This window comes from Sylvia atricapilla, chromosome 4, assembly GCF_009819655.1.
Source record: "Sylvia atricapilla isolate bSylAtr1 chromosome 4, bSylAtr1.pri, whole genome shotgun sequence".
NCBI classification, from domain to species: domain Eukaryota; kingdom Metazoa; phylum Chordata; class Aves; order Passeriformes; family Sylviidae; genus Sylvia; species Sylvia atricapilla.
In genome coordinates this window covers 17,480,691-17,766,431 of record NC_089143.1, presented here as the reverse complement: position 1 = coordinate 17,766,431, position 285,741 = coordinate 17,480,691, and the positions used below count along the sequence as shown (strand labels likewise).

General features: G+C 38.8%; 1 protein-coding gene and 1 long non-coding RNA gene across 10 annotated transcripts; both read right to left on the bottom strand.

Annotated features, from left to right (window-relative positions):
* Window positions 1-52,151: 52,151 nt before the first annotated feature.
* LOC136359888 (uncharacterized) lies at window positions 52,152-53,186 on the bottom strand. Its single transcript, XR_010743364.1, has 2 exons — window positions 52,948-53,186; window positions 52,152-52,878 (listed from the first exon to the last, which is right to left on the bottom strand). It is a non-coding gene; the product is annotated as an uncharacterized lncRNA (long non-coding RNA).
* Window positions 53,187-64,275: 11,089 nt separating this feature from the next.
* On the bottom strand, window positions 64,276-274,585 carry LDB2 (LIM domain binding 2). 9 transcript variants are annotated; one of them, XM_066317198.1, is made up of 9 exons: window positions 274,344-274,577; window positions 274,160-274,235; window positions 202,018-202,120; window positions 116,744-116,916; window positions 111,510-111,632; window positions 109,808-109,891; window positions 75,794-75,917; window positions 74,522-74,673; window positions 64,276-65,568 (listed from the first exon to the last, which is right to left on the bottom strand). In XM_066317198.1, the coding sequence occupies exons 2-9, from the start codon at window positions 274,217-274,219 to the stop codon at window positions 65,338-65,340; spliced, it is 1,050 nt and encodes a 349-aa protein (XP_066173295.1). In that variant the 5' UTR covers window positions 274,220-274,235; window positions 274,344-274,577; the 3' UTR covers window positions 64,276-65,337. The 9 variants fall into 9 exon arrangements, with proteins under 9 accessions (XP_066173295.1, XP_066173294.1, XP_066173291.1 ...); XM_066317200.1 differs by adding an exon at window positions 68,250-68,392 and having other exon boundaries at window positions 65,483-65,568; window positions 74,522-74,670; window positions 274,160-274,585; XM_066317199.1 differs by adding an exon at window positions 68,250-68,392 and having other exon boundaries at window positions 65,483-65,568; window positions 274,160-274,584.
* Between the last annotated feature and the right edge of the window lie 11,156 nt (window positions 274,586-285,741).

Below are 285,741 nucleotides of genomic sequence, written 5' to 3'. Positions count from 1 at the left end.
TATTAACTTTAAAGCCAACAGGGTTTAGTGAACTAGAGAGCGGGAGTCGGCCGGGGCCGGGCGCTTGAGGTCACGGCCCCGCGGTGCCCGGGCCGGGGCGGGCCTGAGGGGAGCCGCGGGTGCCGGGCCTGCCCCGCCCGGCCCGAGCCGAGCCGAACGCGCCCCGCGGGGCTCGGGGAGCCCGAGCAGACCGAAAACCCGCCTGAAATCGCGGAGTGAAGTGCTGCAAATACCATCCGCTCCTGGCAGCCTGGTACTGGCGGTGATGAGGATTGCTAGAGACTATACTAATGAAAAGTAATTGTTCCTGCCACAGGCCGCTTGTAATTTGTACGCAAACGTGAGCATAAGAAGCAGGCAGCTCAAGGTGGCGCTTGTTTGCATGGGAATTCACATGGGCATGAGAACAAAATACCTGGCCTGAATTTCAAGTACAAGATCATGACATTCAGTTCTCGTGTTCTTATCATGCATTCACAGAGCAGATTCAGTCAGCTTAATATTTAGCCACTCACCCTGGGAAAACAAAGAATGCTTTATTCTTTCTTTGGAAGGCCATAGCAGGTCTTCATCTATAACTATAAGTCAATAGTACAGTTGTCTCAAAGAGCATTTCGGGTTTTGGATGGACTAGATGTGCCCATTGCCATTGCCCTTGGTAGTTCTAAATGCCCCAAATCTGGCATTTCAAGCCAAATCTTGTATTTTCAATCCAAATTTTGTATCCAATCCAATTTTGTATTCAATCCAATTTTTGTATCCAAATCTTGTGTTTTAGGGCAGTGGAGTGCTTTTTGCAGTGATTCTGTGTAATAAGAGTATCATAGAGGGAGCTAACAGAGATAGCTACTGTACTATACATTATCAGTCTGGAGTTTCATCTTTTCTCTTTAGATATAAAAAGCAGTTGGAAAAATAGGGTGCAGAACAAAAGCTCCGAAAAGAACTGAAAAGTTCTCTCAGCTGAAGGGCTGATGCAGTCTATACAAAGTTACATGATGCCCTGAGAGATGTTCTGCTTCTGTCCTTCCAACGGTATGAAACTTTTATCTGACCGTAAGGTGCATTGCATGATATTTAAGGACAACAAATTGTCACAACCTTGTTATCAGTCTTACTGAAAAGAAGGTGCTTGCAGCATCAAGCATCATCTAACACCTTATTCAGGCCCGCTGAGAAGCTATCTCATGAGTTGCTGGCAACAGTTGTGACAGCACATACATTTTTGTCTTCAGGGGCTGACCCAAGACAACCTTGCTTAATTTACAGGATCTTCAGTTTTCTGCTTGAAGTAATTCAGCTGAAGGCATGATAATGTTATGATTGCAATATGGTTCAGCTTAGAATTCACTCTACTTTTGGCACTTCAAAAGCACTTTGAGCAGATACCCTTGAGTTTCTACCCATGGAGTCTTTCTGCATTTTTTTTTCTGTATTTACATACAGTTTACAGACATATTTTGCTGGATTACTGGTATGTTCTTTTTCACATGTAAATACATGTATTCCAAATATTACACATGATATTTTGGCACAGTGGCCACTTCTGGAAGGTCAACCCAACTGCAGCAAAATCTAGTGTTTTGGAATTTGGGGCCTTGAATAAGCCAAGACAGAAGAAAAGTAGCGTGTTGAGAAACATTAGCAGTGTTCATATAGGAAGTAGTGGTTCATTATGATATCTACTCTTGGGAGTTACTGTAACCATCTGCTATTTGGGCAGGAAAAACTGTTGTTTGTTTTGGTTTTTTCTTCTGTAGCTTATCTGCTTTGAGACATGCTATGGAGTGACTCTGCAGCAGGTCAGAATCTGCTTTACAGTTTCATAACTGTTCACGGATCTTGGTCCTGAAATGATTTTCTTAGAACAAGACACAGTTCTGTCAATGTTCCTACAGCTGCAGTTCCACCTTTTCTCCCAGGAGATAATTAGCAGGTGGGGCGGGAGAAGGAGGATTATTTCAAAACAATGACTGTCTCCCAGGAAAAAACCCAGTTTCATTCACAGAACAGCAAAAACTACTAGGATAGTGAATATAGACTGAGAAAGGCTACTTTTATTAGGAATGTCAGCTCTTTTGATCTTTGGAGCTTTCTTTGTACAAACTACCTACTTTTCTGCCTTGAAATTTCCATACATACAGTAGACTAATGTTTAAGCTTCTACCCAAAAAGTATCTTATATATAATCATCACAGAGGGATTTTTCCTAATTTGATATCAGAAAAGTTTTTCTGGTATTGTTAAGTGTTAAAACTTTTATAGTGTGTCCAGCTCAGCTGTGCTTTAGTCCCTGATTACTCATTGCTGCAACTACTCTCTCTCCTAGTGAGGAGAATTCTTTTACTCTGAAGAACATTTTACATGGTTATAAACTCTTTTTTTTTTTTTTTTTTTTTTTTTTTTTTTTTTTTTTAGTGGATTTTTTCCTTCACAAGACTCAACAAAAGGTCACTAAGAAGAAGATTCATAAAATGCTTTTTTTTTTTTTTTTTTTTTTTTTTTTGTTAGTGTTTTTTCCTGGCAGAACTTTGTTGTGTTTTCAGACCTTGCCCTCTATGTCAGTCTCCCCCACCAACTCAGACAGCCCTCTTAAGAGAGACGATATATCAGTGGTGTTTGTTAAAAAGAGGTAAACTAAGATCTTCTTTTTAAGTAATAATAGTAACATGGAAAAAAGATCTATCATCAAAATTATATTTCATATGAGAAGTAAATTGTTGACATGTGGTTAGGAAATGTGAAAGAAGTCTAGATAAACTCAGTGTACTGCCCCAAGCATAGTTAAGTGACACAAGAAGTAACAATAAAGTAACAATAAAGTTAAGTAACAATAAAGAAGAGGCAGGTATTAAAATTATGACAATAACAATGCAATATGAAACAGTTACAAGTAACTGCAATACTCATAACTATGTGAAAACATCTGGTTTCTTTCCATTGTAAGCTTTTTGCTAGTGGGGCTCAAACTTTGCGGTATCATTCAAAACAGATTAGATGCTAAAAATGTATGGATTAATTATTTAATTTCTTCAGTCTCCTACAAGAATTATCTTCAATTATGATCTTGAATGTGATTTTCAATAACTTTTCATTTTTAAAAGTGTCATTGGTATGTACACCAATGTGTGAGGAAGCAAGTTAACAAAATTCATGGTGAATTCAAAGTGCAATAATGCTGATTTATTTCCACAATAAAATACTTTTTGGCCCCTTTTGTAATATAAACAATTTATTTTGTGTTGGGTTTGTGGCTTTTAGTTCATCGATCCACTTATTATGTGAGTGTGTATTCATTCTTCTGCTGTTGGCAATGCATCTCTTAGCAACAACTGATATTAACAAACTTAGTTCTAAATCTTTCAGAGGTGCAGCTGTCATATATTTGCAAGGTAAAAAAGTATTGGTTGGAAATATAATCTAATTCTGTCTCAGTCAGTTGTGTTTGGTAGCTGAAGTTAAAAATATCTGTTTACGCCCACAGGGGAAAAATCCCGTAAAGACTTTTTTCTCCATTTTATGTTCAACATCTAAGCAGCACATTAATTTTGCATGGGATAATCCTCACATAAGAAAAAAAAATCAGTATAAGAAATTTTCATATGCTGTCTCACTTTTTAGCAACATCTCAATAGAAAATAACAATGCTAAATTTTACTGTATTTCTTCCTGTGTTGTAAGCCAAAGATTAGGTTGACTCCTAGGTAAGCTAAGGGCATTACTCAACATCAGCCTGTCCTTGAATAATGAAAGTACAAATCATGTTATGCAATACTACAGTACCTGAAAGTCGAGTTTGACTTCTCACTGGTACATTTCCATTGTTTATTTGCTTTGGATACCACATGATATAGCGCAGGAGCTACTGCAGAGTTAAAAATCAATGGTGCTTTCCAGCGAAATCATGATTGTCCACACCTGCCATCTCTGAAAGTTTTGGAGAAATAGTTCTTTTGAGATACTTTTATATGGCATTTTATCCTGGGACCATTGTTCAAGCAGGACTGAAGGGAAGAGGTACAGAAAGTTAGTTCAGTATTACAGGTTTTGAAATGCATGCTCACATTAGCTGAAAAAGAAAATTGATAATATTATTTGATTTATAAGACTTCTAAGAGTTTCACAATGTAATATTTTTATATTTCTTTCTCTTCCAAATTTCATGATTTTTTTTAATCAAGGCAATACTTTTTCTACGACCATCAGTGACAATGTTTTCCTGCCCATGACCTGATTTCCATTTCTCAGTGCCAAGATTTCTTCAGGTTTTATATCTTGTTTAAAATTCCACAGCTAATACTTAAACTGCTGCCTCTGTTGGAGTGCAAATATCTGAACTTCTGACAGTTTTTATGTATGAAATGTGACAAAGTCTTTTCAACATCAGCATCACTGAGTTCTGTGATGGGGCATTTACCCGTGAAGTTCAAAGTAAAGTTTGAAAGTGGAGTAGTACCAAGATTCCTAAGTCTCTTCCATTCCAAGATACTTTCATCACAACCTTCACCTTGAGATGCTGGAAAAAAAAGGTTTTGTAATCTCTTCTTTTCTCTACATAACATTCAAAGATGGGTCTATACACGACAAGATAGTTTTCAGTGTTATAAAATAGAAGTGCAGCTGTCTTTGACTCCATCCTCAGCTGCTTCCTCAGGAAGGCTAAGCCAGACATGAAGTGTGAGAGAACTAGGTGAGAGGAAATGGGTGGAGAAAATACATATGGAAAAATGGTTATAAAGAGCTCCAAAAGTCAAGAATTGAGGAAAGAGCACCTGGCAAATAGGGTCTTAGCACCTAAACATGAGTTTCCAGTACCTAAGAATGAAAATTCCAGTATCCTACAGAAATTGGTTGGTGTTTTGTTTAGGTGTCAGAAAATAAGTTACTTCTAAAAATGAGTTTCCTAATGCATAAGTTTCAGTCTACCATTTCTTCATATTTTTCAGGTCCAGGGAGCAGAGGTGAAATCCCACATTTAGAGTGTCCAAGGTTTTATGACTGAGTCATGCCAAGCCCAAGTGGAGATGGAAATCTCTGTTAAAAGAATCGGTAGCAATCAGGTTTGCTGTAAATGGTCCTATTGATTTTAATAAGTTGAAGATCTCAATTCAGCAAGAGCATTTCTATTATGGTAATGTAAGAAGATATATAGGTATAGAAATGTAGATATGTATAGATATACACATATAGAAGCTTTGCACTTAAAATTAAGTTGTAAGATCTCTAGATCTTAAGTTTCTTGCTTCTAGGAAACAGCTCAACTCTGAAGAGAATTAATTTATGTTAAATTTGAACATAAGGGTGTCTTCTGACTTTAGGCAGTAACGAATCACAGAATGGGTGAGATTGGGAGTGACCAATGTGAGTCATCTGGTCCAACCTCCCTGCTTAAGCAGAGCCATCCCAGAGCACATGACACAGACACTTCTTGAATATCTCTAGTGAGGGAGACTCCACAACCTCTCTGGGCAACCTGTTCCAGTGTTTGGTCACCTGCACAGTACAGAAATTCTTCTTCATGTTCAGGTGGAACTTCTGTGCATCCGTCTCTGCCCATTGCCTCTTTTCCTATTACTTGGCAGCACTGAGCAAAGCCTGGTTCCATCCTCCTGTCACCCTCCCTTCAGATACTGACAGACATTGATGAGCTCCCCTCTCAGTTTTCTGTTCTTGAGGCTGAACAGGCCCAGCTCCCTCGGCCTTTTCTCTTAAGAGAGATGCTCATGTCCCTTCATCATCTTCATTGCCCACTGCTGGGCCTGCTCCAGGAGGTCCATGTCTCTCTTGTACTGAGGAGCCAGACCTGGACACAGCACTTCAGGTGTGGCCTCAGTTGGGCTGAGTAGAGGGTCAGGATCCCATCCCTCAACCTGCTGGCAATGTTCTCCATCATTTACCCCAGGATACCATTGGCCCTCTTGGCCCCAAGGACACACTGATGGCTCATGGGCAGCTGGTTGTCCACCAGGATCCCCAGGTAGTTTTCAACAGAGCTGGGCTTTCCAGCAGGTCAGCCCCCAGCCTGTGCTGGTGCACAAGTTTATTCTAGTTTATTCTTTCCCAGATTAAGGACCCTGAACTTGCCTTTTCTGAATTTCAGATGTTTCCTTTCTGCCCATCTCTCCAACCTGCCCAGGTCCTTCTGAAGGGTTGCACAGCACTCAGGGGGTTCAGCCCAAAGCTCCTCCCAGCTCTGTGCTGTCAGTGTACTTGCTGAGGAAGTATATGGACATTCATCACAGTCACTATGAAGAAGTTAAACAATCCTAAGACCAGTATTGAGCCCTGGGGGACACCCCTAATGACAGACCTCCTTATGCCACTTAATTTTTTACAAGCCTCTAGGATTACAAGCCCCTGGGATCTGCTGGTCAGCCAGTTCTCAATTCACCTCACTGTCCACTCATCAGTCTGCAATTCCTGACCCTGTGAGGAAGCAGGTTGTGGGAGACAGTGTTGGGAGTCTTGCTGAATTCAGAGTAGACAATATCCGCAGCTCTCTCCTTATTCCTCCACGTAGCATTTCCCCATAAAAGGCAATCTGGTTGACCAAGCATGATTGACCTTCAATGGGTCCATGCTGACTACTGCTGATTACCTTCTTGTCATCCATGTAAACAGAGATGGCCAACGAGACACTCCATTACCTTTCCAGGGATTGAGGTGGGGCTGACTGAACACAAGTTCCTCAGATCCTCCTTCTTTTCCTCTTTGAAGACAGGACATTTGCTGGGTGGCAGTTTGCTTTCTTGCAGTCCTCAGCTACCTCTCCTGGTCTCCATGACCTTTCAAAGATCATCATGAGTGGCCTCACTATAATGTCTGTCCATGTGTTCTTCAAAAATCTTGTGCCTCCTGTAGGAGTAACTGAATCAATTAAGAGGTTCTGGGACACTAGGCTTAGATTTCTATTTGTGAAAATCATGGTTCATTTTGTAATTATACTTGCATGGTGAAAACCATGAACTCTAGCATGCATAGTAAAGGAAATGTATTGCTTATAAATGTAGGACTAATGGCTTTGAGACCAAATCCTCAGTCATTGTAACTCAAAATAAAATCATGACCTTCACTGGACTCAAGCAGTGTTCATGAGGTTGGGACTGGTTTTGCAATATTTGAAGTGTTAAAGAATAAATGTTTTATTGTTTAATTGTTATTTGTTATTTAAACAATGCTAGAATAGGTACACTTAATCCACTGTGCACAATATAATCAGGGTGAGAAGCTTTATACAGAACTGCTCTTCTTGAAAACACATATTGTTTTTTATATGTATGGACACACGTTTATTTACATATATATGATGACAAAATACTGAAATCAAGGTTGACTTTAGGAGCTGAAATTAAGGTCAACTTTAAGTATTTTTTAAACATAAAAGATCTTCTAAAATCAGCCATTCTCATTCAGGAAGGGGTTCGGTGCTGTGTTTTTTAATAATAATCATCCCTTTAGATGGATTTTTGCTTTATTTGTTGGTTTTCTTATTAACTCTTACAATTCAGTTGTCAAATGTGAGAACAGAATTTGCATCAAATTCAACTCTGAATTCATTTCAGTAATACCAGTATAGTCTGTATGATGTTCTATATGTTAGTGTGCAGGTGTAGAGTTTTGATACTTTTACAAACTATGTCTATCAATATATCAAATTGTGTCTATCAACAGCATAGTTAGAACATCAAGGGAGTGATTTCTTATGTGCCAAGACCCTCTGTAGTGTCTTGATGAGATAAGAACACATAATCAGCTGGACTCAAAATGTCTTGTCCTTTTTTTGCTCAAGTTTTATATTTTAAGCAGACAATTTTAATTTGGCAGGCTCTGTACAAGTCCAATTATCATTTGGAACTGCAGGAATATTGCTCTAGCTTGATGAGTAACAAGATCCACTGGAATGTGTTGGGATTGCTCTTTCAGCCCTGACAGATCATAAAGAAAGGCACTTGACACTGAAAATGCTTGATATTCCTGCAGAATAACCTTAACTGCCCTATATTTGAACCAACTAGCAGAACAATAACTAAACATGTTTTTTTTTTCATTTTCAAATTATTATTGTTGTGAGATTCTGTAATTCTTAACAATTTATATTTCCCAGAGTCACATTTTGAGTGGACAGAACTCATGGAGAGACATCAAGAGTAAAACTTGAGATTCTGTTTGTCAATTGCTGAGTTCACATTTGGAATACCAGAACATATGTATTGGGGAAACCATCAAAGGTTGAAAATCTAGCAATTTAATTGAAATAAAATGAAATATATTCATTTTTGGAAATTGAGATCACATTTTCAAACACAGGCAGATGACTAAGAAAAAGTCATGCAAATGATGTATCTGAACACTATTACATTTAAAGTACTGACAGCATTTGAGTTAGCAGGATTTACTGGGAAGTGCTAGATTAATTTCTATCTCAGCTTTATGAATATATGCTGATTTACATTCTAATGGCTTGTTCTGGCCTAAAAAACTTGCACCAATATGCACTGAAATTCACGTTTAGAACACCTGCACACAGAAATGCATGTTCACCTGACCAAGTACCCAGTATCCCATGGAGGTGTTGATGAAAACAAGCCTAGACAGGCAATTATCCAACCAGCCTGCACAGAGATGACTCTCATGTATAAGGATATTTTTGTGGGCGTTAGTCAGTGGCTTGGTTATGATAACTTGATCCAAAGTCTGACTCTGGAGTTATTTTAGTGACTAGGGTGCACTATTTTAGTTCTGTATTATAAATCCCTATAATATAATTGCTGACAGAATCTCTATCGCAGCATTGCTAACAGGTCATTTATGATTATTATGGTCTGCCAGAAGACTCTTCATTCAACCCAGGAATAAAATGCTTGATACATAAATTTTAATAATTGTAGCCCTGCCCAGTCAGGATGACCCTTTCCGAATGACTGGAAATTACATGACTCATTCCCTCATTTTTATATTCCCAACTGGTACATTCAGTTCCCTCCCAGTACTCCTATATTTCACAATCCATAACAATCATTCTCCCATTTCCTTAAGTGAGATTGTTTGAAATGAAATCAGGAGATTTATAGATTGAAATAAGAACAGTTGAATGCCTGAATGTTGCCCCTTGGATGAATGCAAAGCCATCATCTTAATTGAAAGCAGCATACTTTATGGTAATATACAAACTGTACCTTCTGATTATCCACAGAGTACAAGTGTACATTTAAATTGGACTCCCTGATAGGGACTAAGAAAGAGATACCTGAGAATTAGCAGAAAAAAGTTGATGATGTTCACAGAACTACTCTGCCTTCTTTTTTACTCTTTCCTACCCACAGCATACTCTTGATTTCTGAGTCTGTGATTTCAGTGATGTCAAATCACCCTTTTTTTTTCTAAAATGCCTCCCGGGCACATCTTGTTTCTGCCCCCTTTAACATGTTTTACTCCGGTTTTCTGCAGCCAAAGTTTACAACTTTGCTTGAACAATACTGTGGGCTTTTCAGACCTCCAGCCCAACTTGGGTGAGCACATTTAATGCCTGGCTGAATCAGCCACATGATGAGCACCACAGTGTCCAGCAGGCACAGCCAGGAGCTGCGTGTTTCACTCTGGAAAATAACTGGTGTCCTGGGAGAGAGGAAAACCCTCCCATTTGTTTGCAATGACTGCTCTAACACTGTTATACTAGATGCTGTCTGTTCTAGGACGTTAAGGAATAGACTGATCCTGGGCCAGCTCTTTCTCTGCAGCAAAGCCCAGTTTCTATGGGCTTTCAGGGATCGTTGAGCAGATAATTCAGTGCTGAGAAAGTGAGAGCACTGTGTCCTACTGGATTAGAGGCAGTTGGAGGTAACAAGCAGTTTTGTGAGGAGGCCACTTGTATTTAAAATTTTAGATCTGTGATGTAAAATGTCATTTTAGATACCCAGGTTTAAAAGTTGGAATTTAAATTTAGGTGTGGGTTAATAACAGGACTTGGTCTCTTGTGGAAAATAGATTTCCAAGTTGGGAACTACTCTAACAAGGCAGTTTTCCCATTTACTAAATATAGCTATTCATTTTAATTTGAATAAGAAGAATAAAGAATATGGATATGCCAATTACTTTAAAGGCAATGATATGATGAAGTAATTAGTTCAATGAGGAAATGATATTACATAGTAGAAAACTTGGTTTGCCAAGGATCAATTTGTTGACATTTGAATCCAGCTGGAAATGAACTGTGTGGAGCAAAAAGTAGAGTATTTTAGCAAAAAGCCATCTCATCAATTTGGATACAAATTAAAAGCATCTCTGCTTCCCAGCCAGAGGGGCTTTGTAAGGGATTTCTCTGCAGTAGAAGACTCACAAATGACCATTTAAAATAGAAGAAAAATAGAAGAGTATATCATTAAGCCATAAGGAATGAGGATGTTTTTTTACTCCAGATGTAGAATTATTATAGCACTTTTTTCCTATGTACACAATGAGGATACTACTATATATGCCACCTTTTATCAGAACTGTGGTGCTTAATCCTGGAACATAGAATCATAGAACAATTTGTGTTGGAAGGAATCTTAAAGATCATCTAATTCCAATCCTGCTGCCATGGGGTGGGGTGTGTGCTTGTGTGTGATGTGTGTAATGAGTGTTATAGCTGTAAAAATCTCTGAAATCCTCAAATGGGAAATAAAGCAGGAAGGCAAATATGATAACTTTGGTTTATATCTAGATTTCTTTTGCATGATGGCTACAGTTGTAAAAGTAGTCATATCAATTCATTGATTCATCCCTACAAATAAAGCACAACAAAAGCACAGCAAGATTTTGTTCCGAGAATTTTCCTGTCTGAATAGGAAATTATAATAAATACAAATCAGATGATAACAATGAAAAATGACTGAACTATGAGGAAATGAAGAGTACAGCTGTGAGAGGTAAAAAAGCAGTTACTCATTTTGTTAGTTTGCTTGAGAAACAAAAGGCAAGGACAAGGTACTTTTTACAAGCTGGGAGGTTTTCTTTCTGAGTGCAAGACAGATGTGAAGGTTGCAGATATAACAGGTGAATGAAGGGTTACATGCATTGTCATAAGCACAATGACTTTTAGTTATTCTTGAAATTAATAACAGTTTTTTAATCTTTTAATTAACTTAAGCTTGGATTTAAAATACATAGCCCCACAAAATTTTACTTTTGTGTTATTATTTTGTGTTATATATAATTTATATAATTTATATAATATAAATTATATGTAATTTATATAATAAATTAACAAAAGGTAATATCTAAGATCATTCATGTCAGTGTTGGATAAACACTCAGCAAAAGGCTAGCAAGGGTTCACTTTGTCAGAGATTTTGTAACAGATGCCTGTCAGAAATAAATGCACACACACACATATATATATACATACACACATATGAAAACCTCCACCCTGCTAAAACCATCCAGACTATCTCCCCAGCTGAAATTGAATCAAACTGGGGATAATATAAAGCTCTTTTAACAGTATATAGGTAAGCTGCGCAGCAGCTTCAAATAGGAAATGAAGCTATAATATCCAGAATTGAGTTGGCAAAGATTCAGTTCTGTTGTAAGAACTAATTTTCCTTTTTTTGGACATGAATCAAATTTTAGCTGATGAGAGTTAGAAAAATCTCACTATATGACTACTTTTTATTCCAGCTTGGTATGCTTCAGGATTGCTTGCTCTTTCCTCAGAAGAAAACAATTGGGATTGAAGATAGGCTGCTGGAGACAGGATACTGCCTCATAGTAAGGAGAAATCTCACGAGCTGTGCCTGTGCTTATCTGTTTACACAAAACATGCATAGATTTTGTGCATTCCAGTATGATCGGTCTTTTTAGGACAACACTATGAGCAATTTCTAGTACCAGAAAAAGAATTCACCACTTAAAACCAAAAGAGGCCCCCAAGTGACTGAGTGCTGCCTTTCTGTGGTTGCACTCCTGTGGATGAGCTGGGTCAAGTAGCAGACTAGCTCTGGCACACCTCATGGTTCTGCTATATTCTGCTTTCACCCCTTTTGCAGCTTCGACAAAATTGGCTCAGAGGTGTTTCAGGCTGACTGAGATCATTCATGTCTCACTGGTTGGTGTGTACTGGTCTCTACCTCACACTGCTGCTGCGACCTGGACCACACTGGAGGCAGGACCAGGGCATTGGACTCTGCCTGGGCTTCTGCTTCCATGTGATCCTGGTGGCTTTGTGTCAGAAAGGGAAGATTGCTTCTGGGTGGCTCATGTGCTCCTAATTTGTCAGCTGTGAGCTTATGCCATTTTGAAGGTGAAAAGCGTGCAGGGACTGACCGTGTATGTGGTAAAGGATAATACAAAGCATTGTGAACCGTGGAAACAATCAGCAGTTAATTATATTTTGTATTCTAAAGACTTGCCACAGGTAGGTTAACAAAGAAAGACTGCATGACCAAACCAAAAGGCTCCACAACATACCTGTGTGCAGCTGCTGGTGCTGACACAGCACTTGTAGAGCCACTGCGAGGTGTGTCAAAGCCACCTCACAGGAATATTTGAAGTAGGAGAAAAATACACCCTGAGTAGACTATTTTCCACCGGTGGCTTGGGTCTTGCAGATTCTGGGGGTAAAAATAAGCAGACAGCACAAATTATGGGGGACATTTAGATTAGGCAAGTGTACTCCAGGGGCTGCACAAACATGTGGTAGCATATATCCTTTTTAATTATGGCTTTTCTTGCCTCTCTGTTGATCTAAGAGACCTTCAACTCTGTTCATTACTCTGTCTTACTGATGTGTCCATTTATTTATGAGTAACTCCTTGAATTTTAAAAAGGCACCTTTCCCTGCACTGTATTTTTTTATTTTCAGTGTGGACGTAGATCTACATAGATGGTAGTGAAGAGTTCTTACCAGGAGTTAAATTATCACTAATTTTCTAATTCTGACATGGATATGAATGTTGTGTGCTTATCTGCTTATACAAACAATTTCTCTTTGAAAGACTCACTATGGAAGAAATCAAAAGGTAAGCAGATTTTTAAAGTAAAGCCTGAAATTCTTTAGGAAAATGTAAACTAAATAGTTGAATATGCTTCTTTAAAACGTATAATAAATTTGACACCAAAGATAAAATGTTTCGGGCACTGCTAAAAAATCTCACTCTTTTTAGTGTAACTCAGCGTTAACTACATCACATTAGCTCAAACACAAGATATCAGAAATCTTTCATTCTCTGCTGCCATCTTGTGACTGCTCCTGTGACCTGCTAGTGTACAATAAAATCCGAGATACTTTTTCCCGGCGGAGAGCACCTATAGTTAGGTGGAGAAACTTCTGCTGGAAGAATTTGTGGCGGGTAACTCCAGTTTGGAAGATTGCTTAGGGAAGAGTGAGAAGTTCAAGTTAAGCTAACACCATTGTATTGAATTGCTTTAAGTATTTTCTACTTTCTTTGCTCACCTTCAGTGTTGATCAAGTGGTACATGATCACGGTGAATTAAGAAATAATGTTTTGTAGAAAGTAGGTGGAACTGATTTTTTAGCACATGCAGCAGGTCTGGTAGGTTGGACTTTATCTTTTGTGCAGGATAAAGTACATGTTTTATGTGCACAGATGATGCCTATATTACCCACATTTCATGACTCACACATTTGCTTAACTTCAGTGAATGGAATGGTGCATTTCATGATGTATCTGAGCTGACATACTGAGCATGTTGTGCACATCGGCAGAGTAGCAGTTCTTTTTCTGTTAGAAGGTATTTTCAGACAGCTTGAAGAAGGCAGTGGCAGCTAGCTAAGTGAGGGGCAGAGATGGAGGCTGCATTGAAGATTGACTACTGAGAAAAGTTGTAGAGGAAGCCAGATGTTGTTGTAACAGATATTTTGAAATTATTACAGGAATATGTAAGACTAGTGTAGGAGAGGAGTGGTATTTAGCAGATCTTTTGAATATTCCACTGGATGTAGCAAAGTAAAAATACATACACTTCCATTTACAGGTGCTCAGAAAGCACAGCAGGCTGGAGATTGCTGAGGGGTGTAAGACAGAGAAAATTAAGCTCTTGAACCTGTACGTGCCATCATGCTCCTGCTTTTTCACAAAGTTCCTGCTTTGACAAATTCTAACAGAACAACCTGCTTTCTCTGAATTGCAGTAAGCTAGTGGTGAGATACATAGCTCATATACCAACTCTAGCTACATCCTTTTCTGAACCTACTTTGTGGTTGGAAGGCAAATCCATGTGATAATAAAACTGAGTTGGAGGCTATTTATTAAGTCCTTTTGGCCGTAAACCTTTCCTTCACCCTATACCATTCCCCAGGGAGGTCTGCGCAGCTCCTGCATTCTGTACCTTAGAGATACCTCAATAACCCAGCTGAAAGGTGACATGCAAGTTGCAGCCATCTCCAGAATCCTAACTTCTCTGCATGTACCCCTGCAGTTCCCTGCATCTTTGTCTGGGCAAGGCTGTGCTGTGTCTGGATGTACTGTACTTTGGAAGAAGTGGGGAGCTTCCACTTTTGCTGCTCCCCTAATAGCTTGAACTTGCAGTAGGAAAGCTGGCCTGTGTTTGGCTTACCCAGTGGGACTGCTGGCTTTAGAAAAATAAATAAAATCGTATAGGGATGATTTTTGGCTGTGGGCCCACCTGACTTATTCAGTTACCAAAACAGGGCAACCTTGGTTAAAATAATTACTTGTTTAAGTAGTATATCTTTTATTAGCCATAAGGCTTCAAAAAAATTGAGGGTTTTCTAATGTATTTTGATCTCTTGTTTTGCATGGAATGGTAAAGTTTGTTTCAGTTTTTAAGGATCACAGACATTAGTGATACTGCTTAAGAGCTGGCTAGATACTCATGGTTAAGTGTGACAACATTCAGGTAAAATATCTGATTTGTCTGAGGTCATGCAATTATTTCAGTATCAGTGTTTCCATTTTTTTGGCTTTGCAAAATATATTTTTTTTATATAACCTTTTGTCTCAAGTTTTCATAAAGTTTTCAATACTTGCAATGCTGACCTATGACTCACTTAACAAAGGAGTTTGATCTGCTTTTACTGCTCTCTCAAGTTAAAAATTTGTCAAGACTTATCCCCCATTTCTGCTTGTGTTTGCCTTTCCATAAAACGTACTTTCATAACCTAAAATTTTCATAAAGTCTTATACTGCTGCTTACTCCAGCTGTCTCCTTCATAGTTCAGCGTATAGGCAGTCTATGTACTTTTCTCCTTTCTAAAGTCATCTTCTAAAGTCAGTTATCACTTTCCTTTCTCTTTTGCTGCCTTACTCCTGCTTCATTTATGTTCTCTTAGCTATATCAGTTTGCAAGAGGCAAACACTGTTATTTTTTCCTACTGCATTCAATCCATCAAACACTATCTCCTCTGCCCAGATTCAGAGGGGTCAGCAGGTAAATACTTTTTGGTGAGATTTCCATCTTCTGCTCAATGCTAATTAAAATGAAAGAGGTGATGACCTCAACATTAGGTTTAGGAAGAAGAATATGTGGATATGCATGAAATGGAACAACTTTTCTCTCATCAGAAAATTACCAAATAAATACTCATATATTAAACATGTAGATACAGCAATGCTTTATGAGTATGTTCTTCCCTGGTTTAGGTTATGTAGCCTCAATACAGCATAGGTGGTTCACAGGTAATGCAACAATGTTTCCATAAATCACTTCCAAGCAGTATTCCCTATCCTGCAATGTGTGTAAGAAAAAAGACAAGATGAGCTTTCAGGCACACGATGATTCTTGAGGTGTCCTGCACAGGGCCAGGAGTTGGGTTCAATGATCCTTCCTGATGCCCCCTTCCAACTCAGCATATCCTCGGATTCTATAAGAGCAGAAACAAGGCAGCAGGTATGAAAATTATTAAACTTTTTTTGTAGGTCCTTGAACATACCAAACCTGAAGACTATGCCCCACATTCCACATCCCTTTGAGGGACCCAGTTTTTTTAACCTGCTTTCAATATGCTCAGTTGCTGTTCACCACAGCCAGCCAAGATCAGGGTGGACATTCACTCAGCTGTGCCTGTTGGAAATACTCTCTCTCCTCCAGATGTATGGTGACTTGATTATGCTAGAGGGTACTGACCTCTGGAGGAATCTTGTCAGCATTTGCTTCTCTGCTTCAGACAGCCACAACTGGATTAACCTAAACAGCTGATGAAACTGGTTTGAACTAGCAGGGTTAGGGTTGCGAGAAGCATTTTAGCAAAGCTACCCAAGATCTCTTCCAGGAGCAGAGCCTCCAGGACAGTGCTGGCTGTGCAAACAGCTGGGGTAGGATGGTTGAACAGGCATGTGGGATCTTGTAGACAACGTCTGTCCTAACCTGAGACCTTGGGAAAACAAAAGCTAGTCAAGAGCAATGCCAAAAATAAGGATAGAGGCCAAATCAAGACTTTGGCTCTCATTTGATTACCATGGATGGATTTTTCAACTAGAATTCACTGCTGATGTCCAAATGTCCTCCAACATCACAAGGAGACTTGTCTCTTGTGAAAAATTCTGTAATGCCTCTAAGATTACCTAGAGTACCTGAGTGTCTGGTGTTGTAACCCAAGTAACGATTCTGCTTCATTGTTTCAGAAGAAACAAAATGAGAAAAAGCAAATAAAATTTATATATATTTAGTAAAAAATCTGTTGAAGCTCACAAGTACAACTGTTAGGTTTCAGGCATTATTTCAAGTAGCAATGTCTGTCTCTTACCCTTTCCTCTCAGCTGGGAAATGAAAAACTAAACCCCACCCATTCCTTTTGCCTCTCTCCACCCTCATCTCCTTAGTCAAGTATGTAACTCAATTCTTGCATCCATATTTTCAGAACTGTGGTAATCCAGCTTTCTCTGGGCTGCCTTTTGCCTTTTTCCCCCCAGATGTATTACCCCCTGTATATTGTGCTGTCTTCCTTCCCACCATATTCTTGGAATGTTGTATACCTCATGTGCTGGATGAGGACATGATCTGATTCTATGATTATAAATAACTGTTGAGAGATTTAATATAATTCTACTTCTACAGATATGTTTCAAGTGTGCAAACACAGAATGGGCTCATCTGGGCTGGTTTTGACTGCCATGGTGCTTTATCCTCCACCGTGTAAGGATCCTGTGGCCTGCATCTGAAGACAGGATCAAAGGCAAAGCATCAAAGTCAGGAAAATATAATCTATGAAGCAATAAAAATCAGTAAGCTTCACTGTGAATCCCTCCACCCCCTTGTTTACACACCTGCAGATAACCAGGAACATCCTGCTGGATAAGATGTTTTTATGTTATCTCCAATTTGTATTGCATTAGACAGCGAAGTAGCATGGTCTGATGTGTTTTTACATGGTCTGATGTGTTTTGCTAAGAATACATTGACTGCTTATTAGCTGGATAAAACCTGATATTAGCTTGGCTTTGTTTAATTTCTAATGTTATTTACTCTGTGATAACTGACTAACTTCAGTTAACATTGCGAATTGTTTGCCCTGTAATGACCAGATATTCCATTACATTATGTAAATTATTTGCATAGTGATCAGGATTTAATGTTATTGGTAATTAGAATTATTTGCCTGCTGGTAATGCTGTATAAATGATCTGTCATTAATCACAGGGCACACCTTACCAAGAGCTCTAATGAGGAAAGCTGCAGTTTAGTGTCACTAAACTATTGGTCGCCTCTGGGCCATTGTTTTACATCACAGGGAAGTGTTTTTTGTATTTATTGATCTGTCATTGACCATTACCATAAAGACCTGGGGCTTTGTAAATGTCTTTATTCCTTGATGTAAGATATTATCAGACTTTGAGTTGCAGTAATTAAAGCATGTAGGTGATAAAACTTGACAGGTTTTCCCACTTGCAGTTTTAAACCACATGAGAAGTTCCTCCTCTTGAGAAGAAAGAAGTTCCATAATCCACACCACTCCCATTGGTACTGATAGAGCCAAGGACCTGTCTTTGTCAAAGGAAAATTAAAAAACACAAAGGTTGATGAGGTCCCAGCCAGCAGAGCATCATCTTATTCAGGAAAAGACACTGCCAAGGGTAAGCTCTTCTTCCCCTGCAAAAAGTCAACTGAGAAATGTTATTGCTCACTTTCATTAGGAATCACTTTGATTTACTCTATATTCTTCTTGTGACAAACTGCTAGTAAACTAGTTAGTGCAAAAAACCAATAACAATAGATTCAACCTCCTTCCTACTCCTATTTAGACTTTGCTATGCCTAGCAGAGAATCCCATACTCTCGGAAAGCTGTGTCCATTTAAAGCTGGGTGCCAGAAAGATAGAGGTCTCAGTCCTGCAGGGATGAGCCAGTGTGTAAAAGCAGTATCCACACTGCAGATGTGTAATAGAAAACCAAACAGAACCATTAACCACCAGGATCGCCAGGGTAGGAATTAGAGCATAGGGCCCCAAAATCAGGATTTAAGGTACATTTCTATATCATGGAGCTCCAGGTATGTCAAGATCATATGAGAACTCTGGGAAGACTTCTGTGTACCCACAGTAAGTGTAAGGCCTGAGTGTTTGTCTTCTCAGGCTCTGAAGTCGCTTAAGATCAGACCTATCTCATGAACTAATGTTAGATGACAGAGTTATTCCCAATGAAAAACTTTCTGAAATGAGATGCATACCTAAGAAAGAGCCTTTTCTATGACTTAACTGCAAAGCATTTAGTGTAAATACTTTTCCTGAGTGTCTGAAAGAGCTATAACTGTATATGAAAATGCAAATACTTGTCACAACACTTTCTGTAATTTTTGTGGAATAAAGAACTGTTTACCTATTTAGTGATTCATTCAAATTTCAATGCCTGTTTATCATGTTAAAAGATTTGAATAGACTGAAAGAAATATTTGTACTGAAAAGCTTTATTTAAAATCAAAAGAAAAACGCTGAAACCTACTGAAGCAGCAAATGTATGCTAAGGAAGATTAATGTGAATAAAATATGTCTTCTAATATTTTACCAAGGGAAAAAACAGCATCAATAATGTTATTTTTAATTTTGACCCCGTGTAAGGGTCTTGATTTTGCCTGGTAAAGTCAAACTAAAACATAATCAATTGTACAAGGAAGAAATGGATAATAGAGGAATATGAAGAAGACATTATTATATATATATAAAAGGCTAATTGAGGATTGATTGATACAAATGAATATGGAATATGAATTACTTTGATGAGCTTTTCTCATGAAACCTCTTCATAAAAGCTGAACTATTTTAGTCAGTAAAAGATCTGCAAGACAAGTGTTCTTGCCTTTTTAATAAATAAAGACAAAAAGAAAGGGGTGAATATATTTCAAAGTATTTGGAATCATTTGCAGCAGTCTGTACCCTCCATAAGATACCTACTGACAGAATTCAGGAGGAAAACAGTGAGATGTGCACACAGCAATATACTGGAAACATGGTGAGTATTCAAAACACAGCAGCTACCTTTTTTTGTGAAGCAAAAAAAAAATAAGTGAACAGTTTGTCCATCAACATTGTGCTTTTATCACATCAGAACATTGTTTCTCCAAGTTTTTTTTGATATACATGGTCCAATTGCCCTATAATAACAAGAAACCGAGGAAATATGTTCTATGAGTTCTGTGAGCATTTTGCTAAAATAGCAGCAAATGACTTTTACTATGACTGTAGGGATGGATGTGTTTTGCATGTTAGTTCATTTCATTTTGCTTATTCTTTCATCAACAAATGAAATCATAGAAGAGTACATTTTTAAATTTAGAATTAGATGGTTTTTTTCCTCTTACCGTGATTCACACAAATGTATTTCAATTTAGGTTAGAACAGAGCCATCTATCAGACAGTGCCTTCAGCTAAAAACACTGGAATCTCACAGTCATGGGCACTAGACAGATGCGATGGGTAGCAACAAACCTGCTGCAGATCAGCTGTGCAAGAAAACCAAAGGCACAGGTACATTTTAAAATCTGGAAATCCAGACTCGGCACAGGTACATTTTAAAATCTGGAAATCCAGACTCAGCTTTATCAGTGTCTATGATTTATTTTACCCCCAACTTGGTCAGTTATTGAGATCAGGAAATGCCTTTGTGGAATCCTCTGAGTCTTTGGACAGGGGCAGAGAAAAATAGCAGGGAGCATAAAAAGGCATTGAAGAGAAGGGGTTCTTACAGACCTTATAGTTTCTTGAGGTTTTTCAGAATGTATTTAATGAGGGAAAACAGTCCAGCTACACACCTGTATTTATTCCTTTCCATAAGCTGGACTAACCAGAGCTTACTAGCAGGAGTTCGTATACAAAAAATCATATGAGAGGAGAGAGCCTTATGGTCTGGAGGGGAGGGATGATGCAGGACAGCCATGTGTGCTGTATCCATCACATCCCATCCCTCTCCTGATCCTCTTGGCAGTGGAGGAGTGTCTGTGCAAACTGGGGCATGATGATTCTTCCTACTGAAAATCTTCAGACTCTCTTTTGCTCATTCTCCCTGAAGAATCTGGAGGTTTTCTTAGCCATTCCTTTCTTCTCCAGGCTGTAAAGACTAGATGATTTGTAGCTACTGGATTGATGCCATACTGCAGAGACTGAAAAACTGCCTCAGCAAAGGGAATGGAATTATTAATACATATATGCTAAACCACAGCCTGAACAGAAAGTTAAATGACACAAATAGGGAAATAAGTGCAAGAAAATACTGACAAATTTACTGCGTAATAATTATTGAATTCACAAAAAGAAATTATAAAACTATTTGCAAGTACAGGCAAGTGTGTGTGTTGTAAAACATATGGCACTCCCTTAACAGTTTGATTCTGAGCAGTATTTACTGAATTTTACTTGGCCTTCAACTGAGCAGCAAAAAAAATGGTGACATCTTAGTATTGTTTGTAATACTACCTCGGAACCTCCCTAATCCATAACAGAAATCCATAACAGAAGCATTAATCACCATGTCTTTGTCATGGCAGCAGGGCAGTTTGCAGTCTGTCTGAGCACTTGATTTATGAACAGCTGATGGCCATTGAACTGCAGCAATCCACCTAACAGTACTTCCTCCTGTTTTGAGTATAAATGTTACAGAGCACTAACATTATATTCTATCTAATATGTACAACGCTACACTTATAGGCTCCTTAATTTTTGCCTCTCTTTTCTCTGGTTTTCATGTCTTGCTTTTTCCTCATCCATCACAAAAAGCATTGTTGATCTCAGATCTCCAGACTGCATGACAGTCTGTGCTTTGCTGTGGATCAGCACTCTTCTACCTTCCAGTACTGTCAAGGTGAGCTCCTGCCTCAGCTGAGAAAGAAATGACATGGTTCTCCAGCCTATCATCCTTCATCTCTTTGTAGGTTTCCACTTGTCCCATGAATTTCATACTAAATTTGGACTTTTGAGGTGTAGTGCAGATCGTTTTGAGCCTAAATGCCCAGTATGGCCTATGGCCAAACTACATACTGCTTTGGAAGGATAAAGGAAGGGGACTAGATTTGCATTTTGTTCTTTTCCAGATCCCTAAAAGCTGGGACACTCAGCTAGAGCTACAATTTAAAAATACTTGGGCATTCAGAGAAAGCCCCCTGCTCAGCCCCCATCTCCCATTCCTTGCATGCAATGCATGTGTGCTGAGTCCAAAAACATCCAGCTCCAGTCTCAGCAGTGGGTGGAGGGAAGTGGCTCCTTACCTGTGTGTATCTCTGGTGGCACAACAGCTGTGGAAACCTACACACTTCATATATATGCTTACTGTGTGTGTCATTTCTGTTATGGTCTGCCCTCCAGGGACACTTTGCCCATTTTTGATGAAATATGTGTCCTCCTTTTTTTTATGAAATATCTATGTCCTCCTTTTTTTGATATTGTCTCATTCCTTAGTCCTCCTCTGAGCTCTGGGCTCTGGCAATTTTTAAAAGCCAAGGCTATGTCCACATTTCTATTAATTACAAGAGAAACAGAACAGAGGTTGCTGCTTTTGGTAGTGCTTAGGAGGGTATTGCTTTGTAAACTCTGCATTTCTATTCACCATTGCCTGTAACAAAGCACTTTTTTTTGGTTAATAATACCCAGAAAAATATTATTTAATTTAAAGCCTCTTGAATTCTGTAGAGTGTGTTAACAAAAAGAAAAGAAAAAGACAATCACTAGAAAAGCTTAGGTTTTTAATTCTTTGTCTCCCGTTTCTTGGTACAAGTATGAGGGGTGTATTCACAAATATTTGAAGAGTGGCTTGAAGAGATACTGCTTCCCTACAGGATCTCCTGGCATCAAAGAGTATATATCAAGGTATAATGGGATGAAATGAGGCAATAAAGCTAAACCAGATAAGCAGTCTTTCATCCTGGAAGTGCATTCCAAATGTTGCATAAATGAAATAGCAATTGCAAACCTCTTTGGGGGAGGATTCCGGCCGGCGAGGTCTGCCAGGTCGGGCGGGGACAGAAGGCGGCGGGGGAGGCTGGGCAGCACCCTTGTCCTGGCCGGCACAGCGAGGGCTCCCACGCTGCCCTCTGCCACCCCAGAGCACGTCGAGCTGTGCTCCACGGGGTTCAGTCCCCAGGGAGCGCTTCTGGAAGCCCTGACCCCCGCAAAGCTGAACCAAAGCGCTGTTGCAAGGCTCACGCTGGTGGAAAAATCCCTAGGGTAGGACCAGAAGCAGAGCTTGGCCCAGCGGCCTCCATGAAGCCCTTGGCCCAAAAAGCCCGTGTGATCCGTGGAAGCCCATCCCTGCCTCCATGGGCATCATGCCAGCGGCACGGAGAGCAGGGAGAGCCGGGCAGGGGAGGCACGGCCCCGGGCACTGCCGTGGGCACCGTGGGCAGCGCTCGGCGCACGAGTGGAGACACGGCGGATCACATCCTCATTCGTTCGGGCTATAACCACGAGTGATGAGAACAAATTACTGGCCCATTTCTAACAAGAGAGTTTGGGAGAAAAGGTGGGACGCAGCAGAGGCATGTCAGATCGTGAGGCTGCAAGAGGAGGGGTTGTGCCAGTTTGCTTTACCTCTTTTGATTTGCTGCTATTTTTCAATAAAGAGTTTGCATTATCATAATGATTTATTTTAAATGCCTGAAAATTTAAAGAATAGTAAGTACTGCGGTAAGCAGAAAGCCACTGCACTTCCACCAGCCCCCACAGGATGGAGCTCACAGCTCAGGAGCGGGGATGACGTTCTTTGTGTCGCCGAAAAATGAAACGGTTTTATTCTCACCCTTTTCTAATTTTTATCTTTTGCTAATATAATGCAGATTGGTTTTATACATTATTTATGGAGTACAGAACTAGTATAGGGAATGCTGTCACTCATTTTAATGATTTAGATATGTTTTTTATTATTATTATACTGTATAGGCTTTGGAAAACCTTCATTTGGATCCCATTTAGAACACAGGAAGTTGCCCAAAAGCTTGGATGTGAACCTTAATTTACTGAAATCCTTGTAAGGCTGAGAATATTTACTGCTGGCATTTATTGCTCCTGTGAGAGTTAGAGCGAGAGAGAGTTGGGGGAGAGAAAGAGGAAAGGAAAGACAACAGTAACTTCAGCCAAAAAGCAAAGAACATATGTTGGAGTTGTGCTTAGCTGCGCGCATGCAGAGCAGGGTAATCTGCCTCTGAGCTGCTCTGCTGGGACAGGAGGTGCTTTACTGCCTCCCAGATTCAGGAGAACCCCACCAGGGCTCGTCCTTTAAGGAGCTGAATCTGCTTTATCTAAAGCTTCTCTTTGTAAAGAGAGGTTCACAAGCAATTTGGACACTCTCTTTGATGTACCCCATAAAGGATTGGGTCCTTTTTGCACTACAGCAGAAGTCCCTTTGGACTTCCCACTGTGCTCTGCAGATAAAAACCACAGGGATTTTAGCTGTGCAGACTTGCAGAGGTTCCAGGGGTGCCCAAGGGAAGTATGATGCATGGCCACAGGCAACCTTGGCTGGAGACAAGGGAGAGTTGTAAACCCACCACTGTCTTGCAGAGAGTAGAGAGGGTGAGCTGGCAACTAGCAGTAATTGAGGCAGGAAGACATCTCTTAATTTTCTTCTTCTTCCCGATTACTTTGTGCCTGCACAATAATAAATAAGCCTATTCAGTCTTGGTTGTTATAACTTACAGAGAAAAATATTCCTAGGATGGGTCAGTCTTTGTTCAGGTTATGAGTGCAGGCAATTTCAGCAGTCTCCAGCCTTTCAGAAAATCAGAGTTCTGCACTTCAGGGGAAAGAACAGATGCCTCAGTAAATCCCATGGCATTTTTTACTCTAAAGAAAAGCAGAACAAAATATTTAATTTTTTTAAGGTATTTGCTTTATGCTCTCCTGTTCCTCCAGCCTTCTTTCATTCAGCTGCTTAACCTGCCTTTTAACTGGTCTCTCTGGTGGCTTGTTTGTCCTGTGCTGCGACAGCTAAAACAGCTAATAAAGCGGCTGGCAGGAGGGTGAATGAAGGGACCATGCCAGCTACTGCCCCATTGTGGAAAAAAAAAACCAACCCAAAACAAAACAGTAAAAATTTTATATGTCTACCTTGAAATTTCCTCAAAAACCTGTATATTATGGAGAGTTCTTAAATGAAAACATTGTTTTGTGAATCTCTAAAGAAATGCAATATATTTCCTGTAGAGCAGCTTAATTTAAAAGATTGGCCATTTACTTGAAATACCCACAACTGTTTGCTACTAATATTACTGAACCAGCTTTTGATGATATACTGTCATTATTTTGAATTTAGTTATGCTTTGTTAGTATTTATTACCGGCACTGTGAAAGGATCAAAGTGTTTCTCAACAAGGCATGCCAGTGTGTGGTGAGGAGACAGCTTTTCTCCAGGAGCTCACAGCCAGAGTTTAGTCCTGCAAGGAGGCAGGTTGGGGTGAGCATTTGGGAGATGGCAAAAGCAGAAAAAGTCAGTCAGTGGAAACCTGTCCCCCTTGTAAAGTCTCTATATTGCATGCAGTAGCTGGGTGGGGCCCAAAGACACAAGATTATTGCCAAGGTCTCAATTAATAGTTCAGCTAGAGAACATGATTCAAGGAGCAAGTACATAAAATTGGAAGATCTGTGTTCATGATACACTATCTAGATGCTTACAGTATAATTTTAATCATAGCACCAGATTGCTCCTGCATAAGCATCCGACATCTCCTCAGTAAAGGCCTCCTGAAGAACCTTGAAAGACATGCAGGTAGTTCAGATATGGAATGCCTGCTCATAGAATTAGGAAAAGGGAAATGGAGAGAAGGAATTTGCAATTGCTTGTAGAGCTGGAAGGTTAGGGATCATTCTTTATCTCTTGTGTGAGTGGGAGGGCACCCATCATGAACAAACTGCTAGGCACAGTTGTTCATTTTTACATTAAGATGTCATTTCACGTTAATTTAAAGGACTTCAGTGCGAGATGTGGTGGCATGGTTTAATTCTTAATAATCTCATAAGAATTGCAATTTTGAGCATTGGAATAGATAAGGAAATTGTGAAAATTTAGTCATTAGAACTGTCTAAAACAATTGGACAAATATCTGCTAGGAGTGACCTAGGTATGGTTGATTCTTCCTTGAGGCAGAGAAATAGACAGAATGACCTATTTTCTCTGTTTTCAAGGACCTATGTGCAACTAGCTGCAGGTGCTTAAAAGCAGAAAATGTTATGTGTCAAGGAAAAGGACCAATTGCATTGAAATAAAGTTAAATTTCAGCTCAAGCTAAACAAGAAGTTTGTAGAAATCATGTAATTATCCAAAATCCAACATATGTAATATCTAAAATTTCAAAGGAAATTGACCTTTTAAGGAAGTACATAGAAGATGGCATGAGAAATGCTCAGAAACAGCATCCAAGACTGTTTTGCTGTCTAACATTATCAAATAAAATAAATCATTCCAGTGAGAGGAATTCTGTGGTTTTATTTGCAGATTCAAATGTTTGTCTAAAAATAGAAATTATATTCTTTTTTTTTCTTTCCCTCTTTATGTCATCATAGTGTTGCCATTAAGAATATGGCCAGCAGCTACTTTCATTAAGAGAAGCTTGTGATCTCAGCTGCAGGAAGAACAATGGAAACATGCCGTTCTCCTCAAAATACCTCTGTGGATTTAAGCTTCTTCTGCTCTGCTTTTTCATCATAAGCTCTTTGCACACCAGCACCGCAAGCCTCAAAGCAGCCAGGGAAGAGCAGGGTCAGACTGGATTCCTGGGTACCTCTGTCCCTTGCCATGGGCTGGGACTGTGCTGGTGTGTCTGCAGGCTGAGCTGCAGGATGTCCAGGCTGCTGTTCTGCATGGCTTTTGCCATGCTGGTGCCATGGTCTGGCTGACAGCCTGCAGACTGGATTTCTTGGCATCTTGAGGAGGGCACTCAGCCTGTGCTTCATACCACATACTACAAAGGTAGCTGGAACTGATGGGCAGCCTGAGTGTTTCATGCTGTGGACACTGAGAGCTCAGCTCTAACCAACCCCATAGCCATAAATATGCCCTCAGAGAGCCAGGATGCGGAGCCTGGTGGGCCATAATCTGACTCCAATTATTTAAGCAGAGTATAGGCGCAACTTTGTACTGGGGAGTCCCTTCCGTTAAGGAAAAAGCAGACATTTTGAATGAGAAGCTTTTCACACTGTCCATGAAATTTTCTGCAGAAGAAATTCTAAATACAATGTTTGGTGGGGGGAGACAGTTGTTAATCCTACAACACTGTGTTAGAGGATAGATAGAGCACAGTCTTTCATAGCTTTATACTTTGAGAGTATAAAGAATCCCCTATTTTACTAAGATCAGAGGAACAGAGCATTGCTTTTATTCAAGATAACCTTTTAAATGAAAATTAACTCCCAGACTGACTGCCCTGGTTTATTTATAAAACCTTAAAAATGCATAGCTATTTTCTGCTTTCCTTGTTAACAAGGTGGGTTTATTTGCCAAGGCTGTGACCTTCTACTATCGTTTTTTTGAGGTCTTCATCGACTGCTTGATGGACCTTTGAGTTGGCACTGTTTTACTTCAGGATATCAACTGCTAGAATGACATTGTCTTGTTGGCTTCATTTGATGAATTCTTGCAGGTGAGATTCAGTTGAATGTGTAGCAAGCAGTGTACAGTGACCTGATTATTTATCTTGTCAAAGGGAGTCCCTGGACATAACTATCAAGCTGCTGTTGACATGGGATATAACCAGCTCTGTATTAAACTGTCCAGCTGTGATGTGAAGAGAGGACCAATTATTTACTTAAGAAGCATAACACAGAGGACATTTGAGAGACTTGAGAGCCTGTTTAGGAATAACTGCTGCCTCAGTAGCCTTTTTGAGGATGGCCCATTATTAAATTTTCACAACACTGCTCCAGAAGGTCATGATTATATCATGTTTAGCACAAATTCATGAAACATGCCCACAATTGGTAGGGTTTTATTTTTAATGATTTCATTAGTTACTTCATTCGGTGTATCAGGGTGTGATCAGCTAATGAAATTTCTAGATCTTGCCCAGCAATAGAATTCATCAGGCTTCTTTGGCACAGTTGTGATACTTGAAGTTAAACAGTCGTGTAACTGGAAGGGATCTGCTACTGGTGCAGCATGTTGCAGTTTAACCCATCAGGCAGCTAAACACCACACAGCTGTTTTCTCACCCTCCTCCAGTGAGATCTGGGAGAGAGCTGGAAAAAGAGTAAAACTCATGGGCTGAGATGATGACAGTTTAATAGGACAAAAAGGCAAGGGGAAAATAACAATAAAAATAAAGGGATATGCAAAACAAGCTCTGCACAATGCAATTGCTCGCCATCCACTGACCAATGCCAAGCCAGTCCCCAAGCAATGGCCACTGCCCCACAGCCAACTCCCCCCAGTTTTTGTTCACTATGATGCCATATGATACGGTACATCCCTTGAGTCCATTGGGGTCAGCTGTCCTGTCTGTGTCCCCTCCCAGCTCCAGGCAGTATGAATAGTTGAGAAGTCATACCAGCTACTAGGGAGGAAATTAGGTCTATCCCAGCTGAAGCCAGGACACCTGGCTTCAATTTGTTTTTGAGGCAACAATGGCATGAAGAGACCTTTCAGTCATTAATACCAGCTTTAACCAGTGCAAAAAAAGATACTAATACTGGAGACATGACATGACCTCCTAGAGCTGAATCCCTCTCATATCTAACAGACTTGTTTGGTGAAGATGAGCTGAAGAGGAGGATGGGGACCAGCTGCATCACTGAAGTAGCTCCACTTGAGAGTTACCTGTTGACCTGACCCTCTTTGCATCTTGCATATTCACAACAATTGGATAAAACAATAATTAGCAGCTTATCTTAAGTACAATCTATTTTTATATAGTACAGCTTGTGCACAAGTTTTTGATTAATTTTAAATGCATGGAGAGTTGAGAGAGCCTGTAGTTTTAAGATTATTCAGGTCAAAGAACAGATGTTAAATTTCTTTAAATAACCAGTTTAATTTTAGCCCAAATTAACAGATTTGTTTATTAATGCTCAGAACACTCAACCTGTTTTTAAAGGATGAGAATTGGAGAGGTACATTCATTTTTTGTCCATAATAAAATGGGTAAAACTGTGCTCTAGAAGCAAGAGAGGTCTCCCTAAACCCATAGGGTTGTGACCAAGGTCTTAAGAGCCGAGCAGAGAACCTGTTAACTTTGTGAGCAGTGGGGGAAAGTGGGCCTTTTCAAGGAGGTTCTTGAAGTTGAGACATTTTACAAAGGATTTGCCATGAATTGGACTCAATGAAGGGAGTCCTTCAGCTGCTCATTGTCTCTTCTCCATCCTCCTTCCTCTGACAGGCAGCCCAAGAGCAGGGGGGTTGCACGACCCTCCAGTGCCACACTTCATCCCTGTGGTACCTCCACAGATTGTTTTCTGCTTATCCTTTAAGTACTCTGGTCATCATAAACTGGTGTGTGATCCCAAGTTATGAAACCACATTTCGTTTTAGACACAAGAACCAGCTTTGAGAGGTCCCCTATGTTTGCAGAAAATCTAACCATCAAAAAATGCTGTATATTAAAACCTATCAAAGACTGTGATTCCTGGCATTCATGGGAATTAATTGGCTTTGTGAAATTTGAGAATTATACAGGTTCACTGCTAGAAGTAAGTCACAATTAGTGCCAAGTGCTTTTACCACTAAAAAAGCCCCACGGATTAGGCCTTTCAGAAGAAAGAAAACCTGCTTCTGAACTTTTTGCCGCAGTTGGATACTCAGTCATAGAATACTCTCCATACTGCCAGTACATTTACAATGTAAACGCTTTCTTTTCAAGGTCAGGGTTTTAAAGCACTAGACTGCTATTGAAACTGCAGGGGCAGAGCCTGAACAATTCTACTGGTTTTCTAAAAATAAGGAGCTTTATAGCTAAACTGCAGGATGTATTTTAAAAGTCTCAACATTTTTCTTTTTACTGCTACTTGTATCCCATCTCTACCAATTTTTACTGCTTTACACAAAGGCACATTTATCGCAAGGCATGGCATAAAATCAACACTCTTCCATTCTAGCAGTTAAGCCCCATCTTACAATGTTTGTGATGTGCCACAATATTCAAATGCATTAAAACAAAACCTGACCCACTAGGGAGAATATGGATTTACAAATAAAATGACAGAAGGGAGAATGGCTACTTCACTAGTTCGGACTTCTTAGCTGCAACTACTGTGTTGAATTTTGCATTAAAAATGTTGTATTTTCATTTAAAACCTGCATCCCTCAAATACCTCATGAAATACTGAAAGACTCTGAGGTGTGAATGAGGCAATCAGTTCTTTCATTATAAATGCTTAATTTTAATCAGTCAGGGCTTAGTATTTCCAAACCTTTGGAACTCTCTTGTTTAGCTTTTGCAGTGCTTGAAAATGTTTATTGATCAAAGGATAAAATGCTTTTTCTAGTTATTGGAGAAGATTTGCTGTTAAAATACTTAGGACTAATGCCCTTAAAATACTGAGGGCTAATTTCTGGTCAGTTTGCACCTAGGTGTACTGACAGAAAAAAAAGTGAGGTCTTGGCACCCACATAAGGTTACAAAAAGATTGTCCAGGGTTGCAAGTAAAAGATCATATACCTGCTCATACTTTCCCGGAGACTGTGACAAACGGTTATGTGCTTTCAAGTGTAGAGGACAGCTCAATGTGCACTTGGATGTCCTTGCTTCAGATTTCAGGGTGAGCTATTCTGCCTGTGGCCCAGCTGACTGATTTGCCTGGCCCAGCTGCTAAGCACTGTCCCAATGTAAAGGCCAGCTAGCGAATTTAAGTGCCACCAGTCTTGCTTTCCTGGTCCTCACTGAACACCAGGACTGAGGAAAAGCAGATATTGGTGAAAACCCACTCATATGGACAACAAAGACTCATCTCTCATTTTCTTTTGCAAGGTTTTCTTCTTGGCTTTTAATACTACATTTAAAGCTGAAATACTTAACCTCTCTTTTACAGACATCTGAAGATTGTATTCTTCAATTCCATGCAACTCCAATACTGATGCTGTGTTATTTGTCATTAGCAAATTAGTAAAAGGGTGAGTTTTACACACAAGTTCTTTTTTTTCTTCTCTATTCTTGTCATTTAATCAAAAAATAGAGATATGTATGGAGATCATGTACAAAAATTTTTTGAAGTCAGACAAAGTGTGGCAATTTAATTGTCCCAGTCCAAGAATGTCTTAGCTCAATTTGAGTACTGGAGTGTAAAACTTAATTTTCATTTTCTAAACATTTTCAGTTGCACCTGTATCTTTCAAACTTTTTTTTTTTCCTTCTCTTTAATTGCTTCTATTAAAACATGCAAAAAAATATAACGGGAAAACTCTATCAATTCTTTTAAAAATAGCAGAATGGTAGTTGACAAAATTGGTACAACTATTAGGACAAGCCTCAACTAGGAAATATTTCCATTCTTTAGCGTATAGAAACTTACATATGGTTTGCTATCACTGCTGCCCAGCGCCAAAGCCAACATCTCAGTCTGTGCAAAGAAACAGGAGGACAGTCAGTGGGTGGGCTTGAAGCATGAAACAGAAGGAGGAAGAGGGAGTGAGTGAGGGAGAGACTGTGTGCATATGTCCAGAGGAGCTGGGTAGTTAGAGAATCCATTAGGGAGATGAAGAACCAAGATTCATACCCTTCTTCTCTATGAGCCACAAACTGTGCTTAAATTCAGCTCTACCAGATCCCCCATGGGCAAGTTGTTTGGTTATTCTGTACTTTCTAAATGTCGCTTCTTAGAGATATTCTGTTATGAATAAATAAAAGATATTCCTTGGGGCAGGAGTATTCTGGTTTTGCTAATTAACAGTATTCTGTATGTTCTACCTCTCTTTGTTTTTTATGCTAACTATATCAAGTGAACAGCAGCAGTGGGACAGCTGGAAAGTTTCATCTTAAAATGACCCAGGGAATGGAAAATGTTGATTCAAGTTTGGTTGCAGGATGTGTCTCATTCCTTGGGATCCTAATGAAGGAGCATACCTGATCTGAGTTAGGTGCTGTATCTGTATCTCCTGGGGCTTGTCTTCTCTGAACTGCAATTGTACCTGGCAAAGCAGTTCTCTCTTCTCCCACAAGTTCTCTCTGATCCTACAGGTTCCTAAATCAGGAAAGGAGATGGTATTAGATGGCAATCATCTCTGAGTAAGATATTTCAGTGGCTAAGTTACTTTGAGGATTTATTCATCGCTTTTACTGAAATCAGGGGGAAATGCTCATCTAGATTTCTCTGCAAGTCAGCCCTTAGGATTTTCAGTGGGAAAGGAATGTCTGGGCATCATCTGTGTTATAAATTTTTTTTTTGATGCCTCCATAGATTTTATAGTTTTGCAAAAATGTGTAGCAAACATGGAATTTATTCCTCATAGTTCATCCAGGAAATGTGTCATAGTACAAGATGGGATGAACATAAAAGATGGTTAACAAGTATACAGCAATAGTCTGTAAAACTGTTAAATAGATCAATAAATAATTCTAGTGATAACATATTGAATTTCAATAGTCAGTGAAAACCAGCAGTTTCAAAATGCTGAATTTTGCTTTTCTAATGACTAAGTCTGTATCACTTTACCATAAATACTCAACTTTAGCAATTATCATCAAGGCCCTATTTAACAAGTTTCTAATTTTAACAAATGTGATTTACTGCAGTAGTGAATTATTGATATGATACCTATTCTTTATTCCTTGATGAGTTTAACCCATAAGTTCACAGAATCAGAGAATCACACAGAATGTGTAGGCTGGAAGAGACCTTCAAGATCATCAAGTCCAACCTAGCCCTAACACCTCAACTAGATAATGGCCACATCCATTTTTTTTTAAACACATCCAGGGATGGTGACTCCACCACCTCCTCGGGCAGACTATTCCAGTACTTAATCACTCTTTCTGTGAAAAACTTCTTCCTAATATCCAACCTGTATTTCCCTTGATGCAGCCTGAGACTGTCCTCTCATTCTGTCAATTGCTGCCTGGAGAAAGAGACTAACCCCCAGCTGTCCACAGCCACCCTTCAGGAAGTTGTAGAGAGTGATAAAGTCACCTCTGAGTCTCCTTTTCTCCAGGCTAAACAACCCCAGCTCCCTCAGTCGTTGTCCATATGGCTTGTTTTCCAAGCCCTTAACCAGCTTTGTTGCCTCCTCTGGACACGCTCAAGCGTCTCGATGTCCTTCCTAAACTGAGGTGGACACAGCACTCCAGGTGTGGCCTCACCAGTGCTGCTCCTGCTGGCCACACCATTCCTGATCCAGGCCAGGATGCCATTGGCCTTCTTGGCCACCTGGGCACACAGCTGGCTCATGTTCAGCTGCTGTCACCAGAACCCCCAGGTCCCTTTCCTCCTGGGCACTGTCCAGCCACACCATCTGCAGGGGCGCCTGTGTCGCCTGTCCGGCCAGCCCTGGTACCCAACAACACAGTGGTCCTTGGCTTGTCGGGAGTGCAGCGTGGCTATGACAAAGGAAAAGAAAGGAGGGACTCTCCAGTGCTGTATCCAGCCGAGTTTATTGGAGGCTCCGGACGTGGAGTCCTCACCTCGGGACACCAGCCTCAGAGAGACCAAGAACCCCTCTGTGCTGTGACTTTTAACAGGGGGTGTGACACAGGGGAGGGTTCAGTCAGGGACCAATGGGGTACAGTAAGGGTGTGGCTCTTAACATAATAGACAGGTGCAACAACCATACAAAACACAATAGGAGGGGAAAGTCTGGATCCTGCCCAATCACTCGATGCCTTCCCTGGAAATTTCTGGACACAGGGAGAGGTCCCAGAGTGACAGACAGGACCAGAAGGTTATATAACCAATGATTGACATAAAACCGAACATGGGGTAAACCATACAGGGGGAAACATAGGGCGTTACAGAACAAACCATTATGTAAAATCTTATCAAACAAATCATACAGACACCTGAGCAAAATACAGCACCACAACCATCCACAGCCTGTAATGCTGCAGGGGGTTATTGTGGCCAAAGTGCAGGACTCAGCACTTGGACTTATTAATAAACTTCATCTTGATGATGATTATATAAGTAAAAAATGTCTGCAGGGACTTTTTTCAGTAAGTCTAAAGAATAGGTTGGAGAAATAAAGCTGTGGTTTTTATACTCTGGGGATACAGAACTGAAGGTTTCTCCATATTTGAGTTAACTGACATCCAGAAAGCTGGCAGCATGCAGTCTTGAGTGGAAAGCTCAGCTCTCTTAGCTTGCCTGGGTATAAGAATTTGTTCTAGGACCTTTGCTGTGGTTAGTTGGTGTTTACATGGGGAGACCTTCAATACTGTAATGCCGAAAGTTGTAGCAGCACTCTTGCCATGCTTCCATCTCAGAAGTCTGAGACACCAGGTGATGAATGGGAGGAGTCAGACACTGAAGATATGTTGCTCTCAAAGGGATAGAAGACTCCTGTTGGAGTCCAGGGCATTCCTTTGGGCACCCTGGAAGGCCACAGACCTCAGCAGAGAGGTTTGGGATCTGTACAGGCAGATCTTGGGGCTGTACCGGGGGGTAATAGACCCTGGCACAGAGCCCAGGAGGACACTGCCTTTGACTTCAGTCCATGGGAATGGCTTCCAACATTGAGAGAAGAATTACAAACCACAAAGATGTAAAAACAGTAGTTTAGTTCAGTGTAGGATAAAAAATTATGTAGTTTTGAGTTTTTAGAATGTATGTACATGGGGGACAAGATGGAGGATTTAGAGTGGTGCCCTTGGTTCTTCCTTCTTCTCCCCTGGCCTCCATCTTCTGGTGATGGTAGCACAAAGTAGTTTAAGGGGATTGGGTCAGAGTAGAGTTGACCCTTTCAGTACAGGATAGGTATTGGAACATAACTGTAAACAGGTGATATGTAATTTCCTGTATAAAGAGGCTGCAACTTCCCACTGCAGGAGGAGTTGTCTCGTGTCCCAGCTGCTGTTCAGATCTCGGCTGGGCATGGAGAACATTTTAGGATATGAAATAATAAACAACATGAGAAATTAAGAAAACAAGGCCTTGAAGACTCCACTTCTTTCTTGTGACCTGGCTCAAGGTTTTCAGAGGCAAAAAACTCCTAGCCACCTTAATCTAGGCCACAGAAAGCCAAGCCCGAGAGACTTCCATACCTGACTGGAAAACATAAGCAACTTATTTTAGAAGAATTTAACTGAAAATATTAAAACCAGACCACTGTAAATCAATTTGTGTAAAAAAACCTGAATAAAATATGTAAAAGGCAGCATAATTTTATAAATGCCTAACACCAACATTCTTTGTAAAGAACATAAAATCCAGTAATAGCCAGCAAGTCAATTTGGTTTAAGTCTTGTCCAAAACTGTTGAGATATGAGAAATTGAGGATCAATTTTCCCTGAAGGTGAGGTCCTTCAACTGCAGAAGACTGCTACTGTAAGGCATGTAGATCTTTATTATCTAGTCATGAGCACTTTATTATACAAACATTAATACAGGCTGCATTGTTACTAATAAGGCAAATGGATGTATTTCCTTTTGACTAGACTAGATCTACATGCACTGGTGTGTATTCTGGGATTAGCTAATCCAGCCTGATTTCAAACTGTGGTCAGTGCTATCTCCACTGGTTCATTCCCTTCTTTCACCTTGATTTTCTTTCTTTTTGTCAGCTCTTCTGACTTTGTTAAATAGACTTACTTTTTCAAACACTCTATAAGTCTTATAAAATGTGCAAACATCTATTAGCATTGCGACATCTCCTCAGGCATACTCTTTCAGCCTAATTCCTTATGCCAGGATTGATCTCTTTTTGTTTTTTAAGCTGATGTTTGTATAACACCCAGTCTAATAGGGTTTTGGTTTCTCAGGTGCAGCTGCATGGAGCAGTAACCCAACAGGATATATGAAGTAGGCAGGCATAATTTAAGGCCCTGGCCAATGAAAAATGGGAAGAGAAGCTAAGCAAAAGCAGAAAAAACACCATTACCCTCTGAGGTAGTCAGAATTAGCAATTAGACCAAGCACCAGACAGGTGGCCAACAGGGACTGTACCCATTAGATATGTTCATATTTAGTGTGAAATAGATCCTGACAGTGCCAAAAAGCTTAGAGCTCTGGGTGATACCTAAACAGGCACCAGATTAAGCTTCTGTTTGAAGAGGAGTGTTCACTGTGAGCTAAATGGACTTCCCACAGTGGGAAAATATTCCTAGATACAAGTTTATAGTGAAAAAAATATTCATTATAACTTGTTAATTTGGATGCAGTCCTCAGCAAAGTTCCTCTGTTCCATGAGTCTGTTCTTAGCCTGGAAATTAAAGGGTACAATTATACCCACCAAAAAACCACTCAGAACCCACATATGTCATGCTTTCTTATCTTCAACCCACTCAATATCTTCCACAGGTAACCAGGCTGGCACATAGCCTAAAATCTACACTCTGCTATTAGGATTAATTAACTAATGACAGCATTTTGGAGTTTCCTTTTATTAAAAAAAATAAATTAAAAAATGGATTTGTCATGCAATTCCTCTTCATATAATGGTATGTTATTCCTCATTCCTGTATAACATTGTCTTCTCTGGATAAATAACACACACTAAGTCTCTATGGTTTATGGAATTTGAGCATTTTTCTAGGTTTTCCTGGTGGTTCTCACTCTGGTTCATCCCATCCCCTACCACCCTTCCCAACCCCCCAGACCTTCTTGAGTTTTACAATAACACTTCAATGGTTTTCTGACCTACTCAACATGAACATTGTGGAATGTGTCTGGAAGCTGTAGTTCACTACCTATATTTAATCCAAATGGAGTAATTTAATACAAATATCAGGTTCAACTTCTAGATACATAAAGTGTTTTGATGTTGTCAATGAGTTACCAAATCACTTCAATCCATAGGGAATTAATTATGTATGTGGAAAGTAGAAAATTCTAGAGGAACCATTTAATGTTGAGAAAAAATATACCAACCCAATGGCTATTGCAACAACATTTTCATTATAAGAGCAATAAATTTTCTACATGCATGAGATACGCTGATTTGGCAGAAAGTTTAGTAACTTATACTGCTGGAAGTTGCATGATCACCTGTAATCTCATTGCTTCCAGTAAGTGTACTAAGTACCAAGTACTTCTGAATTAAAGGTCTATGCGGAAAATTATGTTGTTATTTTTGTTTGCCTTGCACATTATTTAAACAAGAATTTTCACATTCATGGTAGCAATTTCTCTTTCTGAAAGCAGTATATAATTAGGTCTCTCTAACAATAATAGAAGAAAAAGAATTTTTTTTGTATTTTTAAATAAATGTTTCCACATTATGGAGTATTAATGCCTAATTACGTGTTTCAGCAAATAATTGAATTTTGTTTCACAGTACAAATATTTATGCTATTTGATTTGTCCACTTAGTTCATCCTCATTTTTGTATGGATGTATTTTTATATATCCTATGGTAGTCAGCACCAAGCAACTCAAATTGGCATGAAAATATTACCTTACATATACATTAAAATGATTTATCGAATGGAATCAGTAAAAACCCAAGTGGACAATTTATCACTGAAAAAGATCATATTTTCTGACACTTTATTTAGTTCATTTATATATCCTGAGCTGGAGCTTTAACTGAAATTAACTTTTCTTGCCTTCAGCAGAGCTGATCTAGCAGGGACAAATCATGAACAAAGCCTTTGGTCTAGGTTCTAATTTTGGTGCTAACTGAAACTGTGAGCTGCTTTTTCAGTTGTTCAGCTCCATGTTGAAGCTAGAGCAGACCTTTAGGAAAGTGGACATTTCCCTGGAGAGTAGAGATTTCAATTCTACTCTGGGCCAGTTGTAGAAACCTTAAAAAAGGTATCACACTTTAACAATGTCATGATTCATGTAAATATACTTTATTACTGTAGATCTTAAAGAGGTCAAGGGCTTCTGTTGGGTTTTTTGGTTTGGGGTTTTTTTGTGTTTTTTTTTTTTTTTTTTTTTTTTTTTTTTTTTTTTTTTTTTTTACTTTGTTTTACTCTGTAGGGGCTTCAGCTACTGAAAGATCTCATCTTTTTAGGGAGTCTGGATTAGAAGATACTAATTCAGAACATGTTGAACTTTTCTGCTCTACTCAAAAGTACCCGTATCTGTATAAGACCATGCCATGTTCTGCCAACCAACACCCCAGAAAAATTTCTGAGCTTGTGGGGAGACATTACTGTGTTTGTGGCATGTTATTCTCGCTTCTGGTCCTGGAGAAGGCTTGGACTGGCACTGTTTTGTGCATTACTTCCACTGGAACTTGCTGAACTGCACAGAAATACTTACAGCTTGGGATGATCCAAGCGTGGATATAAGCCAAATCTGATCCTTCCAAGAGGGAAAGTTTTTCCCATCAACCAAATCCTTAGTTTGGATGGCCTTCCTCATGTTGCAGCTTGGGTGCTGATCCTTTGATGACCATCAAAGAGGTCTCCACGAGACCTCAAGAGGTCTCCATGGGTCCATCAAGAGGACTCCATGCCCCAAAAGTGATCTTCCCCCAAATGCAATCATCTCAGCCACTCTTCCTGGCCTAGGTCCTTTACCAAAGCATCCTCAGAGGCTCTTCTGCATTTTCTGTGCTTATGCCTTCAGGCATAAGGCTTGTCAAGGAGAGTCTTTTGGGTTTGTCTTTGTGAGAAAGATTGATACAGAGGAACACAAAGTCATGAACTGAGATTTGAGGGGTTTTGCTGCCTGAACTTCCTGTGTCCCCACTCTGCAAACTTGGCTCTGACAAATGACTCAAGGGGCAAATCCCTAAAGGAAGACTGTGAATCTGTCACGCTTGTCCAGTTTGATGTAAGAGAAAAGGAGTTGCAGTTTTTCAGGCTCAGGCAGTGCCAGATGAAGTGTAGAACTCAGTGAGGTTGCTTCCAGTACCTGAATTACACTTGCACCCCATCTGCAGTGGAATTACACTTCACTGGAGTGTGTGTTTTGTTTAAGCCTTCTTTTGCTGTTTTGTTTGCTTGTTTTCATATGAGTATGTAAGGAGGGTTTAGGTGAGGAAAGGAACAAGTGCCTAGTCCAATCCTGCATGCTGTTTGGATGTGTCTCTTGAAGTGACACTGCTCGTTCCCATAGGATTCCCCAGATAAGTCAGCAGTGCTCTGCTGTCAGTGGCACTAAAAAGCTACACCTCACTGCTGCAGCAGGGGCTCTTGCCATCCCTAACAGATGAGACAGGCAGTGCAAAAGGCTCAATTCACCATTAATGGGTTTCAAACTTTGTCTTCTTTTTATGTTCTTTTAGAGTTTATAAGGCATTGCTTACCTGCACAAATGCTCTCTTCTGCTTTGGGAGCTTCAAGCAGCTTTAAGTTCCACCGGTAAATAAGTTTTAACTGGATCCCTTCTGCTCTGCCAAAACTCTACTGCCCCACTTTGGCCAAGCTGCTGGTTTTATTTGCTTTTAGGCACATTTGCACAGGTTTTTAATACATTATAAAAAAGCCTAAATATCAAATTACACAATCTTCATGTTTCACTTATGCAATCTTTAACTTCTTACAAATAAAATGCTCTGCATCTTATAGACCAAACTACCTTTGTGCTTGGCCTCTGTATTTGATGTTTATTTAGGAACAAGCTTGGGGAATATCAGATCATTTCAAATGCTGGTTGTGAAATATGCCCTAGGTATAATTTTTGGATTATTCCTTTTTATCACATCTTAACTCTGAATATCAGAAATTCTTTTCCTGTGGATAAGGGTAGTTATTGCCAACCTAATTTCAAATGGACTTTAAAAATTCAATCTTTTTAGCTCTTTAGATTTGATTGTGCATGGCTTGTAGGATTATAGCTTCTTGGTTTTAATGTCTATTTTTGAATGCTGGTTTGGGGTCAATGGTTAGAAACTCTTGGTATCATTTTTAGTTCTGAAATATCCTTTTGATTTACATGTCTGAAGCGACAAAACCTCTTATTGTTATCATTTTTGAAAAATTGCCAAGATACAGCCAAATCTTTCACTGCTTGCTGCACAGAACGGGTTCTTGCCTTCGTGTACTGTAGAATTCATTATTGTAATGCCTTGTTTACTTACATTTCTTTCTGGTGATAATAGGCTTTTCAGCCTTCAGCATTCAAGGCCTTTGTCCACAGAGGAAAAGAAAAATCAGGCAAAACATCAGGCTCTTTCATCAAGCTTTTCAAATTTAATTTCAAAAGTTTGCTGTTAACCATTTCAGCATCACAATAGAGGAGCAAAACCCTTCACAATAAAATATCCAGAATCAGAAATACCTCTGCAGGGAAACAGTTTTTGTTCCTAGAGCTGTTTTGATGCAAAGCATATCTTCCAGGATGCATATTCCCCTTTCAGTAGTAAGGGTTTCCTGCCTTCACATGCCTTCTCCAGTGTATTGCTTTGGATAAAGTCAGAAAATAATGTGGTAGCATCCTTCCTATTGGCATTCTGTTCATGGTAATAAATCCAGCAAAGTGCCAGATTTAACTACTGGTCTGTACTTCCCTAAATGCACAAGTTTTCTTGTTCCTTTAGGAATGGCAGCCAAGGCTAATGGGTTTCAAGAAGCTGCTAAGTAATTTTTCAACCAATTATATTTATTTATGAACCCAAAATATTATCTGAAAAAAATACTGACATTATCAATGTCAGTTTTATTATTAATGTTTTATGAAAAATGGGTGTTTTCTACTTTTTAAAATAGCAAATATTCACATAATGTTATTTTTTAGCTGTAAATGTATTTTGTGTGATGATTAAAGAAGTAAACTGGGCTTTTGTTGCCATCAACAAACCTGTAATCTTGACAGTGCATGTAAACTTTATAAGTTAGCTTTTGTTTTTCAGGTAATTTTAAAAAGTTTTGTTTGATTTGTTGTTTGTTTTTTTAATACTAACTTCCCTGCTGTTATAGTTCCACAGGCTTATTATCTATTTTAATATCTTCTTCATGATGCCTTAAATATGTGGTACCTTACTGGTTTGATATCATTGATGGCTGGCTCAGAAGAATGTTTTATAAATTTCATTTTCATTTCAGTGAACACAAATAAATGATTTCAAAAGAGTATGCAAAATGCCAACTTGTCTTTTCACATTGGACCTCCATTACATTTCTCCAGAAAAGGTCTGCTCATCAGTTCTGGACACTGGACATGGGGTGGTTCAATGGGAGGGAACAAGAGAAATATGTCATCAAGTGTTTGAAGATTACATTGGGCAAATTAAAGTCCATCAGTTTTCTGACTGCTCGGTGCTTGGCTAGCCCCTGAGAGCTCTTCAGGCCTGTCTCCACCATGATCAGTGATTTGTTTGGCCACCCCTGTTGTGAGTGCTTATGATTTTGTCAAATATAAAGCAACTGGTCTGAAATATTCTGTGCTTCATTTCTGTCCCATGTGATGCTTTCTGGAGATATTTGGAATCAGTATTCAAATGGCTTTTCCAGAATTAGGAGAGATTTCCAGCTTTTCCAGAGGTAGAACTCCTTTTCTAGGGTTGAAACACTACTTTTTAAGAAAGTCTCTAAAATTTTCATAATTATTGCAGAACTTGAAATCTGGCCAAAAAGGTAGGTTTTGTGTCAGTGACACTCCCGTTTTTCAAGCTCATGAAAATTCATCTGTGTTTTCTTCTTGCCCTGTTGCGACACATCAGAGTTTTGGTACCAGTTGCCAGTAGATTTCACCTACACTGTGCAGACTCCATCTTCTTACAGCTCCTGTCTGCCAGTTAGACTGTTCTGTGCCTGAGCCATCCCCAAATATATTAGCTGTGAGCTTCTCAGACTTCCCAGCAAGGCTGCAGCTCTGTTGAAAGTACTTGCCAAGTGATAATTCTGGCACAGTCCATACCAGCAAGGTGCTGCTTCTCAAAGACTTTTCTACAGCGATTGGGCATCTTCTCGTAGATTGACGAGGAGTGTCAACTCTGCACCTCTTGAATTTATGGTTAGTTTGGGTTTGTTTACCTGGTGCTCCAGCTCTGGCTAGACACTTAAAATATCCAAGCTCTTCATATTAATACCCTACCCTTCCCCATACAACACAGCTTCATCAGCAGAGTGAGAGAGTTTTTTTCCTTTTTCCATCACTTAGGTAGTATTTACTGATGGCTAAACACCATTAGTTGAATGTCAAGCTTAAAAAAGCAGAAGCATATTTAAATATGGAATCCCAGTATTTTAATAATTTGCACACATCTGAAAATAGGACATGTTCCTATTTTACTGCAAAAATAAACATGCCTGTGTGAGTTAAGGTAAGAATTCATGAAGAAAAACATTACCCCGTGCTTTATAAGCATCTTATCAATGAATAATAAGCTCTTTTATTTCAGGAGTCTTGTAATAATATAGAGTTGAATCGGTTTGGAAATGTATTCTTTAATGAGTGCATGCTGTAAGCACACCCATCAGTAAAGCTGAACTTTAGCTTTCAGGTAATAACTGTGCTGTCAGCTTGGCATCTATCTTATGGTCAGCACTATGGCAGTAAAATAATTAAGAAATATTAAGTGTCTTAAGATCCTCCATTTGAAATACTACATTAGAAACAGTTTTCCTAAGTTATTTTTCTTTTCAGTGTTGTCAGATAACTTTCTTTCCCTTTAAGGCTCCTGGAGCTCGATAAAGTCCCTAAATTCTGTGCATTCCTGTGGGTTTTGAACTGCATTTAATGGGTGAACATATGAATACGTAAAAATGCTTTAGCCCCTGCCATAAATTATTCATACCAATAGGCCACTCCTGCTGCTTCTGCACAGCCTGTGGAAGTTGGACACATGGACAGACGGATATTTCTAAGAGCTTTAGCATGAATCATGTTGGAGAGGTGTTAAGACAGCCAGCAATCCCCTAAAGATGGAGTGTATGTGATTTCTTTTTGGAGCATGTGCTCATGAGAAACTGTCGACTTATTCCCCGAGTAGAATGTATTAAAAAAAATCCTTCTGTGTACATTAAGTAAAACACTTCAGCCTTCATTAGCAGGTCCAAACGATAGCAAGAGCATTAAATATAATGCTTGCAAACAAGTTAGATGTGATCCTGAGCCTGCAACAAACAGCTTTCAGAAGGCATTAAAGCAGGATGGGGACTACAGACTGTAAAACACCAAATTCATCTGGCAAAGAGAAAGGGAGAGAGGGAGAATGAGTATGTGAAGCAAAGGCAGGAAAGTTCATTGGTGAGAGGACACTGCATCCCCATAGTCCAGAGCAGCTTAAGCAGGCTGGTTGGGACAGTATCTTGGAAAATGCAAGCATGTGCAGCTGGCAGGTTTCTGGTTATATATGAAGGTCTTGACTATAGAGTTTTTCCCCCATTTAAATTTGTGATGTCAGCAGATCCCCATTCAGCAGAGAGAACCCTCCATGGATGGGATTTGTACACATACACAAATGCTTTGCTGAATTCAGGCCAATGGCACTGATGATATCAGTTTGTGAAACCAGAGAGTAGGGGAGTAATTGACTCGTGAACCAAAACTCAGAAAGCTGGTATTAAAACCTGCAAAATTACTTAACATTTTATCTTGGCACCCTCAAGCAGTGGAAGGCAGATATATGAGATTTTAAGCAAGGACTCTAAAGAGGGTTTTAATTGCTTTATTTTTTTAAACTTTTATATTTTATGTCCTTGATTCCTTTCTACTCATGTTTTTAAAACTAGTAACAGTGTTATTTAAAATAATTTTCTCTTACACCAGAATACATAAAACTCTGTGACATAAAACCAAAATAATTATTTCTCCCATTAGGAATTATTTCTTGATAAAAAAGCACGATATGTTGAAAGAAAAAGATAGAGTTCTTCAAATCTCCAGTCAGAATCAAAGGAAAAAGCCTCAGAAGTGAATATCCATTGCACAGGCAGATCAATCTAAAGTATAAATCAATGTATTTGTGCAGAATTTAAGGATTACTGTAGGATTCTGGGTGTTTCCTTTTCTTAGTTTCATGATTGCTCATCTTAAAATAAAACAGATTATAATTGATTGAATTTCCTTACATTTATGTAATTAATATATCCTCATTAGAAATCAATTAGCTCTGATAATCCCCATTGGTGCCATGGCTGATAAACTAAATGCCAATCAGTGTAATAAAAAGAGTGAAATATAATTTCTTGTTGTTCCAAGTGATGATCAACTAATCAGCAGTAAATTTAATCAGAACATATTAACATCAATCAGTCATTAGTGCTTGCAAACTGTAATAACCAGCTACATCTGACAAGTAATGGAAGTTTTTCTATGAACAGTTGTAGGCCATATGCACATTTAAGTATATAGGGTTTATATGTGTGTGTGCAAGCAGTTTAAACATATAAGAATATAATGAATATAACTTCCATGAACGAAGTACTTAGCCCTGTAGTAAATGTCTGTTACTTGAACAGCCTACAGTTTTAAAATCTATACTGAGCTTTACTGTTAATGGATCCAAGAGACTCTTATAATCAATGCCAGCTTTTCTGCATGTCCTGTAAATGTGTCCATACTGCTCGTTCAGACAGAGCAGCTTTAGTCTCTTACCTCTTGTTGGTGGGCAGTAAGCTAGGAGAAAAATGGACCTAACTGATGCATTTCCCTGGACTTCCTTTCCTTAATTAAACAGTAAGGAGGAGATAAAATCTGGATCCCCAGCTTTATAGGACCCGTCCATCAGTGGGGACTCAGGCTACAACTCAAATGGCTTTTAGGGCATTCCTAAATTTTATTGGGTTGTTTTCATCCCAGCCACCAAAATTCAATATATTTAATGAAGAACTTGATGTCAGGCATATAGGATATGTGGGAATTTATTAATTTCTACAGTGTAAATACAGGCATCATCATTCAGGCCCTGACCTTTAAGATGCACGTATTTGCAGTGTTTAATTCTGTACCACATATGTTCATGGTAATGACTGAAGATCTAAAAAAGCATTTTGAAGGGTATTTATTTGATATCAAGAGAAGCATTTTAATTTGTCTTCAAATAGACCACAAGTGTATATCAGAGCAGTGTACATCTGTTTGGGGTTAGTTTCTATGGTTGAATGAGTTTTTTGTAGTAAATAACCTACTTAATTGTTTTAACCTTTCTCTGTTTGCATATGTTCTGAAGATGCTTTATAATTTTCTTGAATTAGTGGAAATTCCTTTTTCAATAGGTTCTCTGAATATTACCTGTAGATTGTTTATGTTTGAAAGATTCACTGTTCAAAATTAAAAATGTAAGATAATTTCGAACTTCACTTGCTACATATAATTATTTCTATTCACAAATTAGGAGAGATTTTTAATGAAACTACGAGTTTAAATTCACTTGGTCAATAGTGTCATTATTCTCAAATATTCTTCAACACTCCTGCCTGTGAACTCATCTGCAGGAATAGTCACAGGAAGTAAATGGAAAGAAGACAAACAGCCAAGATACATTCACTGTTTTACTTGAGTGAATATTCTTAGAAAATATTTAGAAATATTGGCTCTGTTATTAGTTATATAAATATTCATACAAATCTGTCTATCAGATTGCCTCCCTGAAATTACTCAGGCCTTTTTAGGAACTTGGAGAGAAAAGTCTCTTAAAAATATATTTCTGCACATTTTCCAGACATATAATAGACTGGATATGGCCTTATAAATTACAGGCTTTCCCATACTCATCCAGTCATGGGGCCAAATCTCAAAGTTAACTTTAATGGGATTTTGGCTCAGCAAGGTTGGAGGAAGGGCAGCAGAATTTAGCCTATGATTTATACTGCTTTCAGAAATTGCTCAGTGAAAAAAATATACAGCAATGGTACTTAGGTAGTACAGTTGCATGTAATTTATTTTCTGCATAACCCACATGAAATTTAATAAGATATAAAAAAGTCTCATTTTGACTGAAGTCTTACAAATTCTAGCTTTAGTGAAAATAACTGGCTTCTCAAATGAGTTGATCAAGTAAGGCAAAAAGTGGAAAACATCTATTCATTCAAATGCATTTTATTTGATTATTTAAAAAAAAAGGAATTGCATTTCACAAAATACACTAACATATGATAGAAATTAGGAAATGTGCTGTAGCTGTGTTCTCAGCAGGGATGAAAAATGAGAATGCTCTGGCAGTCTAGAGAGATAGGGTTCAAATTCCAGGGCCAGGAGCTATATTAGTCTCTAGGATAAAAAGACTGATTTTCATTAAAGACAGTGGTACTCATTGCTTAAAAAGTAAAATAATAATAAAAAAAGTTTTGTATATGTAGGAACTTCCCTTGTAGAATATCATTGGTTGGAACAATTACCATAAAGAAAACTTTACTGAGCTATCTTCTTTGGTAACTTTTCCATGGAGTTTTAGATACACCTGGGTGTGTTTGATGACCAGATGCCAAGATAAGATGGCAGTGATCCTTGATCTAGTCAATTCAAACAGATTTTTGGCAAATAAATAGAATTCAGTGAATAATATTGTTTATTGACTTCCTGAGGTAGACCCCAAAGCAAAGCAAATCCAAAAGCAAAGCAGAGAGCTGCCTGCAGCCACTGGGGATTACACCCAGCCTAGCACCCAAAGAGTAGCTGCAGCCACAGAGGCTTTGCTGTGCATCTAAGCAATTAAGCCTCCTCTGCAGAAGAAAATTATACAGAATGTGCAATTATTTATATAATTAGGGACAGTATTAATTCTTATTATGGAACACATATATTGATTACAGACCCAGGCACTATAAAAAAGCTAAATCACACCAAACACAAAAATGCCCCAAATTTTAATTGCCAGCCGTTCAGTAAAACTCATGCCCTGTATTCACAGGGTTAATATGTGCCTGTTGTTCTCTACATCTGAGAGACACTGGGCTTACATTTGGAGCAAGGATGACTCAGATTAGACATTGAAACAGGTTGTCCAGGGCATCTTCAGTGCTGGAGGTGTAGAAGAAGTAATTAGATAAATACATGTCAGAAAGGCAATAGATATGACTACTCCTGCCTTGGTGCAGGGGCCTGGCCCCATTGGTTTCTCAGACTTAGGATTTAAAAGACAATGTTATGTATATAAAGCTGCACCTTAGGTTAAAGCTACATATTCAACAAACAAAAATTAGAATATACTCACTATTATATTGTTCTGACACCTAAAAGTAGTTTTAAATTTGACCTAAAAATTTATTTCTATAGAAGCAAATACAAGAATTATCACAGATCCTTTTTTCTTGGAACAGGAATGCTGTTGCTTTATGCTCAGAGGTCTACAATAAACATTTAGAATTCTACTAAGGGCAAAATCTCTCCCTCTCATGCAGTGTTCACAGAAATTAGGTCAGGCATTTCTCAATCCCTGGCAAGAAAACTTTCTGACTCATTACTCCACCACAATGCATCCAGAATTTCCCCTTGGGTCCGAGTCAAATTGTTCAAATGTTTTGGAAAATTATATCTTTGACATACCAAGAAAGGGAATATAGAAAAATGTCCTCCTAGCATGAAAGGATTAGAGTCTTCTTAGATTTGAAGTGGAATTTCTTGCAGTTTCCAAGATATTATTATTTATTAATTCATGCAATGGGCTTCACAAGCACTGAGGTACATTTTAGAATTACAAATTCTGTTGCAAAAAGACAGATGTGAAATCCTGTTGTTACTGACACTGCTGAACCATGACCAGCTTCCTTGTAGGACCCAGATATCGTCAGAAATCCCCACTAAGTTGGCACTGAAATGACTGAGCTTCTCAGTCTGGTTGCTGAGGAGTTCTAAATTTCTCAGAGCTTCTTGCCCCAAGTTCAAGACATCAGGTGCTCACTTCAAGCACTTTGAAGTCCTCCCGTATTTTCCTTAATGACTGAGCCTATGTGCTTATGTTCTGAAACTGATGCAGCTCATCCAAGCCTGCCAAGCAGTACACAGTTTCCTGGGGGGTCTGGGATCCATTTCTGAATCATGAAGCCTCACATTCCTTTTCTTAGGACTGTCCAAGATCTGCACTTGGCACATTCATTGCAAAAACACGTTGATACATTTCCACTTCATCCCTCCATCCATGCTCAGATTCCAGCAGCTTTGAAGGGACCTCTGAAGGTCTTCCAGTTCAGGTCCTGCTCAGAGTAGATCCAGCCAAAACTCTTGTCTTCTATTTGTCTTCTATTTTTTCAGGGAGCCTGGCTTAAATACTAGCTCAGCTCCTTTTGTCTATTTCCATTTTTTTGTTGCTAATACATTGTTTATATAGACCTCCTGAAAGAATTCTTGTGGACAGAGATGGACTTGTGTCTGCCATGGTCATAACCATGCTCGTAACTCAGGTAACGGGCACTGCTACCACTTTTGTCTTTAAAGAGCCTGTCTCCCCTAAGAATGGTGACACAAGAGGTGCCACTCTGAGGGCTCAGGCTAACGGGGAGGAAAGACAAAGGACAACACTGAGCTGATGAGGAATTAATATTTCTACATCTTGTTTCCTTTTAAGGAAAGGGGCAAAATGGGGTAAACAAAGGCTGCTCTCAGTGTATTGGACTTGAGAAAAATTAAAACCTACCCCTCAATAAAATGGCAATACTAAAAAAAAGTTGATAGACATGTAACACCATAGTTTGCCAGAAAGCAGGCGAGATGCCCTGTTAAGTGCTACATAGCAGCTGCAAGTGAAACAGCAAGAACCTTTCCTGAGAAGGGAAACCCTTGTATCTGTACGGGGCTGACCACCACTTCCCTTCTTGTGTCTCTTCTGAATTGCTCCTATAAACTGTAACACTGACTTTGCTATTGGAAGAACAAGGATAAAATGTTTGTAGGATCCCCAGGTGGTCCCAGACACCACACAAGCCTCTTAACACCCTTGTACACGTACATGGTGGCAGTTTCTATTTAAGCTTAGAGTAAGTAAGCATATATAAAAAAACAATTAGACTTAGATCAATCTGGAATCTCAAAAATGCAGATTTATCCTTTCACAATTACCTGTTTCTGCCCTGAATTTAACAAGATGCAAAGCAGAAGAAAACAGTGCTGTTTCACTTCTCACATTGGGACTTGTCCTGGAACTGGAACCCAAGGGCTGGAGGGCTTCCTGGTGGCTTAGCACCATTTCATGCCTCTGTCCTCACACACTACAAGGGTCAAGTCTTACACATGTACCCCACTGCTGCCACTTCCAGCAACCACATCATGCAGTCTTGTTTGGAAATTTCTCTCTGACAAAATGATAGCTTTTCCAACCCACTGACTTCATACTGGAAAGTAACAGAAAATCATTCATTTAGCTCATGATTTTACATCAAGGGCAAGTGGCAACACACAGCTTTAGAGAGGGTGAAGTGTCATGCTAACATTTTATATTCTAATATTAATAATTTGATTTAATATTTAATATCACTTTAGATGAGTTTAGATAAGAATTAATGTTTAGATAAGAATTCAGCAGGCTTTCTCAGCCATCTCCCACACTCCAGTTTCTGGAATATTGTATGCCCTGTCCCTCACAGCCCTTATTCACACATTAGGAAAATATTGACATGGTGTTGTTATCCTATTTGTGCAAAGGTCTCATCTGCTGTTCCTTCAATCAGCCATAAGAGCGCCCATGTGTCACACAATCAGTGTCAGACATTCACAGCCTCGACCCAGTAGCTCTTCAGCATGCACACATCCCATTGACTGAAGTGGGAGTTTTATACGTTTAAGGGCAGCAGGATTGGAGCAGTTTCAGCAAATGATCCCTGCCTGCACTCACGAGGACAATGTGAAAACTCTTGACATTCAAACAGCATCACCGGGACTCCCTACACCACATTTCTCATCCCTTTTTGGTTTTACATAGCCAATGATTGTCCTCATCAAGAAAGGGCTTAACTGTTTTTTTCACTCAGGGTGCCACAAAACCTTTTTTTATTCCTTCAGCCTATGACACAGTGATTCCTGGGAATTCAGCCCTCCCAAGGTTTCCAGGATCAGGCTCCAACTGATATAATTTCAGGAACTCTCAAGACAAGAAAAACTGGCTATCTGCCAGAAAAATGATATGCATAGATTTTTTGCTTAGAATAAAAAGATTAGGCCTACTGTCCAGAGCTTCCTGATTAGTTAAAGATGTGCCTCTTCAAAGCACTTTTATCCCAAAGTAGCATTAATACTTCCCCCTTTTTTACTGCTCTGTTTTTGTCATTAAAAAACCTGGCACATATTTGCTTTCTCTTTATGAAAGAGCTTTTTCCTTATTTCAAAAAGTTTAAAAGTCTGCCCATTATCCCTCACTCACATGGAGTTGCAGCCCAGGCAGCCAAGCAGTTGTAATCCAGCCAGTAACTCCCTGAGCTCCTCAGGAGACAGGTTGGACACAGCTCTCCCTCTGAGCTGCACTGGTGATGGTTCCTGAAGCAAGGTTTGTGGGAAAAAGCCACAAAACCAGGAGTATTGAGCTGTTACACATGTCAGCTGCTTCCCCTGCTCTTGCAAAAGAGATTATTGTTATACTGGACACTGCAGAGGGCAGTAGTGGTAGTTTGCTGGGCTCACGGTGTTTTTAATAGCTGTTGAGAGTTTTTGGAAATTTGTATGAAAATGAACTTTCACCAGTTTATTACTGTTCTGGTTTTGCTCCCTCATGATTAATTCATGAGCCATACAACAAGACAGACACATCACATGTATATTAAAATGGCAGGACTATTCCTTCCACCTTAGACAACAAACTGAGCTGCCAAAATTAAAAGCCTCATTTTACACTTCTAACCTGAGCAATGGATTCAGGTAGATGTCTCTGGGAAACTCCTTGGATTTTTGGGTGGGTCGAATCAGCTAACAGAAAAACCTCTTTTCTCTAGCAAAGGTATTATCACCTCCTAACTTATTTGTGATGAGAGACTAAATACTTAAAGCTCTTTCCACATATCCAGATTGAGTTTAGAAGGGAAAGACTTTTGAAAGACTGAAGAAAACTAAGGGAAAAAACAGGGCAGATAACAATGAAGGAGGGGCAAGTAACAGGCTTGTGTATACCATTCCAAACAAGGATTTTCTGGAGGCTGTATTTTGTTTTTATGGGCTGTGTGTGTGTGTAATTTAGACTTTGTTTAGCTTTTAAACTGCCAGTGAAAGAACAAAACAGGGAGCAATGTAAAATACACATTAACTTGGGCTCATCTTACCTTCAGCACTCTTTTGGAGCTGTGTTGCTACATATTAAGAAGAAAAACTACCATAAGGGCATAAAGCTTTGATTTGGAATTGAAATGTCTCCAAGCTTGAGAGTATGTGAGGTGAAAAATGTTCTTCTGAGCAGGTCAAATGTAGACCTTAGTTCTCTTCACATCCTGGCATAGTCAGGGATCTGGGATTTTATTTAACCCTGCATACATCTCTTCAGCTTCTCTCTTCTCCCCTGGGGATGCAAGGAATGGAAGGGTGGAGGGGAGAAGAACTTATTTCATTAAAAAATAGAGAGACTTTATTATATCTTTCTGAAGTGTCATAAAATTAGAAAATGAATGGAAGGAACAGTGGTTATGACATCTTGTCATTCCAACTCTGCCTTTTCTCCAGCTCCCATAGGCTGCACTGAACGTGCTGCTATCTGCAGATCTATACGGTATGAATCATCTCACACATTGCCGAGGTGAAACCTGGCAACTGTTTAACAGCACCACTGCAACACTATGGAACATTTTAAGACAGGAAATTAAGAATACCTGAGCCAACTAAAACCACAGGGGGAAGTTTAGATGGACAGAATTTAATTACCCATTTTGGAATTTGGCCAGGACACCAAAACTTACACCCCAACCCTCCTGTAAAGTGCCATCGGATCTTTAATACTAACAACTGTTCAAAACATCAGCTTTAGATCAGCTCCAAATGAGAACAGCACTAGAACTCATCCAAGACCTGTTAAGGTATTCATTTACTGACTGACAGGAAGGCTACAACATACTGATCCACACAAACGAGCTAAAGTAAAGCACAGCAGGCAAAATATCTTTCTTATCAGCAATGGAGGCTTAATGTTTTTAGGAGAATTCAGTGTATTTTCAGAAATGAATCAAGTAAAAAACCCAGCATATTTTATTATCTCAGCAGTCAAAACACCCTTGCAGAAGGCCCAGATATATGTCAATGCTCAGCCTCTTGTTTGTTGCCATTTGTAGCATGGAAAAGAGACACACTGTAGTGAATAACAGTGTGTCGACTTTAAAGGGCAGATTAAAACCTGAAAGTCTATGTATTTTCACTTCTCACATTATTTTTCTAAAGCAAGCTGTATACTATTTAATGTTTATTTGTGGTGAAGATGAAAAATTCTTTCTGTGGGTTATCTTTTCAAGAAGAGTAGGATTTCTACAAATCATGGTTCTTGAAATTCCTTAGGCTGAGGAATTATGTCAGCCCTGAAAAGCATGGGTTCATTATTCACATTGTGTTACTCTGTGGACATAATTCCCTAACAGACTGGGACATGAGGTGTCCCATTTTGATACTTCAACCTACAGCCACTGCTTTTGCCTCCTCTAAATAGTAAACATTTCTGTCTCTGGGTTCCTATTTTAAAAAATCCTTTGAGCAGTATATCTGTATAAAAAAGAAAATCTGGGTTAGATGTGATCCACCAGCAATTTATTAAGCAGTATTAGTTATGTCTGTGGGATATTTTTCATTATCTGAGGATTAATAATAGAGACACTATATACATAGTGATTATTTCTTGACTAATAATTGAGATAATATCAATATGAAGCCTAGTTTCATTAACACCTTAGTAAAGAGACTATGATGTGAGTTTTTCGGGTTTTTTGTACTCCCTCCAATTTGTAATCAAAAGTTATTTAACAGTAGAATCAGTCTTTACTTATAACTGAGGTTGCGGACTTTGGGAGTTGGCAGAGCCAGCTGCTGGGCTGCTGGGAGCCAGACTCTTTTTGATCTTCAAATTGAATGGTTTCCTTTGATCACCTAGACAATAGATCATAAAAGAACAGAGCTTTTACCCATATCTCCCTAAATTTGCAGGTAAATAATGAGATGGTCTGAACTCAGGCTGGAGTGTAAGATTTTTAACAAACAATTCTCTGCTTTGAAGTAGACTTAGCAAAATTAGCATATAAATGAGCAATGCTGCTACATAAGGACATGTGGCTGGAGAAGAGGGATAATTGGACTGAGGGGGCTAGTTTCTAAATGAGGTCGTTTGCTGAATGACCGGCAGTTACAGTACAGGTGTGTTCATTCCGTGAGTCCAGGACGAGAACTGAATATGGGGTTTGCTAAAGTGGGGACCGTGGCTTATGTGGGAGAGGACCGGAGCTTTGTAACTGGGCTGGAATGTGCACAGTTAGGTGAGAGGCTGGGCAGAGATAGACCTCTGCAGGGAGATGGATTCATTATAATAGGTGCTGTGGAGTCAGGCTGTTGTCCATCACACCGACATTCGCCTCTGTCATCCTCAACTGTGCAGTGCTCTGTGATATGATCCTCCATAAATCTCCTCAGAGCTCCCTTTGCTGTGCCTATGAAGAAGGACCATTTTGCTGCACCAGTGGCTGCTGACAAGAGCTGCATGAGCTGAATTCATCGACCTCAAAAAGCCAGAACAAGAATTTAGGGTGGTGGTAGCAGGTTAACATTGTGATTTTGAGCTTCAGAGCTTTTTATTTCACCAAAATCAGTGGAATTGCCTGCCCCAGTGGGAATCTGCCACCTTGCTACCTTGGACTCTCTCCTCTCTGTATGACCAAGGCAGCTCCCCTGGGACCAAAACACCCTTGTCCTGCCATGGCAGGGACACTTGGCTGGAGATTTCTCAGTAGCAATGCTTTCTAATGTACTAAATGAAAAAGAAGTTAAATTAAGTATGGATGTTTTGAGTCAGGTTTCAACAAAAAATTCTCAATGTGCTTGAAAGAATGATGCTCAGTTCACCTGCTCCTTTATGCAATTTAATAAAAATTAAACTTGGTATTTACAGAGGACAGTAGACCATGATCCCAGTGGCACCTGAACAGCAAACAGGATCATGTATTCCATGTGGTACAAAAACCAAGCACAAATTCCCTGTGACTTGATTTGAGGATAGATATAGACCTATAGATTCCTAAGTTTCTGCAGAAAGCATCAGCACATTCTAGAGACACTCACTACCCTTTGGCCCAGGTACTACTGGGATCACCTTTACACTTCCACAGGAAATGAGATCAGCCCCTCTTCAGTGTAATCCCTGTGTAAAATGGAAGACTGAAGGCTGAATCCAGCTCTTCTGCATCTTAAGTGAATGTTAAGTGCAATATTTTTAAAAATATATAAATGACCTTTCAGTCTCTTGTGAACGTATCCTGGGAAAAGAGTTTCTGTACATCAGATATTCCCTCATCATAATACTTCTTCCTTTCTCTTGGAGACCTGTTAGGACAGGACTTTGTGCTGCTAGTGAGCACAGCAATCCTCTGGGATCTTTGGCTTGCTGCTGGAGCACTGTCTGAGGCTTTTTCAGGAGGTGAGGTGGGCACAGTGGGCTGCAGCAGCCAATGGTGCTGGGAAGAGCCAAGTACCTGCTCTGACACAGATGAGTGAACCAAGGCTTTGGGGAGGATTTTTTGAGGTGCTTGAATATGGAGAGCTCTTGGTGGGTTTGGACAAGGGAAATTTAATGCAGAGCTTTGGAAAGATATGGGGATGGAGGCTGGAGGCTCTTTAGCTGGCACCTGGGCATGTTCATAAAAAGGACCAATGGATAGGGAAGGCTGAAATGGATAGGTTCAGAAATAGGACTTTTGTCACAGGAGAGGGGGAGAGCTGGGGCAAGGGTGCTGGAGTGGAAATGGATTTAATAAACACCTTTTACTTAGATGTTGTGTTTGGGGCAATCTCCTGTCCTGTTTTCCTTCCCCTCCCTCCCTGGGTTTTTTTTTTTTTTGGTGTTTTGGTTTAGGTATTTTTTTTGTTTGTTCATTTGGTTGGTTGGTTGGGTTTTTTCCTGCTGGCAACAGGAGTAGCCTTAGCCCAACTAAACAGAGCTGATTGGTTCCAGAAAAATTGATACGAGATTTTCCTGCACTTCTGAAATCTTTCTGTCCTCACCTCTTATATTTATTACTTCAAAGTTATTCACCAAAACTTGACCTGAATTCTCAAACTAGTTTTCTTCTTGCAAATAAACTCTTCAGTAAAAACATATGTGCCCGTCACTACACTAAATGCAGGCAGTCTATTTACTCACTGTTTGGCTGATAGCTGGCCCTTTCCCAGCAGCACAGAGGAGATGGAAGGCATTAAGAAAAGCTCTGAATATTGCTGGCTGAATAGTCTGCACAAAAAGGATAAGGATGACAGGAATGAAATCCTAGCGCTGTTAAGAGGCACTTGGAAGATTTTGCTACAGTTTCTATTAAAAAAAAAATTTAAAATTCGATGGAAATTACACAAATAAAAACCATGCACAGAACTTTGAAATCACACCAGTGTGACACCATAAACACATGGGAATTAAACAAAAATAATAAAAGAGGACCTTAGTTGTAGGTAATGAACTTTAATGGCTCAGCTCAGTATGGAATAACCTCAAAAATACATTCCAGAACTGGTTTCTTCATCACATGGAAGAAAGGGGCAAACAGAACTGCAAATACAGAGGCACAACATCTGCTAAGACTTCACTGCCTGGCCACTGCTCTAGCACACTTTCCATCCCTGCTGAGCATGTTTCAGGGTGGGGCAGAATCTGGCCTTGGGCTCATGGTTGATCTGGAAGCTGCAGGTAGAAAACCTGGGCAATTTGATCACCTTTGAAAGCAGGAGGTGGCATGGAATCTGAATGTGGAGCTGGTGTTCAGCAACCCTGTTGGTACAAGATGTAGGGGCCGTCAATGATGCTACTGTGTCAGTCAAAATATTTTCAATAGTAAACAAGGGGTGAAGAGACAGAGAGAAACAACAGCCTCCAAAAGGAACTGAACCATTGTTCTGGTTTTGTCTGGGACAGAGATAATTTTCTTCACATGGTACAGTGCTGTGGTTTGGATTCAGAATGCGAATCATGTTGATAACATACTGATGTTCTTCTGGCTTTTACTCACTGGTGCTTACTCTAAATCAAGGACTTTTCGGTGTCCTGTGCTCTGCCAGTCAGCAGGTGCACAAGAAGCCAGGAGGGAGCATGGCCAGGAGAGCTGACCCAAACTGACCAAAGGGCTGTTCCATTCCACACAACATGTTGATTATATAAACTGAGGGGGAGCTGGCATTAGTTGCTGCTCAGGGATGGGCAGGGTCAGTGAGTGGTGAGAAATTGTAGTGTGCATCACTTGTTTCTCTTGGATTTTATTCCTCTCCCTTTCTCATTTTCATTACAATTGTTATTATTGCTATTATTATCATTAGAAATATTATATTTTACTTTTAATTAATAAGCTATTCTTATCTCAGTCCAGGAGTTTTATATTTCTCCTCCTTGATTCTCCTCCCCATCTCACCAGAGAGGCAGTGTGTGTGGAAGGGTGGGTGGGGTGTGAGCCAGGAGATTTGCAGTACTCAGTTTCCAGATGGAGTTAAACCACAACAACTGTGCTGTGCCAGTAGCTTGATTTGGAGACACCAACAAGAATTGTGTAAAGGTCTCCTTGTTTTTAGGGTAATGGAGTAGCATTTTAAAAAAATGTATTTCCCCTCAATACATTTCCCAGGAGAGAGACCACACTGTTGTCTCAGGCAGGTGACACAGAAGGGGGAGTTTCCATTCAGGGGGTACAAAGCAGGTGACACCTGCTCTTGGGATCTCCACAGAACTGAAAAAAAAAATCTTGAGTGTTGATGTAGCATGGAACAGAAAAAGAGCTTTTTTTCCCATACAGAGGGATCCATTTGGTGGCATTGGGAGGGAAATATTTCACGAGGAAATAGGAATAGACATCAAGGAAAAATACAGGAAACAGAAAAATCACAGGATGAAGTAGGCTTAGTAGCCAAACAACTGGGGGCTTGACAAATTACCAGAAAAGGGATATTCTCAAAAGTAGAAGCAATAGCACAGGCTCCACTGAAAATGAGGTTAGTTTTGGAAATTAACATCACATCTGTCTAGTTCAAATAATCCTTGTCCATTTTAAAATGGAGCTCATGACACAAGATATCTGCTATAAATAATCAAATACATTATAACCTGGACATATCAACTACATCAAATAATCCTACTATAAAAACTGAGAATAAAGGAATTTGCTGGATGAATAGTACTCAAGAAATTGTTCCCTGGTGGGTTATTTCCAGCCTATTCTCTACTTCAGTAGTTTATGTTGAATAACTCACAGCTGTGGAAATACCTTCACAATGGAATTTAATACTGCTAATAAAGGGATCCAAATTGGCCCAGCTCCACTCAAGACTCACAAATGTTGAGACATACAAATATCTTGTGTTGTGTAAAAGGCTGAGTGGCCTCAGTGCAGGACTGTGGCTGCTCAGGCAGAGGGGCTGTGCAGGGTGGGGTGGGGTCAGGAATGAGCTGGGGCAGCGGCATGCACTGTGCTCCTCCTCAGGGCACTGCTGGCTTCCCATCAGGGACCATGGATGTGCCACCAGGACAGATAAGCTCTGAAGCCTTTTGGTTTTGTAGAGAAAGTGAGGTCCTCAATGCAGTCCTTTTGTGGGAATTATAGGAAACTGAGCTTTTTAGGAACTGCTTCCTGTGCTGTAGGCACCGAAAGTGCCACAAAGCCACACACGTACACAGTGGCCACAGTCCAGTCAGGGTTATCCAGTTCTGGTCACATGTGAACCACCAGCTGACATAACAGCATCCTGAGATGAGCCCTTGTAACTGGAAAGCCAGTGCTGACAAGACTTTACCACCTTTAAAAAAAATAATTGCAAGCCTCCTGGATTAGTCTCTTTTCAAACATTGAAGGGGATTGGGGAAGGAAGGAGAGGAGAAAGATGGAATAAGTGATGCTTTGGGTGATCTGTGTCATCTTATATCACTCATATGTCCTTCAGACTATCTCTCTGCAATGTTTACAAGCGTATTTCTGTAGAGAGCTGGGCAGGACACAATCTGTGTAATTCATTCTTAAGTGTTTTGGTTTAGTCAGGAGCCTTGAGAAGGGAACCTCATCAGCCCACCCCTGGCTAGGCCAGAGGTGCTTGTATTTGATATTTTACTTACCAGCTCCAGAAAATTTTAACTGTTTGTTTTAAACTGAAAACAAATTTGTGGTGCTTGTAGTTTCATGACAATCACATCTGGAAAGAAACTTATCAAAGTACAAGTTAAAATTTCAATACCCAGAAGGAACAAAAAGGAAAAATGCATTGCAAACAAATGAAAAGGTTTTGGTTGAACAAAAAAACCAACCAACCAATAAACCAATCAACCAGAAAAACTAAAGCAAAATATTAAAGAATCATGATTTTGAGAAATCATTATTTCTGTGCATCTACTCTAAATATTTCACAACAGCCTGCAGTCGTATGGGGAGACATTTTGAAATGATAGTCAAATCACCACAAACCTTCTCCTCAGGAAGACGTTGGTCTGGAGGAGGTTGTAGGGTACTTGGATGGAGAGTGAGGTGTGGGTAGATGGGTACAACAGTCTCCGAAAAGCTCTGGCTGCAGACAGGCTTTTAGTGTGACAAAATGACTCTACTGCTTTTAAGGCAGGGCTGCCCCTGTGCTTGCTTTCTTCTACCTCAAAGGATATTTCAAATGAATCCACCTCTTAATCAGCCAAAGGAGGTTGTTGCAGTTAAAAAATCAGAAGTTCTTGGCATTGAACAGCATGGTCACAGATGATTAAAAAATAAAACAGATGAATAAAATCAAAAATATATTAAATAAGATCAATTTTCCATTTTCCCCTTTGAGCCTTGACCTTGCAGCTATGTGCCCATCCTGGTACCTGGAAGTGCCTGCATGAGGTCCATCGGTAGAAGGTTTTCTTCATTACTGATTGCAGTTTTCTTCCCCTTTTCTTGGAAACTGCTGTCTTGTAGATTGCCACTTTCAGAAGCCTCAGACTGTTTGAAGGCGATTATTATACAGACCACTCCTTCCTTCCCCAGCAGTTCCCCTCCCTACTTGAGAAATGGCCATGCTGTGGGTCTCACAGAAAAAATCATAGGACTCGACAACTCCCTTTCCATTTTAAAAGCCCATATCCTACTATTACATGGTCTTGAGCTCAAAAATGTTGCCTCCCTGTGGAGTGCCACTGTTCAGACCCTCATTATAACCTGGCCATTAGTATTTTTTCCACCCTCTCAGGAATGCAACTGGCATCTACAGTAAAGCCAAATCCTGCTGTGTGACATTTGAGTTAGGCCCTTCACAAGGAAATCCTGACTTCTTTGAAAAAGGGGTTATATTTAAAAATAATACATTTTCTTGAAGAAAGAAGGCTGATACAGGTTATATATATATATATATATATATATATATATATATATGTTAGCTTTTAGGCTGAAATGGCAGCGAAACAAACAAAGCCAACTTGAAGTTCCCCATTTCTGTTGACACAAAGACCAGCAGAGGTGATAGCTGCGATATGCAGAAATGAAATTGCATTACTGCTGCAGAGCTCAGGAACCACAATAAAGGCTTGTGATTGCTGTCCAGGAACACCTTAGCAATAAGCCCAGCTCCTGCAGCACTTCCCACCTGATTCACATTGGAGGAGCTGGTGGTCTATGCACAGACATGGAGACAGAGCTGCTGACAAACTCCAATGAAAAGATAGTTGTATCAGTAGTTGACCCTTTGTTATCACCCTTTGGAACATGAGTTTAACCTGGAGGGGAGATTTCAAAGAGAACAGCTGAAAATTCCCTTTCAGAATGGAGTTTGCAGTCAAAGACAGACACAAGCCCCAGTATTGATCACAGTTCCTAAATTTCACACCTTCTGTCTGCTGAATTTGATCTCTCTTGGCAAGCCAGGAACAGCCCACCTTGGTTTTGATGGGTTTGTCTGTGTGGAGCACATGCGAGTCCCGTGTTCTGTTCTGCACATGGCCAGAAGAAGATGGAAAGTTAAAAACTTTGTGCAAAATGACAAACAAATTTTCATAAGCTATCAAAGACAGATGGAAGAAAATAGAATGGAAAAAAAAAAATCCTCAGCATCTGAAAGCACCAAACACCAGCTCTTAAAAGCTTTTTCAGTACTCAGACCCCCCCAGGAGATTACTCAGGGAGGATGAAACTTCATGTGATGAAATGAGAGTCTCAGTTGAATGCGATAAGGAGTGTTAAATGCCTGCTTTATATCAAGCATTTGCTAAAATGTCTCCTAATGCATTACAAAGGAGATACTAACCCTATACATTATAGCTGTTCAGTACAAAATTATACAAAGCAACTTAGATGAATTCAGAGTTCCTCAGACAGAGCTATTAATTAAGCTGGGATGATATACAAGGGTCTCCAGAGATCATGCAGTTTCTTTTAACGTAATATGAAATACTGCTACACACACACTTTAACACGTGCTCTGTATGTCACCTTCCAACTGAGATGGTCTTGGACACCTGAGAAATATTTATAGGGCACCGTACAGATTGAAGAAGAAAAAATAAAGAAAAAAAGAAGACCCCAGATATTCCCAAATTAAAAATCCCCACCTTCATAAAATCCCCACAACCACAGGCAGAACAAAAAGAAAATGAACATGAGGAAATTCGGACTCCAGCCGTGAGCACTGACCTAAGGGATCCTGACTTTGGTTGTCCAACAGGCGTGGAGGAACACTGCATGGGCATTTACCTGGTGAAGCACATTCCCTTGCTAATGCACAGTAACCTGTAACATGAATTAGCAGGGATGGATTCAGTACCTTATTCAAACTAACGCTGATCCATCTCATCCTGATCCCTGTAAAACTGATGGAAAAAGAATTGAGAATTTCTTGGGCAGCTGGAGTGTTTTTGCTCTGTTGTAGATGGATGCTTTTTATAAAGTTTTTGATTCTGTATGCATAAGTGAATTATTTCCTGATGTCATCTTCAGTGCATAATGGTGTTTTAAAATGTGCTTATGAATTAAGACTGCCCATAGACCCATTAAAAATTATTTCTTGATGTGAGGGATAAAGTTCTTTTATTTCAGAAGTGATTCACAGGGTCATGGAAGAAATGCTTTTACAGTTAGATTGCTCTATCACTGTTCCTAATAAAACCTCTCCTCTTTAAAGAATTGATACTACTTGCTGTCAAAATAACATGGTAAATTAGAACAGATTTTGATACAGTGAGCATTCAGTGGAAATTCATATTTTCTCAAGGAATATATGAGTATGGTCATAAATTTAGAGACTTCCATAAGCAACTCTATCTAAAGATACCATCTGCCATTCTGCAATGCTGGGGTACCACCAAGCTTCCTAATAGCGCATAATGACATGCTGGAGTAACATCACTTCTATGGGATGTTAAATATTCAGTAGCTTCTCTTACATAGTAGAAGATACAGGCCTTAGCCTTGTATAAAAATATGCTGTCAAAAAGCTAGAAAAAACATACAAATCATCCAGTCCTGCTCAGTAAAACCAGCTGCTGGGGTTACATGTGCCCCAGGGCAGCTTTAATTTGGACATGCAATATATCACCATAGGGCTACTTGATCAGAGTTGCAGTCTCAGGAAATATTTTCAGGACTATTCAATTTCCATTAGCAGTTTCTCCAGGATATATTAGACACAAACTGGGTTTCCTTCAATATCAATCATTCATGTTTTCTCTTTCATCCTGTCTTTGCTAAAATGGGATTTTCATGGAGGCTGTGAAATTGCAAAATTTAGTCTGTTCTATCATTTGGACTCCTTTAATGGTATTTTGCAGCCATAGCTGGGTAGGGAGTCTTTCTCCGCCCTGGTGTTAGAGAACACCCAGAGATGTTCAGTATTTTGCCCTTCCCTTTGGAAGTTTCCTCCCCTCTCTAACCCCTGTGTCCTCCTGCACACTTCAGCTGCCCATCCTTGGCATCCTCGTCTCTCTGGTATGGGGCGCTTTTGCGCTGCTCCCCAAAGATGCAAGCTGGTTACTTCCCAAATGTTTGAGAGCAGTAACTTTTCCAGGACCAAGGCTAAAAATTAGTCATGACTTTCACAGAGGTCTGTGATGCTGAAAGAATGCAAGTACTAGTTATACCTCCCAAGGTCCCTTCCAAATTGAATCCTAATGCATTATTAGACCCATACACATCAATGCAAAGATGATGAAACCTGAGAAAACCTGCTTTCTGAAGAGATTCTGAAGAGATTTTTAAATACTGCTTATTTTTGCTTGTTGTGGACAGAGAGAAAGATGGTGCTTCGGGAACTGAAATGTTTTCACAAGGGGCAGATGGTAAGACTAGCTGGTGATTCATGAGAGTTCATTTCTCTAAGAAATGGATTTTGCTGGACAAAGCCCCCCCCCCCAAAAATAATCCCCAAAAAAAGCAATTCAAAGAATACCCCAAATAAACAAACACAGCAATTCAAAGAATAATCAAAACCCACCAGTGCTTATGACTCTTGCATGGTTTAAGTTCTTGGTAACAGCACCCAGCTTGGTTATCAGTGTTCGTATTTGGTCACTTTACTAATTTTGTGATTCAGCTTCTCCAAGTAAGCTCCTGGAATTTCCTCTCTCTGATTTGCACGGGCACTTCTCAGGGCCAGTATTTCCCTCCATTTAGCTAAAACAAACAAGAGCTTTCTTTTTGAAAGTATTTCAACATCATGAGATAAGTTTCCTTCCTCCTTTTAATAGCTTCAGTGCTCCCCAGGGGGAAGTGCCAAAAACATTATTTCCTTCCAAATTCTGTGAGATACAATGTTCTGGTAGGTGGTGAGATTTGTTTACAGTAAAATTAACTATTGGTTTCCAGCTTTCATTCTTCAGGCTGCAACCTCAGCTCTTACAAACTTGTTGCTTCAACTCACCTGTGGTGTTTATTCACCTTTCCCACTGCTCTGTGCCAGGCAGTCACAGAGCACATGGAAGCCGCAGTGTCATTTAATGACAACTCCCAACTGAAAGCCATAAAATCCATCAGTTCATGTGATCACTGTTCTTTAATCCTCAGCCTGTGGGGGGCGTTTATGAGAACAGGACATGAGCTCTTAGGATCAGAAATGGGGTCACAGGCTCTGTCTTGAGTCTACCATGTCCTTTCAAACATGAAAGCAAAAGCCCAGGCAGCAGCCAGGGCACGGGAGCGAAGGATGCAGCAGTGAGGAGACTGAGTGTCCAGCTGCTGTCCATCTCAAACACTTCCCTGAGCTGGCCCATTTTGGACATTTCTTTCATGAATAAGTAAGCAAATAAATAAAATCAGCTAGCTGTGTCTGTTGTTCACCCTAACCACAATAGGGTGGATTGATAGCTTGTAGACAAGGGTTTTGAGGAGATATGGAGAAAGTGTCCTTGGAGATTAATTCAAGGACAGCTCTCTAAGGAGTCTGTTGACCATTTTTCAAGCATTCCTGTGTTTATTTACTGAAACAACAGGAGTAATATGACATAATAAATCTTTTAAAAATTGAAATAGTAGTGCCAGTCTTGAAAGATTAATAATAAGAAATGCCTTTTAGAGTGTTCTCATGGAGATGTAATATAAATGATTAGTGCTCTTGAACATTAGAATTACAGTGTATAATTGTAATGTTATAGTGGTTATATAGAAGCCAGAGATCTCTTAACAGAATACATTGTGAATTTAATTATTTACATGGAAAAATTGGGGCTGATATAGTCACTGAATGATAAAACTAAAGTCTCCTACATTCTTGAAAGTGTTACGAAGGAGCAGCATGGCTATCTGCATTTGTTATTTAGCTAGTTTTAAATTCTATAGTTGATACCCTTTGTGCTCTAGAGCTTGGAGTGTCTTTTAGGCTGTCTTCCTGCAAGGAGTACCGTAGGTGCCAAAATTCATTGAACAAGGATTTTACCTGCAAGAGCATGGGCCCACTGCAGGGGCCAAGGCTGGTTCCTGGAGCAGGGAGGGAGCTGTCCTTCACCAAGACCCAAGTGGCCTCACAAGGTGCTTTGCCTTGTATTCCTTCTGCAGTGGTGGTTTCAAACCTCTTTGGCAGAATCATATCCAGCAAAAGCATGATTAAAAAAATATGTATATATGCTAAGGAGACACGTTTCCCTAGCCTGGCTTCTGGGTATATGCACAGCCACTCAGGAAAAAAACCTAGGAGTTTTTCAGCTACTTTACAATGTCAGCAAAATTCAAAGTAGGGTTCCAGGGAAGAACAAAACACCACTCCCCTGCATAAAAGGCAGGATTGTGCAGATTCAGCATCTCTCTGCTGACAGTTCTTCCCGTGTTTGCCACTCTCAGGGTGCTCCTTGCAGGGTCTCCCAGGTGCCTGGGTATGTGGGCTTGTGCCTCAGTCCTGCAGCTCAACTGAGGGGCTTTGCAGGCTGGGCTGTGCTCAGAGCAGCTGCACCCCTCCAGGGGTTTGGCTGGCACTCATGAACAATTGATACGACAAATTGATATGACTAAAGCAAAGCAAAGAAAGGAGGATTTTTAAAATCACCCCATGAACCAGCTGAGGGACTCATCATAAAACTATCGGACTGAATTCAGCAGAGTGGAAATCCCTGCTCCAATAAGGCCTGGCCTTGGAAAGCAAGGGATGCAAAGTTCAGGATGGAGCTTCTCTGGCTGGATGTCCTGCACTCCCTCATGCTTGGCTCTCAGTGCTGTAACTCATCTGTGGTGCTGCACATTGTTATTGTTAGGAAAAAAGAATCAAACCAAATTGAGCTGCAAACAATCCACACCTAAAACACAGGCTTTCCCTTTAGCTGGAGAAAGACTGCAATTCAGAGAACCACTAAATCCAGAAATCCTTGGTGCATGATCCTGAACATGGGTGTGCGTGTTGTGTATACAAGGAACTTTAAATGCACTGTGTAAGAGCACATTTGTTAACACAGTTTATTGGCACACTTATTGGCAAAGCATACATAAAATACAGTTGTATCATATAACACACTGACTCACTGTGTCTTTACATGATGAGTTGAACATATTAATATGTAAATGAAAAAAAATTAGTTTCTTTTATAAAGTTTCACATAAATACACCGGAATAAAAAACAAAACAAAACAAAAAAAGTAAAACAAAAATGAGGGCTTTACAAAAATATTATACAAGAAATATACTATGAAAAGAAATAACAACAAAGCCAACTCAGATACAATAATAAAAACACAAAGTTTTAGATTTATTAAGCTGCCCACAAAGTTAATGGATTACATGGCTTTAAAATATCTGGATCGACAGCAATTTTACAAAGCATAAACTCTCATAGGACTGGGTGTCTTTTTCCACATAAAAATATTTCTCATGTCTTTGATGAAAAAAAGACATTTCTTGTTTCAGTATTTTTATTAAATGATGGATAGAGTATCTACTGGCATCAGCTAAATGTAAATTAAAAATGCTGGATCCTTTAAATGATTAACTGATGAAAGAAAAGTTAAAGAATGAACAAAAGTTACTTTAAATTACTTTTCCTTGAAAGCTGATCTTTTTCTGAAACAAGAAATTTCAGGTGCAAGTTGTAAAGCAGAAAATATATTACAATTGTAAAAAGTTTTACATAGTTATGTTAATGAGATCCTGAGCACTGATGACTTGTTAAAATATGGCCATTGTTTGATGAGGAAAAAAACAATCCCTTCCAATAAAATGCACTGTCAGAAATTTGCCATGAGATGCTGTTTAATTTTCAATTATTTAAATTGAGGTCAGTGCCAGTATCTAATTGTATGACAATACTTCCAAGGAATGTATATGGAAGCTTATACAAGAGTTTTCCCTAATGAAAAAAAGTTGGATAGCTTTAGTTTAGAAATAGATACTGTATCATTTGAGAGGTCTTTATTTTAAATTTTATTTTGAAGAATGCTGTGAAACAGTAATTAATAACCCACTGAGATACATTGCAGTGGGCTCTGCGGCAGAATAACCTATTGGGAAGCTTGTGGTGTGGGGTTTTCAGATTTAGTCTCCTGGTTAGCAGGAGGTTTGCTGTTCCATGGGCTGTTATTTCCCAGTGCAGGTGAATTGTTGAAATCTTCTTCATCATCCATGCCATTTGCTGCATCATACTGTGTATTCTCTAATCTAGTGATAAGCCTTTCATCTTCATCCCCAAATTCGCCTCCCATCAGAGTTGGTTCTCCTACCACCATCACATCCTGTGAACAGCACCCAATATTTGTTATATGGAAACCTTGAGAGAGAAAAAATCAACTTAAAAAAATTATGTTAGAGAATTTGCGTCTCTTTAACTTTGTCACATTTGAATAACAGAGTTAAAAGTTCCCACATAGTAGGAACAACGAGAGAGGCTTACACTTTATTTCTGATTTAATTAAAAACTATAACACATTTCTATAGCCCCATGCTGGTGGCTCTGGATCTCAGAAACCCCAGAACTGAAAAGCAGGTAGGCTGAAAAATATGCCTGATTTTAAGCAAATAAACAGGCTATGGAACTGCCTGTAAACTTCTCCTTGAAATATTTAGCCTTTATTCAGTAAATCCTTCCTGAGCCATTTTCTTTGGAAAAGCACCAGGGTGTATCTCAGTTGGAACTTGGTGATATGCGTATTTTAAAAGTAGTTTAAAAGAAACCACATTTCTTATCCTCAGACTTCTCAAACATGGAGCACAGCACTCTAATAAAGATGGTAACTCTCTTATCCATAGCCAGCCAAGCCCTTTTACGCATCCAATATACTTGACATTCTGCTACTTAATTATGGTAATTAATTTAGGTAAAGTTTTCGATAAAAACAATGTTCACACTGATTTGACAATTTGCATAGCTAATTAAGTCATTAGCAAAAACCTGCTGATTGCCAACAAGCCCTGAATTTACCATCTGTTATTTCATGGTGCCTGTCACCTAACTCCATGTAGGCAACCCTGCCGCCAATCTGTGCAGTAAGAGGACCAATCTGTCCAGCTGGTACCGTAAAAGCAAGATGAAGAGTGCTAATTATAATTACACTGATGAAGCTAGTACTCATCAGAAACTAAAGCATGCAAGAAAGAAAGAATTCATCTAATCACTGCTTTAAGTACAAATTGTCCTTCCATGAAAACAAGTAAACCGCCTACTGTACTCCAGTGCATCACAGATTTGCTGCAAAAACCCTAAGCAGCATGGGATAGAAAGGTGCAAACTTGAGATTGGAAAGCAAAGGTGCAAAGCCAGAGAGCTCTCTTGTTCTCTCTGTTCGAGGGAGAGAATCGGGCTGCTGTGCTAACAGCTAAAGAAATATGTGGGATGCATCTTTTCATGCAGCTCAGGTGTCAGGGCATCAGGTAGTGCTTGGTAGAAGTGAAGTAATTCCAGATGTGTAGCTTTGCTCCTGCTGATTTAACAAGCCCTTCTAAGAATCCTGGTGAAGAACGGATTCATTTTTTAAAGGATTTCTTCCTTCTTATAAATGTTAAAAGCAAACAGAAGACAAATGTTTGCATTTAATAAGGTTTCTTTTTAATCAGGTATCTAGTTCCTTCACCAGAAAACAATATAAATTACTGCCTGCAAGTGTTTATACTATTTCTTGATATCCCCCAACAAAGGCTGGCATGTTACAAAAGAATGTTTGTGTCACATTTTCAGCCTCTGCTATGTAAAAAAATTGTGAGTATATGAAAATTGTTACAATATTTCTCCTTCACTCTGTTTTGTTACTCCATATATCCATAAAATACTTGGTTAAAAAAACTCACACACAGCTTTGTGACATAGAGGTTTAAAAGAGAAAGGTGTTCATAAGCAAAAGTTTATTCTAATTTATCCCATCCCTCTAAACAACAGGCAATATATAGTGTGCACTGCTGAACCAGACCTGATCCCACTGTATTGCGAGAGCATTAATGATGAAAGAGACCTGGCAAAGGACAGTGAGTTGGGTGTGAGTGTGCAGTGTTATATGGCAGGCAAAAAGGACCACAGTGGCTGAAACACAGAATCACAGACTGAGGTGGCAACAGTTCCTTTCACTTAGACATTTTCAAGGACAGGCCTCAAGTTCCCTCTGTTGCCATACCAGCAAGAGGTCAGCGACTCAGATGAGACTTGGACAAGTGCATCAAAAATCACTATGGGGCTACAACAGCTGGCTGGGGAGGCCACGTGAAAGAATTAAATGTGTATTACATCCACCAAATGATTGGGAGGGGAAATATGCTTAACAGCTGCAAGTGCTGAAAGGAAGACAATCACTTTAGGCCAATCTGAGGAGATATAGACTAGGGTACTAAGATGGCGTTAAGTAAACAAAAAAGTAATCCCCACTGCTAAGATAATATTCCTGTTCCTGATAACGGCAGGCTGAGGATTAATGACCCCACTGGAACAATGCTAGTTTTACTGCTCAGGTCACCTAACACTAGACCACGAAAAATCTCAGTCTGTGGCAGGAAACATTCATGCATTAGTGGGGAGATGTTCAATGACCTTGCAAGTATTTCCAGCTCTAATTTCTCAGGTTCATTGCAAATATTATTCCTTTTGTATAATGACTCCCACTGAGAGAACAGTTTGCACTTGTATTGCTCTCTCTGCTATTGAGCCTCTCTCTCTCCCTCTGGGAATTGAACTACAATTATATTGAGGTTAGTGGAGTTTTCCTCATTCTATTTAAAAGATAGATATCACAGCATTCGTTACAGGACATCTGAAAAAAAATTCTTGACAATCTTGCCACTTATAGCTATATCAGGCAAAAATAGTGTCTCAGGAAGCGCACATGCTGTTTCCTCCCCAGAGGATTCTGCTCCTCAGACTGAAAGCTGAAGACCCCACCAAGTGCACCCCATTGAACCTCCACTCACTAGATCCCGTGCAATGACCACCAACCTCTGAGGAGGACTGGAAGTGACTCCTTTTAGAGCCCCTCAATGCTTCTCCTTAAATTGGCCAGTGGGGGTCACTGCTGTTGAATGACACAAGGCTCCATCCCTCCCAGGGTTGAGGCTGCAGCTCTGGAGTGCTCCTAGCTCCTGCTCATGGAGTGAGAAGCAGAATCCAAGAATTAAACCCTAGTCTCTTGCATGGCAGCACACACTGCTATGGCCTAGTTATGGTAGCACATATTTGACTAAATTAGTTTAAAAAAGATTTAGACTGTAGTCACTCAATCTTATTAATTTACTCTGTGATTAGAAACAACATTTTTGGTCAAGGAATGTCTCATGATAGTAAAATATGGTTGTAGTGAAGCACTGTAAATAAAGCAGTGGTTGTTTTACATTATGTGATAGATATGTAGTATTTTATAATATAACCACAAAAGCAGCTTTCATGTATATCATACCTTTCATCCTGTAATAACCCTAGTTGCCATCCAAACTTAACTTGATGCACATAAACTATACACAGAGATCACTTCACACAACACTCAAATGCAAGCACTTCTATTTAATAGACTGGTCATTTCTAGGTTTCATCTGTTTTTTACACCAAGCCTCAAAATTTAGCTCTGCCCTGCCCAGTTAAGTGATTACACTTTTTAACTTGGGATCATCCTGTGTCTAAACAATGTCTTAGTGAAATTTGGAGGTAAAAAAAAATATCTAGTGGGCCATGTAAAATTCCCCATCCCTGAGCCTGCCATCTTTGCTGCTGGTAATATGTAACCTAGCTCAGTGTGTTACAGTGATAGGTTCATAGCTCTGTTGTCACAGCCCCCAGCAGCAGACAAACAGTGCTTCACAAGCCTAAGGTAATTAGAAATGCCTGGCACTCTTAAGTAGATCATTCAAACACATCTCATCCTCCAAGAACTGAAAGTTGCACTAGTTTTAGCAGCTAGCATACCTCTAAGTGCTAAGTCAAAAGAAGAAGGGTTCCTCCTCCTGCTTTCCTTCTTAAGGAATTGTGTGAGTGGTAATTATTTTACTAATTGAACTTTTAGCTCCTTGGCACAAAAATTATTCATGACTGAGAGCTCCACTGCTGCCCACACCCATAATGGTCACTGCCTTCCATGAGAAAAAACAACAGACTGACCTTGGTGTTGAAATGAACTTTAGAAACAGAACTGACATTTTAATTAGGTTTCAGAGTAAACACTTCCAAGACAAAAATCTTTCACATCTCATCACTGTTAACCTGACATTCTGTTCTTGTTTGGAATGTTTTCCCTAAAGCACAAAAACTGGAAACAAAGTTATTCTCTCTCATCTCACTCCTAAATTCTGAATTGCATGGGTTTGAGGCATGGGATATTTTCTGACACTAATCTCTGGCCCTGTAACTGTAGCTCTGGTTCTACAACATCCATTACAAACCACCTAAACCTATCCCGTTTCTGAAACATGTAAGAGATTGCATTGCTCCCTTCCACATTAGCAGGTTTATTTATGGATTTGGTTTCTGAGGAGCTTGCAGAGAGCTACAGAGAGAAAGAGAGATTATTGAGGTATGTAACTTGCTTAAAAAGTGCAAGGAAGTTCTACTTAAGACTCTGGATGTAGCAAAAAATGTTTCATTTACTCAGTGGCATGTAGTGGTTCTTTCCAATACATGGTATTTCACAGGGTTCATGGTTACAGCATTACATTCAATGGGATCTTCATTAGTAAATGAAAGTAAATTCCACCGATTAATTTCTGTGGTGATGACTGGGAGCAGCATAGAGCAATGGTTCTTACAGTTTGTGAGTTGTGGATTGCTATCTAGTTTCAAATATATGAAAATGGACCAATGTGCCCTGTTTTAATTAAACTTAACGGAGTGTGATATTTAATTGAAAATAGCTGTATGGACCCCTTCTGATGATCTTGCTCATACCTGTAGTCCACAGATCACTGTATACAAATCACTGCTCTACAGTACAAAGGTTTGGGCTTTCAAAAAAGTTTTATTTGAAACAGAAGAATATGAAAGATGCTAAGAAATATGATTTTAGCCAGTAAGACGGCTTGAAAACTGAGCAAAGACTTGGGAAAATATTGCAGCTAGCTTCAAATACTAGAGGAAATTATTAGTACCATGTAAAAGGGAAGACTGACACACCCAAATTAGGTAATTAATTTCTTTAAAATAATAGGAAGGCTAACATTAGAAGGGCAGGTCACAGAAGGACTCTTACCCATCTTTGCTCTTTGTCTAGAGCAAAGTGGATATTGGTAACTCCAGTTTTTACCCAATGAGCCTTCCAAAGATCAGATGTGGCTGAGAATATGAACAGACCCAAGTTTAAATTACTGGCACCTGCTGAGACTAAAGCAGCTGAGTGGACTACAGTTTCTGGGTCCCTGTCTTGTCTGTTTTCTTTATGCACTAAAACAAGTCAATGCATTTATGGGAAGCACTGGCAGTACTGAGCCTGCACCCATGAAAGCGTGAGAAAAAAAAAACATTGGGTGAGAAAAACCTTTTTTGTATTTGTGCTATTGGACTGACTTCAGCAGCACTTTGTTCTACTTCCACCATACCACACTGTATTGCCTCAGCACCCACAGGATTTGGGTCAAAAGCATCACTGGACAAGCAATGGGCCAGCATAAGAATGAGTTGTGTGGTGCAGTCATGGGGCACCCTGGTCCACTGCATTTGTGTTAAGAATGTAGGAAATAAGTAATATATAGAAAAGGTATTAAACAAGGGACTTGGGCCAGAAGAGTAATGTTGACAAGAGATACCCAAGGTCTGCCTGAGAATCAACAGAATCACAGAAACCAGTTTTTATCCCACGGTCATAAGAGAAAATGGGTACAATAGTGCAAGTGACTGTCAAAAGGACAAAATTTTGTATTTTATTTACCACAGTTGAGAAAGTATAAACACTAGTTAGAGATAAGAGGACAGACTGAGAGTGAACATTTTCAAATTCCTGATGAGAGGGAAGATATCCACCCACCAGCAAAGACCCTTCAGATGCTTTTATGGATTGTCATTAGAGATGTATCAGAATGTGTCAGCACTGTGGAAATGCTAATAAATTTAAGGCAACAAAAGGAGCACAAATGATACTGATTGATTTGGCTTCAACACTGAGCTTCAGGATGTAGGGCCAACCTGACCCATGCATGGAAACACAGTCGTGTAATTTTGCTTTCTGAGCTTGGCTCTGTATTGTCTGTACTGTCCCTGCCTGGAGAACTGATCAGAAAATAATGCAGATGGAGGAGATAGCACAACCTTCTCCTTTTACTAGTAGAAGGTCTATGTAAGAAGTAACATTTCCTTATTAATCAAGGTTTGCTCAGCCCAATGTATTTATCTGAAGAGCTGGAAGGGGCTGTGGGGAAAATGGCAAAACTCTGAAGTTCCAAGCTTTGCCACAGCTGATGGTACTTCTGTTTTCTGAACACTCTTGAACATGGGACATTTTCCTCTCCAGGCGTGAGGACCTCATTTAAGAAACAGAAGTAAATAGTGTGACTGAGAAGTGTAGATGAGGTGTATGGTAGTTCACATATTTGCCAGAGTGAGTGCAGCATTAATGTAGGAGCAAAACAGAATAATTACTAATGTCCTAAATCAAGAAACATCATATGGAACAGAGGCTAAGAAAACACTCTTTAATCAGGATTAATTTACTATCAAAGTTAAAACAACACAGAAGCATAAAAGAGACAGGAAACTGGATGTGATTATGATGGAGAGACTGACTTTGCTGGCAGGGAAGAAATCACTGGAGAAAAAGAGAAAGTTGGAATACAGGACTTCACATTAATCCAGGGTTGACATAGATATGAGCTCATTGCGGGGTTCTCCAGAGAGGAAGATGAGAAAAATGGAACTGAAAGTAGCTCTGGTTATTTGAGTCATCTGGATAGAAGATACAGTGATTCCATTCATCTTCTCTAATAAGGAGAAGGGAAATGCTTTTAACACTGAAAGAGAATGATTTCAGTAGGGTGGGTTTTTTTCCTACTGTGCAGGAAAGTCCCATTCACAGAAAGCTGTATGGCCAAATGAATATTTTAGTGAATTGAAAACTGCCAAATTGTGTTCAAGGATCTCTTGTCTTCTATTGCATGTAAGGGAAACCAAACAACACTTTAAAGTACAGTTATGTGAAAGAAACAGAAAGCAAGTTATTGCTACCTGCAACTATCTTCAGAAATCAATGGCAGCAAGGTCCACTTCAAAGAATGCATAATTTTGAAGAAGCGTGGGATAGCATCTCTTTATTAAACTGAAAAGCGTTGAATAGTTTTACACTGAAATATCCTCCTGCTAAAATTATTTTGAGTTCTGTCTACTCTACAGGGTGGCCAAACCACCAATTCCATCTGGTTTGCTATCTTTGCTTGTGGGGAAGATGGGAAGAGCTGTTAGCATGTCAAATTGAACAGCTAAGCATTTTCCCCTTTGCAGATGGAAAGGAAAAGTGTCCTAAAAATGGAACCTGATTCTCCATACAAAAGAGTTTGGACCATTTTGCTACTCTGGTACAGAAAGCAAAGAATATTGAAAAACATTGAATATGCAACATTCTGAAAGTAAATGAAGGTTAAAAAGCCATCCCTCATACCATAATAAAATTCACCAATATGTCTCAGATGCTCAACTATCATCTCCATCAGAAGAGCAGCCTTGACTACTTCATCTGTCAGGAGTAGCCTTCAGCACCTGAAGTCACTTTCAATATCAGTGGGAGTGACAGGTAACTATCAGAGGGCTCAATCACATTCAAACATTCAAGTACACACAGCTACAACTGAAGGCAACAGAAGTCCACTCTCCAGGGAGGAGTAGGCTGAAGAGAGGCAGGGGGTCAGATTCTGCTCTTGCTGAACTCTGAGCAGAGTGTAGTTGACAGAAAATGATTCTACTGTCTTTTAAAGCTGGAGACAGCAAGGAACTAGCTGGTTGCTTGGTTTTGCACTCCATTGCAGTATTTCCTTAAATATGGTGAATAGTGATCCAAAGGTTTTTCTGGCAGACACCATCAGTGGGGCAGAGTGGTGCCTGCCACCAGGAGATCAGGTAGTCAGCCTTCTGACTGCTTTGTGCTGCCAGAAAAACAGAGATGCCTATATTAGGGAAAGAATCTGACTCTGGGGATGTGAGCCAATTTTAATATGACAAGGAGGAAATATGAGTTTAATGTACTGAAGCCCAAAGCTGTAAACTAGTGGATTGCTAAATCAGTTGCTAAACAAAAATCTTAATTTCATTTCACTGGTGTTAGTCTAGTCCTCTTTTTTATTTATTTTTTTGGGTTTTTTTTAATCATCTGGGTATTCAAGCTTCCCAGGAAGTGTCTGCTTTGTGCTAACAAAATGCCTATATTCTTTGTCAGGTTTCAAAGGAGACCTAACCCCTTCCTATCTTCTGACCAAAAATCCAATAAAAATACCTGCATGTTATTCCCAGGATATGACATTATGATTCCTATAATATCAAATTAATTTCCCAAGCTTTAAAATGCATAAGCTATCTCCTTATTGACTAAGGCACACTTTGTCACAATTTGGGGTCTGATTGCCCCCGTATTGTGACTAAGGCAGTAAATGTGACATTATTAAAGTGCTGATACAGTTGCTACTCTGGAAATGACTTGGCGTCTCCCTATACAATTAGGAAGTCAACAGTTACAGCTAGCAGGGTGCATAAGCTGAGAGCCACATTCCAGGGGCTCTACCCTCTGCAGGTGGAGTGATTGGACAAAGAATAAAGTTCTGCAGGTAATTTAAATCACAACCTGCTCCTGTTCGGTGTCTGAACCTGGCACAAATTAGAGGCAAGGTACTAACACAGAGAGACCAGTGGCTTCTTCAGGTACAGCTGTCCTGCACCACTGGGACACATCCTCACTTAGCACCCGGCAGATGAAGTCTGCAAGGCTGATGCTGTGTCTAAAAACACGAGGCCTAATCTGAATCCCACCACTACTGAAGGGACTCCTCCCGACAAAACAGGGAACTGGCCCAGGCCTTTAAAAAATCACATCTGATCTTCAGGACACTTCTGTTTGAGGGTCCTGCATTAAAGCTGCACTGCAGAACAGCTTTTTCACACCTCTCCACTAATTCCCCAGCTTCCACAGCACACTGTGCAAGATTGCCTTTTCCTTGTGATAGTTTTGGCTCAAGAATGCACCTTCTTCACAATGTATGGAAAGAATTAAAGCACCGTAAGTGATTCAGGCCTAAAAGGAAAGTGAGACTTACAGGTACCTGACTTGATAGACTCAGGTTTGCAGCAGCTGACTTTTTCTTGCTGTTGGTACTATTTGCGTTGTTCCCAGCACTACTGTTGGAAGTGCTGCTGGTAGAGTTTTTCCTTTTCCTCCGTTTGGTTGTTGGTTGTCTTGTGGGTTCTGCTGCAATAAAATGGTAAGAAGGAAAGCAAATGGCAGACACTGTAAAGCATGAACTAAAATGATCCATAAGAAGAAGTGCTGAAATACTTTTTCAATTAGTTTTAAGTTACTAAGTTTAATGGTAGCAGTTGTGTTAGATTTAACATACAAACTGTAGAATAATATTTGGACCCAAACCAATGGTTTCTGCTTTCAATTTTTTCTGATGGATTAACCAAGTTTATTGTCTACAGGTAAGAATAAAAGTATTCAAAAGCATTTTATTGATGGGAGTATCATGATAATGATCATTATGGTCAAAGTGACCGTGGAACTTGCTGAAGGTCACACAGCAAGAAATGGTGCTAAACAAAAATGCAGGTCTTACTGTGATGTAGGGTACAGCCTCAAATGACCCAGCCAGAGACAAAGGCTAAAGAAACTTTCTACCCTACTGCTGCCATTGATGCAGGAAGCAACAAGCTTGAACCCTTTGAGTTCCTTCTGCATCCTGTGTGGGCTTCAGCTCTAGAATTGCTGCTCCCAAGAGAGCCCAATAACATGTGCTAATGCCATTGCCCGGCAAGCTGCACAACTCAGACCGAATCAGGACAATTACACAGCTTTGCTTAAACTGGCAACGCACAGAGGGACAATTGTTCTTCTCAAAATTTGGCCTGGGCACCCATGTGAACACTCTTAGATATAAAACCCTTTATAATCTGAAAAAATAGAGAATTATTATTTTGAGGTGTAAGAGGAAGGAGATTAGGTCCAGGCCTGTAAATAACTTGATATTAGTCTCAAAGACAATTAATTATGAATTGTAGCTGTAATTTCAAAGTCACAGCAGGAAGCAGGATTACATAAACAATGAATTCTAATGGAGCCAGTAGGCATTTTGCATTCCATCTACACATATTTTTGTACTAAATTATATCCTAGTCATAGTGAAGCCATCTCAGTGTGCACATCTATAAATCAGTTGTGTCAGATTGAAATCGTAAAATACCAGAATAATTTTCAGGCTTGCTTTGGGAGCATTGTTAATTTTTATTACTTTCCTTTATAAGTAAACTTTCCCATTGCTTCGCTATTAATTTTACTATAAAATAAGTGGAATATTGGAAGTGAAACATACCTGGTGGGGCCACCATTCTCTGCCATTTTTGAAATAAGCAAGTCTTCAAGCAGTCTCGAGGACTTAGATTGTAAGTTTTATGTCTTGACATCAGTTCCTGCATTGGCTCCAGTATTACACACAACTGGAAGAAAAAATCAGAATAGAACAATTTCATCCAAGCAAAGCCTCCACTGATCAGTATTTACATAGCTGTAAATTGTACTTTTGGATTTTTTTTACTCTTTCTAACAGAGCATGTCTTGTACAGTTCACTTGGATTGGAAAATCAAAACTCTGAACTGGGAAAACTTTTTCTTGCTATTTACTATTCTAGGTATTTCTTGAATATATCAGATAAACTTCAACTCTAGTCTTCCAGGCTGCAGATATTTTAGAAGACTAGAAAATGTTCATACTTCATTTCCAAACCTGCGAAGATTAATAAATAATAAAATGCCTATAGAAGATTATCATTCCCATATAACAAAATGTGTTCTTCTGACCTGCTGCACAGTACAATGAGAACTTCTTGTAAATTATATTCTATTTTGATATTGCATGCAAAACAATCCTGGTAATTTTGGACTTTTTTTGTTATATGAGGACTATATGCTCTCTTCCTCTCATATGAATGACACATATGAGAAAAAAAGGAGAAGCATTTTATTTTTCTTATCTGCTTGAATGCTGAATATATAAGATAAAGATTTCTGAAAACATGGGATTTCAAACACCTATATTAAATAGAGTCTTACACATTTTCTATCTGTTCACTTAATAATTACAATTGTCCACTGCTTTCTACTGCTGTTAGCACAGCAGATCCAGAAGAAAGAGCACTGCACTGCTTTGTATTCTCTCCTGTTTATAACCACAGAATCATTTCCAGTCATTAAACCTCACTCAAAGCCATAGAAGGCTATAAAATTGCACATCTGTAACTGAGGGCTTACTCTTGTTTGCCAGAGCCTTGGGTTTTAGGCATCCTAAATGAGGACAAAAAAAATCTGGGTTGACCTACAGGTTCTACCTGAAATTTGCAGGGCTGGCACATAGGAGAAAGGGTTCCTTAGTTGCAAACTGAGCACATATGATAAGGAAGTAGCTGGCACAGAATAAGCATGGAGCCTGCATGCCATTTTTAGTCACTTTTCAAAGCAGAACTGCATTTAGAAGCAGGGGCAGGTTTGGCTTTTTTTAACCAACAGAAGTAGGGCAACAAGTTGATCAAATTATTAGAAGTTAGAATGGCAACTGAAGAAAGGTGTAACTTAAGTGAAGTCTTGTTTTGAATTATTTACTTAGTTTTAGGACATTTTTGCTGAAGGAGTATCTAGGATTTACTTCAGCAGGAAATGTTTTCCCTTCATTCTTTTACAAATATATAAGACAAGAGACAAATTCTTCCCTCTGGGCTGCAGAGCTGAGCAATGCTTGCTCCATTCTCCCCACGTCCACCTTTCTCTCATTCATATAAATGGAGATGCAAAGTATGCAGAGAAAATAGTTGAAAGAGAGCTGACATGAATACTGAGACTAATTCAGCATTTAAATATTACTGTGTATTGGCACTGCTGTTTGATGAGCCTTTCATTAACAGCAGTTAAAACAGAGATAACATAAAACAGCAGGGAGAATGAAGAGCTTCAGTACGAGAAATTATTTTTTTCCAAGTGCAGAAATTGGATCTGCAGTTGCCTCATTGACGTTTTTCTTAGTTTTTACATAATTTTTGTAAATAAATATCTAGAAGATAATCTAATGGACAGAAAGCTGCTATCAGATAGTACACTCTGGGGTTGGATTTTCATCTAGGTAAATATTCTAACAAAAATTAAGATCATCAGGTTCTAAAATACATGCAGGATCCAGTTTATGCTGTGAAAGAAGGTGTTGTATTTTGAGTTCATATTCAATTTATTCTGAAACCTGCAGGTGCTTGCTCAGGTTTTGTGTGTATGTATATGTGAGAAAGAAAGAGATTTGTGATCATAATGGGCAGCATTGTTTTGACTCTCAAAAGTCTGGGTTTCTGGCACAGCTGCCTAAATTTTCTCATTATGAGCTGATAGCAGCAAGATATTTGAGAAAATATTTGTGATAATTCTGAACAAACTAGTTACCCTGGGCAGAGCACTAGACTCACATAGCTCTACTGCTGCTGGGACTGAAAATACGTAAATATATATGTAGGTTCTTCCAACATTTCCTTAGGGACACTTTATTCATTATATACTTACTCTTCCCTAGATATTTATTACTGGCAACAAAGAGAATGTTTCTTCTTTATCATCTTGGCAAAGATGTTTGCTATTGTGCTCTAACCATAATGTGTACTGAAAACTAGCTGTCCCTGCTGCCTGTGGATATCTTGACTGCTAATCCTGTATATAATCTCTTTCACTTCACACACAAGACTGAAATGGAATACAGACTCAATATGTAGAAATGCTTGACTGATCTCACTTGCACAGAGAAAAATATGGGCACTGAGGGCCCTTTTCCCATGGGACATGGGAAAGTCTCATCTTCTGGATACTTGGGAGCTGTACCCAGTCACATGAATACTTCTGACTTTTAGGGAATTCAAAACCATTTTCTTCCTTTAAAGTCGCAAAATTGTAAGGTCAGCTTTGGATACTTGAGTAATAGGAGGGCATTGAACTCTATAGTTTTAAATGCATCTAGCTCATATGAATTGGGCATAAGTATAAAATGAACTGGATTAAAAATGATTTATATCAAATCTCACAGTCTTTTTCGGTGACCTTTGAAACCCACTTGAAATCTAAACTGACTCAAACCCAAATCCTTGAAAGAGGAAATGATTGTGCTCCAAGTATCTTAAGTCCAAGAACTTGCCAGTGACAATCAGTAGATGGTTGGGTTTTTTTTTTAAAAAAAGCCAGATTAAAAATGTGGGGACAAGATGCATTTAAAAGTTGGTTTGGCCAAAACCACCTGCTGTCTTTAACCACTGGTGAGCATGTAAGTGGCAGGCTGGGTTGACAGAGTGAATTCTTAAAACAAAGCTAATGAAATGTTTTATACTCCTGCATTCATTGGCATATAGAAGAAGCCTGAGGCTTAAATTGTCTATTCCCCACAGATCATCTAGTCTCCCTCTGTGAGATTTCTTCAAAACATCTATTTTAACGTTTTTTCAAGCACTGGATAATATGAAAATATACAAGTTTTTTACTACAGTACTATATTAATAATTGGAACACCAACAAAAACAATCTCTTCTACAAGCAGTTTCTTCACAGCTTGAAATCAGTCACCCAAGAAAATAGCCTAAAGACTTCAAGAATTTAGTGCAGTGACGATGTATGATTACAGAAATAATTTCTACATTCCTAGGACTACAGCACCTTTAATGGCAATGCTTGACAAGACAGATATTTCTGAGTTCCACGCTTAGGCAACACTAGAGGTGGGATCCACAGGTTTCTAGTGCCAGCTGAAATACCCTAGATGATGCCGGATCTGATGCACCAGCTCATTCCTGCTGTCCCAGAAGGACACCAAGGTCCATCTGGATGTTTCAGGCACTAGAATGTGTCTTAATTGTGTGTGCAGTTAAACAAAACCTAAAGTTCAAAGAAAAATTATGTTTGTTTTAGCTTTTAAAACGTATTTGTAACAATGTGTATCATAATAGGTCATATTTTTCCCTCTGCAGTACTGAAACCCATTGAGAGAACTCCACATCATGCTCAGTAACCCAATATTATTAGAATTAGTTTCTAGCTATCTCATCTGAGCTCATTACGATGATGTCTGACCATTAGGTAGAACCATGGCTGTTTCACTGTCAGAGCTGTGAGGTGGAGCCAGCTCCAGGGATGAACACAGCTCTTCACACTGAGAGATCACTGGCATGAGCAGCCTGTATATGTGCTCAGTACACACTAGCAAGCACCCATGCACACATTTTGGTACTATATAGACTGCCAGTGACTTTTCTGGAGTTCCATATGGATCCTATGGACAATTCATCAATCAGAGGGCTTGGATCCAACTTGACAAAATGGTAATGCTATACCCTTGGGGCTCAAGGGAGTGAAAATAAGGAACATAATGAGGCATGTTTGGGGGTGGTTTTTCTTTTTTATTGTTTGGTGTTAGTAAAACACATCTGGAAGGATTTTTTTTTTTTTTTTTTTTTTTTTTTTTTTTTTTTTTTTTTTTTTTGAGGAGAAGGCTAGCATATACAGGTTTCAAAAACCAGTGTGTTTCAAGAAGGGATTTATATGAGGAGATAGTAGTGGCACTGCAGACAGGAGTTAAAGGGTTCTGAGAATATGGATCCACACATAATTTCCTGTAATACATCAGTTATCAGCAGAGCCCAAACTGGCCTTCATAGGTGAGGGGTCGTATTCAACTCTGAGATCAATCCAAGAATAGTTTTAGCCTTATGATTTTTGTTTTAATGCTGGGTTTTATTCCTTTCTGAGAACCGATGCTCATTCTGGAAGCAGTGAGGATTATTAAGAACGACCGATGAGAAAGCCCTCTTTTACCTTTTGCGTACCATAAGACAATGTATTCCATTTCAAATTTAATTAGCGATTACCCTCCTCCGTGAAGCCTCTTGCCTCCACGAGGGGTTTTGCTGCTGTTTCGGCTGGCGAGGCCGTTGTGCTGTCGGGGCAGGCAGTGCGGTCCTGCCGGCGCTGAGCTGCAGGTGGCAGAGCTGTCCCAGCCAACAGGCTCCCCTGCCTCCGCGCCAGCAGCACAAAGGAGCGGCAGCCCTTCAGCTTTCTAATGCCTTTTGCATTTTAAAGAGAAATCGGTGAGACTCGAGTCTTGCCATATTTAGCTGGTGACACTACATAATCACCCAGCCAGTTTCATTAAATCAGAAAACATATCTGGTCAGTAAGCGAGGTGGCCAAAAGGTCCCATGGCTTACCAAAATAAGCAAGTTTTAAGTGTCTTCCTATGGCTGCCTATTTTGTCCATACACATAAAAGTTTCAGAAACTACAATTTAAAAAATGGAAATAGCTAATTTCTTTCATGTAGATGACACTTAACAAATGTTAATGTATAATGTAACATCAGTTTTTTTCTGAATGAACCAGCAAGGAACCAGGCAGTGATGAGTGTTCCCTGAAGTTCTACTGAAATGCAGTTTTAACTCTCTGATGCTTGAAACTTCTCCTGGTCAAATGCCCGTATTAATCACTTGAAAATTATAGGAACTGTTGCATATTCAGAGCACATGTTGATTTACAACCCTTCTTAAAAGTAACAAACCCCCCATTTGAATGGGAGTATTAATCATTGGCTAATATTCAGGTAGGATGTTGACAGAGTAGGTATACCTCGAATACAATGTGCAGCCTTGAAGAGGTTCAGTGCTTTCTTTTAGAGCTCGTTTTTTATCCTCCACAAAGACTCTGAGTTATTAACCAACAAATCTAAACACAGTGACATTTTATTTCTATGCTGAAATGCAGTCTTCCATCTGCACACCCTCTATGTGCTCTAGAGAAAACAATTCTGCTAGAGAAATTCTGGCCCCAGTGCATTTCTCTGGGAAAAGTCCCATTTCTTCAGTGGGACAGGATTTCTGAAAAGAACTGAAATGTCTCTGCACGTCCACATCCACTGTTTCATGCCCATCCACAGGCACACATTTCCAGATGTCCACAGTATGTTACTGATACACCGGCAGTGAGGAAGGGGACACACTATTTTTTTCAGGCCCTGTAAAAGAGCTATACCTGGAAGTTTGACTTTCTGGAGTGGTTTCAAAACGCTGTATGAGCGACCTGGACTCCCAGCAGCATGGCACTGAAACAGGAAAGCATTGCTGCAGTCCTCAGTACAGATCATTCTTTGGAGTTAGAAACAGAGAAAGCTTATAGCTGATTTTAAATTTCTCTGCTCATGCTTGTTTTTCCGAATTAATGTAAGTTTCATTCCCCTGCAGAACAGAGGGAGGAATGAAAATTTCCTAGGAACATATTGCTGCTTCTTTCACTGGCCGGCTTGCAATTCACTGCTCAAAATAGCATGTGTTTTTTAAGGATCACATGTGAATACAGAACATTTTCATCTTAAAAACCATCTTTGTTTTCCATTAAAAACATGGAGATATAAATGAGAATTGTTTTGGGGGTTTTATGAACTAAAAAAAATTAAGTGGTTTTTTACATACTTCTTTTCTAGAGGGGAATGCTTGGCTTTGTTTTAAGCTCTTGCCCAGTATGTCAAGTCAAATACAAGTCTCTTCCATCAGTACATTTCAGTGGATCAGCTGTATCCATGATCCTTCCCTGCAAGATAAACTTTAAGCCTAAAGAAGGGGCTTTGAGATTCCCATCACTCAACTTACTATTCTTGCTACCTGCTTTCCCTTTTTGAAAAGCTACTGTGCACTCCTGCTGAGATGTGGAACTAATAAATGTTCATTGTACATCTCGTGTAATGATATACACGGAATACTTAAATGTTCGATTTTGACAGTAGTTAGTGTAGCAAGCAGCAAATACAGCAACTGCTTCAACTTAAATTATAAACCCAGTTATTTTAACCTGAATATTCAAAATCCAGTCTGCACAGGATCATTTATTTTAGTGAAACCTTAGATGATCTTTGGGACAGAATTAAAAGCCAGCTCTTAAACTCCAGTAGCTTAAGTAGTCCAATACCACAGAATAATCCCTAGCTTGTTTACTGTAACTACTGTTCCCTCCATATTTCCAATTCCTTCTGTGCCAAAGATTTTTTAAATTGGCTGTGTATAAACAGACTGAATTCCTTGGGTTTGCTACATAGGTGGGAAACAATATGAATTTCGAAATCTACAAGGAAGTAGAAAACTGCTTGGAAACATGGTATAGGCACGCTTACTGTATTTACTCCTAAATTAAAGATATTTGATTTAAACAGATAGTAATGAAAGAGTTTCAAAACTGTTACTAAAAATACTTTCTTTAGGCTTTGACTTAAAATCTCATTGAAATGAATGGGATCACACCTCTGAAAGAAATTGTTTTAGACTAGCTCAGGGCTCAGCAAGACAGCACTGCATCAGGTTGAACTTGGCTCATATTTTAAGTACATTTTGAAAACCATATGGAGTGGACATTTTTTTGATAGCTTTAGAAATACAGGATGAGTTTCTGCAGCACAATACCATAGCAAAAGCAGATTCTGGGAAAAATTCCATAACCTGAGATTTACAGGGTCTGGGATATACTTAATAGCCACCACTCAGCATGAGAGAAGGTTCCATGTTTTGTGACACCATGCTGAGTCACGAAATACTTGTACTTGCAGTCACCTAAGAACCTAGGAATTAGAATTTAACACTTGCAATATTAGTGATAATTTGCATCTGTATCTGCATTTGTACAATGACAGAGATATACATATATGTTACAAAATAATAAAGAGATGTAGTTCTAAAGAGATTCCTAACTTAACTAGATAAGAGGTAAAATACTACGGAGGAATAATTTGGCAATAGACAGGTGTGCACATAAAAACAACAATTTCACCTATCTACAAGTCCCTTGAGGACTACTGATAAATATTTAAATGGTTCTTATACGTTGACACTTGAAAATATGGCTGTTTTCCCTGCTACATGTCATGCAAAATGTCCTTAAATTCATTGATAATTTGGTTATTTAGGAAAGAATCCTGCCACAAGGCTCCTGGCATTCACTCTTCCTTTTGTGTGTGTTGCCAACCTGGGAGGGCGCAGTGGGATGACACACAACTGCTGAAGCCCCATGCTGGATTCACTAGCAAATACTCAGCACTCAGTAATGTTTATTCATCCTGTGCTATGCCCTGAATGCCAGTCTAGGACTCTCCAGTTTCTCACTAACACCCAGAGGTAGCGAATGATTTCTCAATAATGCAGTATTCAGCTGCTCAATTGCTCCCAAGCTACATAGCTCATCATGTTTTTACACTGTTCTGTATCTGCAGTCATTTCAATGCCCAGCAACAGTGATAATGGAAAGAAGCAGCATTCATTTCAGGTAAGACTAAGCTTAAAAACATGTTTTTTCAGGTAAATATCTATGAGTGGATATGAAACAGATCGTAGCACAGCCATGACCAGCATTGCAGCTATATTCTAATTAGAGCGTTGCATCCCAATTTAATTTCTCCTTCCCCTCCTTTTTTTTCCCCTTTCTTTTTTTTTCTCCCCTCCTTTAAATATCAGCTAGATAACAATGCGTCCTCTCCTCCATGCACTCTGGAGCAATTCAGGTGACTATGGAAACTTTGTTAGCTCTTGTGCCTATTAATTCTGCCTTTCCTTGTGGTGGCACCATGACACCATCAAAACTGTGTGCCTGGTCAGCAAGGAACCCAACCTCCTTTACAGCTCAGAAAGTTTCTTCCTCCCTCCTTGCATCCCAGCAAGGACTGCAGGTTCCTCACTCCTTGCAGTGTGCCCAGGGCAGCAGAAGGGCTCTGGCTTTAACAGTTCCAGAACCAGGAAAGCACTCCTGTCAATGACCCTGTTCCTGCAGAGCTGCTGCTGAAGTGCTGATAGCTGAGCACATTCTTCCCTGAAAAGAACCTAATTTGAGGGCCTACTTAGCATCATATTGTATTAAACGAAGCATTTCTTACAGTGGATATGATCAGTCTTAGTGACATCTTCAGTTTGTAAGTAATGAGAGGTGTGAGACACCTTCAAGATGCTACATAATGAATGTTGAACTGGACAGATGTGCTCTCCTTCCCTTGTCCAAGGGGAAGCTGAAGTGCATTTGTGGAGATGACTTTGACATATACCTTATTTAGTTATCATATTAGTTAGTATGCTCATCATTATAGCATGTGCCAGAAGGAATTCTGTTTCAGAATATCTTAAGCATTTAAAAAATTATAATAGGGCTCTCAGTCATTGCTGTAACTATTTGATAACCCTCTCCCCTCAAACTCTAAAAATATTTTCCTTGTGATTTTGCTTAATCTTTTTATTTAAGATCCATTGTTTAGAAAGGGCAGAAAGAAGTTCCAGTGTTTGTAGTTTTGCTTCTTTCGTTGACGTTTTAATAGTTTTTTTAAGTTTTTTCTATTTTTTTGATTCTTTGCAAGAACTTCGCAACTTTAAACTCTTCCTCTCATTACCCAGACATTAAAAAAATGTCCTTTCAGCAAATGCTCGTTTTCCTATTCACCTTCTGTACAATGGGGAGGTATTTAGAAAACCCCCTCCTTCAACAGTATCACAGACAAATCTTATGGGCTTTTAATTTTGTTTCCACCAGCTGGGCTCGCAGTTCTTCCTACACCAAAGTGAATAGTGAAGATTATCTGCTCCTTTCCTTTTCCTCGATTACAAATCAGGCAAAGTAAGGACAGTTGGTTTCAATAACATACATAGAGATTCCTGGAATCCCAATGGCAGAGGCAAACTGCATCCAGTTGCTGTATGCATTTTCAGCTAATGAAAATAAAAGGACTTTTAGGATGAGTCTCATCTTCCTCCTGATGGGCTTAGATCTGAAGGTCACGAAAATCTACAATCTGAATCATCCAAACGTTATTTAACATTGTCTAAATCTTCTTCATGGATCTCCTGGTGCAATTTGGCCACAGATTGGCTTTTTTTTTTTTTTTTTTTTTTTTCTTTTTTTGCCTTTTTTTTTTTAATGAGGACAACCTACAAGCCTTTTCCTTCAGCAGAGATCCTAGTTGCAACAAAGGACTAATACATCAAATCACAGGTCTGTATCATAAAGAAAAGCCTTGGACAGCCCATCATATTTTGTGATTCTTCTCTCACAATTATCTCTATAGTCTGTGATCAATAGGAAAGATTTGTGTCTTACACATCTCAGATAAGAATTAAGCTCTTAAGTGATTTTAAGAGAGACCGTAAAATTTATCTTTGTAATTTAATTTAACATTTGTGTTAAATTACATTGCAAAGTGCATCATGTTGACTGCATGATATGATCTTTTATACTGCACTCAGTATTGCAGTGAGTATCAATTTCAGAGAGCTTGTCAGGACAAAATTAAATTTTAATGTAAGTTGGAGCAGATTCATTAATTTTAGTCTGTACTAGATTTGGATGGAGTTCCACTGTTAGGTAAGGTTTAAGGCTGGTCTGCAGTAATTAAGAGGAGGAGCTAAGCACTTTGCACCAAATATTTTTTACTTAAGCCTTGTCCTGTGAACTAATACCTCCTTTTTAAAATCCAATTATAGGTTACCAATTGACAGAGAAACACAGTAGCGATTGTTTTATCTCACTGAGTTTCAGTGGCCTGGTGCAAAGCACATGGCATTTGAAAGCTTTCTTAATTTCATTTTCTCTAGATAGTTCAAAAATCAGACAGCTTACAATTTGTTCTCATTTCAATATTATTGCCTCTGCTTCTAACATGATCACCAATTTTATTTCTTACACAGTACCAAGAACAAAACAAGGGTGACTTCGGAGACTGTTGTGCACTTAAAAGAGGTTTGTTGCTCTCTTATTCTTTGCCAAGCACAGATATTTAATAATCAGAATTCCTTAATAATCCACCATCACAGCCAGTCCAAACAGTATCTCTAGGAAACAGCATCGGAAAGGTTTATTTCCTTGTTTGCCATCTCCCATCATTACCACATGTGATGTTGCTGTATGACATTTCCTTCCTCTCTATTTCTCCAAAGGTAAACAAGCATCTATTCAGCAGTTCTGAGTCAAATCCTAACACCTGATATTTCTGATATGCAAACTGTTAGCTTTTTCTATTTGTGCAACAATGAGACCTTATCAGTTTTGCCGCTTTTCATTTTGACTATGAAATGCATCCACTATCACTCTTCACCTGTGTCCCTGGCAGCTCCCTTAGGTTCAGATGGAACCCGGTATGTTGTTTGTCTTGTTCAAACTACTGTTGATTCAAAACAAATCACAGCATTATAAAAAAGATCAAGAGTGTAAGGACTGCATTTGAATGCTGACAATTTTTAGTGTGCAGCTGTATTACAGCTTGGAAGTAAGTTTAGAAATGTTTTTGTGGTGCAGTGGTCTGCAGACAGCAAATGCTGACTTAAAGTTACAGTAAGCAGAACAATAGGAGATGCTTTGCCTGGCCAAAAGACAAGCCTAAAAATTTAGTGGTGAGGTTGAAGTTTTTGGTTTGCATATAATTTTCGAGGCTACTTCAAAACACATGCCACAGATGAAGACAGTCTCTATACTGAAAAACAAAACATCACATTCATCTTTGATTTTACAAAATTCCTTTCCATACATTGCTCTATTTTCAGGATTCCTTGTACAAGAAATCATCTCTCCTTCATACAAAAGATACACATAAAGATTCATACTGAGGCAATACAACTATGATTCATCCTTCAGACTAACATGTACATAGCAACTCTAATTTTATTTACAACCATGAAAAAAGAATGCTTTTTCCAGAATATAAGCAGCTAGCTCTTCAGTGTCATGAATCTCTTCCCCCATCCACATAAAATCCTCTTGTTTCTATACTGCAGCTCAGGCACAAATGCAGTGTTTTTCACATAACCAGTTCTATTTTTAGCCTGAATTGTAGGAAGTCTGCAGCATTAATAAATGGAAGAGAAGTACAGAAGTACACTGCATGGTAATGTGCCAGTGCAAAAGCTACCTTGGCCTCTAGCCAGTGAACTGTGGTTAGATGTTAGAGCAATGGAAGTGAAAACACCACTTGTAATGGAATGATTAATAAGCTGACAAACTTCCATGCATTTATTTCATACTTTTTGAATGCCGACCTTATTAATACCAACGTATTTTTTTTATTAGTGATATCTCTCAGCCTGAAGCACAGAGGATATATATGTATATATATGTGTGTGTGTGTGTGTTTATGTACATGTGTACTTTTATACATGCAATTGAGGTTTGCTTAATTCTATGTTCAAATAGAAAGAAGGATACTTTGCAGTGCACACCTTGACACAGAAAAAAAAAAGGGGAATTTTTTATAAACTAATATTGCAACTCCGGTAGGCGTAAAACCCATTGTTTCATGATTTTCTCTCCTATTGATTCTGCAATTCCTTGTTTGGCACCAAAATTCTGAAAGCAAAAATGCTCCAAAGCTGTTACATAGAGCACAAAAGTTCATAGTTCTTACAGGGACACAGAGTCTTCTGTAATCTCTTTGCTTCTCACCCAATCCACAAAACTTGTCCCAGCACTGTTATGCTGTGGACAGATGGATGTTTATATAAAAGACCTTGTGCCTGAATAAAATTCCATTTTGGGGTTATGTAAAAACAGCAATTACTGGAAAATGGAACTTTTTAATTAAACGTATTCGAAGAAAGTAGGGATTAATGACTTTAAAGTAGGAAGTATTTAATGCTTGCAGTCATAGATCATCCACTAGTGAAGCTATATTAGCACCATCAGGCAACGATGCTTTTAAGTATCGATGGTGTGTGCATTAATAAGGCTTCAAATGTTTTCATGACAATATAATTAGCAACACTACTGATGTATACTATACCTACTATTAAAATAATGCTTTAATAACCTTAATTCCTAACAAAATCTTCAAAATAAATAAGGATACACTTCAGATCAGGCTGGTTGTCTCTTGGTCCAGTGAAGTGCAAATAAACTACACATTGAAACTTTCAGACAATGTTGACATGGTAGGGTATGGTTCCTCATAATTACAGCAGAAAAATGTAATAATTGCCTATCTGATTCGCTGATTTGTCAGTAGGAAGGAAATTATTGCTTTGCACTTCAATTAAATACAGGCAATAAAACATAGGCAAAATTACTTACTGGCTCTGAAATTGTGCCTGCACAGATCAGAGCCTGGGTCGTGCCCACCTTAAAAATCAAGCTCTGACTGTGTACCTCACACAGATCAAATACTATATGGTGAGAACAGAAACCCACTCACAGAAGTCAAAAGAGAGAAAAAATGAAACACCAGCATTAGCTTTGTTTTTCTGTTAAGAATTTTATTCAGGTACAGCAAAATCAATACTTGTCCTCTGACTGTACACAGTGTACTTGAGCTGTTCTGTCAGGATCTATACAGAAAACAGAGATGGAATTTTAGGTGGGTGGATATGATGATCAGGTGGAGGTAAAACACAATGGCATGTGTGGCCTCTGCTTCCCAGAATGACTGCATCATGCAGTGCTGTGGGGACACTGTGGGGACACTGGCACTGCCTTACACCATCCCCTCAGGAGTGCTCGTGGTCTGAGTGTCAGTGCTGTGAAAGCCATCCCCAGGGAAACACACAGGAAAGCACCATGACATGGCAGCTGCATCTGAATGGGGGGAGCCCAGACTCTTCTCACCCTCCCCACCCTGCAGCACACCATAAACAGAAAGAAGTACCAACAGTACCAACAAACTGAGAGCTCCTATGCATGTTGAAAAATCAGGCTGTCCAATCTGCTGATCACTTAATAAATTAGATAACATATCATTCTGCTGCATTATAATACATGATGCTGTACCTCAATTTGACCTCCCTGCACTAATCTTCCAAGACATGAAACGAGCAAAATCTGTGCTCCCTCTTTGTCCACATCCAGAAAGACTTATGCCAAGAATTGAGCTAATAAGCAAATAGGAAAAAACAACCTTCTTAACCCTTTCCCTGTTTCTGGTTTTCTCTCCCTGGTTTGTGAACCCATTTATGAGCCCTGTAGTGGTTACCAGAATCATCACATGCTACTTGGGGTGGCCGCTGGCTGGTCCTGGTGTGTGCCTTGAAATATCTGTGTTGAATTTCTGGGTTAGTTGTACAGGTGAGATGGAAAAAGGAGAGAGCAATAACACACAATTGTTTCACAAAAGAAACCTGTCAAATTACTAAATCCACAGACTACTTAGATGAATAACTGAGCTGCCAGCTGAAAAGGAAATGTATTTTCTGGGAAGTCTTTCAAATACATCCATTCATTTGAAGTTCTCAGTAAAAGCAATATTGAGAAAGGTCTTCTGTGTGTGTATCAGTGCTACCTATTGCGCTGCAGCACTGCTCTCAAAGCTGTTAAAGTGTGTGACTGAGGTTGTGCTTCAGCAGCACAGCAGCCCTGGTGTTAAAGCGTCTGAGTATCGGTGATGCAGACAGCTGTGCTTGTAGAAATTAATTTGACCAGTTCAATATTTTTCAAGAAAATTTGACAGATTACTTTTGTATCAGCATGCTTCATGGCATAAAAGAGATCATCTGCCAGTTCCATTCCAGCATCAGTTCAGGTATTACCCAACACAAACAACAAAGTCAGCCTCAGCTCCACAATGGATGCCCTGTTAATATAACAGAAATATAATTTTGCTCTCATTTGAGCCATTCTAAATTTATATGGCTTGATGATACAATGCACAAGGATACATTGCCAATGGGTATGGAACCACTTATGGATACATTATAAAGTACAACATTCCCAAATGAAGCAGGTGAGGCCCATTCATCAGTCCTCAGGGAGGGTGCTGGTCCAGCACCTGTGTGCACACAGCTCAGCCCTGCCTGCTCCCAGCAGAGGGTGGTCCCACTCACACTTACTAAAAACCATCCTCACCCAGGTTGCTCTGCAAATGGCACCAAGACAGTTTGGGAGACAGTGAGGTGACATGGGATAAACTGAAAAAATGTGCCAACAGGTCACCTAGGCAGACATTTATATAAAAGCTCTCAACTCAATGCCGTAAGTCCATCTCATTTACTAATGGAAACACAGGCTGGGAGCATCATCTATCCAGTGACAGCTACAGGTCTGGTGACTGGAATGTCCTCCTTGTTTTCCATAATGAAGAGGAACTGGACTAATTGGACAGACTGACATTTCTGGATAAGGAAGCCAAAATATGAGGTCTCTTGCAAATAGCACTATTCATATATTATTGATGCATGTAGAGAGTGTGCAGTGGTCCTAGTGCTGCTGGGGACAGTGCAACTGTTATTTCCAGAGTGGCCACAATGTCTTCAGAAGCTCACAAGACATGCTGCTTCTTAGTGGAAACTCTGACCACAAAAACAACTACAATTTGGCTTTTAAAATTTTATTTATGTGAAAAAAAAAAAAATAGACCTTATGTGAGCAATGTAATGTGAATTTCAATTCTGGCATAAGGTTTGGGTAATTCTGCCTATGCTAACACATCTATTTTCTTCAGGCAGTTCAGTGCTTTTAGAGAGCAAGGAGAGATTTTGAACTTTTTTTTGCTAGTGTGATCACAGTAATGTATCCTCTATCTTCAAAACAGCTTTTTAATGTGTTCCAGCCAGGACTGAAAATATCACACAAGTCACAGAACAATCGTCAAATTCTCATTATCACCCCTAGCGTCAGGAGAAGTCGGTTTTATGGAGAAGGAGTTAGTGAGACCTCAAGATTCCAATGCTGTTTTCTTTTTTTTTTTTTGCCATGAGAAAAGAGCCTCCTGGTAGAGCATATAGCATCCAGAAAGACCTTTAAATGGTTCCCCAAACTACTCTGTGTCCCATCTATATAATAAGGAAACTAATAATTCCATAATTTGAAATGGGTACTCTGAGGATACTCTCTGCTCTTGCCAAACACCAGTTATGTCTCAGTGAAATTGAAGCCACTAGGCTCAGTTTGGCAGTAAGTCAGTGATGTATAATGGCCTGTGATATACACAAAGTCGGACTGAATTCTATTCTGATGCCTTATGTCCTTTAACACCATCTCTCTATGAATCAATGATGCTTTCACAAGTATTTTTGATGTGTTCTGACACTATAAGTACTGAAATTTAAAATAAACAATTCCTTTTTATTGCATTTTAAAGGGACCTTTCTAATTTTACAATCACGTTCAGAATACTGTCCTATTCAACACCAAAATAAAAGACACAAAATTCCGCTAAAACAGATTTTTTTCAAGTCTTTGAAGATGGGACTGTATTTGCAGCTCTTATGTGTCATGTCACACAAGGAAGCCATTTATCACCAAGTTAAACTTCTGTGCAAATGCCTTTTGAGTTCCACAGCCATTACCTTTTGCAGCACAGATTGCAAAGTGCAATTATTATCAATTAAATAAGTAACGATTAATTTACATTTCTTGTAGCAATTTATATTACAAGGGAAAAACTGTAACTTCCAATATTTAAGCAGTCTTGATGAAGAGAAATAAACACATATTTTCAGGGTTTGAAATGGGTTGGTTTATGCTAATACACCATATGACACTTAGAGAGATGCACCCGCACTTCCCAGACTTCTGGAATAAGGGAATCTTTTCCCATTATTTTTGTGTTCCTGTGTTTGGCAATGCAGAAATCCAATATCATCTTTTGACTAATACACATATTTTACAATAGTATCTGAACAACATAATTTCTCAGCTTTTGATCATATTTTCTAGGAAAGCATTCTCAGTAATATTATTGATCTGAAGATCAGCTGAAAGGGGCCAAATGTCTCTCACATGCTCTGGTGAACACAAAAGATTCTTAGCAAGTGGTTGCACAACCACATCTAAACTATCTAAACACAGTCAGCCTGTGGATGTAACCTGTGACTATGTCCCAGCCCCAGCGTCCACATACATTTGAAAAATTTGTGCTTCTTGTTCTCTGCATAATAGGAGCCATGATTGTGGTTCCTACAATTAAATAGCAGATCCTGTCTGAACTAGACTCCAGAGTAGATTATATTAAGCTCCACAACCTTCCCTTCTTCTAAAAATGGTAAATGAAAAAAGCAAATCTCTGATGTTTATGAAGCGACATCATTCTTTCTTCCCTCTCCTGGCTGCAGATTTGTAAGCACCCAGATTTTTGTTTTCATAGCTTTCTCAAACAATTTTTTTCCAAATCTATTTCAACACACCGCCCCATGTGTCTATTATCCCTTCCCCTTCTGATATTTGTTTCAGCAGATGGTGCAAACGAACTGGCATATACAGTATTTGGTTAATCCTATGCTCCTCTGAATTGCTGTTTTGAGACTAATGCAGATACTTTATTATTGTGAATTGTCTGCATTATGTTCTTGCCTTTATTGTTTGATTTATCTTGTTCTTCCTGAGTGGGTTCATTCTGGGAGGTGCAGCTGAAGAATCATACAACTTGAAGTGCCCCTTAGTTAGCTCCACAGAAAGGTGGAAACTCTTGCTAAGAAATTTTCTGAAGTCTATCAAATGGCACAGGGTATAAAGCACAGCCAGAGACAGAGATTTCCAATCATTAAAAACATTCTGAGATTGAATGGGAAAAGTATGAGATCATTATGGCATGAGTCAATTGATCAAGAAGTGAGGATAAATTAGTCCACAGACGCCACTGACCAGTAAAGGTTTAGCAGGAATATGCTCTTTCAGACCACTTGGTTTTTAGCTTTTAATTAGTTTTGCAGACTGCAGAAGAACCCTAGTCTGGGTATTCTGGAAAGCAATATGGTATGTGCACCACGAAGTGAACATTTAGGGTGTGGAGAATATAAAAAATTATGGTGACATTTTTATGCTCTCTAAGTATTCCTCAGTGTCCCCAGCCCTTCATTAATCTGAGGCTAAGTGGAGAAATGAGTTAAACTTTTCCTCTGAAAAGACTGCAAGTCCTTGTATCCAACCTGTGATTGAACAGTCCATCATATGTTGAATAAACTGCTACTTGGGAAAAACCTTAATTCAGAGACATAAGTACTCATAGACTGTTTTGTCCTCCTTTTCCCCCTCTCCTGGAAAGCAAGGCCAGAAAAAATCACGTGGAAAGTTTAGGAAGCGACAGGATCCAAAGGACACTGCACTAAGGCTGCAATGCCAGCTAAGGCAGCACCATGCTGAGCAAGCACTGCTATTTGTGTGGCTGTAAGGCAAAACAGCTGGGGGAAGAGATCTGTCCAAGAAATAACTAAGGAAATAGGCAGCATGTGGGCAGAAATGTGTGGCTGAAACTGGTGATGTGGGACCAATGCTACTTAAGAAATGGTACAGACGGACAATCCATATGTGGGTTTCTGAAATAATTGGAGAAAGTATTCTGCTTGGTGATAGACAAAGGCATCTTCAGGATTGTGTTCTGAGCCAGATTCTTGCTGGCTTCTTTAAGGAGAGATATCTTATTTTAGCTCTTATTACTGCTGATTGTCTCAGCTCCCCAGAAAGGGTCATTCTGGCACAGAGGATGATGTTACTGGGGAGGCTTGTGGCTCTCAGATCCAGACTTGGACAAGCTCTTGGGGATCACCCTCACACATCCATGAGTAAGATGACATAACAGCTGGGTACCAAATCTCTTTGGCCAGTAGCCAAGGGAGATGAAAATAGAAAAAAACTATATTTAGTTCTATATTACATTTAAATTACTTTTTATCTGTACATGACTCTTTTGGTTTTCCCAGTAGTCAAGTATGGTGAAGAGGAGAAAGTGGTATTTAGAAGAACCCTTTTCCTGATGGAAATACAAATAATGATCATTTAACTGTCAGGCTGAGCCAAAGCAGTTTTTCTGCCTATTGTTATAGAAACTGTCCTCTGATCCAGGCAGAGTAGCAAAACTTGGTCTTCACCTTCATCTAGTATTTGGTATTAGAGTACCATGTAAAGTGCTAGGGACATGCAAAAATACCATGGTTGTTCAGCCATTTAAGATTCAAGAGAGTGTATCAGACTATTCCCTGAGCTTTGATACTCTACAAGCTCGTACTCTGTATTCAGAGTTTAACACACCACTGGCTTCACACCAGGACAAAAAGAGGCTGCACTTGAGCACAGATAAGGTTAAATCTTTACTTTTCATGGCTTAACTTTTCACACTGAAAGTTTGTGACTTCAGGTGCCCGCCCCACTCCCCCCTGCCCCAAACTTGTTTAGTACCAAGAAGGCAAAGTAAAACAGGCTGGCCATGGCCGGAGCATGGGCATACCTCAGAATACCTGAGGACACACAAGTGTCTCTCCCAGTCACCGGGTGTTACTGCCTGCACAATGCTGCACAGTCCAGAGAGGATCAATCCCTATGCCAACACCACTGAGCAGTGGAGTAACAGGTCTGCGCAGCCCCTTATGTCTGGTAGAGGAAAAGTCCATCTTCTAGGAATGACCATGCTCAAAGATTCTGGGGGGAAATCCTGGAACCATTCCTAAGGAAAAAAGGTCAGCTTGTGTGCCAGGGTGGGCAGGACCCAGCTGACTTCCAGCCCTCCTGAGCCTGGGGACAGCAGGCAGGGCCACAGTGCTGCCTCACTCCACCTGCACAGCAGGACCCTCAGCCAGGAAGGCCACTGATGGTTACAAGATGTGTAAAGGGTCTAATTCAAACACTCAGAGAAGAACCTAAATTACAAATACGCCCTATCATTTTATGTCAGAAGATCAAGCAACACTCTCTGCTGCTCACAAAAGAAAAAATATATAGAAACTTTACATGGTTTCTACACAAGAGTTGGAGCCACGGAACAGCCTAGCTGTAAAAAGAAGCACTATCTTTTCCCGCTCTTATTCACCACAAAATAGCCCAAGGTCACCAATAAGCAAAATGAAGGTTCAAAATACCAACTCTATGTGCAGGCTTGAAACAAAAGTTAAAATTATATCAAATCAACAATTACTCATTCCCATAGTGTTCCACCTGCCTTCATTAGGTTATAAAGAACAAATGTCAGAGATAACATTCAGGAAAAAGGTGTTCTTCTGATAAGGAAAATAGCTTTGTAGCAGTTCCTTTGGGGGGAAATAAAGTCTTCCTTCCCTCCTTTTAAAAACAGACCAGCTGATCTATTACCAGATTTGTACAAAGTTTCACACAACAATGTCCTTAAACTACTGTGTCTTGGTAAAAAAAAAAAAAAAAAGTCATAAGGTCCCAAGATTATTAACTCAGTGATTTCCAGATAAGACCTGCAGTTTACATGTACAAATATCTTCTTCCTAATTGCAAGTACTGCAAACTCTTGCTTGGAGTTTGAAAGTCAGGCTGTGTTCCTTCTGTTTCGTGTATCAACACTGCACTAGGCCCTAAACAGTTCTGCTGTAAAATGTGGCTCAGGAAGGAAGAATCCCTCTAATCTGTGCAAGTTGCCTGACTTTGCAGCACAAACAGAAGACATCAAAAGGTAAATTCTTACTTTACTCAGATGGACACATAAAGACCACAGATATTCAAGAAGGAGCTGTTAATTTAATTTAATTTTTTTTTCAGATTTTAGCCCCATTTTGTGTACCCAGATACACATTTCAAAGTGTTATAGATTCTCCATGGCATTCAGGAGTTGTCCTCACATCCTGGACTGTGTTCTACTGAACACATTCTGCCCAGTTGGGCACTCTGCTGCTTGGCTGCTACATGCCTGCCTTCAGTCCAGGCAGCAGGCCTCTTGCAGGCAAGTTTCTTTCACTTCTAGAAGTGTATATGGGAGTGGAGTAAAAAGAGAATGCCATTTCTCCTGCTAGCTGACAGGGAAAATTGTTATTACCTACTGTGATCCCAGTACACAGGAGAACAACAGTAGCATTTTCCTGTGACAGAAATAAAAGATACACACAAGCATATGTTTCTGTTAAAACAGAAGAAATTGCCAAATGAAATGGTGATAATGGTATCAGGAAAAAAATTAGGAGAGCTGGTTTTAAAGCTCATTCTTGGTCTGTGACCTCAGTTGTAGCACAAAATCAAATATCAGAAAAAAAGGGATCCCAAAGTACCTACATTTTAGCATTCAACTCCAAGAGTATGAGCCACAAAAGTCCTGTGTTTCACTTACCTTGGTTGAGGTGGGCCTGGTACATAGTCAAACAATTCAAAATTCAAAAACCATCATGTTTAAGACTATTAAGACATAATGACTCTAGTAAATGAAATGTGCCAGCACTGTTCTCTGGCAGTGAAGCCACCTGTGAAGCTACCTTCATAAAGTTAAGCCTTCTTATGCACCAAGACAGGAGACTACATACAAATTCCCTCCCAGCAATGGACTAGCTATCATGCCAACTGCTGAACTGTGCCCAGGAATTCTTTGAGAGTGAGCAAACTAGGCAGGAACAGCTCTAACAGAGTATAGACGGTGCATTCAGATACCCAACAACACCACTAGATGCTGTTTAATATACAAAGATGAACATAACCTGAGGGTCTTAAAAAGGCAAATGAGCTCTAAATCAGACAGATGGGGATGGCTAAAGCACACAGAAGTACAAGTTGTGTATACAGAAGAGCAACCACTAGCATGTTCACTCCAACCTGCTGTTCAGTCACTCTTCAATTAAAAAAAAATGAAACCTGAGAGCAGACTGGAAAAGAGAAGTCCTTGTTTTTATTCAGCCATGCTCTCCAGCAGCTGAAACAATCTGGCTCCTTTTTTGACCCACAGAGCCATGCCCTGGTTGCATCACGGCCCTGCTTCAGCAAGTTGCTTACAGCACCCATTATTTTTTTTTAGTCTGTTCATGGTGTATGTGCACATGAGGCTTTCAATGCCCTCAGGTTAAGTAGGAACTTGACCCATATGTCAAGATTTTGGGGCAAGGGTTCTGGAATACCAGATAAAGCTAGGCATCTCCTCCCACCTCCCCTGCTTTGCTGTAATAATAAACAACACAGTGGCTGACTGAAACCAGGATGGCATACATGCCTGTGGTGTCCCAAGCAAAGAAATCCCAAAAGATAAGCCTCTGGCTGAAGGCTGCAGTGAGGCCAGTATGGTCTGGCTGTGGCTTTATGTCCTTCTAAACACCCTCAGCTCCTCACCCGTGCAATGGAAATAATGGCTTTTGCAAAAATATTGCTAGAATAAAATAAAATAAAAATGCAAAAACATCAGATACTATGATGATGGGAGTCCAGGTAGATCTAGATTTTCAGAGTCCACAGAAAATGAGAAAGCATAACAAAATTCATTATATGAAATGGCTTTACTATGCTAGAACTTTTAGGCACATTTTCAATGATGACATGGACATATACTTTAGCAAATGTACACGGATGAACTTTTGTCCCCTCTCCATAATTATTTCTACTTTATAATAGTGGCAAAAGGCTGCAGGCAATGCATTTTCTTGTATTTTTGGATGGCTGAAGTCATCTGGTTTTCCTGATGCTATGCTATTTATTCAAGGTGTTTAAGACTGATAACCAAGCACAGAGGCACTCTCTAGACTTTCTCATTGCTGCAATAACACCCTGCCTAAAATGGCCAACAAATATAGGGTGGGTTTTTCAACTAAATTGAGGAAAACACAAAATTTTATATTCATATAAAAATATCTGTATGATAAGCAAAACCCCAAAAGTCATCCCATATTAACCCCTTCGGGGTTTTGTTTAAGTTTTTTGAGTGCTCCCAAGTGGGAGGTTCAATCATTCATCACCAAAAGTGTTTTCTGCACAATCCCAATTCCTATGATATTCTAGATTCATACAACCTTATTTATTAAAACACAGAAAGCTGAATGTCATTAAATAGATGATTCTAACAGCCCTTGCAGATAGAAATAAAGTAGCTAATGAGATCTGCCCATATTGCCTTATTGCTAAGGCACAGACCATCTCTAAGCTAGATTGCAATGCCAAATGGTTGTTTCCACCTTTGTATACATCACCTTCCATGATTAAACATATAGATGTGTAACAGCTATACCTTTTTGGACAGCATCTATAATTAACCTCACACACTGTTTCAAGAACTTCATTCCAGCCTTACTAGTATGAAGCTGAGCAAAGATGAACTGTATTAACTGTTTGGAAAAGCATACATTTATGTATGTAAAAGAAATGAGTGTGAGCAAAATGTAAGCAGATCACCTTCTAAAAGCTTTGTCAAAGCAAGCTTGAAGAATATGAAACACGTATACTTCTTTACGTTTTCACCCTGTTTTGACCTGATTTTTTTATAACTTAGTATAATTCCACTGAAATCAACAACTCTTTTGCAGCTGATATCCTTTGAAGTTCTTTCTAATCTAATTTTTGTTCAGAAGGAAACTAAGAAAAAAAAAAGAATAAAACTTTGAACAATGAAATCAAACACTGGAAGCTAAAAATGTAGGCTCCCTTTAGGTTCTCTAGAGAATATATATTAGGGGTAAAAGCTGGCATGATACATCCATCTTGAGAAGTACTAAGCAATCACAACTTCTACTTACACAAAGGAGAATTATCAAGGACCAGTAACAGCCTTCATAGAAGGTATCAAAAAAAGCTGCTTTCCTCTTTAGTTTCACTTAAAGGAAAAGGCAAGAAAAAAACCTAGAATGTCATTCCAAACCAATCAGCATTAAAAAAGTATGGTTTATATTATGACACTTCCGACGATTTCTCTGGTATTCTTTGCTCTTTAACGAAGTGGTCTTCAGAATTTGATGCAAGAAATGTGAGAGGACAGCATAAGCAGAAAAGTAAGAGCACCTTCATAGACAGCTTCCTTTTCAAGTCCCCTGGAGGGCTACAGAGCTTTGGTTTATGTGGGTAGATTTTGTTTCTGCTGTTTCCTCTTGCTTCATGTATTTCTAATCTCTGCTCTAGCAGTCAATGAAAAAGACAGTTCTTGAAGCCTCTGTGGTGGGTTTTTTGGTCTATAAGGAAGACAGCCTTTCCCTTTAAACAGAGTTTGTACTCAGAAGAGCCTTGAGAAATGCTTGACTGGGCCCTGTGTCCTCAGCAGAACTGGGCTGACTAGCAGAGGCTTTGAAGTCAACCTTGGAGGTCAGACCATGACAGTGTCCACATTTCCTTTGCTGCTGTTATGAATCTGATGGTGTTCATTCCTGTATGTCCACAGGTAATGAAATATGTAACTACCACAGGAGAGGCTTTGCACCCACTATTTTCATTCTGGAGAAAGGTCACTGCTTTCCAAGATGTTATTCCAGCTTGTGTATGTGTGTGATTGAAAGCAGAAGTTTTCCTTATCATTTATTACAGCAACAGAAGGCTTACTTAGGTTGTAAAGTGGCCCAGAGTAGGAATCTAAACCTTAGAATAAGGCTATAGGAATCAACCTATCCTTATATTAAAATAGAAAGAATTCAAAGAAATTGAGAGATAAAGAGACCAGATGATTTTTAATACAATTAGACACCAATAAGGTGCTCAAAAGAAACAAAAAGTATCATGAATATGTTATTTGGTGATAACATTGAAAGACTTCAAGAATATACATTTTGTTCTGAATAATTTGTTGTTCTCCACTGTTTACTATCACCAAGAGCAACCTGTATTTCATGTTCTGTTTTTTACAGTTATTTTAGTAAAATTATTCATTTTTAAAATTACATTGTTCAAGAGCACTTAGCAGTAGAATATATGATATACTGTCCTTTGTATGGCTGAAAATCTCATCTCACACACTGCTAAAGAAAATCAGTAAGGTATCCACTAGAATATCACCATGATGTTGGGATAGTTATAAAATACAGACTTGCTATTAAATAGACTATACATCAAATGATACCATAGCTCTAATACACCTCATCAAAAATTAATCAGTGAAAAAGTCTTGTGTAGTGTTTAGAAAATGGAAATTTACTTCCCTCTGCATATCACTATTAAACGATTGTTCCCTTTTATATTTCATTACTTGGACTGGAATGTCTCTAGAAAGAAACCTCTGCTGTCCCATGTAGACATGGGACCTACATTCCACTGTGGTATGCAGCAGTAGCACTGAAGAGCTGGACTAGTAAAGTCCCAGAATGAGACAAGGTCTGCTCCAGAGTACTGTGATCTCTGCCTGATCACCAACACCATTTCGTTTAGACAAAATGGTGCTGCTTGTGTTTTCTTTGAAAGTTTTGATTCAGCATCTCAGTCCAGTCCTGCTTTATAAATTAAATGCTATGAAATGTTAGATAGGGAATACAGCTGTGGAGTTTTTTCATGTGACTCATACTTACTTTATGTAAAACCATTTTATCGTGGATAGAAATGGTGCACTGTCCTTTAATTAAATCAGCTCTAAGTTTTGCCTGAATGATTAATAAAATGAGAAAATTCTCTGTCTTGCTATTCCTCCATTTTTTTCTAGTCTTTCTCCAAATCAGATTTCCAAGTTAGTAATATTTGTTCCTTTGGGCTCACCTAAGAACTAAAATCTGTGCCTAATCAAGCTAATTTTCTTTAGTCATGAAATGTGAAAAGAAAAACAAAAAAGCAATAAAAATAACCATTTGTGGTTGCTGTTCATGAAGCATGGCATTTTCATGGCTAAGACTGCCTAAAGGAATAGAGAAATTAATTTCAATAAATTGGATTTTATGTGTATAAAATACATCCAAACAAATGAAAAAACTATGAGATGACATTTGGATCAAAGAAGATATATCCATTGACTCTAATGGATGTTGAACTGGATCCTTGATTAACAAACTTCCTCATTATGAGTAATCGTGAGGCAGCAACACAAAGCAGAAAAGGTAACAAGGCACAAGATTAAGGAAGCAATTCAGAGTAGGGAGGAATATTTAACACAGCACAGTTTTCTACCCGTGGAGAACGCAGCAGTAGAAATGACACAATTCTTCTGTCAAGTTTCAGTGTCCTTTGCCCCCCTGTGCTCACAAGCCTTATGTGGGCATCAGTACAGATTTGGTTCAGCACCTTTGCTCATTGGTGCTACCTATAAATTCTTCACATTACATCCCACAGATCTGAAGCAGGGTAAACACAAAATCATGGGCTTCCATTTATGAATTTGATACTCCTGTTGATATTCCCTTTAATATCAATAGAAGGTATGTTTAGAAATCAAAAGGAATGCACAGATCTGCACATTCATGGACACTAAAATAAATGGACAATAAATGGACACTAATATTCATACATGTGTGCATACACCAAGGAAAAATTTTACTGAAGTTTTCCAGGAGAATAATGACAATTAATTGCAAAGTTAGTGAACAGTATGGTTCACAGGATACCTGCAGGAATAGGTGTTCCATTTATATAGATACATACGTGTATACAGATAGAATTTTCTTAAGTAGTGCAAAAAAACCCAATCTTTACTCTCTGTGTTTATTTTGTTTTCAATTCAAGTTTTGTATATGATGGTAATCTGTTTTGAGCACATGTCTACTCTAAAATCTATGGCTGAAAGTCTGTGGTCATTCAAATGAAATAAACACATTTAAAATAGTGTGAAACAATAATAGGTCAGACACAATCAGTATAATTTTCCAGATCCAGAAGAATAAAAGGGAAATTTACAGCTTTATGGAATCCTACTTAATCTGTATGATTCCCCAGCTCTTTCTTGTCTTCTTCTATCAATGCTGGCAAATTTGGAGATGAGGCCCAACTTCAACAGGAGCCAGCTGATACGAGTCCATACTGCTGCTCTGTTCTCTGCCCAGCACAAGTAGCACTTGGGGAGCTATTAAGGATGGTCATAATTTAGGAGAAAAGGATTAGATTAGTTCTTTCATCAGAACAGACACCTGACCTGGCTCAAACAGTGCACCAGTACAAGGGAGGTGACCACAAGACAAATTTAGCTTTCTGTGTGCCAGTCTCTAACCCAGACTAATACTCTCTAAACTATTTTACTGCTTAGAGTCAGATTTTGGTATTTAGGGGTTCTGTTGTGAATAGAAAATGGAGAGATTACAGAGAGAGATTAAAATAGAGAGATTAAAAAATGGAAGACTATAGACAGAAAAAAGTGAGAAAATGGGTAGGTATTCTCCATTAACACAGGGATCAGGGGACAAGAAAGGTAAAGGCTTTTCAGAAGCATCCTAGAAGTAGGATCAAACTCAATAGTCCAAGGAAAACCTTCTGTTGAACAGTCAAATTTTAGCTTCAGACATTAAAGAAGATCTCTTCAGCAGAGATGGATGAACAGTAATGCTGTTTTACCCTTACAAAGAGTGGCAGGAGAAGGGAAGGGGGTAAGCAGGCTAACCAGTAAAGTTAACTACATGTAGAAAATTACTTTACAAGGTTATATGAGCTAGTTGCTTGTGATATCACAACAGACAGACTTATGAAATTATTTTTATGAAGATTAAAAACATGAGTGGGTAGGCTACAGGATTCCCTTTCCAGATGAATAGCAGACCTTAGAGTTGCCATAAGCTTTCCACAATAAATATTTTAAGTTCTAAAACAACTCCTTCCAAGAACAAAGCTTTGAACCACCAGCCTTGTATTAAAGCCTATTTCTTGACCACTTCAGCGCACTCACTCCTCCCTGCATAACAATTCATACTAAATACTGATGGTTATTCAATATTAAACAACTAATTAAAATTTTTGCTGTTTTCATTGCTTTGAACAAGAAGCTGGTTTGGGCATTTTCAGGTCTTCAAACAAATTGTACCTCTGCAGGTCTCATTCCTAAACTTAATTAATAGTTATTATTATTTATGACTGTACTGCATACTAGTCCAAATTGGTCTTCTTAAAAGAGAGCCTGTGGCTGTGTACTTGGAACTTTTTTCTTCATCTTTTTATTTTCTGAAATAACAGTGTTAGTTCAAATTGTGTAGCTTGTTTTTATATGACTAGTGCTTTGTCTTTGTCTTTGTCTTTGTTTTCTCCCTTTTACCCTTCTGACATTTTTAATTTTAAACTGCTCCAACCTAACTTCATTCTGATTTCTTACTCATGGATGCTTCAAGGACTCACATCGCTGATTATCATCCTTCCATTCTCATTAGTCCAGACCTTAATTTTTTCAAAGGTCACACGGTCTGTATGTCCAGTAAGCACAGTAACTGGCTGGTGTTCATACACACACATCTTTCTCCTTATCTGATACTCATGAGCCTGGTAGTGCTCTTTGTGTGAAAATTGGCCATTACCAACTTCCGAATACTGGTATTCTGCCATTTATTTTGTACATTTTCAATTTGTACTCTGATGTCTGTTGTCTCTTGTTCTTTGTTCCCATTGCCCACTTTTCACTGACTTCTGAATTTTCTGATATGCACAGACACTAAAATCTGTTTCTTAGTCATCAGGAGCAGAAGAGGACATTACTGCACCAGCTCTCTGTACTCTCCAGTCTGGTTTAAAATTGGCATCTGTGTTTTTTAAGTGCTATTGTGTTTGCTCCATCTTTATTTATTTATTCATTTATTCATTCATTTATTTATTTTTTCTCATGTGCCACAATTTCCCTATTTGTTGTGGCAAAATCAAGGGATGAAATCAAGGAATGCAAAGCACACCAGTGCTTTTCATGGCCAGTATTATTTCTAACAATATATTATCTTTCCAATCGATATCCTCTCCAATGATTTCTTCAGATTCCATTTTTGCTCTAGAAGATTTCTAAGTTGGTGTTTAATTCTCTACCTGCCCCACCTTCTGCAATTCTCCCATCCCTGTTCTCTCAGATATTTCATGTTTATCATGAACTAACTCCTATAAAGATATAAGGATTCTGTGATGTTCTGTCTTTATTAAAAAAGTGAAAAGCTAACATTTGACTGTATGAGCTTTTGCAAATAAATTTCTTCTCATTTATTATTTTGAAAGTAACATATAACACCATCCCTAAAGTGTTAGATGCATAAAAGAGAGGAACAGAAACCACTGTCATCATTACTAAAATAAATGCTAAGAAATTACATTACCAGAAAACCTTGGCAGAATCAGCTAATTATAGCTGGCACAGATAGATTATGGATAGTCAGCTACAGTAATCTGAATCCTTCTGTGAGAATCCTCTGGTTTTGGCTGTATTTTCCTGTGGAGAGCTACCCCAAGATTGATTGGTTTAGACTGAAAAAAACCATTATTTACAGGAATTAAATCTGCAAAATATTGTGTCTGCTTTCACCATCTACAGCACACAGGATTCTTAAAAATTTTGGCAGCTTTCATATGAAAGTCACCAAAATGATTAAATTATCTAATTTAATCATTCCCCCTCCTTTGAGTGCATGAGAACCCTTAATAGAACTTCTCATTCACATCCAGTAGCATACAGCATCTGAACACATCCTCTGTTTCCCTGGCACACCCTCTTCAGGCGCACAGCACAAAGCTAATGAAGTTCTTTTGTGTAGGGCTCCACTTGTAGCTACTGAAGACCTGTAAACATGGCAGAAGCAGGGCACTGTAGAACAAGAAAGGACAGGCTTTAGAGTAGCCCAGTGCTGCTTTAACAAAATGCCCTTGTTCCCAAGCTTGACTCTGATACTCTGTCATGGAAAAAGAATTTTCACTTAGTGCGCTTCCAGAAACACCATCTATTTTCAAATAGATTTCATTTTTCAAATAGCCAGCCTCAGACAACAGACTGCATCCAATAGCAATAGTTTTGTTGTTAGCATATGGGGCAAGATGAGATCCCAAGCGCTCTGCAAAATCAGGGCCTTGCTTTCTCAGAAAGGGCACTTGCCCTTAGTTGTCCCTTCAGATTGCCCCAGTGCTCATCCATGTGCCCTAATGCTCACTGGAATGACAATGCCTCAGCTGGTAGAAGCCATGCAGCCATTAAGGTTTGCAGCTGAGATGGAATCAGAGAGTGGTTTATGTTGGGAAACACTTCGTCCAACCACTCATCCAGCACTGCAAGGCCACCACTAAACCATGTCTTTAAGTGCCACCTCCACAAGTCTTTTAAATACCCTCAGGAATTGACTCCACCACTTCCCTGGGCAGCAGAATGATACTGGGGAAGACCCTACAAGAAAATGAGTAGCACTGGAGCACTTGTACTGAGTGATGGCTAGTTAGCCCATGCTACCATACTACCTGCACTGCCTGATGATGTCGTTCAATGATGATGACACAACTCACAAAGGGAACTGAGTTCATATTCCATGTGTGACTATAAATATAGCCTTTCTTTTCCCCCAAGCAGCTGACCTTGCATCCTTAACATGTATGCATGTCAGATTTTTCCTTCACTGAAGATACACCGACAGCCATAAAATATTGGCCAGATAGCTGCCACAAACTGTTACGGATTAGGAGCAAAATAGCTCAAAAATTATTGCAGCTCATATTTTTCCTGTTCTTGAAACCACACTTTGAAAATCAAATTTTCTTGCACATTAAAAGGAAGTGGTGCATGTGTGTCTATTTTGCATGTGGATAAGAAAATTTTGTGTACACAATGGGTATACATACAAACGTTTTTTGATTACAGTGTAAGTATTGCCTTTAGAAAATTGTGTCCCATTAAATAATTCACATTATCCTCCCAGCAGAAGGAATCCAAACGTGTCTAGCAAGGAACTAAATTAGTGAAAGTGAGGTCTTAGAAAATATTGTCCTCTGTGTAGCAATAGTAACACCTTGTTATTGTCTTATATAGAGAACAAACAAATTGGATAATTTGTGCCTCAGATAAGCAAGCCCTGGTTAATAGAATCATACAGGATGTAAGGGGAAATGGGAGTGTGCATTCCCCTGCCTGGATACGTCTCCTGACACAGAGTGGGAGCGCTCTGCCACGCTAACTCTAACTTTGCAAGAGGCAGGTGCAAATTTAGCTCCATTAGCATCAATAAATTGCCACCAGAGCAGACCACAGCTCTGGGGAGGATGCAACAGATACATCTGGGGAAGAGCTTTAAGAAATCACTCCAGCCCAACCAGGGCAAGAAAGCAGAGCAAATTTTGAAAACCAGTGGGCAAGATATAACTGTCTTTCAAGGCTCAGGCCAGGTAATCCTGCCTAATCGACAGTAGGAGCTGACTTTTTAATAATGTCAGAAATTTTAAGAGAATTAATTATTTTATAGGTGGCAACAAGAAACAGCTGAGCTCCAAATTTTGAATAGTGCTGCTAGTAGAGAGATATTGTTTTTAGAGTATATTCAAATCCATTATGCATTGAAGATACAGATAAAATAGCTCAGCAATTAGAAAATAAGAAAAAAATAAGGTAACATGGGGACTAAATTATTGTAGCTTGGTGGAAACTGTTCTTCTCAATGTTATCTTCACCTTCAAATTCTGTGCAGGACTCCTGTTTGTTCCTGGACTCATAATGTCTGAGACTAGGTCTTGGCCTTATTATTCATAATATCTACAACTTGATGACTTGATAAGAAATTACATTTTAAAAAGCTTGATATTAATTTAAAACCTACAAGGTTTTGCTCATTATTTTTGAGACATCCTATTCAACTCCTAGTCAGCAGCTACAGCAAAGTACACTGACCCCATTGATGAGGTAATCAATTATGCTGGAACAAAACAAACTCGTAACTAGAAAGAAAGGAAGCCTATGGTTTTATATAGAGCCAGTGAAAACTGAGAGAAAGACCTTTTGGCAATTGACACAGGACAAGACATTTCACTGCTGGGTTCCAAGAAGATATATTTTAAATTTGTATTAAATACAATTTACAAAATCAATGTTCTTCAATGCTGGATAGCTTTACTTGGAGTGAATGAAGACAAACCAGGGCACACATCCAAAGCTGTGCCTCTACAAGCATGTGGCACTCAGGAATGGAGGTTTACATGCCAGCAACTGCAATTATCCTGACTAGCAATGATTTAGTGTTCTGTGATGTCTAGAGTCCAAAAAACACAGGCTATGTCTTTATATCACAACCATCTGAAATCCAGGTTTAAATTCTGCCTTTAAAGAAACTGCAGCACAGCTTGCTGCTGTGTGCACACTGGAGAATAAAAATGATTAATTCCGCCCATCAGTGAAATTTTTGCTTATGAGTATCACAAGCCTTTGCTGTGTGCAGCAGAAAAAAAAAAAAAGAAAATAATTTTTATGCTTAGTATCTGATCCTTATTCAAAATCATGCAACAGTGCTAATTACTAAACACTGGGAAGACTGAATAAAATATCATAAAATGCTGACTTAAAAACTGACAAAACAGAACACCTTAAACCTAAGTACATTTATCATATCATTTTAGTACATGGTTTTTAGTGCATGAGCTCAGAAAAGATTTTCATGTTAAAATTAACAGAGGAAAGTAACTGGAAAAGAAGCAAATCAAAATGGAAATAAACCATGCTGCCACGATGAACTGAACATCTGAAAAAAGGAGCAGAATGATCAATCGCTCACCACAAGAAAAAGAGACATGTAAAGATTGGCTTGAGAAAAAAAAAAAAAAAATTCCTCTTGGAATCACCACAGCAGGAGCCAGAGGAAGCTTTGCACCCAGAGACCTAATGTCGTCTGTTAAGCTAACAAAACTAGTCTGGAAGAAGAAAAAAAGTAAGACTTTATCTTTTTATCCCCTTCCACTTCACTGCTCATCTCCCTAGTGCTTATCTTGATCCCAGTTTTCTTTTTCTGAGGGTTTTTTCCTCCCTCTCCCTCTTCCTTTCTCGCCTTTTTTTTGATGCTGACAGAGGGAGCAGCATGGGTGCCTGATGCCAGCTGCCTCCTAACCAGAGCCCTGCCTTTGTCATTTGCATTGTCACCTTGAGCAATCACAGACTGTCCCACAGAGGACGCAGAAGGGGTCCGTGACAGAGGTGGTGTTGCAAATTCTGCCTGGCCCTCAGAGCCTTGTGGAGCCTGCAGAGCCCCGTGGCTGCTGAGGCCAGCCCAAGTGTCATGCCATGTCCCATCACACTCAGGGGATCAAACACCCCAGAAGTGGTCAATGCCTGCTGCCACTGGACAGTTTGCAAAGAAACCACAAAAATCCCCTACCCAAGTCAGCCACTTTCTGCCCAGTTTGCCGTAAGCATGTAATGCATGACATGTAATGCAAAACTTGCCGTGACTGAGGAGGAATCCCCAGTGGGATTTTCTCTAGGATGTGCTCCAGGATGCCCCACCACAAAACAATGACAGTGTGGCTGTAGGGTTGCCAGAGCACAAGAGCTGCTCTCTATACCTAATCAGAAACTAAACTAACCACAGCAATACAATGTGCATTACACAGACATGTTAATCTTACATTTACACATGGAAAAATCCTAATGCAATGTATTATTCCTCTGAGGTTTTATACCATATTCTTCTGTCAGTTACAATAGACCAGACCTGCCCTGCACAACTCAGGCAGTAATCTGAACAGTAATTTTTACATCACCACCAAATCAGCAACAATCAGCAGCAGCTTATGCTATTGGGAGAGTAAGTACAACTACAAGCTGTCTATAAACTGGGGGGATACAGTGAGAGAGATCTTGTCACACATCTGAGTTCTTCACACTGTCTCCCTTGGAGTTCAAAACACTCTGGGAACAGCACTCTGTCCATCCATAGAGAAGGTATTACCAGGTTCACAGAATTGAATGAAGTACAGCTAAATTACACACTTAGTTACAGCTCTACATTAGGCTGAAAATAACTGCATTTTCTAGTGTTTGTGTTATCTTAAGAAAGTACCTTGAATAATTACACATAAAATGAAAAAGAATAAAACCAGATAGTCCTGGCCAAGCTAGCCTGGTGTATCATTGAGCAATTTGTCTCATTTTATCTACTGATGGTACATCTAGAAATAGGAAAAATCTGAATTTTAAGCTTGAAATATGAACTCTACAAATCTCTATTTCTGTGTGCGTATTGTAAGCCCACACCAGGGAATACTTTCGAAAACAAAAATAAACATCTAAACTTTGAATGCACTTTAAGGGTCAAAAAGCAATGGGAACAAATGCATTATTTAATTGTAAAAACCACACTCGACTCAGTGCAAGGCTGAGGAGGAAGCTCAGGCTCCCAGAGGCATGTGAAGTGAGGACTGCTTTGAGGGACTGTTGCAAACAGGGGTGGAGCTGAGCTTTCTCTCAGCCCTGACTCTGCCTGGGAGAGGTGGCAACGCAGAAAAGCTGGAGAAGACAGGCAGCTTTTAATAAGAATTAGCTGCCATTTTCTCAGGCACAGTGAAGCAGAGAGGAAAAATGCTGGGAATTTCTTGCTTACAATAAAATAAAGGCATTACTCAAAACTGAGAAGAAAGACTGTTAAAAAGAGGGCTACTCACACAAGGCTAGGAGTGAATTATGAAATTCTTAGCCTTTTTAATAGCCCATTGTTATTAGCTACATCTCTAATGCAGTGTCTTTGTTTTTCCTCCACCCTCATTAAGGGTTAGGTCAATTTCTTACCTGACAAACACAGGCTCTGCTCTCACTACCTTGACTCAAAGCCAACAGTACCTTTTAAAAAAATACTCACAATAATCATGAGCTATAGTATGCTTACCCTGAGGTAGTTGAGGGTGAAGTTTGTCAGACCCATTCGAGTGATGTTTTTGGACAGCTGCTCCAGCACCTGAGGGTCTTGTGCCTAAATAACAAAGGAAAAAAGAACTTTCACTTTGCTTTTCATTGGGATATTTTTTCTATGTGCTTAGTGGAATGTAGGGAGGGTTCCCTGAAAAGCAATGCCACTGCTATGTAAAAATTACACACTGATGCTAAATTTATGTAATGAGCTAGAGTTCCATGTGCATAGGAAAATGTAAAGCATTATGAAATTGGAGCAGACTAAAGACTGTTTTCCAATCTGTTTCTTTGCTCCCTGACCATCCATTCAAAAGATAGACCTAAGAGGTCTGGTCATGCAAGTGTGCAGGGCCCCACCAGCTCCTGAGGGATTGCAGAACACTTTGAGCCTTCTATTTGTTGGCTGTGAGTCCCAGGAGACTAGACAGAAAAAGGAAGAATTAAAAAATGTACCATTTTCTTTTTTGTGGGTAAGAAACTGCAGCAGAAAGACCTCATCAAATAAACGACATTAAGCACAGTCTGGAGAACTGTTCTGATCTAAGTTATTTTCCCAGAATTATACAGGGAAAAATGAAAATATAGGCCTTCCCTGACCCTGGCCAGGAGCGTTACCTGTGAGACCAGCCTCCTCTTTAAAGTGAAATCAATCTCATTACCAAAATTAATACCTGCTGGTTGCTGTCTACCCTGCTTCCACTCTGAATTTAGCAGACCCCTAAATAATAATGTCCATCATGGCCATCCTCATTGTGCCTTAATGGGATACTGTTGAAGAGTTCACTTGATCAGCCCCCTAAGATAGCAGATAATCCTGGGACAGAAATGGTGGGGTGGGCTTTCAAAAGGTGTATTTTTCAGGCTTGTAATAATACTTGGAAAAAAGGCCCAGCTTCAGCTATATACAACTCCTCACTATGAAGAGATCTTTATCTGTGGATATCTTAGTAACTTGATGCCAAAATATAGGAACATCTTTGTGTCTGTGTTCTTACCCTTTATAAAACCACAGTCCTGCAATTGATGTTGCATATCAGGATGCTACTACTAGAAATGGGTGGATGGTGAAGAAATGGAAGTGTCAATAAAGTACACTCTTTGTTTCTCTACAATTTACCTTATTTCTTTACAATTTACCTAATTTCTTTACAATTTACCTTATTTTGACTTTAACTTGTAGAATATTTAATACTTTAATGTTTCATTGTGTGTGTTTTCATTCAATAACAAAAGAAATTCGAGAAATGTGGAACAAAAAGAAGGTCTAGATTAAAATTCTAAAGGTTTCTAAGTAAATATACAGCAATTTCTTATCTTCTATCTATGCAAGGTAACATCAGTTTGCTCCATTTAAAACATCACTGGTACTCAGGATGAAAATTCACAGACTTTGGTGTAGTTCAGGTATATAAGAAGAGATTTTGGACCCAAATCATACAGACCACCAAGTGGGATTAAAAAGAAAATTACGTGCTAAAATAGAATAGAAAACATAGCAACAGTGGCAATAATAGAGCACTGAGAAACAAGGGAGTGATGAAAGAACTTGTGAATAGACATAGTTGCAGGCAAACCAAAATATTTATAGTTAATTGCCTTGGGTGTGAAATTTGCCAGAGTTCTTCATAAACCTAATCTCATCTCCTTGCATTAGGTCAAATGAATGAAGGATTACTTACATGCATGGCTAGAATGCTGCGTGGGACTAATTCTCTGTATTGTCTAATAGTAAAGTGCCATGTTTTTATTCTCATAAGATCATCAAAAGTAAACTCCAAGATAAGACGTCCTTCTGTGCATACCTAGAATACATAAAATGCATGAAATAAATTCCCAGGAATTTTGTTTTCATCGGTATTGTATCATCGATTAAACAACATTGAAAAACATCAGAGCGGTATTCTATTGTTCATCTTGCTAGATTAATTGTTTTCCATTCTCTTGGGGAGAAAAAATGAATGTGGGAAAATTACTTCATAGGCCTTACCTCAGAGACAGTAACTTACAATGGTATAGATTTTATAGCATTTTACAAACATAGAATATTGTGTGCTAAATCTTATTTATTGCATCAATTCTCTTTTCCTCACAGTTTGCTACTGCTAATTAATGACTGAAGCTCACACTGGAGGTGACTGTGGTGCAACTGAGTGCACTTGATGGCAAGTTGCTGAACCAGTCATTCCCAACCTGTTTTAGACTTACTGTAGCTCAGCATATAAACATTTCTCTCATGTCCAGTTGGAGTAGGCAGCACCCTGAATGCCGGTGGCCAAACCTGGGGTTTTTTCATAATTTTTCATAATTTATAATTTTTTTTTTTTTTTTTTTTTACTTTTCCAAGCATTTTCTCCTATTCAGTTTGGTTTTTGTGGTTTTTTTTGGTTTGGTTTGGTTTGGTTTTGTGGGGTTTCTTTGGTGATTTTTTTCCTCTTATCTAGTTTTATTAATTCCCTCTTCCAAGGAAAGCCGGATGGGTGCTTGCCATAGGGCTCTATAAGCTGCCTTGCTCAAAGGTTTGAGAGTCAGGGGAGCAGAGAAGAGCCAGGACAATGGAGCTACTTCCACAGAAAGTGGCTCACACACCTTTGTGAGGAATCTTGTCTAAGAAAGAACAGAAAATGTAGGAGGAATAAATGCAGCAAGTGGGTACTACCTAGAAAGGAAAAATAAAATAAATTACTGGCGACTTTTAAACAACTCTCCACAATTTTATGTGGAAAAGGTACATGGTTGTGGTCTTCTTTAAGGTGAAAAATACAAGCCCAGCATGGTATCTTGACTGAGGGTACTGTGGAGTATTGAAAATTTTGTCTGATTTGAAAATTAACTATCACTGTTGATTTTTAATTGTATATTTAGACTTACAATCCCTGTGCATAGCAAACTTGCAAGTGCAGGTTACAGAGATATTGTGGAAACAGGGGGTACCAGCTTTCAAAAGAAAGCATTTCTGAATATTAATTTTAATACAGCTAGTATCTGATTTTAAAATAGCCATCCCAGATTCAGCTGAATCTGTTGAGCCTTTTTAAAAGCTCCAGCTCAGACTTGGCCAGCTCACACTTGGTCAATGTGTGGCTTTTCTGGTTAACTGTTCTCTTAACGTCCTTACAGTTTTTCCTCCTAATTGTTTCTGTAAAAACACCTAGAAAATTTTAACAGGCATACTATATAGACAAATTCCTGTAGACCTGTGAAGGAGAATCTTGCAACAGGTTCTCATCTGCCCTTTTCAACACACCCTAGTGATACCTTCAGGTGTTTAATGTGCCTTATGTTTCACTTTTGATCTTTACATTAGCTAGATTAGGATGAGAAATTACACAGTACACATGAACACACATAAGGATTCACCTAGGAAAAATATTTTGTATTAATGTTACTGTGTCAAGGCCAAAGATCCTGGTTACTGATCAGTTAATATGAAAGTATTTCAGGTAAAACAATTTTTTTTTAATAATAATAATACCTGTGGCTTCTCAAATGTTTCTTTTTTTAAGCTCACGCAGCCAAAGTGCTTAGCAGATTTTAGGCACTGGCATTAACAAATTTTAATAGAAAAACTTAAACACATTCCTCATATTACAGTGGTAAAAATTTATACATCTCATAAAGGAGTTTAATTTCCTTATGTAAAGTAGAATTTTACACAGTGCTTTTAATCAATAAAATTGGCACAGTTCTTATTTTAAAAGGGCTATTTTTTTCCCCTGAAAGCTGCCTTTTACATAGAATCCAAAAAATCAAAAGGGTCTCCAATTAAGAAAACATTTTCTGTTGTGCTGAATTCATGTTACCGTACTGTGAGCTCTGACATTTTGTTTCTGTGGTAACCAAAATCAGCTGATTAGTTGGCATGGCAACAGAAAAGATGTAATCCCAGCAGACACACTCTAATCAATGCCCCCAGCACAGATGGTCTCCGGAGGATCAACAAGAAAGAGGCTGGCAGGCATTCAGTGTGTCACGTGGTTGCTCTAGACTAGGCCAGGAAAAAACTAAAAAAGAACATTTCTCAAACTAACCAATAGCTTTTTAACCCCTTCACTGCACTTATTAATTGTAGGAATTTCAACTGCTTGTGCCTATGAAAAGCAGCTTTGGTCCTGTGCCTTCTTGCTCACAATCTCATTCTCCTAACACTTGGCATCTTTAGAAGTGCTCTCCCTTTATGAACTACCATTTCTCAAACATGAGTTGCTGCTTTAAGAGAAACCTAAAGCTTATACAAATCTGGGCAATGCCTGATATTATTAGTAGGGATTCAAATGGCTGTTTCAAGGACTTCATCAATACAATTCAGCTGATGGCCGCACACCTGGGAGAAGGAAGTGAGCAGTGAGCACACAGGGTGCTCACTGCTCACCTCTGCCATTCCATTGGGAAACATAATCATTGATAACTGTAGAAAAGCAATCTGCCCGCTCATAAAGTGGGAGTCCCAGAGTTGGAGTAAACACAGTGAAAACAGAGACTTAGAGGGACTCCTAAAACATTTCTCTACCTGAAGAAATAAAAGCGGAGCATCATAGTGGTCTTGTCTTCAGTATTTTGCAACATTTTATTTATGCTATTGAACTATTATAAATTCTTTATACTATTTATTAATATCTTGACAAAACAATTTTTAAAAGTGTGACATTTCATAAGGATTTTGTATCCTCTAAAGACAAGCTGACTATCCATATTCTCACTGCTAGGCATGTTCTGGTCATATCTGTATCAAAAGAATTGGAAATACCATTTTATATATTCATCCAATACTTCTGGATGCAATGAGTTGCAAACTAGCAAAATGTTGAAATGAATTAAATACATTTGATTTTTGATTCTGTGGATTCTTGATTCAATACATAATGAAAAGTGTTTCATTCTGTTATATTAGAAGTTAGTGAATTTGCAGCTTAGAATTCACTTGTGAAACTGAAAGTTTGTATTTTTGCATTAACCACACCCCACCCCAATCTGATAGTTTCAAATTCAGATATGATCCAAGATGCTACATAGTCCACTGCAGTAGTGCTTATAACAGGAGGTCTGCTTTGTTCCATTGCCAGAGCTGTGAGAGTAGGAGTTTACCTTTGGGTACAAGATCTGCCCTTGGTATCCCTGCTAGAAGTTAAATAAGGCAGTTAAATGAAGCTGAGGCAACATTCAGCTCTAACTTATTTCTGAGAGAGTGTTATTATTTCTCCTCCCTTACTCCACCAACTACTGTGTTTTTTGTCAGATTTGCTCTTACTAACAAGTCATATTTTCAACATGCAGGCATTAAATCCTCCTAATTTTTCTCCTAGAATCCAAATCACATCACCAGATGGACTTTTCTACCAGGACACAGAGGTTTATATTGGAATCTGCTAGACAAATGTCTAAGCAGAGGCAAGCTGTGCACTGCCAGGACTGCAGCAGACAGAGGGACCCACTGCACACAACAGGACAATGCCTTGGGAGGCAACTGTGGCCTCCTCACATGAGGTGGACACCCAGCCCCGTTCACACTATTCATCCATCTTTGATTTGCTGGATGCTGACCTTCTTTCCAAAATAACAACACTGTCATGTGCTGCCATTAGTAAAAAAGTCTAATTGAGTTGAGAAAAGTGTTCTATATTTACTGGCTAAACCCCCCTCAAACCAACCTCCTTTTATTTGTTATTGAGTTAAAGCTACTACAAAGGGAAATGACAGAAATTGCGTTAGAGAGTTCAGCAATGAAGCAGCTACTCTGAACTATGGCACATCTGCTGCACACGACCAGGACCCACAGCTCCTCATGAGCAGTGAGGTGGCACAGAGGTGCTAATAGGAATATCTGGTCTCTTCTCTGTCTATCTGTGTCTGTGTAAGCCACAGGGGCTGGAGTGGGTTCACGTGTTCTGGCTCACCAGTGCACCACACACCAGCAGCTTCTCCCTCTGATCCCCACCCCAGGGGAGGTGGCAGAGCAGGACCTGCAGAGGGATGGGACTCACATACATGCTACAACAGCACAAGCCATGTAACCCTGGTCATGATGCTGTCAAAAGCCAGTGACTTGAAATTAAAACTTCCATGGTCTTGCAGATCAAGGGCAACACAGATTAGCCACCTTCTCCTGCTGCCACTTCTCCTTTTGTTCTTTCCTTTATGAAAAAGTTAAAGATGAACACGTACAAGATGGAAAATCAGTATTTCCTGTTATCAGTATTTACTGCTAATGTATTAAAACGTACGCACTTCCATTTCGAAACAACTCTACCTTTTTTTTTTTTAATATAAGAAAATTTTGGTTTTAACTTGTGTTTTTCGCCCTTTTGGTACTGCTTTTGTATATATACATATTGCACCCATTTCAAGTACAGAGCTAGATGTGCCCTATGCATGAAGATAAATCACTATCAATTACAAATATTGAATATTCACTGACTGATCCAGAGCATGTTTCAGTCAATTGACTCCTTCCACTGACTTCATTGCCTTTTGGACTGGCATTCTACTGTACTAAATCAGTATTTTCCTAGAGCTTTATAGTCCTTGTAGTAGGTAAGTATCAAATGTAATGCATACCATCCCAAATGGTAGGTACCTGCAATGAGAAATCTCATTGTTGCTTTAAAATCAAACCCAGAGAAAAGGAGATGGGCAGCCTAAATTTAATTCACATAAAACTGATACTTCTGGCAACCTGGTATTTTGTGCTTCTCTCACAATCTTTCTGGGAGAATTACAGGAGATACCCACAGAATCTTCCAGTCACATAATGAATATAGAAAACAGTAATTAAATGGCTCCAAGGGTTTTCAGTATTAGAAATAATCTCAGTCTACCAGAAAAATTCAACAGCCAATATTTTTCCCCTTTATACACACTGAAAAAGAAAAAGAAAACCAAAAACCAACAACATGCTTTATTGAGTCTTCCCTGTTACCTTGGTAAACATGGGTTTTCCATGCTGAGTGACCATGGTGCATTGATCACAGTCCACTGTGATGGATGAGTTGTGGTATGACTCTTTTGAGTGCTTGAGAATGTAATACAGGTCTGTTACACCTCCTTCAAAGACAGTGCTAAAATAACGAGGAATGAGGGTTCTTCCAATTGCTGTGAGGAAAATACAAAGCAGAATTCAGCAAATGCTCTAGGTTATAAAATCTCAAACCATTTGCTAACAGCACATGAATAATTTTAAGTGCAATGAAATCAAACTTTCATTTAATGACTATAATACATGTTCTCTCCCTTTTGTAGAGACAAAGTTGTGCCTGCTCCCACTGAAATCAATGAAAATGGCTGACTCCATTCAGAGGGAGTGGGCTCATCATATTTAATCTTTTTAAATTGATGGCAAGTTACAGTCACTCTTGAAACCATCTGCAAGGCTTTTTGTCCCAAAGTAATTATTATACAAAAACCCACATGATGTCAATTACTACTGAAAACTGATTACCCATAAGTGTATAAATACAAGTGGTGAATATTGACAGAAATATACTTCTACACCCAAAAAAGCAAAGCACTTTTATATAAGGGGGTTGTGTACACATATATGTTTTTTTCGTGTGTGGGCACGTATATATCTATATATACCCACCATACATGCACACGCACACATGCACATACACTCTTGATTCAACAGGAGGGCTACTACAGAGAAATCAGAGTACTGGGGATTGAAGGAGGACCTGAGAATGGAAAACCAGAATGTTACACAATATATGACTACCCACAGATCGATCTGTGGTCTCTCTTTAGAACAGTATTTATGCCATAGGCTAGAAAGTCCGAGCAGGCGTGAACTCCCTTACACACACCGCTTAAACCCCAAACTGTGGACTGAAGGTACTCAATTCAGAATTATTTAGTCAGGCAAAACTCTCACTGAAGTCACATCTCTCACTTCAGTAGTAGTGTCAGGTAAGTTTTACAAGGTCTAATTCCAAAAATGTAGTAGTGAAAGTGAGCTTCTGACCGTGCTTCAGATGCACAAACTAGCTGCAGCACTGACATCAAAGGAAATTATCTCATATGCAACTGATGCTTTCCAAGCATCTCCTTCTTTACAGATAAATTTGATATACCACAAGCCTGGTATAAGAGAACATTTCAGTTTATAAAAGATGGGTACTTTCATACCAAATGACTCATTGCCTTGCAAACATTAATCAAGCCACAGTAATTTTGAGTAGTGGATACATAAAAACTGCCTCCATTTTACAGGAGAAAACCAAGCAATCTAAATGGTCCCTTGGAAGAATGAGGTAGGAAAGTCACCATCCACAGGCAAGATTAGAGTTTATTAGTTCCTAATTCTAATTTGTCTATTAGGACTATGTGGTGACTCATGCCTCCCTCATTTGCTGCATACTTTTGAGAGTGATTTCTGAAAAAACTATTTTCATAGAAATTTTGCCAGCATATGAACAGAGGCTCCTGAACCTAGGAATGCATTTGCAAATCAGCGTTGCAAATTTAAAAATAAGGAATTTTCACAGTAGCTCTGTGAATACTGTTTTTATTCTGTGCATTGCAATGTGGAATATTGTATAGGCATTCATAATGCAAATTGTATAATGAAAATATGCAAATATAGAAAACTAGGACTTGTTAAAGTTTTTGCTGTAATATCACATATCAGTGTAGTTTAATGTATAAAAATATACCACACTTTCTGGAAGTGGTTGACAATTCAGTGAATACATTGAAAGACTGTTGTACAATTGTAGATCCTAAAAAACCTCACCCACTAAGCATGCACATAATAATTTTTTACAGTCTTTTAATTTAATTTAGAAAAACTGAAGTCCAGAGTATTAGCGTAGGATTTAATTCATGGTTTAACTCAAATTTCTTCATGTTGGTGTGGTATATAGTAAAAAAGTGGAATTTACCCATCAAGTTAATTTCTTGCTCCCCTAAGGCTAATTAGTGCAAATTAAATTTCCTGCTAATCATCTTAAGCAGCAAATGGGTGATATGAAAATCCAGCATTCCTACTGATGGTGATAAACCTCTATTCATACGACTTATGCACTGCATAAATATCTTGAAACTATTTAACTGCAGTTGATAGACTGCTCCCAAAGTAGAATGGTCATGTGGTGCTGCTTTTTGCCCAGTATTTACAGCTACAACACATTAAGGAAAGCTGGAAATACAATAAATAATTTATTCTTGTTACATTAGTAAGCATTCTAATAAAAATTATTTCCTGGTAAGTGTTTGCCACAGGGATATGCTACTGTTAAGAACAGAGTGGGAGACCAAAAGGATGAAGAGGAGTAGAGATGCCCACACAGATGTGCTCCATGGAACTGCATTTTCCCTGACAGATGCACGTGCAGACCCTGTTGGGCTGCAGAACTGAAAATAACTGATGCAAATATCCAGCATAAATGTTTATAGCTACATATTCAACTCCAGAAGAAACAGTAATGGAAACCTGTGCTAATGAGCAGATCTCTCCTCAGCTCACTATTTTGCTTTGCCATGGAAGACAGAAGCATGTTCAGGGTTTTGGTTCTCTTCCTGAAGCACTCAATGGCTTAAAATGATCATTTCATTTCTAGGATAAACATGAAACTCTACAGTAGTAACAAGGGGGGTTTGTGCTGGAGATGGTATTTCCAAGAACAACAAAAGTCTGTGGAATAACTCTTATGAGGCCTGGAGATCATCCCAAACTCAGTGCACTTTTTAGTGCAAAGGACTACTCCTTGAATTTTTCTCTTTCAAGACATAATTGTGTAGATGAGTATGCAAGCACATATGTGTGTGCAGTCCTGCTCTGCTGCATGCACACATACAAGCCTTTCCTGGGAAAAAGAATGGGAACATGGCAACTGTGCTTTTCCTTCCCTACTTGGAGTGAATGGACATGCTCACATGCAGATGTACACACTCCACCTGTGCCTGCCAATGCACATGTCAATAAGATTTCAGCAACACCATGTATCTTCTGCTAGAGATAGCAGGATACTTTCTAGGAGGACCTCAAACAATGCTAAGGCAGAATTATGAAACAACTGGATACTTGTGGCCACTTCAGGATGTGGTCCAGCCATCCTTAGGCCAGTGAAATGAACTCACCCCTTGCAGAGCACAGATCAAACTGTACGCCAGCCTGGCCTTGGGATTGCAATTGCCTGGCCTTGTCTGTAGCAGACACAGCAATAATGGAAAGTATAGACTAATAGCACATCCAATTGCACTAGTGGGGCTGAATGAAGTTTTATATGCTACTGCAATTGGAATTCCTTCATCTTTCAGAGCTTGGATTTTAGTCCACAGAATACATGTTCAAGAATGTGTGTCTGTGCATGGTATTTTAGGGCTCCTTCTCACCACACCACACTTCCCTAAAGGAGCATCACATGGAGCTTTCAGAACTAGCATACAGATCTTAGCCACAGGAGCTCTGAGCTGAGCATTTGCAGAAGCAGTTTGAGTGTGGAGAGGTTCTTGTCATTTCCTTTCTTAACATCAGGGCTTCATTTTTCTCCAGTCTTTTTGCTCACTTAACCCCATGGTCCAATTGTCTGTTTTCTCAGCTTATGGTTGGTTGCTTATCTTCCAAGCTCACTGCTCAACTCCCAGTATCTCTTTGTCTTCTCCCCCTCCTCAAATTATGCCACTTTTTCTTTTGCTCAAAGTAACCCAGTAATCTACCCTAAATCTACATGATTTTTTCATTCTTCTTAATTAAGAAGGCCCAGTTATTTAGTCTCAGTTTCCTTGTTCTTCTCCATGCTGCCCAAAATGCCAACTTCACACACACTTTTTTAGTGCCCTTCCTACCCAGCCAGGCTTCCACATCTGCTTGCCCCAGCCTCCCTTCCTTGACAGCCTAAGCATTCCTCCTGGATCTTGACTTTGTGGGTTACTCCCACCAAATTCTTCTTCTGTACTTTTTCCCACTCTGTCTCCTTGTAACAGCAGATTCTTTCTCCCAATCAATCTCATCTTTCCTTCCTTCCTTCAGTTTCTCATCAGCCAGAGACCTGACAAAAGGATCTCTTTCCTCTGTGTCCTCTCACCCAGCCAAGCACATTCCCATTCCTTGTATTTTTCTCATTGACTTCCAACCCTCCCTAACCCAGTCAACCGCCATCTTCTCCTTTCATCTTCCAATTACTATTTCTCTCTCCTCTATCATACCAATGGCATCTGGTCCTGATTTTTACCCTCTTTTTTTTTTTTTCTCTCTCCTCTTCTCTTTTCTTTCCTCTACATTCAGGTCAAGTTCCTTCTTTCTTAAGACCACCTGGATCCCAGGCACATCTGCCAGCAGTGTAGAAGAAAGGGTTTCCTGCTCTTGCATGCACCACTGGCTGAGCCTTCCCTGTGGGTTTTGTAATCAAAATGACAATGATTCCACACAGCAAAATATCCTGACCTGCAAAATATCTAGTTACTCTATGCAGTTGGCATGTGGATGCCCCACTGTTCCTGGGAAAGGAGACTTTGGAAATTTTAAGCTTGCACTGAATACCTGAGAATGAGTACCCTTCTTTCCCCCAAAATATTTAGAAATTTGTTCAATTCAGTCAGATTTCCACAAAGAGGACAAAGAGATACCCCTACCACAAAGGTGAACAACCCTCCTCCAAAGCATACACATTTTTAAACATTTAAAAAACAAACTTGGAATACTTCTGTAACATGGAAAAAATACCTTCACGTGTACAAATAATAGAAGGCTTTTTCCATTACCCAGAAAAGACCCTTTAATAGTGTCAAATGTGACACCCCACATTTCAAGATACTGTATATACTAGAAGGAAAAATCACCTGTGCCTCATCATTCAGGCATTAATTCCAGATCACCGGAATGTTGCTTTTAATTATTATTTTGTCCTGGAAAGCATTCCTCCCTTGCTAAAGGAGGATTTCTTATGAGAAATGGGCACTGCCACTTAATCTTTGCTTGATTTTGGTAGCAGTTGCCCAGATAGCAGAGCAAAGTGACAAAGATCAGTTGGATTTAGCAATAAGGGATAGTTATTAACATGAAAATGTCTATAAGAAAGGCATATCAGAAATTAATATTTTGCACAAAAAAAGAATGCTATCATCCATGGACATGATGTAACTTTAGCTTATGTTGTAGTGTGACAGTTTGGCTAAATGTGATTCCATGCATCACAGACCAAAAAACAATTTTAGAATTGAAGATAGATTTGTGACAACCCCCCCAAACATGAGTGGTCCAGAAATCAATTAATTCAATCTATGAACAAAGGCAAGAAACTTTATAGGTCAGTAATAGTTATATTATATACAATTCCCTAAGTATCACACCTGGGGAATTCTAAATAATAGAATGAAACCATCTGACATATTAAATGGCCCAAGGCCTGCCTCTCAAGGAGGGATGCACAGAGGTCACACTCCCGCTTTTTGGGCTGGGCATGCAACAATGATGATTAGGATGTCCATCTCTCCTCCTGTTCCTTTAGTTTATTATTTCTTTTAGATGTGTTTGCCTGAGCATAAAACACTTCATCCTCTCAGGAATATGTTTAACTCTAGAATTATTTTTCCATCCCAAACTGAGCCAAAAAGTCCAACGATCTCCAGATGGGATTGTCCATAACTTGTGAAGTTCAGGGTTTTTCCAAGCCTCAGATGAGCTATGGGTAAAAAGCCAGCTGAAAAAATAGTTTAAAATATAATTTTGGTACCACCAAACAGGGTGGTGGTGATGGCACTGCTGGATGGTTGAGGATTTTTTCCCCAAGGAAGATCTGAGTAAAAAAACAGTAAACATGTTTTTCTAGTTCACAGGAAACTGGTATTATTTGTGGGCTAGGAACAGCAGAAGAACATTTCCTCCCTTTGTGTGCCCAAGATAGGCTTTCAAAATCTCAATGCCCCCTCTACAGCACGAAGGGTCACGGCCTCTTTGCAGAAGCAGGGCTTGATAGCAAACCCCTTCCTGCTCACTGAACTGCTCCTGTTGCATTTACAGTAGAGGCTCTCAGGATCAAACGTTTGGATTTAGCATATATATGGTGTAAAATAACTACCAAGTTGGTGTAGCAAAGAAACAATGGAAGTGTTAATCAGTGAAATAAAAATATTGTTTTTATCGCTTTCAGGCTGGTTTTTTGCAGCTTGAATCCTGTCAAGTCGCCTGTCTTTAATTAAAGCTAGGTTATAAAATAAGTAATAAAACAGAAACAAATAAACCCCAAAAATATAAAAGATAAAAAGCCCTTAAAAGTTCCACAGAATCAGCAACAGAATGAAAAAACACCCTTTGCCTATAGCTGAAAGGAGCACTGGAAGCTCTGATGCAGCCTGCAGCTGATTATCTCATCATCATGATGGGCTGGAGGAACTCTGCTGGTTGGGGCTGTGGGGGTTTTTTTGGCTCTCAACACAAAATGTTGAGCTGTCCCATAAAGCTCTAGGCAGACCATGAGAGTCTCTTGCTTGAGAGATTATCACAGTTGGATCTCAGTAATTAAAAAGAGATGTAACTAACTCTCCTCAGCCAGATGCAAGGACTAGGGAAGCAGGAGACAACAGCCCATTGATTGTAAATGAACCTTCCTGGGCACTGCAAAAGAGAGCATGAGCTTTCTGTTAATTGTTAATTGACATCTGTGGGCATGGCTAACTGACATCTGCTTGGGGCAGAGCTTGGCATGTTCATTTACATATGTTTCTGTAACTGAAGTACATAACAGAGCAAAACTTCGTGGAGTTACATAGTGGTATCACTGCTGTTGCTCTGCCTACACTTGTATTTGCCAAAAATTGTCCCAGCGAAAGAGCACATCAGCTGTGTTCTCTTCCAGACACAGGCCATCTGGCTGGGATGTAGAGGCAGGGTTCCATCTCTGAAGCTGGACAATAGCAAATCTCCAGTTTTCAGTACCGTGTCCTACTCTCTGAAAGAGCTGCAAGGCAGGATGCCCATGGGACCACCCCTCCACCTCTGTAAGACCTTATCTGCTGAGTAGATTCAAACCCAAACAACACAAATCTGTCAATTCCTAGGAAAAGCTACTGTCAGATTTGATAGTGTGGCATGGCAGGCAGTGAAAAGACAGTCTAATAAGTCCAAATTCTGCCTCAGAGACATGTGTGCCATGTTGATTAAACCACCCACATGTATCCAAGGCAGAATCTGGCACACACAGACCTGTCCTTTTTTAATCCCTTTCTAGTGTAAGATTTGGCTTCTATCATGTAGAATTACTTTTAGAATAAAAAATTAGAATGTATGATTAATTTGCACTTACAGGAATTTCTGGTTATTTATACTAATTAAATATTAAAAAAGAGTAAAAGTATGATATAAAATCTATACAATAGTAATAACGATGATACTATATTAAAGTATACTAGTGTACTTTTAATAGTATTATATTAGTAACATGCTACATTGTATTTTAACATTCAGAAAGCATCTGCATAATCTACACACATTATAAATTTTAAACACCATGAAATTTGGAAGAGAATGGAAGTAGTACCTCCATATTGCAAAAGGACACCTTTTGAGGAGTAAAATTAGTGGATTATATACTCTTCCCACGTACTTAAAATTATGGTTTTATTTTTAATTAGCTACACAGCACCTTCTGGATATTGTGGAAATCTAATGTTTCTAACTAATTTGCCTTTGTTTTCAATTTTGTGTCAAAATGACAAAGTGGGATGTGTAACATGGATTCAGTACTGTTACTGAGTGAATTGAATCCTTCCCACAACCAGAACCCAACAGTTTTGTTTAGATTCATGACCCTTTAATGGTATCTGCAGTATCTTATTTATTTTATATCAACAACACTGCCTACAGTTAAAGGCTATAACCCAAAATATTAAAGCTAATGAAGTTGCAAATGTATAGATTTTTTTCTCTCCAATTCCTTCTAGACTGTGTAATTCAATCATTGTATTAGGTCTGACTGTGCCTTTTCTCCAGTATTTTCTAACATTTTACCCTGGTGAGGATTTGCGTGTAAAATTTGATTCACTTGACAGTGTATTTCCTTGTCTCTAAAGAGTGTAACCAGCACTTCAATCCTCTAAAACACACTTGAGTCAAGAGCAAGTAACAGAAACTATGACAATGAGACCTCAGCTTTACTCCCTGCACCTTATGACCTTTATTCTCAACAGACACATAATCTGCAACTCAGTCCTTCAACCCTCTGGAGACGATATTTCACTGTAATTCATTTTGGTAAAAACATTCAGAAAAGAACTATAAAATCCTCTATATATCTCAGCACAGAGCTAAACTGCATGAGAGTAATTTTTAATTAAGGTTCAGCCACCCTACAACAAAATCTCCTCCCAACCTTTTTCTCATTACACTGGCAGCTGACCACCAGTCTTTAAAGAACTGCTCAGTACAAAATTCATTCATCAGATCTCAAGTATTTGAGCCTCAGGCTAAGAGAATGTAGACCAGGGAATGTAGAAAGCAAGCAGCAGAGTCCAAGATCTCTTTCACAGGATAGCACTTGGACTTGGAGACCACCTCTGGAAATCATCCCACCCTCCACTCAGAGAAGGGGCATCTGCAGTGGCTTGGCTGGGATTGTGCCCAGTCGGGTTTTAGGTATCTCCAAACATGAAGCCTTAACATCCTCTCTGGGTAAGCCGTGCAAGTGTTTGACCATCTTTGAAACAAAACAGTTTTTGTCGTGTTTAAATGGAATTTTCTGTGTTCCACTTTGTGCTCAACTGCCTCTTGCATTACACTGCGCAATACTGAAAAGTCTGATTCTATCTTCTTAACTCTGTCCCCATCATGTATTTATACACATTATAGGCTTCTCCAGGCTGCAGAGTCTCAACTCTCTCAGCTTCTCCTCACATTGCAAATCCTCCAAGCCCTTAATCATATTCACATCTTGTTTCTGGATTCACTCCAGTACATCCATGTCTTGCTTCTAAATGTTGAGTCCAATCTGACTATCCTACACCCGATGTGCCTCACCAGGGCTGAGGGAAAGATCACCTCCATCACCTTCCTCAAACTCTCTCTCATGCAGCCCAGGAGAGTGTTAATTTCTTTGCTGCAGCGGCACATCACTGGCTCACAGTCAGCTTCAACTCTCGGCTCTTTTTCTGCAGGGCTCAAGCTGAAGCACAAATAGCAGAGCACCAACCATACCAGCTTCAAGCTGTAAGTTTTTTTCTCTGTATCCATTGACAACACTAAGTACTTAGGGAGTCTGCTACTCGATCCTAAAATGAAAAGTCAGAGCCCGTGCAATTTATTGTTAAAACAACTGAATTAGATTTCTAATAGCACAGAGCAGGCCAGACCCTTACACAACATTAAAAAATTCAGAACTTGCCATGGCAGGAAGATATATCAAGAAGCATACTGTCTAAGCTGATTTTTTAGGCTGGAGGTGAGAAATGGGTGGGTTACACATATTTTTGTTCCACAGACAAAAAGACATACCTTAGATGAGGAAGCTCCAGTTTTAACTCTAAAACTTCCATGTCTTATAAATCAAAACCATCACTCTCATGATGAAAATTCAGAAAAGAGAGTATTTGTGTTTGCATAAAAATTCTATACTCTGAATGCAAATAAAGACAAAACAAATGGTTTGCCTGCTTGCAGTATACAGACACTTACACTTCTGTCTGTGCTAATCATTCAGTTCAAAGAAAGAATAGTTCAGTTAACTTTGTTCAACAACTGCAAAGAAGAAAGTTTTAAAAGCAAACCAAAGAGGTTATTCACAGCTGTATGACAAACCACTGTCAAAACATAACAAACCACAACCAAACTCAAGCAGAAAATGACAAAATGTAAGACCATAAAAATGATGGAAATTGTGCAGGACAAGGATTTTAGATGAACAAATGCAATCTGTACCAGCATAAAGGACCAACACAGCAGAGCAAATGATACCCAGAAAAGTTGTCTCAAGAAATAAAGGCAAAACCATAAAATTCAAATGACAGGACACCAAAAGGAAGGGACAAAAACCAGGGAAACCATCAAGTTATATTAAATCAAGCACACCCCTGACCCCTGACTTCATCTGACCTAGCAGAATGCTAAATATGGCATGAGAAAAAAAAATTATGTAAAAACATAAGCAAAATGATGTTAAGATAAAATGATATTGGCCATACCCTCACATACTGCCATAATCCCTTTAGGCAGGTACCAAAGCTGGTCTGAACCGAACTTAGACAGAGACCCCAAAACCAAAGCTTGGTTGCTGCAGAAAAAATGTGTCTGCCTTTCTGTGGAGTGTTCACGCCGGTGGTGTGTTCAGTGACCAACTCACATATTTTGCAGCCATTGACTTGATTCATCTTTTATAGGTCTAAATCAAACAGTTCCATGAAAATTAGGCAATCCACTAGAACCACATCAATTACCACTTGCTAAGACCTTGGTTGTTTATGCTTGAGATCTCCCCTCCCTTCCCCCTTCCTACTCCCAAATTGTATAAATATTCCAATTATTGCAACAAAAGCACACAGGAAGATCTGTTGTGCTATATTTTCTGGAGTGAAGTTGTTCTGGAGACAGATGTCTACAAATATAATTTTACCATCTTCTTATCTCCAGTCTCTCCTCTGAGCCATGTCAAGAGAAAATAAAATCTTACCTGCATTCTAGAAATACTGTTAAACATGTGCAGCCTATATGAGGGAAGACTAAACAACTGAAAAAAGTACTGATCTGAAAAATGCATAGGTCACTTTCACCATTAGAAGAGTGACTGAGATAGAGTTCCATGTGTAGTGGATGACTTCCTCACTTCTAAAGTTTCTGATTTTCATGCAGGCAAAATCACCAACATCACACACCTTCAATAAGCTGCAACTCTGATAAATTCTATTTTTGGTTTCAGTCCAGTTTGTATCTGCCAGAATAGCACCTCATGTCATCACCACCATGCCCTGAGGACACCATTCATGATGTGAAGTCTGAGGAGAAGCACAGACTGCTGGGACGTCAGAGGATTTAGCTCAGACAGAATTTACTTTTTTTCTTGGATGCTTTCTGCAGCTCTCCACAAGCTCCCTTCAACTCAGAGATAGCAATATCAATACTTATGGCAGCTAGTTTAAGTAGTCAAATATTCCTTCACTGTGGTTAGTACAGTGCAAGCATAGCCATGGATGTTTCTGTAAAGCATATGGTAGGCAGACACCAGACTGCACCACTAGCAGTCTGAGTAACCCCAAAGCTACATGCTTGTATAGCTTGGCATCATGTCTGAGGAAGCAGTTCCTGTGAAGGAGCATATATATATATACTGGTTTGGGCTCTGAGACATGAAAAAGGCCACATAGCATCTGCTCAGCTTGGTATGTGTGGGGAAAACGGGCTCATATAGGCACTTGCCCCACAGGTGCAGCTGACCCCCTCAACACTGTAAGAATTCTTTTCCTGGCAAGACTAAAACCCACAGGCTGGGCATGCAAAGGAGAAAGACAGTCTTTTCCCCCAACACAGGACTTCGTGCTCAACCACTATCAGTCAAGCATCACAGCATGGTCCACATTCAGGTGAAAAATATCAGAGGTGAAATGGGTTGATACGTGCATCAAAGGGGAAATAACATAGTGGGGAGTGTGTCTGGAGAACTGGTGGGAGGTGAGGGGTTACAGTGACATGATAAAAGATATACATGGCATTCTCAAAATCCTCAAACTGCATTGAGCACATGTGGATTGATAACCAGCATGATTTTTCTGGTAATGTTATGCTGTAGATGTATGAACAATATCTCACCAGTGGATAATATCAGTTGTCGGTTATATACATGTTTTATAACAACCAGAACACTCTTTTTCAAAAAGCTGTTGGTGGTTGGCTTTGATTTTTTTTTTTTTTTGTCAGCAGCAAAGCTTGCTTTCCCACTCTCTTTCTCTTTCAAGTTCATGGAAGCTAACTGCAGAGAAAGTAAAAACGGTATTGAACACAGTGGACAAGATAATTAGAAAAATAGTCTACTATTTCAAAATGTTTTGTTGGTTTTAAAAGTGTACCTTGTTTATTACCCTTATAATGAAGGCAACTGCCCTGTGTTCAGTTATACAAATCAGATGTCTGACAAAATAACATGAAATAATAAAGAAGCACTTTCAGAAAAGGGCAAGCAATGTAGCAGGTTTATAAGCTTCAGTCAGAACACACATTATACGTAGTTTTTAATAAAATTTTATGCAAGTAATACAAAATCCTCTTAACTTGAAAAAGGTAATGGTAAGTACTACAACAAATGTGTGCTGAAGTTGAAAGTACCACTTCCTATGTTTTCTGTCCTTTTAGCTGTATGATACATTTTTTCACATTTCCCAGAGAGTCATTTGATTATCTTCTTGGAACAGTTTTTCTACAATGACTCACTGTGGCTTCTGGAATTACCATACGTAAGATACAGTTCCCATGACAGTCTTGAACTGGCTGTGTTTGGACAATTTCAGGGACTGCCTAGCCATAAAAATAACAACCACCACACAGGATGAACCCAAATGCCCACCCAGACCAATACTACTGCTTAACAACATACAAACTAGAAACCTAAGAAAAAAATGGAAAAAAAAAAAAAAAAAAAAGTGTTGCACAATCCCTGCCCTGGTCCATCACACCTACTTCCAAAAACAAACAGGTGGAAAACTACACAAGGGATGGTTGCATACAGTCAGACATGGAAGTCAGAGCTACTAACAGCTATTGACATCCAAGTACAGTGACAGTGCAGGGAATCCAGACGCCACCCTAAAACCTTAGTTTAATTACAGAAAAATACATGCAGACTTTATTATCTTAGGCTGAAAGCATATAAAAATTTTCTCTTGAAATATGTTTTCCTGCAGAACTTCAAGAAAGAAGGTCAAGGTGAGGAGCTCTTTTCTAAAGGTTCAGCAACAACTTTTATCTATCAGCAGTGCTTGATAGGGTTACAGTGCAAGTCTCCCAATAAGAATCTCTGCTGACATCCAAGAGAAGGATCCCAGAGAGATAACTTGATGTTCTGATATCCTAATATGTATATGACCATGCAATTCAAAGATTTTCTTTGAAAAATTAAATGTATTTTTTCAAGATTTACTGACTTTTAAAAACTTATAGAAATCACTTAATGTGGGAAAACTAATTTAGTTTGGTATACTTCAAACTTGTTATGTCAAACAAGACTCTGATAAAAAAACAAGATACTCCACCTTGCAGTGTGAACGTGCTGTATTCATATGTATTTGGAATATCTCCCTGATTTTCAAATAATTTGTACATATCTCACAACAAAGAATACAATTTTTTTAACTTCAGCATTGCAAACTCAACTCAGGATCTGGAAACAGATTTGTGTGCCTGCTACTGCGGTGAAAAGAGAGCTGACTTATTTGTTTACAAAACCTAACACCATGTACGAGTAGGTTTGGTAGGAACCAATTCATATTCTTATTATATGACAAATATAAAAGGTGCTGGAATAAAATGCAGAAAACACCAGTCCAAAATTGTTCTGTTGTGAGCATCCATTACAGAGAAGTGTAATAGAAAAGAACAATCCTACAAAGTTGTTTTTTCTTACCACAGAAAAACATCTTTGCCTAAAATCAACCTTTCTTCACTGCATTAATACACTAATATACTAATATTTTCAAATTACTCTCCCCACCCCATTAATCTTATCTCAGACACTATTCACAAATACTGGCCTGTCATGAATCTCCATTTAAACAGCAGGTTTTTTTTTTTTGGGGGGGGGAGGGGTTTGCATAATGATGAGGAGAATTAAAGAAAATAATTTTAATTTACGTGAAGTTAGTCACGTAAGAGGTGAGGGCAGAGGAGCAGTGCTGTAGCCTGATACAGGCCAGGTAGCTGCACTGTTTCCGCTCCTCATGCTTCTGGATTATGCCAAAAAAAACATGCTGAAGACAACCTGAAAACACGGGCTCTACTCTGCAACTGCTTTCTAATACAAAGTGAAGCTTGCAATTTTTTCTTCAGCAAAATTGTGGATTAATTCAAAACTAAAATGTCATTTTGCTACAAAAAATAGAAATGGAGGAAAAATTGCCCACAGTGAAGCATAAAGCAATTTAGATAAATAGCAGTTGTTCCCAGACCTCTGCACAAGCCTTGGTCAGAATATGACATTTAAAATTTTTTTGGATCAACACTCATGTATTTCATAGAGTACTTCAACCACATTACTCCTAGTGTCCTGTTCCTAGAATCAGCATAACTACAAATATAAATTAAAAGGCTGTTCTTGCATACTTCACATCTGGTTAGAGTTAGGAAGTGCTAAAAATCATGTGAGGAAGTTTATTCTTTCAGGCTGTTGAGCTTGAAATTCTTGTTTCCTGCTTTTGCAAGAACCTCTGAGGCAAGTGGGCCTTAAAAAGGGATGGCTATTTTCTTGCCACTGAAAGAGACTGAAATTACACTGATGGGCTGAGCTATGGCTTTGAACTTAGAAATAACCCATGAAATATTTGAATGTATGCAAGATAACATAGAAAACAATTCACAGCAACCAATGGGATTCTAAAACCTCTCCTCCCCAGCTTTGTACCCAGCAGGTGCCCACACTGACTGCACAATGTACCACGGTGCCTGTCGCGCAGCTGCAGACAACATTCAGGGGGCGGTTTGGTTTTGCCACACCAGAGATCTGAGTCTCCCCTGTCACTGCCCTGATGCTGGTACAGGGTATAGGGCCCCATATTTCTGAAAGAAGAAAATACCATCCCTCTCTTACAACATGTGCTTTGTGTTCCTAATGTGCCCACTTCCAGGAGCAACACGCATTTAGCAAACTAATGCTGAATTTCTCCAGGATAATTGTCTATGCCTACACACTCATGCAGTAGCCTACCGAGGTGAAGCAAGAGCTTCCAACCACACACATATTATGTCAGCAAAGCAGTGTGAATCTGATTTCCCAGAGCTATTCCCATGAGGCTGTGTGCAGCACAGTCACAAACAGCGGCTCTGAATGACTTTTGTCACCTTTAATGTCTCCTAAAAATCCACCACTTCCAAGGCAGATGGCAGGCTACACCCCCAAAGAGCAACTTCACAGGAAGCCTTTGCTCTGCGTGGGGATGCTGCCTAGGGAAGTTGAACTTTTGCTCCTCCTCTTCTATTTCCACCTGCTTTTTTCCCCTTGAGTTTCATCACTTGTATGTCATCCCATTCACATTTTACTCTCCCATGTTGTAAGCTGTCTGATCCATTCAATGTCCTTCAAAGGGGTACTCACATGGAAGTCACTCACAGGGTCACCCAAAGCATTTCCATTGAAGAATTTGTGTTTGCTGCTTGTTTGCTAAGTTATTTGTGCTCTCTATGTTCTGAGTAGTGATAAATGCACCTAAACCTTCAGACTTATAAGAAAGGTGATGGGAATGGTTGAATTTCAAAACACAGGTTTTCACACAACCTTGAAAAGATTTAAGAGCAAATGGTAGTATTAACAAAACAACATTTTTGTTTACTGCATCAGTTACAAGTTACACTTGAAGAATGACACTCTTAACAGTGTCAAGAAGAAGTGGCATTTACTTTATAAGGAGTAAATTTTAACCCAAATAGGATCAGAAACCAAGAAAAATTTTTACTTTTTCCTTTTTCTTCAGAGAAATGTCTATGTTTACATTCCAGTGTCATAGAAAAAATTTACAATCCATGTTGTGGGTGTCTTTTTTTGTTTCCCCGGTGATTCCAGAAATTAAGAATATTTTGGTTTATTCTATAGTCATCTATTTTAAATAAAAAAATCCTTTATATAACTAGCCAACTGATGTGGAATGATCATCTCCTTTCCACACAGCATGCTGCCTGTACTGACTGTGGTACACTGGGGTGACACGTCCTAGGCAAATTTGCAAACTAGCCCCAAGAGAGCGACTGCCAATGGATCTTTCTAAAAGGTCACAGTGAGATGACAACTATAGGGGATTCTTCCAACTACCTTCCCATCTATGAATCATTCTCAGTTTTACCAGGAATTTCAACCTTGTCTTTATTAAATGTGATTCTAAGCAGAAGTCCTGCTGAAACTTTGAATAAAAACTCTACTGCTGGTGACATTAGATAAGCTGAAGGGAAGAGTCATTGGCCACTTGTCTGCTAACCACAGGAAAACACTACTGCAAGATGGATGATCCATATTATTGATACCACAATGCTGTCACTGTGATGGAAAATTGTACAGGTTTTCCTTTTGTCTTTTTCACTATTTTTTCAGAATGCATCACTGACAGTAGTAATATGAAACTGCTCTTATTTGAAATGTAGTGGCCTAGAAAATACATAAACTGATGCCAGTGCGTTTGCTACAAAACAGAAGAATCCCAGGGGGCTCCTGTTACAAGATTATTCCAATACAGGTCAACTGTTGCAATATTCAGCAACCTAAATATCATTAAAGTAGTTATTTCCTACTGTGTCCTTTCCCATCTAACACCTTTTTGAGCCAAAGCTTTGATATCTCCTCCAGTTGATGTTTTTCAATATGCTGATCTGGCTTGTTCTTGTAAAACACATGGGTGATCTGCAGAAATGAATCTCGTGTTTTCGATGCTACTAAGTGGTGTGTATGTGGGTCACTCTGCACCAAGCTTTGCTTCCTGACTCCTCTGCATGGGTACAAGAGACATTTACTTCATATTTTATCTAACTGGTAAAATTAGGATCTGCTTTCCACAAAACATTCTAGAAATGTAGGCTCACTTTAAGAGCAATTTTCAACATGATCTGGCATGAATTTTACTGCCATGGAAGGCACTGACATCAGGAAATTATTCCCTTCCAAAGTTGCAAGATATATTTTCAAACCAGGAGACCAACCATTGTGTTTATTCATTTACGCTTCTGAAATGTACAGAGTACATTTGGGAGTACACATGGGGAGTACAGAGCCCTCCCCATCCTCAGCATCACTGGGGACAATCAGTGGCAGTTCAGTCTTTCCTGAGCCTTTGAACAAACTTTCCTGTAACTCTTACAACTTAGGCTGACTATATGCAATACCATTTGCTGCTGCAATGACTGTCAATTAACATATGCAAATTACAAATTGAAATATGCAAACCATATGTAGATTGCACTTATTTTTAAAAGGCTCACCTAAAGAGGGGAATGTAGCTGTCACTTTTAACAATAGCAAATACCTAATAGCAAACGCCTACATGTAAAACTGCTAAAAAGACACATCTGTGGTGCAGCATTGAAGCCCCATGCGAACTTCCATCCTCTTTCACAATACGAAGTTTTATAGGATTTTTTTTGGCTTTTTTTCATGATGTATTGCATAAATATGCCTACTAGCAAATGCTTTAAAACAGGATATCTGGAAATATTGCAACAGAGAAGCCTGCACAGAACAACCTTTCTGAATATGTAAGCGAGCACATAATGCTCTATGAGACAGAGAGCAACTTCTAAAACCCCTTGTACCATGAATAAAAAGGAATAACTCAGCTTGGAGCAAATTTCAAAGCCAGTCCCATGTCCTCTATAATGTTCTATCACACACAATAAACTGGGGGCAATTATTTCATCAAGAAGCAATTAATTATTTTCACTCATGTCTTAAAGATGGGTACTCAACAAGTAGAGAATTGAGAAAGAAAGCCTAAAATACTTCCCCTGAAAATACTGCTCTTACAGCCTAGTTCCTAACCTGGGCACAACTGGACAGAAGTGCAAGTGTAGGACAATAAATGTTACTGAACTACTCATAGCAGCAACATTCCCAGAGCAGTCACAGTAGCACTGGGCAAACACATCCAGGTAATCCCTCTTCACATACAGGCATGAAAAATGCCATTATAAATGTGCCATCCTGAAAGGGGTTAAGGACGACTTCTCCATGTGAGCAAACCCCATGCTCACAGGCAAACCCCCTCGGGAGGCAGAGTGGGAGCAGAGCAGGACGTGACCAGCCTTGGCTGCTGGCTGTCACCTGCTGGGAGCTACAAGCCCACAGGGAGACACCACAGTGGCCTTGTGAAGGCTCCTGCCCAAACCAGGGTTGGGTGCTGGCTGAAGCTGCCTGAGCAAGGCAGTGCATGACAGAAGCCCCTTGCTGGTGTCTGTGACCTCCAGAGGAAGAGCAGCAGAAAACTGCAGGGATGGTCACTTTTTTTTAAAACAAATACAGAGGTTTCCACATGTGCCTGTGCTCTAACAGTGTGGTTTGCAACCATTATTTAATTGTAATTTCAGCTAACCATTTTGCAGTAATTGATGGCTGAATAAGAAATCCAACAACTGCCTATATGTCTGAACAAATTATACTCTGCTTATAATACCTTCTTAACTCAGCCACCCACTATGGCTGAAATATTTGATTGCTAAATTGATTTTTCATTAATTTAATCTTCAAGGATGATTATTATTCTGAAGCTGGACCACACACAATAAAAATAGGCATTTTATTACTCATATAGTCACAGGGCACAAAGGGAAAAAGGCATGAGCCCCGGCTGATGTATAATTTGTTGTTCCAATGCCAACTTGCAGAACACCATTACCTCATCACAGTTGGTGTGATAGAAGCAAAATAAATTTGGGGCCCATAAGTCCTTTTAAAAATTCTTGACCTTGAAAATATGAAAGGACTTTGAAGAGATTATTGAATTGCTGTAATAATAAAAAATAATCTCAACACTGAAATTTTAAATTAAGGAAAGCTCTCTCTCATTTCAGACGACATTTGTTATCAGGAAGACAGTGTGTGCTGAAAGTACTCAGTAATAGTTTCACAGTAAATAAATGTTTCTAAAGCAATGGGATGTCACCACCATAAAATACACACTTGCAAAAATTATAATCAATTATCAAAAGGTCTTTAATGAGCTCTACAAATACATGTCACTGAAACTACTCACACAAATGTTTTTGGGAGACTAAGAGGGAGACTGTAACTTACCCACGAAAATTTGCTAGGAAAAATCTATCCCTACTCCAGTGAATAAAAGATAAAGCAAAAAATCATAAATTAGGGGTCAGTGCAAACCTGTAGGAGCATCTGTGGATGGCAGGGAGAGGGAACTCTGCAACCCTGAGACACTTACAGAAACATGGTTTTATTGCAAGGGTCATGGGTAACAAGGCCTGCCTACAGCCACCAGCCTCGGCTGAAGGGAAGCCCCAAGGGGAGAGAGAGAGAGGGGGGTAAGAAGTAAGAGCTAAGAGATGTGATCAGGGTAAGAGAGTTGGCAGGGGTAAGGGAGGTGAGCGAGGTAAGGTAAGAGAGTAAAGTAAGAGGTGTAAGAGAGTAAGGTAAGAGCAAGAGAGATAAGAGAGTAAGGTAAGAGCAGGGTAAGAGCATAAGGTAAGGGGGAAAAGCTAAGGGGCTAAAGGGGAACAGCTAAGGGGACAAGGTCCTTTTTACAATACATTATATCTCCTTTTGTGTTCAATATTCTGATTTACATAGACCAACCGGCGTGAGATACAAAACCTACAGACTTTGCATATAGCCTGTGAGAACTACTATATTACCATATCATTCTGTATTCTAAACTCTAAAGACTACTTTTGTTATCTACCTTTTCCCACATACCTTGGAGGGCTACTCCCTCAAGCTCTTTTGTTTACTACCACCCAATCCATCACCAGCTAATCACTGTCTTCCTGCCTGGCATGTCTACATCTCAAAACTAGTTTTCATTTCTATTTCACTCACAGGTTTTATATTTTTAGTATCTCTTGCCAGGCAATCATATTTGTAGGCTTTTCCTGTCTCACCCTTCCAAACACAAACCATCTTAAAATTCCTACTTGCAAGTGCTTTCTAAGTACCTCTTTTTTTCTAGCAGTCACCATTTTGTAGTTCTTAACTATCCCAGCAGAATACTGCTGACCTCCTCATGGTCTAGAGCGACCAGCTTTATTTCTAAGGTTAATATTCTCCCTTCTGGCAAGATTTTCATTTTATTTCTGGAAGTAACCGAGACCCAAAAGGCTTCACAACAGGATGCCCATCAACTAATGAATTAATCATCTACACCAAAAATGCCTAGAGCCGTGGACTGACCTGAAACTAGTAATGTCTCAACCAGATTAGACCCACCAAGGACCTCTCTTTAATACTGGATCTTTAAAAAAGGGAAATAGAGAAGAAATGAGGAAAAACTAGCTTCTATGTAATTTCTCTACATATTAGAATACATAAGATCATAACAGCTTGTGTGATGAAGGTGTGAGGAAAGGCAGTGTACTAATACAAAAGATATAGATGGTTCTTGACATATGTCCTTTTTGCTGCTTAGCAACATGTCAGTGTACTGCATTCTTTTTCTGTTTCAACATTCTGCAAAAAGGATGTTTATACTGGAAGAATTGATTTTTTGCAGAACCCTATGCACAACCTTCTGCAGACTCTGCAATGGTAAAGCAGTGGATACTGTGCTCTGAAAAGAGCCCAGAGGGTTCTGTAATTGGAATACTAAAATATTTTTCAAACAAGACAAGTGCTCTGCAGTAGTGCAAGTTAGGCAAACCCAAGATGCTCACCTCTCTAAGAATTTTCTTCTCCTTTCTCTTAAAAGAAACTCTTGTCTTTTAAAGTGCTCTATTAAAACATATTGTTTCCCTTCCCCAACCCTCAATGCATGACTATAAAGGAATGAAGTGAAGAAACACTTCATGGTTGAAATTAGGTAACCTTTGTTCACCAGGGCCCCTTTTTTTTCTTGCATATATTTTTAAAATTATTACTATTTTCTAAGGTTGTAATAGCCCATTACAAGTACTTTTAATGGGAAAACTTTCGTGTTTATTTGTTACTGACAAGCATCTGAGGATCAATATTTTTATCTAACCAGAGCCTTTGCCTTTATTATCCTGATAGAAATTACTATCCTGATAGAATTTCTACTGGTGGAATTCACATTACAAGGATCTTAATATCCAAGAGGTTCCTTTCATATTCTATGCCAAATTCAACCTCTTACTTCAGTAAAACTTACCACCACACTTTTCCAGTGAAGTAATTATAGAGAGAACAGATACTACTGTTTTTTGTATTTTTTAAGATTTGCACTTGTGTCAGAAGGGAAGTAAATAGTATCAGTAAATTTTACTGGGATCAAAGGTGGATTATGTTTGCTTAGAAGCACAGAAGTTTTGTTTGCACCCATTTTCTACTTCATACATTTTTGAGACTGTAATGTGGCCTTTATAGTGTATAATATGTCTAATAAACACACACCTGTTCTGAGTCTGATACTTTTGAGTACTGCTGAAGGTATGAATGAGAACATCTGAGTACTTTTGAGCAATGAATTATGAATAAGGATCCTCTTTCTGTACCTCTCATGGAGAGTTTGTCTCACTGTTGAATATCGAATAAGGTTAAATAAATTGGCATGATCTAAGCAAGCCGTATGCATCACATATGATGCATACACAGCTGATTAAGAAATGAAGAACATAAGACTTCAAAAATCTGCAGATTTAGTTCCCAACTGACTCAGCAAATCACATAATATGAAAATCACACCATATAAACCTTTCCATAACTTTACTGATCTTAAAACCAATCCATTTTTCTATTCACTGCTGCTACTGATTGAGACCCTGTTGATTTGATCACTCAGATTAAATGATCATGTTCTTTTAATTTCCAGCCTATATTCACTCATGTCCACTTGTTTTTAGTCTCAAGTGCCACTTTTCTCTGACTCTGCTGTTCCCCCTGCAAAAAGCATGTGGACAGCAAATTAGTCTCCTCTTCCCATTATATTACTACCCTGAACAAGCCACAACCTTTTTTTTTTTGTTTGCAACACATTTTTTTTGCTTCTGTATCATTCTAATCATCCCTAACTGTTCCTAACACTTGCATCACTTGGATTTAATCTTCCTTAAAAGTGGGTGTACAGTTTTTCAAAAAGCAAACTCTCCAGTGATGCTACAACATTAACATTTCCCCATCTCCACAGGAAATATCTCATTTGATACTTTCTAGGATCACATTGCTTTCTTCACAGCTGTATCACATTGGTGACTCATAGTTGTTCTATGACTGATGGTTACACACAGGTCTTTTGCCTCCTCTGTCGTTTTCAACTGATAAGTCTCTAGCAGAAATTCTTTCCAGCAGTCCTTAAGTGCCATCAGTATTCTTAAATTTCATCTTATTTCTATTACTTTAGTTCCCAAGGTCAGAACATTTTTCCTGCATAATATTCTGATCATCCTTTATATCAATGCTGCCTCACAATACATTGCCACCACCAAATTTCATTCCTCCAGCTGTACATTTTTGTGCCAAAGCCATTAATTAAAATGTTAAGTAAGTCAAGTACTCTAGACTGATCCTTGAAAAACTCCACTGATATGTTCCTTCTAGTGTGACAATTCTCTATTTAACCTTTTTACTCAGCTCTATTCCATTCTGCAATGCTACTACCAGTATACACCTTGTTCAGCTGGACTAATAATTTCCCATGTGTGATCCTGTATCAAATGCTGAACTTTGGCTAATATCAGGTTCACCACATTTTCTGAATGTCTAGTTCCTCGATGTAGACTGGGATAATAACTTTGATAAATCTATGTTGCATTTGCTTGAATGTTCTAATACTGTGCTTGCATAAAACTAATTGAAAGGTCAGACAAAATGAGACTGTAGTAAATCACCTCTTAGGAAAATTGTCATTAAAGAAAGTTTATTTCACAGCAACCTATGAAATAAAGACAACTTATATGCAAAAATTTACCTAAAGCACTTTAAAATTGGCTATTAATCAGCAGTGATTTAAAACAGTTGCAAGAAAAAGTATCATTTATAATGTAGATTTGATATAGAGCCTTACAATACAATGTGTAGTAAGAAATAAACATTCTTTTATGAACCTTTGTTTAAAACATAACTATCCTCCTGTATCTATTAACAAACTAAGCATTCAGCATATTCAAAGTACAGGAAAAGAATTGAAAAGCACAGACCTGTGATAATCTATCCAGCTTCTTTCTCATTGACTGTGGAGCGTAGCAAGAAAATAAGTGATAGGCAGAAAAAATAAGAATTACAAATACATGAATTTCTGCTCTTCAAACAGCAGACTTTCTATGCTGGTTAGAAACTTGATTAGTGACTGATTGTGCTCTAGCAAGAGTTTTGAGTTTGCTATTGCTAGAAAGTGAGTGAACATTGCTGTTAGCCTAAATTCAGTAGTTATTATGTGGCTGTGGAAAGAGTTTTTGGAAAATGTTCTGCACCACTGGACCCATTTTTTCCCGGAGCTTTTTAGATCTTTACTGGGGAAGTGTACTTGCCCAGAAGGCAGCCACTAAGCACTGATAACAAGGATGTTTCTGAAAGCATGTAACTAAATTAACACGCCTATCCACAGCTGAAAGGAAGGTCTGACCAGGCTGTAACACTGCAGCTTGCCTGAGCTTTAAACGTCACATTGAATGGAACCACAAATAGTGAATATGGCAGTATTCTATCTCATTTGAAAGGATGTTCTGAATGAAAGACTGCCCAGGCCAGAGTCCAGCTGTGCCTCCTGGGCTTGCCTCATTGCCTTCTCCTGCTTTCTGGGAGTCCACAAAGTCCTGTCTGGGACATGCTGGGGGTGCTCCTGCCCTCCTGGTGTGATGGAGGCTGCTGAAATGGCCCATCATGACTCAGGAGGTGAATATGACAGCTGTGTGTATGGTTGACTCCTGTTTTACCTGGCTCACAGGACAATCACCTCTGTAGTCAGACAGTGGGGTGGGGGCTACCAAACACTTCCCAAAGGAAAGCCTGTAGGGTACTTCAGCCGTAAGTTTGGAAATACTGCCAAGAATATTTCAAATCACAAGTTTCCTCTAGAATATTACATTAAGGTCAGTTCTGCAGCCTTAACTCCAAGTCACTTAAAGATCTGTGTGTGGGATGTTTAAAATCCTGTTTAAAGCTCAGGACTGATGACCCTTTTCCTCAGGTGCAGTGTCTATCATATGAATAATGTTAGTTTCTGCAAGAGTATTCTTCTCTCACTTCCACACTTTGAAGAACAGGTATTGAATTTATTTCCTTCACCTTGGAATTTATTAATATAAACCTGTACATATGATGTTTATACAATTTAAATATGATCTATCCATGACAGTGAATGGGTTCCTGTCATCATTGCACTAAATTTAATCCTGTTTCCAAAAATTGTTACAGAACAGTAAGAAATACTGCTGCCACCTCAGAGATTGTTTGGTTATTGAAATTAGTAAGACTTCCTGGTATATGCCATAGCATACATGAAGGCAAAGTTAGAGCTAAGAGGAGGAATGATGGGAAGAAACAATCTAGTCACACAACTGCAGACAGCGAGAGCTAGATGGAAAAAAAAAAAAAGAAAAAAAGAAAAAAAAAGTGGTCTGAAGACTGAATCAGATGATGTTAATTAAAAGCGAAAAACTATTTTCCCCTATGCTTTCAATATCAGAAATGAAATGTCTAAGATATAGCACTAAGTACCTTGGTAAGGAACAGTTGAAAAAAATGAGGAAAATTAGCCATTTCCTAGATTCCAACATACCTTCTCTTACTTTCTGTTAAAATGTTATATGTGTATTACCACAGATACAGCTGAATATAAGAATAACTCATGTTTTTCTATTTGATGAGCTAGACTGTGCATCATTTTCTACAGCAGCTACTTACATTACTATGGTACTGAATTTCTCCACAAGCAGTGCTTTTGCATGGAACTACAGTAGTCTGAGCAGGAAAATCAGTGGGGATGGGCCCCAGTATTTCACATTATGGAAAGTTGCAACAAAACATATAAAAAGCAGAGTTCACTAGTGCATGAGCTGCTTTTATTACTACAGGAACTGCCAGAATAATTCCTCGTTTGCTGTACATACATCACTGGAATTGGCACTATCTCTAATGACAAAGTTGTCTTTGCAACCCATCGTGTGGACCCATGCATTTTACTGATCTGTCTCATGGACATGTTTGCTTATTCCCTTTTTTAAATTCCTTTCCTAAAGAAAACCCAGGCAAACAGGGTGGGGGGAAAAATCCCATTCTATCATCTTTAGAAAGGCTCCAAACAAAAAAGGAATCTGCTCTGTAACATGTTGCCTTCATTTCTGTGACTTCATGAAGGAGTCCTTCCCCTGACCTTCCCAGTGCCTGCAGGGTTTCTGTTCACAGCACTGCATATCCCCATGCCAGAGCAAGGCAACATGGCACAAGATGCTGCTGACCTGGTTCCTGATGAAGGACCTCAGTTGGCCTCAACTTCCATGGCTCACATCTGCCAGAGCAGATTCTCTATCTCTACCAACAAGCAAGGGGTGCCCTTGGTGATATCTGGTCTCCTGAGTAGCTTCTAAAGGCTGTCCTGGTAGGTCAAGCATGCATAGATGCAACATATTCTACTGGACAAAATTCTGTGTTTAGATTAGTTGAAAGCCATAATAACAACTGCTTGCTTGCAGGTATAGTGCAGTAAAAAGTCGGCATGAAATCCCTTCACACCTCTTCAGAGTGGATATGAAGTAAATAAAATTTAGCTCATCAAAGTGAGCTTCTGGTTAACAACTACTGCTATTTTTTAATTGTTTTCATTATTTTAATAATACAGGCTTAGTTTGCTACAGAAGAAGAATAATTCATGCTTTTTTCATAGGGATATAATGATGTCAAACAGCATAATGGATCTGTAACCAATTTTTAAGCTTAAATAGCTCACTAGTGGATGAACGGTTACCTCATTATTTTATACATTTGTCTAAGGGTGCATGTCTGTGTACACCTACACAAATACATTCCAAATACAATCACCAACAAATCCTGATTACAAAATAAAGGGAAAGCTTTAAAAATCTAACAGGCATTATCACATAAGTTTTAGAAAAATTACATACAGCAGGCCAACATGCCAAATAGCTGTCTCAACAGTTTATATTTGGCACTCAGATGAGTACTTTGTACTTAATAGTCAAACATGTCACCTAAATAGAACACTCTTAAGACATTTTAAACTGTGTAAAACTCTACCTACCCTTTCTAACTTACAGCTTTTCTCCAATTTATGTGACAAATATCTACAAACTTTAAATAAAATAAATCTCTGCAAATCTGATTTGCAGATTCATCATACACAAAGCTTTTCTGAAAATTCTTGAACATTGCTTTTGCCTACATACATAATATGTGAACATAGATATTGTAATTGCCACCAAAAATATTTTATAGGATTTTTATCCCTCCCAAATGACTTTCAAATCAGAATTCAGAATCTGAGTTGTACATCCTCAGTTTGAAAAATCTAATGTTCCTTGCCATTTATGAGGTTTTGATCTAAACAATGAAGAAATACATTAATTAAAAATCATATGTAGACGAGTACACAACATGTACCTAGACATGACCTACAGGACAAATTAAAGTAAAAGCTGAAGTATAATCAACACTGCACATTTTGGTAAGTCAGTGTTAGATTTTTCTCTGAGAGAGAAGCAGTTCCTACTGGGATGTTATTTAATATGGTAGAACAGATTCTAACCAGCTGCTCCTTTTATATCCAGGGAAACAGAAAAAACAGACTGGAGATGTCTTACTATTACTTTTGCAAGCTGTTACTTTGAACACGCTACTTACAATACAGAAAGCAGCTACTGATTCTTTAATGAGGGGAGTACACAGCACAGTATTTGATCCTGTATGCAAGGTATTTCTTCTAATGAAAAATTATTTGACAAGAGAGTACAAAATTAATAAACTATTAACAGGAAAAATCAACAGCACACAGGTGCAAAGGTAAATACGAAAAAATAAATAAATGGATAATACCATTGCTAGTATATTTGCAAAGAACCTTACCCGTGTTATTACATTAACAGCATTAGTCATGTAAATCATAACTAGGTGAAAAGAACAAGTTTGTTGGGTTTTTTTCATACAGTGATAATCTTTATATTAAACCATCTAAAAGTGAAACTCCTACAAATGGACCAGTAAATCACCTGCCCGTCCATAGCAGCAAATCTTGATTTATAAAACTAAAAAAGATTCAGTTGCAAATATACAAAATGTTCTTGGCTGTCATAATTTTCCATATATCAAAGAATATTAATTTTATTGTTTAATTGCCTCTTACAGCCTTACATTCTCAATTTTATCAACCCAGTACAGAATTTGACTCTGATAGTTAGAAGCTGAATATTGTCTTAAGTATCCAGTGTCTCTGCTGACCACTCACTTGGCAGTTGACCAAAAATTTTCCAAGGAAACCCAAACCCTTCCAATTTTAATTAGCAGACTGTATTTAGCATTCTTTCTTACTAAGGGTGTAAAGAATCATGTTAAATACCTATAGCAATCAGACAAAAATAATGGATGTATTGACATTGTTTCCTCTCTCAAAATACCTCTGCAAACAGCAAAACTCTCTCATCTGGAGAAGAGCCAGAAAATCACCTGATAAAGTACTAATTCTCAATATTTTTATGCACTTACAAGATATCAAATGGTATTAAAAATGGCCAACTACTACACTAATGTACCTCCTCCTGGAAAAGACTAAGGGGTTTATTTCCACTTTTCTATCACGGTGGATCTCATGGAGAGTGCTACATGCTTCAGTGCTGGATACACATTAGCCCTGTGGCAATTTTCCTGGAGCTGCACATTTGAGAGACTCATATACCCTAGAGATAGGCTTGTGATTAACTGATATTTCTTATAAAATCCTAGGTTGGACTGGCTAAATGTTGACAGCAAACAGATTTGTACTTCATGCAATGGAGGATATATTATTTACATATTTGAACTGTAGTTAGCACTGTACTTTTCATCTGCAAACTATTTAGTAATTTAGTAATAGGTTTTCTTTGTGAGATTATGAGATGTTCATTGGCCTATCAGGTGCAAACTACAGAGGCCAAATTGCTGAGTGACCTCTTCGTCTTATTTCTCAGGGATTGCTTTTACTGTCAGGGGGTCTTGTGCAAAAAGCTAAGTTTATCATGTGTTTGGGGCACACTCCATTTCAGCGTGTGCAAATATATAACCTTACTTCTTCTCTGGTTCTACAGGGAAGTGACATGGGGTTAGTTTGTGTAAAACAGTAAAAGCTGTTTGGAGGAAAATATTCAGCTCTTCAAGCAGGTTACATGTAAGTGTGTATTACCTGGTATTAGGTAGGAATGCCAACAATAGCAGCATGCAATCCCTGTTCAATTATATGAGGTATCAGGTGTCATTCAAAGGACAAGATCCAGTGTAGAACATGACAAGTTGAATGTGTTGGGGTATTCTAGTGAAAAGCTGGGTATATCAATTTGATTTCAGCTCAGGGATGATGAAGGTACTTTCTAATGCTTTTGTGCAGGGGTGAAAAACGAGTTAGTAAATGATGGCAAGAAACCCTTTTCCAAGCACCAGAACATGGTATAAGGTACTAAGGATACTATTTTCTTAGTTATAAGATTTTATGACTACTTCAGTGTTTTCTGACTGTTTTACCTTTCGTGAGACTCTAAAATTAAATGTAATTTCAAAAAGTTAAATACTCTACAGTGGGTTTACATTCTGTGTACATCCAAAACAGCTATCCTGCACATTCCCTCACTAAGCACCTAGGGAATGCTAATATTAAATACAAAATAGATACATGTTTTCTTTCTCTTTCAACAGCAAGAAGTTAAAAAAAAAATAAACATTTTCTATTGTTAATTAAACAATATATACAGATATTATTCAAATCCATTTTCAAAACACATTAGCTAACTAGAGAACTGCACAGCTGAGTCACACACACCAAGACAGAAGTCAGTAAAAATTACAGCTGTCCACTGCAGCTGTGGTATCCATTATGCTGGGATTTAACAACAGAAAATAGAAATCCCACTGGAGGCCAGAAAGCTAGAGAAGAATGGACTATAAATCAAGCAAACATATCGCTGTTGCACTTTTAAATAGCATCCATCCATTTGAGATATCTAAGTAATGGATAGGCAAATTGTGTCAATATTATAACAAAATTCTTAAAACACACCACTGAATGTCATTGCAGTTTTTAAGGATACAGTTAACAAGAACATCACATTCATGTGACTTTTTGTACATGCCTAATTTTAACACAGAGATGCTGGGTTGTTTTTTTTCATTCTGATACTTATCATCTCTGAGATGCACAGTGCCAATAAGGTGTCTTAACAAGGGCTGGAACTGTGTCTTGTTACATGAAACTGAAGAGGCTGGTGGGTGTATCTGGCCCATGTGTCACTCATCAGGCAGAGAAGGGTGGAACAAGAATATGTCCTTTAAGGATATATAGTAAGAGAAGGTTTTTAAGTTTTCTTTGATGGGATATGCATGTTCCCAGGGATATAACCTACAAATAGAAGCACCCCTAAAAGAAAGGTGAATCATAGATGAAAAGTTATATGCTTGCAGTTTCACCTAACCTTAGTTGGCTATTTTTGTGAATCGGTATATACTCAAACTAAAAACATCTAATATATTGGCACATACTTTTCCAGTAGGAAATTAGGGTGTAACCTAAGTGCTGTCTTCAGTTTTAAGCTCCCTAAGAGACAGCAGTTCATTTGATCCAGCCAGATAACTGCTTCTAATTTTACGGGCCTAATCTGACCCTTTTGTTTCCCATAATCTGCTAAAGATTCTTCCATTCCAATTTCACCAAGAAAATCAACCTTTGAGTTAAAAAAAAGCCACTAGTCTCCCAGAATTTCTGCCTGCACCATTACAAAATACAACTTGAAGACTGGGGGAATTCAGAAAGAGCACTGGGTTTCCTGTGTTGTCGCGGTGTTTGGGCTCTGGCTGAACTCCCAGTGAAACCCATGGGATTAGGGAGCCCTGGCTGTCAGCTGTCCATCACATGCCTTCACAACTGGGACTTCACAACAGTTCCTATGTGGGCTGATCAGCACAGGGAGCGTAATCACCAGGAAGAAGAAAACCGGGAAGAAGACTGTTAAGTAGTTGAATTGAAGTCAGTTTCTCCTACCAAATCTTTGGGTCTGTGTCAGGTCCTTAAAATTACATTCATCTATATGGCTGATTCCACAAGGTCTCAGCCTGTTCTCCAGCTAATCCCAGCTGGACTGTGCCTGAAACATCCAGTGCTAACTTGAGTGCTGTGGAATGGAGTGGCCAAACAAACCACAGCTTTCATTTCAGCTGCCTGGGCAAGGTTTCAGCCCTTGAAGGACTATGCCATACCACAAACTGGACCCCCAAACAAACAATCCTTAGCACATGTGCTAAGTGAGATGGTATTTCTTGGGACTTATTTCCAGCGCATCTCCCAACACCAGCTCTGGTGATTAATTCTCCCTGAAGGTTGCAATTTCTCCTCTGCTATTTCTGTTATTTACCTCCTGTCCTATCCAAAGGTTGTTTTGTACTATTTTTTGGTACTATTTTATTTTATTTATTGTAGGTAGTGGCTCTCTTTCACATGACTCAACACAGGAACATGAGACAGGACATGCCAGGACACTTTCTCACCTTTTTAAGGGGGGCCTAGTCAGTGCAATAGATTCAATTGCGACCAGAGTCAGCTAGCAAATGCCTGGCTGTGTGAGAGATCATAACTACTTTTAATTTTTTTAAAAAATCAAAAATTATTTTTACTTTAAGACAATCTGAGTTATTGTAGTTGCTCTTCTGTTGTCAAAATATGTAGGAAATACTTAAATGCTAAGAAAACTACTTCCATTGAGAAACAGATATATAAATATTTCTTCATTTCAAAAAGACTTCACAGCTTAAAGACCAGCTGTTAGTCTTTATTTTTACATAATTTCTCATTTTTTTCAAAAACCATAGTATGACTGCAAAACCTCAAAAAATGTATTTTTGTTTCTACAGAACAAAATCTTTTCCTAGTATTCACCCTTTTTCACTTATCTGAAAATGCATTATACAGAGAATTCAGAGTCACTGTCAACTGTGGCATAATAAAGCTCTTCTAAGTTTCTTTTGAAAATTATCTGGAACTTGTAACTTCCTGAAAATAAGTTTGCTGTTGTATTCTGTGTAATTTCAGCACCAAATCCCAGTCCCGGCTGTGCATCCATGCCCAGAGTTGAGCTTTTCCTTTAACTTAACAGCTGAGAGAGTTCAAACAGATCAGACTCCTGGTCACAACACAGATTCTCAGAGCATCTGCTCATGGAAGGCCCCAAACCAGCCTCCTCAACATCTGCACCTCAGCACAGCAGCAACTGGGACTTCTACCCCATCCTTGCCAGTAGAGAACTCATGCACCCAAATACTCCCTAACCAAGCAAAATGTACAATCTGTGTTTGCATGTATCTTCCCTTCCCCTTCCAGGGAAAGAAAAAACAATGACAAAAAAAGCCTATAAAACATAATAAATTTACAAGAAAAAAACAAACCAGGAGTTACATGATGTCTTCTTTTTTCAATATATGCAACTATTTTACACACAAAAAAAGCATAAAAATGTAGACTGCTAGGGTTTTTATTTTATTGTCAGTGGGCGTGCAGCTGTATTTTAAAATCGTCTGTATTTTCAGGCAGGTAAATTCATAATGTGAATACTACATTAATATTGTAGGATATGATTCTGCAAAAGAGTTATGCATGTATTAAACTTTACATATACAATAAGCCCCATTGAATTCAGGAGCTGGCTTGAAAGAGCACTGCAAATGATACAGTTCCAAAAATAATGAACTGCATTATTCATTACATGTATAAGAAAATAGCACGGTATATACATATGTATGCTTGCGTACATTTTTATTATAGACAAGAGCTCTGGTTAAGTTTGCCCAATATTTTTTATTATAATACATTGGTTTCAGTTGCTTACGTCTTTGCCAAGCTGTAATTTTTTCACTGAAATTTTCCAGGCTAGGTTTTTGCCTCAGATGAAATTTTATCTTTTAACTTCCAACAAAAGCAGTTTCTATCTCTCCAAAAGAAGAAAGCATGTTAGAAAAACATGTTGTTTGCAAAGTCATACTCTTTTGCTTTACTGGGAAGCTCCTATATTTTGATGTGTGAAGCAAGAATGGAAAGAATGGAAGGATGAAGAGAAAGGGTGAAATGCAAAAGTTTCCCTAACATCTAGAATATGGTTGTACTGTGATTGAAAAAAATCACCTCTCAAAATTCTGATTACTAATGTAATTCACAGATATGCTATGCCTGTCCTTTTGTATATCTGTCTGTATTTCTCTCTGTGCCTTTATATTACAAACACATGGTTCTGTCCTCTGCTTTGCACCAACCCTAGTGCATGTGCAGTCAGGTGGCAAGTGAGTTTAGGGAGCTGCTATGGCAGGACAATAACCAGCATTTAAAGTAATTAGGCTTCTATGGACCTGAACTTTGAAATATGTGATGCAAATGAAGCTGGAAGATGAAATGTGGGAAAAGTAAAAGAACTATTTAATCTAAAAGAGAATGTTGATATGGCCAAGAAGAATAGCTGTGAGCAGTCATGGAGAAATGTAAACTAGAAATTACAAAAATAATTTTTAAGCATTACCACCTTATATTCCAAAATAACTTTCTGACAGCAGTACTGAGAAAACAATCCTAAATAATGGAGCTTGACCAATTTAATAAAGGGATTATATGGCCTGTGGTGCCACACTACTGGACTCTGTTATACTCCCTCAGTAGTGGCATTCAGAGCCAAACTCCCTGGTCACAAAAGCATCCCTCCTTGATGAGCACCAGCATGATCTGCCGATGCCCTCTAGAGCACAGGAGAACCCGTGTGGGCTCAGTACAATGTGTACCTGAGTCTGCTGCCAGCTGCAGTGGGAGTGGGTATCTGCAGACATTGTAACCCATCACACGAGGATCTCGTGCCGAGAAAGTCACAGGTCACTGAGTGCATCACATTTCTGCCCTTCTTACACTTACCACCAAGTGCCTGCAATTGCTGCTAACGATGCAGGAGGACCATCTCAGCACCGCATCAGAAACTCTAAAGTTTGAAAACAACGGTGATGCTGTTGGCTTTTCAACTCTAAATTGAGATCTTCCCCTTGTGTGTAACTTCTAATTACATGAGCTCCCGTTATTTTTGCCACTGGCATGGGAAAGGATCGTTTAAAAACCTTTGCTAACATACTACATACATCCTGACTTATATGTGAAAGTAGTTACTACCTATGGAATTCATTTCAACACACTTCTTAGGCCGCCACGAAGGTAAGTCTCTACTTCAGTTCCTCATTTCGCTGCATGCTATAGTTCATGCATTCCCTTAGGACACAATTTTTATTTTTAGAGAAGCCTCTATTTGCTGACTGTTGTGAAAGGAACACTCAGGAGATGCGATTAGCAGTCACTTGTTTCAGTAAACATTGAATGTAACATATGCCTCTCAAGTAATGTGTATCCAAACATACAATTTACAAATAATTAACATCATGTTAATTAGTCACATTAATTTATGCCACTTTGTGGAATTATTTCCTCAGAGTCTTTAGGAATGCTGCCAGCAGTTTGAGCCAAAGAGTGTGAAAATTTGCTTGAAGTAACTGTTGTGACTGGCTGTGACACACAGCTTGAACAACAAGCGACGAGGGGCCACAGAGGCTGATTGAAGAGCGGGGAGGCGCCGAGGTGGATTGGTGCTGACAGCGCCGGGCACGGGCAGCAGCCGGGCACCGCTCTCCGGGCAGGGCTGGCGCACACGCTCCCGCTTCCTTGCGTCCTGCCCCACGCCTCGCTCTCCAAAAAACTCACACAGGAGGTGCTCAGCAACATCCTGACAAATTCTTGTAATTACTGAGGGTTATTTCAAATGATGCAGCTTAGGAAAAAAAAAAAAAAAAAAAAAAAAGCTGTTGAAACCGAACATAACTTCAGAACTGATAAATGCCAAAATTAAGCTTTAACTTCTCCAAAACAAAAGAGAAGCCATTTGGAATACTGGCACAATCTCAAAAAAATCAGGCACGGCTATTCTTAAATGTGTGAGAATGGAGCTACTAAACACAGCTGTCCATTTCAGTAATACAATATGAAATGTGCCTTTTATAGAAAAAGAAAAAGAGTTGCTGTCTGAGAACTGAGATGGTGAGGCCAAACACAGGAAGAAACAAAAGAAGCTATCTGCCATCACTTAGGTTTTACAATCAATAGTTCTGTTTGCATGAATAATGATATATTAAAACTATCTAACATTTGTTTTGGGACTGCAACAGTTCAATTTTTAGGAAAAACAAAATGACTCCAGATCAGTAATTGACTGGGCAAAGAATAGCATCACCAATTTCTCCTAACGCACCCAAACTCCAAATCATTGGGATATTAGAAACATCCCAGCTCGCACTATATATTCATTACATTTCTACAAGAAAAAGACCAGACTGAAAAAAAACCCACCTCAAATGATAAATACATGCAGTATTCTAGGAAGGCCATGCTATGGATGATAATTAGACACCCAGAGAGTCAGGCCCTGAGAAATGTATTAAGAATCTTTTTTTATTAATCCTTCTTCCTGTGCCAAGGACCATGAGCTATGATGTTAATACAAACTGACTTATGCAGAGTTTAAAAAAACTACAGTGTTGTCCCAGACTTGGGGTTTCAGGGCAGGGAAAATCCCCAATGGTGCCTATCTTGCCTTACTGCAGCACAAGCACTTCTGCTCTCTCTCAGACAGACACAATACTTCTGTGAATTACTTCAACTGGTTGCCAAGAAATAAAGATTTTTCTGCTGCTGCTGTTTGCACTCCTCTTCAGAAGCAACTGCTGGGACTTTAAACAGAAATGATGACGAATGATTTGGGCCTGATCTGTTGCCCACTGAAATCACTGGACAAAATCCTCTTTTCAAATGAGCCACATTTCAGTTTGCACTGTGTACTCCTGCACAGCACTTGCATATATGAGCACATTAGCAAACTGCTGCCTCTGCTTCTTAACAAGCTGCATGGAGAGCGACAGATAAGAGTACCATATACAGTGCATATTAAATGCCAGCTGGGATGACACATAAAGTTTTGAAGCTCTCTATCACCTTTTACACACTTGTCCCACATTCAGCTGTAGACAAAAGTATCCATATGCATACCACTGCATGTAGTACAAGTAAAGAACTTGTTGCCCCCATCCATCATGGATACCTTCCCAGAAATATGGAAATCTAGGTTATCTACCTCAACCAAATCAGCTGGCTGCAGAAATAAACAAATAGGTAAACAAATACTATATAATACACATTATATATAATTTTATATGTATGTATATATATATATATGCAAAGCACAGAATGTGACTGAGAATTTGATAGCAAGGTATCTTTCACAGTGTTTAGGAGGTTCACTCTGCCCTTCAAGTGATCAGGAAGAAAGCAGTGCAACACTTCTCAATCTAAAAGCTCACTTAGTACAAGCATTCTTACTGCATCTCAATTCCAAATTTATCTTAAATGCTAGGAGATGTATCCTGTCTTTTATTTGAGCCGATAATAAATCACCCTTCGCTGCTCACACACTTTTGAAAGAAGAAGTCACAAAACATAAGTATGTATTTCAAGGCTTTTCAAGGAATAATTTTAAGGATTTAGTTCAGCTTGTCTAAGGATGCCAACATCCTCTGAAATGAGGCTATTGAAAATATTAATCTAGGCCTAGATTGTGTGCTGGTGCCCTCTGTATTTGCAGGGTTGTGGTATTTTGCACTGTTGAGTTTGATTTTTTTGACAATAATACAAAATTTCCCCCTAGTCATTTTTGATGCTTAATTGTGAGCCTTTTGCTAGAGCAGCTGGTCTTGCTGAAAAGCCCCCATAACACATTCAGGATGTCTGACCATATGGCACCTTCCTGTACTCAACAGAAACTCTTCAATTCTACCAGCATTGTACCATCCCTCAGCCCCCTTCAGTGGAGCTGTTTTGCCCACCTGTTGTCTCTCATGCTTTCTTTTGAGTGTATTTTTTACAGTCCTTTTTTTATATATAATTTGTTATATGTGCATATATATCAGCCACACAAAAGGAACCTAAGTATTAGATGGCCACAAAACACACCACATTAGAAACATGTGCCATTAATTAATAAAAAAATCAATGGCAGTTATGCTGGAAACATTATAAGAGAGAAGAGTCTAATACAGGAGACAGTAAATTAGTTTCTAGTTTGGGTTGAAACATCATTTTCTAAATTAGTTTGAGTTTAATTTATAATTTATACATGCTGTGGCCAAAAAGAACTGCTCTGATCATCTAGTCTGACCTTGTCTATACACAGAACAGAACTTTCCTGAGATGCAACTCTTTAAAGAGTTATCTCATTTCATTTTAGTCTCCAACTGATGAGTCTGCCACCCTCCCTGGTGAGCAGTTCCCATGCTAAATTACCTTAATACAAGGAAAATCTGTCTCCTTTGAGGCCAAATTTGTTCAAGTTCACTGTTTACCCATTGGACCCTCATGTGCTTTTGTTTGCAATGTCTAAGCTTCCAAAAAGCCCGTGTTCCATAGGTAATTATCCATGTCCAGTCCTAGAGTTATGTCTCAATTGCAAACTGACTCAGCTCTTTCGGCTCCTTAGATAATTTCTCTAAGATTTTAATTGTACTTCTCTGTACCTCTTGATTCTATGGCATTTAATTATAGCAGATACTGTTTCACATTGTCTTTCACTGCAGATGGTAAACTTCTCATTTTATCCATCATTTCATCTCCTACTTCTCTTTAAACATTGAACAGAATTATTAACTAATTGTTTCTGTATTTTATTTTTTTTTATTATTTGATTTTATATTCTTCATATTGCAATGAGCCTAGTCTTGGATACAGATGACTTTTATTCCTAATATCCTCTAAAATATTGCTTACTATTTTAATTCGATTTCTATGTATATCTCTCTGATTTCTTTAGCTCCTCTTCTTTGCTGCCTGCATTTTTAACCTGTAATTTAAATTCAGTGCTTCTACTTCCACTTTTCCCCATTATTTCTATATTTATTTGCCTTACTTTTGAAAGATGATTCTATATGTCATCTACCAGGGACTTTTCAGAATGTTTTTAAAGCCATGGCTTTTGGATCCACCAGGACAATCTCTGTCAACAATACCAAAGACTTAAAATTCCAAATTTAAATATAATATTGCCATCATTTATGCCAGGAGAGACTTCAGCTTTGGTTAAAAGGTGGGGTTTTTTTAAGTATAAAGTGTAGACTTTACTTGCTGGTGCAACAATTTCTATTCACATATATAATGATCATGAGTTGCACATGCAACAAATGCTTTTCAGATATTTGGTGTTAACTCCTGGTTCATCTCTAGAACTCCCTGTCCTGAGCAGTATTTCCTGTGCTAATAAACAAGGATCTTTGCTTCAGGAATTCAAAGGTACCTCTGATCCTGCTCACATCCAAATTCTCCATCACACTACAACTTGGGAATCCTTACGTTCCAGGATTTATGTGCCTAATGGGGAAAGCCTTTTCTTAAGCATGGATCAGGTTTAACAATGAGTGCCTTAGTTGGAAAGAAAGAAAGAATGAATCTGGGATTTCATTTCTGTTATCTATATACACTGAAAAATGATGAGCCATGTGCCTCTTCAGAGACTGGAGAGCTTTTGGCTCATATTAAGACAAATACCTGAGATAAGAATGAAGGTATTGTTTGGTCATTTCCTGAAAGCATGTAAAATCATGCCCCGTTGTACACTTCTCTGACTTTTCTCAACCTCTTATTTACCTAAATTTTAATCCAGTTCAACTGTTTTATTTAACCATTCCACAGTGGAGAGTACTGTTGGGCCCATATGACATTCTCCCATTACATTCAGTCTAAACCTGCTCTTCTTCATTTCTCTCCCTTTCAAACAAATGGACTTGAGCTTTCAAGCAATGCTGGTCAGTCCATACCCATTCAATTACAATGCTCTTGAAAAGTCTCCCAGAAGCAGATTCCTTCTTTGTTACGCAGCTTTATGGTTATGCTGCAGCAAAGAGGAGTTGTAGCAATGAATTTGGGGGCAGAGACACATGTTTCTCAATACTTTGATAATCTAACATCTAATGATCTGAACATCTAAGAACAAAAAACATGTTCTTGGAGAGAACAGCATGCTTCCTTCATGGCGTGTAGAGCTAAACGTACTTCTCAATGTTTACATACAGATGTAGAGAAGATAGCCTTTAAATTCTTATGTAAGCAGAAGCATATATAAAACCAGGCACATGCAAGGAATTCTTACGAGAAAGGATTCAAAACAGAGATGTGAAATCTTTCATGGGTGTGGGTTTTCATTGTTGATGTGGTAATCTTTCCATCTGATTATCACAGAAACAGGCAGATGCATGCAAAATCACAGTTACAAAACAAATTAAATTTACACGGCCAATCCTCAGAACTGTGTGTTTGCAAGTGTAATATGCACTATTTGCCTGGTAGTCAATCACAACTAAACTTGTACATCCCTATTAAATACATTAAAAATACAATATTTAAAAGTGTCTTCAGTGCATTGATGCAGATGCTCTATAGTCCATACTGATGGGTTACTAACTATATTAAAGTCCATACTGTATTGAGGGCACAAATTTGTTGTAGACATTGTATATTTCTTAGTTTCCAGGAAAGGTTATAGTCTAATAATAAAATATATTTTTCTGTTTCTAGGATCCTTATGTGTGTCCTCATGCAAGTTCTTCTGAAATGTTTCTTTTGTTCCATTTCAGAGTTGTTTTTTTTTTTTTTTTTTTTTTTTTTTTTTTGGGTTTTTTTGTTTTTTTTAATGAAAATTCAATCCAGTTTCTTTTTAACACTAATAGACTCAAAAAATCTGTATAGTAGGGTGAGACTGGATTCCATGCAGGGGGGTACTAGCCAGAAAAATTCATCCATTTAACACAGGACCGTGTGCCTATGTGGACAATGTGCATCTGGAATTTGAAACTGCCTAAACTAACTTTAGATCTTAGGCTATCAAGCTATCTTTGTACAAACTTACAGTCAAGCAAAAATTGTAGGAAATAATTTATAAGAAAGCCACAGGCAATGGCTGCAAGGATAACCAAAGTGGGCAAGGGTGATCAGCAGTGAACAAGGCAGGCAGAAAATACAGCAAGATTCTGCCCTACTGATGTGGAACCACACAACCTGGAATCCAAGGTTACTTTTTAATAAATGTCAATATAGAATTAAAGAGGTACTTTAAAAGGCATGTATGCTGTACTTTGATCTCTTCATACTGTTTTATCTGTACATGAAAAATATATAGTCAATGGAGTGAAGACAACAAGAGTCTAAAGGAAACTTGGGTTTTTTCAGCTTTTTCATCTGCTTTGAAATCCTCCTTAGACATATGTTTTTGCTTAAAATAAACAGAGGTGAATAAATCAGTTGATCAGCATTCCCCTGGAGCTGCCTGCATTAACTTTCTTGGCATGATCTCATCACTTAAGTCAATATGACTTAAGAGTTTCTCTAACAGTTTATTTGCTTCTAATTCTATACTGTTCCTGAATCTAAATTTCAGTCTACTGCACAGAAAAATGGATAGCCCAGAGATTTACTATCACAAGAAACAGAAGTTTCCCTTGTAGACCTGAAAAAGTGGGCTGCTTTTTTTCAGACATAGAAAGTTCTCCATATGGTCAACTTTGTGTTTAGGAGTAAATCAGAAGTATTCCAGAAGAAACATAATCTTTGTACCTGCACCTCAGTACTTCATATTACTAAATCCAATACATCCATCTTTCTTCTCTCCAGACTTCGCTACATATCATTTGGCTGAAAAAGCCAGACAGTCTAGTTGAAAAACTGTATTGTGGGGAAATGCCACGTGGACTTGTTTGGAGACACTGGCTCTTTTTCTCACCACTTGTGAACGCATTCAGGGAACAGGGAGATGCAAATCACCAATTTGTTCGCTCAGATGTTTACTTATTGACTTATTTTCCTAAGTGACTACATACTTACAGCCAATAATGAGGCCTTCGTTTTCACCTAACAAAGGAGCATTTGGAAATGAACAGATGTAGGATGCAATTTGGCAGCCGCTGCCTGTCCCCGGTAGCGGACTATACAACCAGGCAGAGAGAAAAGAAGAAATGCGCTCCTACTTTAATCCTTGCGTCGTCCAAGTGGGGGGCTGGGGGCACCCACACGGGTGGATTAGCTTTTGTGGAGACACGGGAGCACGGTTGCTGTAGAGTGGCAGGGTCGCGCTGTGCAGCACCGCCGAGGGTGGGCATTGCTGCCGGCGGTGATGCCAGCGGGGCCAGCAGCCAGGGCCGTGCCGAGCCCCAGCAAAGCCTCATGGCCGGGGGCTGTGTCCCCTGGGCCATGTCTCTGGGCCGTGCCGAGCCCCAGCAAAGCCTCATGGCCGGGGCTGTGTCCCCTGGGCCATGTCTCTGGGCCGTGCCCCGCGGGCAGGGGCAATGCTGAGCTCCCCATAGCCTCATGGCCGGGGCTGTGTCCCCTGGGCCATGTCTCTGGGCCGTGCCCCGCGGGCAGGGGCAATGCTGACCCCCACCACAGCCTCATGGCCGGGGCTGTGTCCCCCGGGCCCTGCCCTGAGGGCAGGGGCAATGCTGGGCTCCCCACAGCCTCATGGCCGGGCCTGTGCCCCCCGGGCCCTGCCCTGAGGGCAGGGGCCATGCTGACCCCCAGCACAGCCTCATGGCCGGGGCTGTGCCCCCCGGGCCCTGCCCTGAGGGCAGGGGCCATGCTGACCCCCAGCACAGCCTCATGGCCGGGGCTGTGCCCCCCGGGCCCTGCCCTGAGGGCAGGGGCCATGCTGACCCCCAGCACAGCCTCATGGCCGGGGCTGTGCCCCCCGGGCCCTGCCCTGAGGGCAGGGGCCATGCTGACCCCCAGCACAGCCTCATGGCCGGGGCTGTGTCCCCCGGGCCCTGCCCCGCGGGCACACCGCGCCGGGAGCCGCAGCCCGCCGATGCGGGGACACGCAGCAGCCTCCCGGCGGTGCCCCAGCTGCCGCAGAAGGAGCCTACAACCACTCTGGGAAACAAGACTGAATGAGCCGGGGGCATTTCGCACAAGAAAAGACTTTCTGCATCAGTGAACAGATTCTTTTCCCCCAGAACCACTCCTGGCAAAGGCTAAGCTCTCTCCCAGGTCTGCCTCAGCCTGCTGCTAACTAAGCATGAGCAGGTAACAGCACAGCCTGGCGTGTAGTCTCCAAGGGGCCCTTCCTTCCCACAAAAAGTGGCCATCAGCAAAACAGACAGCAACAAATATTTTTGCTCTAAATCAGCACTCTCTGATGAGATGGCCGGTGAGAAGCACTTGGCTGAAGCAGTGCAGCAGCGGGAGCTCCCCGGGCCCCTCAGCCACAGCGGCGCACGGTCCCGCACCCGACCTTCCCCCCGGGAGCCCCGGCAGCCGCTGCCGACAGGGGCGGCATCTGAAAAGTACCCGGAACCGTAGTAAAACACACATTTTAGCATTCGTTTAAAGAAGCTAACAGCTTGAGTCTCTCCCTTTGATCAACACTGAATTTCATAAAACAGTAACATTTCATACAGAAATTTACATACAGAATTTTATTTTTCTAGACGTACTACACCATTACCACCTTCTCATATAACTAGCAGTGCTTCTATTTTTTTTTTTTTTTTTTTTTTTTTTTGGGGGGGGGTGTGGTGGTTCTGTTTGGGGGGTTTTGTTTGTTTGGCTTGTTTGGGGTTTTTTTGTTTTGGTTTGGGGTTTTGTTTGTTTGCTTTGTTTTGGTGGTTTGGGGGTTTTGTTTTTTTGGGTTTTTTTGCTGTTTGACTTACTTTCTCCCTGTTCTCTTCTAAATCACATGTGTTACTCCTGAACACTCCAGTTTTCTTACAAGAAATAAATCTAAGATCCTGACCACTGGGGGCATTGGAAATCTTATTAAAAAAATTGAGGGTAAAGTGTTAGTTTTGCCCAGTTTGCCAAAATCTAATTTGGGGCGTCACATTATGTCTTTGTAACCTTCCCTTGTAATTTCAGCTGGATAGAGCTGCACACTATTACCATCCTTTGTGTAAAAATCTGCTTTCTGTGCCAGCATTTCTGGTGCAAGCAATTTCGATCTTTTATAGATTGTGTCAGACCTTCATATTTCCTTTTTGTTCTAGTGAATTCTTTCTGAGATAGAATATCCAGTGACATTAACAACAGTGTTACCAAAATAGTGAACAAAATCTGAAAAGAACAGTAAGAATGCACTTGAGCAAAAGTAAGCATGCACAGGCTTAAAATTAAATATCTCTCTGTTGAACTGCTATACTGAGCAGAACTGATAAAATGTGAATACACAGAAGTATACTATTGTCCTATTTTGTCTCATCAACTTCTAACTCATACATAAGAAATAAACCTATTAAGACATAAACAATAATAAGAAAATATATCAGACTATTAGCTAAACAAAATAGAAGCACAGTTTCTTGATATTCCATCTACCACAAAAAGCAACCTGTCCAGAGCAGAATATTTGATCTCCTAGGGAAGAATAAAGAACAGCTTTGAGTTTTGTATAAGCATTTGTAATGAAGGATTACATATAGTTGATTATTTTAAGTTTAATATTTCTCAGCAAATTCCCCATTTCCCACCAAGAAAAAAAGAAACATTCATCTATTTCAGTAACTCTTTACTCCAGTTTTAACAGAACCAAGATACCTATTCCAGACAAATATTCCTTTTGATATTTACTACTTAGCTACAAATACTGGGGTGTTTGGTAAAAGAATGCTACCAGTTGCTCTGTGGTGCATTTTTGGGGAGAGCAGCTGTACTTTGGAGGAGGCTTTTGTAAGCTACTTGCCCTAATTAAGCTTTAATCTATAAATCCCATTATGTAGATCAGTTTGTATAGCTACAGTCGCATTTAAAATTACCCTTCACTTTGTACTGGAATAAGTACAGGACAGGAACGAATATTTTCAGATTGCTTTGCAAAGTTTTAAGACTTGCGTTTTCCAGAGTAAATTGCACAGGAGTCACATAGTTACAATTGTTACCACGCAGAGATTTGCAACACTCTGCTTAGAATCAAGTTGTTCTCACATCTTTCAGTAGAATTATTTTTTTTTAATCCCTACTTTGTTAGTAGACTTCATATAGCCAGCAAGACACATTCCTTCAATTTTAAGTGCTTAGAATACATTGCATCTGAAACATTTTTTTTAGGTCAGAATAGACTGTGTGGAGTGGATAAGTCCACAAAGAATCAGTACAACAAGAAAAGAAAAATAAAAATGGATACTGCTTCCCAACAGCTTGTTTGAATAAATCTACTACTGAAACAAAAACCACATAGTTCCTCTGCCCATCTTCTAAATATTTCCAAACATTTCACAGTAGCAGTTTACAGTGTGTATGTTGTACAATTCTTATAAACTGTTGGAAGCACTGATGTAAACAACCTCCATTTAATATTGTGCAGTGATAATTGCACAGGAACGCAGGCACAGGGTGGAAGCATGATTTGCATGAGGTGTCAGCACACTTCCTCTTGCTTGGTAAGAAATTAGTAGCCAAGCACTAGTAGTCATTTGAACCCCTTTTCACCTACTTGTGTTTTCAGTCTATACCAAAGATTTATAGTCAGATGAGTAACTTATGTACATTTGTGCTGGAGAGAGTGGTGCTGTAACTTCACCTGTAACAGGGGCACAGAAGATAACACTTTGGATCATGGAAGTCAGACAAAACAGCTGCAGTTTGTACAGCAGTTGCCTCTATCTGCCTTCTCCTAGTTGAGCCAACACAGATCACTTCTGCAATCACACTCAAAGGTATAATGAGTGACAAAAACAATGGTAGCTCCTATAGGTGTCAGATACACCTATATGGACTTTTCATACAGTATACTCTCAGTTTATTACCCCATAAATCACATTTAAACATCACAGGCAGCACCAGCATCTGGGCAGGAAACCTGCAAGGGAGCCTAAAGGGGGCAGGAGAGAGACTGTAAATTCAGCAGAGGCCACTTCTCCCCAGAAACCTGGACAGCAGGCCTATTTTCCTCCTGCAGGGCTTTGGGCCATCAAGCTTTTTCAGGAAATGTAGAACTCACAACTTTTTGAAAAGCCACTCCAGAGAGATCAGGACCCATTATACACAGATTTTTTTTTCAATGGGATGGTAATGTTACTGCATCTACTGAATCACTCCAAAAGTTTCTGTGTAGAGAGACCCCTTCCCCAGATGTGCTGGATCCTGCATTGTGCTGCTTTTCTAAGCCCATTTAAACAGCTGTTGCAGCTCATTCATGAGCTGGCCACTATGATTCAGTTCTTATTCTACAAAAATAATGAATCCTACCTATTCTCCAATAACAGTCCAAATCATTTCAGTAGCACTAACGCAATCTGTAGTGTTTCAGACCATTACTCTGAAAACAGCAATTGTGTTCTGTTTTATACGTGCCATCTATGTAACAATTTAAGTTTGTAAATCACCTCTGAATCCTTTGTGGTGCAAGGTGCTGTATAAACTCAAGCTATTATCATTCCTACATTTCACTGCTCCATAAATGAGATACTACAGCAGCTCCTTCCAACAATATGTTTGTGATCACATAACCCTCCATCCCCACTATTTCATTTTTACTGGAATTAGTGATTAACATGAACATCACACCCTTTCCTATATCCCACTTCTCTTTGGGGTTTGGATGTTACGCCTGGCAACAGTGCACTGTCTTTCTGTAAGTGGTTTCATTAGAATCAGAGAAGAGCAATTAAGTTGGCTATTAGGATGCAAAGTGTGCAGGTCAGTGCAGCTTCTACCAGGCAAACACACCTTTAAAACACATCCCTTAGATTTCCATCTGTTTTTGAAAGATTCAGGAGACAAAGCACTTCCTGAACAAATTGCAGCAAATAGCTCCTTTACACACAATAAGTTAATTTCCATTATAATTTCTTTAAATGGGCAAAAGTTAAGGAAAACAATTGATGATTTCTATAAAAAGTTTAAAATAGGAGGCAGTCAGTGTCCTTGTCTTCATTCTCTGCTTTCCCCACAAGTTGGTTTTTTTGTTTGTTTGTTTCCAGGGGTTTTCTCTCACCAGGGCCCCGCTGAACAGATCCCATTTGAACAGTTTATTATTTCCCCTCCTCCTTTTTGACGTGCCACAGCAACCTGAGGGAGTCAATACTCAAAAGAGATAACAACCTATGACAAGTAATGCAAGAAAAAATGGCAAGGTAGAAGTCATTTGACAGCATCCAGTTGATATTTCCCAGCAGTGAGGGAGAGTGAGGTGCACCAGACACACTGCCAAAATTTCTGTCACCAGTGTAAATTAAGCAAAGTGGCAAAAGCAATCAGAGAGTTAAAGGAATCTTCTCTTTGCCCTTCTTTGCCTCATTTCTTGTTTTTCTCTTAAACTGCACCACTGGGATGAACCACAAGACTGCCCTTCTCCTTATTAAAAAAGCAAAAACTGCTTATGCAGCAACTGCAGCAGGGCTCTGTTGTTAGCAGATAGAAAGGACGCATGGAGATGAGCTACAAACAGTATCCATATCAGCGGAGACACTTATGGGGAAAAATTTGTTCTGTGAACATTACAAATTCTGCCTCTAATTAAACATTCATCTCTCACTCTTCTGGGGGTGGAGAAGAAAATCATTGTCCTTTTATACTGCAGTTAAAAGTGGAAAACATTGCATCCAGAAATACAAAGAAGAAATATTTTTCTACTCTGTGACAGCAATGAATGCTGAGGGTTGTGCTGACTGAAGGTAATTACTACAGCTCTTTTGCTTGTTCTTTAAAAAATAAAAAGAACTGTTCATGCCTTAAAATACTGCTTTTTAGAAAAATCTGTAAATCATTCTGCGATACAATTTCTTTAAACAGTTGGTACAAGTGCAGACATGATTCTCCCCTTACTGAGCTTCATGGCCTTAAAAAGTATACTCGAAGATACATACATATGAAGTTGAACAAGGAGACACCAATAGAGAAGGAGAGGTGCTCCCAGCTGAGATCAGGCTCATGGAGGTAATTAGACACTCCTCCTTCCCAGGTCTCTGGTGAGGTAGATGGAAGTCCTTACAAGTTTCTTAAGTGTGGAAAGAATCCAATCATTAGATAGGGAATGACCAAGGAACCAAAAATGACCAGTCTCACCTGAGTCTCTTTCTTGCTTTCACAAAATCATTGGAGGAAAAGTGCCAAAATGGAGCACTAAGCTGCTTTATGAGAATAACTTAGTGACATTTTGGAAAGGCTGATACACTGATTTGGGAACTTCTCCAGTTTGTTTTTTCCTCTTGCCTGTTTAAATTTTTTTTTTCTGTTATCTGTGCTCTCTTCTTTTTTTCACATGGTGAATTCTCTAGGGGTTTACTGAAGCCTGAAGTTCTTTCTTGTGGAGGAGAGGGGGAATGAGGGGGGATGGGTTTGTATCTATCTACAGTAATAAAACATTCCACATGATTGATATAAATGTTTCTGACTTTTCACATGCACTTGGGAAAGGCCTCAACTGTCCAAGCCAATTGTCCATATTATGTTCCCATTTGGCTTCAATATATAGGGAAGAGGAAGATTCACTCTAGTGTTTTTGAAGATCTTATAGCAATGCACTGGAGCTCACTTCTACAGGAACATGTGGTACCATGCAAAGCAGAAGAGAAGCAGCAGTCAGTGCAGAAGCAAAGAATTATAGAAGATCTTGAGCTGGAAGGAACCCACAAGGATCATAGAAGTCTAACCCCTGGTTCTGAACAGGACAGCCCCAAGAGTGTACCGTGTACCATGTACCTGAGAGTGTTGTCCAAAGGCTTCTTGAACTCTGTCAGGCTGGTACTGTGACCACTGCCCTGGGCAGCCTATTATCAGGGAATACATTCAGTGCAGTAGCTCGGTTCCAGCTGCAGACTGAAATTTGGGGTTGGAGTCCTGGGTGAGAGGCCATGAACTGCTGACCCTTTGCATGACAAAGGGCACAGATGCTCAGAGACGAAGCAGGAGCTGACTACCCAAGACTTTCACCTGATTTTACTCCAAGAGTATAAAACCATTCATTTTTAAGCCTCCTCCTCAGAGGCACCCAGCTTGAACTATTTTCTTATTTTAAGGCAGGTGCCTTGTGCTAATGGGCCAGCTGTTAAAACCAGGTGAGGCAGTGTTCTTTATCTCTTCCATGGAAATAAAGGACCCATCCTCCTTCCAGGGGAATATCTTCTGTTAATGGGCCATTCAGGCTCACTGCGTGACTGATATAATTTCATCATCCCATTGTGAGATGCTCCACCCAGTGTGAGGAGCCAAGCATTCCTACCTGGATAAAAACTGAGATTCAGAACACCAGGACAGCCTGTTTGCACTGGATTCCCAGAGGAAGACCAGACCTATCTCACCACCACTGGACCTTCAGAGGAAAACTACACCCTTCTAGAGGATCATCTCTGCTCCAACAGAACCACATCTGTCACTCCAGGAAGACTGCTTCCAATACCCTGACTAACAGGGTGTCAGGTTATATCCTGACTGCCAGTATATTTCTTTTTTGTTTGTTTGCTTTTTTTTGTACTACTACTACATTTTTATTTTTAATATTCCTAGTAAAGAACTGTTATTCCTACACCCATATCTTTCTTTATAATTTCAAAATTATAATAATTTGGAGGAAGGGGGTTTACCTTCTCTGTTCCAAGGGAAGCTATGGCTTTTCCTGGCAGACACCTGCCTTTCCAAACCAAGACACACAAGTCCTGGAATAAGGATTAGTCTTCATATGATTAAAGGAAAATTCTTAATGTTTGCAGAAGAGAACCAGAACTAAACCAGCACACATACAAAATATTTGAAATTAAGTGGCCAAATGTAAAAATATTATGTTCTTTAAAGATTATACTATTTTGATCTATCACTTATAAGCAGTTAATTTTGGGCATGCTAGTTAAACATTTGAGAATGAATTTGTTTTCTGGAAAAGTAAGTTCATTAATTCTTTTTTGGAGCTCAATACCCCAGTGTTTTGTGTTCTCTATACTGTCTGCGATCTCCCATATTGCTTTCACTCTCAAAAATAATCCCACTCTGACAGCTTGCCTTAATCTCAAAAAACGGTGCAGTAATAAAATCACGGTTGGTATAACATTCATATATATTCCCTTCCACCTTTTTTCAACAATAATGCCCAGATTCTTAGATCTTGGGGTTTTGTGATTCATCATTTTGTTGTTGCTGCTGTTTGGGGGTTTCGTTTATTTCTTTGCTTTAGTCTTTCATCAGTAATCCAAAAGGTCTGCATCAACAGCCCTCAGAATCTAGATACTGCTTTCTTGTTTCAGCTGACGGAAATATCTGATGGACACTGAGGATGCTGCTGCCCTCTGTGTAGACCAGCTCAGGCAGAGATATAAAAATACAGACCTTGCTACTTGTAGGCTACATAAATACTTCTAAGGCAACCAAGAGCCATGTATTAGGGTGCCCTCTTCTTTCTGCAGGGCATTACAGCAGTAATTATTTGCCAACAGTGTAGTTGTGCCTAAGCCCTGTCACTTGCCTGAGCTACATCAGGAACTAAAATTTCTACTATTTCAGCCAGAGGACTAACACAGAAACATCAGAAGAGTTCTAACTAAGCTGTGGGATAAACAAGGCACATAAGCATATTGGCAATGCCATTTGCCCTAAACATGACAAAATGATCACTGAAAGTGGCATTAAGATCAGTTCCAGAAGAAACCTGAATTACAACGCTTGCTCTTTCTGAGGTGACTTTGCAATAGTCTCACTGACTGCAGTCTAAGAACAATGCATGTATTCTGACCAGAGGGTGTTCTCACAATCTGTATTTCAAGCAATAGCCCAGAGATGTGAAAATCAAATTGAAGTTCGCTTGAACAACTGAAACTGTTTTACAACACTCCTTGCTGTCCCAAATTTATCATATAGGAGAAATATACTATTCACACCTGCACACACTTGTAATCCATTTCTATTAATCCCTTTTTGTAGTCTCTTGCTCACTAAGAGTCCTTTATGAGACAAACATATTTGTCATTATTATAGATACTGTTATTGTTTCATTGAACACATTGTTATTGCTACATTATTGTTATATTGACAAAATGATTGCTAAACTACATTAGAGCAGTATTTATGGCTTAGCATTCCAACCATTTCTTTCCCCAGATATCTGCTGGAAAAATAATGGCAGGGAAGCTACACTGAGGACTCAAATCCCTTTTTAGGCCATTAGGATCTTTACTGGAGGACTGAAAATAAGATTACTATCATAAGTATATTTAGCACATGTGAATTTCTCATCAGATAGTGGTCAGAGGCAAAATTAGCTTTGAAGCAAGTCAATACTTAAGAGAGAGACAAGTTGGACAATGTTTTTAGAAATGTCACATAAATTAAATACAAAGCTTAATATATTTTCAAATTGTTGGCCTGCCTGTGATACAATTAGTAAAGATATACAAGTTTATCCATAATGGTACAGTTTTCTCAAATATCACTGATTCCTTCTGCAGGTGAGAGAGAGAAGTCAATTTAAGATCCCCAAAACATATAAAGCTGTATACAAAAAAGATCCACTCCTGAAACACTAATGCACAAAAGAATAATTACATTAGGGATGTCCTATCTCTGTTAACACCTGACAATGTAATTAATATGTTTATTTATTTCAGTAGGGTAACATTTACCAATGTTATAGGAACATCAACCAGCCCAAAGACAGCTAAAGATTATGAATAAAATGAAACAACATCATTATTATTGGCTATGAGCAGCTTGCAAAATAACGACTAGAGGCAGGCACAAAGGTCGTAGTCTGGCTGAGGTATTATGCTGAAAAGGAAAAACAGAGTTTGATCCAATGAGTAAACTGACTGGACTAAAGGGAGAAGCAGAAGTGAAGCAGCTTTAAAAATTATTCAGAGAATCACAAGAAAAAAATACAAGAAATTAAGTGGTATTTTTTTTGACTTTGGCTCAAGATGGAAGTTCTTAATCATTGTCATCTGGACAGTATAGGTTAAATTACAGACAGATTTTATGTAGGAGGATGTTGCAAATGGATTAATTGAGGACATAGCTTGTCTGTTGCTTATACAAGACCCAGCAGAAAGCTGTGAATGTGTTTTACCCTCAGAGGAAGGATATCTGGGAGTATCTCATCCCCTGCAAGATCAGTACTCAGCTTAAGAGAAGGACATGACTGAGTGAGTGAATTCCAGGCAGCATCCAGAGCCTGAATGCCAGTGTGCTGAACAGTGCACGTTTCTTGTCCAGATCACCAGGAGAATCTGCTTTCATTCACACTCCATTCTTGCTTGTATGGGTCCTTCAGAGTGAGGATATCTCAGCCAAGAAATCTGGCTGCTCCAGCTTCCTACCATCTTATATTACTTCTCCCAAAGGACCTGTCAGAAGTTCTTCTTAAACATGTCAGTGAAACAAGGCAGCATATTTGTCTCGGTCTTTGAGAAATTCAGTAAAAGTTCACCATTTTCTAAATCCTGAATTCTGCTGCTGCTGAATAGATATGTATTTAATATAAAACCAACATTTACGTTGACTAATCTCTAATATTCAATAAAACTGAAAGAATTAAAAAACATCAGAGTATCTGGAATGATGACATTGGTTTCCATTTCTTGCTCCATCTCTGGCTTTTCAGGCAAACTTGGACAAGTCATAATGTCACTCAATGCCCTACAGTCCACTTCTGCAAAACAAATATGCAAACAACATATATACAAATACCACAAACCTTTAGGATAGGATACTTTCTCCTTAACAGTGTAACATTTGCCTAAGAATGAATCCTTTCCTCCCAACCACCAGTATCTATAAAAGGGTTAATTCAAAAACACCCTCAGAAACCAGAGAACTACAGGTACTCTTGATACCCTGAACATGTAATATTTATAACAGTCATACAACTTTAATTTTACTTCTTTGCCTTAGAAAAAAAAAAAAAAAAAAGAAAAAAAAAAGTGCAATTTTTCTAAGCACAGCACTGCAGAAAAAAAAAATGAAGTGCTCGTTAGTTTGGAATTTTCCATTCCTTTTTGCTTCTGCCTGAAAGGCAGAGGACTGTGGGGGTTTCATAGTGGAAAGAATTTAGGCCTGTCTCCCTTTGACTTGCAAATTTTAGAAACAGTGCACTATCCATCTAACCAGTTGGCAAAGATTTAATATCCCTAAAGCCAGTCATGAAGCATTGTCTCCTCTATCTCCTCCCTCCCTCAGCCTTCAACTTGTATATAAAAGCTCAGTGCGTGCAGAATTTATGCTTATAACAGTGGTGGTCACTAGTGTCACTCTAAAGTGTCAGGGTAACAGCAGTTAGAGGTCTGGCTGTGATACTGCCATAAACTCTGTATTCCTTTGGGCAAAATGATGTCTCACCTTTTAAATCTCCTGCTGGTCCAAAATATGGTGCTTATGCATTAAATACCACAATCAAAAATAATATTTTCACAATATGGACTACCAAGTAGTAAGATATTTTCCTATCTCATTTTCAGCACTGTATTAGTATACATTTATATTTCCTCTTTTCATATTTTAATTTAGAGTAGGTAGTAAGAGATCTAAAATACTAAATAAAAATGGGATCAAAAGTGTACTATCATTGAACTCACTTAAAAAGCTCTTCAGAAAAAAAATTCTGAAGCAATTCCATCTGTTGTCCTCAAACCATGCAGGAGTTCTTCCACTGTGCTCATCACAGCAATTATATATATAAAAACCCCCACTTGTCCAGTATTTGCTTGGGGAGATTTTTCCTTCTTTTGACTGACTTGTGCTTTGAAAAGCATATTTTTCTGGTGATGGATCTAATTAAAGAGACAACCATGTCCAAGCTAAATTGTGTACGTTTTTAAAATTGCTTGATTAGGCACAGAAACAGGTAGGACTGAAGGAAGCCTGCATATTTACTGTGTCACAACCCCCCTGTACTTTCAGGGACAAAAGGTAATGTGTACCTAAAATCCCATTTGTACATGTTGGTCTCTCAACTGGACATGACCTCTGAATGTAAAAAGGCAGGTTGGTGCAGACATTATCTCCCACAGGGGGAAATGGTGGGCTGCTTATCATTCCATCAACCTCAAAGCCTAAGTCACATTTGACATCAAACTAATGTCACTGAAATGAATGACATTCACCTATTAGATGGTACTCAGAACCAGATAAACTAGAAAACTAAGGTAAGAAGATGGAGCCATAGACGAAATATTGGCACTTTGTTTAATGGCTACTTTGATCACTTCAGTCCATGTAACAGAAGGAAAATAATAATATGGCAAAATTCATTCATCATTTCACCAAAATCCCTATAAAGGCAATAGGAATAGTTAAAGACATAGTCTTTTCTATTTCATTACCTTTGCTTATGCGATACTAGAGTTTTGTATACACCTAATTGTTCCACAATAAAACAAGATTTTTAGTACAATTAGTAGAAAGCCATCTGAAATGCACAGCATGTTTTGTGTAAAAACTCACTGTGGCTTTATATTAGGTGTCAGAAGTTCTCTCTTACAAAGTATCAGATATACTGCTCTCAGTTTTTTTCAGAGGAGGAAATAAAAGTCCGACAGCGGAATCAAACCAAGCTGATGCTCCATTTTGCAGTCACGTTAATGGACAAGGTATAGCAAATCAGCAACAAATGGATCAGAAGAGCGTGATTATCAGTAAATCACTTGCTGGACTCTAAATAGTTGCTTTTCAAAGTGTTGCTTGCATTACTTGAAGGGCTGTATTGATTTAATATCTATCTCTGAACTTGCCTGTGTTTAAGTTTAGAGTCTGAAAATAACAGTTAGCTTTTAATAAAGTGCTATTTATACAATCATACTGCAAACAAGGCTGAATTTCACGCATAGACAAGTGATAACCTGCCTTCCTCCCTTCCAAAGCAAGGGGAGTACTGACAGCTATGAAAGCAAATGTCTTTTTTTTTCCATTTTGGTGATATTGCCTATGTTTTTATTTCTTGCTATGGATCAAAGAAGGAACACCTCATGGCTTTGCTTCTTTTCTCCTAATAGCAGAAAAGAGTAATCTTTACATAACCAATAATTTATTTACTGACATTTTCAAGCTCTGAGGCTCCAATGAGTTGGGCAATTTAATTATGCTTTATTTCTTTCCAGCTCATTTCTGGAGATGTTTTACTTTTGGAAATTTTTCCAGGTTTTTTTTTTGTTTTGTTTTGTTTGTTTGTTTGTTTGTTTTTTATGCTTACAGTGGCATCCTGTCCTTTTGCTAGGACAGGACTCAGGACCAGGATCCAGCTGTTGAGCTCACTGTTTCAACTGGGACTACCCTGTTACCATTTTGTGCCATGCTGTCTGCACACCAGGCAGCCAGGAGAATAGTACTGGGAGAACTGGTAAGATAGCCAGTTAAGCATAAAAAAGTGAAGAGATACCAGAACTACTTACACTCAGTCCTAAAGTGTCTATGATTTGAATATAGAGAATGCTGTATAGTCAAATAATACTAGCAACATTTTACAACAGTTGACTGTACATTATCTTCCAACGTTTTACAATGAACACATCTCATTGTCATAATCTGTGCATCTCCATCGCCCAGCTCCATCTGCTCTTGCCAACAAACACATATTAAGCTTTTTTTCCATACAGTGGATGCCTTAAGTTCTCTAGGCATTCCAGTCTGCCCTAGGTTAACCAATTTACAACATAATTAATTTAATAGTGAGTAAGATGGCTTTGATATTGTGTCACTCCGTACTAGGGAAGCCTGGCAGCTAAAGGCCTAAGGAAAAAAATGCATCCCTTCTCTAAAATCTCCGGGGATGAAGTCCAGTGGGGTCAGGAGCGTTACTGGCTCTGACAGAGCGGGACATGCCAACAGGCAGCAATGGACCTGAGCAAGCGTGAATGATGTGTCTATTTGGCAGCTTTTCTGAAGAAAACAGCTTTGTAATAGAGACAAGGGAAATATGAAAATCAGCGTTTCCTTCTACAACAGGTAGGTCAATGATGGATTTGCTCTTGCTCTGTCTCTCTGGTCTCCACCGACATCCTTTGGTGGGAAGGTCTGTCGAAGGAAGGTTCTTCAGGGTGGGTTTGTACACATCTCTGCCCACAAGAGGGAAGCTGCCTTGCTCCCCAAGATCTTGCCTGATTTCAGAACCCAGGTTTGTGGGTCAAGCCAGAGCTGCTGGAGGGAAGCTTTAGAGACTGAATCTGAACCTGTTGGAGGGGATGTGTCTGTCAGAAGAATTACAATTGGGTAAGGCTTTAGACAGTAAAATTGCACAGTGTAAAGTGCTTGGACCTGCCACAAAGCTGGCCTTTTAAGTATATCTTGGGTTCAACAAGATATGGATTAATGGATGACAGAATACTTCTGAAGTGACAGCCAGGTGACATAGGTCCACATGAAAGGAAGCTCAGGGCCCAGTCAGGGAGAAAGGCAGGAGGTGCTCAGGAGCTGGAGCCATGGTAGAACCTGTCAGAGCTCAGGAGAGCTGCTGTCTGTCCAGGCAACAAAAACTATTCTTAAAGGAATGTGCCACAGATTTCTTCTCCTGTCCTACATCATCTTATCCTGAGGATCAGTTTGAACATCACAGAAGAGAAGAATGTAGAGACCCTATTGGAAGGCTAGCTAAATTAATAAAAAAGTTAGACTTAAGTAAAGGACTGGGTGTAATATATCATCCTTGGAAAGATGACTGGGAAAAACCCCTACTAATCTCTAATGTGAGGAAAATTAAAAATACACAAAATACCCAAAGATGGATTTCAAATACTTAAATGGGGGATTGATGTCATCCAGAAGTGAAGAAACAGAGGCAGAAGATGTGGCAAATGGTAGATTAGATACAGACCCTGCTATCTGGATCATGGTGTATATGGCAAGATAGATCTGCTGGGTTTTCTGTAGTGTGACCGTAATGTCATTTCAAATCCAAAGGAGGCTAAAAAAACTTGTTCAAAGTCTTTTCCATCTTTTATTTCTCTGGGATAAAGTAATATGACTGTGTGTAGGAGCTTGCTTGTGTTAGGAGCATCAGGAAGGAGATCTCTGAGAGCTGAGGAGAAGAAGCTGCCTTTGCCTTAGCACCTAAAAACTGAAAGTTCTTTTGACATGTCTCTCATACTTTATAAAGTGCTGGCCTCAGGTGCCTCCACCCATTTTCAGAAGCACATTGTACTATACTCTGCTGTTCCACTAAATGAACCATATGCACAGAGTCTTTCCTCCAGTACACACCCTGTAAGCTCAAAGAATAAAATTTTGTTCTACTTCCCAAAGGCTTACAGCTCAGTCAAATCAAAAGCAATTTTCTCTAGAAAAACCAATAGCACTTCTCCTTCATGAGAGCTACTTCCATGCCAATTTCAAGTTTTACCTACAGTTGAACAAGCTGTCAGAGTCCACAAATATTCTCTGTAAAAGTGGAAAAGTATGTTTTATCTTGGCCCATAGCAGGAAATGGCTCAACCCATGTTCAGGCACAGGGGATTCCTGGGTAGATATGCAGCAGGAGTATTTTTAGCCTCCAAGTGAACACTCTGGTAAGTTTTAATCGACCAAAACCAAGTTCGTATAGAAAATACTATGCAAGTTCAACATGCAATGCAATCCCTAAGAGCCTATAATTGCATCTGAAACTTTGGCAATGATTCTTGCTTCAAATAATAACAGCAAACAAAAGGCATTTGAAAAAATGATCTTTGTTTTCATGTTTGTTTTGCATGCATGGCAGAAGTTGCACATTATCACTTTTACTTTCCCTATGCAGGGGCATTCACTTGCTCAGCTCTTGCCATTTATTTGGGCATTGCAGGCAATAACCATGAAGAAAGACCTGTTTTAAGGTTCAAGATAAAACAATTTAAAGCCACAATGCAGCAGCAAAATAAATGGATGAGTTCTAAAAATCCTGCAGTCTTCGTGGGCCTTGGATTGCCATTGCTTGCTCTGCAGTATTGAAAATCAGGAAACCTACTTATGTCCTGAAAAGAATTAAAACCTAGCTGAGGCATCTTCTTTGGAAAATCCTTGCCATCACCTTTAAGCCTGTGATTCTACTCCTTAAAGAGTGAATCAAATCAACAAAAATGTTAAACCTAATCTAGTAAATAGTAAAAATACCTTGCCTTTTCAGAGACTGCATTCAAGTTTTGTCCAACATTTATCTCACCCAATGTGGTCTAAGGTGAAGAAAGGAACTTTTTCCCCTCCCTCACAATTTCAATTTTTCATTTTGTGTGGATAAAGAGTTGTAACTAAATTTCTGTTTCCATTGAGTGTTTTACCAGGTTTTAAGTGAGAAACCAAAGGAGTTAATTTACATCTAAAACCAAATCAACACACACAGGAACTAAAGCATATGAGAAGTCCTGAGATACTTGTTTGTTTATGCTAATAATTTTATTTATTTATGTGGTCTGTGTGCTTCCTCTGGTAGACAGAGCCAAGACACAATTTATAGGTGATGCAGCATGATAGAGTCCATCTATCCTTCTTTGATAAAATAATAGTAAAGATAAATACAATCTTTTGTGCTTGTAATTTTCATTATTTCTGATGTTACTGAAAGCCTAAACTAATATTAAATTCTGTATTATATATGGTTATTCCTAATATGGTATAGTACACAACCTTAAAAGAACCTCTGAGAACTATAAGCCAGAAATAATTAAAAAAACAATGTAAAATAACCTGAACATTGTTCTGGATTAAGTTGTTTTCTTATTTTCAAATATTTAAAATTCTAATATCTAACAGGAATATGCACAACTTTAAGAAAACACATGTGTACATATGTGTATATTTATAATCAAAAATTAAATTTACATCCTTAAAATTAATAAATTCATCTTATTACTGATGTAATAATTTCCTGGACTCTTTCCTTTCAATGGCAAAGCTGAACACACTTTCAGTGTGATAATTTCTAGGGTTAATTGTCATAGTTTCCTAGTCGCAATCTTCTCCACCAGCTTTATTTTATCTGCCAAAGTACCAATATGTCATGATTAGCATAAATTAGACTAAATAAATTCAGTGGGTTACTATATTATTTTATGCTAATCCATTTATTTATTTATTTTTAAACATTCCAAGGTTAGGGATGGGTGAGCAATGCGATGGTGAATTCCTTACGCCAGCTTGTTCAAATTCAGCTCAGAAGTGCTTAAAAACTGTGTGATTTTTTTTTTTTTCAGAAATGTTAAAGAGAAAAAATTCGGTGTGAAAAATGTCATCAAGTACAAACTGCTCTATCATTATATACTGACCTTTTACGGCTGTACTGATGGCACACTACTGTGAGGCAAGGAACTCAATACGTGCAACTCAACAGCACCGAGCAAAGGAAAAAGAAACTCCAAGTAAATTTGCTTGCCTGACTCAAATGAGAGGCTTTCCTGCTGGTAATAGATATATCCTGACCTCCTATTACCCCAAGTAATGGTCTTTCAGATTTTGGAAAGGAGTTTGCACATCTCCTGGCATGCACATGGTTCGTGCCAGCCGCCCAGAACATTACTGACAAAGGCTTCCTTGGGAGTCTGCTGACAACAGGTAAACTGGAGACAGCTGGAAAATGGAGCAGTGGTGCACATGATCATTCAGGTGACCATTCAGCTACCTCTGTGGTCAGACAGGAAATCTTCTCATAACACATGTGAAGAGCACATGTAGCCTGAGTGACTGTCTCTTCAGGAGAAGCTCCAACTCAAAACTATAGACAACCAATGTTTGAAAAGACCAGTTGTTCAAGGTAAGTATACAATATTCTGTCCTATCTTCCAGCACAGCTTGTGCAAACACACTGTACCGCATCATGTAGAAATGAAACCAGCAGTGAGATTCACAAAATGCTTTAATTTGCTTCTTGCAGATGACAGCACAGTAAAGACATACGCTATTGTGGTTTGTCAAGTGTGCATCCATGTAAGAGGTGATGGGTATACAGAAGCAGACCTTAAAGGAAATGGAAAGACAGGAAGAGATTTTTGTCAGAGAGTTTTAATGAAGTTGGTGGATAGAATAGCTGAAGTAGAAAAAAGATGGTGAAACTGTAATTGTCCCAACTGCTCTTGCACAAGCACTTCAGCTTTTTATTTACTGAAGATGTTAAAATTATCTTTGTGCTCTATTATCAAATTTAAAAGTATCTTATTGTTTGTACAGTGATATATAAGATAAAGAGATATATAAGTGATATATAAGATAAAGTGATATATAAGATAAAGAGATGTGACTCTTTCTTCTGTTCCAAAGAAAATGAAGAGTTAATATGACAGTACACATGAAGAAGAGACACAGTCCTGTGTAGGCAGGAGCAGAATTAAACACAAGGGTCCAGCCACAGCAGAAAAAATAAAGGTCATATCCAGAATGCACAGTTAAGATAGGAAAATGGAAATTTTAAGTGCCCAGGATAGAGAACAGACCAATTGATCACTTGAAGTATGTCTTTATAGTCTCTGCCAAATTAACTGATAACCATAGGCATCTTTTATGGTCTTTGCTTAAATTAAGTGCCAAAGTGGCAAATGAGCTGTACATGTTCTGGGCCTTTCACAGTAACAGAAAACAGATGAAGAAAACATCAAATAAGAACCATGTCCCACTAATAACTTCCAATTTCTACTAACCATTCAAAAACCAGTGTTGCAAACTAACTAGTCCTGCTGGTGGACTGGCCGGTCTTACCATATGTTTCCTTTCTGTATTTCACAAGAGCTAATGTAACCTAATAGGGCAGGAAAAATACATGACAGCACCTTCTGCTATCCACAGGTGTATGCCAGCAAGAATCTGAACTGAAAGCCTTCAATTTGGAAGTCAGAATGGACATCAAGGAAGGGTTAGAGCCTTTACTTGGACCTTCTTCATTTCCAGGGCTCATATGCTGTGGATGCCAAGTCTCCGACAAGCCTCTTGCTGTCCACGAGGCTGTTCCTTCCCCAAATCCAGCAGCCAGATGTGAGCCCTTCCTACTGCCAAGTCAGTGGGCAACTGAGACGAGAGCTCTGATTAAAGCTGAGGTAACCCTTGTGAGATCAGCACTACAGCAGTCAACACCTTGTAGGACCCAGACCTTCATAAATTATATGAAACTCTTGTCAGTAGTAACTGTTGACTATGGAAACCAATTTAGAAATATGTATGAGTTTAAAGCACTTGAAAAAAGGGCAGTTAAAAAAGAAACCACAAAAGCAGATACCGGATGCACTGTATCACATAAATCATAGTAGCTTTCCTTCACAACGATTTTCAAGATGATATCTGAAAGGATCAAAACCTATAAGCATTAAGAAGGGTGTTAGATGCTGAAAGCCATCAGAATCCCTTGTTCTATCACTCTGAATACATTATTGCATCTCCCTTTTTAATGCTGAAAATGGATAGATTTTCAGATAAAAATTAGGAGAAGCTGAATTGGACTCCCTGTCTGGCTTCTTGTAATGTATGCATTTTCATAATGTTTTGTGTAAAGCATTCGGGGAAAAAACTGCATCTATTTATGGTCAAATTACTGGCAGCTTAGCCTTGCAAATGCTGTAATTTAACTGTTTTACAGTAAATTAAATTTACAGTTTGTAATGTAAATAAATTCTTTTAAATTCAAATAATAGCAAACAATATGTGTATAATGGCGATTCTGCTTAACAATGACAGACGATTTTCACAACAGATAAAATTTACTTATTTCAGCTTGTATTTATTACTAAACAGTCTCAGGATAACAGAGATTGTTTCCAACTATAAATGTGTGTTAAGACACTTAAGTTTAACAGTGGAATCTTCTCATATTCATATACAGTAATAGACTGTTATAAAATCCTATTCCAAATTATAATTCAAGCATAAAAATTAACTATATACTGAGGAAGACAGGTTGAAGTTATTGCTATATGGTCAGAAAGTAAAGCACTGGTTAAAATTTTGAGTCTGCTTAACGTATTTTAAAAAAGAAATTCTACTTTTTTATATATATATTTCTAAAAGATTCAGAAAGAATTTAGGCTTCACTTCTGCCAGGATAATCTCTGCTAACAAATGTTGCTACTCTATCAAGCTGTTCTGACTTCAGTCCTCTAGGGTGTGCAGAGGCAGACAAGTTTGTAAGATAAGGGCCCTTATGTAAAAAATTCACAGGAAAGGTCATGTTTCTACCATTTCTAAAGTGCTGAGCAGATCAATGGAATGCACAAAACAAGACAGTAAGACACAGAAATTGTTTCCTGCAGACTGGCACTCCTGGAAGCAGCACTTGGGAAATACGGAGGGTTAAGTATTGCCACCACCACACAATTTTTGGGGCATTCTTTGCTTCTAGCCTGCAACAAATCAAGGTCTGGAGACTAAGAGTCCCTATTCCACTTGCAGGAGCAAGCACATGGATACCTTTAAAGGCCCCTAATGAAGTCAACAACCTGAGCTCAGCCAAGATAACCCACTTTTTAAAAACAGGACACAGTTATATGTGTGAGTCTTCCATAGAGCAAGCAAGGGTAAACCTCTGGTGATTAATTCCCTCTGGTGCTGGCCAAAAGCCTCTATGCCACAGGCAGGGCCATGCCCAGAGCAAAGGGTTCCTCCCAGGCATGGTGGGCACAGTTTAAAAGCCCACACTGACCAACACAAAAGGAAACATTGAGCTGTGCAACACTCCTTGGCTCCAGGTCCTATGGCATGAATGTGGCCATACCAACCTCTGCCTAGTCTTGTGCTGCAGCCAGTCCCATTGGAAGCTTTTCCCTTTGGATTAAGTCCTCAGTGTATATCTTTTTTGTATCCAGCACAACCTGACCCTGAATTCCAACAGCCGGCAGTAAGAAAGTCACAGCAACACAGGGTTTATCTCACACAATCACAATTACCCTTTTGATACTTTTCTTTCATTAATACCAGAAACTCTTAGCTTGCTTTCTATTTCATCTGCTTCCCAGAGGCCAAATTTACCTCCCTTAGCAATGTTTTGCCCCATAAATGAACACTTCATGATAGATGCACTACTATACCTTACACGTGACATTTCCTGTAGAGCAAAAAAAGCTCTTAAACAGACTTTGTGACTGACTATACCCTACTGAAGCCAAAGAAGCCCAGATATAATTAAGGATGGCAGTTGGCTGGCAGTCCCTCAACAGCAGCCGCACCACGTCAGTCCTTTTAAAATCAGCAAAATAAAAAGAAGGTCATTCAGAACTGTGTTTTGGGGCCAGGCACTAGCAAGAGAACTGAAAATGATCTAAACTAACAGCCTGGTACCATTCAAAACTACACTACAAAATAAAGCACACTTATTGATGATTTGGATGTAGAGGTTGTAATAGTTGTATTTCTGAGAGATCTGAATATTGTTTTCTGAGATTTGTCTCTTTCTCTATAGCCAATGGTTTATAAAGGCATTTTATTTAAACCACATCTATTATATACTCCTATGTATTCTTTTGAGGATTACGTGAGCTACCTTAACTCATGTTGAATAATATTGCATTCAACACACATCCCACTGAAGCTGATACAGGATTAGGTACTAGCTAACATGAAGACTAGCATCATGAGTCTGACCCTTACTACTGGAAAACTCAGACAGCATTTTAACCTCACAAAGAACCCAAAGTGCTTTACAGATTGAATATGCAGCAATTGATCACTCAGGCTGAGGTGTCCTCAGGAATGTCTCATCAGCTGCACATGAGGTATGCTAAGACTACAGCTAAGATGGCACATTTTCAAACATAAGCTTAAAATATGTAGAAGCCTTCTAAAATGAGGGACAGTCTAGCTATTAAAAGCAAAATCAGCTCCCATCTTTTAGCTGTTTTAAGTCACTGACAGCTGGGTCAGTCTTTCCACAAGTAGCTATAGTTTATTTAAGAATGCTTCATTTTTCCTGTACCACTATTTTCCACTTGCTATTTCCTACTTTAACAAAAGAAAAGGTAGCTCATTGAAAATGTAAATTATATAAATTTTGTATCAGAAAAAATTAAAACATGTAAGTCAAAAGCATTGCTTTACTTGTTTTACAAATTACAAGAGCTGAGACCTATGTCTCCACATGCTGCCCCAAAGCTATGCCAGAGCCCTGCCCACTATATCACAATGCCAGCAAGAATGCTGCCGAGTTACTCCTTGCAGCTTTCTCTGCAATGGAAATATTCCTTGCAGATTCTCTTTAATTTAGTCAATTTTCAGTCAACTGAATTTCCAAGTTGTCAGGTTCTGGTGGATGAAAAAGCTTTTTTCTAAGCACTGCAGGGAAACATGATTTTATTTCTGTATTTTCTTCCCTTGGAATTTAAAAATAAATGTGACCAACATCTCTATCACAGGTTCTGAAAGAAGCTAAATTCTAGACCAAGCTAAAATTAATTTTAAAAACATCCATTTCTTTCAACAGTGGAAACAACAACTTTGACAAAATAAGAAAGTGAGCAGTACCACTAAAGTGATGTGTTGTCTTGCCACTCCGCCTTGCGCTTGCCTGGCTTTCTTCTATGCATTTAAAAATAACACAGATACTTTCACACAGAGCATCTCTGTGATGCTTTTCATTTATCTGATCCTTTGCACTTCTAGCCACCATCTAATGCAGGAGGTCCCACCTCTGTTGTGAAGGCATCTGGTTCAGTTTCACAAGCGAGCAAGCTGTGAACTGCAGTTTGTGCAGTAGCCCCACTGCTGGACTTTAACAGCAATTTTCACTTAGCTCTCAGCATCTAGAAGTCACTTTGCATTCAAGTGATTCTAACTTAAGCAAAAGGTATACAATGCACAAAAGGAATAAAATTTAAAAAAGGGAAATGCTACTTCTGCCTGAACTGAGAAATCTGTTGGCATGGTTGTGCCTTCCACTTCTGCACAAGAGACAAGGCAGTACAATTTCCATTAAGTTTTCTAACTGTGTCACAGCAAAACTGGAACCATGCCACTGACTTACATTCACCCTCCAGTAAAGACAGCAGCTTGCTCCACCTCTTGTTTTACTTCAAGGATTTTATCCAGAACAGTGGTGTTTTTGCAGTGAGAACTGTGCCTGCTAATGTCATGGTGGTGTAAGTTCAAACCCTGTTTATGACAAAAGCGAGAGTGTCTAATTATGGCACATTCCTAAATACAATGAATCAACCACAATCAAGGAGCAGGATTTGATAAAGTTCTGCCACAAATTCTGTTTTAAAACTCCATGTTTTCATGTAGAGTGGACACATGAAAATCAGGCTCTGTGGGGGAAAAATTAACAAACCTTTGAAAAAACCAAAGCTGCATAATCTGTGGTATTTCAGTTGGTCTTTATCCGCAAAAATCCCAGATCTTTGTTTAAGCTACAAACAGACTATAAAAATCAGCTTGCTGGCCTCTCTCCTTATTATCCACATCCCTGCACAAATCAAATGAAGCTTTTGCTGTAAAGCTGATAAAAAACACCACACACATGAGCAAGCTGATGTATTTAAAAAGTGGTTATCATTTCTAATCCTTTCCTCTCTCTCCAGGGAATATCATATTTCCAAGGAACACACAAAACTCCACCACTGAGCACACATCAGCACTTATACTTGTTTTGATTAGGGATTTTCTAAAATAACAATGAATGAAGTAGTCTGGCATTATTGTTGATTTTTAGCACCTAGGGAAGCAGTATGACAGCCATCCAATTGTTTAAAACCAGTGAATAGCCAAGACCAGTTCTGACAAATATTTGTACTCATAATCTATTTCAAAACCTCACAAAATGAACGACAGTACCTGGTTTGATATCAGGCTGATGCTTTTGCCATTTCTTTGTAGATAAATTTTTCTGTACGACCCCACATGTAACCCAGAACAAGAGAAGTGGTCACAGATGCTAAACTTATGCCTGAGATCTCTTAGCAGGCACTGGGATTTGTTTGAGATTCAGGGTATTGACTGAGATGCTCTCCAGTTCCACTTCCTTGCCAAACAGAGCAAATTTTATTATCTAATGTAGACATATCCAAATGATATATCTAAATCCACTCTAGACAACCAAGTTTAGATTCATGAAGGGTGTAATGCTCATTTCACACAGATGTAAGTCTAGTCTTGCAACTTGCTGCAAGCCAAGGAGTGACAACACTGGGAAACTAAAGTGGTGTAAGATTCAGGTCCCACCTCCTAGAATTCAGTTTTTCAAACTGATCTGTTGCAGACTTGAGCCAAAAACTAAGAAGTCTGACTTCAAACTTGCGCAGAGAGGTTTAAATGTCTCTCTTCATGTTGGGCACTGTAGAACTTTGTCCACACAAAGACTGTTTTATAAATAAAGCTGCAGCCATGAGTTATGAGTTTTAGACTGTTGAAAATACACACAAACACACACACACACACACACACACACACACGTACACAGGAAACAAACACTTAATTTAACTGACAAATTTCTGATGGTTTCAGAATGGAGAAAGGTGCTTCTTCAATGTGGGCTTGAGCACAGTGAGTCTTAAATTCACAACAGGGGTTTGTGTGTCAAACACCATTAACATTTCATGTTGTGTGTGATTTTTAACTTGTGTAACACACCACATGCATTATGCTACTTAGATTCTATCAATTTAGCCATGTCCTAAGAGCCTCACCTTTTACATGAAGGCAGTAGGCCATTTACATTTACAAGCATCATAGGGAGCAGGGTGAGGTAACAGCCTGCTCCCTGCCAGGCAGTGGGTGACCTTGAAAACAGAAAAGGACAAGGAAATGGAGATGAATCTACTAATGTAACAAATCTTTGCTTCGCAAATTTTAAATGTTGGTCAACAGCAGGAACATCACTTTAGAAGCACAGAAATTGGGAATTATGAAATACCAAAATAAAATTTATTCACTGGATTTAAGCCAGTAACATCTGTAGAATTTTCTCCTGTAAATAAAGTCCTTCTGTTTCAATTTTCTCTGATACTTCTTGTCTTTTTTTTTTTAATTAAAATATATAAAGCAAAACCTCAAGCCTAATTTGCTTCAGAAGCAGCACAGAAAAGTAGCTGTTTGAGAAAACTAAATTTAATAGAATGTGGATATGTAATTTAAAGAAATTGAAACAAAACTGACATTAGAGAAGGAGTAAGCAATTATTCCAGCAAATTCTCTTTTCTTTACCTAAAGGAAGTTGTCAGGGTTTTGTTGGTTTGTTTTTTTGGGTTTTTTTTGTTGTTGTTTTTTGTTTGTTTGGGTTTTTTTTAATTTGGCAATTTCTGTTAAACAAATAATCAGACAAAACAAATAAAAACAGAAGTAACACCTGCGTAGTCTGACATGAGCACAGACTTAAATCGGATTCAACTTTTAACTGCCACCCTCAGGTGCCTGAGGAATCATAGCAAGGTAATTCAAACACTGTTAGGCCAGTTTTCAATGGACTTCTGTCAGTTGAACAGCTGATAAAAGCCATCTGGACGATCAAATACTGCATAGTTCAAGATACAGAAAGTGGTGAATATATGTAAGCCCAATCAGTCTGAATGACAGATCTGCCTCCTCACTGCCTTGTTTTCTGTTACTGTTTTTGACAGCTATATATATTCCATTTTCAACAGAGTTCAGAAGTCCAGGCACTATCTATATGGCATTTTTTAATTCACATCTACACAAATGTCATGGTATTTCTCTAGGGGGAAAAAAGTATAGATGCTGATTTTTGTGTCAGCTAATAAAATTATTGTACAGTTCATTCAATTGTATTTTCTTAACCATGTATGGATAGGGATACCTAACAGTTACAAGACAAATGACAGAAAAAAGATAAGATGATGCAGTCTACACAAGCTGTCACTTCTACCTGAAAAGATACGACTGAAGAAGTGGTATAGGAGAGCTTGTCTTTCCCAGGGACCTAACATGTTACCTCTCCTACCCCAAATGAGACAGCTATGAATCACTAGCACAACTGCCATGTGATTTAAACAAGTATTGCCCTTTTCTATCAGATATTTAATAACAGAGGGAGACCAGAATTTATCTTCTGCCTCTAGAATACTTTCTCACCTGTTAGAAACCTAGATGCTAAAATCTTAACAGATGAAAATGCTGGCTATTTGCAGGACCAGCTTTTTCCATGGCACAGATTTGCTCTTTAAATGTACTTTGATATACAGGTCTGCATTTTCAACTGCACTACTAATATCAGCCACCTAATCTTACAGTGGCTTGCTACACACAGGAGGCATTTATGTCCTCTGCATGCCTATGACAATCTTACCCTCAACCTCAATGCAAGTAGCTAGCACTGATTTTGTGGAAAATTAGATGTGTTGGAATTTTGAAAATTAGGTCAATTTTTATGGCTTTAGACACATGTTTTAGAACATATTCTAGGACCCTGTTGTGGACACTTGTCCATGTTCATCATCTTCACAGTGTAAAGTGCTGCCTTGGTAGTAAGAAATGGAGATAAAACAACACATGTAAGTGGAACTGGTGTTGCGAGCAAGGACAAACACTTTACTGCAAACATCATGTTGAAAATTCACACCATCTAATTCCATCTAAAACTTCTGGACTTTTATTTGAAAGAAGGTCAACTAGAAAGTCTTTGCAGTTGATTTGTGCACAAGGTAACTCTATGATGAGCCTGGAGGCTCCCAGAACCTGTGCATGTGGAAAGATAGTTTGAGCTGTCTGATATCCATCTCCCATGTGAGGAAGCGTTTAGGATAGGCAATCAAAAAAGGCATCTGGACTTGTCCAACAGAAAAACTCTTACCAGAATTAACTGTCACAATCTGAATAGACAAGATTTTGATCCTGTTAGCTGCATCGCTTAGACGTCCACTTGTTGAGGTGTAACTTCAGTCACAAATCACAGCAGAAGGCAGCAGCTTTATTTAGCACATACAATATATGTGCTAATACATTGTTTGCACAGTGTTATCTACAGATTTTGGTTCTGAATTAAAGAAGAAAAAAACTTGCAAAAGCACAAATTTTCAGGAAAGTTACTGGACAGGAATCACTGTGTATAGAATTTTTTAACCTCCAGGACAATAAAAATGTCAGAGACAAAATAAATGAGAGCATGGTCATTTTCGTCATAAAAACCAGAGGTTAGGAGAAAAAAAAAAAAAGCTGAAAAAGGCTGTGCTCAAATGGAAACTGCCTCTTCTCCATTGATAATATGATACATCCAGACATACCACAGAAGATTAGAAGTAACCTGCAAGGTTTTATTATCTTTGATTTTTAGCTCTGTGCTACATAAAATTAATTTGTATTTTGCACTAGAAAATGCATGGCATAGGATTAATGATGGCAGTGTGGAAGAGAGGATTTTTTTTCCTCCTGTGGAAGATCTCTGAATTCTTCTCAGACCTCAAACAGTACTTACAGCAAGAGAAAAATATTTGCTTTGCAATTTATGGTGCTATACAACTCACAAGAGGACCAGTTTAGATCATTCATGCTTTCAAACTTCTGGTTACATAGTGTGATCTCACTGAGCCTGATCTTAGAACCAGATTTGATCTCTTAGAATGATAAGCAACTTAGCACGATAGTCGGCAATTTTCCACATCCTGGGAAAACAGCAGTTCCCATGCTATTTCAGTGCCTTCTATCTAAAATGAGACAAAACGTGGCAAAGGTGAGAATACCAGAAAAAAATAGGAGCAATAAATAACAGTAAAAGAAGAGGTTAACTAAAGAAATAATTTTCTAACTACACAGAATCTTGTCCAAAGCTTCAGGAAGGGTGATCTAAAAATCTGATTTTTAAGTGAAATTTTAGGAATTACATACAACTCATAGGATTTTTGTTTTCCTCCCATCATCTATACATAACTAGAGCAAGACATTTCATATTGTACTCATTATTTCCAGAATTTTTGAATGCTACTTATCCAGGTCCATATGTTGTCTTTCAGAAGAGATATGACAGAACACTGAAAAATTAGAGAAAAAAAAAATCTGCCTTGATGTCTACTTTAAACAAACTCCACAACATAATCACTATGTTGTTCAGGTGTTAGGTTTCCCTTCATGGCCCTTATTTGCTATAAGCCAAATACTGACCCTCAATTACATCTTAGCAGTACACACACTAAAAAGGGAAAGGGTATTTGTGATCTGTCCTTCTCCTACCTCCTGGGTTTACCCCCCTGGCAGATACTACAAACTTTTATGACCCCTCATTTTCCCCTGTACCAGATACCCCTCAACATTTCAGTTCCCATTTCTCTGGCCACCCTCAGCAGTGACCTTCTATATCCAGCTAGAAAAAGAATTTGGTCCTGTGGTAGGGCCCCTGCTGTCTCTTTCCATGCACTGAGGAGGAGGGAATGAAGTAACTGGCAGGTGCTTGGAGGAGCTCCGATGTCCAATTTCTACAGAAACAAGAATAATAAAACCATTCCCAACTGTGTTAAATTTGTAGACCATGATGCTTTCTGAGATTCTGAAGTGTGGTACTCTTAATTCCAAAAGACACTTGTCTGGACACAGAGATGTAGTATTAATGAAAACTTGTGTCCCAATAAACTTAAAAGAAATAGCACAGTCTGATCAAACTTCAAATGGAATGTAGGTGGTCTCCAATAAAATTCTGTGTAGCAGTGTATTGCTGTTTGAACAGGAAAAAGATCTGGGCTGAATCTTGCAGCTCCTTACTTCAACAAAATTTGAAAAAAAAAAAAAAAAATCCTAAAACTCAAAACCTGACAAATCCAGATACCTTCTAACAGATGGCTCAGTTAGGTGGGATGAATCAGTAAAGTCCTAGTTTCAAAGCCTTTCAAGGAACATAGAATCATATAATAGTTAGAGTTAGAAGGGACCTTAAAGATCATCTAGGGATCCTTGCAACTATAAGCCTAAAAGTGCATGGTGAGTGCATGTAGGCTCAACACCTGGAATGTAAACAGGAAACACAGATGGTTCTTTCTACTAGGAGGCAGGGAACAGCTCCTAGAGCCAACTAGCTTCCAACCACATGGGAATTTCGGTCATCCTAGAGGCTGCAGAGAGGCACTCCTGTGTGCCACATAGCTATGCACTGACAGCTCAGGAGCTGGTAAGGGTAATGAGTCCTTCACAGGGGGCGATCCAACAAGCCAGAGCCCCTTCCTGCCCTCTCCCACTTTTATGTTCTCAGATTATGCAGAAGGTCAGGATGTGAAAGTCTATGAGGGAACTGGGCACCCAACTGCCATACAGAACGAAGCGTCAAAAAAGAACTGACTACTTAAGATGTCATGTTAAGTAAAAGCAAAGGAGATCTTTGAAACATCACTACCCATCCTCCCATACCTTTTTATTTTTATTAGATGGAAAATTGGGCTATCCTACCCTGCAGCATGTCTAGAGCACTGGGTGGAGGAGTCTGATGAGATATCCTTTAGCTAAGCATCTTGCAGCCTTTCCACCATCTTAAACTAGTTTTCATTGCACTTTTGGCAATGGATAAATTCGGATTGATTTCAAATAAAAGGATGCTCTTATGTGGTCCATAGGAAAACAAATAAGAATTTGAGTCACTTGTGACACATCTTGAGGAATTCAAGGCATCAGATTGAATCATCTATTTTAAGTATATTATCACTGAAATAAAATCTTGCTGTTTTGAAACACCTGAGAAAATACTGTGGATTGGAAACTTGAGGAGGATCATCTTTAGTGTCATTGCAATTGTAAATAGCATTGACAGCAGACACTGAAAGTTTCTCTGCTGCTTTGAAAGATAAATACATTCCAGAAATCGTAAAAGCATCTTTAGTGACAGCAAAGGACATACAAGACATACATCTTTAGTGAAATACAAAAGCTCTGTAAGAATAAACAGGATATTAGCTGAGGTTCATTACTGCTGCCTTTGTAGATGTCTTTATTTAAGCTAGTTCAGCAACAGGAAAAACCTGATTGCTGCTTTGCTCAGTAAGCACAAGGCATCTGAGATGTGAAACAGGAAGTTAGATTTCTTTTGGAAGAAGTAAAAGAAGAAAATGTAACTTATAAGAAAGGTTTCCACTGATCTAAGTCTGTTAATGGTTCTCAGCAATCCCACTGAAGAAGTCTGAACTACATTTGAAGTAGGAAAAAAAATGAAAATTCCCCTTGAGGATTCGTAGACATTTTCACATCGTCCAAGGAAACTTTTACATGTTTTGTTAAATGATTTTTGTGTTATCTGTCATCTCTATAACATGATCCACGTCTATCATTAGTCTGAAAAATAAGCAATGAGTTAAAAAGTTGGTACATGTCTCTCCATTTTTTAAATTTTACTAACCAGAGTTAGAGAAAACGGACAGGGAAAACAAAACAAAACAAAACAAAACAAAACAAAACAAAACAAAACAATTACATACTCTTTGGTTTGTACTGAGACAGGGAATTTTTGCCATTTGTGTAGTGCTGATGGCACTGGGCAGAACTTATCCAGACACAGGCACTGTGATTTACGATGTTGGTGAGGAGGGAAGAGGGACTGATGCCATCTACCTGGACTTGTGCAAAGTATTTGATACTGTACCACACAACAACTTTGTCTTTAAATTGGAGAGACATGGATTATGTGCATGAACCACTCAGAGGACAAGGAATTGTTGGGATGGTTGTACTCAAAGAGTTGTGAACAAGCGGCATTCCTCAGGAGTCTGTATTGGGACCAGGGCTGTTTAACATCTTTATCAATGACATGGACAGTGGGATCAAGAGCACCCTCAGCACGGCTGCAGATGACACCAATCTGTGAGATGAACCAAGGCTGGAGGGAAGGGATGCCATCCAGAGGGACCTGGGCAAACTCAGAAAGATGATCTGGGGCTGAAGCACTTTTCCAAAGACAGGCTGAGAGAGATTTGTTGTTTTGTTGTTTCAGAAGAAAGGGTTCCAGGGAGACCTTATGGCACCTTCCAATATTTAAAGGGGGCTACAAGAGAGCTGGGGAGGGACTTTTCAAAAGGTGATGTAGTGATAGAACAAGGGGTAATGGCTCTAAACTAAGAGAGTGGGTTTAGATGAGCTGTTAGGAAGAAATTCTGAATAATGAAGGTGGTAAGATGCTGGAAAGGGTTGCCCAAAAAATCCTGTGGATGCCCCATCCTGGAAGTGTTCAAGGCCAGGCTGGGTGGGGCTTTGAGCAACCTGGTCTAGTGAAAGGTGGTCCTGCTCATGGCAGGGGGTTGGAAGCAGATCATCTTTAAGGCCTCTTTCAACAGAAACCACACTATGAATCTATAACTAAATATGGTGTAATTTGAAGTATAATAGTAGAAATAAACAATGGAAAAATAGAGTGGTGAATGATGAAGAGGAAATCTAAGAAGGAGCTGCTTCTCCTTCTCAGTCCAGAAATGTAAGATTAAGTCAAAATTTCAGACCAATATTTTGATGAAGAGTGCTGGAGCTCTTCCATGAATTAGAGAGAAGATTATTTTTCTTTAAAATATACATAGCTAGCTGGACACTAGCTTAACAAGGTAATTATCAAATGAAAGAGAACTGTTGTATAGCTGTGAAGCTGCATAAAGACTTTTATAATTACTGATGTTTCGGCCTAGCTTTGTTTTAGAAGACCATGCATTTTAATATTTTTGCATAAAATATGTTCAGCTACATTGTCTTTCTACCTTTCTTTACTACCTTTGTCTTTACTACCATTTTCTTTACTACCTTTCCTAGACTACTTTTAAAATAAAAAGGCTATATATGAATGTCATTTTACCAAGTTTGTTGCATCAGAAAACTGGGTATACTAATAATTATTTTATGAAAAAGCATAAGTAAAAGTTTCATAACTGATGGTGAGACTCTAAACAAATAAACCAATGTTTTTAATAATGATTTTTTTGTTCCTCAGATGGCTGTATATAATGGCAAGTATGGATATATTAATGAGAGGTTGACATGAACACTTGTAAAAATTACTAAGAATTAGTGACATCTGAAAATTTTGCTCTGTGTCCTTTTGACATCATTGTGTAGATAAGGCACAAGAGTATATATCAAAACCTGGGTTTTTTTCCAGATAATGTTGACTTGAATATAATTAGTGTATTACGATGCTATTTTCTTGTTGCTTCCTTCCTTAATAACTAGACATATCAAACATAATTTCATATATTAGCAGTGACAAAAATAGTATAACTATGATGGTATAAAGAAGGAGAAGAGTAAGACATAAGCAGCTGAAAAGCTTCCAAAATATAAGTAAATTTTTTTTAGTGAGAATGAAAATCACATAGTAATGTGCATTTGAAACACTGTATTGTGCTATTGTAACACAACTGTCTGATGGAGGCTCCCAGCTCTTTTCCTGTCATATTAAAACTATTTCACAATTTCATGGTAAAGAGTCATGGTTGTCCCTTTCAATCCTGCTGACTTTTGCTTTCAAATTCAAAGCACATAGAAGAAGTACAGTTTAGATCCTATCAACAGGTCTAGAGAAATGTGTCATGGTCTGGTGAGTAAATGTATCAGTTTCATAAAGACAAATTATATATATATGCTGTGCAAGTCCAATAAACCTTACTTTAAAACAGAAGTGACAGAAGGGGAATACTCAATTGGCAAGACATGCAAACGAGAAAATTCTCACATGCCAATATTATCTCATTAAAGCCTTGTTTAAAAATGGTTTTAACATGCTCCCTGTAAACAATATCTTTTGTTTGCTGTCTCTACTATTAACTAACATTTTCAGGAGATACTGAGATGTTTTTAAACCATCGTTCAACTTAAACAGGTTTGAATGTTTAAGTGTTATGACTATCTCATAATACACTATACAAACAAGCAAAAATAAAATAATGGCATTCTTCTCCTTTCTAGTAAGACATATAAAAGTTGGGTAACGATGAACACTTGTTCACTTGCTAACTCTCTCGCAGGTCACTTCATTACCTTCCTGTAACAAGACACACTTGTGGTGTGTGTTTCCAGTGCACGGAAAGCTCTGTTCTGTAAACTGTGCCATAGCTCAGCTCTCACTGACTGCTTCTGCTGAGAAGCTACACTGTAATTTCTGTCCTAGCTAATGGTCCCCATGGACATTACCCTCATTTCTATTATTTTGTGTACTGCTGATGACCAGTGCACTGATCAGAATGACCAGGTACACACGCCTGTGTTCAGGATAGCAGTAACTTGCCAAAGAGAAACAAGCATTGATCCTAATTCTAGCAGCTGCAGCAAAAGCCACACCAAAAGCTAATGTTCCATTGCAGTGTGCTCAGATGCCAGGGGTTATTCAAATTGAAGCTGACAGCACAATCTTAATCCTGCTTCCCTGTGCATCTGTATTTGCAATAATACAGAGTGTAATTACATGATCACTATATATTTGCACAAATGAATTTGATAGTATACAAATTTACTACAATGTAGATATATGTGTGTACCTTCCTACAATCAAGAGACATATCAAGGTATATTAATACTTATTTGAAATCATGCAGTTCACAATATATCTAGTGACATATTGGTTACATTCTGTTGAAAGTTATTGCTAGGAGCAGCCAAAGTTATATTTATCATATCTGAGCTCTCTACTGTAGAATCACACCATCAGATCCTAAATAGGTCTTTTGTCTTTGTTATTATTAAAGAGAATTGATGAGGGGGAAGAAGCTGCAGAAGAAAGCATTTTGGGATTTAAGACTGGCTTTCAAATTATGCCAAGAGCATGCATGATGACCTTATTCCCTGAGGGATATGCTTTCTACATAGCACTCCAGGACTGTCAGATGGGGCTGATTCTTCAACCCAGTGTAGAGGAAGTGGGTCCAAGCAACAAAACAAACTACTGCCAAGCCTGGTCACTGGCTCACTTCAAGGGAGGTCAGCAGCAGTGGAGGGGCTGAGACACAGCTATAGAGCAAGGCTGCAGACCTCACAAGGAATAAAATAAGTGAAAATGGTGGGAGACTGTGTGTTGAATAGTCTGTCTTCTCCACAGCTCTAGAGCAAAAAAAAATTCAAGCAGGTGTTTGAGGAAGAGGAATTGTCATCAGACCAGAGAAGAGCATTGTCACAGGAACAGGACTGGTGCTGAATACATAGAATAGACTCCTCCAGGACTTGGATGCTTTTCATGGAAGTAAGGGAGAAGAGCAGAGGGTTATAAGGTCTGTGATATAAATGATATCAAAAGTAAAATTAAATGAACTTTTCATCCCAGAATGGCTCACATGGCACCTGGCAGGGTGCCTAATGAAGTTACTATCACAACGGAATTCCTGCTCCATACCTAAATTCCCACTCACTTTTTAACTCAGTTAAGGAACACTTTCCTGAAGTCAGTGGCTGAATCACTTCTCTTTGGTCCATGATGTGGAGAGGTCTTCAAGCTCACAGACTCTATGCCCTTTGTAAGAAAGGTGTCAAATGGACTCCAGAAATGCACTCAAATGCATGCCAGCCATTAACAGGCAGGTAGTTCACTAGACTGGGCTGGACCTGGTCTGAAATAAACCTCTTCAAAACATGAGTCATGTGGAAGTCATGCTCTCAGTACTGCAATTGCTCCTGCACTGCACTGCCTGCTGATGTCAGTGCAGCATCCAGCCACCAGCACAACAGATTATAAATTAAATCAACAAGCTGGCCCTGAGAGTACTAAGAGTACACACTCTACCTTTCCAAAGGTAGTTTGAATGTATTGTGCAGACTTTTTCTTTCTGTTTAGTGAACCTTCTCCCTACCATAATACCACTCCCAAGTTGTACATAAATTCACACTACAGGCTGTGCACATTTCACTAAGCTAAGTTTAACCCCTCTCACTTAAAGATACCCTCTGTTTCATTTGCATTTTAAAACTATTAACTAATTCCATTAGTTGTACGTGTATAATGGAGAAAAGAAGAATAATGAACAGAAACAGTCTGGAAAGGAAAGACAGTCCTTTGTTTTCCAACTTGATATATCTTTTCTTGGTGCAAGTCCATGTTGTGGCTCAAAATCTCTTTTCCTGTGGTTTTTTTTTTTTTTTTTTTTTTTTTTTTTTTTTTTTTTTTTTTTTTTTTTTTTTTTTCTTTTTCTCCTTTTTTTTTTTTAAGACCATGACCTGGAGCATCCCTTTGGATTACAGAATTTGATGCATAGCCAGCCATGCATGTGCAACTGTCCCTAAGAGCCAAGCCTCAGTAAAGCTGGTGTGCCTACAATCTTGAAACAAAAATAGCTGTCAAATCAAAACTAATTTGCCACAAAAGAAAGCACAGAGCACAGATCCACAGTTAGAGAATACCAAACTAGTTTGAGTTCAAAATTGCTTGAAAAACAGGGATTTGATTTTATAAAAGTGTATTTTTAATCTCTCTAATATAATTTAATAATGGATGAATTGATTTTCCTTAAGGCTAAAGGTGGGGGTAGGGCAGGGGGGGACATAGAGGTAATATCAATTCGTGAGAGGGGGAAAAAGTTTTCAAGACTGCCAGCAACTAAAAGAGGGGAGGGAAATACAAACAATCATACAGCAGACTGCTGCTATCACATGTGACACGAAAAATATGTTAGTTTAATGTTCTCTGGACCAGGGTTTCATTTTACCTTATTTTAGTGAATTAAATCATGTACTACAAAGAAATTTGGATCTGAATGAAAGGAACAAGATTGATATCAGGATGAAAAGTAATGCTGTATTAATTCAAGTTCAGACATTAAAGACAAAAATAAAATTGAATTACATGGTGTTCTAATATTTCAGGACTAGATAAAATTGTATATAAAAGCCTTTATCATAGCCAAATGGAGTTGGGAGTAATGGATTTTTAATAGATAAAACAAAATGGTCAACATCTACTTTCAAGTGCCAGTGAACTGCATGGATGGAGTTGACTCAGAAGCAGCCACTGGACAGACAGCTGTACACTGGTGCTTCTCTGCACACATTCCTGCACCATATGCAAAATGGTAAGCTAAGATTAGCTCAAGTCACAGATAAAAAGCGGATGTTTGAAGCTGAATGGTGTGAAAAAGGTAACACTGATAATGAAGGAATAGCACTTTCAGGACCCTGGAGTCAAGGCAAAGCCTCTTTGGCTGAAGGAACACTTACATGTAGGCAGTTTATTCTGGAGCAGAGCTACGGAAGAGTCATCACCCAGACTCTGAATGTGATAGTGCCCTTCAGCAACAAAATCTTAACCACTGACTGTTGATTCATATGTCTCGGCTGGGTGGCAGCAAGGAAATAGCCCTACAAAGCATAACCACAAGGTTGCACGTAATGCCATGTGCTGTGGCAGTATCTCCTCAGCAGCCCAGAGCTTACCTGCAATCCTTCTCTTGGCTTTCTCATGCAATATAAAACCAAGATACTAACACTCTTAATGATCTGACACAAGATCCTTCAAAGAAGAGCATATCTGGAACAACAGAGCTGCACTAGCACTTTCTCCTGCACAGGCAGAGCTGGACACCAGTATCCTTCAGGGGATAGGATATTCCCAGAAGTTCAGTAGAAAAGTAGTTCAAACTCCACAAAAACAAAGGAATATCATAAATCTTAATAATTCTGTTTCAAATCCTATACATATACCTATAAACTGTTCTCTCTGACGTAAACTTTTAATAGTATCGATGTATTGAGTTAATTTTTCTTGAAAAATCCTAAGGAAATACTTCACAGAGACCACTTCTCTGTGAAAATAAGGAGAGAAGAAACAAGAAATGCAAGGTACTGCTTACACTGCTATATGCACCAGAATGAACCTAAAATATTACGGAATAAAACCTATATGGATCAGAATAGTGGAACAGCAAAATGTCAGCAACATTTTAAAGGTAATATAATTTGGAGTGCAGAATTCAATATGATAAAGAATGATAGTCACTGTATAATATCTGAGCCTTCCCACACATAGCAGACTTAAAAAAAAAATCATGACTGCATTAATTCAAGGAAACTTTCAATACGGAACTGGGAATAGTATCTCAGTGTCCAGAATCAGCTTTTGGGTCTATTTCTACTAATCATGGGGCTGCAGCTGACCCAGTTTAAATGTATTTCTATAAAGATTCCATAATTTTTGGTGATGTTGCATGTTGTGTTCTCCTAAGCCATTTAAAAATACTGCACTACAGTAAATACCTAGTGCTTAAAAATAAGGTACATCATGTGGAACAGCTCTACTGCATCACAGAAATACAATGTAAAACTCTTAATAAAGTTTTATTTGTACATTAAACACAAGCATGCACATTTTGTGTAATAGAACCTACACTATATTAGGATGCATGTTTGTGTATTTGACTGTGTTCTATTTGTGTGTCATACAGGTTTGCAAGATTAAATTTGTGGGTAGAGGAGCAAATATTTTTATTATCTGAACTTAAAAAATATCATCTCTGCCTACAAGCCTTGTCCAGACAGTGTGCTAAAGCCATGAAGTATGCAATACCACTAACTGCACTGGTAAGAGTAAATGCCTAATACAGAATTTATACATTATTATAAAGTCATCATAATATGCATAAACTTCCCAGAACAATTAGGAATTTTGTTCTGAATCACCTATACTTGAGGATTCAAAAAGAGAAGAAAAAAAATCTGGCCCATAGTTTAGTTATTCAGTGCTCTATAAAAAGAAATCTGTTTCTAATACCTTCAGGCAATCCATGTGCTCTGAAGTGTTATAGTTTATACCAATTGTGGATAAAACTACTATACTTATTAATGAAATGCCTCTCTTTGTTTTAGAAACGAGACAACAATATGAAAATATCCTCTACCACAACGCTTCCATATTTTTATGGTGTTGCTTAGGTAATTCCTAAAGTGAGGTGTTTCCCTTCTGAAAAAGAAATGAGTGTAACAAAATAAAAGAAGAAAAAATGGAAAATGCAAAAAGAAATTTCTTGACTACTAAGGGAAACATGAATATTCCAATCCAACTTTGTTTCTTACAGGAACTTTGTAACTATGTTAGGACACTTTTCTGCAAGAATATAACATGTATTAATTGATCTTAAAAATCACTTGATAACATTAAAAGTTGAAGCAATAACCACTGAATATTTTCAATTTCATGGAGAAAATCTTAAAATGATGCTAGTATAGGAACACTTTTATTTCTCAATGAAAGAAAATTATTTTAATGTACTGACAACATTTGAAGCCAAACGAAATTATTCAGCAAAACACAAAAAAATACTGACCAATTCCTCACAACTGCCATCACACTATGCACACAAAACAATAAAGAAATTATTTAACCTGAATTTTAAAATAGTGAAAAATTGGTTAATACTTTGATGAAAAAGCTATTAATTTCTATTTTATGCATGGGTTTCCATCATTTTGTTAACATCACCTCCCGCAGAAAGAATTGAATGCTACATAATTTGGACCAATTGGGTGAACAAAAGCCAACCACAACAAAGGGATTATTTGTATTGGGCAGGGGAAAAGCCCATAAATCACTGATTCTCTCATGTTAATTTTGCTTTTATACTTTGGGTTTTCTGAATGGACCCAAGACACCTCTATTGTATCATGTCCTATGATATTAAGATTTCTCCCAAAGAGGGTTTATCACTTAATTTGTTTATACAGCAGCAGAAACAATCTGATTGACTGGGGTTTCAGAAATTGCAATTAGAGGCTCCATATTGTACAATATTCACATTAGGAATTAGTAGCTTACTAATTACTTACTACAGTAGTAGTCCTTTTCCATGTACCACTTTACAGACATAGGGTCTCCCATATTCATTTGTACAACATGCTTAGTTACAAGCAGAAGAGATCTGGGATCCTCTGTAAGATATTTGAAATCTTACAATATTTGTCAGGATAGTTGAGAAAGAGGCTAATGAAACAGTTTTCCTTATAAACTTTTCCACCTAACTGATGTTGTGTACACACAGGCAATACCCACACATGAAATTAGTAGTTCTAAGGGTTTTTTTCACTTTTCTATGTGGTGTTAATAATTTAATAAAATAATTTTAAAAAAACACTACTACTGTGCTGATATTTAAGGGACACTATGCAGTCAGGGAACAGCATAACATAATACACTTGCTTGATATCAATCCAGACAAAATAGTGAAAAAAAAATTATACAGGATTTAACTGACAAAGATTGAAATGAAAGGGATGTAATTAATGCCAGTCAACATGGGTTTATGCAAAATAGCTCTTGTCAAACAAATCTCATTTTATTCTTTGATGAGTTTACGAAAGTCTGGGTGATAAAGATAAGTGCATGGCTGTGATACACTTTGACACCTGTAAAGGATTCAACTTACTAGTGCATTACTGATATCCTTACTGAAGTTTATTAATATATAATTTTCATAGAACATATGTAAAATTTATGGAGAACTCTTTAAAACATCAATTTTAGGAAGCACTTGTTAATTAGAAATCATTAGGAGGAGAATGAAGGGGCTAGTGTTGATCCAGGTCCAATTGTGGACCTCTTACACCTGATTCTAATGAAATTTTTACCTATGGTCTGAAATTAAATTTTAAAGTATTGCCAAGAATCTTTGAAAAAACCCCAAACTAGAGTAGTACTATATAAAGACGAATGCCAGGGATCACACAGAATAATCTGTCTCACAAAGCTAGGCCAATTTACTGTGTTGCACCTGATTGCTCAAATGATGTTTAATGACTGTGATTTCTGGGGGAAAAAAATAAAGGGAAAAAAGAAAGATGTTCCTGGAAATAAAACAATTTGTTTCTCTAGGCAAATTTAATTTTCTCTCAAAGAGTTATAGGAGAGAAGCTAGATGACAGTTTTAGAGAAACCTGGGGAGATAATGTAGCATGCTGGCCCCTCAAACCATCTTTTTGAAATAGTAATGTGTGATGAACCCTCCCTGTTTATTCCCAAACTATGCTTATAAGAAATACCTACTAGATGTAGCTTCTCACCATTAACCCCTGCAAAAGTTTTTCAATAAAGAGCTATAAAGTTACCTGCATTGCACAGATTATAAAAACAGGGACAAATTCACAATTAATCTGCTGCAGCTTCCTTGCTATGTATTAATTGAATAATTTGTAGTAAAATCTAAAATACACTTATGAAATATATTCTAAAGGCACACAGAAAAACTTAGATAAGTGCTTCAAAGTTGATGGTTTTGTCACTTGGCCCAAACTTCACTTGAAAACTATTGCCCAACCTTCCTTCCTTCCTTCCCTCCTTCCTTCCTTCCTTCCTTCCTTCCTTCCTTCCTTCCCTCTCTCTTTCTTTCTGTCTCTCTCTTTCTTTCTCTCTTTCTCTCTTTCTTTCCTTATTTCTTTCTGTCTATCAATCTATCTAGAAATGAAGAAAAATAAAACAGGGTTTCATGAGCCAAGTAGAAAAAATGAAAAAAAAAGGCATAGAATGCAAAGCATGGTATCATTACCTTGTATATTCCAAACACAAACTGCAGTAGAAATTATAACAGAAAATACATATTCAATTATCAGCTACAGATTCAGAGCAACAATAAAACTGAAATCACTATATTTTCCTAGGGATAGGGAGAGCAAAGAGCTCAAATTGTTCCTTTTGAAATTTCTACTGTGTAACATTATGCAATGCCATATAAAATTGGGTGATGAAAGCCTATAAAAAGTGCCTGAAATTCTCAATATATTCTACATCTATAAGCTTAAATAAATCCATTTTGAGGACTCCATCATATCTACCACACATGAAATTTTTTTACAGCTACAGATGTAATAGCTCATGCTTTTGCCTCCTCACAGTATTATAGCTCCTCCATGGACAGAAATCTTTTAGTGAACAGAAGAGAAATGTAGACAACCTCTAATTTTCTGTACAGTGGCAACTGCATTCATTATGCATTAAAGTAGCACTTTCCCTGAAAGAGTTAACTTTCTAGCTCCTATTCTCTGCAGTGCTGCATAAACACTGCACATTATTCTTACTGAGCATGCTTCATCTTTCCTGTCTCCACAGTCTTGGGCTGTCAATCACCTGTCAGTCCCTACCACATCAGCACAGTGCGCATCACCAGGCTGTCAGCACAGCAGCTGATGAGACTCTGCTAAGAGCTGTCAATCAAACTTGTTTCTCTTATCTGTTCAGGAAATATTTTGTCTCTGAGAAACAAAGAACCTGGGCAACAATGGATCAGAGTCTAGTATTTACTCTTTTACGGGGATAGAAGCCTCTTAACAGGAAATGAATGCTTTATCCACAACAAGGAAACAAAAATTCTGCTCCATTAGGCATATTTTCATTTTTCAATTTTGTTTAAGTCCTATTTATTTCTTGAACGAACAAATCAGGGCATAATATATTAAAGAAAATTTCTTTTTGCTCTCACTGCAGAATTAACTTCATGTGTTTACTTCTTAGTTTCTGTTGATTATAATTCAATGCAGCATAAGACAAGTAGCATCTCTGTTTTTGGGAATCTTTCCTTGTCTTTAAGCATTGGAATGTGTGAGGTTTCTCTCCATCTCAGGGTAGCAAAAAAGCCAGACTAGAGAAATGCACAATTTACACCTTTGTTATCTTTAAATATATCATTATTTTCTGCAACATTTTCATTAAAATTTCAACATAGAATACAGTAATATGAGTAGGGTTCCTAGATAATAGACCAAAAGAGTAGCTGAGGGGTATAAGCAAGTAGGAGAAAAACATATTTTCAGTGGCTGTTTGAAAGAAGATAGTATCTTCTTTCTGGAATGCTGTGCCAGGAAGAAAGGATTGCAGAAGGTAAAGTTCTTGCATCTACAGAAATAAAATACCAAAGAAAGACAAAAAAGAGCTGCAAAGATGAGCACAGCAGCTATTTCTGGTCTGACACAGAATCTCTGCATGAAAAAGTTAAGCTAGGCTTTCAAGTCACATCTATCCAAGGCAGAGTATCATTCTGCACAGATAACTAGATCTAGGTCTAACAAACCCAGCAATCAAATTAATTAACACTGGTGGATCACTGAACTAACAAACCTGTGCTCTTCCCAGGGCACAAATAAGTATCTTTACATGCTGTGCCGTGCAGATATAGGGACATTTAAAGCTAGCTCGAGTATCAGTACATAGTGTTGCCTGACGTGAAGCAAAGTAAACATAACCCAGTGACTTAAAATCCCCATTTTGAACCATATCTATTTTTCCCTACAAATGAAAGAAACTCAGAGCTGACAGTTGAGGAGAAACATTGAGAATAGCAAAGGGAAGAGAACTGCTTTTCTCAGTATAGAGAGGAGTGCTGTAAAACATGGTAATATGAATGAAAGACGTAAATATATTTTGTGCTCTTCATTAGGATTCAGGTTTGGGGCATGAAAGTAAATAAGCAACTTTGTTTCCTGGGACAAAAATAAAGGTGAGTTCACAAGCCTTACAATCCATTGGACAAAACTGTGTATTAAAAGTTAAAAGGGGAGGCAAACAAAAGTAATTTTAAAACAAAAATCTTCTACCACTTACACCAACACTGATTTACAGGCCTGCTCTGATTATTTGCATTGGCTGTGGAGTTGGACTGTTCAGGTAGGAGCAGAGGACAGAGAGAGCCAGCTGGGAAACCAGCTATTATATGAAACTCACAGAAAGGAAAAGTTTAAAGCAGTCACAGGAAAAAAGCCCCCAAAGGAATTTGGGAACTGCACTCAAGATTAGTTCTCAGCAGCCTCCCACAACATTCTCGAGGGGCTTTGAAGAAGAAACCTGGGGCAAAACAGCATGCTTCTTCATGTCTCTGATGGCTTAATGCAAGTTCTGGATAGCCCCTGAGAAGGAGGGAAATGGACTGGGAATTGCCATAACCTAGAGAAAAATGGGGTCATGGACAGCAAAAAAGTTTTTGTCCTTTACACACACACACAAAGGATTTTTAGAATTTGTTTGCTCCAAAAGAGAATATTTTAGTTCTCAGAAGAGGGAAAACATTGCCCAAAGGAAAAAAAAAAAAAAAAAAAAAGTGGTGGCCACAACCAATGTCAGAGATGTAAGCAAAGCTCTCACAGGCTGAAGCAAGTCAAAGGCAGGCAATTTTGACCTGAATCCTAGAGCAAAGGCAAGAGGTCGGCATCTTTCATCACTTTCAACTTTATAAACAACTTCTCAAAGGATGCCTTTTTCTCTTTTTCTGGGCCTTATCTTGGTTCCCTCCATTACTGTCTGTGTCTGCAAGAGTAAGAACAAACAATTTGTCTTTTCTCTTTCCTCTCTGCCAGTTCCAATGTGTTTAATGCCCTCTCCATCCTAAAGAGCATACACACTAGGCAAGGAGGCAGGTGTCTTGCTGGAGACAACACAGATGAAAAAAGGACACTTTTGTTTCCCCCCTTTCAAAACTATGTTTGGTGCTGCAACCTCATACTCACCTAACAGGAGCCACAACCACTGGTCAGCAATTTCAGCAGCTTGGAATAGAGGTACTGGGTGTTGTTATGGTTTTTGGGAGATGCCAAGAGCATCCATAAGAGAATAGCACAGCATGGCTTGGGCAAACAAAACAGAGAGCTGTAAGAGGAGCAAACTTCTCTGTTCTGAGCTCCTGGACATGGTTTTGGACACAAAGTTCCCAGCTAGGAAGAGAGAGCTACTCTTAATATGCAACCTCCACTCTGCAGCCACCACAAGCAATGTCAAAGTTGTCCCCAAGCAGGGACTTGGACAGCACAAAGGCCTAAAGAATGCTCTCAAAGACTTCTCAGAGAGCAGTGGAAGTCTCAAACTGGAACAGCCACAATCACGCTTTTCAGAGTTTCACTGAGTTTGAATACTGCTTATGTCAAAAAGCATCATTAATGCTGCAGTTCAGTATTACATAAATATTAAATAACAAAGGAAAAGACATATGGATTAACAGCAAAGAGCCTTAAAGGTGGAGTTTCAGTTCCAGATGCTGAGAATAAACCAAAAGCAACAACAGTTGGCGCAGAGGTCAGAAATTAAAACCAGAGGAAAAATTCTGGGTACTAGTCACTTTAAAAAGCATGACTACAGTAACTTGATCTTTCAATCATTCTTTCCAGCAATGGTGCTAAGAATCACAGTATTACCCCAGTTACAGACAATACAACCATTATCAAGCATTTGTGACAACAACAGTATTTTACACATTGACAAATCCTTTCATATGCAGCACTGTTTTCCTGAATCACAACTCCCTCTGATCTAACTGGACATTAATTGCTTTTTTGCTGATGTATCTGTGCCTTCTGGACTGATAACACAACTAGCAAATCTGATATCTGACAAGTTGACTCAACCTAATCAGGACAGATCAGCTGTTACCAACGTTGCTATAGGCTGTAATTTGAGGACCTTTAGAGAGTTATCACTTGCTTTGAAAGGCAAGAAACTGTAATTCTGTCAACACTAATCCCAGAAACGTGCATTCAAAGTGGTTGTTATTTTTTCTCCAGAAGAAGGTAACACTTGTCAAATAAATACCTGAGATAACTGATAATAGGAATTAGAAGTATGTGAGTGATATGGTGACAATCAGTCACTCTCATGAAAAAGAAGAACCTTGCAAGATTCAGAACATTAAATAGAGAGCACAATCTGTCACCATGAAGCAGGGGTCACTCTGAATGGAGTCAAACAATTGGCAATGCAGTTTTTCAATGTTTACTTCTCTCTCTATTGCTCGGTGCTAAAGCTGAGTGAATTATTCACTTCAAACAATTTGTTTGATGAATTTTATCCCTTTTTGCTTCTCAGCGTATGCAGGCAATGGATTCCAATGCCATCAGATTTATTCACTGCTTCACTTATATTCAAGCTTTCATTTAGTGCTTGATTGAGAGTATTCTAGACTTCCACTGCTGCTCAGACAGCATCCAAGGCTGGTCCTTAATGTGTGCAAGCAGCATAGATCCACGAAGTTGATGGAATAATAATTATCTACATCACCAAGGACATAGATTTTAGTTTGGGGTTTTTTTTTGATCCCTCTTTTATTTTGGAAGCCCTTTCAGCAAAAATACTGACATTTGCTACAAAGTTCCCTGCCTGTGAACAATTTTGCCCACAAGACTCAACACTTGAATTTTTGCAGAAGACAAATAACCAAAGAATGCAAGCACAGTCACAAAGCACATTAATTTAAAAAAAAATTCCAAAGATTATATTTTATTATTTGCTTCATTCCATCCACTAGGAAATAATTTATTTTCATGTAATAAAACTCAGAGGAATTCCATAAAAAATGGATTCCAAATTCATGGAATTCTTTAATGTAACTTAATAGTCACTGAATATACACAAGTGACTTTGTCGTTGCCAGGGCTGCATCTGTCTTGTACAGATAAACTGTTTTTAGAAATTCATACTTAACATTAGAACAAAAAATATACATTTCTTACTGTATCGCTTTGGTCCATCTTCCAAACAAAATGAAAGTGTTAAGGTTGCATCATCTTCAAAAAATTCAGTTGCAAAGGCATCCCACCAGAGGTTGTCACTATCCTAGGAAGCAACAGATCATTCACTTAACAGGAGGCAAAATGAAAATATGCTCATCTGTTGTAAAAGAAATTCAACAGGATCACACCTAGTCTGGCTTCTTCACCTGTGGTTTTAGGGTGCAGATGTCTATATGATATTTCAAAATAATTTTCCTAGATAAAGTCTAGTTCTAATTTAGGAAAACATCTGAAGTGTTTAATTTGCTGTATAAGAAACTTTTATTTTATTCAACATACTAAATATGTAAAAACTTTCTTTTCCATAACTTTTTTTTCCAAATGTTAGATATAGTTTTATAAATCAGTTGTAAATAAAGCAATTATGAGCTTTCCCTCCTTTTCTGAGCTGTGCATCTCAAATGCTTGGTCCTAGAAATCAAAAATCCTTCAATACTTAATTCTATAATGATACATAACCTCATCATCAGCACAAGATGACAAGAAAGTTATTTAAAAACTAAATATAATGGCCATTCTACTCCAATGCATTTAATATAAATACAATCCTACTTCAGGTTGATTAAATGCCAGCTAGTTACTTAAATGCAATTGTTGTGAGAAATCTTTACTTTTAAGTGTGATACAAGAAGTGAAAAAAATATGTTAAGATGACTTGTGCATACTTAGGCTTACAGTAATACACATAACTGGAAACAGCAATTATTAAAATAGTAAACTATGTAAAACAACACAGCACTACTGGTAGTTTCTTGACTTTAAAAATTGAACCAGGCATTGACCTGGATGATCAACAGCTGGCACCCAAACCTCAATGTCTAGCGCCTGAGCAAGTGGTCCAGCTTGAGGGGTTTTAATAGAAGTTGGGCAACACAAATCCCACCAAAGGTTTCATCCAAAAGCTATGGATATATTTAATAGCTGTATTAGAAATTTTTGGTTCAGTCTCTTCTGCTCCTTTGAAGCCCAAAGACTTAAATCACTTGTAGCACACAAGGTCCGTAACAAAGCTGGAAATACACTTCCAAAGATGCCCTGGCTGCACCCCTCAGAGCCACTCTATCCCACTCACACACCTTCCTGCAAGGCCAGGTTCATTCAGCACAGTGAGTCCTAAGCTCTTAAAGCCTGAGCAATATAAATCTAAGCCAGAAAACATTTGTCTGTTTCACAGGAAAAAAATCCTGAGATAAAATTCCAATTTAAAAGAATATATGCATCTATCATATTCATTATGTACACATGTAGAGCAATCTGGGGATTTTAGTTCTGCTGCTGTATTTCCTGATGATGTTACTTTTGGATTTCACTCCAAAATGTTAAGCAAGGTATACTTCCTGCCTCTCAATTTCACTTTGATTTTTTTGTCAAGCATCCAATAGAGAAATGGTAAGGACAGGTTTTAACAATCTGGTTCGTACCAGAGACCCTAGAGAGACTTCTTGTCTGAGTCAGAGCCTGTAATACACTTTCCCTGCCAAGCCTCATCCCACCTGGCAGTGACAGGACCATACAGCCCTGCCTTTCAGTCACACAAAGAGGTATCAAAGCTGTCCCCACATCTCAGAAATCTGCTGTCACAGAGAGTTGTTGTTTTTTCCTGGTGCAAGCTCGATGGGTGTTCCCATGTACAAACACTGCTACGTTGAGTAGCCAAGCAGCCACAACAGTAAGCATGAAATACACAGTGGTACACATGAAACATATATACAGGTGCCCGACACACCTCTGCACAGGGCCTGCACTCAGCACAGCCTGGGGGGTTGCATTACAAGCCCATACAAGAGTGTATTGTCCAACAAGTAGCTATGAGCTCCCACTCTCTGCCATTTGACTAAAGAGAGGCTGCAGCACCATTTAACCTTTTGGCCATACTTGTCATAGGGAAGGAAGAGTGAAGGGAAGAATTTTAGCAATGCTACATGGCACATTTGCAGCTCTCATTAATCCAGTAGTTGAGTGTCACTGGAGTTACTCATGCAGCACCCAATGCATGGGAACAAAAAGGAGAGCACTGCATAGCCAGGATGTAGCTGCACATGGGAAAGATAGAGAAGAGCAGAGAAAGTGCAGAGCCTCACCTCAAAACCACACATACCTGCACTCACACTGGCTCCCAAGAAGTCTTGAAAGCAAGGAAAATGTGGAAATGAAATTACAGTGGATTGCCTCCCCAGTTAGATGAAATATCCAGACTCTCTCACAGTTTGAATACAGTTCAAGGTCTTTATCTTAAGCTTTTGCATATTTTACGTGAGGAAGAAGGAAAAATATAAAATGCAACACCCTACTCCCAGAAAGAAAACCCAAACTTAAAAAAGAGTATATAACTCCTGTCAACATTGGAAATGCTCTGCTGATTAATTTTCTGACCCACCCTTGTCACAGGTGGGCCCATATCTCAAAGCCAAATGTGAACAAAACCAAATGAGGTATCCCCAGCCAAACCAAAATAGGATCCAGTTATTAATTTTTTTTTATTTTATTTTTTTTTTCCAAAAAGGGGATGGTGAAGGCAAGGCTGCCCTCCGGCATCTTTAACTTGTGCTTTGACAGGTTATGGGGGATTTTGCCAGAGTAATTATTTTTCTATTCAACAATAATGAGAAATTACCATGGCAACCTCCCTTTCACGTAGTGCACTCACATGCTCAAACATTGAAATAATGGCCTAAACATAACAAAAAAAAATTAATTCTCTAAAAATACTTTGTATTAAAATAAACTTAAGGAATAGGTCACAGGAGAGAAGAGGGCAGAGACAGCCAGCAAGTTGGGTCAGAAGTGAAGACCTGTGCTGCTGTGGCCAGGTACCCACACTGCAAAATGACTTCTTCCATAACTGTCACTGTTCCCTCTGATCCCCTCCACCCTGGTATTATTTGTAATCTGAAGCATGGCTCAGCTCTGAATAGGGTCTCCAAGTAAATGGAATAGTACCATTTCAGTATTTTTTCCTGACTGATTTCTTTGGCATAGGTGATCAGATTTTAAGTGCAATGATCTTCTTTTTTCCCCTCCATCTAAAAGTCCTCTATGTTCACTGTATGAGTTCACAAGCTGGGTTCTTCTTTACACCTTACACACTTACATGTTTAAGAGTCTGCAAGCTAAATGAGGCTTCTCCACTTGCCTGTGATAAATCTTGCAACTGGAATATGAGGCCAACTGAGACTATGGCATTTTCTCCAAATTATTTTATTTTTGCTTAATGACTTGGAAGGCAAAATGGACTGATGTAAAAAGTCAGTATATGAAATCATATTTGAAAGGATGCAGATACCTTGCAGAACAGAAATGGAATTCAAAATTATTTTGATAGATTGGATAAATTATCTGAAATTAAGATGAAATTCAATAAAATTAAGTGACAGAAGTACAAAAACAAAATGTGGAATAACTGGCTAAGCAGTACTGTAGAAAATGGTCCAGATCATAAAGCAAACATGTCAGCAATCAGTCTTGGAAATAAGGGAAATGTCTTAGATACAATACCCTTCCTCTCCAGCAAACCCATCTCTGAAAAGAGTTCAACTGGAATAGTCTGTCCACTTCTGGAATACTGTGGCCAAGTCTGGGCCACGCACTTTTAAAAAGGAATTCGCTGAGAACCACAGGAATCAATGAGTTTAAAGACAGACGGAAACAAACCAAACAACCCCAAAAGACTCAAAGGAAGAAAGGTAGAAGGATGTAGCTTTGTTTAGTATTAGACAGAAGAAGCTCACAGGGAATGTGATGACAGTTGTCATATGAAAAGATTGCTATAAAGAGGAGTGAACACTGGTCCTTGGTGGATAACACAGATAGCAGTAATAATTGGTTGTTTGCTGCCATTGCAGGTTAAGTGGTTTAATACCCTGTTACAAATTTCTAGGCTAGTGTTTTGCAGAGGGGAAAGAGCTGCAGGGCAAGACTGCTGTGTTCCCTAGGGGAGTGGATATAGAGATCCTGCTGCCTAAGAGCCTCTGGCAGATCTGCCCCTGTACAGCAGCTCCACAGCTCATGCCCAGTGAGAAGCTGAATTTGGTTCCTCCTTTACGTTGCTTTTGGCTGCATATGTGTAACAGGTGTAAATAGTATATTCAAACAGAGTTATGGAAACAAGTAAATACAATTCTGAATATGCACAGGAAACACATCTGTTCTGAAGTCAGATTTTTTTTTTAATAATCACTTTTTAGGGAAAACCAGAGTTTTAAGCATCAATCTTATAATTGGACAAGGCAAAAATAAAAAGAGACTGTGTGCTTGGGAGCTTACATTTTTCTTCTGGCATCTGCAATCCTTTCCTATTGACACTTACTATTTTCAGAATTCTATATATCCACATTCCTGTTGGCAACATATATGTGTCTCATATTCTTTTAAGTTAATGTTGCACAGGGAACTGCTGGCTCCCTAAGGAAAGAATGGCATTCCTTCCCTCCTCCTGTTCCCAGCAAATTAAACTACATTTGAGCCTTCAAAATGCAGTTCAAGATAAGATTTTGCCATTAAATACACCAAGAAAAACTCCACAACCATTACAAATGACAAAATTCATGAGTATAAAAAAAAAAAAAAATCTGGCATTGAAGTTTATACTCAAAACACTCAGACAAACGATGAAAAATAAAAAGTCCAAATATAAGAAACCAATAATTTTCCCATTAGTTTTAAATTAGACCAGTCTTGTGTCTAATACCTAACATATTTAAGATTCTGATACAAATTGCACATGAATATCCAATTGATAGGGATCTATAGATGTTAATTTTGTAGACTTGGAAATTTGAGTGCTCACCTGTAGATCTGGCCCTGCAAAGCACAATGGTTTTATAATCTGGCATAGGGTTTTTGTTATTTGTATACATTCAATATGGACTACAGATACTGAGACCTAGATTGGTTTTTCTGGAAACAGTGTGAACAGAGTGCAACAGTGGAATGCTCATATGTATGTAGGTGGGAAACCCATATATGGCTGTCTGTTATACAAGAAGGTGCCCACCTTTCTTATTTTCCCAGTATCCTTGCTAGAAATGTGTGGTACCCTGTAGTTAGTAAAAGTACCTGAAAAAGAGGACCAATCTGGTTACACAGGGCTGGTTTTTAAGAACCATTTCCACTGCTTTTCCATTTTTTTATTCTATCTCATTCATTTTATTTCAAACATGAAGCATATTTTACACAGAATTAAATATACTTTTAAGCTTGCACCTAGTGGTATCTTACAGAGTCTCCATCTCCCTTTCCCTGCCAGGAATGCCTGACTCTATTCCTTCCATTTGTTATTTCACACATATTCGCAGTTTTAATGGTGTTGCTTTCTTTTATTTCACTTACTAGTGTGGCTAGATTCTATCTCTCAAACAATGTGTAGTAAAACTGGCTGAAAGATTTTAAGACTTGGCTTTGGTCATAAGTAGCTTTCTGTTCCATTATACGCTTGCAACTTCCTGCCAAAACTCTGCTCAATGCCCAAAACATATCAATCCCTTCAGCTCACTTAATAATTAATTAAACTATTGTTTACATTCCACTTAGGAACTTATCTTCAATTGTACAGTAAAGAAACAGCACCAAGTTTCTGTTTTATTGAAAAGCTGGAATATAGTCATGCAACAGATCCCCACAGCAATACCTCCTCAGAGAGACTGACTGGGGTGCAAAATGGGGGCAACATCTCTTTTGCTTATGTTAATCTGGAGTAGGTTTAAAAATACAAAGGAATTCTAGGGAAAGGCCCATAATAGGGAGTTACTCTTACACACTCACTGGAAATGCCTAATATATCAAGGATCCTGTTTTTATTGCCTATAAATCAGTACACTATCAGGCATCAGAAAGTCAAACATTAATTATTTGATTTTTAGATACAAATGGGACAAACAAACAAACAGAGAGAGGCTTTGCAAAATCCACAAATTGATTTATGCCATTTTCCTCTTGTACTCTGAACCCAGGCATATGAAAATCAGCATCACTTTAGCACAAACACTGTGCTATAATGACACCAGCCATACAACTCAGCTTTGCAGATATACTGCTTTGAGATAATGTCACTTATATGTCACAAATAGAAAGTCCACACTGGGAAATTTTACCAGGGGTTCAGATTAACTGAAACATGCTGACACTGAAATAAGGACAACAAATATTTTTCTTGTGTTCGGAAGGATGGTTGACCCTTTCCACTAACATATGCCCAAATTAGATACCTTTTGTTAAGAGTACTTGTGGGAAATATTCACTCGGCTGGCAAATAACAAGATCAATCTACACACAGCTATAAAAGAACAGTTATTTCACTACATCTAAGCCACTAATTTTTTCCATCTACATGGATGTTGCACGTGTAACAATCTGGATATCCTTTTGAAATTGCGGTGCTTAAAATTACAGAGATTTTTAACTTAAGTTGTCAGGAAAGGATAAGACAGAGACATACCTTGTTCAGTCTAATAACAGAATCAGAGAAGAACACCAGGTCTAAAACCTATTATTTGTCAGTCTTTAAATTTTACTGCAGCTTGTGGACAAAAGAGAAATGAATTCTTAAATATCCACGCTGTGCATATTTGACTATTCACCTGCAGTAGACAGGAGACTGCAGTTTAATACTCATCTGTAAGCAGTACAGAGCAGAAGGAGTTAACCTATGAAATGTGTCATTTCACTGGCTTCTTTAATTTGAATTCATTATTTCCATTCCTGAAACTTGTGCACAAGAATGGATAGGAGAAAGAAAGAGCAGTGAAGCTGGGCTTAAGACACACTCCACTGCCAATTCCTTACTGCCAACATGGCATCATCCTTGAGATTTCACAGCAATATCATCACTGACCAGCAGAAGATGCTTCTTTGTCCTTTTAAAATATATAGGATAAGATGGCACTTGGTCTCTAAGGATAAGACCTATATTCTGGTCGTGAGAACAAAAAGACTGGGCATTAACAATCAAACTGTGCAGTTTTTAACAGAAATATACACTTCCACCCACAGCAGAGTATCTGTTAGTACTTGCTACATATACAGTGCATACTAAATCCATATTCAAAATTGTTTTAAATTTGAGCCCTTTTTTCAATAGGCATGAAAATATCTCTAGCTGGCTGGAAACAGTAATAGATTTTCTTAGTAGTATTCTCAATCCATGATCATTGCAGAAAATAACAGACCTGAGTTTTGTGTTTATCAAAAATGAACCACAGTTACATTTCTCTATTCTGCCAGAGAATACTCTACAGCCTCTGCCTTTGAGAATAGTTTATAGAGATGGAATATTAAGTGTGTCTATTATCTACTGTACTACCGTCAGCCATACAAATGTTCTTATTTTATTCTGACATTTTGACCTGGTTTCTTTTTTACCTTGTTTACTTCCATCTCTATGAGTAAATGGAAGCTGCTATGCCATCTATCCGAATGAAAAGGCAATAACTAGTATTGCCATGAGTGAATATAGAGCATCAAATATTATGTGTCACTAGGGCACAGAAAAAAACCTCATATTCCCAGCAATATTAGTAAATTAGTCTCTCTAGGTCTATCTATCCAACTGCACCAACTCCCAAGGCTCTAAAATTTAGTGAACACAAATCTCTTTATCATTTATTACAGTGAAAATAAAATTATTACTGACAGGATCAAAATACTATATTGGAACATGATGAGGACAGTCCTTGACACCTCCATTCCACACTGGACTCTCCCCACCTCTTCGATTACTGAAGTCTCACAAAAGCACCATGTGTATTGGAGACAAGTACAAAGCTGGGACCTTCAGAGGTCCCAGATTCTGAACAATTACAATCTCAACTATGATCTAACAGACTGTACTTTGAGAGGTCATAAATGGCTCTTCAGCTGAGTTAAAGAACTTACTCTGCTATGTATTGTTCCTTATTCTTGTGCAAATCTGGTGATCCAGGTAGGAAAGGGAAACACAGGTAAGACAAACCATCCTTCCAGTTACGTTCTAGAGTCTTGAAGAAGTAGCAAATAGTGAAAGGGCTAGGTAACGCAGCTACAAAGAGCTGATTTTATCATAAGAAAAGATTATATGGATTGAAAAGACATATAGGTGAGGAGATATATATATCTATATACACAAAGAAAGCCTGAGAGGGATTATTTACAAGGGCATGTAGTGACAGGACAAGGGGAAACGGCTCTAAACTGAAAGACAGCAGGTTTTGATTAGCTATTAGAAGAAATTCTTTACTGTGAAGGTAATGAGGCCCTGGCACAGGTTGCCCAGAGAAGCTGTGAATGCCCCATCCCTGGCAGTGTTCAAGGCCAGGTTGGCTGGAGCTCTAAGCAATCCGGTCTAGTAAAAGGTGTTCCTGTCTGTGGCAGGGGACTACGAAGGAGATGATCTTTAAGGTCCCCTCCAACCCAGACCGTTACACTCACCTCTAGCACAACTCTACCCCACAGGACCTTGAGAAAACTCTTGCTAAGACTCAGCAAGAGACTTTCAAAATTAAGAATATGTTAAATGTTTTGCTGAGCTGAGATCCACCTATGCTTTTGTTGGTCTGCAAGTATAATCAACTCAAAATTATGACCTCCTATTAAGCTTTGCAACCAGGTAAGAGCATATCAAAATTATGGACTGCTCTAACCAAAGAGCTGTTATTTCTTGGGAAGGTACAGGAAGTGGAAAAGATCAAGTACATTGTATGTTCCATCTTCTATGGAGGACAGGTAATCTCATGCACCAAAATTAATTTAGCAACAACTAGTCAGAAAAAGAAAAAACAATTAAGAAAGAAGTATGGAAGAAACCACTCTTGTTAAAATTTACAACCATATCTATACTTTAAATTGTATATTGCTGCATTTAATTGTTTCATAATATAACTGTGGTTTTGGGTGTCCAGGTATCACCCAAAGAAATCATAAAAGCAGTGTATAATTTCAGACAGTACAGAGAAGTAAACATATGGCACCATACAGAAATTTCGTCAAGAAGCAATGGTAAAGCACAAATATGAGGGGGTTTGTTATGTATAATATCTCTATTTTTGCTGCATATTCTTTATGTGCGTATTCTTTAAGCAAAAAAACCCCACTGTGATAATTAACAAATAATTTCATAAAAGAGTTACAGTGACCTGCAAATTATATCCCTTAAAGGTTCATTCACTTTTTTTATTCAACCCATATCAGAAGCCCCACTCTAGTGACCATTTTAAAGGATTACATCTTTAGTATAGCAAAACTACACTCCAAGTTGATTCCTGTGTTCATTCTGTACTTACTAGGACTAGAAATCACAGTCATTTTTGTCAGCTGGTGATGTCACTCTATCCACAAATATTATCTGTTTTAAATGTGTTTCAGAATCTAAATTCTACTTAAGAGAGAGATAAGAAAAAAGATAGTGCTGAAGTATTAAGTCTGTATTTTAGACTCTACTTACTCATTCCAGTTTTCAACACTACAGCACAGTATCATCTGCAGTGACCATTTGAACCACTAATCAACTGCAGTTATCAGATACTCAGGTATTTGAAAATAATACAGCTACATTTATTGCTTGTAATTTTTAAATATACAAACACATGTGCATTCAAATTTAATCAAACATTAAGGCAGAGATTTTCAAAGCTAATTAAAGACTTATGCATTCATTTTCCATTAAATTAAGTGGAAATCAGATGTTGGAATATTCTATGCAAGGCTCCAAATCCCAGCATGGAAATGGAGCTTGTTACATTTGCTAAATCAAAGCTAGAGGGTGACAACAGGGCTGGGATTCATCTCACCCCAAGACAGTTGTCTAAATTCATGTGAGATAAAAAGCCTCATGGAGATCTCTGTCTTTTCACTGTCCGTAGAGGGAGCCTAGAGAATAGTTCTGTCTAGCCATGTAACTTTTTTAGGGAAAAAGGTAGGTAAGATAAATCATATTCTATGTATCTACCAAGAATTTAAAAGTCAGGAAGAAAACTGGTAGAGGCTTTGAGAGCTTAGTAAAGGACAAAAATATGTGAAACAACTGTATCTGCTTTGTCTAGATTTTTACAGTCTTGGCAGGAAAAACTATAAATGATGTTCAAGTTTTTGCTCACAATACTCAAAGATCTCCAGGCTGCCAGGTTCCTGCTGTTTCATATGAAAAGCTCAAAGTGGCAGACAGAAGTTGGAGAACTGGTTAAAGATTTCTGCCAGTATGAAATGCTTTAAATGAAGAAGATGTGATTATTTGCTGGGCTTCCTAACTTTACTCCCCAGCTAGCCACAGTTGCAAGCCCCATTTTTTATCTCATACTGTATTTTGATACAAAATTCCTGTACAAGTTCCAGGATGTATCTTCCTACATCCTGGGTAATCTGAAATATAAGGAAATCCTTGGTCAAGACTAGACAGCTCAAATACTGACATTTCTCATGCCTTATCCTCTGACCATCAGATCACTCAGTTGTTTCATCTCTGTGGTGTAGCACTACCTTTCTCAAGCACATAACACTCACTGCTGGGCATGTACAGCCAAGCCTGATTAACCAAGCAATCAGGAGTTGCTTTGATAAAGTGAGAAGGGGTTGGGCTCCATATACTTGCATAGTCTCAGTGTACACCATGATTTGCAAGTTTAGGGGGTGAGAAGCACAAAGTAGTGAACTTTTTAAACTGACATTTACATTTACAAATTAAAATTCTGATTCAAATGGAGATGTCTGAATCTCCTGCTTGCCATGAAAAACCTACTTAGAACCAAAACTTTTACTGTTATTGCTGCTATAATATTGTAGAACAGTGTAACACATCACTGACAAGGCTGTTACGGTTGCTAAATCAAAGGATATGCTGTACTGAAAGGCACTGAAAGAAATACAGAGGGAATGCAACACAGAGGTTGTGATAACAGAGTGGGTATGTGTGTTTGTTTTAATTATTAACTTTAAATTTTCACTTCAAAAGAAATGGGAGAATTTATGCATGCCAAGAAGTGCTCCCTTTCAAAACTTGGTCTTCACTGAGCAAAGTAAGTAAAGCTTTCTTCTAAATGGCATCTCTTATCCTGTCAACCTCATTTAAAGTAAAAAGGCATCAATAGTAATAATAAAATTGCAGCTTGGTGAACAATTCCTTTACAGTAGCCAGCTACTACATACTGTAACAAATTAAAAACTCCAAAACTCTATGCAGGTCCCCAGAGAAATGCTATTTAATAAAGCAAACACTGATATTGAATGTGACAGAATTCCATTTGCTTCAGAATCCCATCCAACTGAGTTTGGCTGCAGCTGAAGCAATTAGAGAAAGCTGTGATTTAATGATTATGCTAAAACCCTAGACAAACAAAGCTCTCACCTACCAAGTGGCCACTTAGCTGTATCACTACCACTAGAATGTATAAAAATCCTTGTAGGATTTCATTTGCTGTCAGTCAACTAGTAACAACATGAGCAATTATTTACTAAAAATGTCTATTTTCTAGCTACCCTACTGCTTAAACATGAAAAATGTATAAATCTAAATTAAACAAAGTAAGCAAAGCCAAATGTGAGTTACATAGGTCAAGAAAATCACCCACTAAGGTCATCCTTGTAGCTGAGACCTGATATGATCCAGTTGAAAGCTCATAACAGCTACTATTTAAAAAAAAAAATATGTCTTTATGTTGTATATGATAATCTACTGGGGCCTCACCTCTGGGTCTGTAAATATTTAATGAAATTTTAAACATCTTTTCATTACAACAGTAGCCTCCTATGAACTACAACCAATCACTTCAGACCCTGTGGACCTCTTAAATCAGTAAAACTGATTCGCTTAAGATTTCTTAGTTTGCCAGAAGTGGTATTTGGCCTTTCCTGTTTCCTAATGCCATCAAAATTTCTCCATGTAAAGTTGCAGGACATAAAGAAGTATAAAAAAGTGACAATTTGGAAAACTTGCTTACAGAAAACTTGTGATTTTGTTTGGAAACTCAAGTCTTTCTTGGTGTGTTCCTGCCAGCCAACAAGCTACATTATGAAAAAATGACTAATGGTCTTTCTAATATTTCATTTTCACATTAGTCAAAGAGCCAATTAAGTGATACCTTGGACTGCTGATGTAGATTTTTACCCTCAGTGCCTTCCAGGTGAAGGCATCTCCTGACAAAGAGCAAGCAAAGCTTTTGAAGAAGTAATTTCCCTCCTCCCCAACTAAGGAATAGGATCTAGAGACATGGTGCAAATACAGACTAAAAAAACCTACCAGTGTTGATCCAAAATGTTTAAAATCAGAAAGAATATGAATCTGTGAGAAAGCTCAAACACACAGAAAACCATTTTAAGAAAGAAAACAGTTTTGTATAACATTGATAAGTATGGACAAAGTTGCTGCAGAGGAGACCGAAATAACTTAAAGAGCTCATAGAAGTTCACCTATCTATCAGCTCAGACCTATGTTCAAAACTCTAAATCCTCATATATTAACAATAAAATATACTGTGGGCATATCATTGTTTGTTTTGTTATAGCTGTACATTTCTAACTAAAATATACAATAGTCATGTTCAGAATCTCTCATTTTTTTCTAATTACAATGTGTTCCCCTAGAGTGCTATAAATCCAGAGCATATACAGCTTCAGAGCTTTCCTTAAAGATTTGTGTTCATAGTACCAAGGAGCCTGAGATGGCAGCAATAGCCTTGGCAAAGCCAAGAAACTACACAGTCCCATTTCTGGGAATGCGTTAACTGCCAGAGGAGCTGTCATCTGAAAGTGAGACAGAAAATCAGAAAAGATTCAGTGCTAATATCTTCTTAGACTAGGGGCACCTTATGTCAAACTCAGCCCAGAATATATGGATCCACATCAAGCAGCTTGTTTTCTACTAGTGCAATGACAACCATTATGAGATGTTATCATATTTCTTTGCACTAGTTTTTTTTAAGAACCTACAAAATTAGTTGTAGCTGGATCACTCTCTAGGTCCTCAAACAAAATACATCAAAATAGCACAGATGCTCTTTGGAGGGTGCTGGTTTCAGGTGCTGACTGTTCTTAGGATTCTCCTCCTCTAAATTAGTTCTTCCCCAATCACTCAAATTTTACAACTGATTTCTGTCTGGCATGCTGAACAAAGTGTGCTCTAGAACAAAATAACAAAATTACTCTTTTTGTTTGTTTGTTTTTCTCTCTCTCTTGCTTTTTTAGTTCTACTTTCTGATTTGTAAAGTTTTCTAAAACAAGATGCACTGATAGACATGCACAGACACACATTTTTGTTGATACTCTCAGCTTCAGCAGTAGTGTCTACTGGATTAGGTCATCTGCTTCTTAAAATCATGTATCAAGTTATCCCTGGTCTGAGGCATTCCACAATTAATGTGAACATTTTTATAACCTCCACATGTGAGATTTTAAAGCTGCAAGAAGCCCATCAGTAACTGCCAGGTCAGTTATCTCATATCCCACCATTTATCTCATGGCATATCAGCAAGGACAAAGAAGTTTACTGAGGATCAAATATGCTTCGTATTAAGCAAGCAGTTCCTTGTTCAGACTGTAAATGTACTTATTCAGAAAGGCTCAACATCTGGCAGGAGTCAAGTCTGGACTGAGTGCCTTCTGACTTGATTCAACCCTCTCCAGTACAGCACAACCCTCTCCTGACAATCACAGGCCTTCAGGTCCTAAAGTCTCAATAGGCTTGCAGAACATGTATAGAATCAAAGCAGCTTCCATGTCTCTCCCTGCAAATGCTCATGCACCTTGATCTGAAGGGACCACAAGCAGGATTACACTGTCAGTACTCTCCTCATTCCTCTGCCAATATTCCGAGCATTAGAATCAGTCAAAGAGGTGACACCAAACTGCCCTGGGCACATGGCCTAGAAACTGCAGAGATAGTGAATATTTTCAGCTGTATTATGTAGTATGCAGCTGATGAAAGACCCTATGGGTTGTGAGCTGATACATATTGGTACAGATATAGATGATATAGATAGATAGTTATAGATACTAACTGAATCCAGTGGTCAAGAAAACAGTCTATGTTGTACATGGTGAGTCTCACAATAAAGAATGTCCTAGGGAAATATCTAACCTATCAGACCATCAGCAGCAGTGCCTTGCAAACATAAAAGGAAACATGCTGTTCCACAATGTTCCTATGATAATAAGCACAGCAGTCAGGGATAATAAATGTCTTCTTAGGAAATGTAGGGGGAAAAACTGATACAGTATGAAGTTACCATTGCTCTAAGAATTTATGTTTCCTACTTGAAAAGATCTTTCTTGCACTCCTAGAAAATGTCTTCTTGCCAGATATACTTCATAGATTTAATCAAGTAATCTTTTTTCTACTTCCAAGGTGTCCATGTTTTGGGTTTTAAGAGAGAAAAACTCAAAAGTAACTTAAACCCATGGTAAAATAAAGAGAAAGAAGCTACAGGTTTTTTTCACTTTGACTACTATAATAAATAGCTCCAAGGAAACTACTACACATTGTGTTTCATTATAAAAACTAATTTTTTTTTCAATCCACATAATGATCAAAATAATCCTGGATACCTTTCTGATCTACAGGGTCTACCTGAGGTGAGACTCAGCAGTGTCTGTTCTGCATGGGGACAGAATCGTAGGTCTTTGAAATCCAGTATTTAGTATCTGGTTTCTTGATACAAGCTCAGAATAACTCAGACCTCTATTCTTCTGCTGTAGGCTTTACACTCTGTAGCTTGTCCTATCAAAAAACTAACTTGAAATCAAAGTTCTCAGGTCCTCTAAATAGACAATTAAGTGTGGGGGTTTTTTTAAGAACAGGAGTCTACTCTAATTGTAGCCACGGTTGCAGAGTGTCATGAAATGCATTTAGACATGAGCAGTGGAAGAAAAGTAATTCCAAATTCATTCCTCCTTCAATAGAATGACATTTCAGCCAGTGGGATGATCCTTCAGAGCCTGACTCTGCTTTGGGTAGAAGCACGGAATGGTTTACATATTTAAATTGTGTATGTTCTTTCTCATGGCCATCAATATCAAATAAATGGCAGCTCACTTGGAGGCAGGGTGTTAAACAGAGTATAAATTTGTCATATGGAGAAGAAACCATGCTCATCATTGATATTCTCTTATCTCATTCAGCTTATTTGATTTGAGTGTTGGTATCAAAAGGAAGTGACCTGAACATATTAAAGATGATGCAAGTTTCAGTATTCCCTGTTGCATATAACTTAAAAATTAACAGTTCATTAATATCCAAACAGATCTGCTTATGAGAGACCTGACCAGAATTCAACACTAGATTCACAAGCATCTGAGAGTACTGTCTATGTGTTTTCAAAAAAGCCTAGGAACAGCATGTATTCTACATCATTTCCACTCCCTTCACCTGCAAAAGTGGTATCTCTGCTTCAGCAACTGAATAACTAGATAGAAATTTGTTTTTTAACAATTAATTTGTTAAATTTAATTGTTAAAACCAAAATTTTTTCCAGTTCTCAAAAGGATTGTATTTTGCACCAGTATAAGAAAAAATCAGCTTATTTTATCTAATTCATGACATACTACCCAATGGTAGGATGAGAAAGATGGCAGTTCCCATTTCATGCTTTTATAGAGAGTCAACAGAGAAGTAATACAAACTGACAGGTTTGTATGACTGACCTCCTGATACCTACTGGTGCATAAACATGTAGTTGTTAGAACTTATCACTAGGGCCAGGGTTATCCCCTCCTGACTAGGAGTCTGCCAAGTCATAAATAAATAAGCTAAAAATAGAGTTCCAAAATAATGTGTTCTATTTAGTGGATTCTGCCCCTAAAATATCACGTACCAGAAAATCTCTAAACAGGAAAGCTGAGATTTCAGCATTTCTTGTCTTTTGTTTCCAGATGTTGCAAAAAGCTTGGTAGGTAGGGAGGCCATCTCAGTGTCTCTGCTCTGCTGAGTAGTGTTTCTGAGGGGTCCACACTGGGACCAGTATTGTTTAATCTCCATCAGTGACACAGGCAGTGGGGTTAAGTGCATCCACAGCGAGTTTGCAGACAACGTGAAGCTGGGTGGTGCAGTTGACACACCTTAGGGATGAGATGGAATTCAGAGGAACCTGGACAAACTCTAGAAGTGTGCCATGGGAATCTCATGAGGTTCAACAAGCCAAATGCATGGTCTGGCATCTGATCCAATGCTCACAATATATGGATTTTGGAGAGCAAAGGAACGGGAAGCAATGGTTAAATTTCAATGAGCGTGAGACCAATCTCATGGGCTGAATGCCAAGGAGTAGTCAGAAACCTTAAAGTCCTGTTCACACACACCGAGACCGCATTGCAACATGATCTGATGTCCAGTAAGTTGAGACATTCACATAATTTACCTTTAAAGTGACAATCCAAGTACAAATTAAAACATTAGGAGGGGTGAAGAAGCATGCCCTCTTACCTTTCCCAGGCGAAATTAAGAGGAAATATAGAGCTCATTTCTGTGCCTGTTTTTTGAGAAAAAAATTTTAGGTCCCTACACTCAGGGATTTAGGTGGGCAGCTTTGTCTGGGTGAATCCCAGCTCTGATAGGATGCTGAGCTTCCACAAAAAAACAAAAAATAATCCCCCTTTCGAAAGACCACACCATTAAGAATTGAGTGCTCACCTTAGGAAACAGCTAGTTTGAGCCTGTGCCCTTGAGGTGCCTGGCTTTCACACTACACTTCACATGGAACCAGCATGTGGTTTCATTTCATTCTGGGGCCATGCATCTAGCTGTGAGATTACTAAATCCTATGTTTTTCAAACTTAACTGGGTTTAGCTAGTCCTTTCTACACATGAGAAATAATCACCAAATTAAGCAAGAGCTTTTAAATTTGATTTTATGAGAGAGGAATACACAAAACGTACAATACACCCACTCCTAAGAGAGATTTATGTATGATCTGAGGACAATTACACTAAAGAAAACCCCACTGACTTTGGAGAATCCCTTCACTTTCTGTGACAGAATCTGTGTGACAGAAATCAGAATTTGGCACTTAGGGCAAATTTGGAACTGACATGGCTCAGAAATGCTTGACAGGTGCTGCCTGTGAGGGGATCTTCCTATTAGTCCCTTCCAGGGGGAGAGCAAGAAAACCTCTCTGATGGCTTAGCTCTAGAAGTCTTCTTGCCAGGTACCTGCCATATGCCTAAAGGCATTAGAAAAACATGGTTACATTTGTTATCATGAGACTAGTTGGCTTTGTTAGAATATCTGAAACAAACCTCACATTTTTTAATGGCCTGATTTGTTTTTGCAGAAAGCTGAATCTTGGTATATGAGCTGTCATATCAGATTCTATTTTATTCTTTTATGTTTACAAAGTATTGCATAAACAGGAACAGCTGGTGTTGATTTACAAACACGAGAGTTGTCTTGAGAGTTTAGGTGTTATTTTGCCAACATTTAAGTCTAATAATTTGCAAGCAATTGTTCTCTATCATAGTGGACAGTGGTTCTTCTGCTGCCTAAAGACAAAGATATTTTCTAATAATACTAATAATGGAATTCTGAATTAGACTTCGAAGAAGGATCTTATGTGCATAGATTTATTTATATATCTGAGTACGTGTCTTTGTTCATCCAGAATTTCTTAGAGAATACCACAACATTCACTGCTCCAACTTTTTGTATAATTACTGTAGCCTGCTGTAAATACACAGGCAAAGGTCTAGCCTCTATGAAAACCTGCACATTTTTTGCATATGCGTACCTTTGAAGTAAGCTGTGGAAATGCAGCCAGTTGTTGGACCCTATGTTTAACCGCCTTAACCAGGGGATATTTTCCTCGATTTCATTCACAGTACAGTTGCCAAGTTTTGAAATAAATATTCTCCTGACAACAGTCTCTTCCTTTATGTTATCCTGATTTGCTCCCATTACAGAAGCATGCTGTGCACCAAAGAAAGCAGGAATCACATGATCAAATACCATAAGATCAGTTAATTAAAGAATTTATTATAAGCTAAAACGATGCCCATTAAAGTTTCAAAGGCAAATTGAATTCCTGCATCTCCAAGTGGTGGCATTGAGGGTTTTTTTGTGAAAGGCAGTTTTTATCTTATTCTAAGTTTTAATAAAGGGAAACCTAAGACTTGGTTAATAAATCATTAAAAGATAGTAAACAAAGGGTAGAAATAACTGGAAAGCTTTTGCAACAGAGGAAAGATACCTGCCCAACTCCCAGGGACCTGAGATGTTAGGCAGAGTCTTGTAGGACTTTGAAAGAAGACAAAAAACAACACGAAAAAATTTACCAGGCATGGAGAGTCACTCTGGCTAGCTGATCTGAATGCAAAGAGTGGTGGGAAGCTTAAAATACTAAACAACAATAAAACAGCAGAGGGTATTGATGAATGCAAAGTAATGCATATGAGGGAAAACAATCCTAATTAGATCTAAACCACAGTGGACCCTAGCTATTATCATGCGGCACAAAAATCTCTGAACCATTATGGATAATTCCATGGAAATGTTGGTTTAATGATATGTAGTAATAAAAAAGGCCAACCACATGCTTTCAGATTGGAAAAAAGGTAACTGGGGATGGGTACAGTGGAGGTTTGCAAATCATAAAAGTTCTGGACTTTCTTTTCTGTGATTAGAGAAGGATTATTTAGTCTAAAAATCATCATTGTAATAAATAAATTACAAAAAAGATCTGAGGACACAATAAAATTAGCTCGCAGTTTTAAACCCAGTAAGAGGAAATAACTCTTCATGCAATGCACAAGCTGTAGAATTCATTGCTGCTGGGCTTCAAGTCACAAGCATAAACAAATTTTAAAACATATTAGGTGTATCAGCAGAGGCAGAATACACTGGCAATTCCTAAATGCAGTGCTCCAGGCACAACCTCCCATTTGGGATGAGCTGATATGTAAAAAATGTTTGGTCATTTCCCAGTTTTGCTCACTTATCCTTTCCCAATCCATCTGCTACTGGTGGCAGGATAGTTGACATCTGACCCTTCTTCCCCACAAATCTTCCCTTCCAAAAATGCTGATTCTAAGGCCTGATCTTCTGTGTAGTAAATATTAAATCTTATAAATTAATCTTTCCTTTGACTTCCAGGTTCATATCAGTGTTTCATCCTCGATTAACTGTTTCTCACCTCATATCCCTTTCCCCCTTGCTTTCCACCAGTACTTCCAGAGATAGAATTCTTTTCTCAGCTGATTCCACTCTCTCACCTGCCTCCATTACACTTGCTCAAGGATTTTTAAGTTCACACAATGTGATGCTTTTCATAACAATTTTATAAGACAAAGAGAACCTCCTGCCAAATTTCAAATACTTATTCCCAAACAATAGGATGGGCAGCAGAGAGAGGGAGGGGACAATACAGCTATTAAGAGCAAGGACTGCCAGGACTTTTCAGTGTGGTCAAAAAAATATATATATTTCCATTGCCTAATGCCGGGAAATGTTTGAATATTTTTTTTCTGAAATTTTCCAAAACAGATTCAACGAAGAAGAAAACCAGTGTGGGGCTTCATCTCACAGAGATGCCAAACAGTTAAAGTCTAGCAAAGCTTATCAGCAACTGCAAACTGGGAGCTATTATGGATAACATTAGGCAACCTTAGTAAAACCTTATCTGTTGCAGCACCAAAGAGAACAAAATGTAGCACCAGACATCTGATTTCTGTTGTTTTTGATATAATGAAAGCCTAGATTTCAGTGATAGACTTTGGTAATCATTTCATTGCACATTATTTTAAGAGTGCATTATTTTATTTTTCAAGTTGTCACCAAATTTAAAAAGCCCTTTTTGTCATGGAAAAAGAAGACTTTTAAAATGAGAAGTAATTATAACACCAGCAATGACTGCAACAAATAATCCCCCACAATTTTCTTTGTTTGCAAGTATCCACAATTTTTAAAAAATTATGATTGATTTTCAAAAATGGGAAACTAGCCATATTTAAAATGAGCCCTACTAACTGAAGAAAATCCAGTTTTAAATGCAGATAAATAAGGATATTCACAGCTACGACTGAGGCTGGAGGCAGTAATTTGCCCCACTGAGTGCAGGGAAGCTCAACTCACCCTCTTGGTGATGGCCACCACATCCCTCTGCACTGGCACTGTGGCAGCAAAGCAGAGCACACAGCTCTGAGACACTCAGCAGCTCCTCTAAACCAACATGAGACCAGGTCTGAGGGAAATCAGCTGCAAGGAAGGACTTGTACAAAGTCCCTCCCTTTTCTCTGGCCTCCCATATGTGACTATCAAGACATGCTGTACAGATATAACCAAAACAATAAAAGATAGATTTGCATATGTGCCTTCTGAGTTTCCTGGCTTTTCCATGTTTTTTGGGGGTTTTTTTTGGTTTTGTTTTTGTTTTTGCTTTTTGTGTTTTGTTTTTGTGTGGTTTTGTTTTTGTTTTTGTTTGTTTTGTTTTGTTTTTTGTGGGTTTTTTTGTTTTGTTTTTTTAATAATGGTCCATTAAGATTGATATTTATTAATTATATCTAAGGTGAAAATTACACTCCTAAACTAACTAATAATGGCCAAACTCTTAGTTCCTTGGATAGTGGTTGAAGTGTCTTGTTTACAGCTCTGTAGATCAGAAGAACTTGATTTTTCACCTATCAAGGAGACTTGATTGAATGCACTTGTTTGTTTTTTTGAATGTAAACAGAAAGAGTTTCCAGATGACAGAAAGGCTACCATCAGTTTACAAGACCTGACCATTAACAAATCTGCTGTTTTCAATCCAGAAAATTGTTTCAATCTTGCAGGTCATGTTCACATCAGGGCCTGTGATGTACCTCCCTGCATTTATGACACAGGGACCCTTTCAGAACTTCTCTGTCACTAGCCTAAAGGTAAAGGCAAGCTATGTACCATGAGGATCTTCTCCCAATAAAAGCTTCCAAAGGCAATTCCACAACAAACTACACTGAATTTTACAGAGATAAAATATTTAAATTTTCATGGGTTCACTCCAGCTGGACTAATGCAAGGGTGATTTGGGCTATCCTAAGAAGATACAGTTGGACAACCAGTCTGTGACTTGCATTTGAAACATGAGAAGTTATTCTGCAGACTGAATAAATGACACTGGAAAACAGGTGACAAAAATATTTCTCAGAGGAAACCCCAGGTAATGCCCCACTATTTACATTCCTGCCTTCCCTATCAACCAGCCAATATACCAGCATTTAAAAATAACCTTGCACTGTGAATTTGCTATCAAGTAGCTTCATTTTTTTCAGCTGAAAAAAATTTTAAGTTCAAACACTTAGCAGAGCCACTCTCAGCTGGGTTTGATTCCTTTCCCCAGAAGAGATTCTGATTCTCAGATTGAGGAGAGGGAATTGAGGCTGTCTGCTCAAAGAAGGCGTCTGCTGGACAGGTAATCAGAAAATTTATTTCTTTTTTTTGTTGCTTTTTTTCCTTCCCCTTTTGAAACTGATCAAATTTCATACAGAGAATCATGGAGGAACAATAAACATGGAAGCCTAGAATAGCATTTTTGCAGAAACAAGTTTCAGGATAGAATAACACTTTAATTTTTTCCAGGCTTCCCACAGTATTGCTGGCAAGCCTTGAAAGCTGTAGAAGAGAAGCTAACAGAATCCAAATCTCTACCATAGGCCAGATTTTATTCAGCCCTGCATGGGACTGCAAGAAGTGAGCCCAAGGGGAGAGAAAACAAAGAACCTCCTCCTGTGCTGAGGCATAAAACAGCAGGGAAACATGAGCACTGTCTCATGCAAAGATGAATCATGACATCAATTTCCCCCAGAAAGGGCTGGGAATAGTTCAGGAGTGACTGGCAGTTGTCCCTCCTTGGCAGTGGCCACCAGAGCTGTTCAAACATGAGAAAACGTCTTTTCAGAGGACTGCTGCATTTCACCTGCCAAATTTCTTTACAACTCCTGAGAAGACCTCAGCCAAAATGCACAGACACATCTTTAGAAATAAGCCCTTCCTCTTTTAAGCTGTGTCCAGCACAGGCCCCAGTTTCAGTCAGCTCATGGAAGAGATGCCTGACTCCCAGGAAATAAGAAATTCCCAGGAACAAACATATGATGTGAGGACTGATTATACAGACTAGAATTCTAAGAGACTTAAGTGGCTTTTTTTTTTTTTCGTTTTGAGGGTTTTTTTTAAAGTATTATATCTATTATCCTAGAAGCTGAGAAAATATTATTTCTAGGAGAAAGGATTTTGTGTTTTTTAAAACACTAGCATCATGTACATCTAAAAGACTGGTGTGCTTTTACACCTTATCCTTATTTCAGGTAAATATTTATGCAGCATTGTTAGGACTTCTGAATTCAGTGTCTCTACTAGCAGATTGACAAACTAACGAAAGTAACTGATACAGCCTTTCTACTGAAATATATTTGGTTTTGACAAAACACTGCTATGTATTTAGCACATGTGCTATATCACTGTGCACGTAAAACAACTAAATAATTAAAGCAAAGAAAATGGGCCAGGTTGGAGGGTGGGAATAAAATCATCTTGCTGATCACCAGATGAATCCTTGCCTCTGAAATCTTCTCTCTTGCTTCTTCCCATTTTTTTGTTTGATCGATCAAACTTCTAACTTTGTTCCTAACCCAAATTGTCAACTACACAGGATAGGAATGAGCAATGAGGAATGAGGAATAAGGAATAATAAGAAAAAATAATTTCTTGAAGGGGCCTCATGGTCATGCAGCAACATCATTGGGCTTTTTTTTTTGCCCAGATTTCTTCCCTTGCACCTCTTCTGCAGGAAAATATAATGAAGATGGGTGTAATCAGAAGACCTACAAAATTTTCCCGATTTTGAAAACAGTAAACCATTTTCCATGTAATAAATACCTTATTAATCTACTCTCATGAAAAATGTTTCCTTTTTAATTATATGAGCACAAGACCCCTTTATTTTCAGCGGTATTAAAAATTAAAAGTATTTTTACTAGTGTGTTTTTAAATTATAGGACTCTCTCTTTTAAAAATAAACACATTGGAAATTAGTTCAGCAGCATCAAATGAAGATATGCACAAGATGATTCAAACAGTAGAAATGATCCCTCTGCAATCATCAACTAGAATTTGCAATTCACTCTTAAATTATTTTAATATTTAAAATGGCTGAAACATCAAAACACCATGGTAACACATTTTTATCCTGTACAGCTTAGTTCACAAGTGTTTGACTCTTGCTGATAGATTGTGACTTTCAAACACAGGTGCACAGAGTACATGGTAGCCTGAAACAAAAACACTATGAAGTAATCTTCCTCTCTCAGCTGAATATATGGAGTTTCATTTACATATACCAGCTGTGGATGCAGTAGCTGATCATTTGTTATAGCCAAAGAAATGCCAAAATTCTTTTATAATATAAAAACCATGCAGCCCTTACAATTTAAAAGTAGTTGTTGACAACCAAACAGTCAAACAGCTATTCTTGGTGACACAGAACTCTTGACAGTTTTTAGCTTACGTTTCTCAGTGAATATCCCTTTCTTTCCCTTACACTGGCCCCTGGCATGTTTTATATGAGGATATTTAATAGACCCCATCAGCTCATAGTACACAAGGCTCAGAATTGGTTGCCTTTACTGAATAGGCTGGGAAAGCTGCCTCAACAAATCTGTTCATGCTTAAGGTCTGGTCACTGCCAAGTGACGTGCTCAAGACAGCTGCCTTTCCATCCTCTGCTGTTAGTTTAACTACACATTCACAGCAGAAAGGACAAAGATATACTCTACAACTATGCCAAAATGAGAAGATGAGAAGCAAGACTGCTCTTAGGCATAAAATTCAACCCTGCTGGTGCAGAGCTGGTATCTAATTTTCTCTGGCTCAAGAGATTTGTGGGGTGAAAAAAAAAAAGAAAAAAAAAAAAAGAAAAAAAAAAAAGAAAAAAAAAAAAAAGAAAAAAAAAAAGAGTCCTGAATTAATTAAAAAGAGTCCTGAATTTTATCAGTCCTCATGAGTCTGAGAGACTTGAGAAAGCTAAAGCTTACCCAGAGATCTTCCTTCTATTAGTCACAATAAATGCATTTAACAATAAATACACATGAACAGAGAAAAAAAATAAGTAAGATAGTAATAGATGCAAGGTTGACAATGGGGCAAAAATGATGAAATTGCTGGAGGATTCTATCCTTCTGTAAAGACCCAAGGTCAGCTGGAGCTTGGGTTATCTGCTGCCTGAGGCTATTCTACCTTGTTTTTCATTCAGCGATCATTGTTCTTTGGTTGTTTACGTGGATTTTATTCCACCCTTTTCTTCATACTGTCTTCCCTTTCCAGCTTGCAGTCCCTGCGGCACACACCAGAAGCCCATCCTGGTTGTGCACCAAGAAATCCAGACTAGTCTAATGGGAAAAAGCAGCATTAGGTGAGAACAGTTTTCCTCTTTAAAGAGGAGAAAGAGACAGAGAGAAGGTATTTAACAAATCCTTTGTGAAAAGTGAAAAATTCACTAATTACTTTTAAGGATGGTTCATGTATCTAACTGGTGCTGGGGATACTATTTAAATATCTTTATCACCATAAACAAGGTAGTTAAACAAAACAGTTTTTCCTGTATTTTAATGACATTTAATACATTACATTTATCCATACTTAGAGATTCATCAGAGAGAACATGATAAAGGACAAATGATAGAGCGGAGGAAAATAAAGGGGACAAATAAAGGCAGATACTAAGATGTAAGTTATACACATAGCAGAATAACTGAGATTTTAGAGTGGAGGTTTCAGGTAAGAATTTTACAGTGAAATATTGTTTAGAGTTGGGCAGGGAAAGACCAAGAGACCTGAATCTCCATCACGAGTGTTACACTTATCTTTCGCATCACTTAAAACCATTGCAACATAAGCCAAAGCTTTCTTATTCCTTCTGTTAGGGTCAGTATCTTTAGAAAACTTTACAGGAAACACGTTTAATACATTGAACTTTCACAGGAAAAATTATACCTGCCATTAGCAGTGCCAGCTCCCATTGACTGAAGAAGGAATTGGATTTGCTTCTATCAAAGCTGATTTTGGCAGAGGTAGTCCCATAAAGCCCTGTATTAGGCTTCCTTATCTTTTCCTCTCTGTGGAATTTGAGATGATTTTTAAGCTGCTGCATGACTTACATCTCCCTGAATGCAAGATACAGAACTCTTTTAATATTTTGCATACCTTAGAATTCAAATTTTTATAATTTTTGTGCAAGAAAGGGGCAAAATATTTAAATTAAAAAAAAATAACAATTAGTGTCATTAATGAAGGCATTATTTTCTGTTTCAGCTATATTTTTGTATTTTAGGGACATTTCTTTTTTTTTTTTTTTTTTTTTTTTTTTTTTGGTTTGGTTTACATTGGTTTCAAAAGGTTTCATAACCTCCAGGATAATTAGAACTTCGTGATGAAACAAGTAAGGTATAAAACTTCAAGATACAACTGCTGCATATATTTGGAGGACAGTGTGCATAGAAGGAATCTCTGTAAAAATCTAAATAATCTGTTATTAGCCATGAAAGATAACCACCACTGGAAGCTTAAGGAGCCTAGATTTTTAAAAGGTTGCTTGACACTTCAAATCAGATAGGATAAGTTCAAAGTTCCTCAAACACTTCTAAAGAAGAACCTACTAAAAACGGTTCTACTCTGCCTAAATTGTACACTTTCCATTATAAATATATGTGTTGAACCTATTTTTATAACGCAATAAAGTTTGTATAGCAGAATAAGTACACAGCACAGCCTTTGGCAAGGGCTCTTGTGTTGTAGAAAATAATTTAGTGAAACAGAAACATCTGGAAATTTTTTATCAGCAGAAGAAACTCTGTTTTCTTTGAGAAAAAAAGCACCTAACATGGTCTGTGTGCACACAAAGTTCATTCACCTTCCAAAAAAAAAAAAAAAAAAATATTCAGTAAAAGCTTTGAAAAGCACTTTCCAAACAGTGAACCTCATCCAAAATGGTTGTATGTCCCTTACATGGGACTTAAGAAATTCTTAGTGTGAATAGCGTTAATCAAGGTCACTATTTGATTCAAGATCTGTCCCTACACCATGTCAGTTGTACAGCTTTGGGAAAAGATCTTTAAACCTCTCTAGAAAAGACTACATGGAAATAGCTGATAAACTGGTATTGATTTTCACATATCACCCTTGTCAAAAGGATTTATTGATGTGTCAATGCATGTTGTGGCAAGGATCATAGCAGGATATCTTTAAAGGATTTATGGTGAATCTACAGGCTTTAATACACTCTGTGGTAAATAACTAACAAGTACTGTGTATATTGATTCTTGTCGTGTGGTCAATGGAATCTTTAGCCCACTAATTGTTCGTATTGACAAAAGGTTCATGATCTAAATGAGCAACAGAACATCACTCCTAACCAGTATTGCTCCAAAGATGCTTTTCTTCACCATTCACCCCCACCAGGAACAATGCTTAAACACAGAAGTATTTATCAGGACACCCCTCACTAACTTCACTGGAGCCTGGTTGGTGTTTAGATCCCTGTTTTCCCCCCTGCAGTGGTTCCACACACCTTTAAGCATCTGTAACTCAATTTAAAAGTTGCAGGACAATTAACTGTGGTTACAACCTTATTCCTCATTAGGACTTCCAATTGGGCATCTTACTCCAAATTCAGACACTTGGATTCAGAACTATTTGTGTTTTATTATTTTCAGAATTTTAAAAATTTAATATTTAAATATATGTGGGTACAAACATCAGACAACAGTTTGATATCTGCCAAGAATTTTCTGAGAAAAATATTATTTTTGTGTTTGTATAGGTGTGTGTTCATTCTAGGCAGGTCAGAGTCTCAGCTGGGACTTTTAATTTTATTATCTACAAATGCAGAAATAAACAATTAAATAGTTGTAAAAAGATTTATCAAATCCACTGCTAGTGTAAAATCAATACCCAGAACTAATATAGCTGGTAAAATAATTATTAGTTAAACAATAAGTAAAATTTCCATTCAGACTTAAGCAGAACTAGGTAAATACAGTGTGTGTATGCAGAGCATTATCAATTCCTTCCATTAGCCTTGTGTCTTCCACTGAGTAATAAATACAGATTACAATGTTTTTGAATGTCTGTCGGATCAGCCTGTCTCTCACAGAAAAAAAAAATACAGTCATAAAAATCCAACACTCCAAGACTAAACAAATTAACAAAAAAATAGGCAAGCACTAAAGCTTGCTTTCTAAAGACCTGAAAACTGGTTTGTACCCCTCTTTCTCCTCAACTGCTTGAAAAAAAATGTAACATTAAGATTATCAGAGTCGGATTGATTGGTGGCAAAGACAGAAGAATAAATGAAAAAATGAAGATTCCAAAGAGCAAATGCAGGAGTTTTTTTTCTACAAACCAATCTGTAGGATTCAAGACAGAGACGGAATTTCAAACTTAAATTTAAATACTAATAGACCATATTGAAATTTAACATTAACCTTCTTTGTTTGGCGCTCTTGTATTATTATTATTATTTATTTGAAGTTTTAATTACCTTTGTGTCTTTCCACAGCAATGTTTGCAAGCCCATTTAAAGAGTGCTTTTGCCTGAGCAGTGCAGATTATTATTGCCTTAAGTTTGCTTTGCTTTCCTAAAAGGGCAATTTGTGGCTTGTGGGGAGCAAGTTTGTGGTAAAACAGACGGACTTGGCGTCTAGTCTGCTTTAAGGAGGGTTGACTTGAGGTGTCACTTCTCTTCACATCAGATCTATACCAGCCACTCATCAGCTTGATATCTATAGAAAAACCCAACAACTTCTTAAGTAAATATTTACCAGTTCAAAGCATGAAGCCAACCTGATACTTGTGCATATATCAAATATATGGGCAGAGAAACTATTTTCAGCACATTGCAACAAATGCTAAGTCAAGTAATTTTTAGTAAAATGTCCAAAAGTTAAATCTATTAATGCATTTACTATTTGTGTACTCTTGAGAACTTGAGCCAGTCTATGTTACTGAACTCCCTTGGACCTTTTATTCCCATTAACTTTTAGGTAAAATTATGTGATTGAAAACACAGTTTACTGAAACCACAACAAGTCAGGGAAAATGTGCTTATACATTTTATCTTGACTGAATTAAAAATCTCAATAATTTTTCTGATCCTAATTAATAACGCTGGGGTATGTGTTTATGTATATGCCTAAGTGCCATTTACTTTAGCAGACATGAACAGCTCTGGTGTATAGGGATCCTTTCCTTAAACAGAACTTTCATTATAGGGTAGCTACTGGCCTCATTTCGTTTTTTTATAAGTTCTTACCATTATATTATAAAATTATCTTTTTGCCATATTCAGGTCATATGTCTTAGAAGTAGTGGATATGAATATAACATACAACCTGAATACCATATATCTAGGGTAACAACATCAGCAAAAAGGCAAAAAAGGAAGTTCTTAAATCTTTCCAGCATTTATTAATCTGAGGTCTCATTTAAAAAAATAAACAACCCTATCTTTTCAATCATGCACAGTAATGTACCGAGCAATGATTTAGTTACGAAGAAATAAATTTTATTCTGTTCAGTCAAATTGTATCCTTTAATTCACATAATACCTTCATTAAGGTCCAGAAGTCCTTCTTACATCATAATACATAAGTAAAATAGGAAGTTTATTAATAAAGTATCCTATGAAGGGTAGTATAAACAATATGTCCTGGTTTACAGGGTTAGAAGGTACGACTAATTATTGGTATTGTTCTTTGCAACCTCCTGATGAGATTAATGCTAAAATACCACATGGGACTTCACCATCTACTGCTCAATTCAATATTTAGCTGGCAATTTAGCTTCATCTGAATATAATTTTCAGCAGCTCCTTAGACAGCCAAATGTTACAACTAAGCAATGCAAGCATCCATTGCAGGCAGTGTTGTGCATGCTTTGCAAGAAGCAGGAAAGGGACTTTCCTGTGCTGAAAAGGCAGCACAGAGCAAGGAGCTAAGTATCCTGCATCTAAGATGTGGCATTCAAGCATGTAAAATGCAGTAAAAAAAACCAGTTCTTGTAAGTTATTTGACAGGCAGAAGCGTAGTTGGAAAAGTCACAATGATACACGACCTTTTGCTGGGATTTCTGCAATTATATCATAGCTATGTACAGTCCCCCACAAAACCCCCCGTATTTTCTCATAAGCACAAACTTAATAACCAGGAAGTTGCAATAAATGATACTTAAAAGCAATGCAAAAGAAAAGGTTCTAATTAAGAAACTTTGGGAGGCTTTTTGATACCCAGATTATCAGTTAATTGTGATAATTCACTCTTCAAAGAAGTAATTTTCTTCTTCATCTTGTTCCACTCCATCAGAACAACACTGAGTCCTATGGTACAGGATACCAACGGGGTGGCTAAAGGGTGAAGATTAGTTAAATAATGGTGATCAAGGGAAATGAGGTTTGGAAAACAGGTTTATACCTGGTAGATAACTAATATGCCTGCTTCACTCCAGGCCAGAGCCATCACAGCCAAAAGCAACACAGGAAGGATGGATTTATCCATCCCTCTTACACTTCTCCAATTTCATTAATATTTTGTTAATTTTACTATGTACAGCTGTAGAATATTTTAAAGACCAAGAAAGGAACTGAAGTGAGAGTATTGTGACATAATGCAGTTGGCAATGATGCATATGGTGTTTGCTGGGGACGTTGCCTGGGCTGATGACAGAGAAGACACTGAAGCTCCACCATGAGATATTTTATGTTTTCAGTAACTATCAGCACTGTCACTAAAGGCTGATCTGCAAGTGTCTCCTGTGTCCAATTATCACTACCCATTTTGGTAAATGACAAGCTATCAGGACAAATCTGTCTTCTAGACTCCTTCTGGGTATTTAAACATAGCACATTTCTCTGTTACAAACTAAATCTGTGGGCATAAGCACTGTAAATGCAGTTTACCAAATTTATGGCAAGACTGCCCTTCTTCTTTTGAAGAAACCAAAAACCTTTTTATGGTTTGAGCACAGTTTCTCTCTTTTCTTTTTTTAATATAAAGATGGTTTGATTCTTTCTACACCACATCAGGTCAGAGAATGAAAGCAGGACTTCAGAGGAAACAGCTAAATCAATCCACTTTCAAAGTGACTGTAATTTGCAGCAATAAATAGGATTCTAATAAATATCCATTTCTATCTAAATATTAATTTTTCCTGCAAGTCAGTCCAACGTGATAACCCAGGCTCTTCAAACTACACTGTATGCCACTCTTTGCTGGCAAAATTTGGGCAGGACTGTGAGCTATTTCTTAGGTCCGACAGAAGAAAAAACAACAGACTTCCCAAAGAATTCCCAGACCTGGGTGGTTTCCCCTGGGAATGCTGTCTCCACTGGACAGAGGGGCTTTTCCTCTACCATACCAGAGATGATCCCTCTTCACTCAGTACTATTCCTACATGGGAGAAGAGGAAATAGTAATATGAGATTTACCTCCTTAAAGTCTTCCCTGCTGATGACAAATGTCTGTTTTTAAACATTCCCAATGGTACAAACTTAACTGTAATCTGTAATGCATTCATAATTCGAGGTGCCCTTAAAGATGTGGGTGGAATTCAACTGTGCAATTAATCTTTGTCCGGCCACTGGAACACACTGCCCTGAGGTGGCTGCCAAGAGCTCTGAGGGTTCCAGGGGCCCTCTCATTGTTGCCTTCTGCAGTGGCCGTGCTGGGGGAGAGACGGGGCAAAGGAATGAACTTCTATACAAGCCTGACTCTTCTCAGTGTCTCGGTTACATTCTCCTGTGTCATGCAACCAACAGTGCATAGAAGACCAGCTCGATCCTAGAAAGAGTCCCCATCTGTGTCCTCAGGCAAGGCTTCTCTGTGAACAATGAGGCAGGCATCTTAGCTACCTTCTCAGGCTCCTCAAAACCAGCAGCTGAGATTTCACACTTAGACTTCAGTCACATGTTTGCTGTGTGAGTACAGTCGAGAGACTCCAGTCAAAGGCGCAGCTCTAGGCAGCATTACAACAAGGAAAAGCTGTAAATTAGGCTACCAAAAGTACTCAGGAGGCCATAGAATATCCCCAAAGGTCATAAAAGTAGTTGAAAGCCTTTAATCCCCAGAACCTCTGGGATACCAAGTTCTGTGCCATTCCTGCTTAGCTATCCAAGCAGATTGCAATGTTTATTTTTCTTGAAGTACACTTCCAACTGTTTTCAACTTGAAAATATTTTCTAAAACCCTCTGGCCCTGCCAGGAGCAAACGTTTTGGTGCCTGTCAGGATTGGGGCTCAGTGCTCAGCTCCTCTCACTTTCTGGTACTTCCCCCGTGAAGTGGGGAGTTACTGCTTCTTCCCAGCCCTGTTAACCTTGTTTATTTAGATGGAAAACTTGTTGGGAGAGGAACTGTCTCTCACCATATGTATGTAGACTACTCCAAACAATAAGGCCTTTGCCTCTCCAGGCACTATCAGCATTTAAGTAAGTAAGCCAAGTGATGATAATTCTTAGAGAAAAATGCAGGAAAAATAACCTAAAAATCACCAGAATTGACATAAAACTCTCCAGCAGATGGGGGCCTAGCACTCCCTGAGGGCCCTGCTTATGCGAAGACCAGTTACTTGTAAACATTTATAAATTCTGGCAAATATGTACAGACTTCCACAGAAGCAATTGCATTCCCCTTCTCTTGCATCAGAGGCAGCTGGTGCTGTCTGAAATACACCCCATCATTACACCATAACTACTTACACATATATGTCTGTAAAGTGAGGTCTTGTATGTGCTGAAGTGTTGAGGGCAAGGAAAAACTCCCATGAAAAGATGGTTCTAAGAATCATTATTTTTGATTAAAGTATTTAGATTAGATCTCCCAGCCAAGTTAAGTTACACTGGTCATTTACAGGTAGGGGAATTTTATCCTAAAGTTTTCTTGAAAAAATGAAGAAAATCACTTTCCAAAATACAAAATGACAAATTATAATGTCCCACTCAAGTGTTTCAAGTCGTAAGTCATTTATATTTATAAAATATAGTGGCTATTGAATACTGTAATAAAGTAAGAAGAATCAGATTCAAATTAACAGACTGCAATAAAATCAAACACCCTGTCATGGTGCAAAACTAAAATGTTATAGGAAGATAAATATTAAAATTATCTTTATTGATAGCAACAATCCCTAAACAAGATCAGTACTTTAACTCGCATATAACAACTATACTAGCAAAAAGGACACCCAACAGGATCACAGTAGCAATACACAAAAGCCAAAGAAATCTAACTGGAATGAGACACCTGGCTCCCATCTGCTGCTCTGAATAGCTCCTGACCTGACAGAAACCTGTGGCAATGAGGTTTTCATTAGGGAACAAGCAGTGAGTAACTACCTGAATAAATACAACTTACCTGTAATGGCATATTTCTAGAGACTACAGATAGGAAGAATACAGGGAATATAGATGGTGCACAAAAGTCACCACACAGTCTGAGAACAAAAACTCTGCCTTCATGTACTTGGGAATGCACATTAAAAGGACAGTGGATAAAAGCAATCAAGTATTTACCTTACACTGCCTAGTGGTGTCTGTCTGTCTGCAGGATTTGAATCCCTGTCCCATGGCTCCCAGAAAAGCCCTCAGCAGTTTGCAGGGCTGCATCATTGAAGCTGGAGTGGCAGCCCCTCAGCTGCAGAGCTGCTCTCCAGATCGAGCACACCAGCAGCTCAGCCCTTTCTGGCACAGTTGAAAACAAACCTTCCAGCACCCTTCTGATTTTGTACATTCACCAGCCCCTGCACAGCTCACAACAATCCATCAGAACAACAGGTTGTTATTTCCATGTTTGCATTCCCGGTCCTTGCAGAGCACTGAAGGCTGATGAAGATTTCCCAAAGCATCAACTGTGATCTGAAGAGAAGCACCTTGATTAGAGAGGCACTGAAGAGCAGGTACAGACATACAACTCTCTCACTCTAAAGAGTGAGGCCTGATGGCTGTTATCTCTTTTTCCACCAAGATGAAGAGGAAACTCACTTGGTGTTTCTAAAGTACAGTTTTGCTTAATTATGCTGTCTGATCACTTTAAAGCCCTATTTGCACACAAACGTTGTACAAATTAACTGTAGGAGAACAAGCTAACTGATAAGGGTGACTATGCAGATAGGTTCGAATCCATTTCAAGATAAGTTGTTTACATCTGTTTTAAAACATTTGAAGCATCTGAAGCTGTGCTGTATCCTCGTCTCATGTCTGGATCTAACCTGGATAGTCCTGATTTCAGGCTATGCATGAAACTCAACTGCATCTCAGACTGCTCAGAGAGAAGCCAAGCTGTTCCAGAGCAAAACCAGCCCCCTCAAAGCCAGGGAGAGCACCTAGTGCTGTCCTGCTTTGTGTCCAGATCAGGACACAAAGGTCCAGTGGGACCTCCCCAGTGAAAAGTAGCCAAAGCAACTATAAATGTGGTGTGCTAAAATTTACATGCAGTTCTGGGGTGTTAACCTGCCAAGGTAATGAGCTGACTGAGAGGAAAGGCAGCAGCAGGGCATGAGGAGGAGAAGGCACACAGCCACGGCCCCCAAGGTACTGTTGGTACCAGGAGTTGTTGCTTTCCTCAAAAAGATGAAGCACGTGAAAAATTAAGGTAAGAGTGGGAAGGCCTGGGGGAGAGCACAGGTAGGAAGGACAGTGAGAGAAGCAAGGGAACAGCCATGAAGGCAGGACTAGCCAGAGCAGGAACACTGCCAGGAATCATGTTGATTACTTATTTTTAAGCAGTCCATGGCTCACAGTTACAAGCTGTGCTTCTAAAGACAGGCAGTGATGGCTACTGGAAAGTTTGTAGTACAGATATGCAGAAAGCAGAATCCTTGAACGGATTAATGTGTAACTTATGTAATTTGTTTTCTGTATAATAGTTCTCTCCTGCATGCTAGAATCTATTTCTGCTAATGCAGGTGATTCCTAGTTTGCTTTCTGGGTTACAAAAATGGTCTGCTCAGGGTCCAGAGAAGCTCACTCTCTCCCTTCCCCCCACCTTCACTCTTATTCCAAGTCAAGCCAGTGTAAGGGATTTTACAAAAAGAGGCAGCTATAAAGGAGTCAATATCACATTACATTTACATTTTAAGGAGTTTTAGGAGAGGTATACAAGAGTATTGTTCATCTCAGCTTGTTCTATTTAGGGAGGCTTAGAATAACATTGCAAATGACAGGTCTACTCCGATAAAACACTAGAGGGCTAGGATGCCATCTCACACTTCGGCAGAACGGTAAATACAAAGAGCCTTACTATGGGAATATGAATATTCACTAGCAACGGAGAGAGGTGAATTGTTATGCAAGTGGCAATATCTACTGCATACACTGAAATTCCTCTTGCTTCACTCTACTGCACAATGTTCCTCTGCTTTTAGATGGATGTATCTGAATATACTTTGTGCCATTAGCATTTTTGTAAAATCTGACATGAACTGGTTTAGTTTCTTAAAAAAACCAAACAACTGAATACCACGTTATTTGTAACACGTTACATTGATCAGCTTGTTACAAACAGCTCTGAGAAGACATGTTTTACTACAAGCCTACTTTCCTCTGCAGAAAGTAATAGATGAGTTAAATACAAATAGGAAAGGTTAGTGTGGTCTAAAGTCTCATATTAGAACTTCAAGTGATGTGATTTTAAACTGACCTGATACTATCTTAAGTCTGATTATTTGAAAATCTCAATCATAATATTTGTTAAAGTATCTTATAATATTAAAGATCAGAAAATAGGGTTAGAAAATCTCTGAAATGTATAAGGGAGGTCCAAGGTCCATATCCACCTTCAGCTTTGATGCTCAGCACAGCTATCACCAAGCCTCCAGGAAGAATTAAAAAAAAATAGCAGTAAAACCCTCTAGTAGATCTGCTGGAAAAGTGTCCACAAAAGACATTACTTCATCACTTGGACATAGCAGGAAAGCCAAGTTTGAAGTCAGCCTATAACCATTGGACGGACTTTACAAACAAATAAACCACTGAGAATGGGCTAATGGAAGAGAATAATCTGGACAGAGGAAATAATGCAGAAAAAAACCCCAACCCATTACTAAAACACATTATATTATTAACTGTTACCACATAGTATGACAAGGCAAATAAGGAATAATTTAACTGAAGCATTTAGCCATTTCTCCTGCTTGCAACTGTCTGCAAATAGGCTTCTATTATTATTATTACTATTACTCTTCCAAGTTGCTCAATGAACAGTGTATTGAACACATCTCAGCACATAATGTTTGCAACTGTTCACAGGGCATACTCCTGAGATAATTCGTTAGATTCAGTTCAACATTTGCACTGTAGAACAGCCTGTATAAAGCACAAAATAAAGTTTATGTTCCCTGACTAGCTAATATAAGCTTATAAACAATTTTTACCTGCAACCCATTGCAAAAATAATTTTGTTTAATTTAATCTTGGCTCTGTCTTAAACAATAGAGTTTTGCAAATGTTCGCTTCAGCAATTCCTTGGCAACAGACTTTTTCATTGAAAATCGTCACAATGTCTACAGTTGAAAGGAAAAAAAAAAGCCTGTAGGTGCATTGTGATGGACTTTGGTCTCTTTACATTTAAATTTGGAATAAAGATAAGCCCCAAGAAAAGGCTTCAAGTGTCTTTTTGTTGTATTAAGAGACAGCAAGGAAAAACACTTGCATAAGTGCATCAAGCCCCAAAAGCCACTTATGTGCCATGTTCTGCACATGGTAGCAAAGCATTCACAAGTGAGGCAGATAATATTCTAAAGAGATGCATTAGAATACTGCTCAATTTAAATTTCTCAAGACCTCCATTACAGCAATAAAGCTTACCCCAGTAATTTTACCCTTCTGAATAGGTTGAACATTAACTAAATCAGAATCAAACCACTGTGTGAAGCTTAGAAAATAAAATTAAAAAAAAAGCTAAACCAAAGCTTCTATAAAGGAATAACTTCCAGTAACAAACAAAACATTTCTGGTATTCTTTCCCAAAACTATGACTCAGATACAGGGAAAATTAATGTTTGAAGTTTAATTAGTTAAATTGCTGTGGTTTTCACCTGCTGCTTCACTATGATTGGTACCATAGTCATTATAAAGCAACTGTCATTTGATTGAAAGGTACTGCAGTACACTGAGATACATAAATATAGAATACTTCAATTTGATTAGTTGTTCATTAATTCATTTTATCTGATGTTTTTAATACTGGATAATTGTCTTTCTTAAAACTTCCAGCCTGTTTTTACTGATCTATTACTGTTTCAATGAAAAAGGCAAATGTTGATTTTAAACATAAATTCTGAATTAGAGAATGATATTAACAGGAAAATATCACAGCAATGCCACTGTTTGTCACAGCCCATGGATAGTCAGTGGAGGATAGGGAAGTCTTTATTTGCCGTTGGTATTTGGTCCTGTGTAGACCTTATTCATATGCCACAATCCCTGACACCAAGCCATCTGGATCATGAGCACATCTGTTATATGGGTAAGTATATGTTTTTAAGACATTTGGATGTGAAAAAAGAAAGATTCTATCCTGTAAGGTATCATGACCTAGTTCCACTAAATTGCTTAGAAGCTGATAGGAAAATTCTGAGAATAGAATTTGAAAGTGTTCTCAGAGTACCTCTGAATTCCTCAGTTACTTTTTACAACATTTATGTCAACCAGGCTCCTTTGGTGCAGTCATCTACATGTGGGCTGCTTTTCTAAATTCCTTGTAGTTTGAGAGAAAGAGATGCTCTGAAGCTGCAATTCAATGTGCCTATTTCAAATGTCCACATTGGAAGGAGAGTTGTTTTCTATGCAAACATTTCTCTCCAGTGATCATTTATGGAGTCTAGGAAAGCGACTCAGAGGTCATCATCCACATTTGGTCGGGTGAATCCCACTCCTCTTATTTGCAGAAGTCTCCTCTTCTGCACATAACCAGAGCTGTGGTCAGTGTGCTGGGAACAGGGCTGAATCCCAGATTTCTGTGCTTCAGGTGAGCACTCTACTCCCTAACCTGTGGTCTGGAGTCTCCTATCCAGCCCCACCCTGCTCAGTAAGCACAGGTGTAGCTCTCTGGGCCCAGTAGCTCAGCATAAGCAAGACAGCTGAGGAACCTCTTCATCACCAGCACCTTAAGCTAAGAAGTAAATTTGAGCCAGAAAGGGATAAATGGCCTCTCCAGGAAGCATTTGTGCAAACAGCCTCAATGAAGTGTTTCCCTGAAGACCAAAGCAAAGACAAGATTTACAGGTTCTGGTTTTCCTCCTGTCTTTCTTGGAGACTAGAGTGGCAGGTTCCCTGCAGAGTGTCCTGGATGCCATAAATCCAGCTTTGAGAGTGTGGCTAAACAGCACAGACGAGCCTGTCCAACAATACCTTCTGTCAAAATGAGCAGCCTGTCAGCCTCCTTCCCTTTCTCTAATGATTCTGCAGGCCCTCCACCTCCTGCTTCTGGGTTCATCCAGCTCCTCTGTGAGCCAGATAAGCCATTCACCTGGCAAAATACTGCAGGGGAAACACTTCAACTCTGTTGGTTTGCCGTGGTAGCCATTTCCTTAGCAAGGCAAGTCAATTCATGGAGGGGTTCAAGATGTTAAATATCATTGCAACTGAAAGAGTGGGCATGGCTGGACAGAGACCACCTTGACAGGAACCACGAGCTTAAGAGGTCATTGATGGAACAGCCCAGTGAGGAACAGGGCTGAGTGACCTCCACCCTTCATCCCTCCCTCATTCCCTCACATTTCCCCCCAACCTGCACTCAGCCCCCTCTCTCTTTCCCCACTTGTGCTGCAGAAGCACCACACAATCGTTGCAGCTCACTGATGTTTGTTCACTCCAACCCACTTCTGTGAATTAATTCCTGTTAAAACCAGAAGCCATCCCTTTTTTATAAGAGGAAATGGTTTCTCAGAGAGGTGTTAGAGACCAAACACAGAGTTAAATGGGTATGGCCTCCAGTTGGGACCAAGGAATGATCCATTTGCTCTGGATCCACAACTGCAGTCCCAAATAGGACAAAGAAAATGAGCATCACTGGGTGTCCCTCTTGGTTGACTTCCTTCCACAAGGAAGAAGGAATGATGGAGATACTCAGTGCTATGTAGGACTGAGCTCAAAAGAGTATTACCTAGCCTGACCAATTTTGGCATATTTTTCCATTTTTACCACTAGAAACCACAAGATATCCTCCAACAATTAAACAGAGTTAGCATGGGAAATTACGTATTTCTTGGCAGAGCAAGTACCCTGGAAAGTTACACTGAATTTTATTTCACAGAAACATGCCATCCATACACTTGTTAAAATTCAACTGAACTATAACTAGCTCTTGCATTAGCATTTAGGAGCTGACTTAAATTTACAGGAAAGTACCCCTAAACAGGGAAGAATATTATGTTTCAAATGTTTTAAAATCTGGTTGAATTAAAAAAAAAAAACAAAAAAAAAAACAAACAACTGTGATGACAGCTATAAATATCTATAATGTCATAAATCTGAAATGGGAAGTTATGCAGCTTTGAACAAAATATGGTCACCTCAGCTTTTTTGGATTATTTATTTTAGCTTATTACAGACTACTTACACGCTGCTCTGCTGGGTGTTTTTTCATCTAGCAGAAAAACACATTGCTAGCTATATTTATGAAACAGTGTATACATATGCATAAATACATATATATACACACATACATGCATATGTATATATATTGATCAATCAAAATCTGAAGAATTAACTTTTTGGACCCTTAAATATTTTTATCTGTACTAACTGTAAGTTTTGTGCATAATAATTAAACACTGAATACATGAAACTACATCAGATACACAATTATTAAAAAACAGTTTTGAAAGTTAAGTCAAACAAGGAGACTAGCTTGGATTTAGATGGAAACAACCATGACAACTTTTATCCTGTGTTCTAAATTATTCTCAAAAATACATTGTTAGCTACAGTTGCTGAAAAAATGCTCTGAATATACCAAGTTTCTCGTCTTCCACTTAACACTAAAATACTTTCCAAACAGGAACCTTCTGTGTGACAGTAACTTTTGTTTCTAAAATGGCGTATATTTTTTTCTTTTTTTTTATTAATTTGTAACTGATATGAGATTTCATTGGAGACCTGGGAAATTCCCTATGAATCTATAGCTTTGTAAGGTCTCTGGCTACCACAGGAAAACCCGAACAGATGTATAATGTAAAATTTTGCACATTTTCTCTGGCAGTGAACACAGCATTTAAGCAGTCTCTATCATCACAGAATCCATGAAAACAAAAATTGGAAACAATTAATCGGACTTCCTTAAAAAGAAGGAAAAATATCAAGCCAAAAATATTTGCATTTGACACACAAAAACCCCAATCAAATTAGTCTTTCATTTTCCCCAGTTGCTCAAAGTGAAATCTTTTCCTGATCTGGTAAAGTTACACAAATGCTTCTTCTGGCATAAGGAAAAAAGGCGGGGCAGGCAACAGGGATAAGCCCAAAGAAGAAAAAGTCACCATCTTCAGCGAGATCAGTAGCTTATGCCTGCTAACAGTGTTTCTGGGGAGCTGCAGATTCTCTCTGCTCCTCGAGCTTCGCAGGCACTAATTTTGTACGCTATGAGTCACAGAGATGAAAAGTGTGGGCACTGCTCTGTAGCAAAGAGCATGCAGTGGAGCCAGGATTTTATTTTTCCTAGGAATTAAACTGGGACAGGGGAAGAGAAAAGCATCCCAAAATTGGAATTTGGAAAGACACAGGCTGTTCATACAGAGGGAAGAAAAGGTGAGAACTGGCAGACAAATTACAGTCAGAAACCTGAAGATTTAAATCTCTGTGTGACTGTAGGTGCAAACTACTGCAGTTTTTTTGGCTTGGCTTAGAAAAGCAGCAAGTTGATGGACGAAAAATCATAACTGAAAAGACAACAAAAAGATATAAACAGGCAACAAGGACAAAAAAACATCAAAGGAAACCAGAGTGGAAGGAGTCAAGAAGACAAAATGCAGAGAAAGGAGGTGACTTGGGGGTGGTGCTAAAGTAACTTCGGGGAAGCTAATATAATAGTAACAATTGCTCTCACAGATCCTTTCTCAGGAATCATTTGCCAAAACAAACAAATGAAGATCATTTCTGAGGATAAAAAAAAAAAAAAAAAAAAAAAAAAAAAAAAAAGGAAAGTGAGGATACTAGTTCTCTCACATATTTGAAGAAAAAATAGAATGACCAGCAGAGGAGGCCACTGCCCTCAAGAAAGATGTACAGGTAGAAAGGAGTAACAGGACCCCTAGGTGAAGGAAATTCCAGCAAATCAGCTGAAAGCAGCTCCTTCCTCGAAATACATCTTGGTGAGCTCAAACACTTATGGTCATGAAAAGAAACCAATCAGTACAATCCAGGGCACAACTACCAAAAAACATACAAGCTATTTTCACAGAACCTGGTCCACAGCATTAAAAACTTTTCCACCTAGTCAAAATAGCTTGCCTTATTGCCTTGCAGGACAAAGTTTAGCAGCATACATTTATTTCCAGTAATTCTCTAGCACCTTCTTAATGGTAAAAATAGCCTCCTTCAAATTTATTTAATCCAGTGTTAAGGCTGCAGCCAATGCTAGTTGTGTCCAATATGCTGACACCTGTGATTCCCTGAACAGCCATCCTTAAATGAGGGAATTGTATCATGTAATTGCCTGTACCACAAACAGTTGCTCTGAAATAATGTAGTATTTCAGACAGGAAGTGAATTCTTGTTTAGCCACCCTGAAAGTAAATAGTGAAATAATGAAAAAAACTTCATTTTTGAAGTAAAATTGACCAAAACATTCTGCAATTTTGTAGCAAACAAAAACTTTTTAAAAGGGTATTTCCTCAGTAGAATTGCTTTATAATACTGATGAATTTGCTAGACAAAAATAGCCTCTGTGTCTGAGAGAATGGGCAAGAAAGCAACTAACTTCCCTCCCCACACCCCTTTGTTATCCATTTCTGGATCTACAGCCACTGCAAGCACAGCATCTCCTGTACCCTCCTATACCTTCCTGACTCCATACAGGATATCCACTCCAAGGCAGTCTGCTTTCCTAAAACAAAATGTTTCAAGATTCTTGTATTTATTTTATCTGTCTATAAAATGCCTTTCTGCAAAACAATGTACTCTCCCAAAGCTGGGACAATGGCCAGGGCATACCTCTGCCCTGCCAGAAAAACACAAGTGCAGAAGCCTACTTTTAAGCAATTACCAGACTATGTAAGTGAGGCTGAGAAGAGTAAATATAAATATAAATATCCCCTAAAATTTCGTTTTCCACTTGATCTGATCCATATATATTAGAAGTCTCTGTTCCCTAACAACAAAACAGGAAATTGTAGTCCTAAATCTGGTGCCTAAAATTAGGCAGTACAACCACCCTTGTAGCCATCAAGAAACTACACTATTACTCTTCCAACCAGTTTAAACTGCTCATCTCTTGCAGACTTTTCTGTTTACCCAGGGTGACCCTGCCAGCTCTCTTATTAACCTAGAGAAGTTTTTGCCAGCCACACTGAGCATGGGCATTGCCATCTCCAGCAGGACCTTGCAGGGAAGAATTATGCAAGTAGCAACACCAGCATCCATACTGGGATAAACTGCAACTAATCACTTAGTGCTTGCAGATGGATTATGAGAATTAAATAGTTAAGGCTTTCATAGCATTTTCAACATATCTATGGCACTACAGCACTGCACAGAACATCGCAGAAACGCCTTTTCCAATAAAAAGCAATCATGCTGCATGTTTACAAGAAGTCCCCACAAGGCATTCCTCTCATCTTCCTACTTTAATGTATTCAGCATCTCCAGTAACACTGCAAGGCAACACCTCCTTTCTGGGCTAAAAAAAATAAAATAATAATAAAAATAAAAAAAACCTAAGAGGAAAAAGCTGGTTTAGACATCTGCAGTTATACTTACTGCCTTGAACAGTTCTTTCTATCCAAGGCGAGGTATGCTGCATATGGGTGATGAAAAGCCTTTTGTAGAAAGGCTAAAATATGTAAAACAGAATCAACTGCATTTTGCCCTATCTCTATATAATTCAGTAGCATTAATTACAGGAAAACAATATCACTCAAAGTATGGTATCACAGAATTACATTATGGGTGAGACTGGGAGGGATCATAGTGGGTCATTTGATCTAACTCCCCAGCTCAAGCAGGGCCATCCCAGATCACACGGCACAGGATAGCATCCAGATGGTTCTTGTATATCTCCAGTGAGGGAGACTCCACAACCTTTTTGGGCAACCTTTTCCATGTGTGCTCATCTGCACAATAAAGTTCTTTCTCATATTCAGGTGGAACATTCTGTGCATCAGTCTCTGCCCATTGCCTCTTTTCCTATTGCCTGGCAGCACTGAGCAGAGCCTGGCTCCATCCTCCTGGCACCCTCCCTTCAGATACTGACATGATTACTGTATTCTCTTCATCTGCTTGAAGAGAGGTTTTGATAGATTACCTAAGTTCTGTGAGTCTATCAAAAATATAGTCTTAAAATCGCTATCCGTTAACGTCTAGGACAGAACAATTAGGAGTGCTGGAAGGAGCAGGAATACAGATTCTGCTTTTCTTTGTTGAACTTGTAAATATATCTTCTTAATGTCACATCATTTTGCACAAGTAGATACAAAAAAAAATTGTAAAAATATTTCTTTGTATTAAGATATTAAAAACATATCATCCAGACAATACAAATCATGGTTAGGAAACATCCTTCTGTCAAAAGGAAAAAAAAACCCCACCAGTTTATTCTGACAGTTTCTGTGGATCTTTGATATCAAAGTCTTTTTATAAGACACTGACAGTCATCAAGAGGATGTTTGTCAAAGTACATTTTCCAGATGTCTAAATAAAACTGGTTTACTTTGATGAGTTTTATACTGATAGCTAAAGGTAGAATACAGGCGTTGCTTCTATTTGCAGCTCTTTACTTCAATGGCTTGCAAATTTGCTTTAATGCTCCATCTATTTTTGTTGTGTTTTTTGACAATTAATTATTAAAAACATCAGAGGATGCTGGAATCCCTTTGCAGTATACTTCAGAAAAAAAATCCCAAAACTCTCTTGCACACTTGCAACAGCAGAAGTAGCAATTGTGAGGATGAGATGGCACAGGGTGGTCACAGCAGAGGACAAACTCCAGGGCATGTAATGAAGAGTTTAACCCTGTCCCTGGATTTGATTTCAACAGGAGTAGGATCAGCCTGTCTGAGAGAGGCTTTGATGGAGACAATCAGCAGCCTCATTCCCCACAGCCACACGTGCTGAGGGGCAGGGAGCTGACCTGCACACCTGCAGTGACACTCTTTGCTTCCTGCTTGTGTTTTGGGTGCACAGAACATCTCCACACATTCCACGAAGTCCCTCCTGCCTGATGTCTTTAATTCCATTAAGTCTGGGGACAAGTTTTGGCCTGCAAGTAAGACTTTTTTTTTTTTTTTTTTTTTTTTTTTAATCACAATATATACTATGGAAATTAACCTTCTTCAGACAACTTTTTTTTTTTTTTTTTTTTTTTGGTGGTTCACAAGTTCTTTGCTTACACAGCTCAAATAAAACACAACATTTATTTTAAAACTGAATGGAAGACATTGCTGTACAAAGTAAATCTACTTGCAAAGGTATCAAACTGTGTTATCAATAGTTACATCTCACAAGCTAATCCAAATAGTTTTTAAAAGAGGGTTACTGTGCCCAGCATTTTTTATAAATATTTATCTCAGTTTACATAAACCAGGATTTAGGGAATGGAAAAAAGCAAAGCCATCTCCATGTGGTGACATTTTACTCCGTTTTCTCTGTATTTATAATTTAACTGATGAGGATAAATTGACTTATTCTTCATTAGTAGCCAGTCAGGAAAAAAAATAACTTGGCTGCAAAGTACAGGCTGAAGCATAAATAACCCTGCAAAATGCCTGCAGAAATTAACTGAGTGAGCTCAGCTAAAAACAAGGGACCAGAAAGAATTCCCTATCAGAGTAAGGAGAGCATGAAATAGCTGTGTGTGTGTTGATGGGAGCCACAGCAAGGCCCTGTGGATCCCAGCATCAGTCACCCACACCAGAGAGGCTCCTTCTTGCCCAGAGAGAATTTCTTTGCACCCTGGTGTCACAGCCAGTTCCAAATCCATGCTGAATTTCCCAGAGACATGCTTGCAGAGCACTGCAGTGATGGGGCATTTTATCTAAAGACCATTCCTAAACAGATAAAAGTGGCCTCATTCTAGGCAAGACACCAAGGACCTCTGAAGCTACAACTCATTGTTGGAGAGCTGCAGCAGCTCCATCCTACCTAGAGAACAGAGTGGGACAGTAAAACACACACATGGATGCACAGAGAATAGGAAGATATCCATAAAGGTACATACACAACCCCAAAAGTTCACATGTAGGGGACTACACCTGCATTTTGAATACTGTGAGAAGTCTCTCTAGGTCACATGCACTTTGAAAAGCATTATTGGCAAATTGAGCTGTTTCATGCATACTCAAGTCCCAGTGAACCACAAAAGCTAACTTCAAGTAGTTTTTTCTTAAGCAGAAACAGAGATGAACAACCTTCTTATTCAATCACAGTTAGTTTATGAGATATGAATTTACAAAATGAAGTAATTTTTTTGTCCTTGTCCTGCTGAAGTAACACTCACAATAAGAAATTAGGCAATTTTAAAGGTACAAAGACATATTTTAGCTGAAGAGATGTAAAACAGAGTGTCAAAAATGGGTGTCATTAAGATTAATTTTTAATCAGATATAAATTTAACAAAAAATTACTTTATTTTCATTTGGCACAGGATCCAGTCTGCAGCAGTCAGTTATCTCTGTCGCCTGGAAGGAACTCTGGGTAAGCCACAGGAAAAAGGTGGGAGCATTGTCGTGGTTTCCTGATGGCCAGAACACTGCAGTATTGTTTTGCTTTGCTTTTTTCCTTTTTTTTTTTTTTTTTTTTTTTTTTTTTGAGGAAGGGGTTATCACATCATGTCATATTTATTTCTGCAACATCCTCTTTAGCTGAAGCACTATTTATTGACTTTGAAAACTGCATCAATACATAAGTGCAACTCAGTACTGTTAATTCTAAAAGCAAAGTCTAATCACCCAGTATTGTTGTTTTTTCAAGATACTTATTGCATGGCTTTGTCTGCTATTTCACTAAAAATTGTATTTTAGAAGGTTTCATTTTTTATAAGTAGCATCCTAAAGTTCCAACTATTTCACTTTTTTGCTAAGATGCATTATTACCTCAGTTTTACTGAAGCACAGAATTCTATCATTTACCTATAAAAGAGCTGAGGTATTTATCAGTAAATTAAATGTCTCCTGAAGAACTCCAGGAGACCATATAAACAGAGTTTACAGAAAGCTAATAGGCATATTGGTTTTACACAAGCTCTGAGCAGAGACACAGATGGTGCCATACACTAAACCTGAAAAGATACAGAGAAGGAATAGGCAGTACATGTTATATACAATTACTGTGGGTCATGTTGGCTGTTTCTCTTCCCTAATATTTGTAGAGGACATATTAAGCTAAACATTAATATAGTATTTAAGGCAGTTTTTCATTTAATAGTGTCAATGAATTTTTTTCTCAGGCTCTAGGGGTTAATTGAGCTTTGTTTTTTGGGTTGTTTTTTTTACGAACTGAAGCATGGGGAGAATCCATGTAATTCAATAGAATTTCAATATTTTACTGTTGAATTGCAATCTGTGATGAGGATTGTTGCTCTGAGTAGGGGAGAGATCCAACACTTAAGGAATATAACAGATCCAACATTCGACATATTCCTTTAATGTGTGAACAACTGCCTTGTTAGCGAGAACAGATTCAATATTTCAGTGCAGTATGAACATTATGGCCAAGATATTTAAATCTGACTGCTGAAACTTGCAACTAAGTCTGAATTAGACACTTCATATAAAAGTAGCCAGATTTAAGAAAAAAACCCCAACTAAACAAAAAAAAATCAACAAAAAAAATTAAACATGAACACAACAGAACACTAACAAATCCAATTAACATGATCCAGAGGTGGCCTAGAGAACAAGGGTAAAGGCCAAGAGGCATGTAGTGTAACAGATCTTCAAAAATGATCAACAGGCTGAAGGTTTAAGTAGGGATGCCTAAGAGGGATAAAATTTCTATAAAAGTTTCCTCCTGCTTTTTCTTTATCAATCCAGATTGTTTAATGAAGGATCACAGCAGGATTACATGGTGATGCTACGCCTTCCTCCTTCAGAATCTGTCATCCAGTCCTAAAGGAGGAAGCTGAATTTAAAATGCTGCTCTATGGCAGGTGCCTTTCTTGTTTCTATTGGTCAGATATATATTCTTTAATTAATCTGGCCAGTGTAGCACCAGCATTTATCAACTCTCATCAACACAGACTAAGACAAACATGTTTAATAGAATTATATACCCAGAAATTTCCTCAGTTCCCTGTATGCTTTAGAAGACTAATTTCAAAACTAACAAAGCATTATTTATTATCACAGAAATGGTTTCACTACATATTCCCCTCATCCAAATGAACAGGTGTTGTTCCACCTGGGGAATGCTGAGTGCTGATTAGTGATCAGGCTAGTTTATTGTGATATTTATGGGTTTACCCTAATAGTTATGGGATTAAAACTGCTCTCAGGGGAGGAAAACCTCCTGTGGAAATGGAGTGTAGGAATAGTCCATCACAGGGAGAAGGGTTAAGCTGAATCATGCAGAAGAAAAAAAAAAGCCTGGACTAGCATTTCCATGTAGTGTTATTTTAAACACACAAATAAATACTAATAGACTGTAGAAAACATGTGGCATGTGTGAGGGAATTATATTTATTATTTGAATGAACTTCAGTCTGCATGCAGTTTATATGAACATAAAAAAATATTTGCTGAAATTACTAAGGCAGGAGAGTTATTTTCTGGCTCATCCTCCTGGACTATTAAGCCAAAGATAACATGTAGATAGGGTGAAAATGTCTAGATTGTATTATTCAGTGTAGCAAATAACTGCCTGTAACTGAGTCATGTTAAGCCTTTGGAACTTTTATTCTTGGTCTCTGAGGCCAAAAGGATCAAGGCAGCATCTCAGTCAATAATGGCCAACATTGTTTTCAACCACATGAAAACAGAACTGGTCAGGAAACACTTCTTTTTCCCACCATCAGCAGTTTTGCCCCAAATACTGCACAGGTTACTTCACACTCCCGTAAGAATTCTCTGCTATCACAGCACACAGAGGTTTCTATACAAAGATAAATTGTTCTTGGGCTATATAAATCAGCTTTCCATTTCTTTCATGCTATCACTTAAAATTATGGAGGTGGTAGATGGGCTGGCTTAAAACTTTCCATTCCAAGTGAAGTCTCATCGGCACCAGGGAGTTTCAACTGTTTGAACAGAGCAGAATTCAACAGAAAATACAGACAGAATAATATACCCACAATGTAGAGGATATAACCAAAGTTTGGGTGTGAGGAAACTATTTACAGAGTTTCAGTAACATTAAACAAATACAAACAATTATCAGATAAGGGTCTTTGCCAGCTGTTATGGTCATAGAGCGGACACTAGCACAGGGAGCAATGTGGGAAGATTTGCTTCTGATACTGTGTACCACTTCATAAAAGAACAAATTCAATTCAAACAATCCAAATTCCAAAGGAAAATGGGAGAATAAAGACAAGTCTAGGTTGCAAAAACCTCAGCAAAGGCAAGAGATGACACCACTGAAAAAAGGAAGGCTTTTTATTCTCTGACAGCAGAAGCCTAGTAAGAGGTGGACATCTGTTATTTTCCATATTTATTTTTTTTAAATAAAATGAGCGTTTCTTGCTCTCTGAATCCCAAGATGAAGATTTAAGAGATATTCTGACTGTTGCATTCATAGTACAGGTGAAGAGTTGTGCAAGTTCCCAGGGTCTAACTTCAAGACAACCTGGCAAAGCTGTTTCTTGTGAAAGTTGTTCTCTTTCCCATGGGAAATTCCCATGGGAATTCAAGGAAATTCAAACTCTATCAGAAAATAAGAGGAAGACAAAAGCCCTCAACCATTCTTTCTCCCTTTCCAGAACTCCCAAAATATCTAAATTTGAAGTATTTTTAAAGCCACAGCAGAGCTAAAGATACTCAGTTTGGAAACTGGTATAATGTCGAGGGGAAAAGGAAATAAAACACAGTAAGGGAAGGGGATGAAGAAAGACAACAAGGTTCAGTATATGACCTATCAATCACCAGCTAGCACTGGAACATCCTGTGCATTGGCAGCTTCTAAAGACATCAACTTTTCTGAACCAAAGGTGAGAGAAAACAAGGAAGGGTTGAAAAATAGAGGAAGAAAAAGAAAAAGAAAAAAATTTCAAGTGCCAGGCACTTTGCTTCCAAAAAGATAAATCCTGTACTATAAAAACTGAGAAAGCAAAGAGCTTCTATGGCCAGATATCAAGCAACATATGTGGTAAATTGGTCATGCATGAGGAAGTCTCTCAAAACTGAGGCAGTTCTCAGATTTACTCCCATAGTAAATTTTGACCCCTGGTATTTTTAGCTCTCTGCTGTTTGCTGTTCTAGCAACAATGTGCCTGTAGTTCTGGCAGCAATTCATACTGCAAACACTCCCTGCATTAAGAATCCTGTCAGAATTACCGAGCACAGTGGAAATATGCTAATGCTAATGCTGCATTGTTACACTTAGTTGTGTCACTCTTGCTGTTTGTATGGAGGGTTGGAGTGCACATATAGTGCACAGACAAATTATCTTCTTAAAGAAGAATGCAAACCCTTTCCATTTCACACACTCTGGAAAGCCTAGCAAACCCTAGTGTGTGAGGATGCAGCATTTCTTTGATCTGACCATGCAGCCAGCAGGTCTGACACGTTTGAGACAATGTTGTCTCCTGCCTTAATGAGGCAGAATGGTCCTGTACTCCACAGTCCCCTGGCTCTGAGCTTCTCAGTACCACTCTGTCTTTCCTCTTCTACTTCCCTTTTTCCATCCAAACTATCTCAGAAGATTAAAGGATGAAATCTCTCACAGCTGTCATGAAAAGCGTACATGGACACTGCTAAAATGTTCTTAAGATAAATAAATAAATAGGTATTGTCAGCAAGTGATTTTTAATTTTTTTTCTTTCCCTCACAAATATTTTCAGGCACTTTCTGGTACATGAGTAGTCTACTAGAAGGCTCCTGTAAAGTCCATGCCTTTGAGAGAAGAAGGTACTAAACAGCACCCAACTGCAGCAAAGCTGAGGGCTGCCCTCAGCTGTACAACTTCCATCTTACATATTTATCCATACAATCCAGTGTATGGCTTCATCTCCACTGGTTTGTGAGAGAAAACTAACTCATCTCGTGTTACTATTAGGCCTGTCACATAGTTCTCTGCACTCTAGTCCATTCTTATGGGGCTTCACAAGAGAAAAATACATGACCTCTTTCTACTGCAATAAATCTTTCTCAGCAGGTCCAGCTTTAGCCTTTTAATGCTCCTCTATCTGATTGTGTCATCAAGCCTCTTCCTTATCAGTCTGTTTCACACAACATCTCACCTCTTCCCAGCCTCAATTCTGCACCCAGCCACTTAGAGCCTTCCTTTCCTCTTTTGAGTTGTGCCAATGACCGGGAAGGGAAGCTGGCAAGTGAGCATGCAACCACCACAAAGCAGGAAGAAAGCAACAATGGAGATGAAATCCACCCATCCAGCTAAGTTACAAAACCATATTGTTAACCATCCTGCCTCCCTGACCCCGTCTGAGCTCCCTTACGAGGAAAGAACAAACTAACTGTTTCCAGCCCTGGTGGGGAAGGAAGAGAGAGATACCATTGTTGTTCTGACACTTGGGAAGTACTCACATACAATGCAACGAGTATTAATACAACAAGATCCTAGGCAGACAGATCAGGACATTCTTCAAAAATTGTTTCACTATAAGAGAGTGATATGCCAGCCCATCAGTGAGCTCTGATCAGGGGCACAAGAGTAGTTAGATAGGCTGAAGGAAAAAGCATGTAGTTCACATGTTAAACTTTCACTGCCAGTCATTGAGAGATTCGCTCCTTCCATTCATCCAGTCATCCAACTTATTTCTTAAAATTTCATGCAATGAAGAAGCCTTGTATGCTTGTGCTAGCGTGTGACACCCTAAAAAACAAAACTGCAAAGCCTTTTCTGACATGCCAGCCTGTGAGAGCACTGACATGTGAGAAAGTGTTCAGTCTATAGATGCTCTTTCTGAGTTTCTATGCAGATTTCACTCACTCTCTTTGAGAATTTAAACAGATAATGTCTGGCAGTTCAAGCCAGGCATCCAGCCTTTTTTTGCCCCTGTTTTTTTTTTTGTTTTTTTGTTTTTTTTTTTTTTTTTGTGTGTGTGTATGTGTGTGTGCGGGTGAGTACGATCATTGTCAGTCTTTGTTTACTATTTTATCAATTAGCAGACAAACTTGGGAGCTGTAGTCAGAACTAAAGAAGTTCAATGGATATGTGTTGAGGTCTCTAAGACTGCATATCAGGACAGAAGTAGAAGGCAATGAACTGATTTATTTGTAACCCAGATACTGCACAATGGAGGTAACATTTAAAATATAACAGTTAAACTACAAAATTCATCAGTTTTCATTTTTGTATATGCAGACACCTACAAATTTTAAATAGAAGATATGCTAGCATCTGTAAGGCAAATAAAGGCTTCCAAGAGGGAGATTTTTTTTCTGGTTACCTTTTATGAGACTTTTATCAGTAGTCCTGCCAACCAGTTAACCAGCCCTAGAAAATCCCTCAAAAAATCCACCACAAACAGGAATAATAATTACAAAAAGATTCATACATTTTCACTACCAGGCTACCAGGTAGAAAACACTATGCAAATTTGAAGAATACACAATGAATGGTGCAAGGTATAGCAGATCTTTTTAAAAATGTGCTATTTATGGCACTACTAGCAAAGGATTCTGGTGTCTTGCTTTTTTATATAAAGCTTACAGTATTATTTTTATCTAAAATTTCAAATATGAATCTTGAACAAAGTCAAATAAGGACTGTAGATGAAAAAAAACCAACAGAATTTTCTAGGGCTTTGATGCGTATTTTCAAGTGCTCTACATTTTCCTAAGTGATATTAGACTCAACTATGAGAAATTCACAAGACCTGAACCCATACCTTTTACAGAGAATTTATTCATTTGCTCCTTTTGACAATATTCTCCTGTTGAGAGCACAAAACCTATATTACTTTGGTAAGCAGAATAGCCCCTTTTTGGCTGCTAGAAGTTTACAATGTTTTGCTTTCTTTCATGCACACATTCTTTTCTTACATACTGGGGGGCAGAAGAGGATCCTGCAGTATCAACTCCTTTTACAGCTGCTTACATCTATAAGATATCAGATATATTTGTAGAGTCTGTCCTTTACCTTCTCTTCTTTGTATTAGATCTCACAGAAAATTGTCAAGTAACATATTTCAAGCTATTTATCAGTTTTGGCCTTTGCATAAACATGACTGTTACAGGCCAATTGTGCACACTCGTGGTATATTTCATTGATGAAGAAACAAGTTACAGTATTGATCATCACTAGGTGATCTTTCTTAACACTCCTGATAAGTCCAGAGGAATATTCTTCTATTAAAAAAAAAAAAAAAAAAAAAAAAAGAAAGGAGATTTATTTAAAGCAATTTTTAGTATTAGAAGAGAGCAAAGATGACTAGCCTAAATACATCTATCAACTATCTTTCCTCTTATTGACTCACAAAAATAAGAGCCTCCAGGCTGTTCTAAACCCTGTTCTAAAGCTGTTACTTTGCCAATATTTTCCTTACTCTGCTAGCCGGCCCCCAGTACTATTGACTTTGAATCTGTTTTTTCATGGTGTTCTAGGAACAGAGCAAGAGGGCTTATGCCAATCTGTCTTTTCCTGATCTCTCTTTCCAGGCAGTCTGGCCAAGTAACACAGAAGAGATGGCACCATATCTTCATGTTTGTGCCCACACAGCCAGGACAATCAGTAAGCTTTAGTGTCTACTTTAGTTGTCAGAGCTATGCTGGCATTCCTGTAAGTGAAATTACTCTGGCTGCTTTATACACCTATCATGTATGATGCCTAAAGTTTAAAAATGCGCTCATTTACTAAACAGACAGTCACGTAAATGGCTTCCAAAGAGACAAAAAAAAAAAAAAAAAAAAAAAAGGAAACTGCACAGCTATTTTGGTGTTCCATCTTTGTTCACAGTTTGCAAATAAAAGCCTAGACTGGTTGCTACTATAAAAGCAAACAGACTGTTGAATAAATATTTTGCATTTTCCACGTCTTTTTTATCAGTGCATATTACTGATTGCTAAGTAGTATCAGTTGTGTGGGCACAAATATTACCTATTGGTGAAGCAATTAGTCTTGATGGCATTATCTTTCCCCCCTCCCCTTTCCTATTTTTTTTCTCCACTTAAGCAGCTTTTCTGCTCTGAAGATCACCAGATAGCAATCCACTCATAAGCAGTCAAAAGATGCCCTAGATAAAAAATTTGGGTTATGATTCACAACGTGTGTAATGAATATACTATTCAGGACACTCTTCACTGAGACCATTGTATTGCATTGGTCATTGTATTCATATAGTCATTTTGCAACACAGGTATATGATGAATATGACAGTTATCAGAATCATACTGAATGAGGTTTCTTATTTACCCATCATTCAAAACAAAAAAAAATCTACAAAAAATTAACACTGAAGTTGGAAAATTCATAATTGTAAATATATTGGTTTGTTGGGTGTTGCTCCAGAAAGCTAAGAAATGATCCAAAGTACAATATTTATTACTGAACTTCACTAGTAAACCTATAGCACCGTATTAACAATCTTTCCAAGGCCAGAGAAGAGGAGTTAGACCAGAACATGGCACTGAGGTCTGGGTCTGAAAGCAAGCTGGGAAAGAAATGGTACTGCTTAACAAATGAAAGACAACCAGGTCATACCAAAATGGCAGCAACCAGGAGGGATGCAGACAGGCCAGACACATTTTTAACAAATTAATCTTTTGGTCACGGCCAGATTGGCTCCAGTGGCTCCAAAGTCCATTCAGCTTTAATATGGTTTGTGGTGGAGCACAGCAAGTTACAGGTGCTGCTTCAGTCTCCCTGGCACATGAGCCAAACTACTGACAGAGGATTTTACAATTTATCACTACCTCTCCCTAGACTACAGACAGCTGATTGGGTCTGTGGTACAGTTTTTCAGGGGGTTTGTTGTTGTTATTATTATTATTATTATTATTATTATTATTATTATTATCATCATCACTGTTATTACTATAATACAATTACACTGTGCTTTGAAACTACATTTTCAAAACATAATAACCATAATCTGAAACATATGTTGATGAAGATGTACTAGTGTGCCTTCAACATTTAATTATTGACATTTCATTTAAAAAAGTAAACAGTCCAAAATAGGGCTAGTTAATGGCATAGATTGGTGCCTAAAAGTACAACCAAGAAATTTTAAACCAGGCTAATCATGGAAGTTAAGGATTTCCCCAAATTTATCTTGAAGCATATCTCCAAAATACACAGCTCATTGTTCCTTTCCCTTTTAAAAGCACCTAGATTTCACAACATGCTAGCCATGGTCCTGCACATATAAGCAAAAACTCAAAAGGTAAGATAAGAAGTAAGTAATAATCACTTAAGAATTACTTCTTATCTTAATAAGATAAGAAGTAAGTAATAAGTAAGTAATAAAATCTTTGAGGAAAGTTTAGACAGTAAATGAGTGATGTAAACAATATATTTAAGCCTTAGGGTTTTTTGTTTTTTTTTTAAGAGAAGGCATGCTTTGGTACTCAGCATGGAGTAGACTGAGGAGTAGCAGAGTAATTATGAAAATATTACATGAAATAGTAACACAAGTTGGGTTTGGGTTTTTTTTTACTATTTTAGCACAAATTATTAGGCCATGATTAAAAGAAACATAAAAAATATAGATATTTCATAGAATCATAAAAAAGGTCGGGTTGGAACATTCCAATCCCATGTCATGGGCAGGAGCAACTTTCACTAGACCAGGTTGCTCACAGCCCCATCTGACGTGGCCTTGGACACTTCCAGGGATGGGGCATCCACAACCTCTCTGTTCCAGCACATCACCACCCTCTCAGGGAAGAACTGCTCCCTCACACCTAATCTAAATCTGCCCTCTTTCAGTTTAAAGCCATTCCACTTTCTCTTATCACTATATACCCTTGTTAAAAGTCCCTCTCTTGCAGGCCCATCTTGGGTAGTGAAAGGGTGCCATAGATCACCCCAGAACCTACCCTTCTCAGGCTGAACAACCTCAACTCTCTTAGTCTTTCCTCAGCCTTTCCCTTCCTATTTAAACTTTCCTGAGCCTTACGTTTCCTGTTTAAAAGAGATCAAGTTGTAAAGTTGTGGGAATTTGATTTGAGAAAGAAGTAATGCCAAAAAAATTCTAAGCTCTAAAAATGTATGTATACCAAACTAAACAATACCAATTGTTACACACAAGGTTATGTATAGTGATGATAGTAACAGAAATAATTGAGAAGAGTGATTCTAAAATGGGAACTTAGAAAGGGACTATGACAGGTATAAAACTTTACATGAAATTTGGTACTTGATTTTAGAAGAGAAGCCCATCCTAACTCAGATCAACCAAGGCCAAGTAATGAAAAGTGAAAATATGAAGCTCTGAAAATATACCATTGTTCAGATATATTTTTATGTATTTTTGATGCTTTTATATCTATTTTACTAGCTGTATTACAATAGAAAAAGGTTTACATAAAAAGCTTTGCAGTGTTTTTTGATTATGTGAGTTCCTTCAGATTGCCTGCAGCAGCATTAAAATTTAACCATTTCTTGTTGCTAATCTAAAGAGAAGTTGACCTAATTAATATTGGAAATTGATTATAATTAACACAACATAGCATAGTTAATATGACACTGGCACTGATGTTGGCTCCTTACTTAAAAGAGTTACTCAAAAAGTAAACACAATGCATGAATGAGACAGGATTTTCTAAAACATTTGTTCTGTTTTATTGTTTTTCTGTTGTGAATCACTTCTCTTAAAATATGCAAGATGTCTAATGGAAGAACAACTTCACAGGCAAAAATGTGACAGGACTGGGGAGAGAGTTGTAATGTACTCTACAAGATTTGGTACCTGTTCCTCTCAGTATGTGGAGCAACTCAGAGACACAACATGATGGAGAAGAGAGGAGGGCACCAAGGGAGAGATGAAGTAAGAGAACTTGCAAAAACTGAACAATAACTGAAGGCATCATTTGGAGTTACTTCAAAGCAAGTCTATGAGACTGCAGACATCAGCATCTGTCACATACTTCTAAAGATTTGAACTCTCAAGGGGTTACTTCCTGCAAGACATGAACATCTTCACAGAAGAGATTAGAGATACATCATGAACTATCTCATCCTGACTATTTATCATGATAAACCTGCCAAGTGCATTAAATTTGCATAAAAGGATGTGGTCACCTTTAATAAGCCACCTATTTCTTGATTTCTCAGTGACAAAAACTTGATTTCTCAGTGAAACACATTTAGTGAGAGTGCTGCAACTAATCATTGAGCAGGCAATCTTTCACAGAGTTGCCACACTATGATCTAGCTCCAAGATTTTGTAAATGTGCTTTTTCATTCACAGTGTAAGCTTAAGTTGCTAGGTATTACAACACGGTGCATCTCTCTCAATGAATGAGAAATGCCAATTTAAACTTGTAAAACAATAAGTCTCTCTTACAAGGTCACTTAAAAGGAAAAACCCACAGCACCGGTATTTTGAATTCTAATCTTTAGTGGAATCATCCATATTCATTGCAGTTCCCTGTATCGGCAATGTAGGTTTTGGGTGAGACTTCAACAAATTTCATTTTTCTTTAAGTTTTTCTGCTGATGTATCTAACATTTTTATGTGTACTTGTGACAAGACCCAAAGGGAAATCCTGAAGGGTATTCAAATCTGTGCAACCTAGTTAACATTTGTTGATAAATAATAGATTAGCTTTCCATGAACTACTACTTCAGTATAGATTTTGAGAGACATCCTAAGCAAGTTTTAAACGTAGCTCATCAAGGTAATACAACTAAACTATGTCATCTTTGCTACAGGTTATTATCCAATCTTGAACTTTCATGTCAGGTCACAAGAAATTTTAAAATGTGCGTTTAAAGATACTGTATACTACACCAGGAAACCCTTTTGCTTTTATTGTTCCCTTTGGGTTAGTAATGTCTATAAAAATGGTATTTAAATATTTGCCTGTTGATGGTCACTCGGACTAGTATATTTGCTGGAAAGTCACTTCTGAAATCCTATCTCTTCCTAAAGCTAACATATTTACTGTATCATTCTCCCATTTTGCTGAATCCAAAAGAAAAGTAAAGAATGGAAAATTCTGGTAAAACTCACTAAGGGAAGCATACCTTGAATGCACCTGTTCTCTGAAAGAATGCATCCTTCTTCCTCCCTCTTCCCCAAAGTGACATGGTTTTCAGTTAATTCTTGCCAGACACTATTTTCAGAGTCTTCAGTGAAATCAGCAAGCCACAGACAAAATCTCAAATATATTTTACAGGGCTGTTTCTGCAGGATGGAAGAGGCTTGGCCTCAGCTGAGGGATCACTACCTGCTCCTGCACTTCTCTTTCCATCACTTTCCATCCACTATAAATAGGACTTACAGTCAATCTTCCTCCAAAACGCCTGTGATGCTCCAGATTCGTGAACCCAGATTACAAGATCTGCCCCTTTCTGTGCCTGGTGCCAGTGAGAACAGGATGCAGGCACTTGCTGGCAGGTAATGGAACCCTACCTGTGGCTGTGGCTGTGGGTGCTGAGGGCTCCAGGCACTGCCCCCCTGCCCAGAGCCTGCCACACTGCAGCCTGCCCCTCTGCCAGACCCTCAGCAACCAGAGCAGCCCACGCAGTTCTGGGCCTCAGGAATCAAATGTATTGGCTGAAGGAGGAGCAAGGCAGAAAGGTGTATTTAGGAGTCTGCAGGCTCAGACCTTTCGGCCTCAATACAGTTGCCTCGTTCAGGCAGAGATGCTGCCTTCGAGGTGGAGGGTTGTCCTGTGGGAAACCTGGCTGCATTCCCACTCAGGCCTTTTCTTAACTGACCTCTGAAAATGCCCAGTAGCTGCACTGCCTGCTGTACATAGGTTAGTGTTTAACTATATATTTACAATCTGCTGGGTGCTGTGGTGACAGAGCATCTCAGAGGCTGCAAACCCCTATCCTGCACCCCAGGACTCCAGAGGAGCACAGGAGAATGGAGCAGATTCACTAGAGTTTGTGGAAACAGCCTGAGCCCCTGGCCTAATCCAAACCTTCCCAAAGGTTTGGTTATTAGCAAAGAGAAGCCAAACACATTGTCCTTTGATGAGGGTGTGGGCAAGGGTGTATTTCACAGCAACAAAACTTCATGCCACCACCTACCACTGAAGATGCAGCAAGGTTGCACCTCAAATGTACAGCATACAGAGGAGAGATAAATGCAAGGGTGAAGCATTTTCTGCAAGAAGCCTTGAGAAAATTGAAGAGTCTTTATCTTTGGGAAGAACTTGGTAAAGTCTTTCTGTCACCACAATAAACCTACAAACCCACATTCACCACAGTCCTTGCCTTCCTTGCAATCCTCTGCAATTATGTGGTGGGGTCCCAGCTTTCCAGCCCAAATCACTTCTCCGTGCAACTGTTTGTACTGTGAGAGCCTTCTTTAATGGATTCATGCTAAAAGTGCAAAAGCCAAGCAGCCATGCACACTTCAATATTTAAAAGCATAAATAAAAATCTTAATAGATCCCAGATGTTTCATTTCCTCCAGCCCTTGTCAGTGATTGAGTTGGTGCTGATGTAGATGATTTTTTAAGATCAGTGGTCAGTTTGATGCTGAAAAAGCTTCAGATGTCTGGGAATTTCAAATGCAATTCCTAGAAATAAATAAATCATTAAGTACAACTGTGAATGCAAGTGGCTGTTATTTTGTAAACGTATTTTATGGCCTGAAATGCACCCACAGGTTTTAAATACAACTGAGTGTGAAACAGACAGTAACATTTTGTCAAGATATATAAAACCTTGTAGATATAATTATTTCAATCTCATTTTCTTAGCAAAAGAACTCAAAGGTTCATAGACATAACAAATTGAAGGAATCCATACCTTATAGGCTGCTGCAATATTGAAGCTAATGAAGAACTTGCTATTTATTTAAGCAGAGCTCAGATTTGCTAGCTGCATCCATTTTTCACTTCTTAAACCAGCAAGTTACCATTTACCATACCAAGCAAATAAAGCACTGTACAGAAAACGTGCCTACAAAAACAAGCTGCTGAGCTCAGTAACTCAAGTCATGTTGCCACACACAAGTTTGCAAGTCCAGTGAGCAGCTCAGTTCTCCCTCTCCTATTTTTACTGGGAGAAGTCCTTAGTCTCCCAAATGAAAATGGGGCTGGGGGGCTGCAGCTCATATTTAGCTTGTACAGACACATGATGTGTGCACTTGACGTCATAAAAATGCTGTAAGTCTGCCAGGTCAGCAGCCACAAACCCCAAATGCTGCCAGTTGCAGGCTGAGCAGACACTAAAAGGCTATGAATTTCATTTTATCATCCTTCCCTTTCCCAGTAAAGCAGTAGAAGCTAGCAGCTGCTGGAGAAAAATGCTGGAAAGTATTAACTGTGGACATCCAGGACTTGATTTTGATCAGTATTAAAATAATCCCAATGACAAATCTTGCAAAATTTGTTTTTATTAATACTGCTAACAATGTAGGCTTTGTAGTCCACTTTCAAAGAGTATGGATAAACTCACCTAAATTATGTACTTCATTCAGCCTGCCAGATCTACCTACTGTTCTGCTTTACGAGCCATACCTTTCTCTCCAGCTAAATTTCTGATTGAGAAAAGCTTCATTCGGTTTCTGTTACTTGTTTTGCTACACAACCACACTCCTTAATAATGAGTGCTCCTTGTTCTTAACCATGCTTTCTATTATAACCTTTTGCATTTTGTGAAATTGTAAGTGCAAACATAATACAAGTCCCTGAACATGCAGTTTTATTGCAGAGCCAACTATGGACAACACTGAAAAGCTGAATATTTCCAGTCCTTTTGGTAAATCCATTAGAATAGGTGGGTTCCACAAAACCAAGGTTTTGCTGTTCTAGTTTCTACACCTTGTTCTAGCACTTTCGTATACAGGACCAAATGCTCATTTCACTGCCTTAAAGAGGAAATCTTTGCATGGTATAAGAAGCTGCCGTTACAAGATGAAACTGAAGCAAACCTAGGAAGCTTCTGATAGAGGAGAAGATTTTTTTTTTTTTTTTTTTTTTAATCACAACAGCTCCACTAGCCTACAAATTATGTTATTTGCTATTGTGCATCTGTGTGTCATCAATCTCCAAGGAAGGGAAAGACTGCTCTCAATTTATGTTTCTCAGTTGACTCTTATAATCACACACAGTGTTCTCAACCTTAGTGCAGTTATTCTGGTAACAAAATTTGTACACCAGGTGGGTTTATCCATGTTCCCATGGTCCTAATAGTTTCATAGACTTCCTAATAATAATCTTGAAAATTATAGAGGTAATTGTGTTTCTAAAAAGCCATCCTCAGCAAAACTGGGAGAGTTCTTTCCTCTCAACAGGAAAAATATTTTAATAAAGCAGCTAGTATATGTCTTAAAAATGGAAAAAAAAAAAAAAAAAAGGCAGTTTAAAAATTTCACCCTTTTTTGATGCTGCCTTTAAATGTGGCATTAAACAAAGCTAAGGGAACTCTGGGGTCCACAGGTGACAAAAGGTGTGAAAACAGCATGGACACCGAGGAGGATCCACTGACAAGGATCCCTTGGTCCTGCAGCACTGCAATCTGGATAAAGCATTAATATTCATACTCTAGACCACAATTAGAAAGAAGGCTGGAGCTCTGTGCAACAGTGGGCCTAACCCAGCCGAGGTGCAGTGAACTGCTTCGCTGCCTTATTGAAATTCAGTCCATCTAATTGATACTGCAGAAGGCAGCAGCATAATGAAACAGAGCAGAGATCACTTCAGTAGTTTTATCAATCTATGCTCTCCTGCTCCTGACTAATATATAACCCCACACAGGACTTCACTCTTTCCAACTTCAAGCAATCCTAGGAATAGTTTAAGTTTCTATAATATGGTAACCATTAAGGTATTTCTATTAGATCACCATTCAGAAATGTATCAAGACTGACGACCTTCATTTGTATAACACCAAAAATGCATTGGTTTTGCTTAAGGCAGCCCAGTTTCTTTCAAAATGACAATTTAAAAAACACCTTTTCCTCAGATCCAGAATAAAATACTTATAACGACCTCATTTATAGGTGAGCAAATACAGATAATGTCTGTTAAAAAGCAAAATCTGTTAGACTCTGGGTAGTTTTGGTAGTTAGTAGTCTCCAAAAGGCAGCAGATGTGGGGACGGGGGAGGGGGAAGTTGATTTTGTCTTTTTAATATTCAAAGTGGGTCTGTTCTCACTGGCTAATTAAATCAGTAGAGTGCAAACAATAAAAGAAAAAAAATAAGTGTTGCCTTTCTTCCCTAGAACAACCTCCCTGATTCATCTCTACTTATTACACAAACTTAATTTATTACCAGACTTTACAATACTCCCTCCCCAAATCATCATGAAATAAGATACATATTCTACAGCACCAGTTCCCATCAAAAAGAATATGCTTGTCCTGTAGAATTTAAAATAAGATGTTTTTTCCACTACTAAGAAAATAATGGGCTTAGAATGAGATTCTTTGATTGATGTGAAACTACTGAAGAATCACACTTAAAAAACAATAGATTTAATAACAATATCAGATGTACAAATCAACCAGCAGAATGCTGCCTTAAATATATTTGTAGTTGCTTGGCAAAACCAGTAGATTTGCACAGGTGTGCTGAACTCCTTGAGAAGTAACAAAATGTATTAACATTAAACAGTCATCTTCGAAGAACTTAGACTATTATGGTACCTTCTAGTCAGGCAATTCTTTTTAGTGCATAAATACGTGTAATATCAATTTAAAACATTTATAACATCAAAATGACAATGGTATATATAGATTTGGATTTGAAAGTATTTTAAATACTACTACCAACTTTCAGCCTTTACTCGGTTACAATAATAAAAACATGTTGCAGATACAGACCAGAACTCCACTGTTCTAGCACTGTACAAGAACAGAAAAGGTGGTCCCAGCCCCAAGAACCTTATAGTAAAGGTGCACATCATGAAGACAAGGTCACATGAGCATCAGTAACCATCCAATTTTATGAGCATAAAGCTCAGCAAAGGATCAATATACCTGTGCATGAAATAAGGCAGATTGCACACCCTGAGTCCTGGGCTGCTGTAATGTCCCACACCATCAAGTTAAATGAAAGTTTGGGCATGTTTGTCTATGTATCATGTTTAAGTGACAGCACTGTGAACATACCTGAAAATAAGGGACAATAAAGTGTCTTAGGGGCAACACCCCTCAGATGCTCAGTATCATCGTGGAAGAAAACATTGACCTGTAAGATGTAACAAGTGACAACCAAGACACTAGATGGTACTGTGAGGCCCTGAGCATTTATAGATGCAGGGTCTTTCTAAGCTCCATGCACTATTGGCCTAATTTTAAGTTTAATGGTAATTTCTCAGCAAAATGCAACTTTATTGTAGTAAATTAACTGTCACAGTTGTAACACTGATCTATTTAACCCCAGACTCAGGGCTGTATGGACTTACCTGCTCATTGCCAAATGCTAAGTATAACCTAGCTGAAGCTACTGTTTAGCTATCATTCAAAACATACTCAGTATCAAAAAGTACTCTGCACCCTCCAAGCATTCTTCTGGTTAACCAAATGAGTGGTCTCAAACAAATAAAATATTTACTCTGTACTGCATCCAAAACCAGCGTTTCTTCATGCAATCTGACTGATGAGCAAACAGCAAAGCCATGGAGATAATAGCAGCAGGTCAGACTTAGCAAAATGATGCCTCAGCTTATGCCACTTAGCAGTAAAACACATGCTAGAAGGACACAAACAGAAATGAGCCCACTAACACCTAATTTAACTGTATCTTGAAAACACAGTATAGTAACCCAGCAAAGAGATTTCTGTTGGTATTTGTATGAAAGGACATTTGTCAACACCCATTAACCTCTGGCTTTTACCTGTTAGTTTTTTAAAAGATGCTTGTGTTGCTTCACAAGCCACAAGGTGTCACAGTGGCTCAAGTGGTAGGATTCTTGTCAGTCCAGACACGCAGGTTGTGGCTTCAGGTTACATACCAGCGCTAACACCACTCTGTACAAGAGAGTCTGTGCTACACCGCATATTTAGAAGTGCAGCCCTTTGGATGCAACTATGAGCCAAGATGCAACTCGGTTGCCTCAGGATGTTTTTTATATGGGCATTAAATAAGCTTACAGCACTGTCAGGGAGAGAAGTACTTGGTGTGCGGGCATCTTGACCAATCTTTTTACCTTGCATTATTAAACCTGCCAGCATTAGGAAGTACTGTAAAAGTTGAGCTAATAATTCATATCAAATAAAAAAAATTATGAATTCCACTTTGTTCTACTGAGGGTTTCTAGGAATTAGTAACAATTTATTTGAATGCACTAATTATTCAAATTTAAGACACACTTTTCCTCGTCTTTCATAACAAGCAGCGTGCTGTAAGCACACTAAATGTAATATTCTGCTAAGACTATATATTGTAGTTGGTCATATATTGTGTGTTACTGTTTTGCATCCTTGACTGGATGAGCACAGATGGAGCTAGAGTTTAAAATGCCAGGATCTCAGAAAATTTTTACCATTTTTCTAATGTAACTGCACACTAAGCAGCGTTCTGTTCCATGAAAAAATTATGCACATACATCATATTTACTGACTTGTAATTTTCCCGTTGCAACCAGCCATTGTTATTAATTTGCTTTACACTCATACACCAGTCAGTCCTCACTGCAAAGCAATCAGAGATTCTTCTTTGGTGTATTTAATTGCTAAGTATCCTGGTTCTATTTGAGAGGTAAGCTCAAAACAGGAAACACTGCCTCTCAGCTTAGACCATATAAAATAATGAAATTCTTTCAGTAATGGTTAATAAATTGAAATTTGCATTCTGCAATTATTTGTAGGAATAAAACTCCATTGATCAAACATTCATAGAAAAGCATAAAGAGCACAAACATAGCCAAAGCAAATTCACTGCTAAACTCAAGTGAATTGTCACGGAAATTTTTCATGTAGTATTTGTTGCACTCAGGTAATGAACATTTACCCAGTGTGTTGGCTTTTCATGTCCCATTATTCATGCCAACACATTCATTAAAATGGGCCTATGCTATTTAACATAATCAGCAGTGTGCATAGGTGTGGCCTTCAAGGAGTTATTACCACAGTTTACAGGCATGCTGTTCATAAATACAAGCAGAACCCCAGTCAGTGCAAAACGCCAAGCTTCCCAAAAATGTATGGTAATTTTTGCTGTGTAAAATGGATAGATGCATTATATAATGCATAATTGCATCACATTATATCTGAACTTCTAATTGTTTAAAATGATACTTTAAATCACATCAACAACATTATTACCTAATTAGCCTAAGGGTTAACTGATATTCCAGTGATTAAGTCTAGGTAGAAGCAATAGAGCTATTGCATTGCCTTCATCCACTACAGCAATAGGTATGGTTGCAACTGCACATCTCTATTCTGTGAATGTTTTCAACATCTTGGTATAGGGAAAAAAAGGTGGAGAAATGACTGCCAAAAGGAAGGAGGTCCCTCTTGCAACATGCTGAACAACAAAAATTATTTTCATTTGCTCTAAAGGAACTATTATATAGCAGGTTTTTTCCTTTCACATCATTGTTTTGCAAAGTAGAGTAACATGGTAACATTTTTGGTACTTAAACCGGCTAGAAGAATTATGGAAGATGGTGAGTGACATTAATCTGAAAAGGCAAGTTGCTATCAGAATGTGGGGGAGTAAAACAGACAGTTGTTAGGCCTTTCTCCACTGCCAAATGACCCATGCATGAGACGTTTGTTAACTGCAGGAATAAAACATAGCATTCTAGGTGTGAGGCATTGCATCTTCCCCTTTTCCACTTATTAAAGGCTGTCCTGGTTGCAAACCTAGAGGCAAAGCAGGTGTCACCCCTGCCTTGCTCACTTCACCCTGGAGCATGTCTAGTCACAGAAGATGGTTGGAAATGCTGGTACTGCTGACTGCCTTCCTAAGGGATGAAGTGTGGTGAAGGTGCTTCAGCATAAGAGGAAATAAAATTAAAAAGTTCCACTCTATTTACTTTCCTGTTTTCTGAGCATTTTCCTATTTTCACGTAACTATTGTATTTAAAGATTTAGAATATGACTACATTTTGTATAACATAGTCATTAATATCTCAGAAATCTCTTTGTAACCTGCTCTAGGACAGATGGCAGCTATTTGTCTGATAAAATCTTCTGCTAATGGCTGAGGCAAAACTACACAACTCGAACAAAAAAATCACAATAAGGTACATAAAATACTTCAAATGTAAAATGTGCTTAAAGTCATAATTTTCTCAATTTACTATTTTAGAAAATAACCTAACAAAAACGTAGTTAGGAAAAAACCAAATGTTTGAAAGTCCAAAAGGAAAGTAAAAAAAGTCCACTGCACATGTGATGTAAGACTGCACATATTAATACTCATACATAGTCAGTTGTTTTTTCCAGGTTTTTTTCTTAGTTTTTTAAGAATAAGCAAAGTGGATCTATGATTCAATCTATTCTTGAATCTGCTTTCATCAGAGGGTTCCAAATATGATCACTTTTATACACACATAATGTTTCTTTCTCCTCTGAATGTAACAGATAAGGTCATTCAGCCAGGCAATTCTTTTGGATGTTCTAGTCTGCAGCTGGCAGTTGGGTAAAATGCATGGAATATGGACGGATACTGAATCTGCTTTATGTGAATAATCTGATGTCAAAACTACACCGAGATTAGATTTCCCCCTCCCCTTTTTAACACACATACAAGCTCCTGCTCAGCTAACTAGGCTTTACAAACTTAGAATCAGGGAAGATGGATATCAACAGGTACTGCAGATCACGTGTGACAGATTTACAGCAATGTTCCAATTCATTAGGTGCTCTGAAGGATGTAAACTATTTGGTTTGCAGCTGACCAGGCAGTAGATTTAAGCACATTTAGAAACCTACGCAAAGCTATGGGCTTTACCGCATCAGTTCTGAGTTTGCAATTCCACTCTGGACAAGCACCTGAATGTGAATATTGACAACAGAAGGACCTCAGGGAGAAGTTCTAGTGTGATACTTCTATTTTGGCCACAGTTATCAGAGTTCTTCATAAAGAAGTAATCTGCTAATGCTCAAGTCTCATGCTTCAACCCAAACCATTTTGAGTCTGTGATTCAAGTCTCCATGCTGAGGATGGGAACAACCCCTGGCCAGAAGCTTCAGCATGAGCATGACTCCTTGACAATACTGTAGAAACATCAAGGTGACACCAAGACAACCTATGTCTCATGGAGAGGACAGCCTGTTGCTGTAAAATTTATGGCCTTTGCAAAGACTCTCCAGTACCAACAACTCTCAAATCCTGAAGAGGTGATAAGTGTAGAAACATACCAAGTCCTACTTCATGTTTAGTTCTGAAAAGTTCTCATTTCACCAGAGCAGTTGGGTTTTCACCAGCCTTTTAAGGCGTGAAAGTACTGGAGCTGTTTCCAGAGGTATCAGCTGTTCCCATACTGAGGTTTAGGTTCTGCGTGTGGGTCTAGTTGATTCCCTGTCATCTCAGAAGTACCAAGTGGACTATTCAGCCTAGATCAGTAATTTACAGGTTTTAGTTTAGTAGGGCATGGCTATCAACCACAATGTGATAGAAACAGTATTCTGACCATAAAGTGCCTTCTCTCTGAAATTCTGACAGTAACCAAACACAGAAATAATGTACCAGGGAAAAGAGTGATGCAGGCAGGCCTAGAGAAAAATATTTTAGCCAGGGTTTTGGGGATGTTTCTTTCACTACTAATTTTGTCTAATAAATAAGACCATTGAGAACTGGCCAACAGGTCCTGCCCTACCACAGTCTTTTTTGGAGACTAATCATCAGCCACTTTGGGGCAACCTTTTTCCTGCCATGACCACTCCTCTAAGGCATCAAGTAGCCCAGCAACAACTTCTGGAAAAAAGTACCTGGCAAAAGTGGGGATCTATCCTGACCTGTTTACACAGAACAGAGCAGGAAAGAAGGTTCTTCTTACAGAGGAAACAACTGAACAAAGTACCAGCATGGTTGAAATGAGTGTTTAAGTGTTTATAGCAGATATGCAACTTCTGGCAAAGAGATGCAAAAAAAAAAAAAAAAAAAAAAAATACCATTTGAAGTAAGAAGTCCAGCAAAAAATACTGCAAAGAGTTTAGCAATCTTACCCCTTTTTAAACAAAGAAAGGGCATGCACCAAATCCAAATTATTTTCTTTTTTATCTCATCTTGCAATCTTACTGCAGGCAAAACTCCAGCTTAAATAAGAGCACAGGACTGGCTCCTTGTTATGATCTCTATTTTGTCCTCTCTCACTAACCAACAGCTTCTATTTTTGAGACTAGATCTGCATAGTAAATCTTGTTTACATCAGGGAAAGACGAAGCTTAAGGTTTTTTCTAAGTGGATTTATGGGCTAAAGAGTAAAGAAAAAAAAAAAAAAAAAAGAAGAAGAATTGTAAAGGTCTCTTTATAGAAAATTATCTAGTAAGCATCAGAGTGATTGCAGGAGGGACCCATTCTTACACTTTTGCAGTGACTCCTTCTCCACCCTCACCAGCCCCTACTCCCAAATGCCAAATGTAGCATGTGTGCAGTTTCTATTCTATTACATGACTTTTCTGGGGGGGTGGGGGTGTGGGCAGGAGTAGCAAGAGATCCCTGATCGTAGAGCTAAGGATCAACATGTAAAGGAAGTAGAGTCTTTTTTTTCCTCCCCTGGCCTCATAAGAATTGTTAGTTTGTAACAATTTTAATTGAAAGCAGCTGCAACTGAATTTTTTGACGGTTAAAAAACATGTATGAAATAAAAGAAAATCAGTAAAAAAAGCCTTGAATCTATTCTGAAGTCAGTGTCTGCCTAAAGGCATTCAAGGGTTTTCTTTTAACACTGACCTTTTAGTTTCTGCAAAGCATGGTTCATAAGTACTCTCAAAATACGTTACTCATATTCCTAGAATTGTAAAGTATTAGTGTATTTGTGGGTGAAGGAATATTTCCTCAAAATTACTTTGAGACAGAAGTTTATATGTTTTCCCCTCAACAAAACAAACTCATTGGACAAACTCAGACTTATGTACACAATGTGAGAGATCTGTTTGCCATACTAAGTTGCTAGGCGAACAAACGTGATGTCACAACATAGATTTTTATGACTAATCTATTAAAAATGCATCAGGAAGGAGAAGATTATTTCATCAGATACCAATGTAAGGAAGAAAAAAAGAGACCTTCATTAAACTGCAGAAAATTTGTTTTGCTTTGATTGGCTTTAAATATTTGGTTGCGTATGAATGTCTGTGTAAGCTTCCAGTTCATTTAGCAGCTTTTAAATAATCATAATACCCTCCTTTATTTTCCTTTTAATTTTCTTTATATATTTTTCCATCATGAAATCTTTGTTATATTCACTATACAGTTTAATAGGAGTTTAATATCATTTGATTAAGCTGATTGTCTTTAAAACAAATATGCTACTAATCAAGGTTTCTAGTCACCCTTAAAACATTGCTCTCTTAGCCAGAGGGAAAGCTGTGTTTTTGCATCCAATGGTGATGTAAAGCATAATCTCTTGTAGTGACAGAGAGAGATACAGGTGAATTTAATTTATTGTGATACACAAAAGTTCTAACAATACAGGGGACTAAATAAACAAGTGAAAGGCTTGATACATTTCTTTGATTACTGACAATAAAGCAACGCCTCAAACTTTAAACTGTCAGCAACTTTAGGTGATCTATTCACAGCACACTGTAATGGTACTGAATAATTATATACAAGATATAATCACCTTTTTTTTTTTCTTTTAAGCATAAGCAATTTCAAATTATTAAAAATTAGAACAGAAAAGGATTTGCAACATCAAAGAGGAAAAGAGGTGCCTTTTTAAACATCAAGTTTTATGAAAAACAGAGACATTTACCTATGTTGTGTATTGCTACCTAGAACTTCAGAAACTGCTGATTATGCCACAACAGGATTCCTTTCTTGAAATGTTAAACTAATACAGATAGGAAAACATTAAGATAAAGTATGAGTATGAGTGAATGGGAATGAAATCCTGAAAACCACACACAGAGCAAGGAAACAGCTGCATTCTGTTTAACTAGAAGTTAATCAACTATGAGAGAAGTAAGCAAGATTTATCTTTATATCTGCCAGAGATTATTAAACATTTAAATATTCATTTTACTTCTTTAAATAGGGACTGTTGAAGCATTACAAAATGGCACTGGATGCTCCCCAAGTTTTATTAAGAAAGCATGTATTAATTTAGAAAAAAGTATTACCACATTAGATTTCTTTGAACAACTTTGAAGGAAGGTATGGTTTTCCTGGACACTGTTTAGTAACTCAGACTCTCTAATTTACTTTAGATCACATAAGAATTAGCTAGGTGGTGGACTTTTGCCAGTACTTACATCATAAAACCACCCCCTGCCTGGGTGTGATTGGAATTCTTCGCCTAAGACTGACCCTGAATTTAAAAAGGCAGTTGTAGGTTCTTTCTGAGGAGCCCATAAAGTTATAAGAAGTTTGGAGAGCAAAAGTTTGCACATCTAGCACAGGCTAAAGCTGTTAATTCTTTATTTTCATGACTTCCATTTCTTCCTAAAGAAAACAAGAACAACAAAGATAGCTATGCTGCATCTAAATGACCTTTCTTTATCACTCTGTACTTTGTCTGCTTAATACACCAAGCACATCCTTCACACTGAATGCTATCCTCTTCCACCCAATGCTGACAGAAACTGGAGTGGAAGCAGTCGATTTCTCAGGAAGGGTCCCCAAGCCCTGAACCATTTTGAGGACACTTCTACCTCCCCCAACACACCATCGACCTTGCTGCTGGGAGAGCAGGATTAGGAATAGCATTTACTGGTGGATTCCTCAGTGGTGTTGTGGTGTTTCTACCAGCTTGTCACCTTTTTTCTTTTTTTTTTTTTTTTTTAAATAATTTCTCACCTACCTGCAAGCTTTGGAGAACTACAGTGGGAAGGGAGAGGAGAAAACAGATAGACATGACATCCAGGTACTCCTTCCACAGGCTCTCCATCCATCCTCTGTACAACTTTATTAAATTATGTATGTTTTGCTCTGTCTTGAAACTTCCACCTCTGCAAGGGACAGCAGAGAATCTAGCTCTACAGGGTTAATAACAGCATTTTTATTTTTTATGAAACCAGCAAAATCCCAAAGGCTTTCCATGGATATATTTGGGATAACGGCTGTAGTTTGCCATTTTTTTTAATGCATCCTCATTTGCCACTGTCTCTCTGCACAAGTTGGGCCCACGTGGAATCTGCCAGCTTGCTACCCCCAGTCTTTTGGAGAGTTTCTTTGTAATTCCTTTCGCCTTAAGCGGCTTTGCCTGTGCTCACCTACCCCCTGGGGCTCGCAGAGCACAAGCAGCCTCCTTCAGAGACCAGTGCCTACATTATTCCAAAGACTGCCTGAAGAGAAAGGTTCAGGCAGAAAGCCTGTATCACCCAGATCACAGGCACATTCCTTCCATGACATACAGGGCTCTGGATTCAAAAAATTTAGAGCTAGTTATATATGCCCCAGAAGCCTTCACCTACCAATCTCAAACATGCTTGGAAGTGAATAAAATTAATGGGAAACTTCCACTTCTGACCTGCCCCAAAAGCCAGCATTGTTCTTTACAGACGGTCCACACCTAGTCACTCTAGTGTCCCAGGAAACTAGTTTAATTTTTTTTGTTGTTGTTGTTTATTATGGAGATGTTTTAGTAGGAAGATGAACGAGAAGGACTGAAGTTAGCTAGAAAACACATTTCAATGAGCAGCAATGCTTACAGCACAGAGCTTGTAAACTAAAAAAACAGAGAACCAGAATGTAAACACTGAACAATCACAAAGCAAAAGAATTTTTATTCTGAGCAAATAAAAAGAATGCTGGAGCATAAGGCCTTCATTAACTAAATACTGTCTGTCAAAGTAAAATTCTGCTGAAACCTAGCAAGGCACTCCTAGCAAGAAAGAGTGGGTTATTGCTTTTTGCCCACAACAAGCCATCTGAATCTGCAAAGCAAAAATTGCAATTAAAGGTGCAGAAGTTTAATTCAGCACACCTCAGCAACAAAAGTTTTTTCACAAGTCCCTCAAAAACTTTTCTAGTGTAACATCCATAAAGGACCTATAATCAGGAACTGGTCAATTATTAAAAGTACCACTAAAATCATATGTTAAAAGGATAAGTTAGCACTGACAGCTTTTAGAGCAGGTTGTATATAAAACCCTGACGAAATCACTCAGTGATACATACTTGCTCTCCTGACTTGAAAAACTCTTTAAGTTATTACATGAACATGTACAGGAATGCAAGGAGCAGACTTGCAAGACACTAACAAGAAGTAGCGAACAAACCCCACCAACCCCCTCATCCCAAACTGGCAGCGACTCTCTGCAGCCAACAACTTGGGGCAAAACCTGACAAACACTTGCCATGATTTGGGGAGTAAAGAGCGGCTTGGAGTTTTTAGCCAGCACAAAGTGTATTACCAATTACTCCCCAGCAATGTTCCAAGCCTGGCAGTGGAAACAGTGATAGAAAAGCAGTTACCCCGTGGCGGTGCCCAATCAGAAAGCAGGTCACATCTTGTTAGCTGTATCATATACGTTAAACGTCACAGATTTTCCATGGCTTAGCTGACAATTCAGGCATGTGTTGTTTTTTTTTTTTTATTTTATGATAACCTCATGTTATCTTAAAGAATCACAATACAACAAACAGATCAACCTGAGATCCTTCACCACGCTGCGTGTCACAAACCTGGCAGATATTTGCCACTATATAAAGCTGTTTACTATAAAAGATTCATACTTCTAAAAAGTCTTTTCAGGGCACCACTAATAAACTACTATGAAAAATTGCAGCCCCAAGAATGTTTGCTACACAGACACAGGGACAGAAATGCAGCCTGATTCACTTCAGCAGACTTGAAAAGTGTGCTTTACTTAACCCCATAAATAACAAGATGCAGCCCCCACTATTTTTTTTTTTATTATTATATTTTTTTAATGACAAAAGCATTTCCCTCTCCCATTCAGTATGTTCCTTGCAGTGGCTGATCTGGATTTCAAAGCCAGGGTGTATAAACCAGTAACACACTTTACAAAGCATAACCAACAGTGAATGTAGTTTACATTACTGGGTACTTTTGACAGCTATATGATAAAGTAGTGAACTGACCACCTCTCTTGCTACAAGCAACAGCATTCTAAATGTAAACACAAATTTCTCTTGTCGGTTGTCCCAAACGTGTTCTTTAAGAGTATCCTAGGAATAAGTTTTTAAAACTCTGCTCCTCTTTTCAGTTATCATCCATTTTTCATTTTAATGAGTTCACAGAACAAAACCAAAGAAACGTTCGTCTCTCCCCCTAAACCTGCAACATTCCAGAATTAATTTTGTGCAAAAGCCGAAGCAATACTTCACAATATTATAGCTGCAAATGCCAGCAGGACAGATCCCGAGCAAACAACACACTAAGGAAAGAAATTTTCTGAGAGCAGCGTTATAATCAATCCTGAAGTGCTGTACTGTAATTTCATGATTTCAGCCTAAACTGGTATCTCCTCAAAGAGTTGCTCTGCGTGGAAACATAATGAGGGATTACCCAATTAAACTACTAAATTAATTAGGGTTCATGCCTGCATATACTGTACTGCCTAGTGGGACGTTTCAGCTGGAATTCGGGCTGAAACCTACCACGGTCCATGCACAGGAAAACAAGGCTGGGGGACTTACCTCCGTCCGCGACTGCAGCCTCTTGTTCATTTCATATATTCGGTACTCTGGTTGCACCATGTATGGTGTGTGTCTCCTATAAAATGGGCCAAAAGGAGAAGAATAGAAAGGGTCATGTGGTGTGCTGGACATCTTGCCTGCTTGCAGAGATTCAAGCTACACAGAGTATCATCAACATCCATACAGAGCACATGGGCTGTGTGTTCTTCACAGTACAAAGTAGCGGCGCGCACACACACACACACATCCAGGCTGCACGCACTGGCTGGGGACTGCTGTGGGAGCCCGCTCCGGCGGAGACGGGCGGGGGGGTGGGGAGCGGGAGCGCACAGGCTCCAGACACGGAGAGGGAGGCTGGATAGCTTCAGGCACCGCCGCTCGGTTTTAAAGCAGCAGTTTCTGGAGGGGTCATTTCCTGTCCGCGCTGCCGACTAGTTCAGAAATGCCATCCCCCCCTCCTCTCCTCTCCTCTCCTCTCCTCTCCTCTCCTCTCCGCCTGGCAGAGGTGCGGGTTGGGGTTCGCTGTCCCCCCGCAGGCCCCCGCCGGAGCCGCGGCGGGCTCGTTAGCATATAGGTGGTTTAAAAGCTGCCTGAGCCAATCACCCCGCGGGTAATGTCAGAAATGTGATTACTACAAAATACATAAACACAGGCCACGGCCATCCCGCCGCGGGCAGCCGGCGCTTCCCCCGCGCCCGACGGCTCCCGCTGCCCGCCGCTCCGCGCTGCCCGGGGCACGGCAGGGAGGGCGGCCGGCACAAAGGAATAACCTCGCACGCCACACTTCACACAATGGAGAGCGCTCGGATGCCAGCCGCGGAAACCTCCCGGAAAATGGGGAAGCACAAAAGGGGCGGGTGGCAGAGCGGGACCCCCGGGCAAGCGCCGGCAGTGCCCTTCGGCCGGGGTCAGCCGTACGCAAATGGGTCATTTTAGACGCCGCTGTCCGGCGTAAAGGCGTCGGCAGCTAGATGGGAGACTGCTCCCGGTTTTCAGGATCATTGCTGGGCATAGATCCAGTAGCTGTTAGAGAGCGCTGCCAGTGAATATCTAACATTGGGGAAGGGGGGGTCCCGAGGGAGGAGGGGAGGGCAAGGGAAGGAGATCACCCCTCGGAGGTGAGGAATGAACTTTATCTGTTGAATCATACTTGCAGGAGAGTGCTGGGAGCGGACACCACGTGAGCGAAAAGTCCTCAAAATATAGAATAAACAAAATGGGCTCATGTGCTCAATGGGAAAGTGCCAGGTCTAGAAGGGGGGCGTTCAAATTACCTGTACGAAAAAGTCCTCTGAGCACAGACTGTGTCCTCATACACAGCTGTACAGGATCAGGTATTATTTACAGTACTGGATAAATGTAAAAACAACAATAAACAGCGCTGAATTAATCTCTCATGTAAATTCATTCAAGCAAATGGAACCACTCTAGGAACAGATTTAGTTAACTAATATGATTAAGAGAATAACAATCAGCTGCAGCCACAGCGGTTCTCAGTCGGAGTGCTCTGCAGGAACGCTGCGGGATCGCCCATTTCACAGACGGGGAAATCAAGGCACGCGCCATTACTTTTTCTAAATTTTTGTAATAGCCCCGAAAAATATTTGAGCATGATATGGCTTTACCCACTGTCAAAATTTTAATTCAAATCCGACTTGAGTGTAGGAATATTTTAAGACATATTTGAAAAATTCTAGTTTTCACTGGCATTTGGCTAATTGTGGAAAGTCTGACCTCTCTTTTCAGGAAAAAATATGAAATTTCACACTTGATATTCTACTGACCACTGATCGGAATCATAATTTATCTTTCCCCTACCGGTAGTTGTTTAGCAAAACTATTTCTGAATGTTATGGAATAACAGTTTCCATAAGAAGTGACGTATTGAGCTGTTTTTATAGACTTCCCACAGCTTCTGTCACTAAACAGAGAGACAACAGATAATACATGAGGAATGTCACTTCTCTCTTTAAGAGCACCCCAGCAATGTAGCAATACTGCACTGCCACTCCAGTACCATTACTGGAGGTGCTGAGTTTAATAAATAGCATGTGCAACATTTGGCTCAGTAGTGCTGCAGTGACTGTGACAGTGTTCTGCCAGGGTTTGCTGACCCCATGAAAAGTCTGCAACGTGGTCACATACCTACGAGAAAACTTCCCTGCACCTACCTTGTACTCTAAAAGGTCCCAACAAGGCTAAAAAAACCTGAAACCAAAATGACCAGAAAAAATAGACTTACAGCACTAATAAACACAGTATTTATAACCAAAGTATGACGTGCATTTAAAAATGTCAAAAAAAACCCAACCAGAAATCTACCAAGTTATGGATTTTACCTTCTTTGCAAAGCAAATCCAAAATATAACATTTGCCCAAGAAAGGGCACACTGTTCTCTATAATTAAAACGGTGGAATTTTGCATAGTTTGTAAGCTATTTCTGTTTTAAGGACTTTTTGATTAAGCTAAAATTCACTGTTTCACTGAAGTTAAACACAGAGATTATATTCGTATTGTTATTTTGGCTGAGGTGGGAGGAAAGGAAGGAGCAGTAGGATTTGCTTTCGTGAGTAGGAGCCCCAGATACTCCCCTCAACCCCCTTATAGGAGCTTCTGTGTACGGGTCTAGCACAAAGCAAAAATATGCAGTGATATTTTAATAATTCCCATTGATTAACTGGCAAATTATCCCACACCTACAGCCCACCAGCAAGAACCAAGTCCCAGGGTAGGAGCCTGCTAATTACAGGCTCCGGCAGCTCTTCCAGTTGCCTGTTATCATCTCGACTAGTCTGATGCGCAGAACAGTAAAACAGAAGGCAGAATCAAAGGAACATAAAGTTACAGGGATCCTGACACTGTCATCTTGATTCCCACTTGGATCTGCTGCCTTTTAAGTTTTGTGTGTGCTCTGAAGGCGTGGGTTAGGGGGCGTGCAGCCAGCCCCATTGCCTGGGCTGCTCCAAACCCCCTGCACCATTGTTGGCATCAAGCTGCTCCCCAGAGCGGCCCAGGGGTTGAAGGCAAATATCTGACCCAAGATTTAGGACAGCCAATAAATTCCTTAATCTGGAAAACAAGTTTAATGTGATCAAGGAAAAAGAAAAGAGGTGGAGGAAAGCAAAAGGAAGAGACTAGTCTTCCCAAATCTGAAAATGAGTCTATTCCTGTGCCTGTGCATATGCATGGCTCCCAACAGATGAGGAAACTGTGCAGAGTTGTCTTCGTGTGGGTGTAGGCACATGCAAATCCTGCTGCACCTCGAAGTGCTGAGACTTACACCAGCACCTGGAGGCCAGAAAGGAAGTGCTGGGACACGTCCTTGGTTCCCCAGTCCCCAAACCTGCACACTGCGTTGGCTTACCCTAACTGTGCCTGGATGCTGCACATGAACACGAGACAAGGCACCAGAGCAGAGAGGGACCAGGACACAGGCTTGTGATTCCCAGCTGGCTGGAAGTGTGTCTTTAGACCCCACCAGCAGACACAGAGCTGCGTTTTGTGTCCCTCTGGCGAGGCACTAACCACCACATAACCCCTCGACACCCCGAAGGAGGGCCGGGATAATCTGGCTGCTGTCTGGGTGCTGGATTGCCCTCTCCTGGGCAGAAACAGAAGGACCCACGCAAGTCAAGGACTCGCACTCTGGCAGCTCGGGTGGACAATTTCCCTTCATTTCACAGGGGAAAGCATGGATCTGGTGGAGCAGAAGCGTGCATGTCCTCTGCCTCTGCACCCACCTGTGTGATACCTGTAGCGCTACGGGCGGAAGGACCAAAAACCTACAGCAGAAACTTCCAGGGCAAAAGCAGGGAGCAAGAAAGGCTGAAGCAGAGCAGTTTGTTCACCTGCCCGTGCTGGAGCAGCTGGCACAGCCTGTACCGGGAGGGCTCCTGCGCTGCCACTGCCGCACCACGGCAGCGACAGCCCGGGAACAGAGCCCAGCCAAAAGCACCACGTGCGGCCGAGGCACAGCCCTCGCCTCGCCAGGCTGGCAATCGAAGCAGCTCGGAAGGCTGCGCTATTTTTAATAACCGCTTAAGTAATAATGATGATAATAATAATAATAATGTAGAAAAGCGATACAGCTGAAAATAGGTGTAATTGCTGTATTTATCCCTGGTATGTGTTGACTGTTCAGTTTCTGTCAGAAATCGGGTTTACAAGGATACATTTAAGGAGGTTTGTAGCTGTTGAAAGACAGTAAAGGAGTGATCGTAGTTAAAGACACATAGCATATGAAGAGATAAAAACTACAAGTACTTGAATATTGAGGATGCTCAAGTAAACAAGATTTGGTTTTTAAAAACTAACAACACTACGTTTTCAAACTATCCTTTGTTTATACAAAAGCCAAATAGCACTGAAGACTTCTGATGGAGTGGCCTTAGGTAAAAAAACAAAGCTGTTTTCCTGTGCATGCTCAAGAGTGACTAAATGAAATATGCTTATCAAAAGCTGGGATGCACAATGAAGAACCACCTGCAACACCCAACCATCTGTAACATATACTCAACTGCAGAGCTCAAACACAGATTTTGACAGGCTTCAGGTTACTTCCATTAATTTCTACAGCTATAGTGTACCAGATGCTTGCAATTTATAGCAAAAATAGAAGCTGTAATTTGTTTGCATTAAATATTCGTACATTGAAATAAAAATATATTCCAGAAAACAGTACCCTTTCACAGATAATTTGTAGACAGGAACCCAAATAAATCTGTTCAATCCATTGTTAAAAATATTGACTGAGCTCAGTGTACACTTCTAAACTTTTTCCATTTAGATTTTTTGTTGTTGTTGTGATAATTTTCATTTTCTGTCATTAATGAATGACATGATTGTTTTTATCAGAAGGGTTTTATTAAAAATCTGCCAGTGGGACTGACCAAAACTACTGTGTTTCAGAGTTTGTAATGGTGCAAGAAGGGTTCACATCTTTTAGATGCTTCAGGCTTTTTACAGACTCAAGCCTACCTTGCATAAATTACATATAATTATCACTCAATACAAATGAAAATTCTAAGAATTCTCTTCCCCTATTTAATCCTAGTAAATTAGTTACAGCTCCAGCCCTCACTAGTGATGCCAGAAGTACTTCTAAATTGATGATAACACAGAAGGGATTTTGAATATTTTTGAGTTCTTCAGTGTACAGAAGGTCTTTGTCCTCAATCAAAATGGATATTTAATTTTGTCTGGAAACTTTATGAATGCTCAGCTGAAAGCAGTCTTTGAGGAGCCTGCCCATGCCTGACTGAGCAGTCTGTCTGCTTTACTCATCCAGTACCTGCATGGTACCTGAAGGAGACAGGTGGGGGAAATAAACATGGAACAAACTTGAAGTGGTGAAAATCTTACCTTGATATTACGTTGATTGGCCACCTAAACCCAGCAAGATACACCAGACAAACTGCCCTACCATCTCTCTGACTAAGCTGCAGTAAGCCAGTGCTGTGTGCTTTAAGTGTCCTCCCTTTGTGCCATTGCAGAGGGATACTGGTCTGTAGGAGCTCCCAACTACAGTCCAACTCCTTGGCTCACAGGACACTCTTGCTTTAAGCCTGAGTGGCTCCATTTTGCTCCCCACCACGCTGTCAGTGCAGCACTTGAGTGGACAGTGGGCTTGGGCAGCCTCCACCCTCCACACCCATCACACCTGGGTGCTGGAACTACAAAGGACTTTGTGACCATGTGAAGGGGACTACTGTTAGGGGGAAATAGTGCTGGAGGGGAGGATGAGGTCTCTGGTGTGATGTATTCAGCCCTTGGCCTCCAGGGGAGCTTCTCTGGGCTGCAACAGCTTCCGGAGACCAAGGAATATCTGTCCATTGACAGTATCTTTCAGACTGGTAAAACAGCAAAGAGCTTGAACATACCTTGGTTTTGTTGTATCTCTGAGGACACCGTGAAGACTGCTTTCTAGAATCCAGCAGCCTCAACAACACTTATGTCTTGTTTTGTTCCATCGCCCTATTTTCCTTCATATTGCATATACCTGCCCATAACCCCTTTTGAATAGAATTCCTTTTCCATAAGCCATACCTGCCTTGGCAGCTTCCCACCGTATGTATTGGGTTTCCCCTCCCCCACCCCCTGCATGGGGCTACATGCTGCTGGAGTTTGGGGTGGATTGTCACTGGAGACTGGTGCTGGGAAGGACTGTTTGAAGCAACTAAGATTTTCCACTCAAAGTGCTCAGCAAGTTTTGCTGGGTCTGTTTTCCCTGAAGAAAGTGATGCTGAGGATGGTGAATCTAGAGCAGTCAAACAGGGGAAAGAAATGGATGAAATTCCTGTAATTTGCCTTTTGCAGCCATCTCCCAGCGGCTGAGGAAGAAAACAGCCTTCAGCAGCAGAAAAGACAGTGCTGCGGTTTATAGCATTGGCAGACAGCCAAAAAAAAAATCTCCAAAGAAGGGGTGGGGGAGGCTACAGGAGCAGACTATGGTCTGGCAGACTGACCCTCCAGCAAAAAATCAGGTCAGGAGAGAGGAAAGGGCCTGAAGTATCTGAGCCCATTTCTGATATACTAGTTTCCCTTACAGACAAGCTAAATATGAATTAAATGCAGGTGGCACAGTTACTCAGCTTGGATGTATTATGTAATGTTTTATTTCAAATTTCTTTAGTCTCAGTGCAAAGCAAGAATCATTATAACTACCCCTCAGTATAGTAAGAAATAAACAATGCTGGGCTTCAATACACTCTTTAAGCAACCCTTCCTCCCTAACCTGGGTCTTAGAACAGAAATGTGAACACGAAAATATTCTCATTTTGGCTAGTGGTTCACCTGAGATGTTCATTTTGCATTGCTTTTCCTACCTGGAAAAACTTAGTATTTCTTCTACATAACCAACTCCACCATACAGATTTACCTGTTACACACCTCACCCACTGCTCAACTTCCAGCGTATTTCAATTAGTTGAAAGATTACTTTTTAAAGGACTCAACTGGGAGCACTCAGCTTTGGAGGCATTTCAGTTGAGTGCTAATTAGCAACTAGCTGACTGTCAACTTTTCTTCTTCGAAGAGAGGGTAGGGTTGGTGATTCCCTTCTGAATTACCTGGCAATCAAATACATGTTGAAATTTATTCATTAACTTATAATAATCATCCCTAGCTTCTTTGGCAATTTTCATCTTCAAAGCACATTATAAACATTCACAGAGACACTGTGGTGATTAGCACTATGACAAAACTGTGCAACCTCCTGCATATAGGTCTCTGTCCTTATTCCACAGGTGTGGAAGGTAAGGGAGGGGTGAATGACTGAAGAAGTCAGTGGCAGAAATGGAGTTACACCTCAGGAAACTATGACTTTAGGATTTACATATGGATCTTGCACAGCAGAGATATACATACTAAGCAGAACAAGTCAGGGATGGACAGGAGAATTGCTGAGAAAGGGAATGATGCATAGAGAATTTCTGTGCCTGGTACCAAGGTGGGATTCATTTAAGAGTAATCTGGAACTTGTAACTATGTCCTTACCATGTAACTGAAACAAAGTCTCACCAAATCCTCGACTGCATTTACCATTGTCTTGAACCAACAGCAGTTCAAGACAGCAGTTGTCTTGAACCAACTGCTATGGCTTACTACAAAACATGCAGTGCCACTCTGTTTTGTTTATTCAGTTATTTTAACACAAAATCCCAACTGATTGCATAAAGAAATGTATATTGAAAAAATATTATTTACTACACAGTTGTTTTTTTTTCTTTTGGTCTTTTAGTTCACGTTTTTCATTCATACTCAATTTTTTGTAAAGATTTGATCATAAGCAACTTGATCTTAATTTGATCTTAGACCTTTTCACTTGCAAAACACAAGCCAAAACTTGCCAGGAAATGAAAGCATGCAGGATACAATCCATTGAGATTCTAGGACTGTTTCAGGTAATGTTTCAGGTAGTCTTTCCACTGCTTTAGACTGTACACTCAATACATGAAAAATGCAATCAGTTACTACCTGTATGCATATTTTGTAGACACAACATAATGTTTTTAATTTGACTTTTAAAATTTAAGTACATGTTATCATTTTAAATTTTATAATTTGAAATGTTACCGTGCTCTGCAGTGCTTGAATTTTGCCAAGACCTTGTATGGCTGCATAAATGTGAGTAAAATAACCAGGAGTTTTGCTTGGAAAATCTGATTATGCTGCAAGAGCAAAATGTTCCAGCTCATGAGGACGAAAGGCTGGCTGTGCCTCTCCTTTAAGTGAATAATGAGTTTGCACAGAAAAATAAAGTCGAAGGAAAATATATACTGAATACATCTTTATCTCCTGTATCTCACAGATTCTGTTCTTCTGACATCTCGTACCTTCCAGGTATGCTACTCAGTGATCTATATCCAAACAATGACCAAAAAATGAACATCTAATTCAGTATTTAAAACATGCCAGATGCATTTTAAACAAGTGTGGCATGCACATACCGCAGAGAGCATGGAAAGATGCAGACATCTCTGGAAAAGCAGCAGATCTGAGCTCCCTCTGACTGGAAGCTTGGCCCACATCAGGAACTACTGTCTCTCATGGAGACAGGACACCACCAACCAGCTGCTCAATGGCAGCAGCTGCATCTCCCACCTTCAACTCTCGTTGCTAGCTTTGATTTCTAATTCTAAGAGTACATTCTGCTCTCTGCTGTCTGTTGTCTTCCCAGCATCATCCCATTGCATGTACTCTGCAGCCATGTCATGGTGCATTTTATAGTGGCGTACGAAAACCCCACTGTTTTAACAAAAACACAATGTTTTGTGCATGAAGTACAACTTCATGGATTGTGGAACTCTAGTACATTTGCCCATATCTCTTTGCTGGTGGAGTATGAAGTTTGAAAGTTATTGATTAGAAAACTTCTAATTAGATGACAGAAAAAACCTTCACAGCACTTTTTTTGCTTGACATCCAGGGAACTGGCACAAGACTCTGCAGCATGCCTCCTTCAATGCAAGTATCCTAGTAAATATTGCCTTGATTTCAACATCTGGCTCGCATTAAATAAAACTACAGATGTGAATCCAATAAAGATAGAAATTCTGGAGGGAAGATAAAAGGCTTTAAATTAACCAGCAAGACATTTGTGTTCATTTGCTAAAGCCAAAAAAGCAAGTACAATTATCACAGGACCTGAATGTCTTAGCTAGAAATGGTAGCACAACATTGCCCGTTATTTGAAATACAACTCATCCTTAATGTGATATGAAATTCTGGACTGAATTCAGGCATTAAGATTCTAAGTCTCAATTCTAGTTTTTTGCATTTTTAAACTTGTAATCTTAATATTTGAGGAAAAGAATGAATGAAAGTGTTTGAGAAGGGCCATTTATTCAGCTAAAGAATTATGAATGTAACGAGGACAATTACAGGCCTGTTTTACATTAACAGCATGAGCACTGAAAATTTTCCAAGTCTTCATACAACCTTTGTATTTCATGTATGTGCATACATTATAATCAAACCCTAGTTAGTAATATGCATTGCATAGAGATCAAAACAAAGGAGGTACACACCTGGAGTTAGGTCTACACTGAAATATGCCATTGAAAAATCCCAAACATTTAAACCATTTCACATTTTGATGAACAGGGTTTCAACTTTCTGAGCTTCTTTGCATTATGGGCCAGACTGAAGTGTTTGCCAGACAAAGCTAACTTCACGTAGGGTTTTTTAGGGAAGTAATGAGAAGAACAATGGGATGGGGGTGTCAGGATGAGTACATGACCAGTGTGTGTAGTCAGGTTCATGGAAGGATATGTCCATGACTTGTGTCCTTGCTGCTACTATTGCTTTTTCCAGGTAAAGGGCATATGGTTTGTATATGATCTTCAGTCACATTTCCATTTGGTGGCTCAGGATTATCTGTATATTTTTAGGGAATACATCTGATGGCAAATAAGTCAAAAGCAATAATAGTTGTTTAAAGTATTCAATACTTAAGCTTCATTTTTATAAACTTGTAAAAGGTAATATTTTAAAATAAAGTTCCTTTGTTGAAAACTTGACTAATTTCTGTGCATTTGCTGCTTTTACCTCATACACTCTTCCCAGGTCTTACTTGTAAATATATGTGCTATGGCACAATTTTGGAAATCCTAAAATTCAAATTCAAATTAATGTCCTTGATTCAAAACAATCAAATTGAGTCACTGGGAAAATCTTTAGGGGAAAAGCAGGCTTTTATGAAGACAGAGATTGCACTTGTCATAGTCTCAGTGAGGCAATGAGGCTGTAATATAAAAAGGAGAGACCCCTCTGCCTCATCTTCCAAAATGTTTATTTACATGTAGTTCAGGTTGTCATGCATCTCTCACAACCATTCTTCAAAGAAACTGCTCATTATGATAAAGACTTGGGAGGTGAGACTGAGATGGGAGACTGGAATAGTGAGCTGAGTGACTATTCTCGCAGCCTTGCAGTTTTACAGGGTATGATAGTGCTAAATGAAGTTTAACAACCTAAAATTTAAGTTGATGGTGTTTCTTGTAAGAAATCAGGAGCATATATCATGCATAGAGCTTGACATAATTTATTGCTAATTTCAGAATGGCATCCTGTAGGCATATTGTGTGCAAATCCTATTCTGCCATTCCTACACATACATGGGATCAGTGGAGTCTGGTGGTGTGTATCAAAGCACATACTCTCCAGTGTGTTTATGACACCAACTTCCCAGCTGTTCAAACTGATGTCTCTAAAGTCACACGTCAGTTCATGAAGCCAGGTGTTCTGCTGGCAGTGAGGTAAAGGGGCAGGCAGCACATCCCAGCGTTCTCCCAACACACAGTTAGAGCACCACTGCAAGGCTCAGCCGTGGGATCCTATCCTGTGATGTAGACATAATCCTCATCATACTCATCATCCTCATCATATAAACCTCATTGGTTTATACTCATTTAGTGATGGACCATAATGAGGGAGAGGCTATTGCACAAATGCTGGAAAGTACAGTTCAGCCAAAGGCATAGACACAAAAATGCCTATTTTGCTAAATCCTAGTGAAGGTTCTTCTTTGCCATCATCATCCTGTGCTGGGTGGAGCATCATCATTCTCTCCATACAAACTCAACTTTTTCTTTTTCATCTATTCTGTTTAATTCCCAATTTTCATTTCCCTCTACTAGTCCATTCCTTACAACTTATCCTGAACCAGAATACTTTTATTTCCCCTTCAATTTCAGATATTTCTGAAACACCTACTAACTCTTCCCCTGCCACTGTTTTTAGACCTCTCCTCCTACCCAACATCTACTCTGCTTCAACACTATTCCTCCATCCCTCATCAACATTTACTCATCTTTCTTCATCCCCTTGACAGGTCTCAGCACTTCTGGCAAAATGCTGGGGGAAGCTGCAGCACACAAACCTTGTTTGGTCACAGCAGCCCAATGATGTATTGTGCGTCATCAGTCCCACAGAAACCCTGAAGGACATAAATATGGTAATGGCAGCCAGCCCAGAAGAAGCTATTGGATCTGCTGGAATTCTGCCAAGGCTTTGTGGGAGATCAGGAAAGGTAAGGGGGAGTACATAAGAAATCAGAGAGGTAAGAAACTTGGGATTGTAT

What these genes read in the sequence shown, in the direction of transcription:
- LDB2 (XM_066317193.1), bottom strand. Translation starts at nt 274,291, where the DNA reads ATGTCCAGCACACCACATGACCCTTTCTATTCTTCTCCTTTTGGCCCA. An exon ending in GAGAATGGTGGCCCCACCAG is followed by an intron (nt 74,674 to 75,793) that starts GTATGTTTCACT and finishes ATTTTATTGCAG; the next exon opens with CAGAACCCACAAGACAACCA. An exon ending in GTCTATCAAGTCAGGTACCT is followed by an intron (nt 65,569 to 74,521) that starts GTAAGTCTCACT and finishes TGCTGTTCACAG; the next exon opens with GATGTGATGGTGGTAGGAGA.